The following is a 248,104-nucleotide window of genomic DNA, read 5'->3' on the forward strand; positions in this document are numbered from 1 at the left end:
GGGTACTGCAACAGGAAGGTTAACCACCGTCAGAAGTCAAGTACTCTAACCATGTAACCTCTGCATTTTGTAGAGAAATGTAATTATCTGAATGGGGTCTTCATTCATTTTCAGTTACTGGAAATGTATCTACTGAAATTAGTTTGTCTATTAAATTATTAGCCATACCTGTGTAATACACCTGCCACCTGGCCACAAGAGCCGTAACAGCATTCAAAGTATTTCCCTTGAAGGTGAATGGCTCAGTAATTGTAAAAAATGCTCCAGCATTGCTTGTGTTCTCCATACACCTCTAAGCACCAAATTTTTGCAGCTATTGGCAGAACTTTGGAACGGCAGCTCTGGATGGGAAGAGGGCAAAAGTCTGTCAGGCCCACATAGTCCCCACCAACGCTGAATCGGGTTACTGAAACCATAAAAATAAACTCACTCCATTGACTAAGTATAAATCTGGGCTGCTGTATGAAATGCGGCAAAGAAAGGGAATTTATGCTAGAACTCTTTTTCATTCTTTTTGTGAATATTTACTGAGAAATAGCCTGGAAAAATATTTGTACCTCTGCAATAACACTGGTAAAATATATTTGCTAGGTATCTTAATATTAATTTGCAGTAGGGTTTTACTCAAGACCATCACAAAAAATACAGAGTAAATTATTTAAAAATATGTTGAAGTCTATGTGATATGTCTAGAAGTGTGAATGCCTTTGAAATAGATTTGCCAGCGTATTTGGATAAGTGAAGCTGTTCTGGACATCTTGAAGTAGGTTTTGCTTCTTCTCAAAACTGAGCTGGATGGGGAAGAGTCCAGGGAAACTGATTTTGGATTATGTGGCAGCAACTAGAGTTGTCTGCAGTACTGGGAGGTTCTTCTGCCCACTAAAACTGATTTACCAAGTATTCTGTCTTTTCCTGGTCTCCAGTACCTTTCTGCTAACAGAAGGCATGATAATATGGGTTCTGTGTGCAAATATCTACCAAATACTATTTTCTGCAGACAATCCTGAAGAGGAAGATAATTTATGTATGGTGATACTCAAAATAAACAAATCCTTATCCCTGTTAGCAACACAGCATTTTTTCCATGCATCCCCTTCCAAAGTCCCCATAGAACTTACCATGACCATATAAAAAATTTATGTAGTCCTATATTTTACTGCATAAAATCTTGAATGGCAGTAAAATAGTAACTCCATTGCAGGGAAATCAGTGGTCATGAAGGTTAACAGCCCATACTGAAATCCAATAACAAATATCCTTCCTTAATGATATGCTTGGTTTAGATCATATTTGCCATACTGTACTTACGCACTACTCTGCCAAGCAGATATTATAAACAGGACTTCTTCATAGAGTACAACATATAGGAGCAACACTCCGGTATTTTCAGTCTGGAGAAGAGAAGGCTCCGAGGAGACCTCATAGCGACCTTCCAGTACCTGAAGGGGCTGCAAGAAAGCTCGGGAGGGACTGTTCACAAACGCTTGTAGTGATAGGACTGGGGCAGTGGGTATAAATTGGAGAGGGGCAGATTTAGACTAGACACAAGAAAGAATTTCTTGACTATGAGAGTGGTGAGGCACTGGAACAGGTTGCAGAGGGAAGCTGTGGATGCCCCATCCCTGGAGGTGTTCAAGGCCAGGTTGGATGGACATTGGGCAGCCTTGTCTGGTGGGACATGTCCCTGCCCATCACAGAGGGGCTGGAACTGGATGATCTTTAAGGTCCCTTCCAACCCAAACTATTCTATGAATCTATGATTCTATGATTCTAGATTCTATGATACTATGATTTTCAACCTGAATTCAGACTAAAAAGGTCTCTTTTAATGAAAACTAAAACAAACAAACAAACAAAAACAAAAAAACCAAAAACACAAACAACTTTCCTTTACCACCTGAATGAGAATACAGAAACTTCATCCATTATTCATACATTCATTCACAATCAGGAAATTAGAGACCACAATGAGGTCAAAGGATTTTACCCAGGTACTCAATGCTATTTTCTACAAGTTTAACATCACTCGTCCCCACCCTCTTATTTAGTTCTATACTGCCCCTAACAGCTAGGTCAAATTTTATGAGGAGCGTTTCTGAAAGCTGGAAAAGCTTTCTCTGGAAAGAAGCCATCTGTTTGAAGCATTCAATTCCTTAACATCTGAAATGCTTCCCAGTTTTTTTTTCACTTCCCAGATGTACTGCAAGTTCCAAATATCTAAGCATAAAGTGACAGACTTGCACAGTTGCAAAGGAACTCCTATTTAGCAGTAAAGCATAGCTGAGAGGTAAGCTGTGTCAGTCAGATATCGGGGATCTGAACAAGAAGCACTGCTGCTTTCCTTATCTATGTTTTGCAATGCCAGTGTTGTATTTTTGTATATCTGAAAGATACCCACAACTTCAGACACTTATGTTGTGGAGTGGGTTTTCTTTAGATACAGATTGCATATGTAATACTTCTTACCATAGAGCCAAGCTATACTTGGATAATACGAGAGATGTTCCTCAGCCTACAATAATTCATACATCAAGACAAGAGAAAATTGATAAAAGGCTGTTGAAAAAGAAAATTCATCCTACCTTTGTGATCAGCTGAGATAACATCAGTGCATTGTCCAACATGAAGGTATTCTCCAGTAATGGGGACCACAGCACACACCTCAAAAATCGATCACTCTGAGGAGGCCTGGTTAAGAAAATTAATAACCAAAATCACTCATGATTGAGAAATACCAAAACACTGGGAGAGTTCCCTAATAGGAATGTCATTGTAAAAGCCTTTTTGTTTCCTTTCTTGATGCTTCCAACCAAACACCCCTCTGTTTAAACAGCTAGTGACAATTTCAGCCTGCTGTGATAACGCCTAGCGCCAAGGCCCAAGAAGGAAAGCTGACCAGAGGATGAGCAGAAAGAAACTATTTTGGAGATCAGGGTTTTCCTTTGTAACTACACTAAGCAGCAGTGTAATGAATAGCATGACCAGTTTGGAGAGAGTGCTTTTCATCAATAAATTTCAAAGCACTTGCACAGAAACATAGGGCTGGAAGAAATGTCAGAGGATCCCTTGGTCCATCCCATGTCACTAAGATAGGGTGAATGAACCTAAGCTGCCTTGGCAAAGGTTTGTCTAACGTTTTCTTTTAAAAAAAACACCTGTACAAGCTACAAGGATTTCAAGTCTTCATTATTTGTATAGTGCTAAAGTTTTCCTGGACTTCTTTTCTAAATCTTCCTAGCTGCAGCATGAGACCCACCCTTTGTGCCCCAACACTGGCTACATAGCCAACAAGTGTTATTTACAGAAAATATTTAAGCAAAGATGCCCCATCTTAATCTCACCTTTTCAAAGCTAAGGAGGTGGTTTTTTTCAACCCTTATTCATATCCTTTATTTTCTAAACATCTTAACTTTCTTCTTGATGGTTCTTCCCAGTCTACCCACATTTCTTAAATGTAGTGCCAAGGATGAATTCAGTACTCTCAAATGTACTACCTTATAGAGTGATTAAGTCAACAGCTCTGTTGGTCATGACTGAAGAAAGCCACCAGTGACATATTCCAAGCTGTCTGGAAAAGTAAAGTACTACAGCACATTATGTGCTTAGAGGTTTTGTCCACAAACATATGTAGGCTGAGAACTATGGCTGTAGGTGCTAACAAGGCAATTAAAAACTTGCTTGAGGATCTTTCTGGTTATACAAGTTAGATGGGTCTGCAATTCTCTGAGTACTCTCTTTTATAAGTATACATCCTACATGTGTCTTGGGACAATGTCCTTTCACTAACTAATTCTTTTGTGATTACCTTAGCTGAACCATTGCAGTCAGGAAAGTTGACTCACCAGGAGGACAGCGTTTACCCAAAGAGCCAGGGTAAAGTCCGGAGCAGGAACTCAAGTTAGTTGGAACCCAAATCCTTCAATCCTTTGGTGTCCATTACCCAACACAATTCGCTTAAAAGAACAATAACTCTTTGTATTTTTTAATACTTAAGTATACTGTTGTTTCACACTTACTTTATCTCTATTTTAACTAATTTTGATCAATTAACTTTGAATAACTTGTATAAGCCAGTCAGGCATTGCCAGAGAACTAGAGATCTCTGGCTTCTAAAAAAGTGCTGTAAATAAAAGAATTTCTTGAGCACTTATTCATGAGATGGGTCAGGCAGAAACCGAGCCAAATCCAGCAAGCAGAGCGAAGCTAGGAGCACAAAAGAGATATTGTTTGCAGTGTAATAGGAAGTTATGATATTTGGAAAGATGGAAACATCAGACTTCAATAGGTAAGGCTCCGGAGTGTAGCTCAGTGCTAAACTAACACTATTGTCAGCCTCATGTCAAACCTGATGCATGGAAAAATGCCCAGGGGCCCCAGAAGGTGCCTTCTTCCAACAAGTGCTCTCCGAAGCCACTTGCCCTGCCAGACAGCTCCATCGACTGCAGCCAGCAGGCAAGGGATACTGAGGTATCCTCCTCAAACTGGTAAGAGAAGTTATTTCGCCAGCAGTGCTTACACACACGTTGGTAACGGCTCATACCATACAAAGACTGGCATAAAAACTCACACATGCTCTCATTGAGCACCAGCTCCCTCTGCTGTAAATACATTGATATACATTACTCTAACACCCCATCATCCCTCAAAATGTTCAGTTTTGATAAAAGTACTGCTCTGAAGCACTGTGACTAAGATCACTGGAAAAATGCATCCTGTAGAACTGACAGACAGAAAGACAGCATGGATTTTTCTTTTCAGTTCTTGCGGTTACGATAATTGGGTTTTCAATCTTCTTGTATGCTGCAAATATCCATCTCTAGTTTGTCTCAAAACTAGAATAAATTTCATGATCTTAATCTAATATCTTACAAACAACTGTAGGCCACAGTCTACAGAGCAGTCTGCTGCAGTAACTGCAGTCCTGCCTTTATTAGTCACTGTATTCATTTCTGACAAAAAAAAAATGTAATGGCATGGACCCTAACCTCTGCTGATCATTATCCTACTTACAATGTTTTGTCTTTCTGAAAAGGTTAAAAACCTGACAAGTCTCAATAGCTGATGGCTGTCCCCATCCATACTGGGGGCTATTCTTGGTTCCAGCAGAAATCAGAGACGTTTGCAGCACAGCTTAGTAACACAGTCCCATTAACTGATAAGATTTGCTCAAAAGTATGACTCAAAAGGACAGAAATGGTTGTTCAGTCCAGGCTGAATCCAATTAATATTTTAAGGCAAAAAATACAACAAGGTGGCTTTCTTTTCAGACAAAGGGGAATACTTTTTGTTTAGAAATTGAATTTATTTTTTAATGTTAGACTAAACAAAAGCTTAATTTCAGATTAAACCACTGGTCGTGGTTTTACTTGGCATGAAATCCAATTAAACGATCAAAGTATCAAAAGCCTGCCAAGAAATCAAGGAAGATGAGGACAGCAGAGGCTCTCAGACTTGCCCAGGAAAGGATAGCCAGAGCTTATAGTGAAATTTTAATGGAATGGAAAGCACAGACACCAGATCAGAAAGAATCCAGACACCTGGAGAAGTGTTCAATAGCCTGTCCATGAAAATGGCCCATTTATTGATTGTAAAAAAAGGAGCAGGAAGAAGGTGTTAAAGTCGTAAGACAGGGATGGAGAGCTGAGTTTTGAGATTCTGATTTGTTTGAATATTGAAGAATGAGGGCAAGTAATAAGATGGAAGAGAGAAAAGGGAGGAACATGAGATCAAGAAAGGTCAGATCAGAGGGCAAGGAATCACTAAGGGGACAGGCTGAAAGCCCTGAAAGTATTGAGCTGGTATGTATATCCAAGTAAGGAACCTGAGACGGACAGAGCCACCCAAGACAGCAGGAGAGAGGGAAGGGAGGCCAAACACCAGTGCGTTGCACACACATGGGTTGGAGGGGTTCAGAATCCCCCAGCTTCTTACAGTATCCTATACGCAGCTGTAAGGAGGGTTGTACCTGCTTAGCTGTGGGCCCTCTAGAGTCCCTGAAGACAGATAATGAGAGAAAAAGGATAAAAAGCAGAAAGTGAATTTGATCAATTTAATGTTGTCTTTATACTGTTTCTTTGATAGAAATGGAACAGTCAAAGCTGCTTTGAAATAGGAATTGCCAGGACAAAATACAGCAAGTACATGAGAGGAACATCATCAGAATTATGCCACAACTCATTAATCTGTATCACAGTACTAATGTTACTTTAAAGTTAACACCAGTATTTCAAAGCAGAAGGTCTTCTGGATCTCCAGCAACTCACTGCAAAACCTTTACAGCTAATCAGTATCATTGCTTCAAAAGAAATTAAACTGTCTCCACCCAGTAACTCTACTGGCATTTGATCTACAATTGGCTTGAAGTTAAAAATTAATTACCCTTCCAACATATTGATTACATGACTATAAACATAAAAGCAGCAGCCCAGAACAATGTACACTGACCCTCTGTTGAAACAGCGTGTTTGTTTTCAAAAGGCAGCTAATTAAGAAAAGTTCCCTAGAAGAGGAAGGCAGCAGTAAAACTAAAACCAACAGTGCCATCTAGTGCATCGCTGTGCTTAGAAAGTGCTGTGTAGAGTCACCTGCATCATTCTTTATTTCAGCTACTTCCTAATGCTAACGAAAAAGGATTGATAAATTACTATAACACTCCATATTCCTGAAGTCCCATGTCTTACCATCAGGGAATATGTGGCTTCCAGATGAAGAAAGTCTTACATCAAATTTACTTTGTATAATTAATAAAAATATGAAGATAAATCTACTTGGCTAATATCTTTAACTACCAACTGTGAATTAACTGAAATAAATAAAAGTTCTATGATGAAAGTAATTCTTAGGTTTCTAAATTGTTCTGTTTTAAAGCAGGTACACTGGAACATCTCTTCATCATCTTTAGATAGTATCATTATAATATGCTCTAAAATGCGTTTAAATATGAATATCTGGATATCTTTTGTGGCTTTTTATTAGATGCATACACAATAGCAAGCAGAAATAGAGAGCAAAAAAAAGGACAGTACCACTTTATTTTTGTAGTGTAGCATCTATTTAGGATAGATATATAGATAGACATATACATTTCGCTAATGGACATTGACCATTTTTATCAGAGAAACATAAGTCATTTTTTTTCCCTATATGTCACTGACAAAGCATGTAGGACTTGTTTCTAAATACCCATGTGAGGAGCCCTTGCAGAAGTCACGATTCCATGGAATTGCTTTCCCATTTTGCTGCTTCTCAGTTTTATGCATTTCTTTGGCTGCTTTAATATCCTCTATTGTTAAATGTTCCCTTTCAGAAACATTGACATTAAAGCAGTCAAAACCCTGTAAGTCCTCCCACCGCATCTAGCATCATATTTGGCCCTCTACACTAGATCAATGTGCATTCATTGTCGCCTCTTAACACAGATTGCCTTAAACTACAAAAGAGAGCCTAAAACAAAGGCAGTATATCCTGCAGCAGGAAATCTCTACACAATCTCTAATACAATCTCTATGTCGATTGTGTCAGATTCCTTTCTACCCAAAGGACTCACATTTCACTGGATGTTTTTGCACCCCTTGCCTGGTACCACTAATCTTTAATCCACTTGAAACAGTGTCAGGCACATCTCGGATATACATTGGGCACGCAGATGTGCGCAGCATGCATAGAAGTCATGCACGCATCATTCAGATGTTGCAGCTTAGTCAAGACTGAAATTTCTCTCTGTCTTCTTCATCAGGTCCTCCCCTGACATCAGGGGAACGAGTCCATCTGCACCCACTAAAACTGCTTCACTATTTGTTATTGCTTCACTTTTGTTTTGTTTTGTTTCGCTTGGCTAGTAGAAATTCCTGTAAATGTTAAAACATTTAATAAAACCATGGGGCTGACATAGACCAGGCCCATTTGAGTCCACTCCCCCCATCTCAGGTCTTTGGCAGCTGAGGGCCCTCGCCACCATCCCTTCCAGCCTTGGCAAGGCTGATAGCCAGCAGGTGAACCCACCAGGTCCTCTACTACACACATAACAGACCCCAACTTTGCAAAGTTTAGAGTGCTGCAACGACTTTTATGACCAGATGGAAGGTTTCTTAACAGCCCATTTGAAAAATCCTTCCCTGGAATATAGTTCATAACAGGAGACAAGCTGTATTGCAGAGAAACTGTGAAGGGCAATATGCTGCAAGGAAAAAAACATGACATGAGATCTGCTTCCCTCTCCTCCTCTCCCTCTGATTTTCCCACTCCTTTCCTAGGTCTTCTCTTTCTTCCTTCACTCACAGAAGTCCCAGCACACAAGGCAGGGAGCAATGGTGGAGCAGCAATCTGATGTGACTCAGAGCAAAGAAAAGATTGTGACTAAAATTAATGTAAGGCCAAACCTGGAAACAAGTAAGAAACAATGAAGAGCTAAAAACTTCCAGAAATGAACACATGGGTCCAATCACCACATTCTACACAAGGGAACAGCCAGAAAACAACATCCAGCACTGTGCAAGGCCACAGGTCACATGAGGAAACTGGACTCAGTTACAGCAGGTCTGCATATAAGGTCAATTAGGTTTAGAAACAGCTTTTCATGTCATTACATCAGCAAGCAGCGCACGAAAAGAGTGGTCCATCTGTGTCACACCACTTCCTGCCTGTTATGGTACCTTCTAGGTCTTCCATAGGTTATCAAAGTCTCACAACCTGCCACTACTAAATTTTAAAGAAAAATCCGTCTTCAGTGTTGCACATGAAACATCTATAAAGGTCCACTCTCCCTCTGTACTCGGCACTGGTGAGACCGCACCTCGAATACTATGTTCAGTTCTGGGCCCCTCACCACAAGAAGGATGTTGAGGCTCTGGAGTGTGTCCAGAGAAGAGCAACAAAGCTGCTGAGAGGACTGGAGAACAAGTCTTACGAGGAGTGGCTGAGAGAGCTGGGGTTGTTTAGCCTGGAGAAGAGGAGGCTGAGGGGAGACCTTATTGCTCTCTACAACTACCTGAAAGGAGGTTGTGCAGAGGAGGGAGCTGGCCTTTTCTCCCAAGTGACAGGGGACAGGACAAGAGGGAATGGCCTCAAGCTCTGCCAGGGGAGGTTCGGTCTGGACATCAGGAAAACATTTTTCACAGAAAGGGTCATTGGGCACTGGTAGAGGCTGCCGAGGGAGGTGGTTCAGTCACCTACCCTGGAGGTGTTTAAGGGACGGGTGGATGAGGTGCTGAGGGGCATGGATTAGGGATTGTTAGGAATGGTTGGACTTGATGATCCAGTGGGTCCTTTCCAACCTACTGATTCTATGATTCTATGATTCTATGATTCTATGAAAGGCTCCTTGCTGCTCTCCTTTGCCTGTTTCCCTAAAACTTCCCTGACTTTTGACTTGAGGGCCACAAAATTTTGAAAAAGAACAGGTGGGAACAGAGATTCCTCTCCATCACATTAGACTGTGTTACCTTACATATCTGGATATACTACTTCTATCTCTTTGTCACCTTACCCTGCTCATCCCAACACAATATTACCTTTGTTATGCTTCTGATACTAATTGTGCTCTTTGCAACCGACCTCTGTACTATTATATAACTCAACAGGGATGAGACTGTTTCTGCTATACATCTTGATCCAACACGCGAGGCTAAAACAAGAAGTTCAAAATCTTCTGGTGTAGAAGGAAGTGAAGCACAGTATTTGCAGTAACTTTCCACAAACTGCGAAAGCCTGAGTTTAACATCTAGAAAGAAAGTATATGAAACTTTTTGTCAGACTAATGATCTGTATCAGTCAGTGATATCATTATAACAGCAGTAACAGGAGTTAAAACGGGTACCGTCCCATAGCAAATGCAATTCTCTAAGAAGTAGAAATCTGGTTAAAGCACATGTGGAATAAAACTTTGTTCCCTTTCCAGGATCAAGAGCATTTTCTTTAGTTCAAAATAGGTCATCTAGATACTGAAACCCTTTAGTGAGTTATTAACCATTACCAAAATACAATTCAGGTTTTACTGTTTTCCACTCCCAATTAATTCACACAAAATGCTCACTAAAGGGCCTCAACAGAGGAAAATGGCAGCATTTTTGACAGAGAAAGCATAACATTTTACTCCTCTGTGTATTTCTTGAATGTGGAAAAATGGAAGTAGTATATTCTGACCCTTAATCTTTGTGTTACTTTTGTTCTGAGTTGTTTTTTTAACGAAAAGTTTACTTCTTGGGGGATGGGGAGAGGGATTATGGAGGGATATCTTTCCTCTGGCTTTGCATTAGACTTTTGTCACTTGTCCTTAATTCCAGTTGAGGGAGACTTTGATCAACTATCCCTATTCCCCAATTTACTGCAAAAAAAGCCATCTTTTTTCCCTTTTTACAAACTTCTCAGGAATGGACAGAATTGTTAAGATTATCAAAATCCCATTCCCACAGAGATAATTAACAGTGGAAATGCTGGGGAGAAGAGATGTACTTGCTTGTAAACCAGTGAATAAAGGAATGTCAATATGAAGCCTATGAAGCTGATGACAGCTAAGCACAAAACAAGCATGAGATACAATGATGGATATTACCTGCATTGAGCTTCATTATGCTTCTGATATTAATTTTGCTCTTTTCAACTGACCTCTGTACCATTCTATAACCCAATTATGTATAAAATTTACACCTCAAAATAAGAAAAATGGGGAGTTTTGAAGTCAAACGATAAATGCTATCTTGAGAAAAGATATAGACACATAAAACTTGGCATTCCCTTCCATAGACACACCACTTATTTGTCTGTAACCTCCTCCCTTAATTTCCAGTCATTTAATCTTGCCTGAAAAGGCCCATGGTCATCATGAACTTCAGAATTCAAGAGGGTGAAATTCTGGCTCTCTTGTAGTCAGATAAAACCTAATTTCTAGAGCACCAGACAGCTCAGAACAACACAATTATTATAGTCAGATACAGGCCTACTTTTGTAGGTACAGCATTCCTGATGTCTGAATAGGAGCTAAAAAGGAGTACAGAAATACAGCCCTCTTGGTACAAAGTCCTTCGTGGAGAAGTATGTGATATGCCTCCTGGGTACAGGTTCCCTTAGGAGCACAGAGCAACACTGAATTACAAGTGTAGTCCTTTCCTCCTCCCCTTAGCCTTTGAATGCCACCTGTCCTTTGTGTTTTCCCTTAGCCCTTGTCTCTCTTCTCTGGTCCATCATCACCTCGCCTTTTCATCTACAAACACTGAAAGGGGATTTGGCCGTCATAACACAGGCACCTAATATTTAGACAGCTGGGTCTGAACTAGCCACCTCATTACAGCCAATAATCTGATCCTAAAACAGACATCTTAACTAGGTCAGATCAATCTCACCTTTGGAGTACTTATTTTTCTCTGTTGACGTAATGGGAGACGAGGGTCACCAGCTCAGACTCAGGTGTTTATAAATTATGTACCAAAAAAACTCCCCAAATAATCCCATTTCAAATACTCTACTAAACTTTTTTACAGACCTTCTATTTGACCCTGGTCTTCCCTGTTTCATTAATGCCCACTTTAACGTCAGTAGTTGCCCTGGTACTTTTTCTTTGCTGCCTTTTAAGAGCCAGACCCTCTTCTGTATTTCATCCTCAATGGATCCATTTCATTACACTCCAACTATACTCTCTCTTCTTTGGTTCTTCCATAGAGCCACTTCCATTCTCAATTAAGTTTCTCTCCACTGGTTGCTGAACAGGTAAACAGCTCAAAGAATTATGCCATACAATGTCAGAGAGGATTGTTTCAGGATCTTCCTTGCTACCTTCTCTGCAACATAGGCCATAAGGCTCCTTAAGTCCTTGCTGAATTGTAGAATATATCTTTCAGAAAAATGCTCAATCTTTACTCTAAAATTGCTAGTGCCCGTGCCAGTGTTGCCTTGGTTAAATTGTTCCTGTAGTCAAGTACTCTGACAATTAATACCAAGTTTGTTTATCAATACTACATTTATTTTTAGCCTCAGTTTGTCCTGTTTTAACTTCTGGCTGTAAATCCTGTAATATCTTAATATATCAAAACACCTATTAACAACTTTTTGGTCTGCCAATAAGTACTCAAAAGCCTTTAAGCTTTTTGCTGATAAACTAACCACATTGGATTGCTTACATTTTCCAGTCCCTGATTATTCTTTGAACCCTTTGCAATTCATAAATGTTCTCCTTGAAACCCGCTATCAGTTCCTGTCTTTAGCTCATTTATTTATCTTTGAAAAACAGGCTGTAAAATAGACACGCCAATATTCTTCTTTCCAAAGCACTGTCACAGCACATGGCTATGATATAATTTATTAATAAAATATTTATCACTATAGCACAGACTAATGTTTAATTTTTCCACAGACACTGTAAAAAACACAAGAGAAAACTTTTTAGTTGTCGTATTTTTCCTGAAAAATCTGGTGCAGTAATATAAACCCTTAATGTTGCTCTGCACTGGCAAACCATCATGCACTGCAAACTTCAAGAATACTTTTAGAATGCAGTTTTGCTACACTGTTGTTCCTTATGTTGCATCAGAATTAAACAAATTACCATTGAGAGAAGATATTCTGTAATGAAAGATGTTTTATAAGCAGTGACTAATCTTTGTTTGGCAGTACTGCATTCTATATTTCAGAAGAAGATCAGGGCTCTTTCATCAGAAAATTTTGGATGAAGCACTTTTGTGAGTCTGACAAATCTATCAAACAAAGACACTCAAGAAGTCAAAGGCCAGGTGCAGAAAAGAAATTGGCAGGTAGAGACAACATTTTAAAAAAACGCTGGAGCTTTTTTAAAGAGTTAACATACAGCAAGGTAACAAACGTTAGCAGAAACCTACAGACACGGAACTCATGTATGAAGGATCACAGGCTTCAGGGTTAGTAGAAGATGAATTATTTCAGCATCTCTGAAAATCTGGATGTAATTTGGATTGTATAAGCATTGCTTCTTCCAAAAGATAGCTTGGGACTGACTAGAACTAGAAAGAGATGTCTTAGTATGCAGCACTTCATCCTTATACTCTTCTTGTTACCTTCAGCTCTTTGCTGATGCTGCTGCACTATTGACCATTGCCTTCAAAGACCCACAACTTCCTCATCTCTGCCGCAGCAGGAGTAGCAGCCAACAAGACTTGGGTGCATTTCCTTCCTCCAAAATGCTCAACACTTGCTTTTTTCCCCACTATTTTTTCATATTCCTGTACCGGAATAAAAAATGTGTATCACATATAAGTAATCCCACTTCTAGTTCTTCAAAGAGTAAATCTGCTTCAAAGAACCTCGGTTTATGGGAGAACTAAATCTTGTTGTAACCAGTGAAGGAAACCACTGATCTGCAATTTAAGATAAAACTAAGGAATAACACTGGTACCTAATTCCTAAAATATAGGTACATGTCAAAAAAAAAGGCAAATGCAAGGCTTTAAATTTGAGTTACATAATTCAAGATATATAGCTGAAGGTGATGGAGTAGAGAAACTAGCTGAGAAAACACCCAAGAACAGAAACAGAGTAGGAAGTCACAGAACAAGCCTGAATAAGATATGAATACTATCCTAAGAGGGACCTAAAAAGGGCTTCTAGTGTAAATGTGGTAATAAAGGCCCCTAAAATTAATGAAAAAAATCTACTATAAACATTGAGTTTGTCATCTAAATAATTATGACATGCATAGTCTCCATGAAAAACTTATAATATGATGCAAAAATAATAAATTTGTAAAAACATTATAGTTGTGAACCGTAAAGAATGCTGTTACAATGTTAAAAATGCTACAGTAGTCAAGACCACGAACTTGACAAGCAAAGAAACAAAGGACAGTAAATTCTAAGGTATCAGCAAAAATCTTGATATAAGAAAGATGTTTTTCTTACAGTGAGAAGAATCATTAACCGAAACAACCTCCTCAGGGTAGTAGTAGAGTCCCCAGCACTGGAGTTCTCCATGGTGTAATTGAACAGGTCACTAGATAATCTTAACTATGCTCCTTTTCCCATGAAAGGCTGGACCAGATGATCTTTCATGACCCCTTCCAATCTGAGCTGTTCTATGACTCTAAATGGGACCACCACAGTAGGTGAAGGGCTACTGAGTCATTCCCTTGAACATTTTTTGTGGCCTGAAAGATCTTGAGCATTATCAAAGAAGGAAGCTCAGTCTCAGATTTGCTCTACAGTTGCACTTAATTATAGTCTTCTTCCTGTCACAGCTTTCTTTCCACCACTGTTGTAAGGATTTAACATTCAAATGCTCTAGAACAAATCTATTTGCTTTTGCCAATAAGGTTCTATAAGATACAAAGAGCAAACAGCAAAGTTTGCCAACACCAACTCCCCCAAAATACAGACACAAACTAGCAGGCAGTTCTCAGGGCTGTAAGATCTGATACACGTTGGGGAATCTCAGGAACTGGAATATGCCTGCCACCAACACACTGGAACATGAGGATTTATACTAACAGATATCAGGATGCAGGGAGACACTTCCCACAGAAAGAACAGGCAGCAAGGACGCAGCCTACCACACCTTTCTGGGCACTTCTCCTGTCCCACTGTGAGGAGAACCATCTGAGCAGGACTCACAGCTTGGCCAGAGTCCATCTTTCTCCCAGGAAACAGACTGCAGTACATCCTCCAAATTGTAAACAATGCAGCACCGAATACACTTCTCATAAATTTGTCCTCTGAACAGATGCAACAGGTCAAACGTCAATCACTTGTCTTGAATAAGAAGAATGAAAATGTAATTCATTTTTTTCTGCATTGTTCATCTCGGTCTTCGTGGCGAGTGGATTAGGACAGATGAAGTGTGCTGTGCTAACCCCTGTGCCCCACTCCCTCCTCACCAGTCTTCAGGCTGACTTTGGCACAGAAACTGCACATCTCTAAAGTCATTTTGGTGGCCCTGCAGGGAGACCTTGTAGGAAGGATTGTTGTGCCCTTCCTCTCAATGCTATGCAAGGCCTGTGGGTCTGGCCCCACAGACATGATACAGAACAAAATGAAGTATTAGCACAACAAAATATCAAGGTGTTTGATTGTTAGCTTTATCATGTCCGATTAGACTAAGTAGGACTCAACAGCTGTTCTGTTTGTTTGGGTTTTTTTTATAATTCATTCCTTTTTCTCTCCTTGCTTCAGTTAACCACACAATGGTCATTGGACAGATCTGCTAGCCCATGCTGAACTTCATGTAGTGGGACTAGACATTTACTGAGACAAAAGATAGCTAGTTAAGAAAGGATGTTTTCAGTTCTGTATGTGATTGTAGTGCAAATTAACCCTTGCTCAAACTGTAGAGACACCAGCACGTAAAAAAAGTGGTTAATGTGGGTGAATTTTATAGCGTGAGAAGATTTACTGCCTGGAAATTGTCTACATTCAGTTGAAAACAGCAAGTTAAGCTGTATGACTTCAGATAAGATGCATACAGGTTCCAAGCTATCTCAGGTATCACTGCTATCTTCTAAATCACTTATGAATCTTGACATCCTTAAGCCTCACATCTTGAAATTTATTCTGCATCTTTGAGATTATTTTTAGTCCTCCTTCAAATTTCCCCTGAAATTTGCATATTCTTCCTGAAAAGACACATGAGCATTCCAAAACACTGAGTCACAAGGCAAGAACAGTACTTATTTCTGCATGATTATTCACTTCCCATTAAGTCCTAAAGTCACAGTAAAGCACCTGCCAGGGTGCTATGCAGAAGGTTCCCATTACTATCTACGGTAACTACAGTCCTCTGAATCATGCACTTCATTATGCTAATTTCAGCAACCTTCAATAAAAACCTGGTGTAAATACAGCACATGCAACACATACATAACAGATACATGTAGATATGTTAACTTATGGAATCATAGAATGGTTTGAGTTGGAAGGGACCTTAGAGATCATCTAGTTCCAGGCACCTCCCACTAGATCAGGCTGCCCAAGGCCCCATCCAACCTGGCCTTGGACACCTTTGGGAAGGGGGCATCCACAACTTCCCTGGCAATTTTCCAGTGTCTCACTACCCCCATTGTGAAGAATTTCTTCCTAATATCTAGTGTAAATCTTCCCTCCTCCAATTTATAGCTATTCCCCCTTGCCCTATCACTACATACCCTTGTAAAAAGTTCCTCCCTAGCTTTCTTGTATGCCTCCTCCAGGTACTGGAAGGTCACTATAAGGTCTCCTCAGAGTCTTCTCTTCTCCAGTCTAAACAACCACAACTCTCTCACCCTGTCCTCATATGGGAGCTGCTGCAGCCCTCTGATCGTCATTGTAGCCCTCATCCGGACCTGTTCCAACAGTTCTATATCCTTACGGAGACACAATACTCCAGGTGAAGTCCCACAAGAGCTGAGTAGAAGGGCAGAATCACCTCCCTGGACCTGCTGGCCATGCTTCTTTTGATGCAGCCCAGAATACAGTTGGCCACCTGGGCTGTGAGCATGCATTGCCGGCTCATGTTGAGTTTTTCATCAATCAGCACCCCCAAGTCCTCTCCGCAGGGCTGTGCAGGGGCTCTGGCACGAGGTTTGACCAAAGACCTTTATTGTTACAAGTACAAACATTATATACCTTCGCTGCTGTTTATGCACCTGCCCACGCTCCCCCAGCTACTCACTGATCGGTTAAAGCCTTAGTTTCACATGCCTCAAGCTCGCCACTGATTGGTGATTTCTCTTTCCTTTTTTGGCCTGCCACACCCTGCCTTCTCACTCCTCGCTGCTCAAGGACATGTGGAACAATTCAAGGTCATCACCCACAGGGCTGCTCTCAATCACATCATTCCCCGTCCTGTATTGAAACTATGCATTGCCTTGACCCAGGTGTAAGACCTTGCATGTGGCCTTGTTGAACCTTATGACGTTCACACAGGCCCATTTCTGCAGCTTGTCCAGGTCCCTCTCAATGACATCCTGTCCTTCTGCTGTGACAATTGCACCACTCATCTTGGTGTCATCTGCAAACTTGCAGAGGGTGCACTTGATCTCAGTGTCTATATCACTGATGAAGATATTAAACATCAGTTGTCCCAATACAGATCCCTGAGGGACACCACTTCTCACAGATCTCCATCTGGACATTGAGTTATTGACCACTACTTTCCAACTAATTCCTTATCCACCAAACAGTCCACACACCAAATCCGTATCTTTCCAATTTAAAGAGAAAGATGTTGTGGAAGGCCACGTCAAACTGACTAAGTCCTGGAAGAGCTGGAAGTTTGCTTTCCTGAAATTTAGGGTCCTGACCATACTCCTTGCCTGTCCCATATCCCTCAGGACCTTGAATTCCACCAGTGTGTGATCACTGCAGCCCAGGCTGCCTTCTTGACATCACTGATGAGCTCACTTGCATTGGTAACCATCAGATCGAGTATTGCATTCCCTAGGTAGGGGGTGTCTATTACCTAGGATAAGAAATTATCTTTGTTGATAATTTGACACTGTAAGAGCCTCTTGGATTGTCTACAGCTTGCTGTGCTACTTTCCAGCATATGTCATGGTGGTTGAAGTCTCCCAGTAGGATGAGAGCTTACGAGCGTGAAGCCTCCTGTAGCTGGAGGAGGAACAGTTCATCGGTGGGCTCTGCTCGACCTAGTGGCCTGTAGCATACAGAATGACTTGAGTTGGAAGGGATCCACACAGATCGCTGACCACAAGGCTCCTTTTGTTGCCTTGGTCTTTTATTCTGACCCATAAGCTTTTGATCTGTTCGTGGCTACTCTTCAGTGGCAGCTCTTCACACTCTATCCATTTCCTGATATAGAGGAATCTATTTCCCAGTCTGTCCCTCCTGAATGGCCTGTAACCATTGACAGCCACACTCCAATCACAGGATTCATCTCACCTGCATCACTTTCTTAGTGGAACACCCCTATTACCCCTAAGGTATTCTACAGAAGTGTCCTTGCTGGCACCTACTACCTCAGGAGCCTCCCACTTATTTCCACAAGACTTCAACTGTGCCACAGCATCCTCAGCACTCCCTGGGGCAGCAGGTGGAGGGCCCATCCTTCCAACCATTGTGTGTCCTCCTGCAGCTTGTCATAGGTAAGCCTGATCTTATCCGCCTCCCCCTTCTCATCTATCTTAAAGCTCTGAGTTACGAGATAACTATTTGTGTTTATCTGGTAAAATCTATGTTTTTGAACTATCCTCTCAGTACATATTAAATAAAACAATGTCCTTGGTAGCAACCCCTAGCTGGCAAATCCCAAGGTGTGTTAAAAGCTGACAGAAGCATTTCGCAGACCTCGGTTAGTTACTCTTACGACACCTGGGTGGAACTTAAAATGTCCCATTGCACAAAACTGAATGTTACCCAATGTTCTTCCTTGCTACAAATCATTATCTTTTATTATGGAGTCCAAATAATAGATATGAGTTGTTCCAAAACCAAACATCCTTTAGATGTACATTTTCTGTTCTACTTCAAATCTCTGCATCTAGCAATGGCCTTATAAAACCTTAGGTTTGTTTGTCCTTTATTTTCTTCCTGACATGAATAAATTACTCTCCATTATCTTGATTCTAAATGGCTACAAATATTTTAAATTTATCTTCAACCTTCCCGAATAAGTCATATCGCCCCACTTGTACATTCATTATTTTGACTTTTTCTTAATTTTCATCCTTTGTTTATATATTGATTTTCAGGGCCATTGTAATTTCCACATATCCAAATGACTGTAATGACTTCCTGTCCAATATCACTTTCCTTTATTTCTATGCAACAGTCTTGTTAGGGCATCTAGAAAAATTCTACAGATAGTGGCGATATTTTGCTATGCTGCATTTGCTATACAGCCTTAATCATTGTGTACAAATACTCATGCAAGAAAGATAGATATGGATGAACTCTACAGCATAACAAAACCCTTTGGCTAGAAGCTGGCTACATTCATACAAGTAATCATGATCGATGCTGAAATATCTTGACACCTGTGATTTTCCAGTCACTGATTAATATTTCCTTGTCCATCATAAGTGGGGTGAAGAATGCTGTGCTGCACATTAAGAAAATCTATTTTTTAAATACTACCAAAGAGCTGTCGACAGACATGCAATTCCTCCATCATAGTCCCTTCAGTTTGAAGTTCTTCCCACACATTAGGAACAGATTGTTAAGAAGTTCAGCTTACTCTCTAGCAAAATTAAGTGGTCCATGGAAGATCATATTTAATTTCATGAATTAGAACTTTAATTTATAAATAGTTAAGTTCTTATTCTTCTGAAACTCCTCTGACTTTGAAACAGCTAATGGCCACCTTGGCATAATACCTTTTTACCTTTTCCATCTTGAAGTACAAGGTCTAACCATCGATCTCAACATATTGTAAGAGTCTATTCACTAACTTTGTTATACCAACCATATAATCTTTCTCAGGCTCCAAATTGTCTTACACATTTGAGTTTCCTGACATTAATACTGATAAACTGAAAGATGTACCACTTACAACCAATGTAACATTTGGATTTACTTCATAATGCTTTAGGGTTTCCCTTTTTTAGAACATGGAATGAAGAAATTAATTTTGTTCTCTTAGCTGCCCTTGCCCTTGTATTCGCCAGGAAACTCACACCCATATCAATGAAGCCTGCAGACACTCAATTTTGTTCAGACTTTATCCTAGTGTTCCACGAAACCCAAACACTCTACTGGACCAACACCGGTATTCTCCATGTTCTTTCTACTTCTGATTGAAGAACAGGAAGGATTTCTCAAAAAGGTCATCTGACTCTTCTTTTGGTTTCTTTTTTAGGCCTCTGCAGTTTTCCACCTTCTGCAGAATGGGGTCTAGGACAGAACAGATCATTATCAAAGCAGCTTCTCCTGCCTATCGGCTTTCCCAGTCTGACTTTGTTTCTGGAATAAAACAAAACTTCCCACTCTCTACCTGACAGCCAGGGAATAGTTCAACGACGTTCATTAGAATGAAGTCACTTAGAAGGATGACCATCTTCTGCATCATGGCTGGCTGTAAGTGGGGAAGCATTTCCAGGAAATGCCAAAACATACTGCCTTATTCTCTCACCACTCCCTGGGCATTTGCCCCTGGGACACTGTTGAAAGAGGATTTCACTGGCCTCAAACACACATGGTTGGAGCTACACAAATGCTTTCTTTCCTCAAGCAATTCTTCTTCAATTGTCTTCTTCCAGGCAATCCTTGCAAGCCATCATCTCCAATTCCTCTGTGTACCTGCAATGTCACACTGCTAGAAGACACTTCAAATTTTCTTACTCCTGCAGTAAAAAATTCCCCAGCTATTTATTTTCCTGTTTCCTCACGTTGACAACATTCCCTTTCCACATCCAATCTTCTACAGTACAAACCATTTCACACAATCTATTCCTCAGTCTTTGTTGCTGGCATCAAAGTGAGCTTTCCAGAATCTCTCACAGCACACGCAGGGCACTCTGAAACCCCAGCAGCTGCTCCCAGTGAGCGTGCTGCCAACGGCACCTCTGAAACCTGCTAATTTGCAGTTCTGCCTGACCAAATTTTCAGTGATCTTGATACAAGAAGTAGTTACTGTTACAAAAAATGGATTTTTTTTTTTATTTAAGCTAAAGTAGAATTAGGTTGCATTTAAGTAATCATTTTTTTTTTTGCAAGTTAGACAGAACGTCCCTCTGATAGCATGTTTTCCTTCAAGCAGTGCTTTTCCAGACACTGTTCGTTCTTTGAAGACGATAATGCCTTGTGTGTGTGGTGTGATCTGTGCTGATCAGATGTCTCTTCTTCTGCAATCACCTCTGTTTGGAGTCTCTCAAAGGCAAGGTCAGGCAGAGAGCTGGAGCCAGCTCCAAACTACCAAGAGTTTTGATTGGTATAAAATTCATAATAACATTAAAATTAGTCCTTCAAAAGTAATAGAATATGCATATTATTTATGTGCAAATTTATACACATGCATGTAAATGGCAAACTCATTCTGTAACTGCTTTTGTCTGGCTGCACACGATGGATGGAGATCACTCCGAATGTTGCTCAGGCCAGATAAAGGATGCCTGCTTTCCGAAACTCCAAAATGAGTCTTATAGAGGTTTTTTTGCCAGAATCTTCAGTATCAATCTTACTTCAATTTTGCTATTAAAGCAGAGACAGACACCTCCTACTATTCACTCAGAAGACACCCCAACCTTCTGCTTCCCCCTGCTCCTCCTCCTCCCCTTCCTTCTCCCTATTCCTTCCCTCCTCCCCGTCCTTCTCCCCATTCCTTCCCTCCTCCCCTTCCTCTTCTCCATTCCTTCTCTCCTCCCTTCTCCCCATTCCCTCTCTTCTCTCCTCTCTTCTCCGCATTCCTTCCCTCCCTCCTCCCTCTCTCCTCTCCTCCATCCCCTCCTCTTCTCTCCCTGCCCCCCCTCCCCTCTCCCCTCTCCCCTCTCCTCCCCCGTCCCCCTCCCCCGACACGCGCGCATGCGCAGAGCCGCCTCCCCCGCAGGGAGCGCGGGCCCCGCCCTTCCTGGCGGTGCGGGCGGCGGCGGGGCCGGGCGGCAAGATGGCGGACTTGGAGGAGCAGCTCTCCGATGAGGAGAAGGTACGGGGCGAGCAGCTTGGGGGCGCGGCGCACGGCCGCCCTTCTTCTTTCCCCGGACCTCCGAGACGGGAGGCTGCGGCTGGGCTCCCGCCTGTCAGCCGGGCGGGCGGCGGCGGGCCCGGGCCCGGAGGGGGGCGCGGCGCGGAGAGGCCGCAGAGGGGCTCGTTCCTTGCTGTCCCCCGCTTCCCCATTTCCGAGGCGTCCTACTCCGCAGCAGCGGCCCTGCCCTCCTGTGAGGGGTCCCGGGCCCGCCGCCTTTTCTCACCCGCGGGTGCAGGGAGGTTTGGGAAAGGAGGAAGGGGACAGGGATGAGGAAGGGTGTTTGACTTCCTCTGGGAGCAACGACTGGGGGAGTGTCAGGTCCAGGAGCAGAGGGGCCGCGATGGCGAGATGTGTGCAGTCCCTGTTCGTGGCAGTTCTTAGATTTAAGATAGGTTTTTCCAGAAAAATCTCCCAAGGCGCAGGGTGTCCTGTAAAACCTCGGTTATCAAAGTGCCTCGCCTTCCTCTGATGGGTCCGACTTCATGGCAGCTGCCTGTGTCAGAGCGAGGGTGTGGTGTGTACGCGATGCTGGTGTGCTGCTCCTCTCTTTATGTAATGCGTGGTATTATTCATTTCTGACTTTAAAAATGGATATTTTCGTGGCTGTGGAAGCTAAGGTGACACCAAAGGAATGATGTTTCGGACATACCTGAAGTTAAAAGAGCTATGTTTTAAATGTTACAGTAAGATAGGTTTTCTGTATGTTTGAGATTATTAGGACCATGTTTCAGAACTAGAGATGCACTGATATGCCATGAGATCCATAGCTATAGAATTTCACTGTCCTTTTCCCAAGACTGGGCCCTCCTTAATTCACATTCAAATACTGCCTCTCTGTTTTTGCCAGTAGTAATGCAATCAAGAAGCATTATGTAGTAATCCATGATTATTTGGGGCCTTTTCATCTTAAAGAAAATACAACTCTAATCCAGTACATTGTTCCTAGAGAGTGTGCTTGAAAATACTTAGACTACAAGTTATCTTGGCACCACGGGATTGTTGAGGTTGGAAGGAACCTCTGGAGTTCATTTTTTCCAGCCCCCCTGCCCAAGCAGGCCCATCTAGAGCAGGCTGTCCAGGACCACGTGCAGGCAGCATTTGAAAATATCCAACGATAGGAACTCTGCAGCCTCACTGGGAAACCTCTGCCAGTGCTTGGTCACCCTCACATTAACAAAGTGTTTCCTTATGCTCAGACGGGACCTCTTGTGTTTCATTTTGTGCACATTGCCTCTGTTCCTGTCAAGTAATAAAAGATACAATGACAGTTTTATCTTGCCTCTGTATAATTTGAGAAGTGCTGCCTGTGCTCTTACGACTGATGCAGTTAAGTTCTGAACTTTCTTCTGTCCATTAATTTCAGGGGGAGGGGCTGCCGAAAGGGGTACAGACCCTCTAGATATGCTTCCTGCCTCTGTATAGGTGAATAGAATCAGCACTCTTCCATTGTAAATTGAAATCAATTCCTTTATCTGCTTCAGTTCCACATAAATCCTTTATCTGCTTCAGTTCCACACAAAATTGATTTTTCTGTGTGAGTGGAATTTTCCAAGCCTGGCAGTGTATTTTATCAGCTAATAAAGCAAAGATGGGTAACACTGCAAGCTTTTGGAAGGGCAAGCCAATATCCCTGCAGATCTTATGATGCCTCGAGATTTTCATTATGATATATTTAAGGTGTGCTGCATTTTATGATAAAAATGTGACTGCTTCAAAGCTTTAATCATTTTCTGATGGTATTAAACTGAGATCTAGATGAGTGTGCACTCTGAGTGGATTGAGTAGAAGATAAATAGTTTAGAATAAAATATTTTGGGGGAGTGTAGGTTACTGTAATTTTAGGAGGACAGGTTTGCCCTCTATTAACCCACTAAATGAATACAGTGTAGGGAATGAATTGTAGAAGTGCAAGAAGTGCATGAAGATCTTGAACTGAATTTCTTCAGTTTTGATTACCTTCTGATGTCTCAGTTGGCAATTATGAAGAAAGATACTGCAAGTATTTTTGAAGTGAAAACTTGTCTAACTCCATGAATATATTACCTCAAACGTTCAATTATGCTGAGCTAAAAAATCAGCTGGATGGCGTTTGAAAAGCACACCCTTCTCACCTGTACAGATGGGACTATCGATAAGTGTAGGAGCAGAGACAGATGGGCGGATTCATTTGTATGGATGACAAATCATGTTGCTTCTTTATATGCTTTTCTCCCCTGGCATAGAACTGATAGTGTCAAAGGCTAATGCAGATGACAGTGGTTGTATAGTTTTCTAGGTAACTTCAGTAGAGACTTAACTTGAACACTGGACAAAACTGCTGAAATTCGAGGAGGGAAGAAGGTGAACAGTATAACTGAATGGCTGTATTGAACTCCAACATAATTCAAGTTTAAAACTTATTGTTTAGAGTAATTGAGAATACAGGAAGAATTGGAATAGTGGCAAAACAGTGAATTACAGTTCAGGTAGAGAAGCTCTAAAACCAAGGAAGAAGAGTCAGTTGTGAGAAAGAATGTAATTTCAATATGCAAGATTGTGTAACTGGTTGTTGATCGCAGTCTTGTTCCTTTACATTAGCATTTTAATGGGAGATTTTTGAAGCGCTGCTTACCTTTCAGTGATGATAGTAAGTGTGGGGATAAGTTTGGAAAAGCTATTTTAGAGAAATCTGAGACCTATTTGTAGTAAATATAGCGTGTAAGATTTGTGTATATCCAAATATCTGAAATTGGGCCAATGAAAGTTACTGACTTTAGCATCCAATACCATGGATTTTCCAGTACTTAAAACAGCTTTTGTGAGACGCAGTGTTTTGTAGTTGGTTTATTCACATTGGTCACTGAAAGTTCAGAACCTTTCGGGTAGATGGAACAACATAAGTTTATGTATACTCAGTCTATAAATAAAACTGAGGTGTGAGAGGTGGAAATCTTGATGCCCTGAAGTCTTAAGGGGAAATCATCACTTCAGTGCCCTTCCTGTGGGTAATGCATCCTCACTTAAGTTTTGAATGCAAAACGTATTTATCCAGCTTATTTTAAACCGTTTTGTTAAAGTCTAGTAAGTGGGTTTTGTAGTTTAATTTTATTCTATTTTCTGTAGAAATTATTTTCCTACCCGTGTCTATGTCAAACTAATAAGCATATATAGAAATGTTTTTAAGGAGCATATAAGTGTGAATATAAACGCTACAATTTATCTACTTTAACATATGCAATGATTAGTACTGATTTTACTGTAAAAGTTGGCATTTTCTAATGTAAGTATTCATTAACAAACAACAGCACTAACATAAAAAAAGACAAACTAAATCATAAAACAAATGTTCTGCAGTTCATTTTTGGTGACTCAAAGGGATATGTTTAGTATAGATTTATTTTTTTTTTAACAAGAATCCTGTTATGTACAGAGCAGAGGAGTTAAATAGCTGTGTTGTTATCGAGATAAAGTCTCAGAAAATAGAGGTGCCTTCAGGGAGGAGAGGGTAGAATCCTTATAGGAAAGGATAATACATCACATTTTTTAATGCAAAATTATCTCTTGCATTTCTTAAAATGCTGAGCTTATAAATATGGGAATTGTCAAACCTGATTTTTAAAACAGAAGCCACATCTATGAGTGACGTTATGTCTCAGAAGTTCCACTTGTTCAAGAAAGCTTATTGGCTGCGGTGGGCTTTAACAGTAGGTCAGCTTGCTGTAATTAAAAAACTTCTCTTCTGATGAGGAAGTAGTCCCATTTGTGAAAATGAGCCAGCGTAGCTGCCAGGTATTTCCTGGTTCGTTGAGTAACTTTAACTTCTTAAACTAGGTGTCAAAACCTGCAAATCTAAGTAATAAAGATGGTTGTTTTACATCAGTGGGTTAAGGAAACCTTGTTTCTTTAGCCAGTGCTTTGAGATGAGAAGTCTTTGCTAGTAAAATGCATTCTCTCATGTATGTAACTTTGTAAAACTTAATACCTTGACAGCAGATCTCACTTGCACATACAAGCCCACTAATGCGGCAGGTTTGGGTGTTTCATTAATGCAAACAAAACGTTTTTCCTGAAACTACTTTGGAAGCATTAACTGAACTTTTTTTTTACAAAAAAAAATTAATTTTTAAAAATCTTTATATGTATTAAAGCAATACATGCGCTCTAAATATTTAATTTTGGAAGGATTTTAAATTCTGACTTCTGGAATTGCCCTGAATGAGACTTGGAGGCAGAATGAGACTTAGAAGCAGAATGTGTTGAGTAGAAGCAGGATTCAAATAGCCTGTAACCTGTAAGGTTAAACTTAAGGTAAAGTTTTGCAAGGGTCTTTAGTGTTCTTTCTTTGTAGTTCATCAGTATATGCTTTGTTTTATGTTTAAAAGCACAGCTTTGCTCCCATGTCTAGCAGGAGGACCATGCTATATATATATAGGAGGAAATGCTATAGTGTGTTCTGATAAGTTGAAAAACCTTTAATACTTTTATGTGAAATAACTCAGTTACTGTTTAAGCCTATCTTCTATTTAATTTGTTACATCATCAAAGCTGTGAAAGTTAGCATTTTTGCACAAGTGAAATGTAACAACTTATGTGGAAGGAGTTGTTATTACAAAAGTGAGATTAAACTTGGTGGTTAGGCTTTGATAACATTTTGAGGAAATTCTTTAATAGAATGAGGAAGTTGGAACTGCTTCTCAGACTGACATGTAATTCTGAATATAGCAGCCCTTCTGAGATAAGATTTTTATGTACATCCTGAAATATCGGTGTGTTATCTTGTGTTAGGACTTAATCTTTTTAAAGAAGTGCATCGGTACCCTTGAGACTGAAGGACAGAACAGAAATTTTAATCACTTAGTTGGGAAATTGTAGATGTTTTCAAAACGGAAAAACTGATCATGTACTGTATGTGTAACCGCTGTTAATAACTCTGTTTATTTTTAGAGTCATACAAGCTGTAAGAAACTTCTGGAGGTAACTTGAATGCTGCTTGGTCAAAGCAGGCCAACTTAGATCAAGTTGCTTAGAGACTTGCACTTTGAGTTTGGATATCTCCAGGGATAGAGACTGCACAGACTCCCTGGGTAATGTGTGCAGTGTTTGACTACACTCATGGGCAGAAACTTTTCCTAATATTTAGTTGCTGCAACTTTTGTCCAGTGCTCCTTGTCTTTCACTTCCATTGAGGATTATTATGCACAGAAGAATTGTCTGCGTGTTTGACAAGTTAGAAATAATTATCTGAAATTTGAAGATAAACACAAATGACACTTGTTAATCTGAATTGAGATAAGTGATTTCTAAAACTGCAATTCTTGTATTCTTTTGTTATTAGTAGTTTAAAGAAATTCGATACCTTTTGTGGATTATGACTTTTAACATATCTTGGAACATTTTTAATGCAATGGCACCTCAGTACCATCCAAAGCCTCATTCTTGTTGCAGCTGTGCTCTCAGAACTCTCGCAGAAGCTTGCTACTCAGGAAACCTCGTAGTTTAAATAGATATCAGAAACAACTTGAAGCAAAAATTGAGATGTGTAGTAGAACAAATTATTGGCAAATCCAGTAATGAAACCAGAAACAGTAGTTTGTGATATAACAGATAAGATTCTATTGCCTGCCAATACTGACATCATCCTGCAGTTTTGCTGTGAAATGCCGTCTTCGATTTATTTCAGTTTGGGCAGCCAAAGGGGAATAGGATAAGGAATTTAGCCTCATTTAATGAATCAGCATATTTTTCTCAGGCAGCACTGTATAATATTCACTTCCAGTTTCTAAAAGTGGGATATAAAGGAGTTTGAACTGCTCATGCAGAAGTGTAATTATAAATAATGAACCTGGAGTAGTAGGAAGGATCACTTTAAAAATTTAGGCTTTGTGGTGGAAGAAATGTGAACAGAGTGCTTTCCAGGTTATAGTAGTTACCACTCTGTAAAGACTGCTAAGAAAGAGCATTGTGGTTGCTGCAACAGAGGAGGACATGTTGGGCTGACAACATCTTAATTCTTTATATGGGAGTGAATGCGATTGGTTTCTTTATTTGTGAAGTCTTTGTTAGCTATTTTTCGTACCTTTTACTTTTCAAACAAAAGTTAATGCTTTTGCTTTCAAATGAATCTAAAATTTTACTACTTTTTCAGTTTTCAATGAATGACTTTAGCAAGGAAGTTCTGAGTTTTTTGTTTATGCTTATTATCTGTTATCTGATCCATAAGCAAAGTATGCAGTTGCTGAGCTTGTGAATGTTTAGTGCATAAGATTTACATCAGATCAATAACTGCATTACAGCTTTGTCAAATCATATGAGATTTCTCTTTAGCAAAGGGAATGCTAGCCCTCTAGCATGCTTTCCAAAGCAATATTTTGTTTCTTGAGTTGATTGCATATGTTGGGCCTTGACCCTACAATGAAATGGGAGGTACCAAAGAATGGTACAATTTGAGATACTGGTAGTATAAAACACCCAGTGTATGGTCTCCTGAGACTGGAATGTGATGGTACTTTATTGGACACATCTCCCACTAATCCTTTTTTCTTTCTCTTCTCTTCTCTTCTCTTCTCTTCTCTTCTCTTCTCTTCTCTTCTCTTCTCTTCTCTTCTCTTCTCTTCTCTTCTCTTCTCTTCTCTTCTCTTCTCTTCTCTTCTCTTCTCTTCTCTTCTCTTCTCTTCTCTTCTCTTCTCTTCTCTTCTCTTCTCTTCTCCCTTGGAAGTTACCAAAACCAACTTTTGTCTAAGGTGGGACCTGAGATTGTTCTTAATCTGTTACCTATTTTACTTCCTGGTTGCTCATATTTTGAGCTTTCATGTATATAGCTGGGGAAAAAAAACCCACCCCATTAAAGATAAAAACTTGCAGCGAAGACACTGCAGTAAGAATGTTCCATATGACAGATTTGGGACGTGTACCACTGTCAGTAATTTTAGAGTCACTTTTGCATGTATGTGGTTTTCTCGACTTCTTTTGTTTTCGAGCCAACTACTGAGAAGAATTAGGGTTTCAGAGAAATACAAATGTGGGGGAAAATAATGTTATGTACTTCACTGTCTGTACTAGAATTACAAGCAATTTTTTTCAGTATAGAGCTTTTAGTAATTGATGGTGATAGCTGAACCTAAAGTTTCAGGTTGAAGTTGATCCTGTAATGTCTGTAAACAAAAGGTACTTGTTTCACTAATTTGAGACCGGTTCTTTTAATACATTTCTGAATTAAGATATGGTAGGTGCATGACATGAGAAGGTGTCCAGTTAGATAGGTAACTGCAAAATGATATGGGGGAGATTTATCTTCTCTAATTTTCTTTCTAGTTAGACCAGTGTACTACCCAAGTAACAGACGTTGCTTTCGTGGTCCTCCTTGCTGTCTGTACTTGAGACAATGACTTTCAGAAGTCTTGTTCTGGTTTTGGTGGTTTTAACCCTTCATCTTAATAAGATATGGTATATAAAGCAATTTGAAGATGGAGTCTTTTATAATATTTAGATACACTGCTGCTGAAAGGCCCTGTAGTGGTCAGCACCTTCCAAAATGGTGATTTTTGTGAAAATAAATCTCATTATCTGAGTCAGTTCTTCAGGTGGAAAGAATGCAGCTAGAATACCTTACACTGTGTAAGATTTACATTTGCACCGCTCTTAAGTGCTGGTACTGTTACATAGTCTTAAATACTTGTGTATTAAAAATAATTAAGGAAAACACATGTTCTGCATGTGCAGTACAGCTTCAAGCATTGCTATGAAGGAAATGTCTGTTCAGTCAAAGCCATAGGCATGGAATGTGCCCCTCCTTTCCTGTACCACAGAACCACATTTTTGCAGCTTTCCTCCTCAGATCTCCCAGAAGCAGAAGTAAATTGAATACTACAGTGCATTTTTCCGTTGAGCTTGGTAGGCAAGCAGTTGCAACACTACTTTTTATATTCATTCTCTGTCTACCAGACCCGCTGTCTTTGCTTAACGTTTATGTGAGATGCTACGTGTTTCAGGATGCTTCTTCATTTGGGTGAGGTTTCATGAGATGCTGAGAAGATGGTGTGTTGCTAGTGTACAGTAATCCCTTTCTCACATATCCGTTCTCTGTGCTTGTCTGGTCCTTTGAAGGATTATTCACCTCACTAAACTGTTAGCAGCAAGAGGCAGTAATTATTTAAAGCTCCCTTGCTAAATGAATTGGTTTCTATGTTCTTGCCACGTTTGAAAGCTATTCTTTAGCTAGATCAATTTGCTTCTCTGGATGCTCACATAAATAGATGAGCACTGGTGCTATGAAGGAGTTTGTAAAAATGGATCACAGGGCTTATTTGGGAGGAGGCAAGGAGATGAGTCCTTGTGGGAGGAGCAGCGTAGTATTAGATCAGTTTATGCCAATTATGAAACACTAACAGCTGGTTTTTATTTTAAAAGATGTATTATAATTGCTGATGTAATTTCCTGGGATGTATTTAACCCAAACACTTAATGACCAAGTATGTACCTGTTCAAAGGAGAAGCCAGTTATGTTTTTTTAAAACGTTGAAGGGTTTGCAAGCTCAGAACTAAGTTGGTGTTTGCCATACTGGTGGGTCATGGGGCATTGTATCTTGAAGATGTTTCCTGAGGTGGCTGATTGAACCTTAGACTGCTTTCCTTGATGTGTTAAAGGTGTCAGTGCAAAATGAATTTTGACCCATAGAAGATGTTGGGGTAGTTCTGTTGTTGGTTAGAAAGTAAAGCTGTGTAATGAAAAATAACAGCTTGGTTGAACTCAAAACATGAGCTTCCATCAAATTCAGAACTCAGTAAAACAAGATTAGCCTTTTTTCCAGTATTGCTCCATGTGGTGACAGGATCCCTGAATGTCTTGTATGTTATTGTGAATGTGAATTACAAGGTGCTGAGAGAACGGGAAATTTATCTAGTTTGAATTGGCTTGACTGTGTTAATATTTCTGTATCTGTGGGCTAATTGTGAGACGCTCTGGTAGCTGCCTGTAAATAAAGTTCAGTGGGTCAAGACAAAGCTGTTTGTTTGCTTAGTTGCCTGCGGGAAGGCTTCCTGAGCCAACAAGGAGAACTCTGGCAGAAGGCATGATGCTGGGAATAAGATTCTTTGGACTCAGTAAAGACCAGAACCAAAGAGCTCCCTTCTCTCAAATGTGATATCTTGTCTTAATTTGGCAAACATAGGTTCATATGAGTGGGAGATGTGTTTTATAAGGAAGCAAGGTTGTTCTCAGGAATTGAGAATGTAAAGACATGATATACAGTGCCTTGCTCCTTTGTAACACTTTCTATAATCATTAATAAAATTTACTGCTGGAACCTCTGTTTTCTCCCCGTGATTAACAAAAGTTGTCTTTGAGTCACAACACACTGTGGAGGCCCTCTGTTACTTCCTCCCATCTCTGAATGTGCATGCAGTTTTTAAGTAAAAAGAGCTTTTAATGTGTACTTCACTATTCCATTTTTATTGCTCCATGGCAATGAACTTTAACCTGTTATGAGTGTACAGGATGGGTAGGTCTGGCTGCTGCGAGGGATTCACAGCTGAACTTGAAATGAGTGATGTGTAGGAAAGAGTAAGGGCAAAGTATGTGGTTTCACAGCATCTTGCTTACCAGCATGTCCTTCCGGCACAGCATGGCTATTGATTGAAGGAGTAAGCTGTCAGGATGCCTGGCAAAATCAGCTATATTTCAGTTAATTTAAAAAGAGAAGAAGGAAAAGGGAAGGGTGGGGAGAAAGAAAAACTAACTTAAGTTTTAATACCTTTTTTATTGTTAGGTGTACCCTAGCTGATTATCAGGAATGAACATGTCTTAGTGGAGCTGACGGTGGGTTGGTGGAGCCCCTGCACTCTGAGAGCATGTAGTTATGTCCATATATAGGCACATACAGTGCAGAAGGTCGGGCTTCTTCAACCAGTGTCAGTTCCGATGTGCCAGGAACAGGAAGAGTGGTTTGGGGGCATTTGAAGTCACTGCATGTATCTTCTTTAAAATAAAACAAACTTCAGAATATCTCAGTCTGGAAAAGGCAGAGAAGTAGGATTTCTCTATGAATCTGCTGTCATGCCTTCAGAGAAATTAGGTTGTGAAATAAAGGCAGAAGTATGATAACAAAGCAGATTTAGCATAACTGACTCCATTCTGTACATTGCTGACTCTATGCTTGTGTAATCTGGAAACCGAAAATGCTATAGTATCTGAGTGTAGGCATTTGATAGACCAATTGTTTTCATCTCTAGTAGAATGAAGAATTAGGCAATATTATGCCTAATATCCATGCTTATCGTATACAACAAACCTATCCTTTTCTCTTTTGCTAAGCTTCTCAGTCTGAATTTTTACCTTAACTGAAATAGTTTACTTCATAAAATCAAAAACCTTGTAACTGATGTTATGAGTAGCATTTGGCCTCATTTGGATTGAGGAATTCAGTCTTGCTAACGCTCACCTACTGATAGCAGACTTCCATTTAAGTGAGAATTGATGACTGTGACTGGCGTGAATGTGAAAATTGGATAAAGAGAACATCTGTTGTGGTAAATGCTTCCCTTCTCAGTGTTTCAGAAGTCTCTTTTTAACTTCCTCTCAGCCTTTGTATGACTTGCCCAAATTAATGCTCATACCTGCATGAAGTCACATTTTGTGAGAAAGTATTTAGATTGGGTTTGTGCATTCAAAGCATTAAGTGTAGTAAGTGTGCAATTCCTTGCACAAGCTTGTGCTAAAAGCTCTTTACAAGACCTGTTTTTTGTGAACCATTGATGATCAGATGTTCTGAATTAGTGAGCTCTGAAATTTAATTTCTTGCAAGCTGCTCTGCAGACAACTGAAAACAGTGGCTGCAAATCTTGGAAACTACATCAATAAAATACTGTCTTAAACTTTCTGCAAATCTTGGAAACTACATCAATAAAACACTGACTTAAGCTTTATGGGGTGTTTTGGGAGTAACTAGAATAATAAGCAGAGAAACCTCAGGTGATTTCTCATTCTTGGTTTTTGAGTTGTGTAAATGAATACTCAACTGTAACCTGATCGTTTGCTGATATGTGTATGTGTTACTTCTACGATACCTGAAGGTGTGATTCTTGTGAATGAAAAAACTTTTGTCACCTAGACTTTTAAAATGTTATATTCTTTCTGGTTTGACTTGTTCAAATTCAATTTGTGAAAGTCTCAATATATTGAATAACCAGCATTGGTTTCAACTCTAATGTGTCTGATAGAAGTGGGGTTTTTTAACACTTTTCAGTGGAAATAACTTCGTATTTCAACTGGACTATATTGCAGTTGAGGTTTTTGCCTGTCACTTTGTATAAAAGTTATGTGCCTCTTGTTATATGCAATTTTTGTAATTTGCCCATAAACATCGTTTTATATGGACTTCCCTTTTGTTTAAATTACACTTCCTTAAGTGGTAGCTGAAACAGTGGCTTATTACTGTGAAAAGAGGGAGATCTTCATCTCATTCAAGCCATGAAGGTGTGTTTTGGAAAACAGAGAAGCCTCCTTTAGAGAATTTATTTCTGGAAAAACTCAGTGGCAATAAAGGAGCTGTAAGTGCTTTTCAGTTCTTATGTGTTAAGTGAGACTACTGGATGTAATTATTTTATATGAGCTTCTTGTAAGTATGAGTTGAGGAAATATGGCTTTTTCAGACATGGGTCTCCACAAATAAGTCAATTTGGTTTAACTGCCAAAGAAAAGTGGATTAGTTTTAAATGGGCTTCACAAAGACAGGCTAGCAAACTACAGAGAGAGTCTTCAGACTCTTGGCTTCTAAAAACATGTTAGGTATTTTGCTTCTGTAAGCATGAATACACTTACTGGTTAAATGTTGATTGTGAATTTCCATGATTGTGTTTATCTGTCCTATAAAAAGTGGCATCAATGATGAATTATTAGACTGAAAAAAATTCTCATTGAGGAATTGAATTTACTAGTAAAATATTCATTAAATGCAATATTTAGGTTAATCTGTCCTGAGGGAACATTTGTTACTATTGAATACTTCTCACTGGATATTACTCATACTATAGCTAATCTGACTGATAACAATAGTTCTTACCGATAGTGAAAAGAAGAAGCAAGAGCAGTTTTACATTACTAAAACAGCTGAAAATGAGGTATCAGTATAGTTTCAGTACATACTTAATATCTTACCCTACAAATATTACCAGTTGAAAGCACATGGTCTTTCGGAGTGCAGTTTGGGTACTCAAGTTTTGCTCGATTTTACTCGTTTAAGCAAGTCTTTATTCTCTGCTTGCCCGGAGCTAACCCTGCCTTGGCAAGGGTGAAGAGTCCTGTCAATGTCCTAAAGTCAAGTCAGAACCCAGAAACGGTGTCCTTTCATCTAACTTGGAGCTGGCAGTCAGCCTGATAGTCATGCTGAGAGCACAACTAAATACTCACTCTTAAGTGTGAGGCCTAAATTAAAATCTGATCCCAGATTGTGTTAATTGGTCATTTGATAAAATGTCCTGGTTATAGAGCCTTGGAGCCTATCTTGCCCTTCTACTTCGTGAGTGCTTTGATAGTACTGTAGATTAGCTATGTTTGATGTCTTTTAGATTGCTTTGGAATGAGCATTGAGTGGTATATGCTGAGTACAGAGTGCCTTGACTTCAGCAGGAGGGGTATAGAATATATCCTTGCTCCAGAAAAATGTACAGAACAGTGGTTGTGGTAATCTCTGGCTAATGCAGATGAGTTTAGATTCCTTTGGGTCAAAAGAGACAATCCAAGTCACACTTTCTTCTTATGTGGTCAGGTGCTTTAATAGGCTGCCATAAAAGATGCTCTTGCCTCTCTGTCTCTTTTGAGAAGAGTAAACCCTGTGGCATTTATGTCAGTATAAAGCAAAATTAGTGTTTACATGAACAGGGTTCTGAATTAGGTATTTGAGACAGTAGATAAAGGCTGTCTGTAATCCAAAGTGTAGCATTCAGTTCAGAAAGTTGGAAACTCACAGCCTTTCCATTTCCATCAGCTAGCTCCCAGTAACCATGTGCCCACTGTTAGTGAGCAGAAAGCTGCCTGGGCTAGTCATTGGGGTGCCATTGAGGTTTGAACACTGCTACTGAGGTGGCTAAGTGCTGTCTCAGGGTACTCTAAGCTTGAGCCCTCTGTCTTGGAGACTTGTCTGAAACATGGGCCCTGTAAAGAGCCTGGGGCCTGAGCACTAGTTGTATTGCTCACCTCAACTGCAAAAGCTCAGACGGTTATTCCGTAATTTCAAATATGTTTAAGTTTGTAAATGTAAAGCATTCTTTGCTTATTTTTAGGCATTTGTTAATGGAGTATGTGCTTCTCAAACATCTTAAGTTCAAACAGGAAGCACAGAGGGTGCAGACACTGAATCTCCTAGCTCTTTATTCCATAGAAACATAACTGAAGGTGTTAGAAATGGGAACTGTGGTTCAAGTAGTCCTGTATTTGAATAGCGATATCATGCCAAGAATGCAATAGAGCTTTGAATGTCTTCTGAATGGGTGCCCTTAACAGTTTAAGGGGGAAAGAATAATGAATGAGAGCAAGTCTGCTGAGTGACATTCTGCAAGTAAGGTAGTAGTTGAAAAGTTTTAAGGTTGCTTCACATGAAAAAAAAAAAATTTGTTTTGCTTTTGCCAGCACATCTGTCTGCAACTGTGCAGTGAAGCAGTTTAGGGAGCTGGTATGTATGAAAAGAAATATAACCTTTCTAATTTTGCTCACTCTACGAGTGCTTATACAAGCAAGAGGGAGGAAAGCCAGGGTAGGTGCACATACCTTTAGTATGGCACCTTGGCTTATGCTGTGTTTTGTCTGTGAGAAGTTGTGGCTGAAGGCAATTGCTTGAGGACCTGCATTAAAGAAGTTCTCAAGGTGTTTTTCTTTTAAACTTCAGTCTGCTGATAATGTGGCACTAAAAGGCCTTAAGGGTAGGTGCAGGTTAAGTTACATGCTCTAGTATCCACTCAAGTGTTTTTAAGCTTTATGTAATCTGTCTATTACTGTTTAGCTGTGGGCCTTCCAGACAGTTTAGAACCATAGGATATGCAGTAACATTAGGGGAGAAGCTTTGAAGATTGAATTTATCTTCATCACAATTTTTGGCTCTCTTGGAATGTGTGATTCCCTGGCATTCATGTCCTGAAAGTTGAAATGGATTGTGAATGTGTTATTGAATGTATTATTGAACTTATTTGTTGTATTAATCCTTTTTTTGCCAGTACTACAAAACATGAGTGACTTGATTTCTTTGCCTGCTTCTGTCACATGTAATCTCCTCTATTCTGTTTGAAGAGATGGAACTTAATATTCTTTGTTTCTAACAAAGGCAGAGCAGTTTAAGTAATGTGAACAAATGTATGGAACAGTGGGAGTTGTACAGTTTCATGTCTGGGTACTAAAGCTATGTAATGCATGGTTGCTTTGAATAGGAATGAATACAAGAATAAACAACCACAATTGTTTTTGTATTTAAGGTGCGTATAGCAGCAAAATTCATAATTCATGCTCCTCCTGGGGAATTCAATGAAGTGTTCAATGGTGAGTATCTGTCTGCTCTGTCCTTTCATTTAAGGAATCTGTATCCGAAACTGTATTGCCAATCACTGTCCTGAATTTCATGTAGCTTATATTTTAGCAGGTCACTTCCTTTAAAAGAGCTGAGTTTGTAGCTTACCATAATAAGCTTTGTAGTCACAAGACAGCTTGGAGTTTAAATGCAAAAGGAGGAAAGTACTACTTTTCTTTGATTTTTCTTGAGAATCAGCTTTCTTTCTGTTTTTGATCAGTCATGAATTAACAGTTGCTAGGCTTTTTGCTTAGAAGACATTAGCTCTTTTTTGTCGATCTTTGCTAGACAATTCTTATTTCAGCAGAAATTAAACTAAGCTGAAGTTAAAATGGTCTCTTTTTTTTCTCAAGAAGGAATATCATTACAAATGCCTAACCTTGAATATACAAAGAACTACTGCTTAATGCGAGTTGTGGAAAGAATATTAATCTTCTCCAGATATTTTTAACTCTTCAGTTCTGTGCACACTTCATTTTGCAATGTGTTTTCATAGAATCATAGAATTACTAGGCTGGAAGGGACCCACTGAGTCATCAAGTCCAACCATTCCTAACACTCCCTAAACCATGCCCCTCAGCACCTTGTCCACCCGTCCCTAAAACACCTCCAGGGAAGGTGACACAACACCTCCCTGGGCAGCCTCTGCCAGTGCCCAATGACCCTTTCTGTGAAAGATTTTTTTCCTAATGTCCAGCCTGAACCTCCCCTGGCAGAGCTTGCGGCCATTCCGCCTTGTCCTGTCCCCTGTCACTTGGGAGAAGAGGCCAGCTCCCTCCTCTCCACAACCTCCTTTCAGGTAGTTGTAGAGAGCAATAAGGTCCCCCCTCAGCCTTCTCTTCTCCAGGCTAAACAACCCCGGTTCTCTCAGCCGCTCCTCATAAGACTTGTTCTCCAGCCCCCCTCAGCAGCTTCGTTGCTCTTCTCTGGACACGCTCCAGAGCCTCAACATCCTTCTTGTGGTGAGAGGCCCAGAACTGAACACAGTACTGAAGGTGCGGTCTCACCAGCACCGAGTAAAGAGGGAGAATAACCTCTCTGGCGCTGCTGGTCACGCCATTTCTGATACAAGCTAAGATGCCATTGGCCTTCTTGGCCCCCTGGGCACATTGCTGGCTCATGTTCAGTCGGCTGTTTTGGTAAGCTGAAAGGAAGCTTGAAATTAGCTTCTCAACTTTTGTTGCCTGAACTTTACCAAAGATATTAATTTTCTTTAAAAAGTGTTGTGTTTGTCTTGCATCAAGGATACATGGGCACACCTGTCTTGTAAGCAGGCATACATTTTGTAGCTGTAGCTCAGAAATAGGTCTGGTGCTATTTAAGTAAAGAAATCATTGTATTATACTACACTTCTAGTCTTTGTTAGGCTGGAGAGATTTTAAATGCTTTAAAGAACGTAGTAATTTTAGAAGTACTTTGTTCTTAAGTTATACTGTGACCAGATAATTAATATTTAAACTTAGCTTGTACTGTATTTGTGAAATGAATTGTTGGTGAGCAGCTCATTAACCCAGTTACCTGAAGGTTAATACAATTTTGTATAGCATTACTTTGTAAGCTTTATTGCTAAGTAACTACCTACTCAGTAATGGAGTGTAGTATGTTTGAAAACACATAACAAAATATTTAGTGTTCAGTGAGATTCAGACTGAGCTCTTAAGGAGAGAGAGAGATATCTTTAAATTCCAATTCTGTAAATTGTGGTTTTGTTTGGTTTGGTGTGAGGTCTTTTTTTGGTTTGTGGAGTTGTTGGTTGGTTTTTCATTTTTTTTCAGGTATTTTGTCATTTTGATTTGAGGTTTGTGTGGGGTTTGGTTTTGTTTTTAAAGAAAAAATACTTCAAATATATTCCATATTTTTTTTTTACTTACATGATATCTTAGTAATCTTTTTAAGAGTTTAAAATTTTATAGTGAGACTATTGATCAGTTAGTTAATGATGCTTAGTAAGTAATAAGGCAGTAAGTCAAGTACATAAATAGCAATTTACTGCCTAGCAAATATGAAATCATTCTGAGGAGACTATAGAGGTATTGTCATATATTGTACTCTGACTGCTAAGTGCCATTAAGGAATAAGAGCAAGAATGGTAAGGCTTAAAAAATATATAACATGCCATGTTAATGCTGTCAAAATACAGCAACCACTACCATTGGTGAGGGATTTGGTAGTTTTCATCTTAAAAGTGAACCCATTTGAATCCTGTACAGTTCTTATTCAGAACTTCTCCAAAAACTAGTTTGACAGATTCCTAGAGCTGTCACACAGTCTATAGAATGCGGTTTCTGTATGCTTACCAGATTGTGTTGGAAGGAGATCCATTTCCATACTACTCTTCTCAGTTTGTTCAGTCCAAATTATGAAATATGAAGCAATATATTTCCTACCTAGTAATCTGTATGGGTATGGGGTGCTTTGGGTTTTTTGTTTTGTACAGTCTGACATTTGCTATGTGACTGAAACAAATTTCTGAATTCACTATACTTTAACATTGTAAATATCTCCTTCAGATGTTCGGTTGCTGCTGAATAATGACAATCTTCTCAGGGAAGGAGCAGCCCAGTAAGTACCAGATGCCACATACTCAGCTGCATAAAAGCAAGATGTTTTTCAGTAACAGTTTCATTAAGTGATTTGTTTAAAAAGATGTGTGCTTGGCAAGAGAAACCCTATTATGTGTGTTGTGCATCTTTGATCAAGATTAAATTCTTGGCAGAGATCTGCATTGTATCCTAATGATTAGAACAACTATTTTGGAAATCAGTGACCTGGATTTTAGAACTAGTCTCTGCCTTTTGGTATTGAATTTTTTGGTTTCTTGGTAGATGCTATAGGCACTAAACATCTGTAAGATACTTCTTCCTTAGACCCTACTATTGTATGAAAACATGATGCCTACTGTATTTTATGCCAAAATTAGTTTCATCTCTAAGAATGGAGATGTCTTGCTTAGTAGGTTGCATCTCTGGAATTTGCGCTTTATTTGTTCCTCCAATTTCTATGCATTACTTTAAAGCTTGTGTATTTGTTTGTATCAGGATTCTTTTGAACATTGTGTCATGGTAGTTGAAATCTAATACGAGCTCTGAACAAACCAAGGTGATACCAAGAATTTGGGCTTAATAGATAATGAAGCATTGATATTATTTTTTGATGCGTCATTGCCCAGATCATTAGCTATTTTTTAAATCTCATACAACTACTAAGGAAGAAGATTGTGCTTGATGCAGGCTTTTGGTGTTTTTTTTTCCCTTGTAGTGCATTTGCACAGTACAACTTGGACCAGTTTACTCCAGTAAAAATTGACGGTTACGATGAACAGGTATGAATACCATAAAATGCTTGCAATGTTCCTTAAACTGTTAAAGATGTTCTGGTATTGGAACATATCTTGCCAAGAAAATGAAAAGAAACACATCTTCTGTGCCAAAATATAGAGATTATGGCCCCTCAATAGTACCAGTTCCATAAGCTATTTGGGGCGTCTCAAGGACTTGAAACTTCATTCTATATTGCCCTGAATTCAGCCAGACCTGATTTGGAGCTGTAGAAACAATTAGTTTCATCTTTAGTACTAGGAGATATTCATTTCTGTACTGTACTCTGTTGCAGTAAGAGGATAGGATTTAGGATTTTCTCTGAGTCAGTGTGTCAAGTTAGCCTTATCCTGTCTTGCAATATGCATATTTTGTTTAAAATGTGTGTCTTTGGATATAAGTAAGCTCCACTGAAATGTAGGATATAATTAGATTTGGTGTGGTGTCTTTTTTTTTCCTCTTTATTCAACAGCAAATGCCAGTAACTAAAATTTTATAATATAGGTTTTGATAACAGAACATGGTGATTTGGGAAATGGAAAATTTTTGGATCCGAAGAACAAGATTTCTTTTAAATTTGATCATTTAAGAAAGGAGGCTACTGATCCTAGACCCCATGAAGTTGAAAATGCTATAGAATCCTGGAGAAATTCAGTTGAAACAGCAATGAAAGCATACGTGAAAGAACATTACCCAAATGGTGTCTGTACAGTAAGTACTAAATTATATAATCACCATACCACTCACTATAGATGCAAATCTAAAATAAAAGTGTGACTCTTCGTAAACCAAGAAGATGGGCCATTTCAGCTGCAAAGAACTTAGTCCTGTCAGGGGTTCATACAAGGAAATGAAAGAAAGCTTCAGAAATTTTAATATTTTAGCTACTGGATTACTAGTGGGTGGTTACCGCAGGTCATAGTGAAGCCTTAACTCTCAGTTCTGAAGAATTTGAATAAGAATTTCTTAAACCATTAAGATCTTTTGTAACCTGCTGCAGGTTGATCCCATTGAGCCTGGCTATCTTGCTGATTTAAAAAAAAAAAAAAAATCCATTAGATACAAATTTCTGCCTTGGCTTGGCCTACTAACAGAACTGTCAATAAAACAAACTGTTTCTCTCCATCACATCTACATATCAAAGTGCTGTATTATTACCACTACAATCAGTGGATTCTGATGGCTTAAAGTAAAACCTCTCGTTCTGGACTGAAATAGCATTCATTTGCTGTTAGTTGTCCTGTGACTGTTTAAAGTTCAGCAAACTGATCTAATGAAAGCTGTCATGTGCTTTGTATTAACCTGACAGAAAAATTAACTAGCATAAAAAAAAATAAAATTGCTGGGATAACGAGTTGTATTGGACTCTGAGACAGTCAGATGAGTTCCAGGTTCTGTAAAGGAAACCAGATTTGCATGTTTGAGATCATTTTTAGTAGCGTTTGATTTTAAGGGATGGAGCAGACCAGGGGACCAAACCTACCCTTTTAATCACCTCTTTGTGAGTCTATTAAGGCTTAAATCATCACTTACTTGTAGAATAACTGTTATCTGAAACACAGCTGGTAATATGTATTGTTACAACAGTCACTGCTGTAGGCTTAAAATTCATATAGTTGCAGAAAAATGAGTTTGTAGTATATAAAATTTTAGTTAAGATTCTTGACCTTCAGATATTCTAATCTTATTTTTTTTTTGCATTGTAACACACACTTTAATGTTTCATGGACTGGATATTGTGTAAGAATCATAGTGGTTGTAAAATGAAATTTTACAGTTTACATTGTAATAGTAAAACTAGAGATGTAAGCAGTTTGAGCAAGATGCATATTGGAACTTTAACTCATTTCTTTCTTTGTTTTCATTTCTAATTAGGTGTATGGTAAAACAATTGATGGGCAGCAGACCATTATTGCTTGCATAGAGAGCCATCAGTTCCAAGCAAAAAATTTTTGGTAAGTTTCTGTATGGATACAACTACAGTAAAATAGAGCAAACTGAGTAACTGCAGTAGTGCTAGTACACTGATATTCCTTAGTTCAGAGAAGGAGGTGTGTGCACATCTTGCATGTGGCTCCTTTTGCTCTCCACCCCACCCTAGTTTTTCTGTCAAAACTATGTAGAACTAATCTCTTCCTTTGTGGTAAGTGAAATGGCAGACTGCCAGTGATATTCCAAACAGTTACTTTAATGCTATAGTCTTTGTATTAAGGAAGAGCAAGAGATACACAACAACCTTTTGCGGATGGAGAAAATCTTTTCTTTAATAAAATTATGATCAGACATCTGTGGGTTAATGTTGACCATGTTTCCAAAAGTTTTACAGGTGAGAGTCAGACTAATTCTCATTCTTTGCAAATTTTAATAAAGGAATGTTGGTTTGAGGGACTTGGGAATGGAAGAATAGGTTCCAAGTTAACGAGGCTCCTCAGTTATCCAGCTGTGTGTCTGGATATCCAGCACAAGCTACGGCCAGTATTTATTCTCAAGGTGTCCCAGCTTTTTAGGTATTTGGAAGGCTGGCAACCTACCATGAAAGCAAGATTGTTGGATGATAAAAGACCAATACATGCCAAAGAAAAGTATTCTATGAATTTCTGAAATACTATCAACATAGTAGGACGGATGGCTTATTAAAGAATGTGAAAGAAAAAGAAGGACAGTAAATCTCTTACAAAACATCGTAAGTCAGCAGAGGTAAATAAAGTAATGATGCTTTGTTTTTAACTTGGAGCATTTCCTACAGAAGGATCCTTCTGAGCTTGAACTCTCTTCTCAGAATAGCACCCTAAGGATGAAAAAAGCCCAGAGTGGAAACATTGTGTTCCTCTTTAAGGACCACAAAGTGACTAAGAAGCAAACAAATCTATTAGCTAGTCATGGAATCCTGTGCATCTGAAAACTGATACTGTACCTAAAATGTAGTTCATCGTGTAGGCTTTCTTATAACTAACGGGTTGGTCTCAAGGTGACCAGTAATATTAGTGTCATTGAGTTGGGTAACTCCTTTAGTGTTTTTTAGAGGTTGCAACAAACTTCTGAGTTGCTTTAGTCTGATTTTTCAGTGATAATCTGTAATTTGGATATTGTTTGAAATAATAACAAATGGTTTTATAATTGAGTTAACATTGATAATATCTAAGATATGTCAGTATAGATCCATTAGTAGGTATCAGTCTTAGTCTTTCTCTCCCCTTGTTGAATGCACTGGAGTCTACACCTAACATTAGTAGGATTGGAACACAGAGTATCAAGTTTCTTTCCTTCTTTAACTGCAAAGGAGAAGTTGAGAGACAGCTGCAATGCATTCTTAATATAGCTCTAACGTACTAACCTTCTAATCCACTGACCTCGTAACTAAGTAAGAAAATGTCTAGTCCACAGGAAAGAAATCAGGTGAAACTACAACCTCCCTGTGCTCTTTTCCAGATATCTGAAACTCCCTTTAAGCAATTTGCCAAAGATACTGAATTTGTGGAAGGAAACTGGAAGGAAATAGTTGTCCTGGAACAGAAATGCTAGAAAATCTGAAAGACCTAGTTACAGTTCAGCATAGCAGGAGATCTTGCATGTTACTTTAATGTTCCTTCCATTCAAGTGAAGTGTGACCTTGGCTGATCTAGCAAATTGTCCAGGTCCCAGAAACAAAGTATTGACTATATGTGCCTAATTAATAATAAAGGAGGCAAAGAACACTGGAGGCTTTAGGTATTTTCAGAAGTTAAGTCCTGTTGTTAAAGGATCCTTACTAATAAATCTCCCTGGTCCACATCCAAAACCAGGGGTAAATATTTTGTGAAACTGTTCTCTTCTCGGCTGATTACAGGGCTAAAATCTTAGGGAAAGACTTGGTGCAGCTGTAGTTGCACAGCGTGTTTCATTTTCTGTTTTCCTTTGCCTGTCAATTGTATGTTGGTTTGGTTTTTTTCTTAACCAGTGGGGTGACATGTGATTTCTAATTTATTTTTTTTAAAGGAATGGCCGTTGGAGGTCAGAATGGAAGTTTACAATCACCCCTTCAACCACTCAAGTGGCTGGCATCTTGAAAATTCAGGTATGCTTATCTCAAACTGTGTCCTGATAGTAAAGTCTCCAGTTATTATCAAGGGAGACTCAGGCCAGTGTATCAAGTATTGCAAGAAAAGATGCCCATTCAGTTAAGGGTTAGAGATGTAATTGCATATTTGCCTAATCCTTACAAACACGAGACACAAGATATGTGTTTAATGTAATGATTCAGAAGACTTCAGAAGGTGTATTCACCTTGGCTAGGCCTCTAAGTCTTTGGTTTCCTGTTTCCTGGATTTGTGGTGGCACAAGCCTTTCCTGAGGGTAGGCTCTTCCTGAGGCAGAACATTTTTCTTTTTAACTGATAATAGCAGGATTTTTTCATATTACCCACCCTATTGTTCAGAAAGGTGGGAACCTATTGTTTCAGTCATTCTACTATCCGAAATTGTTGAATCTGGGTCTTCTTCATTCAGAATTTGTCCCTCCTGTTGGCTTTAGTACTTCATTATTTTTTTACAAAACATGGAGTCAAGTCCCCTTTTCTTGCTCTTTTCATGCCTCCATGAGTTTTGCACTTCCTTGCCTCTCAGTGACTTGACTTCAGAAGGAAGATACAATGAAATGTTTTTCTGGCCATAACCTGAGACTTAGGATGGTATTTTAGGATGTGGTAGATGTATTCAGACCCACCCAAGCAGGGGGCCTGAATCCTATTTCCCATTCTGAAGCACGTTCTATAACAACTGGAGTTGATAGTCAAAATGCGGGCAGCCTGTCTTATGTTGTCAGATCAAGATGGTCATGGTAAGCACTATATAAACTTAGAGGCTGCTCAAGGTTTTTGGAGAACCTGACTGAACTGTTACTGAAATCCAGCTTGCAGCAATAGAGGCATATTTTCCACAGCATGCACTTTCGGTTAAATATCTTAAAGAGATTTTTCCTGAATAAGCAGGAAGGTGTCTACCTAATTCGGGAAATTTTCTAGCCCAGTAGCCTGGAAAAATAGCCTGAATAGAGAATTTAATCAGGTTTCAATTGGTATCTTAGTTTGGGCACCAGCTAATTTTGTCTATTACTATTTCACATAATTAATGAAGACAGTATTTACATTTGCTATGTGTTTATGGAAGTGATGAAATTTACTTTTCTTTGTGTGAGAATCATTTGTTTCATCAAGGAATTTTTAACTCAGTTTCAAATTTTTAGAAACTGTGCAGTTTCATCAGTGTATCTGGGAGTTTCCCCTTCCCCCACAGAGAAGTGCTTTGTTGTTTTTTTTTACGGAGCAAAATAATTTTCTAGACTATTAACTCACTGCAACGTTAATGAAGTTTCAGAATACTGAGATGTCAGGGTCTGCAGAATCTTTGACAGCAATAAGGTCACTGCCCTGTTTCTAATAAGACTTTTTATGAATGTGTTGGGGAAAATTCTAGCATCATCTACTGTCTTCAGGTGCCTTCAGTATTTTCAAGGTCACTTGCACAAATTCTTCCTTTATTTTAATTCTAATGTAGGAGATTCTCAACTGTCTTACTCTCTTCCTTTGTTTAATTTTTTTTTTAATTATATCTAAGGCAAAAACTGCAACAGTTGTCTTTTAGTAAAAGTAAGTCCCTGCTGTGCTTGACATGCTCCAACTATGCATGGAAAACAACTGACAAGTGTACTGATTACTAATTTTATCTCTTAGATAATTTGTTATTCTCATCCCTCCTTAGTTAACCTTTCCAAGAGGTTCTGTTCATAAACATCATCCTTCTTGTAGTCTTCTGAACCCAGACCTAGCATTCTAGAAGGATGTCAGCAGTGAGGTATAGTACAGAACAGTTACTTCTCATATTTTGTATAAGGTACAACACATCACAGAAGTAGAGTTGTCTCTTCTTCCCTGTTAGTTTTTTAGGCCTGAGTTTTGCCAAGAATGTGACTCAGTGAGATAGATAAGATGTTTGCACTGATATTGGCCTCAGAGCACCGAGGAGGTTTGGGTCCTCTACAGTGGATTGTGACGGGAAAGGGGGGTGGCTTACGCATCTCTGGGTTCTGCTGTTTCATTAGGAAGTCTCAGGATTTTACACTGATTGAGGACTTTTAGGAACCAGATTGAAAAAGGCTGGCAGAAGTTTCACCTGGTAACATTTGATTTGAAAAGAAGCCTATTTTATGAGTAGGATGATACCTTTTGTTGCAAAACAAGTATTTGACAATAAGTGAGATAATTATGTCAGTTGAAACACAGGAAATATGTTTCCTCTATGAGAAAAACGTTTTCTTTTGCTTGGGTAAAGCTTTCTTACTGTGTGTCATGTTTTCTCTATTGTTTATAAAATTGAGGGTCTCTTGCACACATCATGGTGATATTTTTTATATATATGAAATTGTAGTATTGTATATTAATCTCCAAATTAAAATGTTATCTTACTTAATAAGGAGAGAGACAAATGCCTCAATTTGTCATAACATCAGCTGCATTGACTATGTTGAATTTAAAGATTTTTTACAGTTTTGATAAAGATACCTGTTTAAATGCCAGTAAGCTGCAAACTCTTTTGTATCCACTATTGCCAATGATTGCATATAACTCTGTGCTTCTTATTTTTTAACTTTTTGAGCAGTTGCATTAGAAACCGAATGTTTTCAGGTCCTTCCAAACTGAATTTGAAAGAACTAAAGTTAGCTTGGGTAGAGCTTTACTGGTCTCCTGCAAGATAATCAAGGAAGCTGTTCTATGCATAGAACACTTCAAAAGTAAATATATTTCATTCTGCTTTCCTATCTAACATTGGCAAACTTTGTCTTTACGAGATCTTTTGTCTAGATAAATACCAGCTTTTGTTACAAGCCATAACTAATAGAGGAAAATATCAAAACCATACCCATCTAGAAAGGGAAGCTTAATGTGCGCTGTCCCTAGAAAACAGTCTGAGTGAAGCAAAAAAAACAAGTTCACAGTACCCTGAAGCCTTGTAAAAAGTATTCTCATTTTAAATATATCTTTACCATTTCAAGAATTTCTAATGCAGTTACAAGTAATGTGTTGTCTTCTTCATGATGTTAATCAAAACCTTGGCTGACATTTGGACTTGATCTTAAAGATCTTTTTCAGCCTAAATGATTCTATGGTTCTAGGATTCTAAACTTGCTTGCATGAAATACTGCTTAAGGCCCATCAATGCAAAAATGTTTCCAGAGTAGCTCATTTACTGTTCCTCCTCAAAAAATATCTAACATTTTGATTTTCCTATATATTTTGATTTTTCTGTAACATTTTATATGTGGTTATGATTAATTCATATACATTTGTTATTATGAGAAATACTACAATACTTTAATTTTCCTGCATGTTATTGGTCTGTAAAATTTAATAGGAGGTTTTGTTTCGTTTTCCATAGGTTCACTATTATGAAGATGGCAATGTTCAGCTGGTGAGCCATAAAGACATACAAGATTCTCTAACAGTGTCTGTAAGTGAACTTTAAAGACCTTACATGTATATATTGAAGTGACTTCTTAATTTAAAGAGAAGCAAGCTGAAAAAAAACCTCACAAGTGTGGAGGTTTGTTTGCTCTTCTGCATGAACGAGAATTAATGTTCTAATAGGTACATATTTTGTATGCAATGTTTACTTCTTTTGCCTAACTCATAGTTACTGTTTTAAAAAATAAGTTAAATAAAATTAATGTATGCTTGCATGTAGCTTATCTGAGCTAAATTGACTTTGATTGTAAAGCTTTCAGTAGTTTGCTGCCTTTTGTATTCAAACTTTGGTCTGAAGAGTGACCTGTAGAACTAGCTTTTTGATATGAAGGAGGTCAGAGTTACCATAACCCACTTAAGCACTACAATCTCTAGAGGTTGTCTCCTTTGCTCACTGGGAGACCAGTATGCTAAAAATAGTAAAATGCTACCAGTTGAGAAGCAGGAGTGGGTATTCTCCCTTCGTTTCCTCTCTGTCTGTGACTGGTTCTGTCAGCCTCTTCCTTTTTTTGTAGAAAAAGATCTTTCAGAGATGCTTTGGCTTAAGTTACACACTTTAAATATAAAGCATATTTTTTTCAGCTTCTTTACATTATTGTAATAAGGAGCAGACAGTAAAAATAAAAATTGTTTAGAAATAGTACCACGTGAATCCTTTAAGAGCTGGTAATGTTGCAACATGAACTACTGTGACTTTTGAAATAATGCTGCTTTTGCCTACTGAAGATTGTGTTTATAAACAGTCAGATTTTCTGTTGGAGTAATAAAACCGAAGCCAGTGCAGTTAAACTGCCAAGGGGAAATTGTGAAAGTGAACAGTAGAAGTATTTTAATGATAATGGCTAGTAGTGACCAATTTGACTCAAAAGCTCAATTCATTATTAAAGAACATTGTTTGTTAATATAAAGCAAGGCTTGTTGGCTTTTCAGTTGCAGTAGCATCATAAAGAATGGGGGAGTGTGGTGCCAACTGATAACGCTTTTGGAGCTGTAGATATAAAATCTCTTTTCACCCTCAAGCAAAGGGTTCTGTTCAGTCTTTATTCAACGCGCAGTTGTTTTGGGGAAGATTATATGGCAGAAATTGTCCTCTCAGTAGCTTTTGTTTCACTTTCTATTGGGAAGAAACTTAATCCTGTTCTGCAGTTTAGTAAAAGCGGCAGACCAGTGAGTAGAGAATCTTTTACGTAGCTTTCCTAATTCCTGCTAGAACAAAAGCAAGCATGCTGCTGGTTACCAATTTTTAACCTGATTTTGAGCTTCATAGAGGGCAGAGGCTGTAGAGGTTTTTATTTCTCACAGAAGGAATAGTAGGTAGATTAAAAGGAGCCAACAACTCCTCCTCTTTGTTGTTTGGCAGAGAAGCAGTTTTGTACTATCAATAGATACAACTGAAATAAATGACTGTAGAGTTCTCTTGTTGCTAGAGCTATGAATAATTTTGCTGACCGTTACTTCCTTAAGCCGCACTTCTCTCTGAGACAAATAAGACTTTATACCCCTGAATTCTTCCCTTCATTAGTAGAGCCTTTGAAATCATTGCCTTAGTTCACTGAAAAGTCAAAACCCTTTCATTTGTTCTGCTTGGTCTCTATCTTCTTCATTTCTTTTTGCGGTGTCCAGGAGTGCTGTTTCATTTAAACTTTGAACCAGCTGTAGCTGAAGCTGCCGAAGCTCTCTCCCAGTCTTTGCATTTTCAGGAACAAGGGATCATGTGAGGCGAGAACACTCCTGTCTTGGTCCTTGTCATGTATTGCACCTTCATTTTTGCAGGTTGTACTTGGGGATGTTTTCAGAAGATCAGGTATATGAAGCCTAGTTTTTCCTTCAGCTTAGTCTCCAGAGTCAGAATCTTTAAAGATGAACAAATTTGTTTTGATATTTTGGTTGTATTCTGCATACTTCTGGGTTAGCTGGTGTTCTTGTTTTTCTGAATTTGTACTGGGAATTTAACATGGATACTGTTAATATCCATAACTTGCACGGTTTTTAGAGCCTTGTGTATGTGCATTGTCATATTTCCAGATGCTGTTCTGTTCCATGTGGATTTTTGTCATACCTTAGAATGTTAAAGCAAAATATTTTAATGAGCTTCATGGTATTCTTCGTGCTTGTTGCAGTTGGACTGGTTCTGTTTTTCATATAGTAATAATATAAATATAATAATAATGTGACATACGCCTTTTGGATTAATGTTTTGTGCAGTTTTGATTTAACCACTAAATGGTGATGTGTTCTGTTGGAGTCTACCTGACATCTCTCGTAACTATAGGAAAAAAACGGTCTTAGAATCACAGTGTACATCAGACCTAATTGAAATGTTCTTTTTGTAGAATGAAGCCCAGACAGCAAAGGAATTTATAAAAATTGTAGAGGCTGCAGAAAATGAGTATCAGGTATGTTGGAAACAAACGCTATATTCTTGCTCACGTGTTACCATATTCTTAATCAAAGCTAGTATTCTATAGTTAGCGAGCTTTTGATATTAAAATAATGCATTTCCATACAAAAATAAAAACCTGATATGCTGCTGTTAACTGTATCTGTCTTTTCCATACCTTGTGGTAATTGTTCTTACCTACTTAACATTACATTAGAAGTCATTTTCTCAAGAGCAGAAAAGTCCCTAGCATGCTCAAATATCAACAATTCAAATCTCTTTCGGTCTTAGTGCATTCCTTAAGTGAAACTTCTATACAGATTCTGTTCAGAGGCTACTCTCTTAGACAGCTTTGCTAAATGTAAGTAGTATGCATTTCAATAAGTCATTTTAGAGTTAGAAAAATATAGCTCGTTTACATATCCTCTGCAGAAGTGGTTTCATGTTCATTGAGGTCTTGGATATAAGGCAAATTTCAAACATCATGTTCTATCAGCTTTTAAAAAATGCTCCTTAACAAAAATTTACAAAGCATGTATCCTATCCATTATATTCCATTAATTGCGATGTTGTGGACTGACTACCATCCCCAAAGGAAAAACAGTGGAAGACTGGTGTCTGAAATGAACAATGTGTGAACTATCTATGATCAGCACTTTATTCATGCTGCTGATTATTCATGCTGTGGTTTGCTGAAACACTTAGGCTACAGACAGGTTTATTGCATCTGTCTCACCAATTTTCTTCACATAATTTCAATCTAGATCTAACAGGTTTCTTTCATAAAATAGCATATTTTTATTAAGTCTGCTTAAAAGGAAACAGACTATTCAGTCATTTGACTTTTCATGTAATATCCTGGTTTTGTTCTTCATGTGTCTTTGTTTTGTATGACTTTGTGTTCAACAGACTGCTATCAGTGAGAATTATCAGACTATGTCGGACACTACTTTCAAGGCCTTACGTCGACAATTGCCAGTTACTCGCACCAAGATTGACTGGAACAAGATCCTTAGCTATAAAATTGGAAAAGAGATGCAGAATGCTTAAAGTGAACGTTGCATGACTGGATCATTTTAGTGTTCTTGTATACAAATAAAAATTATTATTGAAAAAAAGTATTTGGAACTGTCAAATCACCCAGTCAGCATGGGCTTTCACCATTGAAAATCACTGTAAGTAGCTTGGTTAGAGCACAAAGCTTAGCAAATTGACTTCTTTCCTTTTTCTTTCTTTTCAGAGGTTTGCAACTTCAGTATAGCTGAATATCTTCCTTTAGAGTTTCTGTTGTACCTTTATTTTTTTATAATGAAGAGACCATGCCTTTAGTTTTCAATCACACTTTAAGAACAATTTGAAAAATATTTTTGCATATAATAACCCTTTCTCTTGCTTTCATGTGAAACGAACAACTTCCAAAATTTGCTGGATTCCTTGTTGAGCTCAGTAATGTGCATTTCTAGTTCAAAGTCAACATGGAGTTAGCCATGGGTGCTGTTTTTGAAATCATCTGTGCTTTCATTGTATGAAAGATTGGGAAAAGCATTTTCTATATTGTTTAAACCTTTCTGAATACTTATTTAGCAGACTCTGTGGTAATTGATTTTTGTTCCTTAAAGAAAAGGCCAAGGTCTAACACTGTTTTAAGATCTTATAATTAAATAAAAGTACTTACTTCAGAAATGCATTTAATGCTTTCCTGACAGTTACTTAAATGAGCTCGAACTCCATTTGCCATTGAGGTTTTTTATCATAAAGCCACAAATGTATTATAACAAGGCATATTGTAATATATCTAATCCTGTACTCATTACTATGTCTATCAGTTTACTTTTTCTTGGATTGAAATGTACTAAAATTCAATGTGACATTAAAATGCAAATTTTCTATTTATTTGAGTATCAGATTGCTTCCTGATAGAGCCTCTGTTGATGGTGTTTCTATATATTTTAAAAATACTGCTTAAATCTGTCAGAAACTTGTTGCCTTTTGGCTATTGTGAGTGTATTTTGAAGATTGTTGTAATACCATCATCTGTTGTTTCCATTTGCATTTAAGAAACAGCTACATGTGGAAGTCTACTTAAAACAAGTATATTTCAGCTTCGTATTGACTTCAGAGGATGGAAGAAATTGCAAGACCAAAAATAGCATGTCTTGAGAATACTTGCCCTGTTCAATATATCTTGTATTGAAAATGGACATCTAAAACCACAGACATTACAAATGCTGTGTAACACTTACATGAAATGCATAGATTTCATTTTTAATTGGGTGAAAACCTGTTTTAATATATGCTACCTAATTATATGCTCATGATGGAAAAGTAAACAGCTTTTTTTTTTTGAAGGCAGATATTTATGCACACTCCTAAACCAGTGAAGCTTACAGAAAGGTTTTATATCTTTGTTTACAGCATGATCCAATTAGTTACCTTAAACTGTTAGGTTACTGCATAGCAAGAGAAAGAGTTTATAAAAATGTACACAAAAAGTAGTTCACTGCTTGAATTGTAATAGCAATACCCCTCTGTTCTGTGCTTCAGTGCTCTCTTATAAAGGGGTATGGGGTTAACTGAAGTTCTTGAAATTGCTGCTACTTTACAGTATTAAACTGTATAGTAGATGAGTGGAATTTGTTCTACCAGTCTTCCTGCAGAGTTGCCCTCTTAATTGTCTTTGTACATCAGCTATTGAACCATATTCTTTTAAAAGAAGGCTTATAAAAGCTGTTGTGAGCTAGTAACAGATGCTGAGTCATTGTCAATCTTAATGAAGATCTAAATACAAACCTCAATTGAAGAATTCTTTAACAAACATAAGAACAAGCTAAAAATAAGACAATGAATGGACAGTTAGGTGAGCTATTAATGGGCAACGATGGTGCAAATAACTTTTCTAGCTGTTAGAATATTGTGTATGATCGGAATCAGCGCTGGCTAAAAGTCAGAATGCTATTTTTCTTACCTGAAATAAAAAGCTAGTTTTAAATATATTCCTAATAAAGAGGTATTTTACTGTGAATTACTCTCTTACTGTGTTTCTCTCTCTGTTTATTCAGTCCTGTGATAGTCTTAATTTCTTACCTTCAAAGAATAGCATCCTGCAGGTCCGATCCTACCAGTAGGGTGACATAAGTAGATTTGTATTACTTATATTTTTTCCTGTTGTGTTACTTTTTAGTCTGTGAGATAATTTTACCCCTTGAACATCAAATTTATTAAGTTATAGCTTCAATAAAGCAATTTATAAGTACATCAGTTATTCTGTTACTTTGTTGTGGTATGCCATATCGTATTTAGGGGTACTGACTCCCCAGATGAAGCTGACCTGAGTATTAGCTGAGGTACATTTGCGTTTGGAGTTCTTTATTTCTCTGAAAATTTAGGATGTCACTTGCACTTCTTTTGTTTCAACCCTTACCCCTTTTAAACTGGAGATCTTTAGAGCTTGCTTGGTAGGCTTAAGTTATTTTGTGTAGATAAAGCACTTTCTCTGAGAAGTTTGATGTGGCAATTGTCATAATGTGAAATACTCTTTGTTTATATTCTATTTTTAAATATAAAGACAAGCTTTGTATTGTGGGATGTTGATGTACTAGGCATTTTGGCTTGTAATATGGAGTTGTTAAATGCTTGTGTTTATGAAGTGTACTACGTCTTATGCATCTTAGTGTCCCTTTATATGAAGAAATTTTTAACCTATGCAATTGTTCTTTCAAACATCTGCAACAGGAGTGGCAATTCTGCTTTCATGTTCTCTTGAGCAGCCCCTTTTTTGTACATCTGCCTTAATCCTGCAGGTAGAATGAAACTTTAAAATCATTGTAATTTTGATTACATCACTACTGATTCTTGAAATCAGTTCTGCTGTCTAGTTCAGTTGAGAACACTGCAATGCAGTTCATTACTAAATAGTCATTCAAGCCAAGGTTAAAATTATCATATGAGACTGAACATTGTAATAGATGTGTTCTCTTTACGGGGTGACTCCAACCACATCTGTGGTAATGATGGAGTTTGGGAGTAAATCCATCTCTCATTCCCACTTTCCACATACTGGTTTGGCTGACAAAGCAGGTTTGGTGCTCTTGGGTTCACTTCCTTTGGGAGAAATCTAAAGTAGGAACTTTGCTCTGGGTGTGCACCAAATGCCCTCTCACTCCTAACGGTGATGTTAGTCCGTAGCAGTGGTTTTCTTCAGGCAGCTTGAAACCACTTATGCGTTGAGGATGTCTGGAGGATCAGACTAAACCTGGCCCTCAAATCCCATACTGGCTACACTGTAGGTACAGAGGTTGAACATCAACTGTTTAAATCTGTGTATTCACTCCTATCTTACTGCATTACTTGCTGACACAAACATAGCTTCTGCCCAGCTTCTTTATTGGAAAGACTGAAACTGTTCTTCCTCTGATGCAACTGTAAACTAAGTTTAGATTAAACTTTGTTTGTAAGCCTCAAGTGTCAATTTCTGTGTGACAGTGTCAACTCTGAACTTTTTCTTTTGAAAGGGGAAAACTTGCATCAGATTCCAGTGCTAAAGGAAGGAACTGTGAAAATGTACTTTATTTCTTCTGTGAAAACAAATGGTTAATACTTGGTAGGTTTTCTTATTAGCAATGTTTTCCTCTGCTTACAGGACTGGCTTTCCTGTAATAGCTGCATCGTTCAGCATGATGTTATCCATGTGCTCATCGCAAGATGGGCAATAATCGTTGCCTTAAAGGATATGTTCTGTAAACATGTTTAGACTTTTCTGTGCATTTTTTTCTTGAAAGTCAATAAAGCTGGGCAGGAGCAAATCTGTTACGTTTGTTCCTCTTAAGTCAAGAGGAACATGTAGGAGCTTTTTCCTGAGCAGCTGTAGCTTGCAATCACAGATCTGAAACAAATTCCATCTTAGAAGGTTGTAAATATGCCTGCTAAAGCAGTATTTGGTTTGGGAGGACACCACCACATGCTAATAATGACCGGTAGTACATTCTTATTTCAGTTTAGTATTTAAATGTGCTTAATATTTTTCACTGTCAAGTGTATACTGACCACAGCTACTGTAGGCATCAGGGGAAGACGTGGGAGAATTTCCTTTAATAAGTAGTTTCCTGGCATGTATCTCAAAAACTTCAGTTACCTTTCAAGATTACTTCAGAAATTACTGATAATGTAGGAGGCTGAGCAGCATCTGGCTCAACACTGTGAACGCAAGGCAAACATGAGGAGGGGGTCAGGAAAAATATGTTCACAACCTCTCTCTTAGAAAGTAAAACTGTCCTCTCCTCAAAGGGACTATCAGTTACTGTGTTAGGCAGGCAACAACCAACTAAGGTGCCAAAGTCACCTCTTGTACACCTGGAACCTAGGCTACTTTCCTCAGAGGTAGACAAGAGAGATTTGGTCTCCATGGAACCAGTGTTCTTAAACCTGTTTTTCTTTTAGCCAGTTATAGCTCCTGTTTTGCAAACAAAATGTTCGTTAATCTAACTGAAAAATCACAGCAACAAGCTCTCAAGTGCAGGAAAAATACTAACCTTTCCTTTTCTTTGGCTGCAGAGGATTGAAAATGTTTTTCTTCCACCTGTTTGAGCCGCCTTCTGACCCTGTGTGCTGGCTTTCTTGGCTACTGGATGGTCACATCTGTTGCAGAAGAAGGGTACTAAAAGTTGGGGCCGATCATGCAGCAAGGGCCCCAAATACCGTTCCTGCGATAGGATGCTGTCATCCTGCCTTTTCCCAGGAATGGCAGTAGTACAGCCAGTCATAACACAAGATGTGTCAGCAAGATTGTAAGAGGAACAAGAATGTGATCTATGATAATTTTCCTTGAGGAAGAAAGATGCTGTGTGTTTCCACTTCACCAAGTCTCCTGGCCAGGCTGAAGAGTGGGAGCCTGGTGCTGCAGCCCTGTGGAAAGGTTCAGTTAAATTAAAGGTGCGCTTCAGGAGCACAGGTCTGATGGAGGCTGTTGGAGCGCTCAGCAGAAGTCACAATGCCCTGTGAGCTACCACTGCTCTCCTGTCTGGTGCAGACACTGCTCCTGAACCTGTGCCTTGCAAATGACAACAGTGTTCTTCAAGTATTGCTTGAGCTGTTCTTCCTGTCCCAGCACAGTCTTAACCCAGTCAAAACGCCTGAGGATGCTGTTCCAAATGCCTCTGTGACCTTTCTGTTAATAACCTGCTGTTTGTATAGTGACCTGGCATCTCTTCCTCTTGTCTGTTGGTCTAACTGTGCAGTCATAACTTCCACATAATTTGGAAATAGGGGAAGGAGGCTTGGAAAAGGAGTAAGCTAATTACAAAATAAATCAATATACAAAAGATGAACAGATCTTTTTAACAAGCTTTCAACTTTGCTGTGACATTTGAGGCTAATGCCTGCAGAAGGAACTGCAATAGAAGTCTGAGCTTTCAAGAGCCATTAGCAGTTTTAAACTAAATGGCAGGAAGAAAAATCTGCTTCCTTCTTTCCTTTTACGTGACATTGCATTGTTAAACCAGCTTTCAGATGCTGTAAAACTGGAAAGCTTTGCTAGTCTTTCACTTCATTGTGAGAACAGGAACATGAGGGAGCAAAGAACATTGGCCCAAAACCAGTTGTGGTTAGAGACTTCTCTGTTCACATATATGACTGGAAGATTTCTGAACAATAGGGGTGGTAGAAATCTTTAAATCCTTGAATCAAAAGCAAAAGTTCATCGTGTTTCTTATTCCACCGTGTGGTGGGATCAGCTGCATCTTGACCATGCATGGCAGGACAGAGACATGTCTGCTCTGAAAGACATTGCTAATGAGAAGGATTATCCTTCCTCTCCAAGTTCTTGTAAGGCTGTGATATTGATAGTATTAAAGTAGATGATTAGGAAAGTTAAATCTTCTTTGCTGGATCTTACAGAACAGCTTGTTCCCATTTTCTTAGCAACACTCTGTGTATTTGAAGAGCATCTTCAGACTATGGAGCTTTTAGGCTAAAGACTGCATCCAGCAGCTCTTAATAATTCCTACATTAAATCCAACACTTCAAGTCATTTCTCTACATCTTGCTTTTTGGGTTCTGTTCATTTTGAGAAGCTTGTTTTTTCACTGCACATTGTTTATTTCGATCCTTGTAATATTGTAGGCTGGCATGATATTAACGTAGTACTTGATTTCCTTTTGCCAGAATCTGGCCCTGAATGCTACACTATTCTGTAGCATTGTCTTCATCAGCAATTAGATGATTTCTGTTATAATTTTAAAGCCCATGCTAAATGAAGGAGGGGGGAAAAGATCCAGCCACCCACTGCTGGCTGTGTTGCCTGTTGTTATCTTTATCTGTTGACAAAGTAGGCACTGGGAGTGTACAAAAATGAGACTGTTTGGCTCATAGCGATGAGCAAATGGTTCTGAGCTCAGAGCATTCTCTCATGAAGAGTCAAGGGCTGCTGCAAACTTGTCCATGGTGATGAGTTGGATCTTTGTTATCTGGGATATATATATGCCAACAGCAGGCAGTTTGTTTAGTGGTATTTTTTACACATTGATGTCAGTCAAAACTAAGGAGGTGAAATGCCCCACCTTCTCTTGTGCTAGGAAGCACATTGTATGCTTTTTTCCTCTCTCTTTTCCATGAGAAGGAAAAGGAATCAATGATCAGTCAGAGTTGATGAGGCAGCCTAAGCTAGGGGGCCATGAGGAAAACTTGTCCTGTTTTCAGAAGCGTAAAAGTGCATCTCACCTCTCCTGCCATACACTGGGGAAGACAGAATGGTAGCTGGTGTAACATCCATGCAAGTATTTTCCTTATGTCTCACCAGTTCTGTGTGTAGAGACAGGCATAGTATCTTCCACCACGCTAGCCTGAACTCACAGAGTATCAGAAAAGCCCTTGTCATGCAAGAGCATATTTTGATTTCCTGTAGGCGTGTACTGAGTTTGAAGAGTCCTTTAGCTGTCACAGATGGCAGGAGCTGGCTCAACTGCAGAAAACTAGACCTGAGAGATGATGCTAAGAAAGTAAATGCCATATGCTTGTGAAGAATTGAAGTGTTGCTCCTGCTCCAGGACTTTGCTGCAAGGCAGAAGCAGAGTTTGGAGCACAACTGATTCTCTGGGTGCAAAAGGATCTGGAGTTAAGGAGCAAGTAAAAGAAGCTGTTAAAATCAGTAATGAGTAGTTCCATTTCATTACTGAACTCGGCGAGCCATCATCTTCTTCTAAGAACTTGCTAAAGAACTCTCCTTGGCTCTTTCAGCTGGATACCATGTGCCTTGCAGTTCTACTAGCAGTTGGTGTGACCAGTGTTACTCTACCTGAATGTAGATGAAAAGGCAGAGTGCCAATACGCCACTTCTCAAAGAGTAAACCAGATACCTGACACTTCACCCTCTTTATAAGATCTTTCCAGGTGTAGTAAAGTTGCTACCCAAACTGTAGCTGCCGACACAGGATGGTGGCCCTGTGCCTGGGGTTGAGACACACATATTGATTAGGTTGAAGAACAGGACAGTAGCAGCCACAACCTTGACAATCCCACAATCAGGATTATTGTTCTGGGAAACATCAAAGCTACCAACAAAGTAACAGACCAAGTGAAAGGGGTTCCAAGGTTATCTGTAACAGTGGATTTTCATTGCAGAAGACGGGTTTGCTACAATCACGTGACCATCTTTGGTTGTGGAGATTGCCACAGAAGATGGAATCATGGTAGCAGCAACCATCACTATGTCCTCTGCTCAGAATTCCTTGTAGTGTATTCATGAAATTGCAAGGAAAGAAACTCTTCAATGTAGCTCTTCGTGCCTACCAGGAAAGCTGGGAAATGCTGAAGAGAGATAATGGAAGTGTGTGTGAAGCTACCTGCTTACCTATCAGGTTTTTCGTCTTGTTCTTCTTCCCCGCTGCCATGCACAACAACCAAGTCAGCAGGGTGATGACAAACTGGCTTCTTTAGCTGCACCAACTGCGTGTAAACAGAAAGCAAAGCAAGCTGATGCAGGAGTCAAATGTAAATGAGTATTCATTGGATGTGCAAAATACGTGGAACTGAGATGGAATGGAATATTTCCTGTTGGAGTAGCAGAAGGGAATTTTAAAACCAGTTAGCCAGAGCAGACTTGGGCTAGCCTGTAGGAGAGGAATACCTAAGGATTTAAAAGCTCCTCAGGACAGAAGGTAGAATGCAAAATAGAAAAGATAAAGACTTCGAGGAGAGTCTGTATCTCAGGATTGAAAAGGCTTAACAGCTAATTTGTTGGAGTGTGGGAGGGCAAGGAAAAATATACAGATACCTCTAGTAAAACCAATGAGGAAAGCAGCAAGGATCCATCTTCTCTTCAAAATGGCTAAATGGCAGAAGCATGAATTTGAAAGAGTCCTGTTTCTAAGGGAGAATGTGTGGAAAGGGCAGGGCTTATTCATAAGAGAAGGAATTGAAAGCCACTCAGATAGCTTCCACCTGCATTTCTTGCTCTCCCTAGCACACAGAGCACCCCTTATGCTGAGTGAGTCACCACTGCCACACCTGTCACAGAGGCTGTGGTGGCAAGGCAAGCTGCCCTTGCGTGATCATGACTTGGCAAGGAGAACAAGTCTGAAAGAAAGTGGCCAGTAGCATCCAGAGCCTCCTCTCACAGGTCCGTATCTGTACAAAGTTCTGGTGTAAGTACTACCATGCTCCATTTATGCATTCAGAGCCATTGCAAAGCGTTTGCAAAGCCTGCTGGCTGGACCTTTGTGCCCTGTCCCAGCTGCGGTGGCACACTGATCACCCTACAGCTACAGAGCCATCACCCTTTTCCCCACACAGCAGCAGCTGTTGGGATATGGGAGAGTTTTGTCTCCATTTAACACAGCAGCAGCTGTTGGGTTATGGGAGAATTTTAACTCCGTTTAATGCTTCTCATAGTTCTCCTTTGCTATGGGTCTCCTTGTGTTCCTCACCTTGGGTCATGCAAGCCCAGAGAAAGCCAGATGTGCAGGAGCACTCGCTGTTTCAAACCAATGTCAGGCTGGAGTTCAACAAGTATGATGTCACAAGATCCCATGTTAGTGACTATATTTAGTGTTATTCTTTTTCCATCACAGCTTTTCTGTTTCCAAAAAAGATTATGGAAAAAGTCCATATGAAGTCTATGAAGTACTTAGTACTGCAGTAGCATCATGAAAGAAGCCATCAGGGAATGAAGAAAATTGTATCTGTAACTGGATTTTAACAAGATGTAGTAAATGAGGCTGAGGATATGTAGTGAATAAAGAGACTGCAGTTATCAATTGCTACTTGAGTACAAAAACACCTTGTTCTGAACAAGCTGTAGGGGTTAATTAGTATTTGAGAGGAAAACTAATTAATAAATAATGTTAGGGAGAAAAGCCTGCTATGAGATCAGTGAAATTTCTTCTTGAAACATGGTTTGGTAGCAAATGTGAGCATCCCACTTCAACACAACGTATGAGGTTGGAACCACAGTTAACACTGAGCTTTCTTTTCGGATGTTAGGCAACGTATGTGTCTGTACCAGTGGCAAACATTATTCTCTCTTTCCCAGACCCATCACCTGTCCATTCAGGGGCTGAGATAAGCTGAAAGGTCTGTCAACTCCAGCTAACTAACATTTCTAACAAGAGATATTTTATGGACAAGGGCTGCATTCCCCAGCCACCCCAGCATGAGAAACATTGCCCATGGGATTATTCTGAGCATTTAGTCATTTAGTATGGATTAGCTTATGTCTTAGGCCAGGCTTACTCTGGAATGTCACTGTACAGCCAAGCCACTTTTACTCAAGAAAAAGCTATCATGTTTTTTCCTTTCCAGACCTCTCTTTGTCCTTGACGGAATACATCAGGGTTATCAACAATCTTTGTTTGGGAGAGATTATTGGTTACTATTAAATACTATATATCAGAAAAAATATGTTTCTCCTTTTTTCCTCAATACTATAACCTAAATACAGTGAGGCAAATGTAATTCAAGACAAATTTCATCATTACTAAAAGAGGAAGTGGGATGGACTGAATGAAAGGATGCTGTGAGAAAGGAATTTGGGTGAGAAGAACTCCAGGGTGTAGAAGAGAGAATGCCATCACCCAGCAAGGATATCGATTAGGCAAAACAGACTGAAGAGCAAAGGAGGGAAGAAAGTAAGGTATGATGAAGTAATGTGTAAATAAGACAATTGTTCTCTAGTTCATATTTAAAGACAAGAGCTCATGGAGACCTTCATCCGTGGAGAGGGAAAGAAGACAGGCGCTCTTATGTTCTGCATAGAGAGGTTTTCTCAGCAATGATGTATTGGATGGATGTGAAAAGGCGAGACAAGCAGACCAAGAAGGAAAGAATTGCATCAGGCAGGGCAAAAGGATATTTTAGTACTTGATTTTGCAAAGGCTTAATGAGATTTGGCTCAGGAGCCAAGTCTAGCTGTGATATAAGGAAATTCAGTGCGCCATTTGGATGCTACCTGCTTCCACGGCAGAGGATGTGCTGCTTGTTCCATCCCAGCCCGCCTAAAGTCAGAGCTGTTCTTACCCTCTGCAACAGTTGCCATAGTCAAGCAGCAATAACTATCTGTATGTGACCCAGCACTGTGACTGTTTGATTTCCTTTATCTGAATTAGGTAAAATGTAACTCCTAAATTTAACTCCTAAATGTAACTCCTAAAATTAGGAGATTAGGTAAAATGTAACCATCAGTGGATTTCTGTGTTTCTACTGATATGTAGCTGGTAAAGATGCTGTTTTGACAAATGATGGGGGAAAAATAAACTATGCTCTCTATATGCTAATTGTAGATTTCTGAGGAGAGGATTTGAGAATTTTTCTCTCTAGAAAAACCTTTGTTTATTAAATACAGTAACGGTGCTCTGTAGATTCAAACCCACTCTTAATATCTTCTTTCTTAATTAAAAAAGACAAGATAGCAAATGGCAAGGAAATTCAATATCTTCTTCATCTCCTGCACCCACAAATTAATCTCTTTTTTAAAAAAGAAAAAAAAAAAAGCAGATTTACCATTTGGCTTCAGTCCAAGGCATGGATGTGGGGAGCTGAGCTCTTGTCCTTTTTCTCGACCTGAACAGGGGAGGGAGAAACCAGCACTGGGTTCCCTCCAGGCTTTTGGCCATCTGTCTCTGCCTCCCCATTTCTCCCATAACTACGTTTGCTTCCCATGATGTACAGAACATGTGTGGATGCAGATGCCAGACTCTGACTTGCCAAGAGCTCTTTTTTGACCAAGGGCCAACCTCACAGCTCGCATGATTCCTTTATCAATCCTAAGCATGCACCATTTTGTACAAATACTGACTTGTCTTGGTCCACCAGCAGATTTTATAAAGGACCTTCATAAAATGCCTCAGTGAATGTGAGTGTCCATCTACTTCATAAAAATATTTGAGTGCTGTTGGGTGATATTGCCACAGGTTTAAAAAAAAAAAATGTAATGCGCTTTAGCAAATGTGTGTGTTTAGGATGAGGCACCTGTCCCACACTGATGCCTAAGTGTGCTGATGGTCAGGGTGGAGTTCCCACCTCATTTTTAGGGAGAAAAGTCATTTGTTAGGCAAAAAAAAAAAAAAAAGTAAAAGAAGAAAAGATGTTTGGGGTTTTTTTTCTGGTTAAGATTTATTTTAAACACTACCTAAAAATATTGGAACGCTGCTCTGAGTTGCACAGTCCATGTGGTAAGACTTTTCTTTGCTCTGTCTGACATTAACATCTGGCTGTTAACAGAGCCAGATCAAACTCAGGTTTTGCGACTTGTCTTGCAAGTAAGGCCACTGGTTGCTTGATTTTCTTCTAACCAAAGATCTTAAAGCACCTTCCCGCTCAGGTGGTCTTTCCTCCCTGACCAACAACTTCCCACATACATTCTACATCACCCTGTTTGCTGGCAGAGTTCCCATGGCCACGGACAACCCTGTGGGTTTAGGGGAATTGGCCTTCTTGTTTTCTCTGTTTTCCTTTGGTTTAAGCAGACCTCTGGGAATCTGGAGATTCAGCTCCTTCAAATCTAGCTCCCCTACTTTTTGACGTATAAAACAGGCAAAGCTTCATCCTTGTGTTCCCACCTTCGTACTGCTTTGGAAGTAATAAGGAATAACATTTTTAAAAGCTTTTTGACAGGTGGTGTTATAGGCATGTGAGTGCTTATTTGATTTTTCCCTCTTAGTAATGGTGGCATATTTTGAAATATTGCTGTCTTCCTTTGAGCTGAAGAATATTCCCATAGTGCTGTAATATCTCACTTTTAACACGGGGAACAGAAACTTCAGCCTGGGCACACTGTTCAGAAGTCTGTAGTTATGTACTTTCAGAGTGTCTTTATTTGAATGCAAACACATTGATTAAATTGTAAATGAAACATGATTATTTATTTCAGTCTTTCTTAGCATATTTTCAGTTCTCTGGACTGTGACTAAGGATCTCTCTGAAAACAGATTTATTTTTTTTTTCCAATATGTTTAAGCCATTTTATTCAGACTTTGGTATGTCTGAAAAGTGTAGGGTATGGGATCCTATCAACTCTCCTCCAGTGCTTTTGTTTCCGTTGGCATGCTGTTTCTCACCATCACTGATTTCAGTTTAGACTGCCACCTCCAGTTCATCCCAGATATTGTTTAACATGCATCTGCTATGTTTAATAGGTGCAGTATATGCATTTATGTATATGTATATAGATACACGTGTAGATGTATGCATGCATACGTGTATTGTTGCTCAATATGTATCTGCATTAAAAGGTGTTTGGCATAACACTGTTTAGCTGGAATCAGTTGCTAACCAGGCATCAGCTGAAGGTCAGGTGGATGTTTGGCTCCTTTGAGCCACACTGATGTTTCCCAGTGCTGACAGATGCCTGGAGCTGATGTGGTTCTTGCTCATGCCCTTTCTGAACATCCTGGCCATCTCTCAGCTGCCAAGAGAGCTGATGCAATCTTATTTTATAGCCAGGCTCCAAGGGGATTGTACATTGTGAGCCTAGAAAAAGTTATTGATCTCTGAAACGTTCAGACAGAAGATATTTTGAGTTTTATTTTCTTTTAAAAAAAAAAGATTTAAAACCCTACTACGTTGGATCTGGACCAATAAAAAGATCAGGTGGGCAGAATTTTCAAACTAGGGTTTTGCAGCACAGTGATTCCATCTTTTCTTTCTTACTTGCCAGAACCCAAGTTCTAGAGCATTTCTTTGTTCTGGAAAAAAATGATAACTTCTTTGTACCTCATGTTTAGTAACTGTCATCCGTTCTACTTCCTGATTTCGTTTAGCAAAGTCACCAACAGTCAGAAGGGAAATTAGGAACTCTGAACTCAGCTTAAGCGTAAGCATGGCAAGCATGGCGAGCAAATTAGTAGTGTTCATACTTACAAGGTATTTTGAGGCAGCAAGTAGGTTACCTGAAGGGTTGTGTGGGAAAACACTTAAGTGAGATAATTGAGTGGAAAATGTTAGCAGAAAGGTAAAAGACAGTTTTCAAAAGGGTTTTTTGTGCAATGATCACTTCAGCTGTGTTCTGTCTTGATTTAGCAAATGAGTGCTAAAATAAATTGAGTCTCTTCATAGTACTGAACAGTTTGCTTTTTTGACTTGTAAAACGCATGTTTTAAGGCTTTGTATTAATACTTGGCACTCCTTTTGAACAGAATTCAATGAGGAGAGATAATTTGTGTTAAACAGAGCCTGAACTGTGAACTTATCTTGAATGTCAGCTTCAGTACTTCTTGAATAGGGACAACAGAAAAGTAATTTGTCATATGAGTGCACCAAGCTAGTCATGAGTCAAGATATCTAATGGGTAATTGCTCTCCACCTTATGCAAACATTTAGCGTTGGAAACATGCCTTTTCTTTCTTGAAATAAAATAAAATAAAATAAAATAAAACAAAATAAAATAAAATAAAATAAAATAAAATAATACTATTATCGGTATTATTATCTAACTGTTGTGCATAGCACCCAATGGAAGATCCATTGAAGGACGCTACCAGGGGCCTGGAGAGCTGGACTCTGTTTGCAGCTTGATTTTTAAATACTTTATGCTCACTGTAAGAACATTGGAGGTCCAGGAGTGAATTGCATAAAATTCCTGCAGAATATTAATAACTGCTGTAACTTCAGGGGAAGAAGAAACAGTGGTGGCTAAAGGAAGAAAGACATAAAATTAATAACTGTGCCTTTAAGTGGTCACAGTCCACAGTATTTTGCTCTTCGAATAATACAGGGGATATAAAGAAAGCATAGCTGAAGAAACCAACACTCCAGTCTTTCAACTAAAGACAGCTCAAGGCAATGAAAAGATGTTTATAAGAAAAATCGTCTAAGCCCCATAAAACACCTCCATCTTTCATACATAAACCCAATTGATCATAGCTTTACACTGGACACAATGCTGTTCTCAAAACTAAAATATGTAGAGGAAAATGTGTATAAGTGAAAAATGTGCTTAGTGTTTCATGTTTTTTACTAATACATAAGAGAACATGAGAGAAATATTTTGATTTATAATTAACTGCATGATGGAATGATACTGACTTTTTTCAGCCGTGACTTATGTGTTGAGCATTTCTAACTGGAAAGGGAAGCTGAAATATTGGAAATGTGGTTTTCTTTGGTATATAATTAAACTATAAATGACCTTTTTGCAGTTTGTATACAGCCATCTGTATAGTCTAATTTTAAGATTTTTGATGTATTAGCAGGAAAAAACATCTGTCATTCCTGCACCAGTATTCTGATATAGGGACACTGGTGCCTTAATCAGCAGATCCTGACACCTTCGATTGCACAAGACATGGCCAGCTTCAAGTTTCCTGGTCCAGTTTAGAGTCCCATGGCATAGCCTGGATGAAAAAAGAAAGTGAATCTTGGTGCTTTTGCTACTGTAAGCAGACAAAGTTAATTTTTGTAACTGCAGATTTAGTTTGGATTAATGTCTTTACGTTTTGTAAACATTCTGGAAAAAACACTGCATTTTTCTGCATGATGAATTTTTCACTGGTAGGCTAGAAAATCTCAGGACAAAGTGGGTATTTGTTATCAGATGGAAAAAAAGTCTTCAGGATTTTTTGTTCTTCTGGTACTGCTAAAGAAATATACTGCCTCTTTCTTAAAATGCTGGAAAGTATTATCCCATTCAATATAGACTGTTGAAACACAGGAGAGAGATCCAAACAAACTGCAATATGCAGATCCTCTACTTAAATGTGTGTAACATCAAAAAAGCAGGGATGAATTGTGTTAACTGGCCTCCGAATTTTGGTCATGTTCTGCTGACAAATGTTGCTTTATGAAGAAATACCTCATTGAGAGAGTCCACGAAAGAAGAAAAATATATTTCAGCAAAGTATAATTGTGTACTTTTGTATGATTATGCTTTACTGACACTCTTTTCAATTGGACACATAATTTCTTGTGCCATATAGTATCTTCGAACTCTATGATCCTAGAGGTCTTTTCCAACCTAGTGATTCTATGATTCCAAGCAGGGGAAGATCTAAAGTTCGGGACTCTGCTGGGCATTGTACATATGACTAAAATTATAGTTTTGTACCTCTGCTATTACCCTTGCAGGACAGTGTAAGAAACGCTCATTCACTGGTAAAATATTGAAAAGGACCAACTCTTCAAAGCAAAGGCAATAATATTTTCATTGGATGTCCTTCTAAAAAAGGCATAACATCTTACAAAAGCAGTGGGTATAGATACTAGTTTTAGACAAAGAACCATATAAATCTTCAAAGAATGCTCATTATTTTTTTGGATTATGCAGCCATGTCCAGAGACTCCCTTCAGGTTATCATAGGATCACAGACTAGTTAGGCTTGGAAGGGATCCCACCACCATCCCTGGAGGTATTTAAAAGACAGGTAGACAAGGTGCTCAGGGATGTGGTTTAGTGGTTGAAAGGAATGGTTGGACTTGATGATCCAAGAGGTCTTTTCCAACCTGGTGATTCTGTGATTCTATGACCCTATGATCTAATTCCAACCCTCCTGCCCTTGGACAGGGACATCCCACTAGAACTGTTATCTTCTACAACAGCTGCATCTTACAAGATAACTAAGCACATGAATAAATTCTCACAGCCCTAAGACAGGTTATCTCTTAATCTAAACCAGCTACATCTTGCAAGACAGATTTATCTGATGAGATAATTAATCATAATTAATCACCAGCTGCAGCTAAACTTATCCATTAATTCTCACAACAAGCAAACTGCAAAAAAACCCCAACCCACCCTCTACGAGCCATTTTCAGGCTCGAAGTCCTGAAAATACGGCCTGAAATTCTTGTTCAGAATCCTAAAGACGTGAAAGAAAGACCTGCAGGGATTTTACCTCCCCATTTTCCTCGCTTCCCCCCCCGCCTCTCGCTGTTTCCCCGCGTTTCATCACGCAGCTCGGCGGCAGCTCCCGCAGCGCCCGGCTCGTCCCTCCCGCCCAGCCGCCCTCGCAGAGCCCCGCCTGAGCTTTCTCGGCTCCCTCTGTCCCTTCCCCAACCTTCTAAGGCAAGAAAAGGTCAGGGCGAGTTGCGAAAAGGAGGTGGCTTTGCCTAAAAGCGGAGAAGGGAGCGCGGAGGAGCCCCTGCACCGCCCTCTCGGGGGGAGAGGGGTGGAGAGGAGCCGGCTTGGGGAGGAGCCATCATCCCACGAATCCACGCTGAGAGCTTGTGGCAGCAGAGAGCAGCGTTTGGGCTTAGGTTTGGGTTGTGGTGGGTTTTTTTTTTTTTTTTTGGTGTGTTTTTTTTTTTTTTCCCCTTTTCCTCTTCAAAAACATGGCTGAAGCTGGGACGGGCTTTTTGGAACAGCTGAAGTCTTGTATCGTCTGGTCGTGGACTTATCTCTGGACGCTGTGGTTTTTCATCATGCTCTTCCTAGTCTACATCTTAAGGGTGCCTCTGAAGATCAACGACAATTTAACCACAGGTAGGACGCGATCATCCCTGCGGGCAGCCCCTCCCCAACCCCTTCCCTTTTCCCGAAGGGAAAAGGGAAGGGGTTGGGGAGGGGCTGCCCGCAAGGGAGACCCTTGCACTGTCCCTTTGGATGCTTCTCCACCGCCCTACCCGCTAAAACCCACCTAAAACCCGCGCTGCACTGTCCCGTGCAAAGCGGGGGATGTTGGGGCAATTGGCTTTTTGGTGCGGGTGGGTTTTGGTTACAGGCGATGTTGGCTTGTGGTTGACTCTTGTCTCGGTCCAGCTGGCCCAAGGAAGGCTGGAAAGGGACACGGAGAGCTCAGCTGAGAGTTTTCTCCTGGATCTGGGAGCCTTAAAGGAGTTTCTGCAGCACAAATGCCAGCGTCACCCCGAGGGGATGTGCGGGAAGATCTTCTGCTGGTGGTTTGTCCCCTTCTCCTGGTTGCTCTGCCTGGTGGAGGGAGGTACCAGAGGGATGCTTGGTCCTTGTGCCACGGTACCCACTTCTACACAGGAGGAGCTTCTCTGTCTCCTGCTTTGTGCTGCCAGTAGAGGTGAGGAGGTCAGGATGACTTAAGGAGAGTAGGGCGAACTGTGGCCCGAGCTGGAGCTTGCTGTTTTCTGGAGTTGTGTTTCACTCTGGACTTTTGCTAAAGGAGACAATATATCAATTTTTGACTAGCAGGCTCCCTGAGGAAAAAAAAAAAAAAGTTTCATTTTCAAGCTTAACCTATCTATACTGGTTTTACTACCTAAATAATAAATAGCAGAACTGCGGTTTTCCCCCACAATGTCATGCTTTTTTCTGTACTCTTGAGTAAAACTGAGAATTTCAGGGGCTAGAGCAAAAATGTGCAGCTTGGTCAGTTCACAAGCCTAAGTCAGGAACAACCAAAACTCATTTACATCTCCTGTGTGCTCCACGCCTCAATTCATTTCCATAACAAGGTTATCTTTGTTGTAGGCGAAGTATGTAAATACGGGCCCTTTTTCAGGTGCAGGGCAGTTCATTCTTTCTGGGAGCTTTCTTAGAAGCAGGTGGCAAATGCAGGTATGAGGGCTTCTGAAAGAAAATTGTATTTCTGGAAAATTTTTGGTTTCTTTGAAGGATGAAAAGGGACAGGTTATGATGGGGAATATGCTTGGATTTGAGCAGTGTATGGAGTGTAATTTATATGTTTTCCTGTACAATTCATATTAAACATTTTATAACAGTAGTAGAACTTTCATTTTTTGTTGTAAAAATTAGATATCAGCTTGTTTTTCTGAATGATAGTAGATAGTATACAAGCAGGTTTGCTGGAAGATTATCAGTGTTGGACTTTGCTTTAAGACTCAATAAGGCCATATACCACTACTGTACTGAATCAGCAGCAACTTCTCTAGTGTCAGCCGGTCTGGCGTAGGCAGTTATGTCTTTATCTTGAAATGGCTTATTTTCCCTTTTTATCTACTGTGATCATTTAATCCCCGCCCTCCCCTGGAGAAGTTTTTTTGTTTGAGGGCAAATGGGATGCAACTCCTGCGGTGTCCCTGTTGCTGGGAAGCTGAATGTTATCTGAGCGTTCTTCACTGTCTCTCTGGCCTGTTCTCATTTGATAAGCCTTTGGCAAATCCAGCATCAAAGGAGAATTTAGAAAAAAAAGAAAAGATTAAGCATACCACAATTTTTACTTTAAGCGTAGGGAGTAAACACATTAAAACCAGATTTTGCATACAATTTTGGTCAAACTTTCTCAATATGTCTTTGAAGAAGTGTCCTGTTTCTTTTGACATTGGTGCACACTCATTAGAAAAGGATGTACTTCTTGTTGCTTGATTCTTAGCAATTCATGCAATGCATAAATCCCAGGTAAACAGCTGCAGGCTGTGATTGTCAAGCACCAGTATCAGAATGTTCTCTATGATAATTTTCACTATTGGAAAAAATTGCTGGCATCCTGCTGACACCTAATCAAACCCCTCTGATTTATTTTTTTGCCCTAGTTTGAACAAACTAATTCTTGATGAACTTTCTAATCTGAGATGTTAGTCCAGCCATCTTCAGCTGAGTCATTGATTTTCATTGGAATGTCCCAAAATACAAGTGCAATGGCAGTATAACATCTGCAAATCAGAGAGATTTTCATACCTGTGCGTTTTAAAGCATTCTGAGGGTTAAAAGGTCAGAAGAAATTACTGTTGTCCCAAAATGTGTGGTGAAAATGAGTTGCCAGGGTAGAACAATAGATGTAGTATAGCGTTTATGCATGATCTGTTCCTTAATGAGGTTTACTAAAAAAATCGGCACTGGCAATAGCATGAGGGGGGTTTATTTTGTTTTGTTTTTCAAAGCTTTTGTGAATGTATTAAATCCAATCTGATTTATTGTGTATTCTTTTTCCCCAGTTGATCACAATAGGATACTGTCAGTGGGTTGAGATTGCACATAATGTACCGCAGCTCCTGACCCCAGATGTGATACTAATTAAATGGATTTCAGTGATGTGAAAATAAAAGTATAAATGTTGCTATTAGAACTTCCGCATGATGTAAAGAAATAATAAGGTGATTAAAAAACAATGACCAGACATTTTCCCAGAATAAGCTGGATCTGTTGGTGAGTTGAAGTCAAGCAAACTGGTTTTAATTACCATCAGACGCAAGCTTAGACAGCTAGAAAGAGACATGCAGTTCTTCAGGTATGATTTGCACCTCACTAAATAGTGATTTAAAAAGGTTTTAGATATCTAGATCAAATGTTTTATCCTGAGTTCACAGTGGACTGCTGTGAAAGAAGGGGTTAGGGTGGTGTGTGAGGGAGAGTACCTGCCAGAGGGACTGGTACTTGGTACTGTTTTGTGATTTTGTTTTTCCGTATCTGATGTCAATATTTTTAAAAGGAAGTTGGAAAGCTGGAGAAGATAGTGAAAAAATGATTTAAGGGCTGGAGAGAAGCATCAGAGTAAGAGAGTTTGCTTGGGAAGTGAGCACATTATAGTAAAAAGCTATTGTCATGGGGGAGAAATAAGTGGCCTTTTAATCATGAAAAGAATAGTAAGAATTGGTGACTGGAAGCAGAGGGCAGACTTAATTTTGTCATAATCGAGCATTAGTTTTTAATGATCCGTGGATCGGTTGCTAAAGGAACATTTGGATTTCTCATGCCTGAAAGTCTTCAAATCAAATGGCAAATACAAGTCCTAGTGCTCATACAGTGTTATACATCCTTAAATAGCCTTTCAGCGGGTGCTTGGGCAGTGGGCTGGGCAACCGTGGCAGCTCCAGTAATTACAGGGGGTTTCACTGGAGAGTCCACTGGTCACTTCTAGCTGTAAGTTTTATTAAGATAAAGCATGGAGCCTTTTTTCCCCCTGTTTTGATGTGTTAGAGATGTGCACGCCCCGAGGATTTGGTAGCTCTGGTAGTACAAGTCAATCATTCTGTGTGATTCATTTGGCTTCCGGGCTTTAAAGTCCTCACAGTTTGGGCGAGTGTAATTTCAGTATCCTCAGCAGAGTAGGTTACTGTGATAAAATCAAAGGGAAATCTAATCTGTCATATAAAAATACTCATATTAAAGCTTATTGTGGTGTTTCATGGTTTTTTTTGCATTTATTGAAGATTGATGTACAAATCAAGTCATGAAGTCCTTTATGAGTAAGAGTGTTTGAACTATTACAACTATACCATACCATTAGCCAGGAAGCAAGGAAGGAGACTTAATATGCCAGGGTAAAATATCAAATACAAAATAAGAAGTTAAGGAAGCGGATGTTTTAATATTATTCCAAAATATTTAAAATAAATATGAGCCATTTATATAGCATGCTGTATTTTCCTCCCGTGTTGGTACTTGCACAATTTCTGAATGCCACATTAATCTGAACTAAGACACACCTCTTCTAAAAATGTGCAACCCTGCTTGTTTTTCCAGACATAACAGTTTGGCTTTCTATTCATATCCTACGAAGGAGAAAGTCCTTGAAAGTCCCGGTTTCTGATGGTTTTATTTTCCCTTTCAAAGCACAAGAGAAAGATGGATTTAATAACTAAGTGCAACTGACTTGTAATGGGGCAGACAGGTGGAAACCTGGGGGTTTCTGAGGGTAGAGAAATCACAAAAATTTATTTCCTAAAAGTGTGAAGAATACATATATATGTGGGTATGAGCTCAGGGTTGAATCTAGCTCTGTCTCAGTGTCTGCAAGTATTATTAGCTTTCTGCAGGATGTCCTGCTTTAGCTGCACTGGAGCAAGGGCTCAAACTGCTACCCCTTGGGCATGTGGAGAAGGGAGTGTTAGAAACTTGCAGTATAATGAACGTTAAGTAACGTTATTCTGCCCTGTGCTGGAGTCTGGAAGAAGGCAGCTGGAGGAGGAAGACCTCCTTGGTGAGGAACTGGTGGTTGTGACAAAGTTGTGTTCTGGGGAATGTGGTGGCTTTCTCCATTATGATTTTTTATTAGTATTCTGACGTTCCTACTGAAATAGTTACCTAGAATCTTAATTAATATGGGATTTGCCACCATGAAATAGGCTTCCTCTAGAGCTCGGAGTCTGAAACACCGTGCACGGTGCCAGCCATCTGGAGAGGGGAAGAAAGAGGCTGATGTGCAACATTGCTTGCAGCACTGGCCGAGACCAGATTACTCACCCACAGTCAGGGTTTGTGCATGCATGGGCAGGAGGATGGAATAGACATGTTCAAAGTGTTCTGTTCCCTGTAAACTTAGTATAACAATGCTTTCTCTTCTGCCATTTCATTCAAAAGACACAAAACAGACAGATTTTTAGACAGCCGGATGCTATGGTGATCTGGTCCACCTCAAATGCACTGGCTTACGTGCATTGCACAGGCTGCGGTAAATAAAGCGCTTGGATCACTCTTGTCTCATTGAATCCTGCTTTTATGAAAACTATCCAGTATTTAACCGTGTGAGAAAGCTGTGTGTGATTCCATAAGCAGAGACACTGTGGGAGATGGAGCACCCCTCTCAGGTTTAGGCTATGCTGTCTTAGTGTGATGGTTGCTGACTTAGGGTTGTGGTTGCTGTCAGGGAAGCTCATCTTTAAGGCCCCTTCCAATCCTAACTATTCTATGATTCCGTGATCTTGTCTTTCTGATCCTCCCTTTCTGGGCTTCCTGGCCTTGCAGACGTATGCTCAGCCCTGGTTCAGTGTGCTCCAATAGGTTGCAACCTGAGAAATAAGTAACTTTTCATTCCCATGGTCTCAAATTCAAGTAGCAGCAGGAAACAGTTGCCTGTTATTAAACTTTAACTAATGGCCACTTTTTTCCTGCTGGTGATATTTGACCATCTGGAGCTGCGTGTGCGCACCTGTGGTTGTAAACCACCCTTAGGGCAGAAGGTCTTCTGTTAGCCAGGGGTTTGTCCTGCCTGGATCAGGAAGCGTGGCTGCAGGCTCTGGAGCTGGGACCGCGGGTGCCTGCATGGTGTATTTACTGTGATAGCATCTTGACAGTGCGGTCGGGAGGTGTTGTTCCCCTTCATAAACTTAAGTCTGGGAAGCTAATCATGAGGGCTGGAAAACATTAACCTGATGGAGGCCAGGGAATTTCAAATGGATTAAAACCAAGTGAAAGGCTTCTTTTGAGAAGAACTGAAGGATGGTTATTTTTACATCTGTAGACTGGCTGGTAGTTGCTTGGCTTTCTTGCAAAGCCATATTCCATCGTTGTGATAGGTTTCCCTGTAAGCATTTGCTCTGTGAACTACAGAAATGAGTGTGGTGGCATAACCACAAAAAATCTGGAGTGAAATTCTGATGCCACCAAAAGGAGATGGAGAAACTAGTAACTCCCTGCTAGTGCAATGTTGTCAGGTTTTTTCTACGTGAGTTAGACTGTTCAAAGTAAAATTTAAAAAAACATGACCACTTCTGGCAAGGTCAGCATTAATTCTGCTTATGGATTTCACAGAATAAACCATATCAGCTATATATGGATAGCTTGCCCAATGACCCCAAGTCACTTGTCTTTCACTTTTTGTCTTTCTCAGAATGTAAATTCTTTTCTAAATACTGGTCTTATTTTTTTGCAGTCCTCATGGAATTAAAGTAAACAATGTTTTGTTTACTCTTAACCTCCCTCTTCAGTTATATGAGTTAGAGTCCCGTGAAACATTCATAGTGGCTGTGGAGCCTCCAGACAGGGTTTGGACATTTGAGGCTTCTTTGGCCTGCTGCTTTGGGTTTTGTGAAAAATTAGTTGTTACCTGGATATAGGCTAATGTTCAAGAGGTTATTATAAAACAGACTTAAACCATTTTAAGCACGTGTGTTTTGAGTACGATACGCTTGGAAACTCTGTTTTTAATTTTTATGGAAAAGAATATGATGTGCCTGATAGTACTGTGTTATTTTTGACAAAATTCTTTATAAATGTAACTTGGGATTCTCATGACGGGGAAAAAAGCGTTATCAAAACTTGTTAGATGAGTTCCTGATGGATGCAGCATACAATGATACTTGTTTTCTATGGATTTGGGCATTTCTTAATGAGGGATTTTTGACTGAACTTGGTCTTTCAATCCAGCGTCAAATGCAGGAAAGTGAGTAAAGTTTGTAGCAAATGCGAGGTTTTCAGAAAATACTTTTTTAAGAAATTTACTTTCGTACTACAAAAGCTCTAGAAGATTTGCAGCCAGTGTTTCAGGGGAAGTCTGTAAGCCAGAGCCTTGAAAATAATATTTGATAAAATCTTGAATGAGCTTACTGTAACACTGGCTGATACGCAACCACAGAGTTGTATTGCCAGCTTCCAAGTGAAGCCTGAATTCCTCTGTGTGCTGGTGAAAAATCTTCAGAAGTGCTCTTAAGACTGGATATATGTAGTGGGATTTTTCCCAAGCTAGCCACTGAGTGCCTGGGTAAATTTAGCCTGAAAGAACATAAGCCTTGTTGTTCACAGAGGTCATAGGTCCTGGCGGTCTGAGCGGCTCCGAAAATAAAATGATTCTAAATTAAAGGAAAAATTGGGATTTTTTTAATGTCTTTATTTTGTAAATAGAACAAGTGCAAAAATCTAAATTATAAATTTGCCTTTGTGAAAGTTGCAAGAAGTGCTAAGTTGTGTCAGTGGCTAAAGGACTGAAAAAGGAGATAAACTCATCATATGTCAAAGCTCCGCAGCACGTTCAAGACTGAAGAACACGATGCCTGCCTTGAAAGCAACATCTAACAGGAATTAGAATGATGATGTTGGATAAAATAGGGATTTTGCAGGGGATGATATGCCTGTATTTCAAAATGGATTCTGAAAGCTGCAGCGTCTCTGAGAATAACTACCCGGAGTCTAGCCAAAACACATTACTAGCATAAGGAAGATCAAACTGTTTATCTAATCACAGGGAAGCTACAGAGGCCACTTGACAGTAGCTAAGGAGGAGCAAGAGCTTTATCTAGTTGACAAACATATAGTGAGCTTCATAAATATTTGGAGTTAAAATGCATCCATTACACTTGGCAGAATTCAGGCCAAATCATCTGTGGTCTGAAGAAGCAGCGTGGCTTGAGACATGCAGCATTCAATACCTTCACTTTAATAGAAACAAAGAATTGAGGGGTGGCTGCTTACGCTATAAACTACATTGTAGAAAGAAGATAGTGGGTACTGAAGTAACCTTGAATATATGGAAGACAAATCTTACAAAAATGGATGGCTGCAAGCAGGGTCCAGAGGAATTCACATGCAAGATATGTTTCTAACCGAGATCTTTGAGGCCATGTGTGTTTGGACCCAACAGCTGTGGCTTTGCAGCTGTGGCTGTTGTGGTATTAAGACCATCAGTGTGATGAGGATTGCCAAGCTCAATAGAGTGGTAGTGGGAGCAAAATCTAATGGCCTATGATAAAGAGGAGAGCTGACTAGTAAACGTGCTATCATGTTCAGATAAGAAACAACACTCAGCTGTAAGCAATTGCTGATGGTGTGCAGATATGTTGTGCAAGCACAGAGGTTCCAACCGTCCCCGGATATGCCAGGATTTTTGTACATGTGTCAGACTGCCTTCTCCACCAAGTCCAGGGTTTCTGTGTGCAGCTTGGTCAGCTGGCAAGCTCTGTGCTGAAGGGAGAGTTATTTGTCTTGTTGGCAAGTGGTAAAGCAAATAAAACCACCTCAGTGCTGACTTACATTGGATGACCAAGCAGTTTTCTCTGGGCTTAAATCTGCAGAAATGATCATCACTGTCAGAAAATGATGAGCAGTGTCTTTTGTGCTGAAAACACAAGTCAGGATTCAGGGTTTAGTTGTTTAAAAAGATATTTTATATGTTAAAAAACAAGCCCCTGCTCCAGACGTCTGGTGGTGTGTTAAATACAACTTGCAGTTATGTTACAGGGAGAACTAAGTCGCGGGGAAATGAGACCTTGATCCTGCAAATCTTTAATGGCATGACTTGTTCTGCAAGCATGGATCGAGGGGTTTACTGCAAAAGTAATTAATGGGCACGAGTTCTTAACAACTGGGACATAAATAGTTTGCCAAGGTACTGCAGAGAGCCTGTAGCAAAAATTGGGGTTAGAGTCCCCAGTCTCTTCAGTCCAAAGGCTATTTTCTCTCTCTTGTAATTTGATGGTCGCACTTAAGTTTTAATTTTTTTTTATTTTATTGTTTTGTTTTGTTTTTTTTTTTTTTTTTACTATTCAGGAACGTATTGAGGGTATTTGTCAAAGAATTTAAGATAAAACCTAGCTTGGTCCTAAGGCCAGACTGTGAGGTTCTTGTGGGGATGTTGCTCCTCTGATGACTGTTAGAGAGGGTGTCAGAAGGCCCCTTCCACCTGTTTTTAAATTAGTTCTTTGTGGCACTGGGAGCATCTATTGAAAGATTGTATTATAAACTCCAGCTCGGCCTCGTGTCTGTGAAGTGTCATGTGGACCAGTGATGCTGTGTAAATACTAATGAGTGAAAGTTGCTTTGTAAAGTCCCAGCACAGGCTAATTGGATTTTTGTGTGTGTTTCTTATGTGGGCACTGCTGAAGGGCAACCAATTTGAACACTAAGCTTAAGCAACGATAATGTGTTGAAGACGAGAGTTAATGTCATGCTTTCAGCAGACAGAACAAACAAGTTGTTACTGTTAGGCCTGAGGAAAGGACCTAAATTCAAAGTCCAAATCAAAACTTGCCAGCTGCTGTGGGAAGACAAAGATTTATTATTGTGGAGCCTAAACTGGATATTTGTCACTGGGTTAGATTCAGTGCTTAAGTGATTAAGTGCACTTAAATATACCAATTAGAAGGATGAAAGCTATAGGGCAAAAATGAAATGCAGTCATCATAAGATTCCTCTTTTGCACAGTGTGCCAACTGCAACCATGAGATTTAATTTCCAGATCACTTTCTAGAAATAAACTTGGCTTATTAAATGTCAAGCCTGTTAGGTTGATGTGTTAGGTCTTGTGCTCAGCAGCAAGACATTCATAGATCAGATTTAAAGCACAAGAATGTTATAGTTGTCATTGTTTTATTTTGTAAGTCTGACATTTATTTCTCAGGAAAACGTGCTTGTGAGCTGAGAGTGCTGTAGGTGGTGATCTTCACATAAGTAAGCGTTTTGATGGCACTGCCTGATTGTTTTGTGCTGAGGACTGAAAATTGTTTATGCTGTGGCTTGGTCTGATCAAGGTTATATGATCTACTAATGCACTTAATCTTCCATGTGAAATTTGTCTTGCTATTTTTAATTCTGAAGTGAACTTGATAGCAGCATGTGCAACTGGTATGTTTTACGTGAATCTTAGCTTAGACTAGTCATTTCCTTGGTTTTCAGAGAGAAGGTTAAACCAGACCTTGTTAGGAGAGGGGGTGCAGCTGGCTTGTCATACCCTGCATAGGAAGGGGACAAGGGAGCAGAGAGTCTCCAAGTGTGACTCAAGCCACTTCTTGAGCAGAAACCGACTGCACATATGCTGCAGGTGAGCTGATGAGCCCTCCCTGCTGAGGCAAGCTGAGAAGGTCTTGTGCAGGGCTGCGCTGGTGTAGACTTATTACTTGTAGGAGCCAGAAGTATCTCTTCAACAGAGCTTGACTTTATGGGTTTATCTGCCCGCTCAGACTAGGCTTCTGTACCATGCTGCAGTGGGTGGTGTAGAAGTGTCTTCTCGTCCCTATGTCTGTCTGTCCTTCTCTTTGGATTACAGAATCGCAGAATCACTAGGTTGGAAAATACCTCTTGGATCATTGAGTCTAACCACTCCTATCAGCCACTAAAGCATGCTCCTGAGTATTTCATCCATCCGTCTTTTAAATACCTCCAGGGATGGTGACTCCACCACCTCCCTGGGCAGCCTATTCCAGTGCCCAATGACCCTTTACGTGAAAAATTTTTTTCTGATGTCCACCCTGAACATCTCCTGGCGGAGCTTGAGGCCATTCCCCCTTGTCCTGTCCCCTGAAACTTGGGAGAAGAAGCCAGCACCCTCCTCTCTACAACCTCCTTTCAGGTAGTTGTAGAGAGTAATAAGGTCTCCCCTCAGCCTCCTCTTCTCCAGGCTAAACAACCCCGGTTCCCTCACCCACTCCTCATAAGACTTGTTCCCCAAACAAGATTAGGGCAAAGAAGGAGTGATACAAGCACAAGAGAATCCCTTACCAGTAAATATTGTCCTACATACTCTTAACTTGTATTTCCCTCTGGAAATCTTTGTCAAGAGCCTATGGTTTTAAAAGTACTGATCAGAGCTGTGTTAGCAGCAGCCCCAAAAGCCACGTAGTGTTGCGGGGAACACTAGCCATGAGGAGTTCTCATTAGTTCCAGGACTTCTGAAGATGCCTGGACTGCGGGAGTTCCCTGGACCTGGTTAGTGAGGATTTGGTCTGTATTACAATTGAGGACGTTTTGCCAGTAGCTGTGCAAAAGCCATGGTTTTGACCCTTGATGTCCTAGCATAGCTTCCCTGCCTCCTGAGTAGGTAGGAGCTCTCTCTCCTGTTTGAGACTAGAGAGGTGGATGGGGCTCTCTGGGTCCCTGACTCCAGTTCTCATATATATTTTACATTATCTTCCTGTAGACCACTGCACTGAAAGACATTTATGGAACTTGATAGCTCTGATGGTTAGATACCTTGGTCTTACTCCAGCCCAGATGCATTCATGGCCGATTTGCATGCATTTTTCATCATGACAGTTCTCTTTTACTTTCAGAAACTGCATGAGGACTGGCTCCTAATGCACTTACATGGAGTTTTCCCTCCTCATCCTCTCTTGTGAGCCTCAGTCAGATAGGCTGTCTTAGCCTGCTCTTCTAAAATGTCTGGATGTCCTTGATCGTACTAGTAATATTCTACTCTTTCATTTTTTCATCCACTTCTTAATTAGGTAACCAGAGTTGTATGTTGTATGCCAAGGGAAGGCTTCATTAACTGCCTTATGTAGTGTAATTAATCTTTCTCACCTTCCACTGAAATACTTTGCTGTGTTGTTATATGGTTTAAATTGCTTTTTTTTTTTTGTCTGTATCTCCTTGGTGTATCGTAGCAGTATGTGAGTATATAGGTGTGGACCTTTCATGCCAGCTGACCAGCTGCAAGCAGAAACCCTTGCTAGTTCCTTGCCCTTTGCACCATTAAATTTGATCCAGTTTCTCTGGCAGCTTGTACCAGCTGCCTTCTGCATGCTTCTGGTTTTGGTAATGAAAATATGCAATAAGGTTCAGTTGACAGCTCTGTGCGCTCTCCTTATTACCCAGTGTTCCCAGGCAAGCTGCAGGTTTCTCCATCTCTGCCAGTTCCTCCCTCCTCCCCACATCTCCTGTTGTAGCTAACTTCCTAAGGCACTGTCAAATACTTTACTGAAATCCAGACAGTTTAGAGTTATGCATTTTTCTTGGCTAGAAAACCGGCTATTTTTAATAGAGACACATCTGGTTGGTCTGGCATGATTTATTTATTTTGTGCTTTATCCAATTTTTCATTTACCTCTGTTGCTTAATTTATTGTTATCTTTAAAATTCTGAAGTTTCACATAGTAGTGCTTTGTCAGTAGTGCAGTAGCTTGAGTCTGCATATTCAATATAGAAATAGGAGCTATTTGGCGTAGTCTGGGGAGTTTTATCAGTTTATTAGAACTGTCTTGATGCTGGCCTTGATTTTTCAAATGCCAGATTGTTTTTCAGTAAGATTATTTATGTATATTCACTTCATCTCACACTTAGCCAGGTCTTAAATGTGTTAATTTCTTTGAATTATGTCTCTGTTTCTCCTGTCACAATATCTCTTTTCTTGCACTTACTTCTGCTATTTTTTTATTCCACACTCAACAGTTTTGTTCCCATTCAAAAGTATTCATTTTGGTTTGAGGACTATTGTATCCTGTTTCTTACCTTGCTGCTGTCTTATATTTTATTTTGTTGAAGTAATCTTACTGGTTTCCTGGCTTTATTTTGGTATATATTGTTTTTATTCAACTCTTTAGGTATAACTCAGTCTGGCTTTCAGCAGATATGATTTTCTTTCTGTGCCTCTAGTCCTCACCAAAGAAGAGGGGAATCTTTCAACATCCCGGGTCTTGTGGATGTCACTTGTATGGGGCTGACGCTTCATTTTAAAGCTTTGGCTGGTAGATCGGTGTCTGTGAGGTAGAAATGGAATGTAACTTCCCATGATTATTTTGAGAAAGTCTGTGTTGCAGTTCTGGCCTCTGTGAAGCAGTTGGCAAAGCTCCTACTCGCTCTGATGAAATGACTGTGCTGCCCACAGGGGTTTTTGACTTTAGGTCCTGACAGAAGTGCATATTTAGCATGAGTGACTCCTGAACACCCTCAGCAATTTGAAATAAGTCTGCACAGTCACTGTCTTCCTGTATTTGGAACATCATAGGTGTCAAGAAACTGAGAACTGATAGCAGTGCAGGTTAGACAGCATGGAATGAAGATATTTAGTGAGTATCATGTACTTAAAAAAAAAAAGCTGATTTGCCTAAACATAGGCTGTGAGGTTTCTCATGTGCTTTTATGTTCGTAGAGTTTTAATCAGTTATGTTTCTACATGGTGTTTGATGTTCTTGAAGTTGCCAGATAAATTTTCAGTTTTACATGATATTTTAAGCTTTCTGACAATACGATGAATTTTACATGATGTAAGCCAAACCCAGTAATTAAAATCACTCAGCTGAAAATTTTGGGTGCTTCAAGTACTGTTCTACTGTTTTCTAAAACTCATGTAGATCTAAAATTTCCCATTTTTTTGCAGGCCACAATGAAACTGGTCAGGAGTGATTATGGGACAGCATCCTCATTAAGCAATTGGTTTTATTTGGATTTCTGAATAATTATATAGTACTGTCCCCCTTGTTTGAGGGTTTAGGTCTATAAATATACCATTTTACAAATGCTCTGTCACTGGCGTGCAGAGTCAGCGGTGTGCAGGAGTGGTTAACATCATTTGCTACTTCCCTTAGGTGAGCTAGTAGTACAGGCTTGAAATAAATATCCTGTAACATCTTCATGACAAATCTATTCTTTCCTAGATATGGTGGAGTTCCCTTGCTGGATGGCAGAATGTGGGTTTCTACACCTCTGTACTTTACTGCAGGGCCAATTTGTTGGTGTAAATGATGTCATTTTTTGTAATGTGGCTTGGTAGCTGTAAATGCTGACCCAGCTTGGTTCACCGGGAGGGCAGCTGCTGCCCTTGAGATCACCCAGGATGGTAGTATCTCAGCTCTTCCAGTCTAGGTTATGACCCCTTTACATCTTTGCAGTGGACCCTTAGAGCTACAGAGTCATCTTTGGTTTAGCCCAGGGTGAGCACTGGAGACTTTCTTAGTCTGAAAAAAGCCACCCCAACAATCCCCAAAAAAGGCACAGAGAGAATCATAGAATGTGCAAAGCGCTTCTCTGGCTGCTGAGCTCCCTGATGTACGCAGCCCTCTGTGAACAGCAGCCATCCTCTTCCCAACCCGCACGTGACCCTTCTGCACAGGCACAAAAATCAATAATAAACAGTAAATGAATAACGAAAGGCCTGCCAACCCAAACCTCTCTTGTTTAATTTTGCATTACTTTTCCTTCTCTAATCTAATCTGACAGAGGGGCATTTAAAGGAGAAGGATGCCGGAAGCGATGCAATTTTATGAAGCTTTTTCTGACAAACACCTTTGTTTTAGGAGCGGAGGGGCTGGTGGTGTCCAGGGGGCCAATGTCCCATCGATGGGTCTCATACAGCAGGCACTGTGGGCTGTGGCACCAGCAGCTTGGGCTTAGCCCCTTCAGAAGCTCATTGCATTGATGGAGTCAGTAGCAATGTGTCTTGGGTGGAATAGGCTCTGCGGTTCTCCAGATGTATTTTTATTCGTATGTGGAAGCAGTACAATACAGCTGTACCCTCATGAGCTGTACCTCAGCCTGCCTTGTGACTAAGGGCTTTGTCTTCTTCCTTTTACCCCTACCTCCTTCAATTTTTGTCTGCTTTTGGTCTTAAAGGTGAAAATAAATTGGTATTAGAAGTATCTTCTCTGTTACTGTTTATAGTGTTAATTTGGGGTATTTTAAACATCAGTCTGGAATCATACGTACAGGACAATGTTTTCAGAGCACCCATGGTATTTCATCACCTAGCTGCTTTCGTTGGTCAGTACTTTACTTATTAATATGTACTTATTTATATGCCCTTTATAATAAGCATAGTAATAAACCATAAAGTGCTTTGCTAACTGTAAGACTGTCATCTGATATACAGTATAATATGTGAATCTATAATAGCACAATATCTTTTTACTCATATGCTAGTGTAATTCAGTACTGTGCATCGTAGCCACTGACTTTGCAGGAAGTTACGTGATCAGTTTGGAATAAAAGTTAATATTAATGAAAGATATGAGAACACCATCAAATAATAATAAATCAAAAATACCAGTTCAAACAAATTTGGTTGCAGTGTGTTTGCCTTCTCTGAATGCTCTATGTAGTTCAGGAAAAGGAATATCAGGTCCTCAATATGGTTCTTAAGATATGGGTCCCTGTGGTTGGGGGATTGCAACAATGTGTGGCAGTAGATGGCAACGGTCTGAAGTTTGAATTCTGTTGTTAATGTATAGTGAACAAAATAAACTGTGTGTTTATTTACAGACTGTTAACATTACCATTTGGCATCTTGTAGATAAATTTGTTAGAAAGGATTCATTGACTTTGTTTATAAAGGGGATAAAATTATACTTTCAATTCAGCAGATATTTATCATGCAGAAAACTAACTAGAAGCCAATGCACTTGCATTTGGGTCACTTCCATTTCCTAGTGGTTGCCATTCAGATGAGAACACCAAGTTTAAACTTTTGTTCTGCACTGTCTGTAAGTACTTTTTTCTCCTTGTCTCTGCTAGTTCCCTTCTGGTCCTTTCTGTAGCGCTTGAGCTGAGTGCTGCAGCCTGCCTTGCCTTGGCTGCCTTAAACACAATTTGCATTTGATACACCGTAATGTGGGCAGAAGTGGAAAAGTCCCTGTACAGTTTCTGCACTAGAGGGCATCCTGTTAAAGATGCCAGAGGCATCCAGAGAGAAGGAGAGGCCTCTGTGGCCTACAGGGAACATAGTCTGAAAAAACTTATGTCTGTTTGTGTGTCAGAGCATCAGTTTCCAGCTGTGGATACTTGCACACACAGACACAGCCTCATGCGGCAGACTTGTGAATGGGATGGAGCCCTTTCACACAGAAGCAGAGATCCCTAACAGTTAGTATATTGCATCAAAGTATCCACAGAGGGGTAGTATTAAGTTGAACAGAGTCCTGTGATAGATAAGAATATCATTGTAAGACCATCCTACTACTGATGTAACTGTAAGGCAAAGTCACATTCCCCCCATGACCTTCATGAGTCTGCTTGTGAGCTGGTCCTCTAGATTGCTTTTACAAGGTCAGATGAAAGACAAGGTCCTGAGCTTTGGTAAATTGAAGCAACAATGGTGACCACAGTAAAGCCAGACTATCTTTAGTTGGGTGAAAAGCAGAAAACGCGGGACTGGGAGACCGATTGTTGGCTTAAGATGTCTCGTATTTCTCTTCCTGAAGGGATTACTGGAAAATAAGCTAGGCGGGAAGTTTGGAATGATCGTGACCATGGGTGCCACATCCGTGTGCCAGTGCTCCTGCAGACTGAGGACTTAAAAGACAGCAGGGAAAATTGACGTTTTAACACTGAGGAGGTGCCTGCTGCCGGCCAACCTGCCTTTGCTCAACCCACTGCCTCAGACATTGAGGTCGCAAAGCACTCTTGCAGACTCTAAGTAATTTTTAAGGCTCTGGAAAACTCATGCTACATTTATGCTTCAGCATTGGGTGGCAGCCTGCAGTGGTTGAGGTGCTGCCACCCAAACGCGGGGTGCTGCCTGTGCTTTTTGGCAGGAGCAGCTCAGGCAGTGGGAGGTGAGCAATCCACAGCCAAAGCCACTGGCTGCCCTGCTGCAGCGCAGTCTGATCCACAGAAGAATACTCTTTTTGAAGACTGGTACAGAACATCTCTGCACATGCAGCCCGTCCATTGACGATGACTTGGGGTGCTTTCTTATGGAGCCCAGTGGAAGCCCGGTCTGACCTGTGCCCAATGCTGGCTGGCTTATTCTGTACAAAAAGAGAAAATTAACTTAATTCCCTGAAAGTTTGTCTCCTCCCCAGCTGTTATAGATTTCATGTATTTTCTGCCTGAGCACTTTTGCAATACATTCAGAGGTATTTTTTGTTGATGGCTTTGTATCTGTAAAACCAAATTAGAGGTAGTGGTGGTTTGATTTGAGGTTTTTTTTTTCACCTGAAATACAAGTGGTCTATTCAGGCGCCTGTGGACACCGATGCAAGTGTTAAAAATGACCCTTTGACTCAATATAATCTTTATAAAAGAATAATAAATGTGTTCATCACTTGTAGCATTTGCCATTTTTTTATCAGGCAAATGCTTTGATGCTTTCCTTTGATGCTTTTGTCTGCTTTGCTAAAAGAAGATTGTTCATTTATAAATCAAATCAACTAGGTCTAATTCTTTTCCTTCAGTTTATTCCCCGGCTGCTTTATGTTCTTTCTCTGGACTGCCATTGATATTTTGTTTATGCACAATAGCGGTTTAAAAAATATGAGTATGTCAGTAGTTATAGCTGCTCAGACAGTTAAAGCAGACTCTTCAACATCAGATGCCTCTGGAATACTACTCGTCTCCTTCATTGGGGTTTTATCCATGAATTTATTTGGGGAGTTTCAACTAGACTGAGACTCTGGTGAGTTGCCTTTGTATGGCTGTGTATTAAATGCTAGCTCCCACCTTTATGTGATCTATCCACATAAACCAAAGATAAATGTAAGTGATAAAAGATGAAAAATAGCACTTCAGGTATGGTTTAAAATAGGTTGCAAAGTGCTGAGCAGGTGTCAGTGTTTTGTAATGACAGGTCCCCACCTGCTTGGTGGTTATTAAATCGATTTGTGTCTGAGGCTTGTTTGAACAGCTACCTCAGCTAAGGAGACTTAGCAGAGTAGGCACGGTAGGTAGAAGCAATTTGAATACTTTTTGTATACGTTTCGTAGGAGCAGTCTCAGCTGTGATGTGTTTTTATGACAGATGTTCATAAATGGAATGAAAGTATTTACTGGTGTCTTATCAAGGCAGCAGCTTAATTAAGATTTTGAAGAAATTTCAAAAAGAGAATACAAGAAAACAGATTTGTATGGCTACCAGCAACTCACATTGAATGTCAAGGGCATAGGGATAGGTGTTCTGTTCATCTCCTCCATCTCTTCACATAATAAAGTTTTCAGCTTTGTCCTCCCTTGCATTTACTGTGGCATAAAATAGCATGTTAATGGGAAGGGCAATGACTTTTAAGGCTTTTAAGGAATAGCTGCCTTGGTAGGTAAGCCCTTGGCCTTTCCTTAGCTTACCGCATCTTCTAATGGTAAGCAACGATGGCAAAGTCAGAAGAATTAACAGAAGGTTATGTGTTAAATTGCTTCCTGTGGAAGTACTTTAAAAAGCTAAATTTATCCAGTTGTATTGTCTCATTAGAAGCTGTGAAGTGGAGCTTACTGCATATTTTGCATGAAAAACAATTCTTCATATGTAAAGGAAAGGCCAAATAATGTGTAAGGTATTGATTTATTTCTCAGGTGTTATCCTCTATCATTTTAGCATCGAGTTCTCATTTGCTTTCGAGATCTTAAACGAGCGATGACTTTCACATTCCTCCTCCGCTTGTGTTAGAATTTACTTTTCTCTTGCTTCAGCCATGTCGCCATGGCCCCTTCCCAAATTGTGTGTGGCGGAGCAAAGACAGTGATATGGAACAGATTCAAAATCCAGGTATTGCTTTGTTTGTACAATTTTAACCCTGACTTTAGGTGAAAAGCTTTTAACATCTAGTTCAGTGGGGAGAGTGAGAACATAAAGCTCCCTTTCCATACTTGCATCTTTTATGAAACCCTTGAGGAGCCATTGGAACGCTGGCGAGAGGTTGGTTATCTTTTGGGGAGGTGTGGGGTTTTTTTCCCCCTGAGATTCAGTAATACCAGATGCAGCCAACCATGTAAAATAATTCTTAATGAGCGGGTGCTAGTTATAATCTGCCTCTTCTTCATCTGTAATTTACTTTCACTTGCAAGTTTGCCACGTGGCTTTCCTTTTGTTCCTCTACTGTCTAGTTATAATTCCAATTTTGTATTTTGCTAGTTCTTGACTTCAGCTTCGTCTTTTCATAATGACTGTTGCAAGTAAATAATGTGTTTAATGAAAACCTGTTTTCTTGTACAGTTCTCAATTGATCCCTTGTTTTATGGAATGGCTACTTTTTTGCCATTCTACTTCTTTATTCTACATACATGTACATTATTCCTTCTTCTTTAACTCATATGTGAACTAAGCAATACCGATATTTTTTACTCCTATAATTTTTATTTTTATTGTTACATCTCTCTATGCAATCATCTCTCTTGGATAGAGTGGTACTACTCATAAAGTGTAGGTGAACTACAATATATAAAAGAGATTATATATCTGATATTCTTTACCATTCCTAACATCATGTTGTTTAGCTGGTTTGGGGTATTTTCTGTGTGTTGGAGAGATTTTTTTTTCTGATTCTGGCTGCAGCTGTTCATAGAGGGAGGGGATTCTGTTGAGCTGGGTACAGCAGCACCCAGATTTTCTGCTTAATCTATTGCTCTGTATGGGGAAAGAATAAAATGTAAGCCTTGTGTTTTAAATTTAGTAACTTCTAGTAATTTTGATGATTACTAAGATCACTTTTCTGATTATAAATAAACCACATTGTTTAAAAATGTTTTTGACTGGACTGAATTCTGCCCTCAAATTGGAACAGGCTGAGGAAAGTTTGGAAAATAAATTATGGTCAAGTTTTTGCATTCTTAACTGTAAATGGGAACAGAAGCACATTGACTGACCAGAAGCTTTAATTTTATAGCTCATGTAGCTAATAGAAAACATTATTTACTAAAAATGCTGTCAGATTAATTTTGTCATGCTTCGGAGGTTCCTCTGGAGCTCTGTAGGTTGTTGGAGACTCAGACAAACCCTTCCATCTGATGCTTCTGGGGCAACTTAGGGAGTGCTGAAAGCTGGATGTGAATAAGTTTAGTGTCCTCTGGTGCAAACGAAAAAGGTAACTCGCCATCGTTGTCACTGGGAGAGGACAGCCAAGCTGGCAGACATTTTGGAATAACCATGGGTTGTTGTGAAACCAATTTCAAGTCATTGAAAGCAAATTCTGAGAAATTAAATGTTTTCCTTGTCCAAATTGCTAGGAAGAGGCTGCAAAGTTTGATTAAGTAGCAAGGTGCTTAGTTGAGTGAAGGGAAGCTTGCCAGAAAGAAACCCCCAAACAAACAAATCTGGTCACTGCTTTTGTAGCTGTCCTGAATCCATTTGCTTCCATGGTCTAAATTTGCTGTACAGTTTCTTTGCACCGCTTGAAAATCATCCTTCTTTTTACACAATGTTGTCAAGATTTATGAATTGAGGAGAGCGATAGCATGTGGCAGACAAGAAGGTCATAGCGATGAAGATACTGATGTAACTGAACGTGAGGAAACTTCTGGTTTAGTGCTCTACATCCTACCTTTGCCCTCCAGGAGACTCACTCTTTGCTCTCTTCTGTGCACCATGTAGCATCTCTGTGTGCCTGTTACGTGAGTCTTAGGACTGGGAGATGGAAATTAATCTGCTTCCAGTGTTTGACCATTAAACATGATATATGTGTTGGAACGTCACTTCTGATCTTTCATGCTCAGATCAGAAGACCTCTCCTATGAAGAAAGGTTCAGAGGGTTGGGATTGTTCAACGTGGAGAAGAAAAGGCTTTGGGGAGACCTTATTGCAGCCTTTCAATATATAAAGGGGACTTATAAAAATGATGGGGACTTTTTATCAAGACCTGTAGTGGCAGGACAAGGGACAGTGGTTTTAAGTTGAAACAGGTTAGGTTTAGGTTGGGCAGTGAGGGTGGTGAGACTTGAACAGGTTCCCTGAGAAGCTGAGGATGTCACATCACTGAAAGTATTCAAGGTCAGGTTGGACAGGGCTTTGAGCAACCCGATCTAATGGACGTTCTCTTCCTATGGCAGGGAGGTTGGACTAGATGATCTTGAAAGGTCCTTTCCAACCCAAGCCATTCAATGATACTATAATCCTGAAATCGGCCTCTTTGGAAAATCTTTACAACAATATGCTGCAGTGTCTTGCAGTGTTGGGAAATTATAGATAACTGTGGATGTTAAAATTTCACATTGTAAAGTCATACACAAGAACGTTTCACCTGTAACAAGATCTTCACTGTGTGCTGTGGTTTTGACAGTTTATTTTGTATAATGTAGACATTTGATGATTTTTTTTCCATTACTTATTTTCTCTAAAGCTAAGATTAAAGACCTTTTATGCACTACTTGCTCCTTCTTTTGTGGACTTGGAAGAATCCATAACGTTGGAAGATTTCCAAACAGTTGTGTTTGAAAAATCCTGCTTCTCTATATCAAATCAGCATGTAGGGCGCTGTTTTAGGCTACCAGATATTTGCCTTCTTTCTGCTGTTAGTTTAAGTTTTTCATCTTCTGCTAACCAGAAACAGAAACTTAAAGAATCATTTTTACTTTTTAAATTTTTTTTTTATTTACTAGTAAGTGAGAAGCTCAGGAGCTTTTAGGTGTGTTTGTAACCATGTGTGAAATGTTCTGTGTAAGGTTATTAATTCCATTCTGGTGTATGAAAACCACTGACAGTTATAACATGTTCAGAGCATTTCTATCTCAGCACAGATGTGGTACTTCATGGACAGTCAAGGCCAGAGGAGATTTTCTGGCACAGCAAGGTACAGTCTGAACTCAACAGTTTTTCCATACAGCTGCAGCAGTCATTTTCTGCCAGCGAGGCTCACGACTATAGAAAGCTTCCCTGTGCAGTCTGGCAGAAAACAATCATGCTGGTGAGCCAAGATGGATTTCTGCTCTGTGAATTGCATGGACAGCAAGATAAATGCCTTTGAGAAAAGGAGATCCCATAGGAATAGAGGCCATTTACAGTAACTGACAAAAATCAGAAGAGGCAAGGACTGTTGGGATAGGATAAGGTCCAGCTGGTACAGTGTGTTAGATTTATGTTTTTTTTCAATTTTAGACATTTGTCACTAGAAACCATGTTTTGTTTAGCCAGTTTCCTTGGACAGGTTGTCCCGTGTAAGTACAGGTAGGGCAGTGGCACATACAGGCCCCTCTGGAAGACATCTGCCTCAAATACCTGGGGGCTCCAGAAGGCTGTGTCTTGAGCTGTTGGTCTGAAACCACTGAACTCTACTGGGAGTATGAGATGAGAGCCTGTTCGTTAACTATAACAACTAGATTTTCCAAGAGAATCTAATTGCAAAAATAAGTGTGGAGGTGCAGTTGTTTTTCTTATTTAATGTCCTGTTAGTGCTGCCGTCAAAGGTAGATATCCTTGGAAGCTCCATGGCCATGGAGATGAATGTCCTCTTCAGAGTACAGCAGGTACTCAAACAGGGTCTGATTTGTGGATGTGTAAGCTCTAGGCAAAGTCATGCATACTGTTTCCTGCAAATACTTTCTGTCAGGTGCAATGTGTTCTCTAAGAGAAATCGTGTTCTTTCCACTCAGCACACCATGGAGTTGTCAGGGCAGCAAATGCTATAGCTTTCGAATGTCAGACATAGTCCACAATTCTGCCCATGTTGCCTCTGTTAAGCCAATTTTAGAAAACAGTGTGTTTATAACTGTCTTTAACCTTTTAATGGAGTTGAGAGAAAATGCTTAATAGAGGTCAGACCATTGTAGGTTTCAATTACCACTTGTTTTTATACACAACTTACTTAATGTTCCCCTGCAACTATCCTCTTACATTTTTTTCTGAGTGGTCTGACCTGCTCACTGTGGTGTCAGTAGCTGGTATCTCACTGGCTTCTATAGCTAAAAGCTCATGGCAATGTGAGTAAAAGTATGTTTTCATGTTTAGTCATAAATTTGTGGTTTGAGCTAAATTTGCACTTGTTTTTGAATAATGTCATATGAAAAATAGCAGCATAACTTTTGTTATTTCACATACAGCCTATTCCTACTTCTTTGAGTACAAAGAACTTAAAAAAATAATGAGAGCAAACAAAGCCAAAGTAATCATTCATAGAATCATAGAATAGCTTGGGTTGGAAGGGACCTTAAAGATCATCTAGTTCCAACCCCCCTGCGATGGGCAGGCTAAGGTAAAGAAGAAATGTTGTACTTTAATGGAAGTTTATTTGCAGTGGTATTTCCTATTTTTTCCCCTAGCTGCACGCAGTAAGATACCTTTAGTCAATAAATCATCTTATTACCTGCAAGATCTCTAAGTGCAGTGGAGAGGTTAATCTGCTTAGATATTACATGGCAAGAGCACTTCTGTACCAAAGTGTAATGCAGTAAGTAGGGATGAGAGGAACAGTTCCAGGTAGTGATTGAAATTGCCTGCCCAGACTCATGGGATAGCTTGATGGCCTTGGCAATTATAAAATGTTGATTTACAGAAACTTAAAATTTGAACCTGACACTTCAGACATTACATCTGCCCTTCCTCATCATTGACAGAAAACACACTTACCTTTGTTTATCTGTGCTATGGGAAAAAAAGGAGGAGGAATGAAGTAGTTTTTTAGAAATACCAGGCATTTAACCTCACTTCTGTGCATGCATGATGTGCTTTTACGAAGCAACAGGAAATTATGGCATAGGATACCTCTTTCTCACTCTTCCTCTGGGATAGAAGATCTTCGTTAGGAGAACAGGCCAGTTGAGATCAATAAGCATTTGTTTGAGGAAGGCGATGTAGTTTTAGACCTGTATTATCTCCTTTTAAATATTGAACTTTACTTATTTGAAGCAAAACTCCTACCAGGAACAACATAATTGTTTGTTTCAGTAGCTGACCAACTATGTGCCACTGAAATATGGTGTACCTTTCACATAGCTCTCCAGCTGTTTATTTGTGCGGTGCCAAAGAGCCACTATTTATCCAAGTTTTTATTACTGCAGTTTTTTATTATTGCTGAGATTTGAAATGAAGAGCTGTAGACACTTGCTAATAGAAACTCATTGTTTTTTATTCAGTTGCTGTTCTGAACCATATTTCCTGTGAAGGGGGTGAAATATTATGGAAAGGATGACTAAGAGCATTTGTTTTAAGATATGTTACGCTTCATTCTTAGCCATGGATTTAAAAATAAATTGTCTACTGAGGAAAAAATGTTGGGTATATTCCAGTTTCACAACAAAAAGTGGGGGTGGGGTCAGACACTTTGTGCTTGGGCGGAAAAGTGCAGAGGGACTGGGTAAGGGCATTTTATGGAGAGCCAAAGGAGAAGTCCAACTACATGTCTTGCATAAGGGAAAAACTTAACAGACTTTCTCAGTATTTCTGAAAGTCAGTGCAACTCTTTCTGTATAATCAGAAAATGACATTTGATAGATGAAGGTGGCAAGAACTCCATTGTCAGATTAATATTTTTTTTTTTTTAATGTTACTCTTTTGAATCTTAGCTATTTTGTGTACTGAGGTAGTGATACAGAGAATGGAGGGTAGAAAGCCCTTTAATCCTAGACCTTCATAGTTTGTATGATTTTAAACAGGCATGAACACACCGACCTCTCTGGCCTCTGCAGCATTCGCTTGAACATCAGTGGTAAGAGACTGGTAACAAGTGACATAGGTGTCGGTCAGTGGCACAGGTGAGCTATCAGACCAGTTAGTGTCTCCAAAATGATGTTGTTCTGGATTTCCTTCCATGTCATCAAGCATCTAAACCCTATTTTCAAAGTGATGCAACTTTCTAGGAAACCCAATGGTACTTGAATAAAGAGGTTCCTAATTAACTTTTGAAAAAGAAATTGGGTTTCTAAGAGTTTCAGTGACACAGCTGAACCAATGTTTAAGTAAATGAAGGTAAGGCATGAAATGTTTTAGGAAACAATAAGAACAGGACAATAAACAATCTTGAAAGGATGGATGACAGAAAAATAGACCTGCCACATGCAGAGCACGTTGGCATATCTGACTTTGATAGCATTAGACATTGCTCTTTTCTGAGCTGTAATTTCTTTCTGTCTGCAATTTGGGCTTTTCTTACTTCCAGTAAAAATGCAGAGGCAGTGGATGGGATGAAACTGAGATATGTATAAAGATGCTACTTAAATGGAGCGAGCTTTGAGTGGTGTATCAGACTTTCTGCACACCAAAAGAAAACACCATGAAGCAATGCAAGAAAACACAAGGCACCTATCAGAAATGGCTCGGGCTGGGCTGGGCTGTGGCTGCTGCTAACTGCATCTTGGGACATGGGTGCCCCACTTCACATCTCTGCTTTGCCTGGCTTGGGTCACTTGAATTGGCCAGAGCAGCATCTTGTGGGGGAAGAAGCTTTGATCAAAGCCTAACTAACTCACAGTGATCCGAGGTGAAAAAAAGCGGATTGAATGCATCTGGTCTGTCCTTCCCAAGGCTAGTGCTCTGAGCAGGGGTGTATGAGGGGTCCTGCCTGTTCCTCCTGGCCTGCAAGCCTGCCTGGGCTTCCCTTACAAAGTGTCATAGAAATTCATGTGCTTCCATGAAATAAGTTGATACAGTTGGAGAAGTTGCCAGCAGAAAAATCCCTCCTTGTTCTTCAAGGGAGACAGTGAATAGGAGGCTACTGAATGGTATTTATTAGGTCTTATAAACCTGTCATACTGTAATTTATGCTTTCCTCTGTGTAGGCTACAGCTTTTCTGCTGTAAGGATTGTGAGAAAGCATAGAGTGGTCCCAGACCGAAAGAAAAACGGAGTGGCTGTGAAATCCTGTTCTCATACAAATGCTGGGAAAGATTACTTGAAAAATGTGTAGGAAGAAAAATAACAGTGACTATTACAGATAAGAAGAAAACTGTAATTCTTAAGAGGGAATAAGCTTTGCCACATGTTAGGGAAACTTCAAAAAGGGACCCTGAAAAAAATACTTGGACGTATTTTTTTCTAGAACAGTGAAGCTTGCAAAGTTGTCTACATGACCATCACCATGTTCCTTTTCCACTGACAGATCTGTGAGGTTGTACAGGTAAAAAAAGGTGCTTCAAATTCTTCTTCAGTGTTTCTGTTTCCTTTTTCCTTTTTTCCTCATTGTCTTCTTTTTTTTTTTCTTCTTATTTCTGTTGGTCATATGCATCCATAAGGTTCAGATTCTTATTTTTGTCTCATACTAGGGGTTTCTATCCCTTTCCAGCTTTCCCTTGAATTTACAAGTAAGGTCAAGCTTGGTTGTTTAATCAGTAGCCTTTTAAGATTTATTAAGATCTAGTTACCTGAGTTCACGTCACTGTGCTTGGCCGTGTGGTCAATACGTATAAAAACTTCCATGCTGTAGTGCACCCAGAAGAGCACTGCTTCTCATTACTTTAGCTGGTTTTTTTGAGTTTGAACATGGCTGAGGTTGAATGTTTTTTCTTCCATCTTCTGGAATCCTGGGGATGTTACAATGCAATATTGTTCCTGGCACAGAGCGATGAATGCGATCCTTACTGTGGGAAAATTCCTCTGACAGCCGTGCTGGTTCAGAGGAGGTTTGTTGTTGATGTTTTCTTCAGTCACAGGATGTGGCTCAGGCAGCCATAACTGCACAGAGAGGGACAGATGATGCTCCTTGCCATATTACTCCGTTAACCTTCCCCCATCTCCTGCCATTCTTCCCATGTGCTCACACCTCAGTCTGTCCTGACTCTGCTTCTCTATGCAGTGTGTTTTGATTGCCAGGTCTCTGGCTTTTCGGCAGAGCCTGGTCCTTGAAGCACAGCTGTCCACTGTAGTCTCATAAAGATTTTAGATAAAATGGTGCTGCGAATGCAAGTACATCCCTATAGCAGTGAAAGCCTTGGCTGACCTGGGAAATGTCAGTGGTCCATGCAATGACAGTGCTGCACAGCAACCCAGTGATGTTTAGCTTGAGTTCTTCACTATTTGCTGGAAAGGGCTCTGTATCGCACTGCTGTGATGACATTAGAGTCTCTAGCATAGCGCTTTCATTAGCTTATTATTTCTCAGACATGCTTTTGCTCTCCTTTGATTTCTGTGAAGGTGGGATTTTGATAAGAACAACTTGTGGGTAGTTTCTTGTTTGGTTTTTTTTTTAATCTCCTTGCCAAAGCAAAATCAGGGAATTGGAAAAACTGGAATAATCAGGTCCACGTTGGGGCAGAGGAGATTGCCTCTGGGCATGTAAGAAGGCTCATGATGTGAGCAATTTTTTTGGGAGGAGGGTGAGCAGTGGTCTTGATGGGGAGTCTCTGGACCCGGGCAGGGCAGGTACTTGTCCCCTACTGCTTGAGTGGTCACTAGTGCCTTGTATCAGTCAGAGGAAGGCTGTGCCTGTGTAAAGGGCGAGGGCTTGCTGCATAGGAGAACTAATATTTATTGCTGCAAAACTGCATCTGAATACAGTGTAGAGAGTACTGTAGATTTTAAATTTGACCAGCCAGCTCCTTCTGGCAGTGTCTAGAGCTTTTAAACAGAAACTGTACTGGAGCTCTTGGGAAGCTGTTACCCAGGACTGGAGTCTGGAGGCAAGGGATGCACCGGAAGGCCCACTGCACTTTGCTGTCAAGATTTTTGTATGAGTTGTTCAGGTTGTAGAAAGATCTTGAGAGTTGTAGGATGGAAGAGGAAAGAGATTCAGTTTCTCTTTAAACACAGGAGAAATCAGGTACATCTTTTAAAGGACAAAAGCCTTCCTAAGGTCCTGCTGACAACTTGAAGGTAGCAAAGTCTATTAAAAAAAATAAACAGTTAAAAGGGCAGAAGAGTTAGGATGATTGAAAGATGCCTGGTGACCTCTCCCTCTGCCACAGGAATTCAGAGACTGCACTAGATCCACCTTTGTAGGACTATGCTTCATTTCCCTGAACTGCCTTGCGCCTTGAGACCAAATCATGTCATTTGATATGGAGTACTCCGTTCCCATTTAAGCAGCACCTTTGAATTTAGAGAATCTTACATTTATTTCCAAATTTATTTAGAAATTACTTCAGCCATTGCTAAAATGAAAAAGGATGGCTTATATTTCCCATAAGAACTGTACTCTTTTTCAAAGAATAGCTTATACATGTGGTCAGCTGGTATCTAAAGGTTGTTTTATTCAACTGCTGAGTTCTGCCTCTTTGGAGAGTAGTATGTTAGATCTGTTGGTCTTGTATGTAGGGGTACAAAGGTGACCAAAACCTGTATTTTTATTTAGCTTGATCATGACCACAACATTTGCTGCAGTAGAAGTGTTCTAGGTAATTCTCAGGTAATGGGAACCCTCTGATCCCACAGATAAGTAAAGATGGCAGAGGTGGCCGGCCATCAGTGGTGACTGTGTTCTGTTGAACAGCTTTCTGTGGGCAGGCAACCAGCTCTTTCCTGTGTTCCGTTCAGCCAGGACCATTCACAGATCTGGTTCCCCACACGCTGCTCAAGAGACAGACTACTGAAAGCTGTGTTTAAGGAGCACAGACTCACACGGCTTCGATGAGCAGGGGAACAGTGCCAGCGCACAGCAGCATGCAACTGAAGGGGATCACAAACTACCTCTGGTAGAGCCTCTAAATGCACAGTTTTGTGAAGTCTTGATGCTGAGAAATACAGAAATCCATAGCTGGCTGCAGGAGCAATGAAATAGTGCCATGGTATTGCCAGTAGAAGTATGGATTTATTTGACTGTGAAAGAAAATTAAACAAGATTTAAGGTTCACCCTGAGATAAAATCACGCATCTTAAGAGGATGAAAAATTTTGTTCTTTGCCAGCAGTATATGAATTCTTCTGTCAATTGGAAGGAAAAACCTGAAGACTTGATTAAGAAGGTCATCTTTTTCTTTGAGATCAGCGGTGTCTCAAAGAAATTCAGAAAATCTCTATTGTTTCACAGCAAAGGCAAATAAGTAGATTGGTTGTCTGTTCATTTTCAAGAAGCAATAAAAAACATTGTAACTCTTGAAAAAATATAAACTGTTATTTATTTCTGAACTACTACATTTACTGTGCAATACCCCAAAACTGTGTTATAATCCTTGGTTTGGGAAATCAAAGGCTTTAATGATCTTTCTTTATCTGCAGAAGCTTCAGAACTGCCTGACGCGATCTGTTTCATTGGGCTTGACGACATGGAAAAGTTGAGTCATGTCATCACAGCATAGGATTTTTTTCCATAGACTGCAATTGAGAGAGTAACTTCTGTACTATTAGATCTGTAAAACAGAATAATAATCTTCTTAATACTCCAATTTCTATTTTTATTTAAAGATGCTGAAAGAAGTGAAACAAAGACACTGTCTGTGGCTCACAACTGTTATTTATTAATGTACTAAAATATTTTTATTATGCACTCTTAGGCTTAGCTTAGTCTAATCATTAGTGTTATTGGGGTCTTAATTTGGGAAAAGTTATGGATTTTTTGTTGAAATTTTCACTATGAAATATTCCTCACAGAGATCTCTGTTTATGCTTTAGTAGCTCTGTATTAGAAGGAGGCATGATGATGTGCTTTTGGACCCAGGCTTCCTACTTCTTAAAACTTGCTGACTTTATTGAATGTCTTTTTACCACAGATGTGGTGACAGACAGAATACTTTACGTGCTTGAATAGACTTGTATAAATTACAAAAGCCTGAAAGATATTCAGCTGTTACTGCTGAGTATCCATATGACGTTCATTGCAAAGGCATGTGCAAAGAATCTTGATATTTTGATTTTAGAAAAATTCCGACCAAAAAAAAATGTTATATGGACTTTTGCTTTAAATGACATTATTTAAATATGTTGTGCTTCTTGTTGTCTCCTTATTTTCATCCAAGGGACCTCTGTTTGTTTGGGATGGAAGGGTTTGATCAGAAGATTGCAAAGAATGGTAGAGGTGCTGCAGCCTTTGAGGTGGTCTTACCCCAGTGGGGCCCAGTGACAGGACAAGAAGCAACATGCACACACTGAAACACAAGGGAAATTTTGTCTGAACATGAGAAAACACTTCTTTACTCTGAGGGTGAACAGGCTCTAAAGCAGGTTGCCAGAGGGGCCGTGGAGTCTCCATCCTTTTGTTTTCTTCTGAGATAGTTGACATCCAGTTGCTCCTAGAAAATTCATCAATTGTATATCCTAGAGACTCTTCCCTGGGTCTGTGTTCCTAAGGATATCATCCACATATTGCAAGAAAGTTACCTCTGTGCTTTCCTTTTTCTGTCCTTCCAATTCTTTTGCCCGTTGGTTCCCAAAAATAGTAGGGCTGTTCTTAAAGCCTTGTTGGGGAACAGTAAAACACAGTTGAACCTTCCAACCAGTTTTTGGGCTTTCCCACTCAAATACAAGTAGTCTCTGACTGTTTTCTTTGAGTGGTGGACAGAAGAATACATCCTTCAAATCTACTACTGTAAACCACCGACCAGATATTGGTTTTGCCTTACTGATTGTACTCTAGGTTTTAGTGTTATTTAGTGTTATTTTAGTGTTATTGTTATCAGTTCCATGACTCTTGAATGTCCAGGTACTCCAGAGGCCCATGCCAAGGGATTCAGTGTTCAATCACCTCATCAGGTATCCCTCCTTCTTCAAATTCTTGTATCATGTCTGTCTTCCATAGCAGAAACACCTGTGCTTCCAAAGCTTTTTTCTTAGGTATTTCTTCCCCATCAGTCAGAATCCTGATCTAATGTCAACACCATTTTACCTGAGGATCTTCGATCTTTGGTAATTTCTGAGATTTGTTTTGAGGGCATTCACATTTCCAATGCCCTTTCTGTTTGCAAATTGCATACTGATCCCTTTCCAAAAGGACAAACGTATTCCCATGATGTCCTCTCACCTATGGACTTCGAGGCATTCAAAATGTAGCTGGACACAACCATAAGCAACATGCTGCAGCTGTCCCAGCTTGAGCAAGGGATTTGGACTAGATGATCCTCCAAGGTCCCTTACAGCCTGTATTTCTGTCTGGTGATTTAGGAGAAGCTTGAAGAAGAGGATATGGAGCAAGGCAAGAGAAGGGAGTTTTTTCCATGGCTGGAGAAGAGGAGGAACTTGGCTGTCTGCTGGGAAGGGCCGAGTGCTCTCTAAGAGGAGGGACAAACACTAGCAGAGCTCTGTGTTAGGAAGTGCAGGGCAGGCATGGGTTAGATCTGGGAAGAGGAGGGATGAGACCTGGGCTTGGCCCTGGCTGGGCAGGTGGAGCAAGTAGCTGACTTGCTATATTGATATCATTTAGCTTAGATTTTGGCTTGAGTAAACATCTATGGGCATCACTGTCTTGCTTCGTTTCAGCCATCCTCTAAGGGTGATTCACCACTTTGCTATGACTTCTTGCAGAACTTTTTGCAAACATTTTGTCCACTCTATCCATCGCCTGGTCCTGTAGGTTTTTATTTGATATGTTTTTCCTTTGTTTTTACTGCTGGAGACGTAGTAGTCCTTGTCTGTCATCAACTAGTGAAGCACTCTGTTTTAAATAGGCAATATTAAAAACAACAGAAAACAAGAACAGTTAAAAAGACTGATTTTAAAGAAAATAAATGTTTTACCTGTGGATTCCTAACCAGGTAAATACCACTTCAGAAAGTTCCTGCTCTGGAGACATCTCCTGGCTCTGTAGCATAGTGCATGTAAATCTGCTGTGCTTTGTGGTGGAGCTGAACTATGGCTATGGCTATTGCAAGTACAGTATTCCAGTTCCCTTTTGCCTTCCACAGTGAGCAAGCAGCATGTGTCTGTCCACTGCCTGCGTCAGTACTGGCCCTTATCAGAAGACACATAGGACACATTTCAACAAGTACTTTTTAAAATTCTTTTACGTTACTTCAGAGCAAGAGAAAAGTTATTGGCTTTTCTTTAAGTGACTGTTATCTAACGGAATGCATTTAAATTGATGTTAGTTCAAACTAGTAGATGATAATGAAAAGTCGGTGAAGGGTTAGTTTGCTGAGGAAGTACAAATTAACATATGTGTTGTTTACATTTTTGTCTGTAACATAGAGCTGAAGTTGAACCTAGTGAACATTTTTTTCATAGAATGTATTCCATAAAAAAGCAGTGTTCCAGAAAAGCCTTAGCTCTTTCTGCACAGACATGAGAAAGATATTTGAAATAAGGAACATGTTGAGCACGTGACTAAGACACAGTGAGACTTCCCATTGAGGTCTTTTCCCTGGGACCTGGTGCTGGATGCTAGGGGAGACTGTTCATAGCTTCATTTCATATATATATATATATATATATGAAATATGTTCATTTGATATCACAGGTCCTTTTCTTTTGAAAGTACTTAACCCTTTGCTTCTCCCTATCTGTAGTGTGTTGTACCAATTTCCATCAAACACACAGATAAGTAATGATGCCTGGAAGTTTGTTTTTAAAATCTTATAAAGAAATGCAATATTTGAGACTGGGGAAGGTGACATACTTGACTAGGTTCATCCAGTGCACAGTTTCTAGTGATGTTTGGTGCAAGCTAAAAAAAGACGCAGTAGTCTGTGTCATTTCTTTTAGAATACATTTTCTGGAGAATTTTCGTTAAAAAAAAATTAAACTATTTGCACAAGATATACTTTTCATGCTGTTTGACTGAAGTTTAAAGGACCTGTGAGCCTCTGACCTCGGGGTGCCCACCGGGGTCCTGCAGAGCGGCCACGGTGGTGTGGAGCCAGCCTTAATCAGTCAAGCGTGGGAGTTGAGTCACTCCTTGAGCTTGAGGTTGTGTTTTGGCCAACCACCAACCATCTTCTTCAAAGGATAAGTGGTGTCAAACACTACTTGCCTGTAGTGTAAACGGGGGCAGAGGCTGAAGTGGCTAAATAACATTGACTGACAACAAATATTGCTAAGTAGAGCCTGTAGCCATCTGAAGGCTGACGAGTGTCATGAAGCATCAATGAGGGATGCTTGGAGGCAATCTGCCTACTGTGCAGGCTGAGCAGACCCATATGCATGTATTCTTCTACAAGCTGAAGCTCTTAGTCTGGTTTAACAATTGATGGGTGTGTCAAAAGGGCCACTAACCCTACGACTTGAAGAAAGGAATTCATCTCTGTGTTTAAACTTGTTAGGAGGGAGGAATGTCTCTGATTGCAAGGGAGACTGGCTCTTCATTGAAGTGATGTCTGCTGACTTTATCCACCTTGCCTACCGCAAACACTGTGCTCAGCATGACCTTCCTATCAGGGCTGATGAAGTTGATAAACTTTGTGTGCCTTCTACTATTGGACACAAGCCCAATGAATCTTTCATGACACTGGAGCCAGAGAAGTGGCACAGTGCTTCCAGGTATCCAGATATGTTAAATTGCTGGTATAATGGAGATCTATGCAGCTGCAGGGGGGAATAGGGGTAAGTGTCTCAGCTAAACACCTACTCTTTTGGTGACTTGAGCATGCTGAAGCCTGTGAGCTGTTCAGGGGGCACCTGCATGCATAGCAGAGGTCGCAGTTCAAGATAAGGTTGGAGTGCAGGGATCCCTTCATTGAAGAATGGGGCCCCAACTCCAGCATATCCTTCTCCTTTTCCTAAAACTCCAGGACACACAGGAGATACGTCTGTGCATTTGTAGATGTTTGCATGTGAGCTGCTCAAGCCTGATGCTGTATGTGCTTTCTCTGTAGTCAGCGAAGAAAAACAGTCACTGCTAGAGTTGGCAACTGCTGAACTGGCAACTGCTGAACTGACAAGAGAAATGTTTGGAAAAATCAGTGCTTTCTAATCATGCTGCCCAGGACTTCCCTGGAATGGGTGCTGTGGAAGTAGGGAGCTGCAACCTCCATGTCTCCATCCTTTCCTCATACTACTGGAATACAGCAGCTCTCTGGGTACTACCTCCCACCCCTCCAGGGGAAATACCAGGGAGAGCAAGAATACAAACATCCTGGCCTGGGCAGTGTGGTTTGCTCAGAGGGAGGCCCACAACTCCTATCAAGTTTCTGAGAAACCTGAATAGTGTTAATATCTTATCATTTAATTGTCATTAAGTTGCCATAACACTTATTACCACACCCATCTGGAGTCAAGGTTCTACTGTGGTGTTTGTATGGTGACCATCACTAGACAGAAGGCGTAAGCAATAGTTACTGAGGTTTCTTTGTGTTCTGGCAGCATGGGAGTTTGCTGTGAAAGGAACCCTGTGAACCAGTAAGTACTGGGAAGCTTCTAGTGAAGGTCTGCTGTACTTCCTAAAATGAGTTCCCACATGAATTTCGACTTGGGAATATCTGCACTTTTCCTTTGTGACTTGTGCCTGGCAGGAAGGGTGTTGGTGCAGTTGAATCTGCCATGAGGAAGGCAGATGCTATCAACCTTTCCGATCTTATTTTCTTCTACCTATGTAGGTAAGCCTTCTGTTACCATAGCTAAATGCCTGAAGTTTTCTTTAGTGCTTTGTCTAGGAAAGCATTCCCAAGGTGTCTGTCAAGTTTAAGAGTCTACTTGTCTTCAAAGGCAGTGGGACTACCCTTAAGTGCTTTGATAAGGACTTCATCTTCACCATACATTTGTTTCTCAGGCTGGCCCTTATCTGGATAAGCCTTTTTAAATAGGAGAACACTGCATTTCCAGGAGACATTTTACTCTTCCTGTGTTGAGCGTGCAGCAAATGAGGCTGCTGTGTCCAGGCTTGCTGCAGTCTAAGCCTCATCAGTGGATGACTGTACATGCAGCAGTGTGCTCCAGAGGGATTCCCAGCACTAATCGAGTTGCAGGTTCAGGAGAGTCTCTTGCTTGGATCGTTTTTTCAACTCTTAGAAGTTCTTCTTTCTCAAGAAAAGCTATGTTAATCAAGTTATCCAGACATACACTAATTCTTGCGCTTAAGAATTTTTTTATTCTGAGGGAAAAAATTTGCGTCTCCAGTCTGCTGGGCATTGAGGCTGGTTGAAATCTATGGAAAGAGGGCGTGGGACACCACTAAAATGCTTCATCTTGGGAAAACTGAAATCCTTAAATGACTACAGTTTTGTCCAGTTGAAGTAGTGAAACACTTTCCAGTGAACTTGGTTTCCCCTCTGACTCCACAAGTGTATTAAATTTATGGCTGCAATGTCAGCTCGTCTGCTATTGTTACACACACGAGTGTCCACACAGGTCACTCTTGATTGAAGTTTTTTTTTTTGGTATTATGGATTCTTTTATGTCTTGTAGGGCGCATGTTCAACACAGAATTCTCTCAACCAGTGAAGACCTTTGTAAGTTATCTCTTCCCTATCTAATTCCTTGCTGTCTTACAGCATGTGAGATAACTTTGTTTCTTCTGTCCTTTTGCTGAAGTTGGGTTGAAATTGCTGACCAGTTCCAGAGTTCCTCAGCAGGGACACAGGGAACATTTTCGTGTGAACAGCTAAATACAGATACATTCTTACATTGTTTTGTGGGTATTCCTTCATAGGCTTAAAAGTCCTTCTTAATTTTCCCCGTATGTATGATGAAATCATTGCTATTTATAATGTTAGATTTAATATTCTTACTGTGTTTGCTCAGACTGAACAGTGATTTAAATTTCATCTTTCTCTCTCAACAATCAAACTTACTCCTAACCATGAAGTTTTGGCGCTAGATCAGACATTATCAATGCAGATTGTGATGCAATGTTGGCAATGTTTAATTCTGTTCTAAATCTCTCTGACTTATCTTTTTATGCAGATAAATTGGATATTTGTGTTTTTTTCTGGGGCACACATGTTCTGATGCCAGTTTGCATGCAGTTTATTATGACAGCCTTAATCCTAATCTGTGGTCCCTCAATGTTGCATAAAAATGATGGTGGTTTGCTTATAATCAGGTTTTTAATTTGTTATCCACCTCTGTTCACTTTGACATTTGAGGCTTCCATGTGTGCTGTATGTGGCATAGATGTTTAGAAATGACCTTTATATTAGGATACAAAAAACCCAAACAAAAATATCTGGGCTATTTCACGCAGTGTAGAAAATACACGCTTTTTAATTTCTTTTTTATTTTTTTCTTTTAAAAGTACATTTAAATTAGTGGTTATTTAAATGTATTTAACCATACTGCTGATTAGTTGCTTCCTTAGTTTTTAAGTTTTCTTTGGATCATATCAAAAGGGTAGTGTGTTCTGCTATTACCTTTTTCAGATACAGTAGTGGCCCCATTTCATCACACAGTTACATGTGTTTGAGACAAAAACTGCTCTCAGAATTTAATGAAGCCATTACACATGCTCTGTTGAGCCATGGGGCTTGATGTTATTGAAAAGATAATGTATTTAATTTGGGACTGCACATAATGAATAGATTATCACACTGTGTTGGTAGCTTAGATATTTGTGGATAAACAGTTTTATGTTTAAAGTGAAACCAACCAAACTGAAAACCAAACCAACAAAACCGAAATAAAAAAGAGGTGCCTTGTTGTCCTAATCTTTTGACAGTATTATACAGAAGGTGAGCTATACTTTGCAACTTCTAAATGAATATTGCATTATTTTCTAGTCTCACACTGAATACTGGAAGGAAAGTGCCACTGAATACTGGAAGGGAAGTGCTTGTTGAAAATGGGACGTTTATTCTGTGTCCTCTGTTATAGGGAATGGGAATACCTTCCTGTTCTGTTGTTCCCTGTTATTAGACCCCAGGTATTCAAGTAGAGTCTATAGGCTACTACCAGGGGAGAAGCAGATAATGTATTGCTCTCAAGACACTGTCACTTACAGAAGTTCCTGGTTCCTATGAGAAAACAGGAGCCCAAGGTCTGGGGTTACTTCGAGGTCATGAGGCTAGTGGAGGAGCTAACACTCAGCGCTCTGAAGAGAGCTAGACACCTGCCTGGGACTGACAGTCTCAGCCTTTCTCTAGAATTAAGTGCTTAAAATGAGCTAATTCTTTCTTATTTTCTTTATTGTATGCAATATTCTTTATGTAAAGCTTTCTTTGTGTAATACTGTACCATTTCATAACTACTGGAGCTTCATGTCTATTAGATGTGTCCCAGAAGGGTGGCCTGGGAGAGGCAGAACACGTAGAACTTCCTCTGTTAATTGCTGAGCATTTCTTCAGAACTGCCTCTCACTGCCCATAGTGAATAGCTTGCAGTGATCCTCTACAGACCAGTGCTGAAGCAAAGATCTTTGTTAAAACTGAAGTTGAACGGCATTGCTGTAATGTAATGATTGGCTATTATGGTTCATTGTATCTCTTCTTTAAAAAGCAGTCTGTCTTTTGAACTTCATCTGTCACATAAGGACCAACACAGGCATACAAAGATTTTTTGATGGCAAAATTAAGTACTTGTTATTCAATTTTTCTTGTCACTTGTGTATGTGTGTGCATGTATGTGTTTAGTTAAGGAACTTGGCTGTTCCAGGTAATAATTGCCTAAAAATGCTGCAGGAAAAGATTTTTTTAATTGAAATAGGGTTGCATAAATGCAATATATGGACTACATTGAAATATTTAAAAAATCAGCACAAGAGCGAATGATAACAAAAAATCAAAAACATTCCTGCAGTCCATAAATCAGTCTGGTATAAAATCCTATTTCTATATTGAACAGGACAAAGACCTTGGCTTTTTTTTCTGCCAGCAGACTGCTTCCTTTTTGTGCCCATGCAGTAAGAGAACAGCAAGCTGCAAAGAGGGAATGCGTGTGGAAAACCTTGAACAAATAGTGATAAGAGCCGGCTATGAGAAGAACACGTAGTACTTCCAGACAGGTTACATGTTCAGGGATTAATTTCCACTATCCAACAATCCAGTCCTCTGTCCTCCATGTCTTGGCTGCCTGGTGTGGTCCTGATTCTGCCTTGTGCTCTTCTTGCTTCCCAGCCTGACTCCGGGTGGGAACGTGTTTCCACAGGTGAAGCATTTCAGACATTCCTTTCCAGTAGGACTTGCCCTTATTTGCTCTCCTTGGCACTGACTGCTGTGTAATCCAACCCAGCAGACCCCAAGGGACCCTCTTTACAGGACCTCTGCCCTGCTGCCCACTTTGCTGACAGGAAGCGCTTGTCACGGTTGTCCTCCTTCCCAGCCTCTGTGCTCCGTTTTCCCACAGTCAGCCTCCAAAGGTGCTGTTTCTGAGTCAGCAGCATCATTTAGTGAGAGAGGTGGGAGCCTGTTTGTAAAAAATACACCCCCAGATGGATAATTGTTCATAGCTCTGTGCTGAGGACTCAGCATTGTAGCATCAGCACAGGCTATTCAGTTTGGTTGTTTGAGAGTTAAGTTTAGTTACGTGATCCTGTGAGATAAGAAGCTAAGTTGTACCATCATGGTAGATTCACCCTGGTGTCATTGTAATGTCAGCTTTTTTTCACCACAAACATTTGTTAAAATTAGTGAAGGGTCAGCGAAGTTGGCCACAACTACACCAGAGAAAATGTAAAGTCAAGTGTTGCTCAGTGATATGTGCTGCTATTTGGCTTCATTTTTCTTTGGAGCATGATAAAAACCAGTATTTTCTTGGTGTCGTCTCAATCAATAATTGGTGTGGTGGCTGTTGGCAGAGCCAACAGAAACTGCACAAGCTTCCTCCTGAACACCCATCGAAATCCCCAGTCACCCATGCTGTCACTGAGGGTCTCGCTGTGTGTATAGGAGGGAGCTAATGTTCCTAGAGGCAAACCAAATTTGCCTCCAAACCTTTGGAGGGGTGTGGAGAGTGAATAGTGTGGATTAACTACACAGCCACTCAGAAGTTTCCAGTAGCATCTTAAAGGCATGGACACTTTTAATACCTTAAAAAACTTTCAGTGCCCTTATAGAACAGGGAACTTGGAAAGTAAAGTTTAACTACCTTAACAAAAATCCTTACCCATCTTCAAGGGCAATGAAGATTATCCTCTACTTTCCCTGTGAAGGCGACCTGTTCCCTTTCTTCCGGGGGAGACAGATGAGGGGAGCTGCTCAGGGCTGTTGAACAAGAGAACCTCACAGATGGGATGGTTTCGTTTCCTGTTCCCAGAGTTTGTCCTGTGAAAAGAAGATTAAGCTCAAAATGAAGTGTTTCTGCAGTGACAAGAGAGAATGAATATTGGTTCAGCATAAGGCACGTGTACAAATCTGCCACTGTTGGTAGCTCATGGTTTCCTGCTTGCACTATTTTTCTTCAGAGAAATCACTCAGAAGCAGAACTTTATATCTGTATGAAAATTTAATATTTTATTATCCAGCTTCTTTACTAAAACTATGCTTTAGGCTTTAGACATACATGTACTTATAAACCAAAGTAAAATACATGTATTCTTTTTCTGTGGTAATGAATTGAGGAATAAAGAATATCTGCTCAGGTTTGGCGGTGGTTGAGGAGCACATCCCTTTCTCTGAATACAGCAGAGAGCTTCGAATAGCAAATATATTTGGTGCTTTAAATATTTCACTGTGCCTTGTGGAGAAATGAATGGAAGTTACATTGTAAATTAATCTAATGCTTGAACAATGTCTTGTGCCCACTGCAAGCAAATCACAGCAACGCCAATGCCTACAGGAGAACTAATTTGACCTTATCTGTACACTAATTTACACATTCTTCTCTGCTGCAAAAGAGAGAGAAACTTTCTCATAGGAAGAGATTAATTTGTTGACCTTTCTTTGCAGAATAAACCAACAGCAAAACTCAGGGCAGGAAACAGCAATTCCTAATTCTGCTAGCCAGTTAGCCTAACTGTAAGGTTATGGTCGTACAGGAGCGATAAGTCAGAAGCAGATATTAACATTTTCTCTACGTTGTTTTACAAAGTGTTTTAGGTAGACTTGAAAAAATTTCAGAGAAAGTCTTTTGGTGGCCTGTCAAGGGTCACCTTCCCCACAAGGCAAAGCGCTGACCTGGCAAGCCTAATGCTAATAAAATAGATTATTATGAAATCCGTCCACAGATACTGCATGGCTTGTTTAGACTTTTCGACTGCATATGTGCGTCACTGTAACGAAGACTTGGCAGAGAGCCTGGGCTCCGTGACACCTTCAAGGATGTTGTTGGAAAGCCCTGCAATTTTGCATCATCCTTGGAAACAATGCTGTGGGACACTGCGATCTGGTCATTAGAGCAAAACTTTTCTTCAGGCACTGTACGTGAACACTAGGATTTTTGTTTCAGAGGTTTGTGTTTAAAGAATCTAGGAGACTTATCAGTACATAATACATTTCTTTAGTGAACTTGCCTTGGTTGCTGGAAAGCCAAGCCAGCACGCTTGCTTTGCTTCCTGCATCACAGCTTCTTGCCAAGCTGTTACATCTGAAGGAGATGTTACCGGCTCTAAATAGTCAACCAGTTCAGTTCTGGGAATAGCAAAACTGTGGTCCTTTTCAGAGCGTTCATGTCACTATCATTATTATGGTCAAACCCAATTTGGACGTGTCCTGCTGGTACTGAGATCTGTGCATGTGACTGCAAATATTCATTACAATTGAAAAAAAGTGCCATTAATTCAGGTGCTCAAGTACAGACTTGAGGACATCTGGTTAGTCAATGCCTAAAGAATGATTTGAGTCACCATGCACTTGTGTCCTGCTTGTTAATGGAGAGAAAAAAAAGTTGCCTGTTAGTATGTCGTGAGATGTCCTACCCCAGAGTGTGGCCTCTCTCGTGGGGTTCTTCCAGAGATGAAATATAGTGAAATGCTTCCAAAAGCCTGCTGGTCCTAAGTATTCTCATGGTGTGTGCAGAACACAGAGAGACTGTTCAATGTCTGGGGTGGAAAGCAGGGAAACAGTTGAAGCATGTTTTGCACCAACAGGGGATCCCAGGAGAGGAGCTCAGTGTGCCTTGCAGGTACCCCCCACACTCTAGCATGGGGAGGACAAGGTGGTCTGGCTCTATACAGGCTCTTAATCTCTCTTCTTCCTCATAGCACGTGTGGGCCAGGATTGTTGAGGGTCCATAGGGACACTGGTGGGCACGCACATTGTATGATCTTGAGGCTCTGTTCCCTCTCCCTGAGGGCAGAGGGATTGGCCTGGCAGTAGATGGCTGTGGCTCGACCCAGACATTGCTTTCCAGGGCAACGGTGGCCCCAGCCAACACCTGCTTGGTTCGGGAATGATTTAAGCACATTGAGATCCCTGTTGGCAGGTCCTGCTAGCTGTCAGTGTTACTTGTTTTTCCAGCGTATTCTGCGAACAGCACAAACCCCCTTAGCACACGGAGCAGCAGGAGCATTTGAGAGCAGTTAACCCACAGAAGCTCAGAAATGAAGGATGGTTCTTTTTTCCTTAAATGCTCACTTCATGGACTTGCACCTATCTCTTTCCTCCTGATCCAGCAGCACCTTTCAATCTTTGCCATCTTTGGAGCTGCATATACTTGTTCAGTGAGACTTATGAAAGATCTTCTCAGTTTTGCTCCCTCCGGACAGCCATTCCTATGGATGCCCCCGATGTCCGGTAGCTTCCAACCATCAGCTTACTGCTTGGCTGCTCTTGCCAGCACAAGCCAAGCAAATTCCTTTTATCTGCAGAAGGATCAGAAGGAGTCAGCTTAGGGCTTTGTTTCTACCTTTTAAGATTTTAAATCGCTAAGCATCAGAAAAAAAACCCAACCCAAACTCAGTGCACTCAAAAATGCACTCACAGAGGCTAAGAAACACTAGATAAAGAATAAAGAAGGAAATTATTTCTTTGGTTACTAGAATGCCTTTTTATCAGTGAGATCAGTGTGGTTTGGGTTTTTTCTTTTTATTTAGATTTGTGACATTTCTTATCGTTAGAGCATTGCTACAGTGTATTTGGACAATGGATTTAAGTAAATGAGACAGTTAGCTAGCACTGTGATGTGAAAATTAGGACTGACGTGCAGACTAACCCAGGATTTTAATTTTACTTTGAAGGGAAATAATGAAAAGAGTTTGTGATAGAAATTAATGGTTATTGTTAAATGAAATGCCATAAATGGCATTTATTAGGACATTCATCCCCAGAATTTATTCTGTCTGCACAGAAACACTTTGCATCTTGTGCAGATGAGGAAAGGAGTGTGAATTTAAGGCAGATATTTTCCTGCTGGCGTTGCAGCCCCACGTGGAGGTTTGGTCATTACGGAGGGAAATATATGTCTGGTTCTTTGTCTTCTGCTTTTTGTGACAAAGGAATTCCCATTTGAATTGCTTTGCTCTGTTCGAGCCCCCTCCGAGCCTCTGGGTTAGCAGCAGTCAGTCTTTGCAGTGTCCTGACGTCATCCAGTGTATGCATAAGCTCTGCTATTGTCTTACGAGAGCAGAGGCTGGGGATTGCAGTGTCTGGTGGCTGCTACCTATTTATGCCTGCCGGTACCACGGGAGGGACGCTGGCCTGCCCTTGTCTCTTGGATTTAAAAGAGAAGCTCCTGCATTTTGCTTCCTGAAGAAGAACCTTTGCTGCGGGTGCAAGAAAAAACTATCTGCGGTGTGGAGCAGAGGAGGCGAGAGGCAAGAGGAGAATCTGGCAGCTTGGATAGCCTGGACTGCATTGTCTGGCTTCATGACCCCTGCTGTGTAGCACTCATCCCTACTCTCATACGCTCCCGCTCTCTCTTCCACTATTTTTTCTTCTTTCCTTTTTAAAATAGCAGCATCTGAGGCCAGCCATGTTTGGCACTGAATCTTCATGTAAGTAAATGCATCCCACTTAATTCCTTTTTGTGTTGAGAATAGGGCTTGTTTTATCCTCGCCTGTACCGTGCTTGTGTTCCCTTTGCTTGCTGGCTAAAAGCTGTGGTCCTCGCCTGTTTGGGAAGGGATGAAAGATGCCAGAGGGGAAGCATCTACCTCCCAACTATGGGAGCATCCTCTGTGCGGGCGGGAAGGCGGTGTAGGGCTGTCAGCGCTGCTGAATGCAGGCCACTAAAAGATGGGGACAAAAAGGAGTTTTGCTTGAATGTATTAATTGATAAGATCGCATATGTCAATGATCGGGAGTTGCAACCACTCTGATGAATGCGCTACTCAGATATGTTTTGGGATTGGGAATGCTGCAGTGTTAAATGCATGAGAGCTGGGGGAGAGTCATTTAATCCGCAAGAAAAACTGTCTATCTCATTTGCCTCATTTTGTTTCTGGGAGGAAAGAAGGCTTGAGTGAGATCCCTCCTATAACTGCAGAATCTAAAATTAATTTAGGTGGAATTCTAAACATGAGGGGGAAAATGCAAAATAATAGCATCATTTCTTTGTTTCTTCCTAACCTTTGTGCTGGAAAATCTTAACGGAGGCAGTCTGCTATATAATAGCAGGGCAGATGCATGTCATTGAAAGCAAGCCAGTTTTGCTTCAATGGGAATGTGTTACCTACCTGGCAGATCTGGCTGCAGAGGAAGGCTGGGGTTTTATGTGTAAATAACACTGCTGGTGACGGTGCAGCTGTGTGGTGACCAGTCTGATCTAGTGATTATCGGGTGACTGAAAAATAGAAAACAGTCAGTTTACACTGTGTTTTGTGGACAAGCAGTACTGCATGTTGCAAATGTGTCTCTTTTGAATATATAGTGATGGATTTTTTAGTGTTGTAACATCCAGCCTGGTGTAATGTCTCCATGCCACTAGGCTGGGACCTGTTCTGCGTCTCGGATCTTCCAGAGAAGTGGTAGGAGCATGGAGATGCCTCATAATCATGCCCTCCTGGCTGTCAAGCCCCAGTGCTCCCAAAGGGTTAATTGGTCTTGTTGCCTGGCTCTGGCAGCTCCCTTCCCCCTCCTCTGCCACAACACCTGGTCAAGGTCAGGCAGCATAAAAACAAAATTTGCCTTTATATTTCTTTTGTTTGGGGACCTGTTTTTCATGCATGGTTGTAAACAAGTTTGCAGCTCTGGGTCATCCCAGCGTGAGCAGAGATGCCAAGTGTTGTCACTGCATCTGTTTATCCGCTGCCAGATCTGTAAGCCCCAGCCTGTGTCTGTGGGGTCTGCCTCTGCAAAATGCCTATTAACGTGCTGTGAGATAAAACCAGTGGCTACCTTCTCTCTTGCAGAAAGGATGTGCTGCATACTCAGAAAGTCAAATAATTCAGCCTTGTTCATTTTCGCGGTCCTCGCTTTTATGAGATGCATTAATAAACAGCTTGCTTGTCACATCGGGCTTTTGGCTAAAGTCGCTGGGTTGTACCACCAGCAGCTGTGGCTGCTTTTGTTTCCATGGTTCCCACAATTTAGAGAAGGGTGATGGGATCTTCCATAACAGCCACTACCTATTTCCCAGGAGGGTCTAGCAGTATTATTTGCTTTTAAAAAAGGGGTTAAACGCAACCTGGCTAGTTGCCATTGATCCAAGCAGAGGCTGTGGCCAGTCCCTGCCTGCAGTCTACGGTCGATGAGGATGAAGGCAGCATTAATGGCCTCGCCTTTGTTCAGACCCCCATCCCAGTGCCTCTGCTCAGGCCTGGACTTCGTACCAAAGGGCCATCTGGGACACTGGAACTCCTCTTCAGGCTGGACTGGCTGTCCTGTTGCCTGCTGCTGGCACATGGGAGGAGAGTGGGGTTTCTGGCGATGCCCCCCTGCATGCCTGCCTGCCTGCCCTTGTGTTACGACCCTCCCCACCCTGCTGCCGAAGGAACTGCAGGTTTGCTTTCAAAGAAAGAAAAATGTCAAGATTAATTTAATAAAATGCAGCTAGGGATTTTTGGTCTTTACCTCTTTTCCCATCTTTTTCATATTTCCAAGCTGTCAAATGACAATAGTGCAACTAATTGTTAATTCTGTCTAGCTAGAACATAAATAAAATAAAACAAATTAATAAAACTCAACATCATCTGGTCCTTGAAAACACAATAGAAGTAATTTCTGCTGCTGTCCAAAAAGCATGGAATGAGCAGATTACTGTTTTTTTTTTTTTAAACCTGCTATTTACACTTGGTATTTAGCCTTTTATTTCTTTTTTCTGTGTTTATAAAACCAAGAAAAATGGCCAGAAGCAAATCCTGGTTTAGAACCTTTATTCTATCACTCAGTATCAAAATATTTTAAACGTCAAATCAGCAGTCATTCAGCAGTCCTATTTTTTCTTTTTGCTTTTAACAGCAGTCAGAAGGGCAATAAAAGGTAGTCTAAGGGCCATGGTAAGAAACACAGGCATCTGCTTATTGCCTTCTGCATGCAGGGAAAGACAAACAGCAGGCGACACTGGCTTGTAAAGGGGGATAAGGCAGCAGGCAATGCACAACCAGCTGCTTACGCTCCAGCACGTGATGAGCGAGGAAAGAGTATGCAAAGCAAACCCCACCATGGGAAGGGTTGCACTGTGGAAGGGTAGTTGCTGTACTGTTGTGCTTAGTATTTTCCATCAGTCATGTGTCCTCTTTATAATCCCCATGGGAAACATATGCGCTGGAGACCCTTATCTTTGGTGCTTTTATGCTGATCCAATTGCAGCCGCACCGCCAGGTTGGTGTTGGGGGGCAGTGTGCGGGTCTGCATCCCATACCATCTCTCCAGCTGACCACACAGATGTATCTGCTCGTCTTAATTGTTTCACATTCTGTAGGGGGTAAATAAAATTTGATTTGATACGGTATTGGGTTTAGAAGGCAGTCTTTTTGAAGGTGAAATGCTTTTGCATCACTGCAGCAAAGTGGGGAAACTGTGGGGCTCTGAACAAGTAATAAGCTTGTGCCTGCACAAAGGTCACTCTTGGATCAGGGAGGAGAGATAACCTCAAGCCCAGGGGAAATAACTGGCAAACCATCCCTCTTCTGACTCGTAATACTCGCAGTTCCAGACCTACAGGAGAGACAACACAGGCACAGACTAAACAGGAATGTGAAAGCAGCCACAGTCATTGGGGCTCAGCGGTGCTGGGGCCATCAGGGCGACATGGCTCTACCAAATCTCATGGTGTAATGAAAAGAAATTGGGGCAGGGTGCAGTTTAGAGCCTGTCAAGTGAGCAAAGAAGCACTCAGAGAGTCATTTCACGTGTCCCTGAGAATGTGCACCATGTGTGCTTCAGCTACCCCACACAGAGTAACTCAGTAGGAAGCTGCAGGGAGGGAACAGCACACACACGTGTATGCCACTCACCCCTTTGCTGTTGAAAGGACCCAGATGTGTGCTGTGAAAGAGGTGATGTTCTTAGTACTGCTATGCTTGTTCATAACAAACCTAGCAGCAACACTAAACTGTTAGGGTTATATGGGAGGTTCTCTGGGAGGTGCTATTCCAACCTGGACCGTTGAGGGAGATGCTCATGGTGGTCCTTGTCTAGTACATCAGCAGCTGCATTCTGGAAAGCAGAGACTCTGAATCGCATGAGAGTTGACCACAGGGCAGGAGAAATACAAAACCGAGGGGCAAGTGGAACTTTCCACCGCCCTGAGGCTAATGCTGGAAGGCTGTTCTTCACAGGGAGGCTGGAGGGATGCTGTGGAGAAGGGGAAACCCTGGCCACTCTAGCGTGCCAGGGAGAAATGCTATGCTTGTCCCAGGCTCACTGCACTGTCTTCTGCTCTGTCTGTTCAGAAAATACTTTTGTTCATGGGCATTTTTTTCCCCCAAACTCTCTTCTAGCCAGAATGCAAAAAATGGGGAAGACTGCATGGAGATAATTACTTTTATGGCATCAGGAAAGTAGTTTTACGAACCCCTGCAAAGCAGCAGCAGCCAGCAGTGGACGAACAAGAGACCATGGCATCAGATATTAAGTGCCATTTCTAATACTTTACAAGAGACAATCTCTATGAAGTGGCTGGCCAAGTGCTGCTGTGAAGCTGAAGTCCCCGTGCTGTGTTTCATTAAAGACAGAGGTGCCCAACTCTACAGTGGCACAGGATGATCTGATTGGCATAGTGCTGCCATCCTGGGCTGGTGTGCCTGCCTCCTCCTTTCCCCTGCACTCATCCCTACCTGTGGGAGAGCTAGCCAAAAACTTCTTTGCTCACTTCTGCAGGTAGTCAGTTTTGAGCGTGTTGGGTCCGTAGGCTGGTTCATAGGGTGATTGGATGAGCAGCAGCACAAGAGAGGGTGGGACATGGATTAAACTCTGGTGGGATGGCAGCCTTGGTGAAAGCAGGCTCAGCTGCACCAGCAGATGACCAAAATGCTCCTTTCTTGAGCATAAATAGCCCACTGCCATCCTGAATTGCCAAGACCAGTAATAATGGTAAGTACATAGTAATAGTAAGTAGTCAGATAACAGCCACAATTTCACAATGATATGCAAGTTTCTCAGGCAACTCTACATTGAAGAGATGCTACAGAAATGTACCAGAAGCTGTAACTTTAAACCAACGTATTTGGCTGCTGAGATTCCCACTGTTCCCTGTAGAGTCAGGATTGTTGAATAAATTGCAGAACCAGGTCAAAGAGAGGCTTGGCTACAGCAGCGCCAAATGCTAGAGTAAGCCTGGATTATGAAAGCAATGGAGATTGCAGGAGTGGTAATAAAGTTGACAAATTCAGCAGTGAAATTTCAAGATATGTGAAGGAAGAATACGGTCCCACCTTCTACTTTAAAGTAGATTTTGTGGATTTACTGTGTGTTATTGTTATTTTTTAAATAAATCCATTCTTTAAAAATATAAACGTGAGATAAGAGAGAGCCCTGCAGCTTCTGTAAATTCCTTTGGCTGTGATACTGTGTTAGATGCCTGAAGTGCTGTCTCCAAGGGCTTGGCTAGTTGGGTGCTAAGGAGGTGGGATCTTGAAACTCAGCTCTCCTGCTCAGCTAGCAACAACGGCAGTTTGAATTTGCTAGGTTGGGCTGTTTACAAGCAGGCAGCTGTTTGGAACGTTTAAGTGCATCTTGCCCTTTTTCCCTCCCCAGAGAAAATGTGAATGGACACATCTTGCAGGCCAGGTTTGACTCATGCATTTGACATTCTTAGATGATTTGGCTCTTGCAGCCCTGGATCACCTTTCCTATCTCATTGGTTTAGAGGTTGCAAGGAACTGATGTAAAGTTACTGAGTACAATTGTAGTCTCCGATGCAGTTGCATTCACACATGAACTGTGAAACAGGGAAGGAATCTCAAGATACAGGCAGTGAACAGGGTAGCCTTTTTCTTCAGATTGTCACATTTTATGGTCTCTGCCATAGCTAAAAGCGTGAGCTAAATTAGTGGAGAGACCTGTGATTGGTCAAAGGTGACAAATCATCTTTCAGGCTTAAGACAAAAAACATAAGATACTTTAGGTTGAAGGGACCAGCCTCTCCCTCAAAGCAGGACCGACCTCCAAGTTAGTGACAGTGAAAGATACCATCTCAATCCATCTGCATGTTTGCAAAATGGTATAGGATCAAAACAGGCTTCAACTTTGACCAGTTTAATTTGGCAAACCAGAAATAGGGATAAATCTTTATGCCCAGTGATGACTGAAAGATTATTTGGACTGTGTGACCCAGATAGGAAGCACGTGCAGCGAGGACTGTGTCATATTATTTGAGCTGGGGTAGAAACAGTAGAGTTGCATGTAATTTGGGGTAATTAATGGGTATGCCCAGCAAAACACTTACCTAAGTTGTCTCTTTTCATCTTAGCTGAAATAACCTGCTTGATTCCTGAAGCACCAGGGAAAGGTCTGTAAAATGCTATGAAAAGAGCATGTGGGACTCGGGGAGATAGACTATCCCAAGTTTCCTGTTTGGTGAAAATACTGACGTAACATCACTGTTTAGACGCTGTCATACGAAGGTCACTATTTATAATTAGAGATTATATCTCTCTTAATCTTAGAAATTCCATTGTGTTCCCTACTGTAAAGGAAAGGATGCTGAAGCTCTAGTATAGGGAAATAAGCTATACAACTACAAGGAAAAACACTTGCTACCCAGAATCCAGTGTAGCTCAGAGGAAAATTGGTTGCTGTGTTTAATCAATGTGAAGCTTATGCTGAGAGATAAATTTAAGATGCTCTGAAACTGGGAGTGCAAGTGAATCCATATTCTACCTAGGCCAAGAAATGTGCCATTCCTTCCCAGCATTAAATGGGAAGTTTTTTAGGTATTTCTAGGGCTCTCTATGGGTTACATTTGGAAATGGCATCTTGAGGTATATCAAGTGTTTTGATCGGTAGTACATGGGGAGTAGAAGGGAAATTCTTTTGAGACTACAAGACGTCGATACAAAATTAAAGTCTGATATGCTTGACTTCTTTGAGGATCCTCTTTGAGGAATCCAGTGTCTGGGAAGATCTTTTCTCTGTGCAGTGAAATGAGGGATGCTGAGGTGACCCTCAAAGCATGCTAGATAGTGTTTCAGCCTAAAGCAGGAGACTAAGGTGAAAATAGTACGAAGTTGGTGAGCTTTTCAGAGAAAGTATATAGCTGTAGCTATAGCTTTTGTGAAGGGTTGACTGATCAGGGATGAAGAATGAACGAGTGGGGAGAATTAGCTCTGGAAGCTTATGCCTCGTTCTCAAAAGGTCTGTAGCCTAAGAAGCCATGAGGAGTTTCTGAAGATGCCCGTGGAAGGATTACCTATCCCCCTTGGCTTCTGATGTTTAGCATGCCACTCATTAGCCCAGTGATTTTTCAATCTACAATGACATGATGATTTCATATATGTCATCACTCCAGCAGGTGCCAATTTATATTTTACTGGTAGGAATGAGTCTCAGAAAGCTAGCGTGGATCTGGATTTCCTCTTGCACTCACCTGAATGTGGATGTACCCATCCTGTGGTGCATAAGGAGTTTTAAGAGGATATAGTCTTGATGTTCATGAGTTGTGGTTATGCAGTGCAGCAAAAGGAAAATGTATTCAATTACAGATTTTAAAAGTTCCTGGATGAAAGTAGAAAAAACAGATCAGGTGTTTTTCATTTTATGTGTTTGCTGCATTTTTTAGTAGTAGTGAGAGTTCGTATGATGAGTTCACCACTAGAAAGCAAATTCTGAGGGGAAAGGTATGTATTACAGCTCTATGGAGCTCAGAAAATGACAGTTGACTCCACTTGTAAGATCTCTGCTACAAGAAAAGGAAAAACTGCCATAAGAAGATAACATCCCAAGCAGAACCTGAACTGTATAAATCACTGGCTTACCGATACTTATAACATGAGGCACACTGACTCTGAACTGACAGCACAAGCTAAAAACTGCTGGTCACAGATATTAAAAATTAAGTAAATAAAAATAATTATAATTAGCAATACTGAAAGATGCTAAAGGGTATATTTAACATTCAGGAAAAGAGCTGAATGTGGAAAATATTAGCACCACTAAGGTTTTTTCCTGTCAACTGCATTCATTACTGGCATTAGGCAGGTATCTAAGACTGTCGCAGTGGTAGTAAATTGTGCCACTGTGTTTGCATAGAGGTAATAACCAGTCACCCAAACAATCCATCTGCTGATAAAATACTCTCAAGCTTTGATTTAGACTATCAAAGAGAATACACTAGATCAGAAACATCAAATTAGCTGGTGAAGAAATGTGTTGAGGTGTGTGTGAAGATCTCTTACTGTGCTTTGTCACCCACAAGGACATGAGCCCAAACAGTCCAGCTAAAAAAGCCCTAGAAATTTTATAGGCAGTGAGTGGAGCCAAAGGTCTGCTAGAGGGTTAACTGAGCTAGGGGAAGTGTTCCTGTAACTCAGCAACACATATCAGCCTGGTTATTCTCTGCCCTCTGATGCTTGCGTGGTCCACGGTGATAACTCCAGATAAGCTGTTATTATTATGTACAGAGCAAAGAGGGTGATGATCAGGCTGCCTGTGCAGATGGGTGGAGAAAAGCTCCGAATGGTGGAAAAGAGCAGCCAGCTAAAAACCAGCAAGATCTGAGCTGTAAGCATTGCATTCAGGAATGAAGAAACTACCCATGAGAGGATATGGTCCTTTGTCACAGGACAGCAGAGAGGCTCTGTGGCAGTGCAAGTCGAAGCCAGATTCCTCAGTAACTGCTGACCTGCTAGTCATGTCTTTCTGAGGCTTCAGCTGGAATGTTAGGATAGCACAAGGAGGTGGCAGTGGTGTGAAGAATTTCTCACGTGTATTAAATAAGACATACTATATCCTTTTCTATGATTCTATGATTCTCTTTAATATCACGCATGCTATAGAGGGACTGCTGGGTGTTGCCCCAGCTCATAGGTATTCTACAGCTACAATGACCAAAAGATTAAGGTACCTGCTAGGGGTAAAGGACTGCTGGTCTGTAATGGCAGAGAGGGGTCACACAAAGAACAGGCATTCAAAGGCCTTTACATGGAGCCTTTACATGAGGAGTTATCTTCATAGATAGAAATATTTTCACAACTGGGGTTCTTGCTATGGTAGGATACACCTCCATGCCTGGGAAGGTGGTGTTGAAGTGGGTATCGTGTGTCACAGCCTGCAGTGACCTGTCTGGATGAAGAGACATTGGCTTGATCGCTCTGGGCATTGCATGTATGCTAATGACTTGGAGTCTCTGCAGGTTTTGGCTGTATGTCAGAGAGGAGGGAAGCTGTAGATTTAGCACCAGTGCCCTGTACTGCGGGAGTTCAGTGAACTACGTGTCTGTCATTTAATTAGGTTGTGTCTTGTTTGTGAGTCTGTAGTGACATTCGGTTAATTCATCCCTAAAATAAAGTATAGATAAATGCACAGAATTATGCGAAAAAAAACCCTCAGAAGAATAGGCTCATGTTTGGACTTGCCATCCTCAATAATATTCCCTTCAGCACAGAGGCTTCCCTGTGGGAACAAAGCGATGTGACTCTCAGGAGCGTCAGCGTGGCCACTGTCACTGTAGAGCGAGGCACTGCGGGCGGCAGCTGCTGCCTGCAGTCTGCAATGAATATGCGGCGTCTGCATTTTCAGTTGTTCTCCTTTAGTTCACTGATTTGTACGTATTCCCAATCTGGTTTGGTTTATACTAGGAAGAAAGAGATGGTTTAATGTCACTGAGCTATCTAACTACAGATAAAGGAGTTTTAAAATCTCCCTGGTTTTACCTGTGTATGTAGGGTTTGAGGCTTTTTTTGGGGGGGGCAGGGGAGAGATGTTGTTTGGTTTTTTTTTCACTTTGAAAGCTGTTGAGAGTTAGAACTCCAAGTGCCTTGTTTTACTAGGATTGTAAACAGGCTAGTTGACCAAAGTTAAACCATTTTTTTCCTAGTGAAGGAATACCCTGAAGCTGTTTCCCGTGTAGTGGAGATGCTGATGCAAAGCTGTGGTCTTAGTGCTTCTCTCCAGAAACTGTGAATTCAGTACCGTGGCAGCTAGTAACTCTTGATACCATATGTAGGGAGCCCAAAGTTTACATGCCTCTGGAGACTGAAGTACTTTCTCATTTCCAGAAGCATTGCAGACATACTGACAGAAGAGATGGAGGTGTATCATGGGCGGCATGGGCAAGCCTGCATTGCAGCTGACTCATGTGCTGCCTTATGTACAGGTAAGGGAGGATTATGCTGCCAAGTTTTCTTCCACAAACTGGAATTTAATCTCTGAAAATCAACTACTGGAGGCTATTGATTGCTTTGTTGTTTCTTTTTTTAGTAGGCTAAAATCTGGCTGTTAGTCCTGTCTTAATTTCAGAAGTTCAGTCTAGAAATGCCTTTCAATGGGAAAGATGTGCAACTATTAACTCCTGAATCTGAATCATAGTCATTGGGCTGTGCTTCTGCTTTCTAGCATGCAAACTCACAGAACTGGTCTGATTAAGTAATTTTGATGAAGAAAATAAGGATAGCAAGTCAAATAATAGCAAAAGTTATCATAAGTGGATATAGTCAGAATGAAATAGAATCAAAACAAGCTTGTGATCAGCAATCTGAAACACTAAACTAAAAAATAATTGATGAATGAGATAAATCATGATATGACAAGAAATATTTTACAGTATTTTAAAAGATCACCTTGTTTCCAACATTTCCTTTCCTTTCATCGTTTGTAAGAAGAGTGGAGCGCAGGCTATGAGCAAAAGTAGAGGTAGCTTCCCTTTTTCTTTGTAAAGTTGCTTTTTCCAGAGCCTCATACATAAGCCCAAGGCAAACACAGCCTTCATGGACTCAAGTTTTATCTGACTGCCTCTGTGTAAGTGCTTTCACACCAGTGACTGCAGGATGCTAATGCCCAAAAAGAAGCCAATAACAGCAGTTGACTTATGGTAGAAGTCACTGCAATAAACTGAGCTTTGGCCATTTGCAGCTGGTCACCTTTTCTTTGGGAACACTGGGTCAGGATGGTTTCCAGTGATGAAAATTTTGTCCTGAAGAGGTGTGGCAAACCTTTGTGCTGGTCTCTTAAAAGCTTAGGCTGGTGGATGAGATCCGTCTTTTCTGTGATTACTATTCTCAGAAGTAGTGCATGAACTCTTACAAGGTCTGTCTGTATGTGTCTTTACTTAGGTTTAAATAAAGTGTAAATTTTTTTAACAAGGTTAATTAAGCTGGTACAAAAAATCCTACACAGATTCTCAATTAGGACTATTTTGAGGTAACAAGGTATACGATTACCTGAAATAAATTTCCTTAGCTGAAGTAAGAATGTCCATGAACTTAACATTGTGTCAAATTGTGGGTGCAAGTAGGTCAGTGTATTTTAAATATTCATATAAAAATGTCAACATGGTTTATTGTTTCTGGTTTTAAGGTCTTTCATAACACTTCTTGTAGTTTTCAGAAACTCAAAATATCTGCTTGTTTGCTGTGCTCTCAGATTTCTTAACAAGCATGAATGACCTTTGATAAAGTGTTTGAAGTTCACATCTGCTGAAGGGGAACTACAGTTTCTAAGCATAACAAATGAATAACTTTGTGTTCTTTGATCTTGCTGCTGTGCATTTGGCCCTTTAGTGATGATTCTGCGAGGCTAATGATAAGTATTTGGAGGATGCCAGGAAAATAGATACTAGATAGTGTTAATTGCCCTACCTGTAGTTATGACCATGCTTCCTTGAGATGCTTGCTTGTAGGAAGGTCAAGAGACATTTCTATCTATTCTCAGTGGCAAAGCATCAACAATTCTGAGAGCAGAGGTGAGAAGGGTCTTAAATTTATGAGAACATTATCTGTAATAGCTCAGCACTTAAGCCATTGTCCAAGGTGGTATAAAAGTTAGTCTTTACAGCAAACGGCCTACAGTTTATGCTCAGTTCTTGATCTAAATATTAAATTGAGCTGGTTTTAAAACTTTTGAGATTCTGACAAAACCAGGAATTGAGCACAAAATATATTTTGCAAGCTGTTGCAAAAGCAAGTATGGGCTAGATGCGCGACCTGTGGAGACTGAAATAAGCTCAAGAGTAAGAACAGTTGGCAATCTAAAGAACAGTTGGAAACCTGAAGGAGGAGGTCAGATCATCTTCATTCTTGAGCAGTAAGAAAATTAAGGAGGTGCGATGAGCTAGAAGAAAGAAGGAAGTCTGCAACATGGCAGATCCTGAAATAGTAATTTCTTGAATTGTGGGGGATTTGGAATGTGTGAGAGCTGAAATCTTATACACGGAATAGGCAGCCGGAGTATGTATGAGTAAGGGAGAGGGGAGGATGAGAGAAGCAGTAGGAGAGGTGGTGGTGGAATGTTTAATCCTGCGCACATGACCTTCATGAAGATCTACAGCCGTTCTCATGAAGAAATCAAGAGGCATCCTTAAGATGGAAAATGGAAATGGTGGAAAATGCTGGAAAATGCTATTGAAGGTATTCTAGTAAATGAGGCCGTTTTAGAAATTAAAATCAAGACATCAGTCTCCCTTTACTCCAATATGTAGATGAAAAGGTAGGTGGTAGATAATTTGCCATACTAACTGACGTCACACAGTCTTTGACTGCTGTGTGAACAAGAGTTTATTGTGTCCATGGAGCCAGTTTCCCTGCTCCTGCCCAGGGTGGGAAAACAGGGCAGCATCTCTAGGACTGGAGTGGCAAAGCTGCGACAACCAAGGTGATTTAGGGTTGAGGGGGTTGACACAAACCCTACTTTACTTCCAAACCTTTTTTGCATTTTGGAATGGAGGCGGGCTCTTTTTTTTTCTTCCTTCACTTTCCAGTGGCTGCTTTTGTCATTTTCTCTAGGTCTGTCAATCCCAAATGCACCCTCTTTTACTGAAAGCACCAATTAAGTAGCCAAGCATTTGCTCTTCCTCCCAGATGGTTCCCTCCTCAATATGGGAAGCAATCTGTGCTGTAACAAAATGGGCAGGAGCCCAAGCTGTAATCTTGTACACAGATCGGTGCAGCCTGCCGTTTGAAACGGAATTAATAGTGGGATGTGAGTTAACGGTGTAGTTAGCAGGAAAGAGCGGAACCGGGGCTGAGTGTGAGTGGGGGAGAGGAGAAACTGCCTGGTGCTGTTTTGTTTGAGCCTGGCTTGCTCCTAATCCTGCTGGCCATTCAGCCTTAATGGTAGCAATAAGCTTGAGTACCAGCTGTGCCTTCCCATGGACTGCTGTGTTATTTTCAGCTCCTGTGAAAATGAGGCATTTCCATTTAATTTGCATCTTTTTTCTCCTTCTCTTTCTCTAATGAACAAGTGAGTACAGCAAATGCATTTATGCCCTCCATAGTGATGCCTCCCCTCCTTTCAGCTGCATCTACTGTAAGATCACTTTCAATACATTGCTTACTTTAGACCTTGCATCTTGTAGTTTAGAGAAAATAACTGAAAGTCTCTGCTTATTGATGAGGTCTCCTGCAGCCTCCAGCTGCTCTGTGGGCACTTTTGTTCAGAACTCTATCTGAGCATAGGCTTATTCACCCATTCAGTATCACCAGTATGGCCCCACGGAGATTTTCCTTCGCTCTGAAAAATCTCCTATTTTCTGAATATATATTTGGAACTTACTGGAAGAGCTATCTTGATTTTCCTCCCTGTTTTTCAAAATTCTGAAGATGGCAGTGTAGAAAATCACTGGACATGCCACTGTTTCATGTGCTGTTTGATCACTTCCAGCAGTCAACGTTTCACGTTCTTCCAGGAAGCTTAGCCTTTACAGTCCTCAGCTGTAAAAAGCATGATGCTTTCCTTTCTTTCACAGCCTATACAGCACAGGTTGCCTGAGTATAAAAAGGTGCACCAAATTAATTCAGGCTATTTCACAGTCTGTAGTGGAAGGACCAGTTTTAGAGAGCTTAGTCTGCTGGAGAGGGGGCCTAGCTAGGTCTCTGGCATGAGCAAGTCAAAATATCCAAACCATAGGTAGCCAAAAGATATATGTGCATTTTCAATTAACAGATAGGCACTGAGTATTTTGAAAGCAGATATAAATCTCTTCTGAAGCTAAAAGACGTATTCTTTTTTGATAGAATCCCTAGAAGGGTAAGAAAGATAAGATGAAAACAAGTTTGTCCTCCTGGAGAAGGGAAGCAAACAGGCATCTAGAGAAAATAGTTATTGTTATCTATGACATGGCCTTCAGTTATTTGGCTTGGAGCTGTCGCTCATATTTTTATCTTGAACCTGATGCTTTTTCATTTGTTGCTAGTGAGTGACTCCCAGTATTGCATGTGGTTTACTAATCAGGCTCAATGTGATGCACAGAGCATCTCAGACACAAGAGTTACTTATTTTGTCCACCATAAACACATCTGGCTGGTCTTCAGGCTTGTTATGCCCACTCTGTGATTTGTGTAGTAATAGTACATGAATTTTGCTTGGAAACTGTTTGGATTTTGTTAAGCACTTAGTGTTGAGAGGAGAATTTTCATCAACTCTTATTAGGTAGTTAAGGTTTCAGCTCAATGAGACTTTCTGGTCTCGGAGTAGACTGACAAGGGTCACCTTCAACAGGTAAGAAAAGGAATTTGGCTCTTCAGCTACAGCTTCACAGCTGGAAGAACTTTCACCCCAATACACTTCTGCTTAATGCAATGTTTTTTTCCAATTTCAGTCACTAATTCCATCTGCTTTGAGCAAGATTTAAAAGCTGTTAAGCAGCAAGTGCCTGGGGTGAGTGGAAGGTAGCCGCTGTGCTCGCAGAGCTGCTTTTGCTTGAAGCAATGGCAGAATTTTATATTGTATTTATACCCCTATTTTTGTGTTCTCTGTGTGTGTGTGTGTCAGTTACTGGATGAAAGAATAAAATCTATGTATCTTTATGTAATAAGCAAGCTATGCGTTATTTTTTCACATTGCAACCTCTGTGTAACACACACAGTGCTTCAGGGAGATGGCTGGCTGTCGGCTGTGGATTTGGGGGTTTCTGTTATCAAATTTAGTGCTGGGATATAAGGAGAGGAACTGAGTTAAGACTGTCAAGTGTAGTAAATTTGGAACTGAAAACAGCAACTTTAAATGCAGTAATTTCCCAAGCAATGACATTTTAGTCATATTACAATCAAATTGTAATTGCTGAATTCTACTTTGATTCTCAGTATAATTTGACATTGAAGGAAAATAGTGATTTTGTCATTAATTTGATCCTATTATTTGAAGTAAAACAGCAAATTACAAAAAGAACCAGTTTTAGAATTGGCTGTTTGTTTTAAATAATTACTTTTGAACCATTCCTTTTAATTCCTTAATATTACAGCTGGGCATGAATGTGAATTCAGTCTAGGGTAAGGGTTAACCCCTAGATTTAGCTTTGAAATAGTGACATAGGTGTTGATGGCCCAGGTTGGGGTCATTTGCTCCACTGATCTATATGACCTAAAGATTTGGTTTGTTGCTCTGTTGTCCATTTCCAGCAGCAGAATGCTCTGGGGTAGGGACCTGACTACATGGAGTCTTGAAGTATTATTCTTTAGCATATGCTGTTGTTTGTCCTAACCACATCTTTATTCAGGCTTGAGCACTGTGTTTACAAGATGATCCTCTTGGGTGAAGGTCTTCAATATCTGCTTCTATAAAGAAGGAATACTACATCTTTAGTCCTTGTGAGTGGTTTAAGATATGTTCCCAACTATACACACTGTAACAGTTGTACAGTTGTACTTTTATATAGGTGTTTTTTAATATTAATACTAACCGATTTTATTGGTGGGTGATGGAGCTGAAGAACGTAAGACATGAAGAGGTAATCTGGGGCTCAGATAGTTGCTTAAGTGAGACATCTGGAGCTATTTCACATGCCCTAAGACATATTTCACCTGGCCTCCAGCTGTTCATGCCAGGGGTATTCTGTCTGTGCCTTGTGTCAGTGTATCAGCTAACCTGTGCATCTCCAACAGCTTTGGATGCCGGTGCTTAGACAACCAAATCAAGCTCTTTTTGTTGGCAAGGTTTGTCATTCATGTAATCCTTAAGAGATCTGATCACGTCAAGTAATGTGGGTATCACAGATTCCTGAGGAACTGCTAGGTTTTCAGGTTTGTATTGTTTTGTTTTGAGCAGTAGAGAGTAAAAGTCACAATGATGATGATAAACTTGGACTCTGGCAAGGTGCGTGTGTCAACTGCTGCTGTGATTAACACCAGCTGCTCAGCAGCACGGGCTCGGGGCTCGGGGAACACGCTGTACTCAAATTATCTGGCTTAGAAATGCCCTCCGCTTGCCACTTGAAAGCAGGGACAGACAGAAGACAAACATTTCTTCCTCTAAATGTGGGACTTGTTATAGCTTAGTTGCTTGGCAATCCACTTGACTGTAAAATAAGCAGACTGTTAAGCAGTGCTACTGGTTTCCTTCCTTCTATGGCTTTGCAGGATATTCTGTGATCTTTGTACCGTTACAGCCTTTGCAACTGTCTGTTTAATTACAGCAGAAACTATGTACTGCTGCCATGGGTCTGTCTTTTGGGGAGAGAAAGTCGCTGCATTTTCAGGTGTTCCTCCTGTTGTATTTTTTTTTACATGACACTGCATTTCTATTTCTGCCAGTTCCCTTTCTCCTTTTAAGCTTATTGGCAACATTTGCTGCTGCTATCTATAATTACACTGGGCACTGGGAAAAGGGGAGACACAGATCACAGCAACTGCCTGTAGGTATTCAAAGTCATGATTAATATGCTGACATTTCTAGATTCCTCCATCATTTATTTCCACCTGATCCAAAACAAATTATTCTCTTTCAACTCTGAATGGACTACACCATAATTCTACTTTCTCCCTTGATGGGGAAAATCAGAAGCAGCTGCTGTCAGGAAAAAACCACCAGTTTCCGTATTGGATTCTATTTATACAGCATATAAATATATCTATATTTTAAATTATATTTATATTTATCTATGTAGCTATCCTGTGACTGAAGTAGTGTCAGCCACATGTCAGACTTGCAGCTCCCTGAAAGATGCAAGTCTATTTTTGATCCCAAGTCCATAGCTGTACTTCCTGTGATCAAAATAATAATAGTAATTTTTAATAATTATTAATAGATATTGCTATGAATAATAGTTCTGAATAATACTAATGAATGCAAATAAAAGATTTCAGGTTTCGAGCAAGGTTTGTCAGGGCCATTGGAAGAAAGGTGCTTTGAAAATCTGGGTTTACATTCATAATAATTACTTTAGGTTCTGGTGTACTTTATCTTGAGATGCCCTTTTCCTACTGTTTAATATTGTGAGTGACCAGAGCATAATAATTTAAGCAATAGGTATAGGGAAAAGGAACGGAACGGAATGGAACAGAACAGAGCAGAACAGAATAGAACAGAATAGGCAATTTCTTTATGTAGCTAACTACAAGATAAAGAATGACAGTCTCATTTGGTCCCAATTCACAGTATATTCTGGTATATTTGATATTTAGAGTTGAAAACTTGCTTTAATCTCTTTTTTTTTCATGTCATGTCATTTGACTTTCCTAGCCAATGAGCCCGGAAATGTAATTACAGTCACCACAGGAAGTACTAAATGAAACAACATTCAAATATGGGAATTAGTAGAATTGTGGTTAGCTAGTGACTGCAATACACTTGGTAAGCAAGGCATGCAAATTTGAGTGGGGCAGCATCTTGAATCTCTTTCACAGTAGTGGGGAAAACCTCCAATTCATCCTTCTTTGGTACTCAGCCTGCTGATGTGTATGCACCAAAGTCCAGGCCATCTGTAGGCTGGTGTTCTGGTCCAGTGGTGTGGGAGAGCAGGCTGCTGTGGTCCCACTTTAGGACAGAAAGCCGAACATTCTTGAATGTAGAGATCAGGGAGGGTTCCCGCAAAGCACCTTTTCAGGTCTTACACCAGCTCTGTGAAACCAGCGGTAAGATAGGCAGTAATTATCTCAATTAAATACAAAATCCATATAATTCATACACATGCATAGATTGTATAATGTGTATTGCATGCATTGAATTTACATACAGAATTAGTATCATTTCTACTTGCTGCAGTGTTTTGCTCTTTAATACCAGAAACAGATTGACTGTCAGAAAAGAGGGAAAATATAGGCATACTCACTGTCTACACATATAAAATGCACAGAGGGAGTCCTACATTAAACAGAATTATAGATACCACTTTTCAAAGAAACCTGACTTTAATGAAATCTGTCAGATGCCAATTGTACAAACATGCTTTGATGGCTTTTAAATGATAGATCATTATTTTTCCAGAGGGGAAAAGCATATCCAGAACACAAATTTTAATTATGCCTGAGAAGACTGAAATTTTTTAACATTTCAAATAAATATGGATGTGACATTTTATCTGAGTTCTTTTATGGTTTTGGATACAGGCCTCATTAGATTCAGCTGCTGCTTTCAGCCTGCAACAGTATATTTAGCTCCAGAAAGCTGAAGATAGGAATTTAATATAAAGGTTGAGGGACAAACTGAGTCAGCATGGGGTTTTGTCACTGAATAAAAGAAGCTAAGGTTTTCCTATGATGAGCATGTCTGTAATGTGCAGTGGAGAGAGCTTCAAGTGAGCTACTGGAGTAATACTAAAGCAATATTGTTCTTCAGCACTGCATTCCAGCTGTCAAACTGTTTAATAAGGTTTTACTGCTGTCTGGTTGAAAATGAGCATCTTCACATGGCGTTGTTCTGTGGCACCACATGGGGTTTCTGAATCACTAAGTAGTCATTCGGGGTGCTTTGTAACACACCTTGCTGTAGCGTATAGATGTTCCCTCCATTTTTCACAGTGTCAGGCTTGTTCAGATCCATGCTAAATTTATTTCTACCAGTAAATGGTCTACCATGAACCACACCCACCCCTCTTTTTTTCTAAACCAACTCTCAGTGATACATTTTAAATCCTGTTTTATTGAGTGCCTTACCTAGGACTTTGCAAAGGATTATATTGAAGATGTGCTCTGTTACTCAAATTGGAAGTGTTTAAAATGCCATACTTTAAACCTCTAAAATTATAATTTATTTTCAAAAATCTTGATCTGTTTGCTTCTTTCTGAAGCAAATGAGAAACATTTTCTCATCAAAACATACTGATAATTTGCTTATTTAACTAGTTGGTTTTCATCTAATTTGCATGAGTTTAGATTGCCACACAGTTATAAATGGAATAAGCATCTGAAAATATTGGACAAGCCTGTATTTTGTTGTTCCTCCCATGGGAAGAAAATCTGCTTATATCAGTACACTGAGTGAGAGTCAGACCTCTCAAATTCTAACAATTGTTTTAATCTAACATTTCATATTTTTGGTTGCTGTTACTGCACATACTTGCAGTTCACCCCAAATAATATAATTCTTACTAGTATACGGACAGAAGACAGTATTTGGAGACAGACTTTTTAATAGGACCTGTAGTGATAGGACAATGGGTAATGGTTTTAAACTAAAAGAGGGTACATTTAGAATAGATAAAAGGAAGAAATCTTTTATGATGAGGATGGTGAAACACTAACAAGTTGCCCAGAGAGGTGGTAGAAGCCCCATCCCTGGAAACATTCAAGGCCAGAGCAGATGGTGCTTTGAACAACCTGATCTGGATGTAGATGTCCCTACTCATTTCAGGGGTTGGACTAGATAACCTTTATAATGGTCCCTTTCAACCCAGAGCATTCTATGATTCTATGATTATTTTTAACTAGAAGAGGTGTAATCTTCAAATAGGTTGAGTTAGGGCCAAGAAAGTCTCCACTTTATTTCATCTGTGTATCTAAGATCCCCTCTACAAAAAGTGTCAAACCAGGACGTTTTTAATAGGAGGAAGTTTCCATAAGGGAAAATAAGTCTTCACCAAAACCAGAAGCTCTGATCAGCTTGGAGAAGCATTGCTGCATTTCTCAAGCATCTTTTCTGAAAAAGGTGTGAGGGTGTTTGTGCCCTAGTCAACCAAGCTGTTCTCCATGAATATGAAAGAAGACAAGAAATTAAGTTCTGAAGGTGGAAAACAGCCTGGGGAAATAAAAAATACTTCTCCAGTCTATTTGTAGTGCTAACATACCACATAGAGATTGGCAGGAAGATTCTAGCTTGCAGTAAAGAGAAGATTGGAGGAAAATACTGGGAGATAAACTTATTAGATGTGGTTAGAATGCTACAGTTGCAGGTCTTGGTAAAATAAATAGGCTTTCTAAGCTTTTTTGCAAAGGCATCTTGGTATATTGTTTTCCAGCATGTGCTACATGAAACAACAGTTAAATACATACACAAACAGACCTCAGGCTTTCTTTGCTATGAATAAAGACATCTTTCTCCTGTGTGCCCATTAAAGATTACATATCAGAGGACCACTTTTCCTAGTTTTTTGGTTAGGTAAAACATGTCTATGTGATCTTAAAAGTCTGTTTTGCAAACTTTTGACAAAGACAGCTGTTTGAGTGTCTCCCAAGGACTCTGACTGATGCCCTGACTAGGGTGGAGAAGGGATTTTCCACGGGAGCTTCATGACAAAGCAAAGCTTCTGAGCTGCCCTGTGAGCCCTGAGACATCCTCATGGAATGCTGGATTTGGACCTATAGAGCTATCCACACTTCACCAGGGAAGTGGGAAATTCCTGCCTTTTCAGCAGAACTAGGAAGGCGTGAAGTAATCTTAACACATATCTTTGGCTTTGTATTCTGTATTGCTTATAGAGGAAAGTGCATCAAAAAGTCCTTAGATCCTTACTAGCATACAAACACAGTAAACAATATGTGGTGCTTTCCTAATATGTTACAGAGAAGGTACGTGAATAACTGTACAGGGTATCTGGGCTCATTCCTGACCAGCCGTCATTAGCCAGCAGCAAATATCAGAATTGAACAGCATGGAGTGTTCACCCCCTGAGGACAAGGGGAGCTAAGCAGCCATCCTTTCACTAAAGCATTACTGTAGACCGCCAATACCAAGAGAACCTTGTCTCCAATAGGTTGGGCAATGTAAAGAAGTTAGATGATGAAAATTGAAGACCAAGAAGCTTGAAAATGACCAAACCAAGCCCAAAACACACCCAAACAAACAAAGAAGTAACCTGCAGCTGTCCCAGTTTGTCTTTGATGTTCTCTTCACTAAGGCATACATGGACTTACATTCACACATCAATCATATAATAAAAATCTATATAAAATTGGCATAACAATTGCATGGGGAAACAAGAGTGAGCAAAAGGGAACAGAAGAATGGTCCCATGGTGGCATGAGAGGACTTTCTTTAAGCAAGGAGCTCTTGCTCAACCAAGGAAATTATTCTTCTTTTAATAACTATTTAATTAGTAAAAGAGTCTCGTGAAGTAGCATGTATTAACAACAAATGAAATTAACTGAGCACTTGTACAAAATGTAATAGGCTCAGAAACAGATGGATTTTGTTTTATCGGGTCTACGTTCCTGGGTGCTCTTAGATCTTTCTGGGTGCTTGACAATAGGGCCCAGATGATGCTTTCTTTTGTTCAATGTATATAACTGTTAATCATAACCGATGTGCAAGGGAAAAGGTATTGCCCAATAACTGCATTCTGCCTCAACCACTTAATCATCCCCCTACATGGCTTACTCTACAACAATGACAACCTTCTGGAGACAAAATTAGCAAAATGGCTTTACCTGGATGAGATTTTTGCACAGTTGTTAACCCTACCAGGGAAGCGGCAGAGGCATCAGATTGCTGTGGTGAAATCCTAGTCCCGCTAACATCAGTAGCAAAACTTCCCTAGGCTTCAAGGTGGGTAGATGGATTACCCTGTGATTCCCTTCTGAGATCGACCACTCATTCAGTGTTTACAAGTGCTTGTCTGCATCTAAGTTTCCCCTCTAAAATATTAATTTAATTCACGCTCTGTTTAGCAATGCAGTTGGACAGCTAAGATGGAAAGGACAATGAAGCAAATTTGATAGAAGGGATAATCTCAGACTAATTGTCACAGCTGATAAAAAACAAATAAGGTTGCAGGCACACTCTTTCTGAAGCAGAAGTTGTGTCACTTATTCTGGCTCCGTCTTTCTTTGAGTTATAGGAGCTTTCTTTTGGATAGCAATTTTGGTATCTTCCATGGTTGTGGTAGAAAAGCTTTTATGGTTGTGATAAAAGACAGAAACGAGGCTGAGGTCTGGAAGAATTAGTAATCACAGGGAAGGAGGGTAGAAAATATAGTAAGAGACTTGAACATAATTGGAAAAAGCAAATTGGAAAAGGTTACAGTCACATCAGTAATTCTTTACCAAGTGTCATTCAGTCCATTCAGATACTGAGGTCTGTTTGGATTTTTCCTGAAATTACCCTTTTTATTTGGTGAAAATAACATTCCAGATATGGGTGGCAAACTGCAAAGGGTTATAAATGTGCTTAGTATGAGCAAAATGAGTACTAAGCCAAACACTGGGAAACTTTGGTTGGCAAGAGCTGGTGATTTCCATTCATTACTTTCTATACCTGCTTTTAGTCCTGTCTCATGATAGATATGTGCAATCCGTGTACTGAAGATGTACAAGACGTACCTTGCATGCTCTTTTTTTCATTAATATTTCATGTTGTATTGTGAAGTAAACAAATACCCACAACCACCAACAACTGGAATGCTCTGGCCATTCCCTGGAGACCCAGATTCCCTTGCGAGGGACATGCTTCTGTCCATCTGACTTCATTGATAAAATCCCTTTTATTATATATACAGAAGTTCTTCTTCTATTATTTTCATATTAGAACGTACCATCATTCTGCTACACTCTAGCAGCTGCAATTAATCCCACTTTGAGCACTGAAGAAAAGATACAAGTGCAAAAGATGTTTATTAGTGATTTACAAAATCCTCATCAAAATGATGGCTATCCTTGTTTGCTTCAGGTTTTCACGATGTTATAACTTACAAGCTGAAAACGATATCTATGTGAAAATGGATAACAGAAGTCTAGTTTATTGGAAGATATTTTTCTTGTATTGCTGTGTGAAGAAAAATAGAGAGAGTGTTCAGCTGAAAACTTCACCCAGAAGAGATTCCAGGCCAACAGAATAGGGAAGAAAGTAACACCAGTAACATAGATTGTCCTCTTCATTTAACACCAGGAGTTCTCAACACAATCTTTTAATCCTCGCTGGGAGAAAAAAAAAAAGTGCCAGTTAAGAAATTATTTTAGGCTGACAATGTCCCTTTGTCTTCAAAGAGGACAGTAAATTATCCCATTGTTGTGGCTCAAAAAAAGGGGGGGAAATGCTTCCCGAGGACATGAGCCTAAAAACCACTGGGTATCTGCAGTCAATAACCTGCCTGTGTTACTAGGCTTAAAGCTGTCTTGAAGGTTTTGCTGCTGGGTCAAAGCATAGGTTAGCTGCTTGGAGAGTCTGTGGCTCAGCATCTCTTGAAAGTGGGAAGTGGGGAAAGGGGAAGGATTGCTGGAGGAAGCAGAAAAAAATACAAGAAGTGAATTTTGGTTTTTCTAGTATATATTCTAGCAGGTACTCTTTTCTGGTATTAGAAGGTGATTTATAATAAATCTTGCTGTTTGAATCAGTCGTGAGTCAGAAATGAAGTTACATAAGGTGCAGCACATGTGATTGATGACGTGAACTCCAACTGAGCTGTTGTGTTTGCTCAGAATGGGGAATACTGATACCTGCAGCTCTGATGCAGAGCACATCCATTCCTGGCAGACCCCCCCGTGACAAAAGGTGCTGTGCCTGGGACACGATACTGCGCGACATATGTTAAGGGTGCAGAGTTAGACCTTGAGACCTTTGGCACTGAACTGGTTTTAACCTCTTTCTTAGTCTTCTTGTTAATGCCAGAAGGAGCGTGATGGCTCTCTGATTCTCTGCTAGTGCACCAGAGGAGCTGAGTCTGTCACGATGAGATACGAATGGCAATACTGATAGGAATTTAACATACATGTGGAAAATTTAGGAAGAGTAGGTAAAAAAAAAAAAAAAAAGGCATCTGCCTCTTAAAACGTATGGAAAGAAGCAAAGGTCAACAGAAGGTAAACTTGGATTTCTGTGCCCGTGGGGTTTTGGGTCCAGGGCATCATAACCTATCACCATGAGGCCAGATTTCCCAACACCACTTGCTCTTGCCAACTGGGCTGCCTGGGCAGCTCTACTCCCGTTTTAACAGGACCTTGTGCAGGGAGGACCTGCATTGTCCCTAGCTTGAATTTGGTTTATTTTTTTCCACTCAATCAATCTTATCAGTCAGGATTTGGCAGAAATTGCTTGGTTCCATATGAAATAAGTATGAAAACACGGGATAAAGATTCTGTTTCCCCTTTGCAGCCCAGCTGAAGGCAAGCTTGGCTCTGTACGTCAGGGAGGTCCTCCAGCCTCTGAGAACATCCTGAGCCATTTCAGTGAAGAGGCCTCTCCTTAACCACTCTGCAGGGGCTTATTTTCAAACACCCAGGCAATGCGCTGGAACTCAGAAGGGTGCACTTCAATTATTCATTTGAATTTCTGTGCTACATGTTTGCTTCTAATTTTGCCTCAGTGATGCTCATCTACCACTGCTGCCTGCATTTTCCAAAACTTCAGTATGGGAAAAATGTCTGTGGCATTTTGTGGCACTTGAGTTCTCTTGACATATATGGATGCATTTGGCATATTCTCACAGCAGTGATAGCTTTTTCTTTTCTAAGCAATGTCCTCTTGCCTTCCTTTTTGTTCCTTTGCCTCATAGGAGCAATCAAGCGTAGGATTAAAAATGATTCCTTGGTTTTGAAAACCAGAAAGAGCAACATACTTTAAATCGCAGCAAAACCCACAAAAAGTCATCTGCCTTGTGGATTTCGAGCTCTGGCTTGAGACTGAATAATCCTTGAAGGATTTACCTATTTGGCAGTACTAAAATAAATTTGGAAAAATGGACAATATTAAATTAACTTGGGAAAACTCCTACAGAACAACAACAAAAAAAAAACCAACCCATCAAAAAACAGCTTTAGGGAAAGGATAATGACTCTGTGGCATTTAGTTAATTACCCAAATTAGGAGTGTACTTCATGAACAACAAACTTCGAGTAGTTTCCTCAGGGGTCTGACTCCTTAGCAAAAGGAAACCACCACTTTGGAGAAGTCTGAAAACCTTTTATAACATTTCCAATTCAAGAGGTACATTTTCTTCCACGAAGTCATGCTCATGATTACCAGGTAAAAGAAGACTGGATGTATTTATTTAATCTAAAAATTAAATATCTTCAGATTAATGAAATATTTTTTTATTGATGCATTCATGCAGAAATACACAAATCTTACTCTGCTGCATATCAGCCAAATACATTTTTTATTACAGCTACAAAGTGGTATCATCTCTTGAAACTATTTCAAGCTTGCAGACCTATTGGCATCTCCTGCCTTTGGCTTCTGCTGCCAGTATCAACTCTGGGCTTTGCTTTGCTGGCGAGCTGTAGCATGTACTCAGGCGTTGCGCGGTTTCCTTCAGGCAGCAATGCCTTAACAAGCTCAGATGGTTTTCCTTAATTCCCCTGACTGATGATCTTTCCTATTTTAAAAGTTTGAGATCCTCTGCTCAGTGGCAGCACTGCACCATGTGAAATATTAATTCCATAATATGAAAAAGACCTCTTCAAGGGACCCATTCCTTAATAATTCTAATGTTGCTGGAGCTTAGAGGACCCTCCTTTGGGGAGATGTTTTTCTTTTTAAAAAGTAACAAAGAAAATAGGGATATGGTAGCCAAATACAGGAGACTCAAACACAACACAACAGGTTGTATGTAGTCTTCATTTTTTTTTTGCTGTAGGGAGTTTTTAAGACTGCAAAGCTGTGTTAGTTTTTTATTCTATTTCCCTTTACATACCCTCTCATGCTCTACTTCACCTTCCAGCCCCTTTGTATCATAAGAGTGGGCAAGTCTGTTTCATGGACCACCATAGCTTAGACTATCATGCTGTACTGAGACAGGTTGGACCAAGATCAGGTCTGCTGGAAAGCACTAAACAAAGTAGCTTTCTTTGGATATAATCAGACATTTTCTATAATGCCTTTTTGGTTGGAAGGATGGTAGTACCAGAAACGGACCTCAGAGAAGGCCAGAACAATTCACTTTGATGGTGTTGTGGGAAGGTACTACACATATGTGAAGAAGCCAACAGGGGTCTATAGATAACTGCCAAGATATCATCCACTTCTGCACACAAAATGTTACTTAGGTCTCTTTGCAGAGCACGGGCAGGGAACCTGAGCCCCAACATTCTGCATTGAAAGACTTGAGGGCAAGCCAGCCATGAAGCCGGGAGCAGAGGCAAAACTCTGTTGCAAATTCCATGTTGTGCTGCTGGTATTGTATATCCCTAAGTGCATTTCTCTAATGGGCACTTCTAGCCAGAAAGTCAGCTCCCCTTCCCTCGGTGGTATTTCGTGCTTTCGATAATGAGCAATAAGGGTTTTGTTGGTCATTTAAATGCTACAATTCCAAGCACTTAAACACACTTAGAAGGTTCCAAATCTCTCTATTTCTGAGCCAAATGGTATTTTGAAAAGCATTATGTTAAGTAGTCTGCCACAATAACTTTGCATTCCCTCTCTGAGCTTTCTGTACCAAAGCACACTTTGAATGTATCACTGTATTGGTTTTGGTATTCTGCCATTCTCAAAGTTTTCATCTGGATTTTTCTGCTGAAGTAGTTGCTCATTCAAAGGGGAATCAGCTCCATGTGCTGCACACTTGGTGATCGCTTTCCAGTTGCTCTTCTTCAAGGGCCAGAAGGGAAACAAGTCCCTAACTACATACGCAGGGAAACCTGGGAGTGAATGTGAGGTCCCCTGGTTGTTGAATCTTTTTGTCGGCATTCCCTGCCCCCAGGAAAAACCCAGAAATTTCTGCTGCTACATTAAGAAAAAATAATGTAGCTTTTAGCTTAAAAGACAGTTTTTCCAGGATAGTCTGAGTAAGTCATTTTAAAGGACAGCAGAAAAAAAAATCCTAATGCAGTGATTATTGTAATTAACCACCAGTATCTGAGGATTACCATGGCCATGGTTACTAGTCCAAGACAGATTAACATGAACAGAAGAGGAAGCAGATGCAAGAAAACCACAGCAATTTGGTGGGCTGTTTTTGCGGCACAGCCTTCTCTGGTCACAGAGAAGAACACAACATTCAGTTGTGTTTGGAAACGAGTACAGGCAATGGTCTCTGGGTTTGCTCAGTATTCGGGTCTTACCCACCCTCAGAGAATGGAAAGCCAAGCTTCTGAGGTTTGTCTCACCTCAGTGACTCATTGCCTGCCTGTCTGAACTTTGAAAACCGATTTCTAATTGCAGACATTTGACTTGAGCCATTCTGGCCTGATTTTTGAGGAACTCAGAGTTCCCATAGCTCAGGTCAGAGTCAAGAGGGGAACTTGCAAAGAGGATGTACAGCTATTACCTGCCTGTTTCGAGACCCTGCTGCAGTGGAGGGGAAGGACAGTGTTGCTGACTGGCTGTGCTTCTGGCATGCGACCCCTTTAGCTCAGCATCTTTCTCACAAGGTGGTGCACAAAAACTAGTGAAAAAAACAAGACATAGTATGAATTTTCAAGTTAGAGCCCATACAGTATCTGTCTGGGTCTACAATAGGAGTGAGAACAGAGGTTATAGTAAGTTCCTGTGCTGGTGTTATTTCTCGTGCAAGCTTCTCATCTATCAGGTGGGCCATGTTTGGCTAATTAGGCAAAAAAATTTTCACTTTTTCACTTGCCCTCCGCACTGCTTGGCTTTAGAGAAAAACAGATCTGACAGTAGCTGGTGGGTAACACAGTGTGCTGGGATTGTTTGTGCAGTGTTTCTGTGCAGCCTGACTGCTGTGCAGGTAAAGTGACAGCTCTGTACCGTGCTAACGCAGTCCTGCTGAGTTCTGCTTGCAAGTCCTGTCCCACTCCTTCTGTGGTTCCTTCTGCCTTCATGAGGATACCTGCCTCTGAAAAGATGCAGTAATTTTAAACAGAAGAAAGGAAAATTAAAGAAGATACTATTGGACAGAATGCTATTTCACAGTTGCTTTCAGCCAGGTCAAACACAGCTCATGTTTGGAATTAAAACCATCAAATATTCAGTAAGAAAAGCAGTGGGTGTCCTGCACTGCCTTTTCTCTGGGATTTCATCAAAGGCTAGATCAAGTAATATAATTATTTTTAATGTTAATGAGGTAGTTTAAGTGGCATTTCATTTTTCTTCACATGAAACAAAACAGGCTTTAAAACTATGGACAGTTTTGTCTTGTGGACACATAAAACCTTTGGAGCAAGTCACAGTGGAGAGAGACTCACAGCCTGAGGGACAGGAGGACCACCCTAAGATGATTGTGTTTTAAAAGTCTAACTGCATGCTATACTTTCATAAGGCCGTGTGAGAGGGGTGCGCCCTCAGCTTCCACTGCACCATTTGCCGTGCATTTGGCTGGAAATTCTTTCTCTGGAACTCTCTCCATTGAAAATCTTTATTATGCAAAATTCTCCCCCAAAGTTTGTCTCTCATCAGTCAGGCCCTGAATGCAGATTGCAGTTCTGTCTATGGAGTTACCGCAAAGCCTTTTCCATTTTAATAAGTTTTGGGTGTCCCAAGAGACTGTTAGACAATGGAAATTGTACAGCACTTGTCAAACCTGCTGCTATGCTTTTTTTGAAATACCCCAAAATGGAGGCAAAGAGGTAAAAGTTTTCTGCTTGTCTTCTTTTCCACTTGGTACTATTACTGTGTGAGTCATTCACTCAGCTTTAAGAATGTTTAGAAGGGGAAAGTTGATTATTAGATACATAAGAATAATGAATCACACTCAACGGAAAATTCATTTTTGCCTTCTTCTTGTGCCACATTGCACAGACCATCAATTACTGAGGAAAAACAACCTGCCTCATATAGGAAGTTATCATAGGTAGAAGTTTCTCTTAGGAGAAGAATGGCATGAACACACTATTGATTTTGTGAGTAGGAAGCATAGATGAGTTTTAAATGCCAGGATAATGATATTAGCTATTGCAGATCTCCAGGGAGATTTCATGAGGTTGTCGGCTCTAATTATGAAAATGGTTTCCAGTCACCTCTATTCCAAGAATCACCTTGCAATTTCTTGTATGCAAAGAGATCCGCATCTTAGAGACTCTCAAAATAGATGTGCTATATAGAGTGAGGCTATCAAGGTTAGAACAGAAATGTCTGGAACAGAATATTCCTCCAGAATTTAAAAAAAAACAAAAACAACAACGTATCTGAAAAATAGTAAAAATTTTAGTCAAGATGCAAATTTCAGCTGGATTTTCTGATTTTTTTTATTCATTGCTGAAATGTTTTTTTGGATACACAAAACATGATGATTGTCATCTTTGTATGCCTACAAATGCAACACACAAGCAAGGATGGAAGATGCAGCACTGTTCATATCTATAGGTTTACTGCTCATATCAAATCCTCCTTGGAAAAAAAGGAGACACAAAATGAGGCTACAGGGCAGCTGAGGGTACTTTGTCCATGTGCCTGTTTTTATCTTAGCATAGAATCATAGAATCAGTAGGTTGGAAAGGACCCACTGGATCATCGAGTCCAACCATTCCTAACAATCCCTAATCCATGCCCCTCACCACCTCATCCACCCGTCCTTTAAACACCTCCAGGGAAGGTGACTCAACCCCCTCCCTGGGCAGCCTGTTCCAGTGCCCAATGACCCCTTCTGTGAAAACTTTTTTCCTGATGTCCAGCCTGAACCTCCCCTGGAGGAGCTTGAGGCCATTCCCCCTTGTCCTGTCCCCTGTCACTTGGGACAAAAGGCCAGCTCCCTCCTCTCCACAACATCCTTTCAGGTAATTGTAGAGAGCAGTAAGGTCTCCCCTCAGTCTCCTCCAGGTTAAACAACCCCAGCTCTCTCAGCCACTCCTCCTAAGACTTGTTCTCCAATTCCCTCACCAGCTTTGTTGCTCTTCTCTGGACACGCTCCAGAGCCTCAACATCCTTCTTGTGGTGAGGGGCCCAGAACCGAACACAGTATTCGAGGTGTGGTCTCACCAGTGCCGAGTACAGAGGGAGAATAACCTCCCTGGCTCTGCTGGTCACTCCGTTTCTGATACAAGCCAAGATGCCATTGGCCTTCGTGGCCACCTGGGCACACTGCTGGCTCATGTTCAGTCGGCTGTCAACCAACACCCCCAGGTCCTTCTCCTCCAGGCAGCTTTCTAGCCAGACTTCTCCTGGTCTGTAGCACTGCACAGGGTTGTTGTGCCCCAAGTGCAGGACCCGGCATGTGGCCTTGTTGAACCTCATGCCATTGGCTTCAGCCCAGCGGTCCAGCCTGTTCAGATCCCTTTGCAGAGCCTCCCTACCTTCCAGCAGATCCACACTTCCACCCAGCTTAGTGTCATCCGCAAACTTGCTAAGGATGCGCTCAATGCCTTCATCCAGGTCATTGATAAAGACATTGAACAGGGTCAGTACCGAGCCCTGAGGAACCCCACTTGTGACTGGCCTCCAGCTGGAGTTAACTCCATTTCCCACCACTCTCTGGGCCCGGCCATCCAACCAGTTTTCAACCCAGGAGAGTGTGCGCCTGTCCAGGCCAGAGGCTGACAGTTTCTGAAGCAGAATGCTGTGAGAAACTGTGTCAAAGGCTTTACTGAAGTCCAAGAAGACTACATCCACAGCCTTTGCCTCATCCAGCAGTCAACTCGCTTTGTCATAGAAGGCGGTCGGGTTAGTTTGGCAAAATCTGCCTTTCGTAAACCCATGTTGACTGGGCCTGATCACCCAGTTCTCTTGCATGTGCTTCATGATAGCACTCAAGATTACCTGTTCCATGACTTTCCCCGGCACTGAGATCAGACTGACGGGCCTGTAGTTCCCTGGATCCTCCCTGCAACCCTTCTTGTAGATGGGCACAACATTAGCCAGCCTCTGGTCCAGTGGAACTTCCCCAGTCAGCCAGGACCGCTGGAAGATGGTGGAACGGGGTTTGGAAAGGACATCTGCCAGCTCCTTCAATACTCTTGGGTGGACCCCATCCGGCCCCATAGACTTGTGGGTGTTTAGCTGGGCAAGCAAGTCTCTAACCGCTTCCTCTTGGATCATGGGAGCCTCATTCTGCTCCTCTAACTCCTGGGTTTGTACACAGGGGGAACAATTTTCCTTGCTACTAAAGACTGAGGCAAAGAAGGCATTAAATACCTCAGCCTTGTCCTTATCCCCTGTCACTGTTGTTCCTTCTGCATCCAATAGGGACTGAATATTCTCCTTAGTCCTCCTTTTATTGTTAATGTATTTGTAGAAAGATTTTTTTATTATCTTTCACAGACTTAGCCAATTTGATTTCTAGTTGGGCCTTAGTCCTCCTGATTTTTCTTCTGCACAATATCACCTCCTCCCTGTAGTCTACCCGAGACGCCTCTTCCTTCTTGCAAAGTTCATAGACATTCCCCTTGTTTTTGATGTCCATCCATATCTCCCTACTCAACCAAGCTGGTTTTTTCCCCCGCTGGCTTCTTTTCCGGAACATGGGGATGGCTTGCTCCTGAGCTGCTTTGATTTCCTTCCTGAGGAGCGCCCAGCCCTTGTGGGCTCCCTTGCCCTTAAGGACTGTCTCCCATGGGACTTTGCCAACCAGCCTTCTGAACAGTCCAAAGTCTGCCCTCTGGAAGTTTAATGTGACTGTTCGGCTAATCCCCCTCTTCATCTCACCTAGAACTGAAAACCCGATCATCTCATGATCGCTTTGTCCCATGAGACGTGGGAATAGGTCCTTGGAGAGAGGTTCCCAGATAATGGGAACCCACTGGATATTTTCTCTTTTGTGGAACACCAAGGCTTGGTGGTGAAAACTCCTTGCATGATTTGTCTGCGTGGAGTAGATTCGCCTTTGTTATCTGTGGCACTGGAATTAATCACTGGCAAACTTTTATTTTAGGGTATTCTTTAGACAGCTAATGAACCAAAATAAAAGATTTAATGGAGCTGCTACCTCCCTGAGTGCTGCATGAAAGAAAAGCGCAAAACTTACCCTGTTCCACTGAGAGAACTGTGCTGATCTGGCACTTGGAACAAAAGCCATTAATTGTCTTAAATGACTCCAGATAATGAGGTTTAGTAATTGGCTTTTGTTTTAATACAGCTTTGAAAGGCTAAACCACATAAATCTGTGTAATGCCTCAGAATAAGCAACGGTAAAGGTAACAGGTAGGTTTGACATAAACAGTGCCTGTCCAAACTGGATAAAGCCATATCAGATCAGTTGATGTTAAGAATAAATTTAAAATGTGGATTTGTTTGAACATTTTGGGGTGCAGAGTGGAAAATAAGGTCACTTTGTTGCAGTGCATTTTTGCAATGAAATACATTGCTATTGATTTTTAGTAGAGCCCAGTTGATGAAACTTAAAAGTCTTAAAATCATCTACCTGATAAACTGTGCTTTGTGCTCCGAAGAGCGCAGTATACTTCGGCTTTCCTTACAAGTGTGTATCTAAAAGAAGGTGGAAGATGTCTATACATAGTAATACACATGAGAGACCATGCGGGAATGCACCCTCATTTGACTGCACCATCATACTGGTATTTCCCCCTGCTTTGTGTTGGGGAGATTGCTGATACATGTGTGATTAGAGAAGGAAACGGCAAGCTAACTGCGAAGGTGCCTTTTCCACTCTCTGGACTCGTTCTGCCTACTAAGATACCTTGTTGTATTGCACAGTGAAGGCAATCCTCCATCACAAACCTGAGCGAGCGCTTCCTTGTGCAGTGCAACACTTGTTAAAATTAAGACAAGGACTCATATGTTTCTTGAAGCTTTAAAATCTGCAGGGGAGATATGTATGACAGCATTTCAAATCAATTTGCGAGCAGCCTGGTAGCAGAAGAATTGAGGTTGAAAGTCTTGCAAGAGAATTTGACTAGGAACAAAGCAACAACCTGATTTTACACATCCACATCTCTAGAAACCCAAATATTAATATCTCTACTCAATACATCATTGCTCATCCTTTGTGCCTCTTTCTTATTTGGCCCAGCTTTGCCCTTCCTCTTGTACATTATTAATACCAGGAGTCTGCTTTTAGCATTAGGACACTGTGACAGTTGTGAAGAAATGCATAGTAGTTAATCCCTAACAGCTAAGGGCTATAGATCCCAGGAAATGGTTTCTCCTTTGTTTTCTTCTTCTTTAAATGGAACTGTTGGGGGTGTTTTTTGTTTTTTTTTTTTTTGTTTTTTATTTGTTTTGTTTTGCTGTATATTATTTCTTTTTGCTGCCAATATATTAGCAAATCTTAAGTGTTCATGCAGTATGCTCTGCAATTAACAGGAGCTGTGTAATTAACATGTGTCAGCACTGCATTGTGACAGCAAGAGGAAATGTCCCTGTGCCTTGGCAGGGGCAACTTATGGCAGCAAATTTGCATTAGAATAGCTGCTTTCATGAGAGAAAGTTGATCTTTTTTCTCCATACTTTTATTCTCCCTATATCCACAAGGTAGGGAGTTAATGATCTCAGACAAATGGAATAACAAAATACTACACTTGAGTCTAGTTATCATAAGTTGGTTTTAGTATTTAAAATCACAGGAGAGAATGCTTTTCTTGGGCTGCCTATAGTACATCCTGTGCCTGTACGTCCAGCCTGTCTGTTCCTACAGGAAAGTGTAGCAGCTGACCTTAGCAGAAAAATATAGTTGGGAAGGAAATCATTAGTAGCATCTTGTGTTAAGTGCCTTAGTTTGTAAGACAAGGCTTTGGGGATGTATTTGATACCAAGGAATAACATGTTGACAGCACCTCTTCCAAAATGACCAAAGCTATTAGTGTTGGCAGTTTTATTTCTCACACTGAAAAGATACTTCAGGATTGCAAACCATCTTTTGCTAAAGTAAAAATAGCCTTTATTTACATCCGTGCTGCATGTATCATTTCTGCGTGTCTTTTGCTTTGCTGTTCTTGTCTCTATTGTCTTAGTTCTATACATGCTAATTTTTATCAACATTCCATTTTTTCATTTTCTTTTAACTCATCTGTATTATACTTGTCTGTCTCTAATCTAGTTTTCTTTTCTTTTCCCTTTCCTAAGTCACACTTTTGTCCAAGTGTTTTTTCATCTTCCAGATGCAGCTTCTTTGATTCGCTTGAATGTCCTTCTGCCTTCAGTTCTGCAATGGCTCTTGTCTCTTATCAGTTATATTTCCCTGTATATTATTCTCAATAGGGATGCGCAATCATACTGTCAAACAGACTGAATGGTTGATGCACTCTGAAGGACACAATGTATTCATGTAAGTCCCAAAAGCTCCAGAGCCAGCACAGACTAATTTTCTAGGACTGAGACAGAATTTTGACCGATCTGTTCACATCTGCACATTATAACATGAATATAGACCTGGTGTTGAAAAGCAGGCCAGCACTGTTTGTTGTGTCACTTTGGTTTTCTGATATCTAATGTGTTAAAATATTGAGGAAAATGATTAAATTGAATTAGTAATAGAAATCATCGGGCTGGGTTGTTTGGGAAAAGATGGACTGAATTTGCTAACATTTGTTTCAGTTTTCTGTGTTGGACATAATTTGCTCAGTGGGTCACGAAGTGGAGAGAATGTTATTGTCACTGTCTGGAACCTTCAAAATTCTTTATTTTTCAGTTTTAAGTAAATGAACTTGAATGTTTTTAACCTGGAACTAGTACGGTGTTATTGTCTTCCACTCTTTCTTCTCTTTGAGCTGTGTTTTGTGGCTGAAAAGCCTCTCCCATGATAACAAGCTTCTCTCTAGAACAGACCATCCCTACTCACTTTCCCTTTTTATTATGGTGAAGGTATGCTGTTGAAAGGGAAAACCTACATTTAAGGTGTGGGAACATGGAAGAGAGAGTGTGGTGGTCTTCAGAAAGTTTTATTTCACTACTTAGAAATATCTGTTAAGGGCAGAACTTGCGCAATTATGTGCAATTATGTAGGTAATCAGAGTCATTATTTATCTGAAGTAAGAGGCAGCTTTTGGTACATCAGCATTTTCTCTTACCTGGGCTCTGGTCCAGCATTTGCTGACCGCAACAGACAACTTCACTGGCCATTAGCTTATGCTCCAGACGTTTGAATGTGGCTGTCATTCAGCCTCATGCCTTTAGGACAAGAGTAGGTGGTTGAACAAAGTGAGTGGGAATCTGGATTTCCTTGTGACAGCACTGAGGCACCGGCTGTTCCTGCCTGGCATGGATGGGTCTTTGTTTCTGAGTGACAATTTTTTTCAAGTTCTGAAAACAGATCTGTACAAAGGCCTTATAGAATTAAGTTGACTAGCATTTGCTACAAGTGCAAATTAATCTCGCTCTGCAGTGTTCTTAAACTTCAGAATGCTTACTTCTCCTTTGGTAATTTCTTCAAGAAGTCTGAAGAAGTTTAAAAAAATTTTGTTAGCTTCCCAGGGAAGACTCTGGTAAATGGTAAAAGATATTCTTTCTGAGACAATACTCCATGCTAGCTTTAAATCTGATGGGTTTCATATTGATATTTGAGCTGGGGGCCATCATAGCATATAATGCATCATTCAGCTTCCCAAAAATGTATTGTTAACTTTCTTACAAGGAATGGGTTGAGGGTTCAAAACAGTTATGTATAAATAGTTCAATTAAAGTCAAGAGTATGCATTGCTTCATACTCAGAGACACATTTATTAAAAGAAGTTTATTGAACTTTATTTTGCCCTCTTTGCTGACAGTTTGGTAGAAGAGTTCTTCACTGCCGCAACAACTTGGAATCAGGGAGCTTCGTTAATCCATGCTGAGGCCCCTGTGAAGTAAGGCAATCACTGCCCCATCCTCTGTACCATGTTTGAAGGCCAGCTTGAATGGATGGTTGCAGTGAAAAGAAGCTGAATTGCTGTGTCAAAGGTCCTCAACGATAGTATTGCCCTTGTCTAAAGGATTTGGGCTTTTGTCACTGGTGTTATAAGAATTTGCATTGGTCTGCATACCAGGCAAATATTATGGAAACAGAAAGTGTAGCAAAATTTTTTAGTGACACAAATATTCTAGCCATGCTGACTTAGGGACCAGTAATGCACAAGAAGGGCTCAGTGACTACAAGCTTTTCTGTGTCTTCATAAAAGTTACTGCTTTAACCCAGTAACCTTGTCTCGCTTAGGAGCATACAGATGGTGGTGCAAAAAGAGCTGTGCCTTCTCGTGTATTTCAATATATTTGGATTGTTTATGTTTGATCTTTAATTCTAGGTCTGTAATGCATCTTTTTATTTATACTAAGTTATTTATAACTTAGTTATTCATGTATTGTATATATTTATCTGTGCTTTAAGATTACATTCCATCAGGGGAATTATTTTTCCTCCTAGAAGTGCCATAAATGATGCAGTCCTGTCTTTGCTTAGTCTGTGTATATGATTTATATAACAGTGCTATTACATTTTTATTTGCACTTTACTGTTCAAGATACATAGCCTCACATTCAGAAGCAGATATGGTGCTGTAATTTTAGTAGATCCACATGTGGGAACAGCAGGTAGTTTGCAACGCTCCCTCCCTTTATGATCTTCTAGTATAATTAACTGATACAGGAGCACAACGATACTTTGAGCAGTTTAACCCTAGTATTTACCCCCTACCGTAGTTTCTCACATGCCTGAAACCTGAATACCACAAGTCCTTGAAGAAATTTGTAAAGCAACATAGTGCTTTATAAATTAAACTTTATTTGAGGATTTTGTCACTTGAAAAATATCTGGATTTTCCTCTCTTGTTTATTCCCCTGTTCAGAATGAATCACAAGTATTGGCAATGAATAACATATATAACAGGAATGAAACATCATCAGCTTTCAAGAACATTTCAGTCACCTCTTTTGATTAGCCTCAACAGAGAATAGTAGATGTGACTCGTGTGTGCTTTTTTAGCTTGTCTGTCATTAATTGAATTGGATGTAAATTCATCTCTGTGAGCATGCACAGTTAACAATGAAATAACAGCTCTTCCTCAGATATTATACAGCAGGATGGGATGATTTATCAATACAACATGGGCACCTTTGGAAATTTAAATAGTACCTTAGTCTGGATGACTCAAGCATGATTTAAATGAAATCAATAAAGAGAAAGGAAGAAAGAGGGGGGGTAGGTATTTGTAAGGCCAGAAGCTTCTCATAAGCAAACATGCTTGGCTTGTTTAGACAGAATTTATAGGTCATGCTGATTTTCTTTAAATAAAAACAGGCTGTGCTGTATTTCATCATCTCTACTAACACACCTAAAATAAATCATTCATTGTCAAAAGCCTGTGGAAATAATTGGGATTTAATAGTAATTCAAATGAGTAAGAACACCAGGCAAGTTTCTCTCTCTAGATACTCATTAGGATGCCCTTTCTAAGTCCTACCTAGTTAAAGATAAGAGATCATACTCCAAGATGTAGTATCTTCCCTTTATGGACAGAATTAATTAGGCATACACTAGCATGTTATAAATTTAGAGGAAAGGTCATGCAGTACCATCTTTTGCTGGGGATTGTACGTGGCTTCTTTATTCAGCAGTCATCTTATGCCAGTATATTCAGCTCTCATTTCTAAGAAATCTCTCTGGTCCTGCTATTTCATCAAGTTGAAATAGAGAAGAAAAATACTGCTGTCCAAATTAAAGCAAATGGACAGTTAGCATTATCTAATGGTTTTAGTTTATTGCAACACCCTGAAGGAAACCTGCATACACTACAGGATGCAGAGATTGGATATGATGATAGTGATTTCTGCAGTATCAGGATGCTGACCGTAAAGAAATACACCTATTTGGATAATGATACATATCAGAAGACCCAGTACTGGGCTGATTTTTCCTTGGGGATTAATATTATGAGAACTGGCCCTTGATGTAGTTTCCACTGAAACAATAACTGAATTCTGATTGTCTTCAGAATAAAAATAGTGTGACCACAAATCCTCCAGTGCTTAGTTTTACTGTTTTGGAGACATGTTTCTTATTAGAAAATGTTTGCTTTTGTTAATAATATTTATGGAGACAAAGGGGCTGGGAGGACAGATAATAACTGGCAGAAGCTGATAGTTTCATAATGGAAGAGAGATTCTTATATTTAATGAGTGGAAAGAAGAGTGGTAAAAGGATTAGAGAGATACAGTTCCAGTAAGCAGCTCTGGTGGTTGAGTGCAACTGTACCAGATCTACTGAGCTGTGCCAGTTAGCTGGGAGTCGGGCCCACACCGTCTGAAAGCATCCAGCGTCATACCTGATCACCTTGCTGGTTCCCGTGGCTAAGCTGTAAAAGTGAAGAACTGTAGCAGCCTATAGTAAAGAGCATAAAGGAGCACCAGTAAGCTCGTACATGCAAGCAAAGAAAAAGCAGTAACACTGATGCAAATGGCAGATAAATAAAATTATATCTCCATTCAAATCAGAGGGTTTGTCTATGAATCAGTATAAATTACTTGTGAAAGAGCGGTGACAGAGAAAAGCTAACAGCATTTCTTAATAGCCTCATTCATTCTACTCCATTGATGAGCTCCATGGAGCTAATTAGTTGAGAGGGCTCTTCCAAGGGAGGATGAATTTCCCAAAACAAATTTTATTGGTGGTATTCAGTAATGGCAAGTGAGTATCTCATCACTGCTTAAGTAACTTTGGGTTTTTTTGCAGCATTTTGTAGTGAAACGGGCAATAGGAATTTGAAGCAAATAGAGTATATCCTTATTCAATGGATGTCCTCACCTGGAATCTTCTAAAACACAGGAGACTTCAGTGGCTTCACAACTTTAGGAATCAAATTTCCTCCAGGGTGATGGGAAAACTTTTCCAGTTAATCGGAAAAATTCCAGCATTCTACAAGCTGTGAAGCTATGGTAGAGGAGTGTAAAGAGAAAGCACCTTTGTGAAGTCTTCTGCTGCCTGGCTTTTCATGTCACTGCAGTAGCACTGTGCTACATGGGGGACATAGACATCTCTATCCCATCGCAGTACATTATCTCAGGAACATCCTGATGTAAGCACAGGAAGTAATTTCACTGGCAGTCTGAAATGTCCCCAGTGACACGGTTTGATTATGTCTCTGGCTTACGTTTGCATTCCAGAATAAGAAATGTTTCTTCTAAAGGACTATTAGGTGGTTTGTAGAAGCCAAAGCTATTTCAGTCTCTCCATTCCTTTTCCTGGAGCTGGAGAAAGCAGGGACTACTATTGCAAAGTCAGACTGTATTAGACATTAAAAAAAAGAAAGTATGAAAGAATAGGAACAGGGGGAAAAAAAAAAAAGATAGATGTGTGATAATCTCAACTACTGAGCTAGAGCTGGCATAAATCACTGTAGTTGTGTTGCACACAGTAAAATTGGGGATGTTATGCTGATTTATACTAGCTGAGAATCTGACATCCAACTCATTTGTGAAAGAAAAATTACAATGGAATTAAAAAACACCAGTCCAGGTCTTTACTATATCAGCTTGGTGCTTAATGCCACTCCAGAAAATGACACTTCCATTTTAACAGTTTATGACTTTCTCAAGGAAAAAAACATAGAAAATATGCAGCCAAAACACAAACAAAGCAGCTGAATTGCAAGGTTTCAATCTCTTTTAGTGACGCATTTCTGGAAAACAATTTTCTGTTTTACTGGTCATGGAAAATTAGTCATATATTTGATGATTTGTATCCTGCTGTTGTTGCTTTTCTTCATTTTTTTTTTGCTTCATATTATTGAATTTCAGTAAGTGTCATTTTTAAAGGGAACAGAGTGAACTGAGGTCTTCCCATCTATGTATCCATTTTTTTTTAATCAGTATTTTGTAATTACTTGTTTGGTAGTCTACTACGAGCCTTTCAAATATACCTCCTAACTATTGTCGGTTCCTTCTTTTAGTCATGGCTGCATGTATATATACAAATATACACGCATGTATATTACATATATGTATATATTTATGAGAAATACCTTGGCACTGTTTAAGGATGAGATTAGTAGGTTTGTTAATAGAAGCATGACTTCTTGGTGGTTCTCTTAGCAGCTTCCAAAACGTGATAGAACTAGAAAAGCCCTTTGGATTTCCAGAAGCCCATACAGATGGAATTGTCATTCCTTGCAGTTTGTCAAGCTTTGCTTGTGCCCCAGATTCCAGATAATCTGGACAGCTATCATGATATTCTGCCCTAATTATCAGAGAGCCAGTTAGGTCTTTTCTTAATCTGCTTTATGCATTTATGCACTGTTGTCACACTGAGTGGTTCACCAACTTTAATGCAGTGGAATGAGTTAGGGAAATGCTATTGTCTCCTCTTTTAAAAGCAAGAAACCAAGGTAATAAGGAGTAAAAAGCTTTTAATTTTGGCAATTTTTTTTTGTCCAGATAGTTTCACCAAGATCATGCATGACATTGACACAATGTTGAATGCAGGACATTGAGATCAACCCCTAGAATTCCTAACTGCAATGGAGTAGCAAAGGCAGTAGCAAAGTGTCTTCTGTATATTGTGGGGAATCCTGAATCTGATTTCAGTGGAATGCTGACTGGAATAGGAAAGATCCAAACATGTGTGCAACAGTTTCCAATAGCCTGTGATTGACTTGATTGTGAAAACAAAATTTTGCATGTGGCAGTCTAATGCTCTGCTTTATCACATTAGGAATGTTTTTTAAGATATGTTTTTAATAAGAATTAAGGTAATAGCTTATCTGAAATTGGAAAGAAGTTGGGAGGAGGAGTGGGATACATGTGGAGAACATGTCCTGCTCTTGTACTCATGGCTTCCTCTCTTTTCTTTTTCAGTGAGCATGTTTTTGAACACATTAACCCCCAAGTTCTATGTTGCCCTGACAGGCACTTCCTCATTAATCTCGGGACTTATTTTGGTAAGTACTAGATATATTAATATTACTTTACAATTTTATTTTGTTAATGAAAACAGAATTTCAGGCTTTATCCAGATTAATAGGTGTCGTCTTTATTTTCTTAAACTTAAATTTCTGCACTACACAGAATTTGTATTTATGTGTACTTTCTGTGGGGGGGAAAAAAAAAAAAAAAGATGTTTCAGCACTATGGTTCTGAGGAAAAAGAGTCTCGAAGAACAATGTGCCCCAACAACAACCCTATAGTAATTCATAACAACCATGTGCATGTTAAGTATTTCCATTAACAAGTACTACAGAAATACAAAGGGCAGTAAAAAGAAGAGGAGCAGCACCAACTTTCTCAGCTTGGTATGGTCTTTTTAGAAAGTTACGGCAGAACTTATTAGAGAAACAGCAAGCAGAATATTAGCAATAAACCCATTTCTGGTGCCAAGGGACATGGTCATCTTTTAGTCATGGCTGCATATATATATGTACAAATATATATGCATGTATATTATGTATATGTATTTATGTATGAGAAATACTTTGGGGCTGGTTAAGGATGAGACCAGTAAGGTTCCAAGGGAGAATTATTTCAGATCTTCACTTCAAAAATCTTTCTCAATATGTATTTGCCTATTCTCTTGAATATCTGAGGAGTATTTTTAAATCATTCAAAGCCTGAGGGCTTTGTTGTGCAAACTGATGCAGTGGATTGAATCATAATACCATCACAGTGCAGGAGTCCAAAGCACAGCATTTGTTCTGGATTTTATTCAGTGTCTGCATAGAAACAAAGGAAGGTAAAAAATCTTAAGAGTTTGTGTGGTGGATATAGGCTATTAGGCTTACACCATGCTGTTATTTTTCCTCACTGCTGAGAGTTATCTTTCAGCTTACAAAAAGGGATAGAATAGGACAGGATAAGACAGGATAGGGTAGGATAGGATAGGATAGGATAGGATAGGATAGGATAGGATAGGATAGGATAGGATAGGATAGGATAGGATAGGATAGGATAGGATGGGATGGGATGGGACGGGATGGGATAGGAACGGAACATTTCAGTTGGAAGGGTCTTACAGAAATCATCTAGTCCAACTGCCCGAGCAATTGGCAGATGAATGAAAGTTAAAGCACATTCCTAAGGGCATTGTCCAAATGCTTCTTAGACACTGACAAGCTTGGGCCATCAACCATACCTCTAGGAAGCCTGTTGCAGTGGTCGACCACCCTCTTCGTAACGCACAGCTTCCTGATGTCTCATTTAAACCTCCCGGTGCAGCTTTGAACTGTTCCCATGTGTCCTATCACTGGATACCAGGGATAAGAGATTGGCATCTCCCTCTTCCCTTTGCCTCCTCAGCGGAAGGTTGTCTTTGGTTTAGTCTTGTTTGTTCAATCAGTCTTAGTTCCTTTATCTAAAAACACCTTGGTTCGACTGACCTCAGAGAAACCTGAGAGCCCAGGATCCTAACTAAACTCTATCAGTTTGGTGTGGGAAATCCACAGCTCTCACCTCCACATTGCTTGTAGCTGATGTAGACAAAGAAACAGCATCCTTGACTCCTGAGTGCCTGTGAGACTCTCATCACTTAAATGATTTCAAGTATAAAGCATCAGGTGCACTGCTGCTGTGCCTTGCTCTGGGGTTTCCCTGTAGCAGAAGGCAATTACTTAATGTGTGCACCTTGGGCATTCATCATCTTTGTATGGATTGAGCCCCAAAGCACAAGACAGAGCTCCAGAGACATCAGCACAATCGTTTAGAATGCATACAGGCCCCAGACCTGTGAGACTTGGATTCAGTTCAGCACAACTCACTCAAATGCATAGGATGAAAATAACTGAATGTTACATTCAGTACTCTCACTCAGAAAGGAGGTACCTTCAAAAGGCCAGAAGAAAGATCAGAAGGAATGAGAGAAATAACATGAGCTCCACAGTCACAATTCCTTATTTGTTGTTGAAGAGTGGAGACAGCAGGAGGAGGTGGCAAGAAAAAGACAGTTTGTGCCATATGGAAATACCTTACAGTATCAAACATGAACAAAAACCTTAAAAAGAGACTAAATCATCTGTAACTAAATTCTGTTTATAGCATGCTTGCTTGCACATGTAGGTACATTTTGTACTGCAATCATGAAGGCAGTTTCTGAGGAATGATCCCAGTATGAGACTTGTGAGCAAGAAATTTCTAAGTGCTGTACTTTGATGGAAAGTACAAGAAGGAAGTGGCATGGAGTGTTCAAGACTGTGATCTGAAGAAGAGGGGAAAGGGCACCAACAGAAGCCTCCCAAGAAGAGATTAGACTGTATCAGCATTAACTGAAGAAGTTCACTAAATGCTGCATGACAATGCCCATTATGAACAAGTGGAAGGAACAGTGAGGTGATGGAAGTGTAGACACAGAGTGAAAGAAGATTGAAAGCCTTTTTAGTGGACCTTCACTACTGCTATCAGTTGTTGTCTGCTGTTTATATGTCACCATCCTAAATATGAAAAACATTTATAGCCCAGGCAGCTAACAGCCAGGAACCCTGGCTTGTAGGGATTGGTGTCTGTGCTGAGAGGAATATGTGGTCTGGAAACTGGATGATGGAAACAGAACTCAGTAGACATGGTCACATGGAAAGAAGAAACTATGAGCTGAGCAGGCCATGCATCAGGAAAGACAGCTTAATAAGTTCCAGTGAGGTAGTGCTAGCCAGTCACTAGCCCAGTTGTGCTTCATATTAATTATTTCTTAGTATTTCTGTCTAACAGTGGCGCTATAACATGCTGAATTGCCTGCATTACCACCCACTTACCTGTTACACTACACTTTTATAAAATAAATATTCTCTTGTCAAATCTATATCACTGAGGTATTTTTCAGCCTAGCTGTAGTAATATTCCTTGGAATTTTCCACCATATGGTCTGGCAGATTTCTTTCCATTATCAGTTGGCTGCAATTCCTAATCAGAAGGAGAAATCACAGCACTGTAGGTTATGAAATGATGGAAAATTCCATCGTTTCAGAAGTGTGGTGACTGATGGGAAAGTGAATGCTTTTCCTATTTCATATTTGGGTCATGAAACGACAACTCTGTATACAGTGTTCAGCTTTGGGCAATTGCATGCTGTGTGACTCCTTTGTAAAACACTCTCCCATCTTATTTTGCTTCTTACTTTGTTTTCATTCTTAGGTAAAATTCTGGCCTTGCTGTAGGCAATGTGACTTAAATGAAGCAAAGATTTCAAATCTTTTTTCTGCTCTGGATAGCTCAGAACCATACAGAAGACTTTTCTATCTCCAGCATTCTCCTTAATAATTGCTTGACTACAGCACATTGTTTAAAATGAACAATTTATCCCTGCACTATTTTAGGCATCAAAAATATGAATCGAATTAAGTCCCAAGCTGCATTAGAAATATTGTGTTGGAAACCTGGTTCCACCACATTCACTTTTAATCCAGGAAAAAAACAGGGTTCACAGGATACAATGAGCTGTATTGTATTCGGTGTCTGAGAGGCTGAGGTAAGGTAGGGTAATAAAACTGTCATGAAACACAACTGATGTCCAGTGAGTGCTGTGAACTGGAACTATGTAAATGCCACTGAGATTTCTAAATTAAGGCCATGTATTTAAAGTGAAAGCTGGTTAGCAAGTGCAGGTGGCATTTGCACTGCAAACTGATGGACTCTCGGTTCTAACAAAGCGCTAGCAGAAGTGAGCCCCAGTCTTGAATCTCCACCAAGAATGCCTTGTTATTCTTCTTCAGAGCTTGAGAGACTAATAAGAGTTTTCTGCTACACAATGAGAAGCATTCTACAATGAAAAATACCATGTATTTCAGAGATAAGAATTTCAAAGCCAGTCTACAGAGGTAGAGAATTGAGTGCTGAGCCTATACATGGGCTAGCATTGACTGTATAGTATGTGAGAGCCCTAGCCTTTTGTAGTCAATACTGCTAGTACAGGAAGTCTAAGAGAGGACCTGAGTAACACAGAAGGGACTTGTGTTATTTTCTGTAGGTATTAATTGTTCTTCTGCTTGATTTGTTACCTTTGTGTAGTCTGCTGCAGAGAGGCAGAAAGGTGAATGAATTCTGGGTGTTCCCACGGACTCCAGGAAAGTCTAACAATTGTGCAAGGACAACCTTTGGCAGCTGAAAAGCAATATGTGGTAATTGTTCAGAGTTTCTGCTCTGCTCTATGGAGACTGACAAGTTGGGGTGAGGAGGCAGAATCCTTGTAGGGAGTTCGCAAGGAACTGGAAACACTTGCCAAGGAGCAGATGAGAGAGGAAGGGTCTGTAGGAAGGCAGGCTGTAACCCAGTACATGCACAAGAAAAAGATACCATAAGTAGCTGGGTTCTACCCAGTGTTGAGAGAAGTACTATACTTAGTCCAGGCAATCTATTATTTTTTTTCTCATTTCTGTATTTCCAGAGGTAGATGAAGTATAAATAGCTATTAATTTTGAATAAGATGCTCATTAGAACTGCAGGTATCTTCTCATGCTGTCTGCTTGAGAGAAGACAAGTCAGGGTTCAGTAACCAGGACCAAAGTCTAACAGGAAGCTAAATTGGTATATTTTGTCCCGAAGGAATGGGGCTGCATAGCCTTAAAGACTGAGATACTGAGAGAATGGTCAGAGGTGTACTGTTGCCTGGAACCAGGACGGGCAGGACTAGAAGATCTGTTTGAGTCACCAGCTACTCCTAACAGCTAAATAAAATGGACCAGGGGCTTACTTTGTTGGAAGTGCTATTTTATAGTCATTCATATGAATAAACAATCCTGCCTACTGAAATAGGATGATCTTTTCCATACTGTCTACTGGAAACAGCCCCTGAGCTATGATATCCCTCAAACATGTCCAGTCACTGCCTGGGAGAGTTGGCACAGGCCAGGCACCATGCTAGCAAACAGCACAGATGACAGAGCCAGCCAAACCTGTGCTGTGGTCTTGTTTTATTTATCAAACAGGCCTAACCATGGAATCAAGTTCTGCCATTGTTATCCAGTTCCTCAAGAGACCAAGTTTCATTTCAATACATTTAATTGGTTGTTGCTACCCTTTGTATTAGAAGAATACTCCAAATCTTAGTGCTCTGAAGCTGGAAGACTCATTACAAGACTAAATGAGAACTTTGACCTGTGGAAGTTGCCAGCAAACAAAATCCTTTAGTGCTTCTGTTGAAGACTCAATACACATACAGTAGGAGAGGACTACAGAGTGTGTTTGCTGCAAGAGAGGATGCCTGTCTCAGAAAGCAGAAACAGGAAAGCATAATTCAAACTGCTGATAGACATCAGTACTTGGTCTAGTGAGAACCACCATCAAAACCATCCCTTGTGAACTGATGCATTTATGATAGAATATCTGTTATAAAAAAACAGGCGGGAAGATCAGATATCCAGGTGATGCAGAATAGATCTGTTGCTGCACAAAGATCCAGGATTGTCTGTATGTGAGAACAGAGATAAGAAACAGGATGATTGTTATGTTTTCATTGCACAGGGGAAGAAACGTACTTGCACAGAGAAGCAAAAGCAAAAAAAAAAGTTCAAAGCAAGTATCTGAAATGCATTAAGAATTATGAGTTATTAACCAGCTCTTATGTAACTCAAATATATGTCACCTACAAGTTGCTTTTTTCATAGCCATGCATTTCTAATAATCATCAATAAGGGTTTTCCAAAGTCAAATACCCTTACATTAAGCATTACCCATACCAGCTTAAAAAATAAAAATTCTAGATTTGGATTTCTAAACACACAAAGCTGGAAATGTTCAGAACAGGATTTTAACTTGGCCTTTGTGAACAAAATGATTTCAAAGATCCCGTGAGGTTTTGGATTGCTGCCCTGTTTCAATTTGAAAGCACAGGCACCAATTTTATAAGAACACAGAGAAGTTTGCCACTGCTGTGAAGGGGACAAGGTTTGTGAAGATGAGCTCCCCTCCTGCTGGATATATATGACAGAAATGAGGTGGCCTTTCCTTTCAGAAGTGCTGCAGAAATGGTTGTTTGCCTTAATTTCCTCTCTGATCCAGATCTCTTTCAATGGGTAATTAAACCTTATATTCAGATATTATTCTGCGAGATGATCTCTTATCTGCTGAACTGTCAGAAGCTTGTTGACTTCACATTGCTTTCAAAGTGTTGGTGCAGTTAGAAATTGAATTTGATTTATAGAAATCAGGTTTCGAAACAGCTGACTCTGTTGGAGAAAGGTGCAAAAATTCTGCAAAGGTAATTTATAGCTTTGACTTCAGTACCAGATTACAGATTACCTTCTCGTACACCCTGAACAATCACTCCAACCAAAGGTTTATTATGATGATGATTTATGGTTTTAATTTCTAAGAGACCATATGCATTGAAATCTAGCTGATGTTTCCTGGCACTGGATTACAAATACTTTTCAAAGCTGCCTTGAATAATTTACAAACTCTCACGCCATTTTGAAAGTAATTAATGTATTTGTAAGTCTAGGCAGGCAGACTTGCTGCCCGTTCCTGTCACTCAGCTGAACTGTAGTAGTGACCACGTATTTATACATTCTTTCTGCTTGTGCTCAGTTTCATTGAAATTCAGTGTGACTATTTTCCATTTGTGCAGCGCAAGTGGGCTCAAGCATACTCTTGTGCTGCTCGCTCTCCTTTTCTGGGTTTTACTGACTTTTGATTATGATTGAAATAATGAGCAGGAATTTAGTAGCACATTTTGAAAAATCTATTTTTTTCTTCTCTTTAAGAAAGTGTAAAGCTTGTTAAACAGAGTCTATAACTGCCAGGAGTTTTGAGCAGCCAGTCTGGCAGCTGTACTTCAGTCCCTGACTTATGTTACACCAATACTCTTACCAAGTGTCCCTTGCCTCAGTCAGTACAAGAATCTTTGATTTCCAACAACCACTCCCTCTGCGGACTTGGACAGGTAAAACTGTGGCTGTGTGCCTTCATTTGTTGAAGCTTCAAAGTTTCCAAAGGCAGAACAGAAGCGGATGCTCACAGCAGATCTGTGACTGTATCTTACAGCACAGTCTTTCTCTCATGGTCAGCCACATGCTGCTTGCTTAAGTTATGATGATCTCTTAGATCATAACATTTAAATTCTAAACCCTTTAGGAAGTGGTGTGTGCCTAAGAGCACAAGAAGAGCTAAAACCAAAGCTGGCTCACCTGTGCCATCCCCCTGTCTGCCATCTCCAGCATTCATAAGCAGCAGTGCATGCCAGGGGAAGCGTATCAGCAGCACGAGCAAGCGCTGAGTGATTCTGCCTCAGCATTCTGTCCCTGGCTCCCAAGATTCCCACCCTTGTGCTGCTGCAAGTGCATGCTGATGGAACGAATACAGTGTCACAAACATACTATGAAGCCTCTGTAAGGAGAATCTATCCATGCTGTGTGGGTTTTCGGTAATATGCCTCGGTCATAGAATTCATAAAGATCTGTGTGTGTTTATGTTCTGGGTTTTTTTTTTCCATGACCATCTCTTTCATCTTCTTGAGTGCTTGTGACCTTTATGTGTTCACATAGCCCTTCTGCCTTCTCCTCATCAGACTGTTCCATTTTTTGTTGATGTCTCCTAGAAGAGCCATTAGATTGTTCTGGGGACTGAGCAATCTCCAGGGCTGCCACACTCCTGTGTGAACTTCCCTCAAGTGGCCAACAGCTACATTCCCACTCCATTCCAGTGCAGCTTGGGTCAGATTCCTGTGTATGAATGCTGTAGATGCTTTAACAATGCAGATGAATTTAGGGGAAGCCTCAGTGCAGAATGGATTGGAGTGTCCTTTGAAAAGAAACATTTTCTTGCTATACCAGAAGGTTTCATCCCCTATGAAATGGTTTACGGGGGGGGGGGAGGGGGGGGGAAGTATATCTTGTCTACAGGCAATCCCATGGAGACAGAAGTCAGTTAAATTTATATAAAGAGCTCAAGAGAACATCAAAATGAAAAAAAATATTGTGAGAGGGAGAGTGTGGAGCCCAGCCTGAACCTCTCTGTGGCAGGTACACTTCTAAGAAGCCTTCCTGAGAGACCATACTGTCTCCCATCCAGTCCACTGGAACCTGCTTGACAGCACATGGATGGTGTCAAAGGCGTGAATGCAGTCCTTTCACTTGTCGCTGATTGTGCATAGTTGTATTAAGAATTAATTGACGATGGGTTTTTTTTAAAGCTGTTCTAGAAGCTTTCAACAGTGCCATAAAACATGGAGATACTGAGTAATATAGAAAGGGCAAAGATCGTTCATTCACTATTTTTAGTGAAATCAGTAGTACAAAGTACTGCCAAAGTTTTCAAAGCCCCTTTGATTTGCTTTCCTTTCAGTGGGTGTATAGATGTTTGGGTGATGATTCAAGTGCAAAATACACTCATTTTACATACTCATTAAGTGTGAGTGCCTTTACAGCTTTTACAGTCAAAATCTTTTCCCTATTCATATGAGACCGTCTTCATTTCCAGGTGTATGCGGTTTCCTGAAATACATGTATTGTTATTCAAGAATATAATTTCCCATTGAAAATACCACAAATGCATATTTATGTATATAATTTAAATTGTAAATGGTTCTTCTAGGCTGTGAAATGATTTTCCAAGTAGAACTCTGTAGATAACCATTTTTTTCTAGATTTGCTAGCTGAACCAAAAGCCTGAAAATAAAATTCATTTGGAATCAGCCCAAACAAAACAAAACAGTTAAGTTGGAGAAAATGTCCCAGAAGGACTAGGATTCAGCTTCCTGGAGTTTGTTTGGTATTTTAAACAGTTTTTAAATTAAACTCAGTAAATTCCTTTAGAAGCATCCCTGAGAAAACAAACGACCTGTGATTTTCCTCCCTTCCCCTTGCCTTCAGAAGGAGCCGGGGAAAGCTGAGGTCCTGACTGCAGCATCCCATTTATGTTGTTGATACCAGGATGGAATTGGGCTTTCGTTTTTTTTTCCCAGAAGTCAATTTAAAGGAATGCTTCTAAGAATTTTAAAAGCCTCTCAAAGAAATTTGATTTAAAGTGCTTTAAGTATATATATATATATATTTAAAATCAAACTAAAAAGGTGGGGTTTTTTTTACAAGCCTGAGGTTTTTCGCCTCCTGCAAACCAGCTTTTTAAAGCGATTGGCCGGATTCAGCACGAACTTGGATCAAATTGCCCGGTGTCGTGGGAGGTGACCTGGTTGGAACTGGATGATCTTTTAAGTCCCTTCCAACCCAAACCATTCTATGATTCTATGACATTTCCACGCCCCGTAGATCCGCGGGGAAGGCGCTGGGAGGTGCCCCCCTCGGGGTGCGAGGGGGCAGCGAGAAACCCCCCGGCCCGGACTCGAACCCTGAGGGCTCTGGGGCGGGCGAGGGGCAGGGCTTGGTGAGGGGCGTGGCTTTGCTGGGGGCGTGGTTTAGCGGGCGGTAATATGTTTGCTATACGAGGGGCGTGGCTTGGCTGACGCGCCGCGCGTGTGTTGCAGATCTTCGAGTGGTGGTACTTCCGCAAGTACGGGACGTCGTTCATCGAGCAGGTCTCGGTGAGCCATCTGCGCCCCCTGCTGGGCGGGGTGGACAACAGCGCCCCCAGCGCCGCCAGCGCCGCCAACGGGGACGCGGACTCCAGCCGGCAGAGCGTCTCGGGTGAGTGGGATCTTCCCTGCGCGCTGCAGAAGCTTTGCGATCCCCTCCGTACAGGGTGGGGGATGATGTGATTGAGAGCAGCCCTGCAGAGAAGGGCTTGGGGTGCTGATTGATGAGAAGCTCGACATGAGCTGGCAACACCCGCTTGCTTTCCAGAAGGCCAACCATGTCCTGGGCCGCATCAAAAGAAGCGTGGCCAGCAGGGCGAGAGAGGGGATTCTGCCCCTGTTCGTCTCTTGTGAGACCTCATCTGGAGTATTGTGTCCAGTTCTGGACTCCTCAACGTAAGAAGGATATGGAGCTGTTGGAACAGGTCCAGAGTATGGCTACAAAGATGCTCAGAGGGCTGGAGCACCTCCCATACAAGGACAGGTTGAGAGAGTTGGGGTTGTTCAGCCTGGAGAAGAGGAGGCTCTGAGCAGACCTTATAGCGACCTTCCAGTACCTGAAGGGGCTAGAAGAAAGCTGGGGAGGGACTGTTTACAAAGGCTTGTAGTGATAGGACGAGGGGCAATGGGTATAAACTGAAGAGGGGAAGATTTAGACTGGACATTAGGAGGAATTTCTTGACAATGACAGTGGTGAGGCACTGGCACAGGTTGCCCATGGAGGTTGTGGCTGCCCCATCCCTGGAGGTGTTCGTGGCCAGGTTGGATGGGGCCTTGGGCAGCCTGATCTAGTGGGAAGTGTCTCTGCCTATCGCAGGGGGTTGTAACTAGATGATCTTTAAGGTCCCTTCCAACCCAAACTGTTCTGTGATTCTGAAGGCTGCTGTGTGTGGGACCGCCCAGCGCGGGGGGAAAAGCTGTGACACACCCGAGGAGGGACACAGCGCAGGGCAAGGGTGCTGGGTGCCACCCTCCTGCCCCCAAACACCCCATGGGTGCCACACTCCACTTCCATCCAGGCATAGGGTAGAAGCCAGGCACGCCTTGGGCTGCGGTGTGTAGAGCAAACGTCATCTCATGCTGAACCCTCAGACCTCATAAGGCTGCCTTTAAATTTGTTTTAAAGTAAAAGGCAGAGCTGTTTCATTAATTGCTTTGGCTAATTATGCCCCATCCCTGGAAATGTTCAAGGCCAGGTTGGACAGGGCTTTGAGGAACCTGATACAGTGGGAAGTGTCCCTGTCTGTGGCAGGGGGTTGGAACCAGATGATCTTTAAGATCTCTTCTGACCCAGGCAATTCTATGATTCTGTGATAATTATATCTTTCCAAATTCACACAGTGCTTATTGCTCAGGCTGCGTTGCCAATGTGTCTGTTGCCCTATTACTCTGAAAGCCCTTCTAAACTGCACGTGCTCTTTCTGCAATATCATTTCTAAAGACAAGCAGCAATTTTATTTAAATGCTTTTGAATAAACTAACACTGCTAAAAAAAAACTCAGAAAAAGGTGTTGGGAGTGCTTGTTTGCTTTTGCATTGCTTTATTTTTTAGACAATATAAATAGTATGGAAATTACATTTGGATTTCACTTCAGTAAATGGAAACACAGTGGCTTTTAATAACCTAAGGGCTTGTTCTGTTCCTGACTCTGCTACCAATTTGATCTTGTGACTCTGGGCAAGTCATCATGCAGTCAGGTTTTTAAAAAAGGCCTCCAATTTAGGGGGCCTGATTTCAGACGTTTAATGAGCATCAAGACGTTCACAGCAACTCTTTTGCGTTTCAGAGCAAAGAGATGGCACTGCAAATCAGGCTGAAAGTGTCTGACTCTAAACCATTCAAGCCTTAGAAGTTGACCTTAATACTCTGGGGTTTCTTTTCTAGTGCATATGATTATTCTGAATGAAGATATGATAGAGGAGGTGTTTTGAGAGCATCACATGAGTGTTAAAAATATGTGACTGGTAATTTTTGTCAATTTTGGACTGAAGCAGCTTTAGTCCTGTTACAGCTCTGCTGTGGGAGAACTATCCCTGCAGGTCACTTTGTTCGTGTCACAGGGCTTGGGATTCTGCTGAGGCACTTTGAGTTGTGGGCCTTGTTGCCTGGGGATGGTTCCACTGAAAGATAGGCTAGCCTGCCTGAAATGAATCAGCCCCCCAAGTACTGATCTTCATGGACTGAAGAAGAATCTCAGAGGAACTTGTCTCTGTGCTTGGGTGACTCAGCTGCCTGAAGGGTAGGAATTGAAAACTCAACCCATGACTAATGAAGATGCTGAGATACTATTACTTATGGCTTGTGTTACACACTGTTTAAAGAAAGCCGGGACAGGAGCATCTTGGCTTGTGTTACTCATCTCTAAAACAAAGTTTACCTGTTTCAGCTCTGGCTTGGCATAAAGGCCATAATATTAATATTGGAAATTAATTCAACTTTCATTAGGGATATTCCTCTAGAATCAGTTATGGTTTCATTAAATTTATTTCCTCTGCAGGCATTTAAAATGTATCAGAATTAATGAGTGAGGAAAAGTGAATGAATTAAAAAAACCCAAACAAATTCAGTTATAGAGAAAATATTATTGTTTGGCCCCTGATGTGCCTATGTCTGTACCTGGCAAATTTTATTTATGCTCTTCAGAAGGAAAAATTAGCTTTGAACTCACAAGTTAAATAAAATAGCTGATCCCAAAATACCTTGCTTCCTACTGAGTATTTCTACTTGATGAAGCCTCTGTATAGCACAGCAAATTCAGCTGTTGTCATTCCCGTCTGATGAGAGGCTGTGAATAGCAGCACTGCATGGTCCAGGATATTAGATTTTGATGAACTGGCAGAAAGCATGGGATGGCTTGGAAACACCTGTGGGCATTCATCGGTGTCCTCAGTCACACTTCAGCACCTCTGAAATAACTCCCACTGTTTTAAGGCAGAAGGCACAATATTTTGACTAATGAGGGTCACCCAAACATCTTGACTTTTCTGATATAAAGAAATAGTCAAAGAGTGTGCTTGCTTTCGGTGCGGTAGCAGTCAGGCCTATGAGTTGGGACTCTCACAATGTCTCTGGGTGCTGTGTCAGTAGGATAGCCTGTTATTCCTGCCTTCAGAAAGATATTGGTGCTCAAAATGTGATTATATAAGATAAGGAGTTGAAAGATTGATCTTCAATTAATCCTAATTGCTTATATAAGATAAAGACATAATTATCTTATTAGTTTGTAATGTAACAAAAAAGGCAACCTTTGCAGTTTGCTGTGCATCAACACTGGGATGGTTCTTCCCCAATCCAAAAAGGTGGATATGGCTTTTTCACTCAGCTTACTGTGTTTTCCTGTGTAGAAGTTTGACTATGGTAGAATATTGCAGTAGATATGTTGGTCTTCAGAAAGGTCAGAGGAATGGTGGTTGCACTGGTATCAGCAGATACCAAGACTAAAGGAACAAAGAGCGCATCATGTTTAACTATTACAGCCAGACATGCCAAACTTCCCCCGGAGCAGGAGGTGGTAATCAAATCCATTCTTCACCTCCTGTTTTTGTTCTCCAGTTCTCTCTTTCCCTGCTACAGTGCTGAAGTACTGCATACCAAGTAAAGTATAACCAATTAAGTTAAAAAAATTGAGCAAAAAGAATGGTGCCACTGTAATAAAATAATTGTTGGTTGCAAATAAGAGTAAGCCAAGCCACTGAACCGTACCTCTAGAACTCAGAGGGTTGTGATTTAATATTTACAATGGTTTGATATTCGTATTATGTAAAAGCTGTCAGATTGAAACTTGTCAAACAGTTGCACCCTCTGGCCGCACAACAGAACGACTGAATGTCAATCAAACATTTCTGCTGAGTGAACCAGTGGAGCTTTCTAATACTACCTACATACTGAAGTGGTTAGTTGAGAGAGGCAGATGTTTAATCAATGCTTTTTTCCCCCCAACATTTTCTCTTTCCCGTGTCTCTGTTTCGTGCACATGTTAGGTGGTGTAGGCACCAAGCTAAGGGCCCACCTCCTATGCTACCTGCCTAGTTTTTGTGTAGATGTGGGTGTCATTATGTTATTGCAAATAATTTATGTAAAAATGCTTTCTGTCTGTGCCGCTTTGGCCTTAAACTCAGAAGTGGGAGCTAGGTCCATGGGAAAGGACAAGAGCTTACCTTGCTGTTCTGTATTTCTATCTTTTTCTTTAATGAGACAGACATAAAGGAAACAGGCGTATACTTAGCAGTGTTGTATAAAGTAAGGTACATAGCCAGCTGACTCAATATCCTGCTAGAGAAAACTGTCGCTGTGTTATCTTAGAAATGATGTCACAGAATTTCGTAGGGAAAATGTGCTGGTTAACTTTTAGTGATGGAAAGCAGCTGGTGAAGTGCTGCAGGGCCAGTGTTACTGATGAATTTTTGCAGAGCGCGATGTGAGGGGTCTACCCAGTAGTAGATGTGTGGTGGAATGGCATGCTGCCTCTCTGTGAGTCCTTGTCACAAATGCTGAGTTTGATTCTGGTCCTACCTTCAGCGGAGTCTTTGTTGAAATGGAGAGAACAAATCTGGTGTTTAAATAAAGGAGGAAAAGCCAGAATCAAGACCTCACCTTTCCCAAAGCTATAAAAATGAATTTTATGACTTTTTTTCCCAAGTTCTGTTCTAAGCTACATTGTGGATTTTTTGTCTCTTCATACCTGTAGAGTGAAGAATTTGCATTCCCCACCCTTCTGCCCTGAGATAAATGTATGAAATGGTTTTAGTGTTCCTAAACCTTTGCAATGCAATGAACTTTTCTCTGCCAATCAACATTCAGCATCTTTTGTCAACCCTGGGATCCTTGTAACTTAAGTAAGGTCAGCAGATGTTGCCATGGATTTTTTTGACTTCACAAGCTGGAGGAATTAAATTTGGCAGCTGTAGCTGAGATTCTTAGTGGTTTGCAGTATTAACTAGACAGTGAAGTTTTCTGTAGAAATAACAAGTCCATGGGGACTGAGTTAATTGCTGCTTTTCAGTGCAATAACCCAGCGTGATCCCTCTTAAATTCTGCATTTTGGTTAATGTGAGTCCTAGCATTAATCGGTATTATCTTTTTATCTGGCATTTGGAGCACTGTTAGTACATTTGTCTGGAATGGTAATATTTATTGACACTAATTTATAATTATTATTTCGAAAGAGAAGAGCAGTCTGGTTGCCTGCATCTCTATGCTCTTGATTATTTTTTTCGATTTGCACCTACAACAAATAAGTTGTTTGATAAGGTTCATTGGAAGGCGACTGATGTTTCTGATAAACCTTAAGTACCATTGTAATTTAGAAGAGATTCATTATTGTGTGTTTCTATTTATGACAGAATGCAAAGTCTGGCGAAATCCTTTAAATCTGTTCAGAGGAGCTGAATATAATCGGTAAGTGCTACGATGTTACAGTTTCAGACACAGTACTGGGTTGAGGAACTTATTTGTACTTTTCTATTAATCTAACTCAGAGATGGAAAAACAAAATCAACTGTTGACCCCTGTTTGTGCTAGGTTTTTCTGTCATTTGTGCAATGTTTTGGAATTAAAAGGCATTTACATTCATGCTTCTGCAGTTGTTTCTGAAACTTGTTGATCTTGTGAATGAAACGGTGTGTGTACTTTCCAGCATCCTCATCAGCCTAGTTCAACTACTGTTGCTCTGTCACAGTACAGTGAAATGCATTGTCAGTTTGTTAGGAGATTGGCTGGGTGAACTTGGTAGGCTATGCCCATCTCTGGAGTCTAGGATTCTTTTCTAGATTCATTTTTCTGAATGTGACATCGTTAACCAAAATGTCTCTTTGTTGGTATGTTTGCAGGTATACATGGGTAACAGGGAGAGAACCTTTGACTTACTACGATATGAATCTTTCAGCACAGGATCATCAGACATTCTTTACATGTGACACCGATCATTTACGGCCTGCAGATGCGAGTAAGAGACCTTATGAATGACCATTTTTGCTAACAAGTTAACGGTTGTTCTAAACTGTTGCTGAGGAAATGCAGTAAGACATCAGTTCTCTCAGGTAGATAAGGAGAGGGAGAAGTTTGATCCTACCTACTAAGTTATTGCTGTTGGATTTGTAGTATTTGAAATCTGAACAAGTAGCTATGTAGGTTTAAACAGTCGAATTTCTGTCACTATTTTTTCTGCTTTCTTGCTAACATCATTCAAGGTACCATTTGCAAGTGTGAAGACTTGTTTTTTCCTCCTGTTTCTTGCAGTGGCTTCAAACATGTACTTAATTTGCCTCCAGCTGCAGTGTAATGTGCGGTTACATTATCCAGGTCCCATTTAGTCTATGCTTGACAGAAGAGCTTATGTAAAACTTGAGTCCTGTGTTTCATGTAGTTAGAAGCTCTGTTAAAAAAAAAGGAACTGCGCGTTTACAACAGAATTTGATGTAAGCAGCTTTAGTTGTATTAAACCATTACTATGAAGTCCATGCACAGACTTTGGTTCTTTTCCTAAAAATGTGCAATGATTTTGATCATCAGAGTTTGCCACTGAAAAGCCAAATCGTCTTTGTATTTTGGGAAAGGGTAGATACTGAGAGTTGGGCGCAGCCTTCTGAGGGCGTAGTTACAAAGCAGAATGTACTGTGCTTTTTGACACATGATAAACATGAATCCTGTTTTCTTAGCTCAGTGGGCTAATTATGAGTTGGTCTGATTAGTTGGGGCATTGTTGCCATTTAAGGTTCACCTAAAGCAACAGCACAGTAAGGAACTAGAATAAGAATCTCAACTATCATTGTATTCCTTTGTGCCCTGTGAAATCTTACTTCCCCAAGAGGGAAGAGCTGTTTATCACCTCTGTATGTGACACTGCAGATGGCATGATCTCTCAGCCAGATTTTCCCATGGAAAGAAGTTTAATTAAATGAAACAATAAAGCTGAGTATTTGGGGCAAAAGCTTGTGTTGATTATGCATCTTTTGAGTGATCCCCGAGCTCTTTGAAATGCTCCAGAGTAAGTTAGACTGAGAGCAATAAATTTGTTGTTATTATAATGCAGTAGATTCTCCTTGTTAACACTGTAATGACTGATATACCCCTGTTCTGTTTGTTTTGTTTTTTTTTTTGATTGAATAGTAATGCAAAAAGCCTGGAGAGAGAGAAACCCCCAAGCTCGAATTTCTGCAGCACATGAAGCTTTGGAATTGAATGAGTAAGTGACAACAACATTAACACTTATTTCCTGTCATTTAAAAATCCATTTGATGATAGCTTAAGGCAGGGGCGTTGCTATAGTAATTTTTAACCATGATTACAGGCTTGTCACAGGAAGGCCTAAGTGGGAGGAAATAAGCAGAGCTGCATGCTGTGCCAGCTACCCAGATCCTTAGGGCAGTGATGACAGTGGGAGTCTTCCCACTGATGTCAGCAGACTTTGGATCAGAATAGCAGAGTATTAATTAAGTTGCCTCCTGATGAGCATAAGAAATATGCATTTATGGGATGAAGAGTTCCCTCTTGGATTTCTCGGTCATCCTGAACAGTGGCAAGAAAGAAGGGACTCATAAACGCCTTCTGAAATATTTATCTTATAGTGTGAGATGGTGTAATTTTCTAGGACTATTGGTCTTTTGAGTCCGTTATTTATTTCCTCAATGAGAAGTGTAGTATTCTGAGATCCCACGATAAACTCGATGGTGTGATGCTTTACTGGCATGACAAACTATAAATGTTGGCAAAGTCCATAAAGCAGAGAGAGTCCCTTAGGTTGCTGACAGAGATTACTGTGTCCTAGAATTCCATAAACTGGTGCCTTACGATTGTCCTTCATGTGTCTCATCAGAAAGAAAAAGAGAATTGTTTGTTCTTCGACAGCAGTTTAACTGAGAGAGCATGTAGCATAAAAGACTTTTGCAGAAGTGAGCTATAAGGCTCTGCTGTTCAGTCTTCCTGCTCAAGCAGGGCCACCTACACATGTTGCTCAGGACCATGTCCACATGCCTTTTGAATACTCCCACGGAGGGAGACTCCACAACCTTGCTGGACAACTAATGTGCTAATGTTTGTTGACTCTCACAGTGAAAAAAGTGTTTCCTGATGTACAGACAGAGCCCCCTGTGTCTTAATTTGCATTCATTGCCTCTGGTCCTGTCACTGGACACCACTAAAAAGAGCCTGGTTCCATCCTTTTTTCACTTAAGATATTTACAAACCTTGATGAGATTCCTCCTTGAGCCTTTTCTTCTCCAGTGTGAACAGTCCCAGCTCTCTCAGCCTTTCTTCATACGTGAGATGCTTCAGTTATTTTCATGGCCCTTTGCTGGACTCTCCAGTACATCCATGTCCCTCTTGTGCTGGGGAACCCAGAACTGGATGCAGCACTCCGGGGTGGTTTCTCCAGTGCTCAGCAGAGGGGGAGGGTCAAATCCTGCAGCCTACTGGCAGCACTCCTCCTAATGCAGTTCAGGACACTGTTCACCTTTTTTGCTGCAAGGGCATGTTGCTGGCTTGTGTTGAACTTGGCGTCCATCAAGACCACCAAGTCCTTTTCTGCTAGCCTGCTTTCCAGCTGGGTGGCCCACAGCAAGTACTGGCACCTGCAATCTTGTTTTCACCTGAACTTGTTGTTTCCTGTTCCTCAGCTGACTCTGTGAAAGGCAACTAGATGCAGCTGCAGCCTAATTCTGTTTCTGTATAAAGAATAATCTTATCAGCCACGTGCTTTGTACTAGAAAGTCAACAGGCTATATCTTACTTAACTTCAGCTGCTAAAAGTGTGGCCATTAATTTTAAAGTAGTTGCCTGGGCTCCCTCCATCAGCAGCTCACCCAATTCCTAGAGATATGTTTAAACATGGTAAATGAATGGCTTTGTAAAGATGTTCCTTGATGGAGGTAGAGGGGTGCAGATAGTTAAGAGGTCTAAATTAGACAGCTGAAAGCTGGATGAGGTGCCTCCTACCATGCATTTTCACCTTTCTGTGTATTCTTAAACCTGCTTTCCTGTTTTGAGGTGGGTTTCCAGGGGGTTGTGTGCTGTTTTTTCATCTCTACAATTACATCTATAATCTCTTCTTTGCATATGGGAGGTGTTACAGGTCTATCAATTGTTTTCATACCATTACAATAATGCAGACATTTTGTGTTAAAACAATAGTGCATGAAACTAGTCTCAGTTTCCAGAAGAAGTTTTAGTGGTGTAGGCCATGATTGATTGCTTAGCGAGACAGTGCTTTACTTTCTGGGGCAGTTGTCAGTAGTTTTACTGAAGTAGCTGAGTGATACTATACCTACAAATGAGAGTCATGGTCTGGTTGCCAGAGTATTTATTCATCAGAATAGTTAATCAGAAAGATTTATGGACAAAACTCCACTGCCTCTGTGTTTGGTACATCCTCTTCAGTCTGCTTGGCTTTGTGTAGCTTTTAATTCATGCAACTTCCTCCTGGTTTTTCCTCTGATATTTTTGCAGATGTGCTACTGCCTATATTCTCCTGGCCGAAGAAGAAGCAACAACAATTGTAGAAGCAGAGAAGCTGTTCAAGCAAGCTCTGAAAGCTGGAGAGGGCTGTTACAGGCGCAGTCAGCAGTTACAGCACCATGGTGCCCAGTATGAAGCCCAACACAGTAAGTTTCTTTGGAGGCAATCGTCAGTTATAAAGGGAGAAAAGTGCCAGAGAGTTCTTTGAGTTTTAGTTTTGGGTTTTTTTCCCGCTCCGATCTATGTACTCAGTATTTAATGCTGCACTGGAATATGACCTGAGAGCTGGACTATTCTGTTTTAGTGTTTTTGCTTGATTCTGTTGCTGAGCTAGGAATGCTCAGACTACAGATACACCTTTCTTTGTCGTGGGGGAAAATATGGTAGCATGCACTTAACAGAAAAGAAAAAGTAGCAGAGCCGAAAGAGATCTGATATTCAGAAAATGCTGAACACTGTTTTAGAAAGTTGCACTAAAGTGCCTTTAGCCATTTTGAAAAGATGGGCTCATGTTGTGAAAAGGCAGTAAAGAGTGATGGAAATAGGAGTGAAGTGGTGCTTTGACAGTTTTTTTTTTGCATCAGCTGTGAGGGTAGATATGTACATCACATTGTTATGTGTAAAAGTTAAAGAGACCTATTAACCAGTGTGACATTTGAAAAGTTAGTTTCACACATTAAGAAAGGTCACAGAAATATAAAAATTAACAACTGGAATAATGCAGTGCTCTAATTGAAAGCCTAGATTTCAATAAGTTTTTTTTTTTTTTAGTTTTGAATAAGCAGATTTAAATGCTGTGGTATTTATTAGATGCTTCTTAAACTTAAGAAAATACATGAGAGTTCACTGCCGGTAAACGAACAAAAAGATAAATAAAGCAAACAGCCTAGGCTATTTGTAGTCTACAATGGCTACCTCGGGCAAAAATATTATCAATTCATTACATATGTACCAGCACTAGCCTACCTTGGGCCTCTTCAGGTTTCTTAGGATCTGAATTCACAGCCTCTGGTTATGTCGTGTGGTCTGAAGATTGCTGATAAAAATTGTATATGGTGAAATTGTCTTTGATCTTTAGTTTCAGAAGTGTACACAAGTCTGTACCTGAAAACCTGAGGTTTTATAAAGCCCGGGGATAGTATTTTAAACTTCTTGTTCATTATAAAATTATATTTAGGATGATTTGATTATTTTTGGTGGGAAAAAAAACGTAGAGCAGCTGAACCCTTGAAGCAATTTTCAGGCTCTAGCAGACTTACAGTTTTCTGTGAAACCTTAATTTGTGCTCTCATTCCATCCTAAGTGCAGGGTATAACAGCAGTTCTATGAAAAATACACCATAGGAGTAATTAAACACTGTCACAATGCTTATGTCCAAAATAACCTGTTAAGTTTGTGCAGGCAGATATAAGTATGGTATCTGTGTAACCTGTGTGTGCTTGATGGCTACTCTCATCGTCACATTTGACACCCTGAGCCTTCACTGTTGCGGCAGAGAAAGTAACCAGTTGAATCACAAAACTAAGTGCATTGCCTCAGAGCCGAATGGCTGAAAAGTGACTGACAGCTCTGACTGTGGCTTCAGGGGGGCCTAGAACATCGCCCTTCTCTGTACCACCCAGTCTGTCCTTGAAAACATCAGCGCGCGCCCACAGAAGTTAGGGAATTTCCAGCCTCAGATGGTGCCTTGGACACGGGCTTCAAGTAGGATTCTCTTGTTTATATGCTGGATTTCTGCATGGTTAACAAAAATGGAGAGGTCAGCTCTCTTCAGAGAGGAAGGACCATGGACAGATGTGTTACAGCTCAATGGTTCCGAGATGTCTGTCACTCCATTTCTGGTCCTTGAGGTTGACTTTGGGATGAAGAGTGAGCATTTCATCTTTTACAGCTGAAAAACACTACATAATTTCTTGAACAATAGCATATTGCTCTATATTTCTGTTGATTCATGTGTTCCTTCTCCTTCATACGGTATATTATATTTGACCATGAATTTTAAGAGTGAATAATAACTTTGAGTACCCAACTTAACCTATTTCAAAAAGTGCTCTTTTATAGGAAGAGTAGGCAGTCTTCTTTTTAAGGTGGTTTGTGTTAGTCACCCCAAATTGTTAGTCACCTCAGAAATTCTGTCCTGAAAGGTTATCTTGGTTTATCATAGAATCATAGCATCACTTGGAAAAAGACCATTGAGATCATCAAGCCCAACCGTATCTGTCCACTACCAAATCATATCCCTAAGCACTTCATCCACCCGTCTTTTAAATACCTCCAGGGATGACTTTTGACCATTTAGTCTGAAAAGACTGACAAGGAACTTGGCCTGAAATGTATTCCTCTTAGTTACCATACATAAACATGTCGAAACAGATGTAACTAATAAATTATTTATTAAATATATAGCAATCAATACAGAGATAAAAAATCACATAATATAAAATACAGCTAAAGAAATTCCTTTCATCCCATATTTATTTTTATTTCTAAAGTCAGACCTTTCAACCTGCTGTTTAATCTATCTGAAAATTGCGATCACAGCATTAAAACAATTTGTACACTTGGAGTGTTTTCAGTGCCCATCTTGTTCCTATTATGAAAGACTTGAAAATGTTTGGAACACACTAAAATCTTGACAGACTGTATGCTATACACAAAGGTACTTTGCAGCAGGTGTCTCATCTTTTCATGATATGGTAATTTTATAGATGATTAGCTGTCTGCTCATTTCCTTTTTGGTCCAGAACTGTGTTAGGAGTCCACATTGGGATTAGAGGGAAGAGGATGAGAAATGAAATGACTAAGAATTCTCCAAGAGAATAATTATCGCGGCTGTTTGTTTTCTGTCATCTTTGCTGTTAGAGCACCTTCTAGCACATAGGACTGTCGTATCTGAAACGTGTTAATTTGCCATCCATAATTAGTGATGTGTGGAATTTGAAGATGATAATTGGTTAACAAGTAAAGGCTCCTTAAAAGGAAGATCAGGGAATAATTCTTTTCTTCTAATCATTGAGAAAAAGACTGTTAGAGGATGAGGATTTGTTTTGCTGCTTCTCCTATATGTGTATGCAGGTACAGTATAACTTACAGAAAAGTCAGGATATAACATGCATTTTCATGGATGCCCTTGTCCTTAACATTTATGTCAAGTGGTAAGTAATTTAATGCTCTGTTGTGACTACAGAGTTTTGTGCCAATGTTAACTTCATAGGGATTTTCCTTGCCTCAGTTGATGGTCTTCATCCTGTAGTGTTCTATGTACCTTTGGATCTGCTTATATTACATAAGTGTAAGGCCAGCTCATGGGTCCTTTTTTGTACCACAGCGTATCTAGAGTGATTCCACTGATTTTGGTGATGTTACGCCACATCTAAAACAGCAGAATTTGGTAATTTTTAATTAAAATCATTGTGAAAGCATTGATGGTAGTGAATAACAAAAAAAAGAAGGCAAAAAAAGTCTGTTTCCTTTTGTGTTAGAATGTTAAATTAATCTTTGTTTTATCTTTTTTGTCCTAATGCTGGTTTTTTTCTTCCTCTTAATACAGGAAGGGACACCAATGTGTTAGTCTATATTAAGAGGAGGCTGGCAATGTGTGCAAGGAAGCTGGGCAGGACCAGAGAAGCAGTGAAAATGATGAGAGATGTGAGTTTGGATTTGTTTCACATGTGATACTTTGGTAATAATAGCATAGAAATGATACACATTTGCTTACAAGTTAGCATCCATTCCTGCTGCATGCAGCACTGCTGATAGTAATTTTCTATGTATAATGTACATAAAGATTAAATTAAGAGATCATTTATTTATAAGGTTGTGAAAACAACACTATGAAGTCACAAAATACCACATGGACAGTTGCCCAGACATACAGACTGAATTTCCCGTCCTCGTACATGTGCAATGGAGTGCAGTCTTTAATTATTTGATCATGAAGTTGCTAACGTATTTTCTGAAGCTGCTGATAACTTAATAAACTAATTTTAAGTATTCTTCTTCCTCTTTGCAAAACTGTATTTTGGCTCTGTGCATTGTTTATATCACACTATTCTGACCCGAGTGCATTGTTATTTATTCGTGCAAAACCTTTTACTGACGAGGCAAACCCAAGTGATTAATCTATAACAAACTGATTTCCCTCTGAGATAGGGTCTGAGTGTATATCCCTGTTTTGTAGGCAGGAGAGCTACAAATGGTCCTCCAAACATTATCTATTTTGGGATTGCAGGAGAGGCAGCTCTTCACATAAGGCACTGTATATGTTCAAAGTATGTAAAATGCTCAAGTTTAGAGATAGCTATGAGTGCCCAGCGTTTCTTCAAGTGAGATTCCCTGGGTGTGGATTAGAAACACAGTTCTTTGAGGAGATGATGTGCCTCACCCAAGGTAGCAACTCTGTGACAGCAAGAGGAATGGAGCCCTGGAGCTCTGGGCAGATAATGGTAAAACTGGTTACCAGTTTCCCGTCTTCTCCTTTCTTACACTTAGTTTTCCAGCTCCCACAAAAATGAGGTAGAGATGAATCCAGCAAGATACAGAGTTCTACAAGTTAGGCTGAAGGACCTAATTTTTAAATACACAAAATGGAATCCCAGACCGGAATGAAGCACCTTTAGGCAGCTCAGTTGAATGGTCCTGAAACCTGGTGAGTGAAAAGGGAAATTCTCACTGCAAGTCAGCGGGAATTTTAATATAAAAAGGCAAGTGACTTTCTCTGGATCTTGCACCTGCATCAGTGGCAGTAAGCAAGTATGTCTGCCAACATGGAATCCAGCACCCAGCATCTTCTGGAGCTGGGGCAGCCATGAATAGTTTCTGAAAACATTGGGTAGAGTTCATTACGGTAGTGCAGGTCCTTGTCCTAAATAACAGACTGGATGGCAAGCAGCAAGTAACATTATTTCCTGTCTCTAGCTGTGGTTTTACAGGCACACAGCTCTCACTCCCTGGAATCACTAAGCTGACAGAGAGAGGTATTGAAAAAGAACTTGTCAAAACCCCAGCCATTATACAGCTAGGTGTGTGAGAAAGAGGGGTGAAGGAGAAAGACCTGGTTTTGCAGTCATGTGGTCAGCTGGGAGAACATTGATTTCAAAAACATTGGTTTCAGTCCAGTCAGCTCCGCTGATTCTTCATGAATTTTGTTATACAGGCACTCTGGGACAAATACTGAAATGTTGGGGGACAAACATTGGAATTCTAAGCTCCAGCGTTAATATACAAGAAAAAAAATTCGAATTTCACATTCAAACGTCACACATCATAATTATGACAACTTCTGGAGCTTACTGTGGGCTGAATGTGTTTTGTGATTTGGATATGTGGCTATGTGGAACAGATACTCTGTCAAGACTTCTGCTGCTGCTGTCAATATGTATGGTTAATTGTGTATGCAGAGCACTGGATTTAGAGACTTGGATGGTCCAGCGAGTCCTAGGTTTCTTATGCAATGTGAGACCCAGAATGAGTGGCTTATTCTGTCACTAGAGAGAACATTGTGTGTTGTTGAAGTTGAGTGCAATGTCAATCTCAAAAGGCAACAATGACGGGGAGACCCAAATCATTGTTTGTTAGACTCTTGAAAGATGGAAAAAACTCTCCTCAATAGGAACAATTTACTAAAATGAAAGGACTGGATGCAAGACAAAGGAGGTATAAAGATAGAATTTCAGCTTCTAGAGCTTCAGCTCAGATCAATGCAGTCTGTATTCTTTCCCCATACAGACACTAAACCAAATGCTCTGAACTGGATTTAGATGCCTCTAGAGCTCTTCATTGTGTGCAAGCAGAGATGAGAATTAGCAGATTCCTAGATGAAATATAAAAGCAGCAGTATCTCTAGGTCAGAACTCGAGTACCCTGGAAGCAAGAAAAGGGTCAAGTCAGCTTTGCAGTTGCTTTTCTTAGACTGACTTGGAGCTACTTATTTCTGATGAATGCATATTCTCTGTTTCTTCATAGAAGATGTAAATTATGTACTTATGAGGAAGTTTGAAGAACATGAATATGTCATTGAAGGTTTCTTTGTGATTGATGAGGGAGGAGATGAATTTATTCACCTTAAGAAGAATATGTTGGCTGGGGAGCACTGAATGTAGCATCAGGGGACAGAGGGTGGAGGCCCTGTTTGTGCTTGAAGGATTGAAAACAGATTTCTCAAGACATGGAACATGATGGAAATGAAGTGTTAAGAGGTTCATGACACCATCTGGGAAATATGATTGGGATGTAGTGAGTCTTTGCCACTTTCAAAAAATAAAATATTTGAGAGTGTTTAATTCATTGCATATATAAGGCCATCTTGAGGATATTACTGATAGATTAATTTGTCTTACTTGAATTTCCTGCAAGAAAAGACTGAGATCTTGCTTAAAACACTTTAATGGAAAGAAAATGAGTTGTTAGAGACTTAAATTTAAGATTTTGATTTTATGGTTATATACACTGCTGATAGGAAAATAATATTCTTTAATATTATGTGGAAGGTGTTTAAAACAGTTTTTTTAAAAACTGTTCAAAAAACTTTAAAAATGGGGGTTTAATTTTAAAAATGGGTAGAAATTTCTGCTGCTTCTGTGATTGATTTTGGTATAGTATTTTGTTACTGGCTTTGCTGCTTGGATGTCATATATTTAGCTGAGTTGAACGAGAGTTATGAACCTGTAATTTTCTTGGAAGCATGTAATTGAATCACACATAGGTGGTGTTTTTGCTTGTGTTTCTGATGATAATTATTTACTATATTTTGCTATAGAAACCAGCAGCTGTCACTATTTGTATATATTGAGTTAAGTTATGATCTCATTTTGATTAGTGTGTTGTTGGAATAGGTCCAGTCAACAGTTATTCCAGTTTTTATTCCTGTTTACACAGAACGTGATATAGTCTGCGAGGGAACAAGATCTTTTTTACTGTCCCTGAGGAAAAAGTCTACAGCACTGGTTGTTTTATTGTTTTATTTGTTGTGCTGATTATGTTAGGAGAATTTGAACTAGTGTGTTCTAAATGATCGTGGAAAATTTGGTATGTGCAGAGGTGAAAGTCCCTAATGGTCGTTGTGGGAAATCTTCACTGTACCTTCATATTGAATTTTTATTGTGGACAATGTTGTAAGCTGAGTAGCTATGTAGTATATGGGCAAGGATAGCCCCTTGTAGGAGCTTGTAGGAGGAACAGTCTGTCTGTTCTTCTCTGATTCCATCACCTTTACAATGGAAGAAAACAGAAGTGTGCTGGGTTGGTGTTTCCAGCTTCACATTAATTAAAAGTAGAGAGGGTGTGGAAGGTGTGCAGAGGCACCTCTCCCTGTATTTTGTGAGTGACTGAATCAGTGACTGATTGTACTATTGAACTCGGGAGTGGACTGACATGGTAGTTCCATCACTGGAGCATCCAGGTGAAAATGTACTATGCACGAAAGTTACTTGTCAAATTGATTTGAGCTTCTTGGGTTTATTCTGGAGAACATTTGGACTGCAGAACAAGCTTTCATTGAAGGGTGATGTGTGTTTAGGAAAGAGAAGGGTGGCAGGCAGAAGGCATGCTAGTGGACAAAGTGAATGGAAGCTCTTAAATGCTTCCTGTTTTAGAGGGAAGATGAAAGAAACTCGTTCTAGAGTTCACTCTACCCCACGACCACTGTGAGCTTCCCTGAAGACTGCTTTGTTGTCTTAACAAGTATATGTTTCTGAGACACAGAAATTGCAGCTTGCCCCATGATCTTCAGTTTTGTTTAGAAACAAGTGAGTTTTAGGGAGAGAAGAGACTCTCCAGGTCTTTCCTCAGCTCTTGAGAAGAAGAGAACCTCAAACACTTTTTAAGGGTCAGAAAAGTAAGTTTTATTTCTGTGGTCAGTCATACCTGCTGAGAAAGTACTCTGCAGATCACAGTAAAAGACCTAGAAGTCTACTTCTATGTACTTAGCTCTAAGAACCTTGCTGAGAATATTTCAGTTGGTTCTGTTTGTGCCTATCTCGACGCCCACCTGCAGTCTCTAAATGCATATTTTATGCCATGGGAGACACTAAGGAATTACCAGTATAGCACCTTGTATTGTTAGAGTGCTGCATGCTCATCTATGGACTGCATGAGGATGTTCTTTAAACACTCAGCCTGCCCTGAGCATTTGAAATTATTTAAGAGGTTAATACATTTGAAGGCTTCAAAAGGATATTCAACTGTACTGAATCATCTTTAATGATATGGGTAGGTTGGGGTTTTATGATGAGTGGTGTTAGTGATTTTTGCTGGTATGATGGTTCTGCAAATCTAGCATACTTTCTTGACAACCTGCTGGGCTTCGAATAACGTTTTCAGTTCAGTGTTCTGTTGAATTCTCTAGTCTTATGTGCATTACTGATTTGCTCTTAAGTAATAGGAATGCATAGCCAGGACAGTGTTTTGCACCCTGAATTATCAAGCTGTGTGAAACAGAGAGTACTAATTGCTAATAAAGATGTTATGATCCCTAGCAACTTAGCAACACAACTTCTGCAGCTGCTTGCATCAGCAGCTACTGTCTGTCTCTCCCAAATACTTCTGTGCTTGCCGCAAGGATTAGTGAGTCAGATTCTTTGGCTGGTGTTACACATGTCAGGTTAAGCAGGCTGCTCTGCCTTGGGTGGGATTCTAGCTTTATTAACATCTGTAGCAGATACCATTTATTAAAATTTGAAGGAAAAGCACATCCTAGTTAAATGACACCAAGAGTTATCTCATTAATTTTAGAATGCTACTCTTGTGAATGGTGACATTTGCCAGTCTCCACCATAGAGCAGTATCTTCAGTTAATTCTTGTTCTGACACACAAGTGCTGCAGTAATAGCAGGTGATAAATGACAATTTTAATAGTTCCATATGTCTGTGTATTCAAATGTGGTTTGTTTTGTCACAAATTCACATAAGTAAGTGGGAGCGTTGGGAATATCCCTCATTTGAATAGGCCCTTAAACAAAACTGAGACTCCTGTGATTCCCCAGAGGGTGTTTAACCCTTCCCTTTAGCTGCACATGACTCAGACCCCCCACTTTTTGTCATGACTGTGATCTGTGCAAAACCCTCAAAAACTATACATTTGGTGACTTTTATCTAAACGTGATAATAATGTTTTTCATACAAGTTATGGATTTTTAGCATTGTGGTGTTATTAAGATGGAATGTAGTCTTACAATATAGTCACATAGTCTTGGTAGGAGCCCTGATAACTTGGACTCCTTCTTGTCTGCCTTCTTGCATCACTCCATGTTTGGGAGCTTTGTATGGTTCTTTAATTATGCTCTTCCATCTCTCTGGAATCTCCTAGCTCATTTTTGAGGCAAAGGCAATTTCCTCACTTCAATTTCATTTAAATATCTACTTCTAATAATATGGCAAAGTTTCTGCAAAAAGTACTTTGGGATGATGCAAATAAAGGAGTGTTTTTGAAGAGGGCTAGGAGTGATGACTGTTTTCATGCTTTATAAAGTTACTAATATTTGATGTTACAAACATTATCCTAATTTATCACTGGTACTACTTCTATGTGATGTGGTTATTTAGTAGTAAATGTACATCTGGAACAGCTTGCACCCCCTGGTTTCGTGCTGCAATTGCCTTTAGAATTCTTTTTATTCCTGAAATACATGCATTTTTACTGCACGGTCCAAATAACAACATTTACATAATTTTATCCCTTAAAGAACTTAAGTCATACCTTGAAAACTTCAATCCTCTAATTAAGAGAAAACATAAAGGCTGCATGTTCTAGCGTATTTTCTTACATTAGCATATTCGGTAAGATGTTTTTCATTTTATTGACTCATTGTTAATCCTCCATTGAAGAGAAGTCATATTATCTGTGAGTATTATGGAACGCTACAACTAAATTCACTCTTGACAAATTAAAAATGGAATGTTGGCAAGTTGTATGCCTGTGCCATCCCACAGTTAGTGTAAACTTGATCTGTGTCTCTTTTACGACATTAGAATTCAACCATCAGATGACATGTCAAATTCCCTGAATTCCACATATACATGAAAATAACGTGGCTCTTATAGCTGAACATTTTCAAGCTCAAAAACAACAGGATCTGGCAGTTTTGGCTTCTTAGTTTCTACCTTCTCTGAGCTGTGAAAGAGTAACTGTGGAGCTGCTTCCAAATAAAACTGGTTATTTGCAGGAATGCCACACACACACAGGTCCATTACATGACAGAATAAATATATATATATTAAAAATATATATAAATATATATATGAAATAACAGGACTGTCCATACTGTGTGTCTTATTCTTCAGTGGTGATGAACAGTTGCACCTGGAAGATCGCAGCTTCTGTCATTCCTGTTCTGTGAGATGAATTTTACCATTTTGCACACCCACTGTAGAAACAGATGCACTAGGATTTAAGTTTATAACAGTCTCACTGTTTGCATTGAATTTCTCTTGTTTGCTTGTTGTTGTTTCTTCATTTTAAGCTGATCTCACTTTCCATATTTAGGCATGAACTCAGTTGAATACATTGATCTAAAATGGTTTTATTTGTTTGCTGCTACTCATATCTTCTCAACAGTGAATGGTTGGATGCACTGCCCATAAAATAGGTGACTGTGCGTACAGCCATAATGCAAATGGAGAATAAATGTGTCAACACCAGGTTATACATAAGGTCATTCATTTATGCACCTCTGTTATTCCCTTGAGTTCCATGGTCTAGTTGTAGGCATAAGCTATAGCTTAGAGCTGTTTCTTGCGCAAATAATGTATCATTGCTAATTGATGCATAATATTAATGTCATCACAGGGAGAATAATGGATGCAGCGGTTAAAGCTACATTCCTTAAAAAATACTTCAGAAATTAGCTCTAAATGCTGATGACTGAAATACTCTTGGAGAAGGGAGTCCTCTTCATCAAACTGTTATTTGGGAGATAAAACTTGTTTCTCATACAATAAATCAGATGTGGACTTCCTTGTACTATAAACCATTTTTTTGTGATCATCACATTTTCATATCCATCACAAAATCATTGAACCTACACCCTACCATATGGATTGGGGTGAGTCTGGAAATACGGCCCTCCCAGGACTAGTGACAAGATATCTGATTGTGTCAGACTTATTTCCAGAATTTTTCTGTGAAATTATACTCCCAAAATATTATTTATCTAAAAAAAGTAAAAATTGTTCATGATCTGCAAAAGCTACCATTTCTGTATATTTGCAGTATACCCAATGAATCTTTCAATGAAAAGCAGTTCCACTTTTTACATATGTGTCTATTTTCCTCCAGACGTGCAGAGCAATTAGAACAGAATACGGGCTAACCCAACTGCAGGTCTGAATTTCATCACTAGGAAGTATTTTGACCAATAGCAGTTCAGATTAAAATCATCATGAACAAAGAAATGGTACGGTATTTTCAATAGCTGTTTGGATATCCTGATATTTTAAGGAGGGCATATGTTCATAGCTATGTCATGTCTCTTTTCATATGATACGAAAATAAGCTCTGCTCAGCGGAGCATAGCTCTTTTGTACCAGCTGAGAAACCAGCTAACTGGAATTTTACACTGAAACTTTTAGTCCTAACTAGTGTTTATGTAAAAAGCTCTAGTGGCTCTGGTGAGAAATCTTGAGAGCTGAGTTTGATGACTCTCTCTTAAGACCTTAAGGTTGGGAAAAAGATCATGACAGAGCCTTCATTTTTTCCTTAAGTGCAGTGCTTGCCACTCAAATTGAAACATTTGTGAGGTTACAGTAAAGCCATAAAGAGAGTTAAAGTTGATAAGTCAAATGATTTGGCAAATGTTAGTATTTAACTTCACAGAAAATAAATCTTTGAGTGCAAAGGGAGGTCTGTGCCTCACAAATGAGAGTCTAGATTAGAGCTGGATGCTGCACGGGTCTGGGGAGCTGAGCTCTAGGGTGCATTCTTCATCTTGTGTTGAGGGATAATGTGCCCATCTTTACACCTCTGTGTGGAGTCTGAGCCAGCCTCCCTTTCCATCTGCTAGGGAGGGGAGCTGGCTCATGGTCTGCTCTCCGTTGCTCTTCGGCTTGACACAGTGTTTGGCCTGCTCTGCCCAGCCAGCAGGCCTATGTTGTAACCTTTCTGGCATTGGTTTTTTTGTTCCCTAGTGGCTGCTTTCACTGTGAGCGTGAAAAAAATAACCTGTCCTTATATGCTTACATCTAAGTGGCTTTACCTTCAGAGGAGCTTCTCAAAACCCATTTTTTTACTGTGACTGAAAATTATTTGCAGTAAAAAGTTATACTCTGTATCCTGAGATGACAGAGAAATGAGTTTGTGTTCTCTCTTCTTTTAGTGTTCTTTTTTTTTTTTTTAATAGCGAACGTGCTGTTTTTCGTGCACAGTCAGTGCTTGAATAGCTGAGTGACTGTTTAGAGGTGTTTTATTTTCGTAGCTACAATATCAACTGAGTTCATTACAACTGGGTTGAACTTATTAACATTCAGCCTTTCCCAGATGAAACCTTTATTAACACTTGTCAGTTTGGAGGCCATGGCAGTCTAGACAGTGACCTTTATTCTGTTGCTGTCTTAGGCAGGGTTTATCACTCTGACAGAACCTAATTAAAACAGAAAAAAATAATCAGTGAGTGATGTCAGTGAGAAACAGAGAAACAGAGCTTTTATTGGCCACAGTACATCTATAACTAGCTGCAGTTCTTCCCTTTTCCTCACTGATAGAGGGAATGCTATTCTGCCAGCCATTATTCATTCTCAATGAGCAGGGATAATCTTTCTTAATCCCTTGGAGGGTTTTTTTTGCAATATGTTCGTTCTGAGCTTTAAATCACAATTTACTTAGGGCCAGATTCTGTCATGCTTCTTCCTGCCAAATAGTAGCTTCCTCTGTTAAAAATGCAATAGTGAGTAAGGACAAGAATGAAGAGAAGTAGGCTTTATGTTGGATCCTTAACTGATGAATCCAGCTATGTGGATTTTCACCTGCAGTTATTTTTCTTCATGATCAAGGACTTAAATTTTTATTTTATTGACAAATCCTTCTGCTTACCTAAATGAGCACAAGGGGCAGTGGTCCATTTATTTGGAAAACTGGAGGAGAAAAGCCTACAAACTATGCAGGTTTTTTGTGTTCTTTTTCACAGGTTCAGCTCCTGCCATCGAAACTAGGAGCTTGTGCCCATCCCCATGCCACTAGCATCAAAAAAATCAGTGAGCTCTTTCAGTCGCTGTCTCAGTGGTCATCTCACCAGAAATTTATATAATCAGTTAAATGAAACACTGCTTTCCCTGCCTTTCATATTTTAATAATCCTCAAACTGCAGCATGGTCAGTACTGCCCACATAGCAAAATTTAGGCAGACTTATTCCTTAAGGTCAGAATAATTCTTACACAAGTTTATGACAGACCATTAATACAAGGAAGAAATTCTCTGCATGTTGCACCTCTGCTTACCTGTTAAGGTCTCTTCCTTAACAGAGTGAAGAAGCTTTAGTGTATTGCCTGTTTCTCATTTTCTGAAGTTCTTGTTTCCATCCTGACTTATTTCTGTTTATGCTACCTGTTCGTGAGATTAAGATTTGCTGGCTTTTATCAGCTTCTCTATTTATATCTTCAAAGGCAGATTTTTTAAATGACAAGAGTTTTCAGGTCCAGCTTACTATCCTGAAATTGAGCAAGGCTAACCTTGAACCATTTTCTTTATTTGTGTTGTTATAGCATTTCTGTTCTCATAAACCATCTCAGAGAAATTTTAAATGATAGCGTTTCCTTGCAAGTTCCTGAAGAACAGCAGTAATATCAGCTATTATAGTTCTACACGGTGTGGGACCTTTTTGTGCTGAATGTAGGTCATGTAGCCAGTTAAGATATAAAAACCATAAAGAGGACATGAGGAAGCAAGCGTCTTTTAACAGTTCTTTAGAGAGTCACTGAGTCACTCTGACAATAAAAAAATACTGTTTAATCAATTCTGTAGTAAAGAACATGGATGCTTCTAATAAACGTAGCTTCACAAAGCAGGTACAATAGAATGTCAGCTTCAGTCATTTGAATCTATGCAGACACTGAAACTCAGGATGTCCCAGAACAAAAGCCTGGTATTTCTCAAAAGGCTGGTTTGTAAAGTAAAGGCACATACATGTAAAAGGATTAAATTATTTTAACTATGCTTTTCATTGCGTTTGTCATACAGGATGGATTCTTTAGTTATAGTGCTAGATTTGTATAAACTTTACCTTTTCTATTGTTGGTACCTTTTCTTTCTTTCTTCTGTCTTTCTTTTGGCCACAATTGCAGCTGTGCTCTAAAGTATCCCTGATTACAAATCCTAATATTGCATACTTGATAGTGTAGTTGCATATATGTAAGCTTTTTTTTTTTTTTATTTTATTTTATTCTGATTTTTATCAATGCATTCTGTTTTTCCTACTAAGATACCAGAGAGGTGCTGGATTACTTACTGATGACACAGGAGCTAAGTTGTTGAAGATTCTTTTCCAGTATGATAAGATAACTCTTCTTCACTTTGAAGAAGCTTATTAATTGAAGGAGAGTTATTCAGGCAGCTGTGTCCTTGGATTTGACTATTTACATCCTATGCAAAGCGTATCTTGTGAAGAAAGCTGACCTAATGCCCATTAAGAAGTCAGCAATTTTTGAGATAACAGAAAACTCTTGAAAAGAGCCAGAAACAATGGGAACAGAGGGATTTTAACTTGGTGTTGGTTATTTCAATGCATTTTGATCAAGAAACTCTTTTCCGTATTAATGATCTAACATTTTCATATGTTATTGATTTTAGCTGATGAAGGAGTTCCCTCTGCTCAGCATGTTCAACATCCATGAAAACCTGCTAGAGGCTTTGTTGGAACTGCAAGCGTATGCAGATGTCCAGGCAGTCTTAGCAAAGTATGATGGTAAGTCCATACCTATTTATATTTTCTCCATATGATTCAGACCGAAGCTAAGTTTTTGACTCAAACTTTTAAAATTTAGAAGCACTATAATTAAAGCGATTAGCACAGGCTTTGTAGATTACACAGTCCTTAATCCATAGATTTTAAACATTGCACATTTTTTCTACCAGCCCATACTTAATTCATTGTACAGGGTAATGGACTTCATTTACTAACAACTCTTCAGTGCTGTCTTTGCCTTTTGTTGATGTTTGAGGAACAGCTCTTTAGGTTCTGCAGATTTTTATCATACGCTATTCAAACATTATCTAAAGAAAGCATTCTCATGTCTCTCATGGACTTTTGTATGAATGTTCACTTAGTAGCATACAAATGCTTAACAAGCACTAATTGATTTAACTTCACAGCAGTCTAGTGAGTAACAGACTTAATGTCTTATGGGGAAAACTTGGAAATCTCAGAAGACTAAGTGAACTTTTTGCATTTATTTTCAGTATTTTTCTGTAAACATTGGTTTACGTAGCATTGCATCACTCTTTATGTTCAAGTCACAGCTCATGCTGACTTTAGCCTTTTGTACTTGAATTCAAGACACCAAAGTCTCAAACAGAGAAAGGACAGAATAAGAAGTGCCAACTGGCATACTTTATTCAGTTTAAGTTAAATGTGTTTTCCTTGTATTGCATAGAAAATTGTGACAGAAAAAAGAATACAATCCAGTTCTCTTGACCAGCATTCGTCAACCTGTATAGTGCCGCTCATCATCCTCTTCCTGCAGTCCCTGGCTTACTCACTGTCCACATTCTAAGTTCTGCAACAAGTAAATCAGGAATTCCACAGCCGTCTGTTTCCTGTTCTGTTACTACACAGTCCTCATTCATCCTCAGAAATGTCTCATTCTGTGCACTGGAATATGGCAAGAGCATTTATGAAAGGAATAGTATATGATCGTGTAACTAAAAATGAGGTCACAACATGCATGAATTAAATAGCTGGAATAAATGAAACAGGTAGCCTTAATTTTGATGTTTCTTAACTCTTTCTCTAGACTGGCCTTGTAGTCTTTAAGATAGTCTTAATTACTAGCTCTTACAGGCTTTCTGGTGTTCTTTGAGCCGAGATTTTAAGGCTTTTAACTTCTGAAGTTTTTGAAAAGATAGAGGCACATTATTTGAGGTACTTGGTATAAATGGCTACCAGTACAGGCTCTGGAGCATATATCCACTCTTTCTCTTTGATGGAGCATATATCCACTCTTTCTCTTTGATTCTTGGAAGAAATTGGCCTCTTTTCCAGCCTGCCCCTAATTGAACTTCTGTCACATTTGTCTACTGAATTGTCTTCCACTTCTCTTTGGTGTGGTCAGTTTCAGCTTTCAGTTGCTCCTAGTTACTACCAGAGGCTCCTTGTTCAGCCAGTGCTGCTCGTGGTCAGTTCTATTCTCCTGTCTCCTCCCACTACCTATCCCAGTCTTCTTTTCGGGGCAGCGATGGTCATGATGCATCTCCTTGCCAATTTTTCAACCCCTGTCTTACTAGACATCTTATCCATCCACTCTTTTCGCTATGGCTTCTGGCTCCTCTTCATTTGATGGTCTCTGATGCATTGCCTGGATGCTAAAAAGCAGAACAGTAAAAGCCCCTGCAGACAGGCGCTTCTCACTGTCAGCCCCAGTATTTGGCCCCATGTTACCACATGAAGCAGTAGCAAGGATATGATGTGTAAGTTTATTGGAGTACTGAGATGTGTTTACTTGATGAGCAAATAATGTTTGGAGTGTATAACAGAAAAAAAATGCAGAAGCCACTGAATATGTGCTAACTGCTTTCTTCTAGCATCTTATAACTTAGGATATTAAGATAAATTTTGATAAATCTGGCAGTAGACCATTGGCTTGATCCTAATAATCATACTGCCAAATTTCAGACCCTTGCAGTTGGCTGTGGCAGAGCTCAGGTTGTTTAACAAAAGATAAATAAGCAGCTGATTACGGATAACGTGAGTGATAGTCATAGCTACCAGTGTAGCCTGGAATCTTTTCAACTCTTTCCAGTGTCAAATCATTCTAAACAAAGATCAAGATGTCACCCAGGCCCATGAGTTTTGCTATCCAGAAGCGGTAATGATTCTGGGAGAGATCTTAATTGTACTTAGTCTGGTCGAAAAAATCTGCAGTTAAAGTGGTAACATCAGAGTCCTTTTTGTAGCTCTTTGTATTTCAGTAATTCCTGTAGCACAGGATTCCTGTGGACTTTATTTTGGTACGTTAAGAAACAAGAAAGTAGAAATGCCCCTGCACCACAGGATGTTGGCACCTTCTAGTCTTTTGTGTTATGAGATAATAGTCCTGAGAGATAGCTAGCAGAGCTGTGACAGTCCCATGCCCTCCCAAATCTCAGACTAAATTCCTGTGCAAGCTCTGCTTTTGCATGTGAAAGCACTGATCCCTAGTATTTAACAATACCATAGCTGCACTTTTTGTCATGGAAGGTGATAAAACTTGAAGGTGCGGTTTATTTTCTCAAAAGAATCTGATGGAGTCAAAACCGAGGTCATAGATGGCTTATTCAAAATAGAATTCTTCTTACTTTCTGTGTTTCAGCTCATGCTTTGCCATATATAAACAAAGGTGTGTGCATACGTTAGGTATGCACAAGGACTCAGCAAACACAACCTTAACCAGTGTAACCCTTACAGTTCATGAGTCTCAGCAGGCCTGTCTCAGGGAGTCTCAGCTCATTTTAGAACTCATCAGCTTCATGTGTTGTAAGATTTATTGGAATATAAAACAATGAACTCATTTATACTTTCCTATCTGCAGTCTCTGTTGGTCCCACTCCACTGCCTTTTCTTGACTGAGACCAAACCTGATTTATTGTATTTTGATAACATATGAACAAACTGTTTCCTTGAGTAGTCTGCCCCCACCCTGGGCTAAAAAGTTGGATCACATTATGTGAAACCTCAGCCTCTGCAAGCAGACACACTGCTTTACCAAAAGCCATGTGTTAAATTGTGTTTATGTTATGTACCTGGCAACAGAGCTGATGTCCATACTCATTATTCATGGAAAAAAGGCTTCATTAGTGGGAGAGCATGCACTGTTGCTGAGCTACATCGTTATGGTTTCAGAGTTCAGTGTCTGTCAATAGAGTGCAGATGACCTAAATACTGCTGAATTGTGAAAGGATTTTTGGCTCTGATTTAACACTTCCATGTTATTTCCAGAAAAAATAGTTATGCCTGCTAAAGAGACTGTTCTTGATGGAATAAGCTTCTGGTATTCATACTAGATAAAGTTTCTCCACTTCTCTTTCCTTGCTTTATAAACAGATTGTTTTCCAGTGGAGCAGATCTACTCGTGATGCTTAAAGCAAATGATTTATTAACTTCCCTGGGCAGCCAATTGCTCTGATTGTTGTTAGCTGGTAACTTGGGCACTGTGTGAAAACTCAGACCTTTCTGGCAATTGAAAGTGAGATTTAAAAACAATGGATACCTATGTATTTAGTCATAGTGATGCAGTGGTTCCTCCCTAAACCTGTCCTTGCTGTCTTTATTTTTAAAATGACTGTTTCCCATTGAGACTGTAAGCCTTCTGTTTTGGAGGAGGAACACCTTGTATAGATTCCTGCTTCAGTCACCCCCTTGCGAAGGAGAAAGACCACGTAGACAGAGTCCCAAATTCGGAGTTCTCTCGAGGAGATGATTAAGGCCAAAGGATACATAGAAATAAAGTGGGTTCTAAGTACGAAAGGTCTCATTCTTTTCTAGGCTAGGAATCTTTTTTGTTGATAATGGCTTACTTTGAAGAATCCTGCTTTAAATTGGTGTCAAATCAAAATGCAGGCCTCAGAAGAAACACTTTGAAAACAGACTCTTCTCTGTCTGGAATACTTTCAATTCAGAGAAATCTAAACAGTTAATGTAGAGAAATTAGTTCTCTAAAATGTAGCAGGGCTATTCTCCTTTCTCCGGTCCCACTCTGTTCAATTTCTTCTTGTCCTTAGAGACTTAAAAAATGGGTAAATTCTACTTACATTGAACTTGAAGGCATTCCTTTTGGAGAGGGTGGCAGACTGATGAACCAGTTGCGTGGAGTGTTCAGCTATATTAACTGTGATCTCCTTTTTTTTTGTGTATATGTATATATTTGAGGTCACAGCTCTACTATCAGTTTCGTTACATGCCACAATCATGTTTGGTATTTTTGAGATGATGTTCTACCTGGTGGAGCTAACTAGGTGTTAGTGAGGCTAATAGGATAAGTGTTCTAAGTGCAAGAAAGGGTTTTCTTCTGAGTTAAAAGTGTAGCAAGGTGCAATATTGAAACAATCATTACCTTATGCACATTATTTTATAATCATTTTGGTTTTTTGAAAGAGAGACATTAAGGGAAAGTTCCCTCTAGTTAAGGTCATACCAAAGCCAAGACTACCTTTTCTAAGAGATGAAAATCAGGTAAGACTTCCAATTTGTGTAACAGCAGTATCAAGAGACTGATTTGTCATTTTTCCCCATTACATCTGTTTCAGCTTCTGCTTTTAAGTAGTAGTTTTCTTAATATCAAAATCACTTGTCACTTCAGCTAGGTCTCTGCTTCAGTTCTATGTCTATTCATACCATGTGGTCTCTTTTTTTGCCATATGATTCTGTGGGTGTTTTGTTTCTTGTGATTGTGCAAAGCACAAGAAGTCTAAACTATTTCTACTAATCTTGATCTTTCTAATCTCCTATAGGAGAAGTTATTCTTTACCCTCTATTTGAATTTAGGATTGAACTTGGTCAGATTAAAGGGGTTGACACCTGCCTAGTCACTGAGATTTTCATCTCAGCAGGAGTTGCGTAGGAAGTGTTTACAATCAGCAGCGACCCTCAAAATCCTTCCATAACTGAACAGTTTAAGTTTTAGTTGCAGTGATGGCACAAACCCAACCCTTTTAGTTTGTACTGAAATGTTTTTCCCATCCTATCAGGGGACCAAAATCCAGGCCTTAGCATACACAGTGGCTATGTGTTTGTGTTTGATTGGGGTGTTTCCTACCACTGAGGAAGAATGTCAAAAGGCCAGCAAATCAGAACTACTTTGTTTTGCAAGCACAAAATAAGCATTAGATCATTGTGTTCATAGTTTTGCTTCCTCCAGCATGTTTTCTACCACATTTTGTGGAAAAATGCAATGACTATTCTCATGAGAGATAATACTAGATATTCGATCTTTTTGATAAAGTGTTTTTCCCCAGAGATTTAGTTCATGCTTTCCTGTATTGAACTCTATTTCATTACTCTTGCCGTCAACCATTTGTATCAGCTTAATTCACTTTCTTCCTTAATTTTTGTGTTTTTATAGATGACTGCATCTTTCTTATGTCATCACTCATCCAGCCTGCACATATTTCTTTGCTAGAGCACTTGCAGTCTTTCCAATAAGCAAATTTTCTTGCCACCTGTGCAAGAGCTGCCAATCTAGCCTGCAGGTGCAGAGAAACAGAAGAGTTCTGTGCTGACAGGGCAGTGTTGGCCTGTTGCTAGAATCTACAGACAGGCTGAAGGAAAGGAGATGAGAGATGGGATTCACCTCCAAGCCATTGCACAATGCATGTCCTGCATTCCACCTTTTTTTTTTTTTGTTTTACCTCTTCACATAACTTCTCCCAGTTTGTTGATCTACTTTCAGTTGCATTTGGAAATATGTTAATGATTCCAGCAGTTTAATGTGGTTTCTCTCCAGCGCTGTATGGAGAAGAACTAGCAATTTGACTGGCAGCATCTTGACTGGTGCAAATTATGACCCAAGATCTCCACCTTATTTCAGAAAATATTTGAATCCTGTTAGTGTTGATAAGACTATTCAACTGCCTGAAACTAAACCCATATGTATTGTTGACTTGGGAATAACATACACCTTGGGGTCAAAATAAAGAATAATTTCTGATTAGTGACTTAGATTTTGTGTTTATTGATGACTAGAACAATTGCAGCATGCCTGTCTCTTTGCATTTAGGACCTTCTGATGACTAAGATAGGGGATGTTGCACCATTTCATATCCAGATTCATAATTTCTTGGTTTATTTGCTATTTTATAAAAGCAATAGATCCCGTGACCTATTTAGATGCTATATGGCATATTCTGGTTATCACTAATCGGAGAAGTAGTGATGTTATGGTTGCAAGTGTCTGTCCATTAGTTAACTCTCACAAGCAACCACTTACGAAGCAGATGACCTGTAAGAATTCTCTTTCAACTCTTTCTGGTATCATATCATTCTAATTGAATGAAAATGCTTATAAATTAAGTCTTAGATTATTTTGTATTCTGTTTAAAGATACAAGCCGTAAGGAGGAAGGGCACCCTTGTTCAGATTGACACATCAGTTCTTACTAGCGAAAAATGCCCTGATGGTTTTGACAACAGGACAGCAGTCACATCTTTCAGCACGTTATGGGAGCTCCACAAGTAATGACAGGAGAGTGGGAAATAGTATATGTGAAGAAATTTTGCCGGATGTCTCATGGAGCTGGACACAGTCATTTATGAAAAACTTCACACTGGCTTCTGACAGAGGACATCTCTCCTAGGGCTAGTTTAGACTTCATTCATTGCTAAATTCATGTTGTAACCAGACATTGGTTTATGCATTTTTCTCAACTAAGAGAGTCCAATTTTGGAGATGAAGCCTAAATTATATGAGGATTTTAAAGTATTTTAGTGATCAGACCAGAATATAGCAGAACCAAATACTTATGGTCTAATATGGAACAAATAAAATTGAAACACTTCTGGAGAAAAGTGGGCATGAACCTACTAAGGGCTATCTCCACAGCAACATAAACGTGAGCATTTGGATGTATTTATTTCATTCCCAAGGGATTGTAGGTATTATCCTCAAATAATTGCTGCTCGCTCATTAGGAGCATAGTACTGGAAGAGGCCTCCTGGGTAAGTCAGTCCCCCACTGTTGCATTCAGTACATCATATTATCCCTTCCATGAGCTGAGCAAGCTTCGTCCTAGAATTAGCTGTTTTGTTTGCCCTACTTGGAACTCTGGCTCAAAACTTCAATTCTTGGAAACCTTCTAATCTCCAGCCTAAATATAATTTTGAACTGTTTATTCATGTGCCAACATTATCCTTTACCTAAGCAGCTCTTCTTCTTTCATTATATTCCTTGTAGGTATGCCTAGGAAACAGTTGTATCTTCTCTCAGACTTTATTTTGTTTGTATTGTTAGAAAGAAAATCCAGTGTTTCTGTTTAATTTTGTTGGGTTTTGACCATGAGTGATGAGATCTGACACACAACATTCCTTGACAAATCCCATTTCTTCTGCAGAAATGACTCAGATGGTGTACCTGAGCCTTACCTTATCGCACCACATTTTCCTCCATTACAGATGCTAGTGGTCCATAGCAGAGCATCCTGCAATCTGTATGCACAGATGTTTCCAACTCAGGAGAATTTACTGCCTACTAGGAGATATTATTTTGCCATACTGTGTTTTGTTTTATTATGTTTGATCACATATCAAGCATATTTCCTACTGTATGATATCTTAATCTCTTAGCCAAGAATTGTAATCATCTTCACAACTTGGTCCATCCAACTTCTCCCAAACAGTGTCCATTCAAGTGTGAATGATCTGATGCAGAAACTAGCCTTTATGTATGTGATTAGGGTTTTTTTTTGGTGTGCGTGAGTGATCTCATTGTTTAACTTTGTAGATTTTGTATTAATGGCTGAATTGTCATTTTCTTGCTGCCATTCTGGCTTTTGGTGGTATATCTGCTTTCTTTAATGAAAGCGAGCTAGCAACTTTCATTGACATAACAACTGTTTTTACTCTGCTGCATCAGTTACATACGCTAGACCTCTTGATTCCTCTTAGCTTTCAGCTCCTTCAAACAGATATAAAAGTTAAGTGTGCTCTTCTTGCTTTATTCAAAGTAGTCCAGGCAAACACTCCTTTCTTAGTTCTTTTTTATATATGGAGTTTGTCTTTTGCCTGAGAAAATGTATTTCCAGGGACTTCTAGGTAAACTTCTGTGTCACTCATGCAGAATTTTTAGGGGGCAGATCCTAAAACCTACTAGGTTTGAACTGATCCGGGGAAAACATTTTCCATGAGGTAGTGCTGGCTTGATGGCCCAGAGAAACACTTACAGGTAAGGGAGAATGAAGTGTTCTATTAACCAATTGAAAACCTTATAAATGACATCACTTTGTTTGGTTTTTTGGGTTTTATTTTATCTTTTCTGTTCCTCTACCTTTCATTCCATTTATGAATGAGGTTTATACTGAAAGACAGAGACCAGTATGTTCTGAAAAAGGTCATTTCTATTTACTGGAAATAACTTTTAACTCCTAATGTTAAGGAAAACTGGGTATAAGCAGGCTTATTGAAGGTACTTATAAATATTTTCTCCTCCTGTCATTGAAGATGTGCTCATGTCTTGTGTCTGTAGCTACCTTCTATTAGTGGAGTAATTAACGTATCTATCACCCAGGCTGCTTTGCATGCTGTTGATTTTAATTACTGTAGTCACTACAATTACATACTCCAGTGAAATTAGCATTGGAATATATTATAGGAGAGCCTCCAACAAGATCTTTACGTGTCATACTTGAAGTGCAAGTGCACAGAAAGACAATAAAGAGGGTTTAACAGGTAGTATTTCCAAACTGCCTCAGTCATTCTGGCAATGTTTCCTGTCTAACAGAACAACGTTATGCTTGGTTGCTGGTTGTTAATAAATGAAGGATGGTGACTGCTGATATATGACTTGTTTGTCCTCTGTAATTCCTTTTTGGAGCCCTGTCTTGCAATGCACAGGGATCCAGTAAACCACAACTTTACTGACAAACTGAGGAACAGATAGTTTCTTAGAACAGTAGTCACAATACCTGCTCTTGACTTTTATAGTGGGCCTACTCCAGTGCCTTGTGTTTATTTGCTATTTACTATGAGAAACTAAAATATTACAGTGTGTAGATGTGTCAGCCTTTAGTGGGGATTGTTCTAGGTTTTTTTCTATAGTTTGGCCGTAAGCTTTAACTTTTTTATGCTGGAATATTCTGGTCACTATATAATATTTGTCTACTGGGTACGTTACTAGTGTGGAAGTCAGTTCTTCTCTGTAACAGTGGGAACTAATCTGTAGGTCAAGTCTGTTAAGTAGCATTTCTCTCTGCCCTTTGGATGCTTTGTGCCAATCTGCAGGTAGAGAACAGGTCTAAATTAAGTCAAACTAATGTGTTAAGCCAGGTTTATGGCTCCTGTGTCTCTGAAACATAGACTGCCTGGTGAATATTTTGGTCTAAGATTTGCTTAAGAGGCAAAACATCTTCTTTTACTGTTGATCTTTATCTGAAATAAATCTAATTGTTGTTTGATTTCAAATCAAATGCATTGTTATTTTAATAGCTATCTTAACTTGTATAGCTGCCATACGTTTATATTAGACAACTGTTTCTGAGTGAAAACAAGAAGAGTGAATAAGATAGCCATCAGCTATTACTTAGATATTTGTGAACTGTGGAAAAATTAATGTGTTCTGGATTACCTATACATTTATATATGAAGTAATGATTTCTTTCAATATGTCTCTATCATGTCAGTCTTTGAATTAGTTCCCTACTGAACCCTGTTGCTGCTTAAATCACAGTTCCAGTGGTCATTGACACAGGTTTTAAAGTCTGTATATTGGGTGGAAATTTAAAAATCCACGTGACATGGGAGTACAAGCCCCAAGATTAGAAAATGTTCTGAATTCATGTAATAATTTTGCATATGCCATGCATACACCGAAGTATCAAGCACTTTTCTTTCTAGAGACTTCTACATTTTCAGATGTTTACTTTTTTCTTTCTTTTCAACAGATATAAGCTTACCAAAATCAGCAACAATATGTTACACAGCTGCATTGCTCAAAGCCAGAGCTGTCTCTGACAAGTAAGTGCATAAGAACCACTGTCCAGCAAAATTGCCGATTTAACTCAAGATTTCTCTTAGTTGAGCCCACACCCTAACAATCTGCTGGGTTAGCAGGAGAATTCACTCCTGCAGTAAATTCGTAAAATGACTTTATATGTAAGAAAAAACTTGCAGTGATCAAACATTGCACTTCAAATATTACAGAAGAAAAGAAGATAAATGGCATAAATACAGTTCTTGTTTCAGTTTTGTGTATACTGTCTGGGTGAGCTTTGGCTTTCTAGATAGTATAATGAAGATGCAAGTAAAAGGTGATGTGTGGCTGAACTTCTTCAACTTTGTATAAACCTGACCACAAAAAGGTAATAAATAAGTGTGGATGCATTTGTAGTAATGTTATTTTACAAGTGCTGTCAGAAAACTGCTCATCTACTTAAATAGCGGCAGGTGGATTTAGCATTACTATGTCAGGGATTCTGAGAGGTAGATGACACTCATTTTTAGAGACACAAATATTTGCTCATTCCTGTTATGGTTTTCTCTCGGATCTCAACCTTCCAAGGTGCTGAGCATATCTACTTGATGCCTGTGGATCTGAGACCACTGGCCTGTTCTGAAAGGGGGTGCTCAGCTCCTTGTGAGATGGAGCTCAAAAATCCCGATTCTGCTCTCAGATGCCTTCACACAAATCCCAGGCAGAGTTGTGTCTGTGCACCTGAGGGTCGAATGCCTCCCTAAAGTTGGAAAGCAAGTAGAGTGGAAAGCCATTTTCTTGGCTGACATCCTGACAGTTTTTGCTTTTAAAGTGTATGTACACATCAAGATCTAAGTAATTTTCTTTCATTCTTTTTATCCTGTAGATCGCCAGTACCTACTGCAACATCTTTCCTCCCTACACAGCGACTCCAGCTTGGGAGGGCAGGGCTAAGGTTGTCACAGCTTTCCCTGTGGTGTCTGCCTGCCAAGTACAGCTCTGGAGTTAGCCGTGGGGTGTGAGGTGAGAAAGAGATTGCATGGTCTGGTTTTTCATTCACTGGGCAGATGATTTGCCCACAGTTTGGGCATGCTACCCTCAATGGTGCTGCGGCCAGTAGACCACCCACTACTGCTGCTGCATCGTGCTTCCATCCCAACCTGACCCAGGGGCATTGGGTTGGGAACGTCCCCAAAACCTCCCCAAAACTGTTTTTAATAGAAACTCTCCAACAATAATTTGGCACATTTTTTTTTCCTTTTCTTTTTTCTGCAGCTTCAGTCTTGACTATGCCCCGTAGCAAGGTGCCTAGAACAAATTTAGATTAGTGACAGAGAAAGGACTGTATGAACTGACTTTCTGCCATGATTAGATGTAAACATGCTTTCCACTTCTGCTGGGATTTTCATTGGCCTTGGTGTAATAGACTGCTCAGAGTTTCCACTTACTATGGAAGTTTGGAGAGCATAGGAGATTGACTCAGTTTGGTTACATGGGCCCATGTTCTAGATTCCTTTTCTAGCTTTTTTCTCTTACTAGCATTTCTGACCTCATGTGTTTGTTTCTTTGCTTTTGTAGATTTTCTCCAGAGGCTGCCTCAAGGCGAGGGCTAAGCACTGCAGAGATGAACGCAGTAGAAGCTATTCACAGAGCAGTAGAATTCAATCCACATGTGCCAAAAGTGAGTATGGAGAGAGCATTGTTATAGCTTTAACACTGCTGAGGACTTAACTCCTGATTTCTGTGCTAGGTTAATGAATGATATTGTGGAAAGAGGAGCAAACAATGGCAAGGGGAAGAAGCTGAGAGTATGCACATTTTTTTCATTTGATATTTCACATTCAGTGTCTTCTACTCCAGACCATGCAACTTGAAATTTTAGCTGAAGGAAGTCTTCTATGTGAGCAACAATTACATGGTGGAATGCAGTACTAGACACCACCAAATGTTACGCTTGCAGGACAGAACCATGCATAAAGACAGATTATTATTTACAAAATAGCCATTGAAGATCTAGTTCAAAAGAGGATGTTCTATTTGTTTTGGTGATTACGTGTAAGAATGTTTTTGGCATGCTATACAAAGGAGCCTATGTTTGGAGTTCATCGTGTACTTCATATAAGCTGCATTAGTAATTCCTTATGCAGCACCCTGTCATTAAGTTCTGAAAATGCAAAGCTCAGATGAAGAATTGCTGAGGACTACAAAGTAAGAAAAGGGATTTATCTTCTAATTCCCTAATCCCCTCTCTAGATATGTATCTCAGCAGTAAGAATCTTGCCCAGGGGCTACTAAAGGCTAATGCATTTTATTGTTTCATCACCTGATACTCAGTATTGCAGTCGGTAAGGTCATTGTAAAAGCAAACTAGAGGCAGATGCTTTTTGGCCCTTTGAATCTGCCTTGGAACCTCACCCCACAAACCTTTGGACCAGTATTACCCCTTGTAAGTAATCAGCCTCTGCTGGAGAGCAGAAGACTGGTGTGTTTTAATGTGGGGATCTTATTCATTAGGTATAGCAGAACACCAGGTTTGGTGAAGATAAGCCTCAAACCTGTCACATCTGTGCACATGGATTGCAGAAAGTTAATTCTCAAGAATGCTTTGCAAGGATGAAATATTTTCTCTATAAGGTGTATCTGTTTTGCCAACCACTAAATAGCATGGTTAAGCTGTCTGAAAGTTAGGCTGTTTGTTTAATAAAATCATCTAGACTTCCTCTACAGGCAGTGGAAAGAAGGAACTATCTTAGACATCTCTAGACAGACTTTACCTCCGAGGTGCCTGTTTCTACATTGACTATGAAAGGAGCAACTATTTTCCAGTAAAAGCCTGATTTTTAGACAACAAGATTTAGGTGAGATGAGTCCCTTTGTATTATTAGCTGATCTTCTATTTTTGTGCCAAGCTATAAAATGAAAATATTAAATGAAGTTTGGTTCCAGGTCTGCTTCTGTGGAACTCTGTTTACTTTCTTCCATCCCAGTGATTCTTGCACCAACACAACCATTGATATTTCTCTTCTGCCTGGTTGCCTGTTCAACTCTTTTCCAGTCTTGTTCTGGGTAAACCTTTCTGAATCTTTTACGGAAGCCTGGTTAGAGTATTCTGTCCTTTGCCAAGCAAAGATACCAGTTTAGCCTGTCATGAGCAATCCTTGGGAGCCTGTTCCATTTTCCTCACTTACCTCCATGCTTTTGATAACACTTTCTATCAAAATCTTTTTTAACAGTTTACACCTTAATGATTCCATATTAACACATATTGTTTCCCTCCTCTTTAAATGAATGACGTTGCATTCATTTCTCTCATCACTGGATCACTTGATTCTGAGTGGGGATCTTTTTGCTTTAAGTCAGTTATGCTAGTCTGGCTGTTTCTTGCACTGGTTCGTTCACTGTTCAGGGGCAGAGATCATTGGCTGCAGTGGCCTCCACTTCTGTACCTGCTCCTAATGTCCATCCTGCTGTTGTCTCTATGCTCCACACTGCCACAAAGCTGAAGATAAATATTCATTTACTACGTTTTTGCTCGTTCTTTTTCTGTTTATGCTTAAGAGATGTTCTTTTTTTGGTTTAAATTCCTTTGCAAAACCTACCTTACTGTAAGCTGTGGCAGTTGCTCCATAGCCCACTGCACTTCAGACCTCCAAGATCCTGCTTTTCTAGTAGATCAGTACTTTGATTCATTGCATGTAACCTCTTTCTCACTAGCCACCCTCTGTTTAGGTGGCTGTTCAAGATTGAATCTCCTTTCTGACAAGGATCGCCATGTGTGAAATAAAGTTGGGTGTGTTATTTTCAGTACTTTTGTTTTAAAGAAATTCCAGTGCTCTTCTTCACTTAAGTTCCTGAGCTTTTCAGTCAGTTCACATTGATAATTGATTCACTCAATTTTTCCAAGTCTGTAATTTTGAAATTGAAAGCCTTTGTGAAACACATAAATTATCAGAATAAAAAAGTAGTAACAGGAGCAGACTCTAGAGTTTTTCTAGTTTATATTTTAACATTAAAAGAGTGCAGCCTAATACAGCTTAGTATGCAGCACTGCTGATTTCACACTTATTCTTTCTGTTCTTAGCTAAAGGATATTAAGGTTGCAAAAATACGTATTTGGTTATAATTTTATGCACAGTATGGATATTACACCTCAATTTTGACTCAGTTATGATTGAAGTAATATCCAATTTGTTCTAAATGAAGTGGAGATAAATTTTAGCGTGCAGCATCACAAGAAATCTAACAGTGCCACAAAACTAATGTATCTTCAAAGCTTCTTTAGGATTTAAGCACTAATGAGTCTCCAGTTCAGACTGAAGAAGAAATAAATTACAAAAGTGACAAATTACTGAAGGCATTAAATTCCCAGCAGAAGCTTTGAAAACAGGGAAATGCACTATTAAAGAGAAAAAAAATTATTTGATATGTTTCTGGTTTGAAAGGAGATCTTACCATTTTTGGTGCGTATCATTAACATTTAGAATTATAATGTTAAAAGATTATTACTGGATATGCATTTTCAAGACATTTAACTGGAAACAGCATATTTTTGCTAATGAGATTCTGAGACAAAGGAATGCAGGGAACACACTCTGAACATGCTGAGAGATGCTGCTGAGCTGGATTTAGCAAGAAAGGAAGACTGGGTCTGATTTTTCGCTAGGAGATTATGGCCAGATTGCGGTCCAGCGTTCCATAGTGATGTTGCAGAGGTCAGATATATTCTTATGCTTTCTTTTGAATGTCATCTAAACATGCAGGAACCACTTAAGAAGGAGTTTAAAAGTCCTAGATTTCCATCTTTACATGGAAGTGAGAAAACCTGCAAAAACACCTACCTTCCACATAGAAACCAGTGAAGACATCTCATCTGTAAAGAGGTTTCTTTGCTTGTAAGCGGATTATTTTTTTTAAGCTGTACCAGAAAAATATCTGTTAAAAGATATTATGCCTAACCTCAGTTTGTCTCGTTTATGTTACTGAAACAACTCTGTTACAGCAAATTACAGCTTTATACTTTGGCAGAGATTACCTATCTAAAAAGAAAACATTTTGCCAGGCAGTGTTTTCAGGGTTCTTTTTAGAAGAAGAAAAACATAACCAGTAGCAGGTTGCAGTCAGCAACGCAGCAGGAAAGAGAACAAAGCAAAGAGCTGTGAATTTCACTGTTATATCACTTGTTTGTGAAGATTTGTCTGAATTTTTCTCAGCCACGAGAGTCTATGAATGAATATCCTTTGGTTTTAGCGTAGTGCCATGCACTGTGGAGTTTTGGAAGTGTGCTGACACTGTTAAAAAATTTAAGAGTTAAACAGAAAGGTTTTTCTTGGCACTGAAGAAGTTGGGGTATCACTGTAACTATGGAAAAGAGAGTAGTATCTCTGTCATGGAGAGTGCATAAGTAGACTGGATGGGAAATAAAGTATATGCGTGTAAGACATACACGATTTCCTCACTATTATTTATATGTTGTGTTTGGAGCTTCCCCACTTACATTTAACACATCTATCCCAAGCTAATACTGATAAACTACTACAGCTGTTTCTGGGACATTCCTCAGTTGTGGAACACCCTTTCTGAACTGATTTGCAAGGCTCCCTCCCTGCATTAAAATGCAGACTCCTCCTGAACAGCACCCTCCCTGCTTTTTCTCTTGATTTATGAGACACAAACTATTCAGTAAAGCGAAAGGGAAGAGAGAACAGATGATAGTCCATATATCTAATTGTTAAAAGTGAGTCAATAGTGTGCTGCGTGCACAGTTGTTATAGGCTTGCTATGTAAGCCAGAAGCTGAGCTGAGTACCTGCTGAAGTTTACTGCATTTGAATTGGACAACTTCAATATTGATATTACTTTAAAAAATGCCAATTTTGTCTGTAAGCAGTTTCTTGAAAGGACGTAACAAACCATTGACTTAAACACTTTTAAAGATTTATCTGTTCTGCATTTCATCCCTTCTCCTGTCTTTTTTTTTTTTCCTTAATAAGAACTGCATTTGTCTGTATGCTTTATGGGGTTTCTAGTAAGTGGTAGTTGCTAATAGAAACAAATAATGCAAACAAATTCATATACCAGCTGGGAAATGAATCTGTTCCGCACACCCTATGATAGTACAGAGAAACTATTCCAGACATGTTTAAGAGAGTTTTTAACTATTCGGTGAGAGAGTGATTTGTTTTTGTATCTCCAGCAGAAAGGTGAAACTTCTTAATTACTATCGATGCAATGAGAACTTGTAAGGTGACATAAAAGTGGCTTCTCTGGGCATGTAGAAACCAGTATTTGGGAACTGTTTTAAGCTGTGCTGTTCATCCTACTGGGAGGAGGAGAGTTCCTGTTCAATCAATGTTATATTCTTATATTCTGGCCTGGAGGGATGCTGTCACAGGTGCAGGACTGACTGTTGCCCATTTACAGCCTCAGCTGTAATTTCAGAGGCAAATTGCACAATTGAGGAAAAGGAGACCTGCCTGAGATAGGTTGATTTATTTTATAAAAGGGCACTGAAGTAGCTCATTAATGTGGAATGTGAAAAGCACTCACAGCAGAGGAGTATTGGTAGCCAGAGTGCTGTTAGCAATGTGAAATAAATAATGTATATACAGTCAATTCAAATAAAAGAAGTACAGGTTCCACCATGTTGTACTTCATGTGTACAAGGTCCATCGCCATCCTCCAAATGCTTGTTAGAAGGTAGATTCCCATGTGTGTGCAGAATGGCTATAGCTGAGCGGTATCTATCATAATGTCATGTAACTGGCCTAGAAGCGCTTTGTGTAATCACGTGAAAAATACTGTTACCCTTGTTGTAACTCCTAAAATACTGTGGTTTGACAGGAAAAAGTTTGGGGTGAGAGAACAGAGAGACCAGAAAACCAAAAAAGACAACGAAAAAAATCCAAGCCAAACCAGTGCGGTGGAGAAGGGCTGATTGAGCCATGTGTTGATGACAAATGATTGCACAACTTCGGTATTCACTCATTACTCGATTAAAACCAGGTCATTCTGGCTGAAATACCCTAGACTCTCTTTTCTGAGCTGATTCATTTTTTAAAGGAAAATGATAACCCCAGACGGTGGCAACATGCTGTTTCCTGTTCTAGTTAAACTTTTATTTGTCATTGATCAACAAGCGCAGTTGGAGATGTACTGGGCTTGCCACCTCCGTTTCCTTCATGATGGCTAGTTCTTTGCTAAGTGTCTTATTTAGCCTGTTATCTGACTGTCACTCTGAAGTGAAACCCCAACTGGATTCAGAGCCTCCCATCTTCCCTGCACATTCAAACTGTTGAAAAGGTAGTAAATTTTTATTACTTAAATACTAAAGATTGTGGTTGAATCTGAGAGAATGCTAGTGTATCACGAGTTACAGTTAACAGGGAGTCTGTCAAGATGTTATGTAGTTTATTTTGTTGTATAGCAAGCTGGAGTTCGTACTGGTATGAATTTTAGTGGCATGATAGGATCGTGTGTTCGTATTAGTCCTGTAACAACAAGGGCTGTGCTCTGGTCGGAGGCCTTTGGCAGTGTTGAGATATAAATAATCAGATTCCCACCCTGAAGTCTTTGGTGGCTGAAGATAAAATGGTACCTGTCTAGTGTAGTGTGTTTGATTAAGCGCAATAGCAGCCTCTTGGAAACTACAATCAGAAGTCTTCAGCCGATTTTTTTTACTAAGAGCTGGAGGTACGTGTTTCGTGCAGAATACCATCTGGACTGTGATCCACACGTTGTATGGGCACTATGGGGGCTGCAGCTTATTGGGCAGTTATTGAAGATTTTTTTTTTTACCTGGAATTTATCTGCTTATCCTATCCAAGATCTTTCAAGGGGACTGTGTTGATTTCATAGATAATCTGCTAGAAATGCAGCAGATTGCTGGGGCTCAGTTCTTCCTGTCAAGTATCTGAGTGCCAGTAGCCTGCAGTTACCATAAAAGAGGGCTGCCCTTGGCTGTGCAGTCTCCTGGCAGACCCTGAGCCCTGTCAGCAAAACCTCCTGGAACCTGAGTGCCCACTGGGCTCTTACACTCTCCTTGGAAGTACAGCAATGCACAAATGGGTTTGATATTCGAGGACATCAGGACATGGACAGTCATATCTCTCCTTCTGTAATAATCAAGGCCCATCTAGGTACTTTTTTGGTACCTGTTACACCTATTTAAGAGAGGATAAACAGATGGAGGCCTTCAAGTGCCCTCTCCCAAAGCAGACTTGCCATTTCTTTGATTAGTTCTATTCTGTTCTTGTAGTATCTGATGTTTATGTTTCCAAAAGTGCCTGATGAGAACTCTAGGGAGTATTCCAGATGAGGTCTTTCTGCGGCTCTATACAATTAGCATTTCTGATGGAAATGCATCCAGAATAAATTCATTGACACCCTGTATGCCCAAAAGGTGTGGCTGACCTTTTAGCATAAACCAGAAATTGTTATGAGGCCCAAATGAGACCTGAGCCATCCATCAACTTTATGTGTGGGTCTCCTTGAATATCACCAAAACAGATTATGGACGTTTTGTTTGAGAAAGTAGCTGTGATGGGAGTAATGAGGGAGGAATGTTTCACATTTTTGACCTGAGGGACTTTTAAAAATAGTTTTTCTTCCTGAAACTGAGAAAAATGCAGACTGAAAAGTCAACACAACTGATTGAGGACTAAGAATGATTTCTAAATGTCAAGCTATATCCTTACATCTGGTATTTCAACTCAATTTATTTTTAATCATTGATAACAAGTAATACATAAGAATCCAAATAACGTATTTTCATCTCCATGCTCCTCAAAATAGGACATTCCTTTCTGGTTATTCTTTTTCCACAATTAGTGACATGGCTTTGGGGTTGATTTTATTTTACCTTTGATTGAAATATTTAAATATTGACAACTTTTGAAAACAAAAAAAAATGGAAATGAGTTACAATCTAAATTAACGAAACATAGAAACCTGCAACTCTTGCAGCTTTATTCTGTTCTGCTAAACAGGTGTAATGTGTGTTTTTAGAAGGGTGGTAGTGAATAAGCAGGTTTGCTGTATCTCTGTAAGCCTGGCAGCTGCCTTCCAGCAGTTTATTCTGTTCTCTCTGCCACTCTTAATCCCCTGTCCTGCCCTCTAAATTGCAGCTTCCTCCATTAATCCATCTGCTCTGCAGCTTTCTCAATTTTTTTTCTGAAAGGCTTCAGTGAAAATCCAAGTATCGCACAGATTACTCCTACTGCTAATTCAGTTTCTCCTCCTTTAATACTGTTTACCTGCATCAGAAACACATGTGATTTCTCTTTCCTCTTTGAAGTATTTATCTGTTTCCCAGGGTTGACAGTTCTCTCCTTTGATCTCGATCTCTTCAAATCCCTTACCTGTTTGCTAGCTCCTTTCAGGCTCCTTCAGGCAAAGGGGTAACTAGCTCTAGGTTGCTGTCCGTGACATCAGTGTATTTTGTCCCCGTTTCCCCCTGTTCTTTCCCCTTCCCTTCCCCAAGGCTGATTTTCAATTCTTATTTATTTCTTTTGCCCTCTTTTCTCACATAGTGAGTGTTCAGCAGCAACCTGCACGCTCTCGTTCACAGAAGTCAGGGTTTAAGAAGACCTGTGGAAGGTTAACACCACCCATGCCTCTGTTTCACCTCTGGTGTTAGGTTGTCTTCTCTTGGGTGCTGCACTGGGTTGCTGTCAGTCTCTAAGTCCTCCTTCTTCTGGAGTAAAGCAGAGACCGGTCTGTAGGGACAGAGGCCTCAGTGGAGTCAAGGGGCTGCATGTTCACTCTCTGCCAACAAATAACCATAACTTTCCTTTCTGAACCTTGTATTGGTGCCTGACGGTCTACTGCCTGACTCACCTGCCACCTCTTGTGTTAAATAGTCTGGTGGGGAGAACATTTGCTCTTGGGCATCCTGGAAGAGAGTGACCGTTTCTTTATGCTTTTGAGGAGCAGTCAGTGCATATCTGAGAAATGTTACACTTCTTGGAGAAGATCTGACAATCAGGAGTTGATTTGGTAGCCTGTGATTTCTGTCTGCCATTCCATTCCCTGTAAAGCATGCCAACAAGGGATCTGTCTTGCCCTTCAACTATACCTTTCCTCTCCACTAACTGGAATGTAGTAAGAAGAGCGATGAAATAATGTCTGCTGAACAAGTAGTGGTCTAGTTCATGGGCTGGGGAGGGAGGAGAAAACACCTGCTTGAATAATCTACAGGTCTTCTCTTGTGGCATGGACCCTCTGGCATGTGTCATCCACGTCTGTTACGGAGGATCCAGTAACAGCGAGAATTGCTTGTGTCCTTAGTCAGTGGTGTTTTTTATTTTCATAACATTTTCAGTATGTGAAGTAGCAAGCTGGAATATCCAGTACTTGTTTTACCTGGAAATAGTGTATTTGTTACATTTTGTAACTTTTTTTGACTTTGTAACGTGTTGGTTGCCACTTAGGGGCTGCCAGCCTGGAATACTCCTAGACCTGGCAACCAGTTGATGGCAATGCAGTAAAGCAGCCTTATAGAAATCCTCATAGAAAGACTGTATGCATTTATAATAAACACTTTTAATTAAAAAGGACCTATAATTAGATTATCTTTTCTGCTTTGAGCCTTTTTTCTGTCTCCTTTGATAAGAAAGACATCTCATTTTCTCTGTAGTACCCCTACTACAGAATGTTAACCATCTGTCAGCCTATCTCGGTCTTTGGGAATAATTCAGTAATTATCTTCAAGTGCAGTTGGTGGTGTTACAGTTTTGATGAAACACTTATGAGGGAAAGTACTTTAGGGAAATAGACCTTTCAGCGTGCATTATAGAATTGCAGGCAGCTTTTTGTGGTTTTTATTACCTCTGAAATAATTGTGCTCTGCTTTTTTATTGCAGTATCTGCTAGAAATGAAAAGCTTAATTCTGCCCCCTGAACATATTCTGAAGAGAGGGGACAGTGAAGCAATAGCTTACGCTTTCTTTCATCTTCAACACTGGAAAAGAGTAGAGGGGGCATTGAATCTCTTACACTGTACATGGGAAGGCAGTAAGTAATTCTGTTTCTTACAAAGGAGCTAATAAAATATTTTTATTGAATATCCTGACAAAATAATAGCTTGGTGTGAAGTATGGTGTGTGGGAATTATGGAGGTTAGTTATAGTCTCACCAGCACTGGAATATTTAAAGTTAAAACTGAAAATGCAAACTTCATTTAATGAGGAAAAGGGGTTCTGAAGTCTTGTATTTTGTTTTCTGTGAGAAGTACCCATCTTCTTTGTGACATATTTCCTTACTTATGGATGAGGGAATTAATATTTTACCTTCCTCATTTCAGATTCATAGAGGCTTGTTTGTCATTATTTGAATGTTTTGATATTGAGAAATTAGGAAAGTGCTTTATAAACAGGAAAAAAAATCCATCACCAACAAAAAATACTGTTTTTTTTTTATACTAGTCATTAATATTTAATTGACAAACCAGAGTCTAGTGGAGGACCACTAGTATATGTAGGGGACTGGAACATGTGATGTAGGAAGAGACACTGAGGGAGCTGCTTTTATTCAACTTGGAAGACTTCTTGTAGGTGAAGGGGGGATCCAGTCGCTCTCTTCGTCTACCTAGTGCAAAGATAATATGGAAGACAGAGTCTTGTCAGAAGGGCACAGTAGAAAGACAAGAGGCAATAGACACAACCTGCAGCAAGAGAAATTTCACTAAGGTGTAAGGAAAATATTTTCAGAATTAGCGTGGTGATGCACCGGAACAGGTTGTTGGTAGATTGTAGGATCTCCATCCCCAGAGATAGCTCACAGCTGAACTGGACATGGCCTCGAGCAACCAGACCTGACTTTGAAAATGACTCTGTTTTGGGTAGGAGTCTGGAATTGTAAAGTAACCTTCTAATCTAACTTACCCTGTCTTTGAGATATGCTCTTTTCTGGTTCAAGGGAATTAAAAAGTGCCATTTAGAATGAGCCTCTGTGAGCTTTTTTAATGTATTTTTTTTTCTATAATCTAGTTCCCCTTTTCTGCTTTGCTTTCTTCTGTTCTCTTTTAGCCCCTCCATATGTTAGCATACCATTATTTTTTCCTTAATCCATTTGCTGTTCTCATTTGGGTTTGTTATAAAAGATACAGTCACCGTGATAATTCCTACAGAAATGCACTTACTACCTCCATTGTGAAAGTGAATTACGGTCTTATTCATGTATGGAATGGTCTCAACTTGCCTAATTTACAATGTAGGCTCCCTGAGAAAGCAGTGGCGTTATTTCTAGGTGTACAGAACACCTTGCTCTGTAATCCATACAGTTGTCACCTGGGGGTTGCTCTCCTGCATTGTTCTCTGTCCTACCTGCTTGCTCTTTTCCTGTCATTTCTCCCAGTGTATTATTTTCTCTGTTATGGCTTTCTTACCAGTGGTTTATGTTCAGTGGTTTGCTTTTATGTCATGTCTCTTCTCTTCCAGATGCTTGCAGAAGTCCTTTAGCCCAAGGCTCATTAGCCCGTCATTATGGAGCAGTATTTGGCAGGGAATCATGAACAAATCTTCTTTTGCTTTCTCAGGCTGGGGAGTCCCTAAGGGGCTATTTACAAGGACCAGCTTTTGACACAGGAGATTGGCTGCGCTGCAGTCCTCCTACCAAATAAAGAATCTAGTCATCTGTGCCTGAACACAGTGTAGGGCATTCCCATCCAACTGCCTTAACTGATTCCTCTCCTTATTACCTCCACAGCAATCTGAATATGTGCTTTATTAGCTAATACTTGTATAGTAGCGGGTAAAGATGTAAGTTGTTATTGTTGCATAACATCTAAAGAAAAATCCATAGTTATTTTTGCTCACTGATTTTGAAGAGAGATGAACAGTGCACCAGTCCTCAAGATTTTTGCAGATTTTGCTTACACAGAAAGACTCATGTGGGTTTTAATGGTTTCACTAGTATCTACACCAATAATCATACCTTTTGGGCCATATCTTAATCTGGGTAATATTCTTTACTGATGTAGTGAATGGTTTGTGTCACTCTTATGTTCTTAATGTAAAAAGGTGTCCTTGGCATATCTGTGCAATTATAAGTGAAACCAAATATAAACATGACAGAGAAATTAAATTTAATTAAATAGTACTTCTAATCAATAGTCTACATACAGCAAATGGTCAGTTGCCCTCTCTTTCTTTCTAGGTATTTATGTACTTGCCATGTCTTCAAAGTGTGATGTTCTATCAGTGTGCTTAAATAACCACAAGTCTAACTTCAGTAGCTTGTATGTAGCAATTTAATGCCCACATGTGTACACTATTCAGTTCTAACTGTGTGGGAATCGGGCAGAATTAAGTACGTTAAGTCGGTCACTTGGGGAGTACATTTTGAATGCTTCTGAGAGTAAGGTCACTCCTAATTAAGACTGCTTCTAACAAAATTTATGCAGAAATGCTGCTGTGATGTTTTAAACCTCCAAAATTCTTACAGAGCATTTTTCCCAAATTGCATTCAACGGTTGAGAAAAGTAAAATTTTGTAAAAATAATGATCATCTTCAAACTGGAATGTTGGTTGCTTCCTGCTCTGTCCTCGTTCAATCAAAATACAGTTTCATTCGTAGTATAGCTAAAAAAGCCCAAGTGACAACACGAGAAGCATTGCTCTGGGTTTGGTCCAGGCGCTCTGTACAGAAGGTCTGTAGGTAACCACATTTCAAAAGGATCTGAGGTGCTTGTTTGTTGCTATCAGTTTCTAAACTTGTGTCGTGTTTCCTAGAGTTTGCATGAAGAAGAAAAACCTAGTATATACTACGGTATATATATGTAAATACTGTGGTAGCTCTTATGATGAACAAAGGGTTGATGGCATACTGCCTCTCTGCTACCCTAACTGATTAATGTAAAATAGCATTAGATAATACTGTGAGAGTAAGGCAGAGAAGTATCTACGTATGCACAAACTGATACAGATGAACCAGAGCACTTCCTTCCATGGCTGATAATATTGCTAAGTAAACTGTTTTGATGTAAATATTCCATATGACTGGTTGGAGTCAGTTAAATCACTTTTTCACTTGTTTTGTAACTTTACCATCCCTTTTTCTTTTGATTAGAATCTTAATACTGCTGTGATTTAGGGTAAGGCAGAAGAATTTTGATTGTCTGTTTAAATATTAAGCCAGATTGGAGGAAAAACTTGTGTCAGTGATTCTGAAGCAATGAACATTGAACATTCCTCCATATATGTTTTTAGACAGACACTCGAGTTGTTTGTTGCTTGTGATGTTCATACAAACCTTGGATTATTGTATTTGTACTTGGCTTTTTGGGGTGCTATGGAGAGGGAGATTTGATATTGGAAGAGTGTTACAGCCCAGGTTGGTTTGCAATCTTAGAGGATTTCTACCTTCTTTACTATTGTTTAAAGCATAGTAATCGGAAACAAATACACTCATATACACACAAAAAAATACAGCTAACGTTACTTTAAATGCCATGTACAGAACTGAAGATGTTGTGGTATTGTGTATTTTAAACTAACTCCTCAGTTGCCTTGTGAGCAAGAGATAATGGAGTGTAATCACATGTCCCTAACATCTAAAATATATAGTGCTTCTAGGCCATCTGTTGAGGAAAATATTGCTTCAGTGACTGATGTTCATAGAACTAGTGAGAATAACATGTTGATGACATTTTAACAATGAGGATAATATATAGGATAATGGAAAAGGATGCCTCGATTGCAAAACTATAATTCAGTCAAGTATTCTGATGTTTCCATAAACCACATTCAGATGGCCTATTACATCATCACCGTCCAGATTTAGTAATCCATTTCCCTCCCTCTCTGTTATTATTTTTAATTTTAAAAATGCATAAGATTAAGTATTATTTAAGCCATGACCTGAAGATTTATTTTGGAAACCTGACTTGATCTGCTACATTTATAAAGAATGCATGTAAGGAACCTGGTTTTAATAATTCAGTATTAATCTTTGATTGCCAAGTATAAAATGAAAACATGACTGTGCTGGAAAACTGATTCTCTGGACTTGAGTCATCAGTGTTACCTGGTTTGCTTGAGTGTGATGGGGAAAAAAGTAGTGTGCTTTTTTTCATTCAAAACTTTTATTAATGCTTTACACACAGGAATTGTGAGCATTGGCCTGAATTCACAAGGTTGGCTGGTCTTTTTCTTAGGCTGTACTTGTTATATCAGATACACTTCTTTCCCCTGAAATTTTAAAAGTCTGCAGCCTAAAAACCTAAGACAAAATGTAAATTTAGCTATGGAATTGTAAGCTTACAATGGGCTCTGATCATATAAACTTCTAGGTATGTACCTATAATGTGGGCTCACTTGAAGCTCATTAACCTTCTCACAAGAATAAACATGTGTTTGCAGGATTAAAAGCAAGGTGTGAATTTATATTTTAGTATTTTCATTAAACAATTTATATGTTGCTTCCAACTAGATATAAATGTTATGTTTCGTCTATGTTTGTTTTTCAAGATTGTAGATATAATTAAGTATGCTCAGTGACTGCCACACTCACAGTAATATGTGTATGGTGTTGGTTTCTTTTCAGCTTTCAGAATGATCCCCTATCCACTGGAAAAAGGACATCTTTTCTACCCTTACCCTATTTGTACAGAAACTGCAGATAGAGAACTACTACCATGTATGTTCAACTTTTCTGTTATTCTTGACATAAAAAAATCGTTTACCTGGGTCTTGCAAAACTGCTCTCCATTGATGATGCCTTTTAAATTGAATGCATGGGATTAGAATAATCAAGTTGACAGTGAATCTCTGGAGCTCTCTTGATGATTTAAGAGGCAGCTCCTAGCAATAGTTCATAACGATTAACTGTCTTTATCGTTGTTGACAGTGTAGGGACAGGGAAGGAGATTACTGAAGAGATCTAAATCAGTTTGATCTTGCTATTGTCTCTTGCCAAGACACTGGAAAATATGTTTGATCTTTCATATAAGGTAACATCCCATCAAACCAGAAGCACAGTGGCACAGCTTTCTTAGTCTTTTGTAGACACACTAGCTACTTAAATTCCAAGGCAAGATCCAACCTGCTTGAGGATGGCGGGATCATTAACGCAGCTGTTATTCTGCCAGGTCATGCTGACGTTTTCTGAAAAGCAGCGTTAATTGTTTTCTTCATGTAATGATGTGTATGCTGTTGCGAAGAAATTGATGTGAAATTACCTCAGTCATTTATTATATATGTTTATGTTATGTGTTAGCAAAGTGCCGACAGTGTTCCCAGTGCTCTACAAGATGCAGATGTAAAGACAGATAGAGCCCATGGGAAGCATTGTAGTCCAGGCTGATGGGACTCCTTGCAGTGCATGCAGTGAAGCACAGGAATGCAGAGGAAGAGCCGAAGCAGCCAATCTTTCAAAGTTATGATTAGTTCCCATGTTTTCGCACTGAAGTTATTGAGACCTTGTGTGAATACAAATGGAACACAAGGAAGTGCAGAAGGGTTTGCAGGTCAGGGCAGAGGAGGCAAATACAAGTTGATACACGGAAGGAGATTCTTCTTTCTCCTTCTCTATCCCGAAGAAGGAATGAAGAGAATGTTCTCTGGAAATAAGTAAAATGTGACCTGATTCTGCTGTGAAGGCTGGTTTAGAGGGCATTTGCACTCTTTGTAGTCTTCCATTCAGAACATCTCTGGTTTGGGCTGAAAAAGGTGTTGCCACTTTTTATAAGCCTATGTAAGTAAACATTAGGTGAGAATAATACAGCGAAAATCCACTTATTGGGAGTCTCTCCTTCACAGTACATTCTCGCTGATATTACACAGAAATCCTTGGCAACTGACAGTATCTCCCCACCCTATTATAATCACCCTAATTATAACAACACCTCTTAGAGTATTCTGCTTGCTTTACTCAGAGGGATGCTGAGCTGTGGAGGGTGGAGTGTCAGGAGATTTAGGAATGACTAAGTCACGCAGAATAGCTCAGCATTCTCTTTTTAGATGCAGAGCTAATCGTTCTTGTCAAAGATTAGAAGCGAGGGACTCTTTAACAGCATATGCAGACAGTCGTGTTCTGCTCTGGACAGTTATGGGAAACTCTTTTCACTGCAAAATCTCTTGGGTTTGAGTATGGAAGGGTTTTAACATACTGTGACAGACACAGGTCAGCTAGAGGAGTTTTGCATACCTGTCCACACAGGTATTTTTAATTGTGTGTGTTCTTTAAAGGAGAGTCAGCTGGAATTGTATCACAACACTGAGATCTAATAGGCTATCTGAATTCAAAATATCAATCACAAAACTTTTGCCATGACTGGATAACAGACCAGAACAAGTTTGAGCCTGTGCAAAAAAAAAAAAAAGTGCAAAAAAACTGAGCAGAAGAAATCTTAGGCTTATAAAGTCCGTAATCTGGTATTTCCCAATCTTAAATTTAAACTTAAATCAAATAGAAGTGGCAAATTATTTGCGGTTTCCTTTTTAAACTGAATTAATTAGCAGACCCAAAAATAAGACATATTTTTGGTTCATAGTATTTTAACTTCAACTTTTACAAATTCTTGCTGTTGGTTTTGGAAACCACTCCACTCTAGATAAAAACAGTCAAGGATATTGTCCTGTCATGTTGCTGGACTACTCTGTTTTTATGTTGCCTGCAAGTATGATGAAATAAGAGGTGGTCACTGAAGCAAAGGAAGTAGACAAAATGGAAGAATAATGTTTTGTGTATATAAATAGTCACAAGATTTGAATATATGGGAAGCCTTGAGGTCGGTCCTGTATGAGAAACAAAATGTTTTGAAGTTTACATTAATCATGACTATATGGATTGAATGAGTGAAGCAGACTTTTTCCAATGCAGCCAAATTTTCACCTTGAATCTGAGCCACCGTAAAAGTTTAAGGGATATGTTCTGCCACTAAAATACTCATTATCTTCTTCCTTCGTTGATCCTTTTAGTCTTCTCAGTGCTGCTTTCTCCAAAGTCCAGTGAGCATTTTTTCATACCAGAGTTGAGAAAATATCTGTATTCTTTTTTTTTAATACTAACAAAAACCTTCAAAATTCACTATTAATTTAAATTTCAGCGTTTAACACATGGAAAGTTGCTTTATTGTTATACAGAGAATTCTAAAGTTCTGAATTTAAAGCATATGTTTATATGTCCTATTTTTAAGATAACTTTCTTGGTGCTGCAGCGTAAACCCTTTACTGTTACAAAGGCTGTAGTTTTACTGGTGTGTAATCATGCTTCTGCAAGGCCAGTCTCACCGCTGCTCCCAGGTGCATATTTCTGTGCTCTCTGTATCAACATTAGCTGACATGCAGCCATGTGGCTGTCAGTGACCTGCATAAAAAACCCAGATATTTTATTTGTAGGTTGGTTCTCTGGCATTAGTTGTTGCACAGCTGCATTGTAGTTAGTGCTGACAGAAGGAAGGCAAAAGTACCATGTACATAGTACTAGAATAAACCAGAAATATGATCTTTAGATGAGAATTATTTGGCAGTGAGATGATCAACACAACAACAATGCTGGCCTTAGATGTTACAGATGTTCTATTTGTTTCCTTCTTCAAAAGCATCTTTGAGTGTCTCTGACTGTTTGATCCAGATAAGAATGTTAATTTGGTTTTGGTTGGTGTTTGGGATTTTTTTATGGATAATGCACCTCCCTTCCCATCTTTTTTTTTCTACAGCATTTCATGAAGTTTCAGTTTACCCTAAGAAGGAGCTTCCCTTCTTCATCCTCTTCACTGCCGGATTATGTTCTTTCACAGCCATGCTAGCCCTCCTGACACATCAGTTCCCAGAGCTTATGGGGGTCTTTGCAAAAGCTGTGAGTATTCTCTACTGCTGCTCTCTTCTAGTGAATAAAGATACAGATGCAGGAAGAGCTGAGCTAGATATTACTGGGTGTTAAATATCTGCATATTCAGCAGTATAAGTAAAACAGTATAAGAGACGTCTCAGCCGGGGGACAATTGAACAACTGTTAAGGGAGCTAATCAGTAACACACACTACTATATGTCTTCTCTAATTTATATGGCTCTTTTGTTAGGCTAGATCTCTTGTGATTTTGCCAAGAAAGGTTCGGTTGGAGAAGGAAGTATCTGTATTTTCATATGCTGTCCAATAAAATAAAGTAGTAATGGTTTGCAGAACCTCTCCATTTTGTGCAGAGTTGTAATGACTGTGCCATGCTTTCCAGTGCAATAGAAACTCTTCGTCTGAGCAGAAGTAGAGGGTACCATTAACCAGAGCAAATATCTGCGTTCTTTCCCCAAACTGCCATGAAGGAAGTAGTCTCAGTATTTTCCTTATAACTTTTCTTAACTGCATCCATGGAAGTCTATGTTAATTCTGCTTTTTTAATCCACCAAGTATTAATAAATGCTGGAGGATGAGAGAGAAAGGCCATGAATTACGCTAAACCACACTTTTTTTCTTTGCAAAACCAAGAACATCACTGCTGCAGTGTGTGAGGATATGAAAGATCTACTTACAGAAGAGTTCTAGGATAATAAAAAACTATCTCCTCCAAGAAATCATCTGTTATATCCTCTATTGTAGTATATTTTCTCAAATAGATTTGTCTCTCTTGAGGGTCTTATGTTTCCAAAATAACCTCCTGGCCTTGTGTTTAATGTCTTTGGTGCTCTTGATTGAGGGGGTGGGTGGAGGAGGCAAGGCTGAAAGTCTTTGACAAATTTTGAATTTTAAGTACTTTCTCAAACTCCTTTGCAAATGGCAAGAGACCCCCTTTGTAGGTGAACCAGGTCTTCTACCACCCAGGCTTGTGAGTGATAGAGGTGTACAGCAACAGTTTTTGCATCAAAAATATTTATTCATTAGCACTAGAAAATGGAAAATTAGATGAGCTATAGCAAAAGATACCATTTTATCAGCAAAATGTGCTGAAACGTAGCTGAAACGTTACTACTTTCTCTTGTTTCTTGAGTATATATGTAGGCACCTGGAGGACAGTAAGTGTGTAACTCAGGCATATGATCTTAAACTTATTTCTAGGGCTCTTTTTCTTTTTTTTTTGTTTTGTTTTCTTTTCTTTTTTCCTTAAATCACTGAAATGCGTGACCCTTGTTTGGAGTCTCTCTTAATATAATCTGCAGTTTTCTGATACTGTCACAGTTAATGACCCCAGATCTGTCCTCATTAGCATTGTTCCTGTGCTTGTCAGCCTTGTTTGCTGAACAAAGAATATGTCTTCAGCTGGCAGCATGGTGAGACTTTGTACTTAGTGCTCCTGCTACAGGTAGTGAGCTACTGGGACTGGAGAAAATGGGTAGTATGTTTGCATGGGCTTAACTCACCTGGCTTTCTTTGCTGAGTGCAAACAAGCAGAGATATCAGAAGTTGCGCTGGTGGTGTGTTAGTAATCATTTCTCTGTGGTTTGGAACTTGCAGGTTCCAAAGTCATTTGGGGATTAGAGTCAGACCAGAAAGATCTACTTCCATGATGAGTCAGTGAAGCTGCCATTGGAGTTAACAGAACAGATACCCGAAGACTCTGTGTGGTTATTAAGTTCTGTATATTGGAACAAGTAAAGCTTCTAGTTAGTAAAATTAGCACAAACAATAGAATTGAAATGTGGGCTGTATTACATGCATGAATTTGGCAAGATTAGCCAAGATCTCTGAACCTGTATGGATGCAGTTAGAATGCCACATAGCATGTTTTATAGCTTTAGCTACATCTTAATCTTCATAAACTACCACATGCAGCAGCTGAGTTTTTGTTGTACACAACAAGGGCAAAGTTTAAGCCTGTGACATTTGTTTAGTAGCTCATAGAAAGGCTTTGGTTCAGAAGGCTCATTTGGTTGTTTCTTCTGGGAAAAGTAATGCAGGTGTGTGACATTGAAGAAAATTGTGGCAGACATCTCTTGGAAATGCAGCTATATCAGAAGAGAGTGGAAGAGGTTGGCCAGCTCTGGCTTTTCTCTTTCAGTTTTAGGGAAGATCATTTCATAAATAACTAATTCCATAAATAGCCAAAGATGGAACGTGCTGATTGTTGCTGTGGTTATGTGAATTGAATTACTTGTTCTTGTATGGTTGGTACTTGTTGTGATGTGGCATATGGCATTGTGAAACTGTGTGCATATGCTTTAATTTTAATAGGTTGAAACTATTCCTTCTCTAATGCCTGCCAATCCCAAAAGCATAGAACCAGACTTAATATCACCATCATGACTCACGTTTATGTTACTGCAAGGTGAAGTTTACTGTATTTCAGATAAACCGAATAGATTAGCATGATTGGTTGTTGGGAACGGGGTTTGACCTGTCCTTCAGGTAGCAACTTGTACATTTTCCATAGCCCATTTACCCAGACCCTGGGTTCTTCAAGGCAGAAAAATCCCCTGAGGGCCTCCTCCATGGGTGAGACTGTCGAAGGTGGCCTGTGCCTCTGTGACAGTCCCTGCAGCCAGCATTCCCCACTGGGTGCAGAAGTTAAAGCTATTTTTCTCTTCTGGGTAGTTCAACATAGGATGGAATTCACTGAACTCCATCAGTGCACCCACGTTTTACAGCCAGAACCTGCTTTGAACGCTGCCTGCCAGCTCAGCTGCATCCAGCCAATTCTGTAATGTTGTACCTGGAAGTAAGCTTGACTTTTCCCATAATGAAACTGGAAGAAGTCTTCTTTGTTCTGTCAGACTGAATATAATTAACTTTAAAATGACAGTAGATCTTAGTGTTTTCACTCAGTTCAGAAGCGTGTTCATAGCTTGTGGTTTTAATTTTTGCTGGACTTGCTATAACAAAAGGCTTTTGATGGTCACTTAAGATATGAATACAAAGAGAACAAATTTCTGATTGCATGGCTTGGATAGAATTGTCAGTGCACTGTAGATATTATGAAATTTTTCTCATTGCCATGCAGAAATGTAACAATATCTGGGAAATTGTTAAAAAATATGTAAATGCAGATCCTTTTGTAGGGTGGTAGCAATAAAAAGGTACCTGAAATAAAGCTTAGAGTTCTGTTAACAAGGAAGTCACTGTATAATTTGAGTCAACAGTTGTGTCTAGAAGTGCTAATGCTAGATAAATTTTTAAGATGAATGGAACTTCAGAAAGAGTAATTTTTTTGGTGATTTGATTCTTTTGTTCACCTGAGAACACTGATATGGTCTGTTTCAGTATTTCCTGTATGATGGATGAGACCTCAGTTCAGCAAGCAGGTTTGCCCAGGGAGATTTTTCATTTGCTCAGACCTCTATGAGTGGTGAGGTAGGGAACACATAGCTGAAATCACAGGGACTAAGCAATAAATAGTCAATTCTTCCACATGAACACCAGCCACACAGTGGAAAAGCTTACAAAGATAATTTTGCATATCTGTTTAATTCAAATGACACTGTTCGGAAGGTGCTCTGAGAAAACTGCTTTCTGCCAGGTTTGAAATAGCCAGGTTGATAGTTTTCTTTTAAAATACAAAATAATAATAGCAAATTTTTACAGGTTTCCCATCACCAGTTCTACCACCTTGAATTCTTACTCTACTGCTGGCACTGCATTTCCATGTGGTAAAAAACAGTCAATATCAAAGGGAAAGGAAAAAAAGAATAAAAATAAAACAATGTGCCATGCAGACTAAACCTTCCTGCCTGCTGCCATGTAGCAAGCTGGATAGGCATCTGCCAGTGGTGTCTGAGGACAGGAGCACCACGAGCTTTCTTAGGGCCAAATAGTGCCAACATGAATGTTGTTTACATGCCTTGTACAAGAGAGCAGTTGACATCCTGATCCTCTTGCTGTCAGCAGTGGTTTTGCTTGGACTTAAGTGAAGCCAGGCATTGGTATCCTTGGATTTAAATGTGTTTTGTAGACCAGTGAATTTTCTAGGTGAAGAAAAACTTCAATCACTTTAAGCTACAGATTATTTGCTGAGTGTGTTATAAGATACAATTGACTACTTCAGCAACAAAATTCATATGAACTGCAACAAAACTTACTGTCAGGCAGATTAGTCTTGTTTCATTGATTTAACAAGTATGTGATTTGCACTGGATACAAAGCTGATTTTTCTCTAAGTAGATATGGTGGTCGAAGCATACCGCATAGATCAAATGCTATTCAAAGAGCCAAAAATATCCTCTAGTGAGCCTGTTACATTGGGCAAAATTTAAGGCAGGTATTTATTTTAACAGTTCACAGCTTAACCAGGGGGAATGTTTCTATTTGGGCTAAGCCACTTGAAGTAGTAATAGCAAACTGTAAGGTTAGGTAGGTCAGCATTATATTAATTCAGCTGTGAGTCCTGTTATACAGTTTGGCCTTTAGCACTACAACTGAAATACTCCGTTCAGCCTCAGTTAGAAGAAGCTTTTGTTTCAGCTTGTGCTTATGACGAAACTGATGGTGTGGTGATGGTGTTACCTGGTTTTCCTGTGATGCACAAGTTGCCCATGATGTGTCTGTATTGTATGCAAACATGTCTAAGAGGAAAAAAAGAGTCTGATGGCTTACAATTGCATTTAAGATGCATAAACATTGTAAACATAACACATTTTTACAGTTAAAGTCTGCAAGAGCCCATTTTGGTAAAGAGTGAAACTGCAGATATTTTTTTTGTTTGATATTGTGAAATGGTTGTACTGTCTGGCTGTTGGATATAGAAATTATGAATACATTTGCCATATAAAGCTGTGCTTCACCAGCACGCAGACCTGTAACAGTTTTTGAAATTGCGTTTTCATAGTTAATTTAGATACTTAGGAGCCTAAGTTAGAGACCAAGGACATATCTGTATTAAGTAATAAAATATTGTTCTGGCTCCAAAGGCAAGTGGCACATCACAGTTCGCTTCTGTATCTCTAACCTCTCCTCCCTTCAGAGGCAGGATGGATCCATCCTCGCTGGCTCCTGGGAACTGTTCCTGTCCTGCGCTAGCCCCAAACTCTGCCTGGGCTCCTTTGACGAGAAACTAACTGTCACAGGCCAGAGCTGTGTCAGGAGCTGTGGTAGCAGTTCAGAACTGTGGCTGGGTTAGGACAGCACCCTGCACTGTGCCACAGTTCTCCTTGCTTTACGGGAGAAGACAAAGCCCAGCCACGCTCTGCAGCTTGGCGCCAGAGACATTTTCATAGGACAGTTCTGGTCTTGGGATGTGTAGAATTACTCTCAGGTAGTGCTTAGTTCTCTTCAATGATTGCAGGGGGACCAGACTCCCATGACTGCCTCCATTAAATACCTAAAGATATATGGGACAAATTCAGAACATGAAAAGGGATATACATGTGTTTATATCTAATTGTGTTTATAAAGTCTGATGCTCTCTTTTATCAAGAGAGTCTTTGGGGCAAAAAGTTAACACATCTGGATCCAGATTTACTTTAATGCTGACCTGCCAAGCAGATCTCATATACACAGCGATGCAGTTAAGCCAAGTTTATATGTTTTGTGCTGAATACAGAGCAGTAACTGAAATGCAAACCTCTTGTAGCATTTTGCCAGTCAGTTTTAAACGGAACTGTCTATTTTTAGCAAAGTGACATCAGCATAAATGGTTAGAAGCCACTGGATTCACAGTCTTGAGGTGGATATTATTGTACTCTGTTATACACATATTGTGCCCCAAAGTAGCTGTACGTAATGTGTGCGGTTGATGTAAAGCGCAGTTAATATGTATTTTCCAGAATTTTGGGAGTGCTTTGTGTGTCTGGGTTCAGAGACGTGTAACTGACAACTGACAGTATTTTGTTTCATGTAATAAAATGATCTCTATTCACTTGATTTTTGTCACATATGCCCATCCTAACATTAATCTATTGAAACGTCTTTCAACACTGCTGTGGTCTGTAACAGAGAGAGGAGGTTAAGATAAATTCTAGTTAGTGATGCCTCAGTGTATACAGCAGATCTATAGATTAACCAGAACTGTTTTAAATCTGAATCTAACAACACACTTTTTGTCTCTTGAGAGGTGGTCTGACAGATTCTGCAGTTATGAAAAAGCCTCCCCTTCTGTAGGTTTGGGGTTGAGCTTTTAGTGGTTTCAATATGAGCCTGAATCTAGGATGTAAGCTGTGTGAAAACTTTCGTAGTTCATCACCTTGGTCTTCATTAAAAATGGGGCTTTTCTGGAAAATCCAGAAGTTGTATATATGCAAGGCTCAGAATTTGGCAGGAAGGCTTTATACATGAACGATATAATTTTTATCATGCTGAGGGTTTTATAGAGGCCCACAGCAAGAGTTTCTTGTCTTCTTGGGCAGCTTCTTCTTGAGGTGTATTCGTTCTTGGATCTTGATCTGAGTGTGTATCTGTCTGATTTCTTTGCAGTTTCTCAGCACCCTCTTCGCCCCTTTAAATTTTGTGATGGAAAAAGTAGAAAGTATCCTGCCCTCCAGTCTGTGGCACCAGCTGACGAGGATCTGAGGGAACACGCCCACTGACTGTCATGACATCATCTGTGCCAACTTTTTGTTGACCACAAGAAAGCATGATAAAAAAGGGAAGCAGTTCTAAGACTTAAAAACTCTTCATGGATTGTCTGTTCTCATATAAAAACGGTTTTGTTGTACAAAATACATTGATGTTAGGTTCTATTATATTTTGCCTTCAGAAAAGAAAAACTTAAAAATAAACTTTTGTGTATTGCAGCATTGCTGTCTTTTGGCTTCTTCTTCAAAGCTCAGTACGCTGTGTTCTTAAACATGCATAATGTATCTGCTTCATCACAGCAAGAGCTTGGCTTTCGGTTCAGATAATGAGAAAGCACTAATAACTTTATGATTAAGCAGTGGTATTGCTGTCTTTACTTACAGAGTTCAAGTAGGGGGAAGCCCTTACTGGAAGTCTAGGCGAGGCTTCTGGAGAGTTAAAGCTCTTGTTTAAAGCAGATTTAGGCTCTCCAGGCAGTTTGGATGGCACATGGGGCTTCTGATTCCCATCCCTGCACAAAGGTTGGTTTTATCCTCATTTGAATTTTCAAAAAGGCCACGCGTGTTACAGCTTTTATTCACACTGCAGTTATTTCAAGTATCATCAGAAGTGCTGTGCTTTGTTCTCTGCCTACAGAACAAAGCTAAGTAGTGGCAGAGAATTGAAGACAGATTTACCCGTAGTGAGTGATTACTGCATTCGTGCTCTTATGCATTTCTTGCTGAGTTTTCATTGCATCACTACTACTTTTCAACTTTTTCCTGTACAGATTAAATATCAGCGTTATAAACTGTTGCTGGAGACGAGAAGCTCATTAGCAGAGTTGGTGTTAGCTCATGCACAATTAATAGAGAGGTTGCTGTTTTGTCATTAGTGCTTACCTTACCCTTGGGCCATGAGAGGTTTAGACGAAGTGTTCATTTATAACTTAGCCACTGTAGCTGGCTTCCCACAGACACCTCTGCCAATGCACGAGGCCAGCTCTAAGACCAAGAATTTAAACTGGAAATTGAAGCAAGTAGTCCTGATTGGCAAGAATTGAAAGTGTATCCCTATAGATGCCTCAATAATTTTTTTTTCCAACATAAACCCAGTGCAATGGATCAAAAATGCCACTTTGCCAGTTCAATGCTGCCTTTTTTCTAAAAATGCTGAGCACCTTGAGGGACTGTGATCAGCAGCAGGTAAGTTTGTTTGTTTATCAGTGAGGAGATGAGTGAGAAAAGATAAAACTCCCGTTATTGGAGTTGGTATGAGAGGAGAGTGTTTCTTAACAGCAGGGGATGCATTACATTGTTTTTTCCTCCTCTTGATCACAGATGCACTAGTCTGTGTAGAAGAAAGATTTTTGTCCGAATGAACAATGACAGAACTTTAAAACAAACACTGCTGTGCTGTGATAAAATGTCAGCCTCACACCAGGAGAAACGTAACAATGAAACCTGAGGGAGGACATGGAAGAGCAGAGCGCCCCACGGACGAATGTTAAAACTAGTGAGGTATGTGGTGTTGGGGATTTCCACACAGGTTTTTAATCTCTGGCCATTATTCCTGCAAAACAATTCACTGCAGTACATGGCATGTGAGATGAGGCATGAGATGAGAGGTAGTGGGTTGCTAGTGGACAGCGTGTGAAAGGGGCCAATAGCTGAGTTCTCAGCTTTGCATCTGCATTGCTGGAGCAGCCACAGAGAAACACCTTTATAACAGATGCTCCTGTGTGTTTTTTGCTCTGTTAACCAATTATATTTGGTTGTTTACTTCGCACTGTCACAATTATTTAAGGTTAATGAAAATGAGAAGATTTGGGCTTATTCTCAGCCACCTCAAAAACATTTCAAAGCTGATCTATGCATAGCCTACATTTCAAAAATAACAAATTGCTGTGATTAACAGTCCTAATTCATAAATGTGTTCACATATCAGTGTATTCCTGCCTATATACGAATGTCCGTTTTTGTCAGCAACTAAAGTAGTAGTTTGGCCTTCTGTTAGAAGAGATAACTTGAATTATGATCTGTGGGGGAATTAACATCTAATAATCGGATAAAATGGAGTGCTTAACTCTTAGAAGAATCAGATCCTTCCCTTGAACTATGGGGAACTTCTAGGAACTCAAAAAATATCTTTATACAATTGTATTTCTACTATTTCTAGTCTCCATCTCCCTTGTAAGCTGTAACGAGCCATGGATTTTATCTAGAAAGTATCTCTTTAATTATAATTCTAGGCATCTGGGAGACGAGGCAAGTCAGACAAAAGGATTTTCTTTTTTTATTGGGGAGAGTTTGTTGCCTTAGGCTTTTCTGCCTCTGACATGTTTCCTCTGAAGTTCAGCATGGCTTAGATCAAAAGGCAAACACGGCCTGTGATTATAATGATGGAAAGGCTCTGGCTTAGTGCGGAGATGAGGCTGCTGGAAATCTCGTGCAAATAATAACTCATCTGAATCTTCATTTTGCAGATTTATGGAGGGAGTAGCTTTTAAACTCCAAATGTCCACAGTTCCTGTCTTTTCCTTAAAGACAACCTAGTATAATTTGGATGCAGGCTCTCTCTCTTTACACTCTAAACTGCATAGAAAAAAAAAAAGGAGAGAGCCCTGGGAGTGTCAGGGAAGTCAAGCTGGCTGCCTTCTGCCCATCCCACCAGGCAGAGGTACAGCTCCTCCAAGCGAGAGCCCTGCTCAGGGAGGTGAGTGATACACGAAGGGGAAGGCTGCTGTTTTTTCTGGTGTTAATCGTTTAGGCCACACCTCGAATACTGTGTTCAGTTCTGGGCCCCTCACCACAAGAAGGATGTTGAGGCTCTGGAGCGTGTCCAGAGAAGAGCAACGAAGCTGGTGAGGGGGCTGGAGAACAAGTCTTATGAGGAGCAGCTGAGGGAACTGAGGTTGTTTAGCCTGGAGAAGAGGAGACTGAGGGTAGACTTTATCACTCTCTACAACTATGTGAAAGGAGGTTGTAGAGAGGTGGATGTTGGGCTCTTCTCGCAAGTGGTAGGTGATGCGATGAGAGGGAATGGCCTCAAGCTGCGCCAGGGGAGGTTCGGACTAGACATCAGGAAAAATTTCTTCACTGAAGGGGTTATCGGGCACTGGCAGAGGCTGCCCAGGGAGGTGGTTGAGTCACCATCCCTGGAGGTATTCAAAAGAGAAGTAGATTAAGTGCTCAGAGATGTGATTTAGTAGTGGACAGGTACAGTTGGACTCAGGGATTTCACAGGTCTTTTCCAACCAAGCAATTCTATGATTTTCTGTCACTTGATGTGAGCGCTGAATACACAGGCTTGATTTTTTTCTGTGGGATAGCACAGAAGTCCTTACTCCAGGAGAAGCAACAGAAAATATCAGGAGTTTTCCTACGTTATGTTGCAGAAGCCTACAAGTAGGGAAACATCCAAAGGAAGCTGCACCTCTCCCTTACACACGCACCCCTCTCTCCATGCTGTTGCTGTCAAGGCACAGCACGCAAGGTAGTGCCCAGCCCTGAGAGTGGCACGCAGAGAGGCACCTGGGAACAATGGAGGGAACCAATCAATACATTGATTCCTGTACATTTGCTTCTTTCACCCAATTAGTGGTGGAAAAGAGAAGATCATCTATGATGAAGCCATCAGAAAATGAGCTATTACACCAAAAAAACCCCTCATGTTTTGTGACTGCAGCCCATGAAGAGCTTTCAGATAATAATATAAGCTCACTTGTGTAAACAGAAGCGGCAGGAGAAACCTGCAGGCTCTTATGTGTGACCCCAACAGTTGGCTGCTTGCCAAAGGCGCGTGTGATTTGGGCATCCAAGCTGGATGCCCTTCAGCAGCTGTGCAGCACAGTACCAAGAATGCAGAAATTTATTTCTAATCCATGTCTGGAAAGAAGGTCACAGAAGGGTGAGATGCAAAAATCTGGTTTAGATATTTTTGCAGTGAAAAAAAAAGGCAGCACAACAATAGCTCAAGCTGCAATACTCATGTGCCTTAACATACACCACCATTTGCCAAGTCATTCCCCATTTTCCATGCAGTAAAAGAAAAATTATATTTTATTCATGAGATTTCTCCTAAAACAGCTCAACACTTTCTAGGGTTAAGTTTGTTAGAAAAGGAAATCGTGGGGAGGAAGCAATCCCCAACACTTGGCAGGCTAATGGCATTTCAGATTGCTGCTAGATTCTGATTTCATGCAGCAAATTAAAGGGAACTCCCTCAAGAAAATTGGGCTGCATATTTTCAAAAAAGAATCATGCAACCAATCCATCTAACATTGTTCTGACACAAGAGCGTCTACCTAGGGACAGCTGTTTCCTCTTCATGACTAAATACATCAGTAAATTTATTCCATGGAATAAAATACAGGATTATTTCTTTTGCCTTTCCTGATTTCTGTTCCTTCTTCTTCCTCTCCCTTTGTTCCCGCCCCCTTTTATTTGATTAGCTGAAGGTCAGTGAGGTGCTTTTCCTAGCAATATTTACATCTCTGAGCATCGCTTCCCACTAAGAAATAGCAAAAGCTCCCAGGAGTCCTTTCTTCATAGAAGAAGCAGCAGAAATGCTTACAGCTGTAAGAAGCCAACCTTGAGTCCTTAAAAAAATTCATAACTATGGCAAAAAAATTAATCAAATAATTGGCCAGCTCAGCTGTTACACATTTGTTGTGCTGCAAAATATTCTGGTTTTCCTCTGGTGAAGTTGGTTTGGTGCAGGGATTGCATGGCAGCTTGTTAATACGGCACTTGTGTGGAACATAAAATTCCTATAAATTCCTAATAAAAGCCTGCTGTGCACCTTTGGTGGCCCCACAGCTAAACAGAGCTGGTGATAAGGGATAAAAAAAAAAAAGGCCAGATACTCAACGCCACCACGGTCCTGTTCTTACTGACCACCGAAACACAGACCAGGGGGAAGTCTGTCACAAGATGACATACCTTGGTGGAGGAGGACTGGGTTGTGGGAATAAAAGTTCCACCTTTAAAGCAATGATCCCAAAACACTTTACCTGGGACTGCAGACTTCAGGTGGGTTTGCTTTCTGATGTATTAATCAAGCAATGGAATTAAAAAGGTGTCTGATTTCATTACCTTTTATTCAATCTCCTAGAACAAGCTCCCTCATAGGAATGAGGCTTCCTTTTTTCCCAGAACACTGAAATATTTTCTGCATTATTACATGGTGAATTTGTGAACTCCTCAAAGAGTTCCAGACTCTTCCAAAACACCTGGTACGAAAAGAAAAAAATAAAAATACTACACTGCTTTTAAGGTCTTCAAGTTTGAGGCTTAAAATGTGGTATTGGTCAGGTTGTGAACTACATGCAGATTTTATTTCATAATGAAAACCTAATAAAAATTCTACTTGGGACTCACCTTTAAATATAATTAGGAGTGAACTTCTCCAGCCCAGAGCCAGAATTGCCTGCAGTAATGAGGCCAAGAGTCCAACCCCAGAACTGAGCCTGTCTCCACCTACACACACTGCACATGCTAACAGGGCTGTTCCCAACAGCAGTTGCTTTATACCCAGAAATGTGATTATTCTTACTTCTAGCACGATCAATATATTAATGCCATGCACAGGAACTGAAACATTATCTTATTGTCCAAATAAATACACCTTTCTGATCCTCCTAATCTTTTAATGCCAGCTGCACCTTCTGGAGGTGACTTGCCCATTTGAATTAGACAAACTTTTTCCAGAGACTTTCAGATGTAAATGACTGCTCTAGCAAGACTCTTGAATGCAAAACTCCATTCTTTTAAATATTCTTTTAAAAAAGAACAAAAAAACAAAAAAAACATAACCAGAGCACTCCCTTTAGTGCCACAGCATGCTACTTGTATATTACTTTTTCATCCACTGAGGTTCCCGCTAAGGTTCCTCTTTCTCCTTTTCATATAGAAATCTTACCTGCGTGTACAATATGTTCTATCACCCCTTCAACCTCCTACATTATTTTTTCTTTTTTTTTGCCTGTCTTTGCGCTTCATGGGTGATTTCCAAAGCCTCATTAGACTTCCAGGCACAGGACCCATCTTTCATCTTGCCTCTGTTGCTGGTCTCTGCTCCGAGTAGAGGACTGGTCCCTCTCTGACCCAGCTCCTCTCCGGTGATGCTGCAATTTCTGGCCCTCATGAGTGTGCACATCTTTCCAGCACTTTGTTGTCTTGTGCTGATCCAAGCCCAGAACATGGACCTGGCGCAACCTGTAACTGCCTCCACAAAAAGCCGATGCACCCTTCATCACAGGTGTAAGCTTTTGCAGAAAGTATTCAGAGTAAAATCTCATTTTGGAGTCCCCATCTGTATGGAAAGTATCATTTTGAATACATTTAATAGATTTATTAAATTTAATAGAACATAAAAATTAATAGATTCTTTAGAAATGCCATCATTACAGAGACAAGATAATTCCTTCTCCATCAACTTTCTGCAAATGTTTTTCTGTTTATGCAGTAAGTGAAAAACAGGAAACCTTATCCTCAGGTAGTTGAGTGGTCTATACCCAGCTCTCAACAGGCCGGGAAACAAATCTCTTCTCTTTGATCCTTCAGATCACAAAACACCCTCAGCAGTTAGTATTAATGACCTTTTAAAAGCTTCTATGGTAAGTTTTCACAAATATATAACTAAGACATTTGTTTTGACTCTTTCATAGTTTATGAATATGCTGTGGTTGAACACATCTCGTGCAGTTGTCTTTGCTTCTTTCCATGGGCAAATTTCTGCCCCATGAGAAGCCACAGGGTGCTAACAATGGTCAAAGTGGCATCAGGTGGCCGCCTCAGCTTGCCACCTCATTGCAAACTTCAGTCCTCCAGGGATGGACAGACACCCCTCTGATAAAACTTTTCACCCAGGCTGGATGGAAATTGTCTCTTGTGGAGGAATCACCAACTGGTGCTCAAACTCCCGAGCACGCCAGTAGCCAGGGCACAACTGTGACCAGCACAAGATCCTTGGGAAGACACATGAGCAAGCTCAGTCCATGCAGGTGGCAGTGGTCTTACAAGAAATGCCCCATCTTTGCATCTTGCTGTGTTCCCAGTGGCAAAAATGACTTGACACAAGAAGTCCCGAGGAGAGTTGCAGGTCAGTTGGAAGACTACTGGCAGAATTACGTCCTTGCAGAGCGGCAGCAGTTCATGCACAGACAACTCTGCAGCAACACTGTCATGCAGAAATGGGAGGTAAATGTTGCAGAGTTTGTGATTATTCAGCAGCTTCTGTGCAATGAAAGACAAAAGGCAAAACTGGTATAAAAGTAGAGAAGACCTCTGACACATTCCCCGTGCGGACCAGGAAGGGCAAAGGCTGTGGTCCTCAAGCATCAGTAGCCTGCTGCATCATGTCTGGGAGGTCCAGCCAGCGCTCTTCGGTGCTTTGCAGGTGTGAATATCTACCACTTCCAGGCAGTCCTGGCAGCGCACAGCACAACACCAATGAAATTTGCACTCGCATTTTGTCATTCTACTGACACGGGAGGTGTCGTAGCCTCTGCCGCAGCACATCACTTCACAGCTGTCCATGCCGCGGGAGGTTTGGTTACAAACTCGGCCAGCTGTCCCAAGGGACCCTACAAAGGAAATACAGTAAAAGTTAGGAGGGGGATTTTAAGGAAGGACAGAAAGCATATGAAAATGGGTATAGGAGCCCTAATTTGCAAATGTATTTGATCCCTCAACATCATATCACCTGGGATTCAACATCAAGCCAGAGAAATACTTTTCATAAGGTAAAATTGCTTTAAATTTCTCCTAGAAATCAGGTCTGGAGATGAGTAATAAAATGGATAAAGTACTTCAAGGTTCTGCCTGATTCTGTTAGTATCACCATGCTTTGCCTCATCTTTCTGCAGCACCTCTCTCCTCTCCAGTGAGCAGATACTCTCTCTGAGGGAGACGTCCAGTCTCCCGGGGCTATGGGAAATGAGGCACCCAAGAAGAGCACCCTCACGGTGCTCAGGAGCTCATGGGCTCTACAGGGGAGCTCTGGGTGGACACAGGAGGGCTGGGAAAGAAAAGACAGCTAAATTTGATGGCTGCCAAGGCACACAATGGACAGAGCAACTGTGCTGGCAACAGTTTTTAAAGTATTGCTGGAGTGAGCACAGAAGCACCTCAACCACTCAGCATCACTGCTGCATCCACCCATGTCCTCCATGTTCACCAGTTCAAGTGGCAGCTGAAGATCGGCTCGTGCCACGTCCCATCTCTGTGGGGGTAAGCACCAAGGGTTCTTTCTCCTCATTTTTGACAGAGATTAGAAGAAACTAAATTTCAGCCTGCTGTGGACAGAAGGAGGGGTAGGGGAACACACCCCACCTCATCCTATTCTTCCGGTCTCTCTGGCGTGGCTGAAATGCCTCTGCCCATCACCCCATGGCACAAAATGGCTCTTTAAGGCATGTTTTAGCCCAAACAGCTAACATAACACGCAGAAGCTGCTGCTCATCTAATACAAACTCACCTTAGGGCTTACTTTCAGATCTATATCACAGCTGTTGACATCTGAAAACTTTATGAATACTCATTGCTTCACCTAATTTTTTATGTATTACTATTATAAATCAACTTCGGGTATATCCATGACAAGAATATTGATTTGATGTTCTCCCTAGACCCGATTATAGCTCTGTTATTCTGTTCTTGGCCAAAATGGGATTTCCTAAATATTGACTGCCGTCATTAAAGTAACTGGAAACGTTTTACAAAGTGTATTCACAGGTGTGCTCCAAACATGAACAATTTACCTTCTTAAAGAAGCTAAAATACATGCAGACATTAATTCAAATTTGCATGATCTAGGACAGCAAATCAATCTTAATTAATAAAAATGAAGCTGGAATTATTAAAAATCTAAGCTGTGTTAATTCAAATTGTCTTTTGGGTTTTTTTCCCCCTGCTGTATTTATGGTTTATTTTCCACTGCTACTGCATTGAAGCACTTCACAATGTACAAGCACTCATTCTTCCTCTGTCCCCCATGGTCCCCAGCACCAGGAAGCCTTCATGTCTTTCCCAGCCTGGGCCTGAACACGGAGGCTGCGAGTGGTCCCAGGCACTTGATTAAGTCACTATCTCAGACTGTGTTTTTTATTAAACCAACCTGCATGAAGAGCAAAGTGGTGATGCCAAAAAGCCTTTCCCAGATCCACTTTTCAGGAATCATTCTGCACTGGAGGACACAGACTCCCAGTGGCCCCTGGTGCCCCTGATCCAGGCAGGCTGATAAGCCAGGAAGATACAAAGCTATGTGATCCACACCTTTGGTCTCACAGGAAGCCTGTGGCAGAAAAACAAACCAAACCCTGCTTCCTCCATCTGTAATCCTGTGTAAACAGCTGGGACATCTAAACATAAGCGTTGGTGCTTGTGTCAGTCCACAGCAATATCCATCACATCCCAGACTGGGCAAAATACAATGGAATAACCACTTTTGTGGGGGCTTGTTCTGATGTCTCTGCTCAGACCAAAAATAAAGGTACAAAGGCCAAGCTTGAAAATATGATTAACATTCTGCATTGTCAGGAATTTGGTACAAGTTCCTGCTTACCTCCCTGCACCGGCTCCCCCTCAACTTTCTTGCTCTGCCTGCTGCAGATGGGGTGAAGTGCCTGAGCTGTGTAACACAGCACACCAAGGACAATGATTTCCAACAACTTGGAATGATTTGGGTTAGATTTCAAACTACTTGGTGCTTTGCTCTCTGCATGTGGCTTGTGTGAAATGAGCTGAACACTTGACAGCCTTCCCTGTGCCACCGCTGTGCGGCAGACAGCCAAGCATCACTCCTCCTGTGGAGAGAAAGCAAAGCCGCTCTCTACCTCAGCATCCTTCCCACCTGGGAGCAGAGCAGGGCCACGCAGCCCAGCTGCTAGGGTGGAAGGAAGACCCCACATCCACCTCCATGTGAAGCCAGGTGTGGGGCATCACAGGAACTGCCCCAGGAAGGTCTGACTGCATTCCTCAGCGGAGACAAAGGTTAATTTCCAGATGTTTGGGGAAATCACACGGCAGCAAAGGAGAACCAGAGTGGGATACACCCAACAGAAGGTTTGCCACCAACTTCAAAACCAAAATAATTTCAGCCCATAACAGATACTCAATAGCCACTATCATCTGATACTGCCCACAATACATCATCAACATTTACCACACCACTAGGAGAGGAGACTAAATTATACACAGAACATGATGAAAGAGAAAAAAAGGCTCATCTAAAGGCTTAGTTTCCAACTAAAATCAACATTTTTTTAAGAGTTCAAACAGCAACTTCAGCATCTCTGCATCTTCTCTCATGAGAAAGAAAACGAGCAATAACTGAGAGCGAGCAGCCAGGCAAGTCACTGCACTCCTTGGGGGCACTCACATACCCTGGTGATGAAGACAGCAGAAGACACTAAACAACATACGTCAGAGTTTTCTGATCTTTACCCACTACCTGTAACGCATCTCCTCATCACTTAAGAGGCAAGAGTATGTTGTAACTTGTAGAAGGTTTTCATGCAACCTCTTTGTTTTTACTTCAAGTTTCAGGATTGCCATGCCAACACACAACACTACACCTGCCAAAACATCTACAGCTTTTAATACTGCCAACTTCACGGACCGTACATCAAACCTTTTCTTCTTGGTTTGCACAGTTGTTGCCTTAAGCAAACATATAGTAAGTTAAAAAAAAATTTTTTTATATTCTGAAAGAACTAAAATTGATTGATTCCTTTACAATATGAGAAATTTGCTAGAAATCTAGCAGTGAAATCCTCAACAACAATAAATTAGCTTCCACACAAGTACTGGGGACGGGGGATGAGGCCTGGGGGAGAATACTCACAGAAAGTAGCTCTGAAGCTACTTTTTTTAATCAAGAAAGATTCATGTGAAACCTGCATACAACACTGCAGCACAACAGGGCTGGAGAGGACAGGCAGCACATGCTGACAAAAACAGCTTTTCCAGATTCATTTTAGAGTAAATATGTGTCTCACTCTAATTTCCATAGCCATCGACAGCTGTCATAACCTCTCAGCTCCCCAAAGCTCTCGAGGTGACCACGCTATTCCCTTGCTTAACAGTGCTTGGGAGGAAAGCTGCCCTAAGGGAAGTCATTGCAAGTTCCACCGTCAGCTTGCACGGGGCTGGGACTGCACCCAACAGGTTTGCAATGCATAAATTGAGAGATACAGGCCAAGAAGTCGCACAGGGACTGCCTGTATGTGGCTAACCTCAGTGAGAAGTTTTTGACATAGATCAGGACTGGTTTCCCTCCATGGGTTACATACCTCAAGTACTAACACATCTTGCCCAACACCAATACATTGCAGACTACACTTCAATTTCACATTTTTCTTTCACTCTGGACTTGGCTTCATTCACCTCAAAAACTCAGCAAATGGTTTGTGTGGGGCAGTGGGGGAAATAAATTATCACAGAAAAAAAATGCTGTGAAGGATCCAAAGCAGGTCACCCTGGATACGTGGTTTGTCACCCAACACACAGTGCCAGGGGGCTGCCTGTAGCACTGCACGTGCATCTCCACAGTGCTTTCTACCAGGAGACCTGGTGTCCTCCAACACAGGCACAGCACCCTGTCTGTGGAGGCGGCCACTGCGATACATATACACAACCCACACCCCAGGCACAGACAGAGGCAGTGCGCAAACCAGGACCACGTGAGTGTCAGGAGAAACCTAGGGATGGCTTGAAACCCATGGCACGTGGGTTCGCAGCAGGTCCTGAGCAGGACTACTGCAGCAGCTCAAGATCTGCTACATGTAGACATGTCTTGCCTCTGCTCCTCCGCATGGCCAAAGCCTTATTGCTTTGGGGAACCATAAATTTATGATAACATAAGGTAAGACTATGTAAGTTGTGGCAAAATTTTCAAGTGCATGACAAGATTTTCAAAAGCCCTCTGTTTGAGGGCTTTGTTTCTATCAAATTTTGAGTACAAAATTGTGAGTGAAAGTTATTTCTGCATCCATGTGAGCAGAGCTAAGTGAATTCTGAACACTTCTGAAAGATCTTCCATTGGTCCTTTTCTAAGTCATGAAGCTTAATGCTAGACAAGAGGTGGTCAGCTTATTACGTTCTCATGCTATTGAGTTACCCACTCTCCTCCACAATAACAAGACTGACAAGTGAAATTAGGCTTATTACAAAGAGATTATTACATGACTTTTTGACACAGAAGTAGGTCACACATAGGCTCTCTTTATGGAGGGAAAGAAATCACAGGTTTTACAATAAACAAGGCAACTTCAAGAAATAAAGTTTTGAATAAACCCTAGTATGCAAAGTCAGTCTCTGCACAACACTACAATATGCCCATTTATTCACTTGAATTAAAGTATTAAACTTCAAAGTATCAGTTACTATTCAAGGAATGCTATGTGCCTGTGCAGGTAATAAACATCACCTGTGAAAGCCATAAATATAATTTAAATTACCTTGACTACTCAAGTAACCTGAAACACTATACAATATAAGTGTACTGGATGAAATTCTGGGTTCATTGAAGTCAATAGCACATGACCAGGATCTCACATATTGTTCTTATTTAAGTACAGTTGTTGTGCAATGCTTATTCCAAATAAACTTGGATTGTAAATACGTAGCAGTGCCAAAAAAAGAGTTGAGCTGCATTGCTATCAAGATACGTACGGATATGTCATAGGGGGTGCAATCTGGTACATTATACAACCTATTAATTAGTTCCACAACATCTTTCATACATTACTCAGTCCGGCTCTCTTTTCCAAATTTCGTGTTTCTGCTTGCTAGGTCTTAATTGCCACATCAGGAAATACTATACATGGGTCAAGAACTGTTAGAAGGATTCCTGGTGCTTGGCCATGCCTTGAACCCTGTAACACTGAGTGTGTGCCTGCTGAAATCACCGAAAGCAAAAAAATACACTGTTAAAAGCAGCCCTGAAACTTTACCTCTCCCAACAGGGGCTGGCGCAACTCTTCAGAAAATGTGATTGTCATCACAGAAGGAGCCAACACTGTCTCATAAAGAGGAATAAACAGCTATATCACATGATGCAATGTGCTGTGCCCCACTGGCCTCTGTTCTTTCACGCACCTGCAGGTCCTCCAGCTGCCTTGCACCATGTTACAGCAGCTGCACTGACTGGTGCAAGCATGGTTTGCAGCAAGCTGCTGTACCTCCTGCGTTACCGATGAGAAAAGGTGTGTCTACAGCTGGGGAGACCAATGTTGGTGAGCTGCAGGGAATGTGCAGATAAAGGAGGACGCTGGTCTCTCGGGAGTCTGCAGCAGTAGCATAACAATATGGAAGAGAAGTGATGTGACAAGGTGGCATGAGAAGGACATCAAGGGGCTTGAGGCTGCTGTAGTTAGATCTGGAAACTCTGGAGTGAGCTCTGTGATACAGGCATGTATGTGGCTGTGTACGGTGTGGATCTGTCTCCAAGCATAACTCACACTTGTACTAAAAGTAACTTTTGCATTGGAGATTCTCCAGGGCTCCATTGCCTCTGGAAGACACTGATGAATTATGTTAGAACAACTGGCTGTCATACATCTAGGGACATTGAGAGCTAGTGTTCCTGTATAGAGCTGTCCTTCCAAAACATCTTCCTGCCTGTTTCTTGCTGGTTACATGCATGGACTTTTATATATATACATACACATTTACACACACACACATAATAATAATAATGATAATTTTTGATCTTCGAAGTACAAACGTCTGAAATAAAACCATCCATGTGTAACGATAGAGGCTTACCTACATCCCTGTCCCTGATACAGTAGTCTGGAGAGCTTTCAAAGTATACCAGGTCATTCTTAGTTGGCTTCTTAAATCTCTTATTAGCCACAGTGAAACCCGTGCCATCTTGATTCATGACCACCTGAATTGCTCCATTGTATTTCTTCCACAGATAATCTCCTGTTTTCCTAAAGTCTGCCATGGCCAGCCAACAGGTCCTTAGAGTGCATGATCCACTCACACCGTGACACTTGCACTCCTGTTTCAAAAACCGCTTCACGGCCTGTTTAGAAACGCAGTAAAATATACACAGGTAAAACAAACTGGTAATTATGCTTCTCAGCCCTTTTCTGCTCATCTTGTAATGCCAGGCTTGCTATGGGTTTCCAAATCACGGTCTGTAGTGACACCCACTGGTAACATCAAGTTATTCCCATATGGTTGGTCTGCTCTGGTTGCTTGACTCGACCATACACACAATCGTTCGGCTTACCTTACCTGCTCCTGCCAGTCATCCCAAGGATTGAAATGGTCCATAATGCCACAATGTAGACTGGACAGGAGAAAACAATTTGGGAAATGGGCAGAATCACTCAATCCCTTAGTAGGCAAAGGTATTCCTTTTCCTCATTGCTCCAGCCAAAACATCAGCACAATGACCCTCTCCAGCTCACTTTGATGAACCTGCCCTTTGCCCTCAACAGTGTTTCAAATATTTCCTAGAAATTCATAGGTATTTCACATTAAATGATTTTGCAGAAACTGTGCAAAGCATTGTACCTGGCCTAGGCATCTGGTCTACACAAGATGTTAAAATACGGTATTCTTAAAACGCTTATAAACCTTTTTAATAAGCATTTTAGAGTAAGAGCTTCATTAGATTGCACTAGAGAGATCACCTTCATCATTAATTTAATGCCTGGATAGCATTAAAGCCATTTCAACTTCATCTCAGACATTTAAGCTATCTGTAAGTTGTTGGAGAACAATAGATGGGTTCACATACAGCAAATAATTCACTTCTAATTCTGAAGATACGGATATTTGATCTATAAATACTACGTCTTAAGAGTTCATGAAATATGAATATTTTAGAACTTGTATAAGAGGAACAGCATCATGGGAGGAAGGGAAGAGAGAGGAAAGCTCCATAATTAGGAGCGAGATTGATGCATAGAGGGATGCCATTTTTTAGTCAAGCATTAAATAATAAAGTGAGAATGTGTTATAAAACCAAGGTACTTCTAGTTTTCTCTCTTTCCAACTTGTAAACAATTTGACTACTTCAAAGAAGTCACTAAAGTTCCCACAGCTCTGCTTCATTGCAAATGTTATTATTGGAAAAGAGGGATTCTGCTTAGAAAGACATTTAAGTGGGTGCTTGGCTTTAAGTAGAAACCAGTTAAAACTACCTGCACGTTTAAAACAACTTGCTGGACTGAGGCACTAAATAGCAGAAAGAGCACACAGGGATGCAGGATTTTGTCAGAGATGTTCCTATACTGATAGCAGATTATTATGTAACATCAATAACAGGTTATTATAAATATTTATTTAATATATTTATAAATTAGTAAAATTGTAATAGTCTAGTTTTAAAAGAAACCTATCAACATAGGCCTTCCCTTTTGAGGTGAGAAAAAGCCGAGGGCACAGCTGGTCTTACCCAGAATCAAATGCCAGGCTTGTGGGTGGGGCTGAGGTAGTGAGGTCCCTGCAAAATTAAACCTGTTCTATCACACTGCAGGTGCAAAGCAGTGTTCCTTTCTATAAGGCAGGTCCTAAAGCATAAGAGAATGTCTCATTACCAATACTGACTTATAATTTAGAATACATATTTTTAACTTCCCAAGATGCTCATCTATTTCAGAAAGTACTTCCCAGCATGGAGCCAATTCTCTCCTGTAAAGTCTTTGCTTGTGTTGTAGACTACTGTCTCTTTTGGACAGCAACATAAATAGAGACATAGTGTTGCATATCCATATCCCAGATCTGAATAGTCTCATCTGTCTATATTTCATATTAATTACACCTGCTAGTAATAACAGGTGGAAGAAAGATATTGAGGAAGACATTTATCAGGAAAGTCATTTACTTGCAGGACAATTCATTAGAATTGCATCTTTTCTTCTAATAAGGGCTAGTTTATATAGAACTTCACAGTTTATAAAGGAAACTTTTTAATGCAAAAAGATCAGAATACAAACAATTTACTTCCTACATTAAGAAAAACTAAGGACAAAAAAACAAGTCTCTATGAATCATTTTAGAAGTGTTTGCTCTAGTACTATAAAATATTTCTCAGTATTTCAGATGTTGTGGATGCAGCAAATTTGGAATGTTTTTACTAATGGAACAGTGTATTCCAGTTTCATGGACTATTCTGACTATTTATAACTACAACCACAAAATGGACGTGCATGTATTCCTGAGCCCTTACACCAGCAGTGGGCAATAAGCCCAGCAACAACTCCTCCTAGTCACCTACAACACAAAGTAAAACCACTTTCTGTTGAAATTCAGGGATGGTATTTTCATACAATGCTTTGAGAAGGGATTGTTTAGAGTAGGTCATGCCCCAAGGCCAACACCTTTTGGAGGGACACATGTTTTGGATTTATTTTCTTAAAAAGTGAAGTAATTATATTTTATCTCTGCTCATTCCATACAGGAATGGACAGCATGGCTTTTATCCAATGCCATTTTGAATTTTCTCTTCGACAGTCAAACAAGTTCTTCAGCGCGGCCTTCAGACTCCCTTAGGAATTTCTATTCTTTATTAACAGAAAGTAAAACACCTCCATAAGTAACTATTGGGCTCAAAATAAAACTTCCATCCAAATTGATACTGCAATGATTTGGGCTGGGGTTTAAGTTCTCACAGAAGGAATCGCTGAACTGACTCAGAGGGAGCACTGTTAAGCAATTGCGCTCAGTCTGCTTGGAAATCTCTGCCACACTGAACCTCCAAGGGAGAGAAAAATAGGACGGACACCCACCTTCCTTCCAGCTCTGTTGTTGTGAAGGTTCATCAGTGCTCTTGCATCTTTCCCTTTCCGTTCTTTGGCATCCACGAAAGCTCTGGCAAATTTAATGCCATAGTCAATGTTATCACTGCAACCACCCCAGTCAAAATGGCCTTTGTTGTCCTTGGCAGAACCTTTCTTCTTGGGATCACAGGAGCAGGATTTCAGCTCCCCTTGGCTGCATGCTCTGGTGATGGCAAAAACAACTCCAGCGGAGGATATGGCATGCACAAAAGCAGATTCCCGACTACCTGAAACAAAAAAAAAAAGTGCATTAAAAATAATTGGAGTAGTTAATTTGAGTGGCTATCCTTACTCCAGCCAGTTAGACTGGACCTTTTTTTGCTGAACAAAAGATAAAACTGGGCTGAAATCACACAAATACACATTCCCTGGAGCCAGAATTAGTCATGGCTTAAACTTGGACCCCTCCCTGGTAAAAGCTCATCAATATAGTGTTAGAGTTGGAAAACACTAAACATTTGCTTCTGATATTGATTAATATACTTCCATGGATCAGTTGTTTTGTACAGATATGTGAATAGGACAGCTGGTGTTTCTACAATGTTTCATCGATTTAGAAAAATATATGAAGTGCTGTTTCAGAGATAGGTTTAAGAAATTATTAAGCAGGGACACTGGAACAACATGTACATTGCAAAATACTGCAAATAGCTCTAGAAACTAGCTTTCCCTCTTCTAAAGCACTCTGAATAAACTTTCTTGCTTAAAAAATGGTAGGGAAAAATCTTGGGTGTTATTTTCTGAAAATAAGTTAAATCTAAGTTTTTGCTTAGAAGTGAGCCCAGCAACCGTAATTCGCACAAGCAAGTTCCATTAAATCAATGGCATTGCTTGTGTCACGCCTGAAGCGGGATCTGGCCTGGCAGCTGTGACTTCCACACGCCAGCTGCCTGGGCAGTCCTGCCTTCTCTTAAAGAAGATACTTTATTATACCAATGAGTATCTGCATTTCTAGGTGCCTGTTCCTAGGTGAGCAGGAATGTGTTTCAGTGCAGTAATTGCTTAAGTTTATTTTAAGACGTAGTCATTTACCATATAGAGCTATGTTATACTGGCATAGCTCTATCTATGGTACTGGGCTGTTTTCATACTTTAAAAGTCTTTTAGCTTGGCAAAAGCAAGAAGCAGATTTTGTGCAGCATCTAAGTCCATTAGCAGTCAGAAAGATGTATTCAGAAGACTTGTAACATTAGGTAGTGTTAGCACAGTGAAGTAGGACCCCAAAGAGTGAATGCTATCCATGATTTTACTGTAGAGGCAAATAGGATGGCATTACACCATGTAACTCACTATCTAATATTGCTATTCCAGTAGTATCTAGATGTTTATATAGGAATGGGCTCTGGACTTCCGTGTGCCGTGCAACCCTTTGGCAAACAGCAGCTCAAAGCTTGTAAAAGGACTGAGCAAACCCTGCCTTCCCCACGTTGCCTTCAAAATCAGACAGGAGATACCATGGCTTGTTACAAATTATGCCTTTTGAAGCTTTCATTTCTGAGAAAGAGCATTCAGAAACACCACCACTTTCCAAAGCATCAATTAAAAAGAAAGTCTTGATGTCATTGGACTATAAATGTTTCATTTGAGTTTATTAAACTAATGAAAACCATTTCATTTCAAATTAGAGTGTCATCAAGCTACATTTCCCATCACAATCACTGCCTCATCAGGCTCAGTGCAGAGCTCAGAAGCCTGATGTCTTAATTCTCTCCTGTGAGCCAACAGTGAAAACTTTCCTTTTGGAGAAACTGCATTTTTACTTTTTTATGAAATAGCCTCATCAGAATGAGGCCATGTTCTGCCAGACGTGTTTTCCTGAACGTCTGACAAACCTCATCGAAAACTTCAGCTGATGGGTGACGTTACCGGTTACTCACAAATAATTGCTAAGGGAACATGAAGCTGGTTACAGGAACCAACTGCTTACCAGCAGCAGAGCCTGGCACCAAACGATGTCCATGGATGAAATTCCACTGCGTCTGTCAGCATGCCCAGTGTCTCCTGTTCTCCTCCCTATCCCAGCCGCTGAGGCAATGGCCCCAGGGTGCTTCCCTCCTCTTCCCCTTGCAGGCACCATGTTGCTGACAGCCTGGAGAGGCTGTCTTGGTGCTAGCGACATCCAGGAGATACAAGTGCCAGGGCAAGGCCAACCCCACCAGCTGTGTACCACAGCTGTGTGCCCAGGTGCGGTGTTTGGTGATAAAAGCTGCAGTTTAAAATCTCAGCACATTCATCACTTGAGTAAGGACATCCTAGCACGGAAAAAGATCCCAGCCCTTTTTGTGAGTCCAAAGAAACTTGTAAGCTGCCCGAAGACACACTTAGTCCAACATTTAGATGGCAACAACATCCTGTTTAACCATCCTTCCTCAGGGTAGGAAGCACACTGTAGTCCTCAGCTGCTCCTGTTCTTCACAAGCCTGGCTCCATCCCTATGAGATGTGTCCCCGCTTATCTCTCTCCCAACGCCTGATCTGGGGACCAGCTGTCACACCCCCACAGAGGGATAAAGATCTGGAGAGCAGCACTGCCCTGGCATGGGCACAGACCCCATGCCTTGCAGGCAGCACAAGCCTGGTGGGACTGCACCCTGTTGCTGTGCTTCCCTGGTGAGATGCTCCAGCAGGAACCAGCCTGCAGAAGAGGTTGTCGTCTGCACCCTGACACACTAAGGGTCCCGTTTGGATGCAGGCTGCCCCTTTCAGCCCCCGCAGAGCTCCAGTGTCACTAGATGGGGTGGGCGCTGCAGGCGAGCCCTCTGCCTGGCTGCTGCATTCTGGCACCTTAATTTCTCTGTATCCACTAATTTGGGGGTCCACTACACAATGAAAACCTGAAAATTTTAATGGCTATGAACTAGAGAGGGGAAGATTTATGCAAGACACAAGAAGGAATTTATCCACTTGGCAGAGTGGTGAGGCACTGTAACAGGTTGCCCAGGGAAGTTGTGGATGTCTCGTCCCTGTAGGTGTTCAAGGCCAGGTTGGATAGGGCCTTGGGCAGCCTGATCTCGTGAAGTGTCCCCACCCATGGCAGGAGGGTTGGAACTGGATGATCTTTAGGGTCCCTTTCAATCCAAACTATTCTGAGGCCAATGGCATCTTGGCTTGTATCAGAAATGGCGTGGCCAGCAGGTCCAGGGAGGTGATTCTGCCCCTGTACTCGGCACTGGTGAGACCACATCTCAAATACTGTGTTTGGTTCTGGGCCCCTCCCTACAAGAAGGATGTTGAGGTCCTGGAGTGTGTCCAGAGAAGAGCAACGGAGCTGGTGAAGGGGCTGGAGAACAAGTCTTATGAGGAGCGGCTGAGAGAGATCGGGTTGTTTAGCCTGGAGAAGAGGAGGCTGAGAAGGGACCTTGTCATGGCCTACAACTACCTGAAAGGAGGTTGTAGAGAGGCAGATGTTGAGCTCTTCTCCCAAGTGATAGGTGATGGGATGAGAGGGAATGGCCTCAAACTCCGCCAGGGGAGGTTCAGACTGGATATCAGGAAAAAAGTTTTCACAGAAAAGGTCACGGGGCACAGGCAGAGGCTGCCCAGGGAGGGGGGTGGAGTCCCCATTTAAAAGACGGGTAGACGAGGTGCTCAGGGACACGGGTTAGTGGCAGACGGGAGCGGTTGGACTCACTGCGCAGCAGGACGCGGCCGAGCAGGCGCTGCCCGCGCTCCAGGGCGTTGCAGTCCCAGCGGTGCCGGCGGAACTGGTGCTGGCACTCGGCCGTCCAGGCGGCCACGCCGCGCCCGATGGACAGCATGGCCTCGGGGTGCCGGCGGCACAGCTGCCGCTGCCGGCTCACCAGGCCCGGCACGTTGTCGCACATCACCCGCGAGGAGCCCACGGCGCCCATGTACCTGCGGAGGGAACGCGGAGGGCAGCGAGGGGCCCGGCAGAGCCCCCCCCGCGCGGAAACACACCTCGTTTAGTGAAAACCCCTTAAAATTACTCTCCTCTGCTGCGGTTTTTAATAGCGTGAACCCCAAACCCCGCCACTGCATCTTCGTGCAGAACTTCAACAAAAAGAAAAAAAAGAAAGACACTGACAAAAATTAAATGACATCATCCGCGTCCAGATGGTCTCGATTAGTCCTGAAATGCTTCGAGAAGTACCTTTTATAAAACCCAAACTGCTACAGGTGTCTTCTGAAGGGATCAAACGGAAGAAAATGAGTTTTTCTTGTATTTTCATTATTTTATACGGTCGTAAAATCGTTAAAGCCGTGACTTAAAAAAAAAATAAATAAAATTAAGTGGCAGTTAAAAGACACCACGACAAAAGGCCATCACAATAAATAACATCTATATGGCCATGAACACGGATAGGCATTTTATTGAAATACACTCAGTCTGATAAATCAGGCTTTGATAGCGCCTCAGCCGGTGTCGAGGCTGATTGCGATCCCGGGGATGGGAGAAGGGCTTTAACTCCTCTCCACGCCAGAGCGTTTTAGCCCGGGCTTGGTCGGGGTCCCCAGCTCGAGGGGCAGCTTTCTGCTGCCATCCTAACCCGTCACACGGCCCCGCGTTTTGCAGCAACCTTAGATGCCCCCAGAAGGAAATCAAACGCGATTTGAAGCGGGGTCCTGCGCTGCCCCCGCGGCTTTCGACCCTTCGCACTTGCAGTTCAGAGAGAAAAAAACTTGGAAGGAGGGAGGGGGCGGGGAGGGAGCGAGCAAGGACGGAGGGAACGGGGAGGGGGAGGAAGAAGGGGAAAAAATAATTAATAGTTAAAAAAAAAAATTAAGAATCCTTTCCGTAGCCAATTCCCAGAGGCGCCGGGGCTGACAGCCCAACCTCGGGCGGGTTCGGGGCGAGCCTGCCCTCCTCCCAGTCCCTGCAGGCAGCGCAGCCCCGGGCTGGCAGGATGCGATGGGGTGGGAAAGGTCCTCCCGGGAGATGCCCCACTGCCTCGAGTCGGGACAGGACGGGCCCCCGCGCCCCTGGCAGCCGCTCTGGGCTCGGGCAGGGCGGCAGCGGCGGGTGGAAGGAGATGCCGAGCCCGTCTCGCCCCGCTGGCTCCGGGGGCGGCTGGCAGCGGCGAGCCCCGCTGGTCCGAGCCTGCGAGGGAGAGGCTGTCCCCCCACCCCCGCCCTAATTCGCAATTAATCCGACCCCACCTTCCCCAAGAGCAAATAAAAATTCCTGGAATTGCACAACTTACCACCATGAGGAGGTGACGGGTGGGGTCACCCAGACCAAGACCAAGGGAAGAGACCACCAGATCCCAGAAAAAAAGTTCATGTTAGAAACGCTTCGGTCCACATCAGGTCAGGCGCGGGGGACAGAGGAAATCCCATGGAGCAAAAAGGACCGTCGGGAGCGAACACACCTCGTGGGCTTCTTTCTTCCGTGGGTCACGGGCGGCCGCGGGGCTCAGCGCTCCCCTCCCGGGGTGCCGCGGGCATCGCTCCGGGCTCCTCTCCATCCACCCCGCACGAAATTCTTCAGCGCAAGGAGCTCAGCCCCGCTCCCATCCTTCATCTTTGCCCGACCCAGCTCTTCCCCGCAGCCACAGCGGAGCCGAGGGGCTGGTGCGGGCTGCTCGCACGCTGGGTGGGTTCTGCTTTGGGCTGTTTTTTTTTTTTCCTCTGAAACTGATGGATGGAATGATGTCAAGAGACACTAGGGGAAGAGGAGGAGGTAACACCTCTGATTAGGCAAGGAATCCCGAGGAGCCAGTCGCTTTCCAATAACCCTACAAGCAGAAGGTTCAAACCCACCAGCAGATGCTGCGGAGCCTCCGGCCGCGACCACCGCGGCTCTTACAGACAGGCAGCACCCCTCGGGGCTGACACGGCGCCTTCACCGCTCCTAAACCAACACCGAGCACAGAACGGAGCAGCGATCCGGTGTCGGGAGGAGCAGCAGAAACCCAGGGTGGCCCCAGGTCTCCCTACCCAGGCGGGGAGCGGGGTGATGCCTGGAGATCCCGCATCCCCATTGTCCCTGCACCCGCCCCTGGCAGCCGGACACACGGATGAAGGTCCCTGCTGTCCACCAGCCTGCAGCACGGCAAGCCTGACACCATCTCATCCCATCCCCTCTGCACCCCCTCTCCTTCTTGCATGTTAATACATTCATTCTTCTTCACTCCCCTTACTTCATCCTTACCTTAAATCAGCTCCTTACAGCATGGGCATCTCTCCCCGTGCCCCCAGTGCAGTGAGAACATCTCCACCTGGAGACCCCCAGGAACACTCCCATTCTTCAACTCCCCCACGCGCTCTTCCCACTGCTGTTAGCAACAGCTTTAATCATCACAGGAACAGCCCCAGTAAGTCAAATTTCATCAGCCACGTCTCACTCACAAGTAACCCAGTCAGGCTACTGCCACAGAAGATAGCAGCTGTCCTTGAACTCCAAGACCGAAGTTGTCTTGTCCTTTCGCAGCAGCACAATTGCAGCACCAGCCCCCACACTGGGTGCACAGAGATCAGAGCTTCCAGGTGCAGCAGTCTGCCTTCACGGTGGCCGATGGCTGACAAATAATCAAACTCAAGAACAAGAAATTTAACAACTTTTTTCCACTTAGCATCATCTGTATACATCAAATGCAGGATAACAGATATGCCAAACAATGAACCACAAATGAAGATGCCCCAGTTCAAAGTCAGCGCTCACTTAGCTGTAACAAAGCCAAACTCTGAAGGCTGCTAATTGACTTGGGGACTGCACAGTTCCTGTTTGTAGAAGATGCCTTCCTTCAGTCGTTAACCCCACGAGAAAATCCTGGAGAAGCAAGGTAGGAAGTACCCTCGAGATCTCTTCAGATAGCATATTACAGCTGTGACCGCATGCAGAGAAGATATCAGCCTTCCAGCCTGTTGCTGTCACTATGACTTCTGGAGGTCATAGACACCAAACCAGATGTAAGCAAGTAGTGTTTCAGGAAAAAATATGAAAAAGACAAAGCTGTACCAGCTGCTGAGGTGGTTAACACCCACTTCTAAATTTAACTTAAAAAACCCCAAGAAACTGAATACCCCTAACAGAAATCCACCAACCAACCCACTCCATTATCACACAAGCTTTTTGGCAGTAAAGACTTTGGGTTAAGGGCTACTGAAGCTTGGAACACATTACTGCTCCTACAGCACTACGAATTGCCCAGAGGGAACTAAAGTTCCAATTGCTAGCTCCAGCAGGTCTTAGAAGCAACAGATGACCTAAATAAACTACTACCAGTCTGAAAAAAATCACCCCAATTTTCACCTAGTGGTTAATTTCAGTTAATGAAGTTTAAGAGAGAATCCTTGGATCAACTGACAGGGAACAGAAATGTCAGTGAGGGGACAGCAAATTCCAGCAGTATTTCAGAACCCTGCTACTAGCCTTCTCATGTTTGCGATAAAAAAGTTGAGCCACTTGGTTCTTCTGAGATAACTTTCTATAAGAACAGGAGCACCTTTACCTCTGACATCCACACCAGCAACTCATGAATATTGTCCCCTTCCTCTCTCAGTCATTTACCACAACTGCATTCCAGCTTTATTGCTCTCCAGATTCCTTCTCTAAGCACTACACTCTGTGCTGGTCTTACATTCACATTAAGAGAAATTATCTCCACTAGCCATTCTCTCTTGTTATACAGAACCACACAAGGCATGAAGTTGGAAGGGGCCCTGTAGGACCTTTTCCAGTCCAACTGCCTGCTCAGAGCAGGGTCAGCCAGCACATTGTTCAGGGATGTGTCCAGTTTTGAGTTCCTCCAAGGACAGAGGATTACAACCTCTCTGGGCAACCCGCTCCAGTGTCTGATATCAGAGGGTTTTTTCCCCCCTTATGTTTAAATGTAATTTCCAGCATTTCAGTTTGTACCCACTGCTACACGGTCAGCCCCTTGGCACTACTGAGAAGAGCTTTTTTCACCACCTCCAGGTATCGATACACATGGATAAGATGTCCCAGAGACTTCTTTCCTCCAGGCTGAACAATCTCAGCTCTCTGAGCCTCTCCATCTAGCTCACATGTTCCAAGCCCTTCAGCATCTTCGTGTCCCTTCACTGGGCTCACTCCAGTACGTTCATGTCTTGCTCACACTGGGGAGCCCAGGACTGGACCCAGCACTCCAGTGCTGAGGAGAGGGCAAGGATGACAGCCTTGACCTGCAGGTGGTGTGCTGCTGTTCCTGATGCAGCCCTGGAGAGGCTGCATGTGCCTTCAACAAACACGGCTTCTCATCCAGTCAAGAAATCATGCCACATGCAATACAGACGACAGCAGAGGTGCCAGGAACACTGAAAGCCCAATTCTTTGAATACATACCTTATGAAATTGAGCTGAAGCTTTTCAATGCAGTAGTGAAAATAATGTAGTTAAACCTGTATTTCTACATACAAATGAATAAGTTTTTCAGAAAAGCTGAAGGGATGGAAGACTCATCTGAGAAGAATAATTAGTAAGAACCTCCCCCCCCTCCTCTTAACTAGAAGGCATCTTCCCATGTATATCACAGTCAGTAGCAAAGAAGAAAAAGAACTGAAAATCCTTCCCAGAGGGATCCCTGCAAATCCCACTTACAGAGACTACGGCTCTGTATTACATGAAATACACCATTTTAATCAAGATAAAAATGAAAAGTAATTTAACAGCTATTAGAGCTTTTAAGGATACATACCACAATATCCACTTAATGCTAATAATATTCTATTTCATACCTCACCACTTACCATTACTGGTCTGTAAAAATACAGAGCCCCATCAGGTAGAAATTCCTGTTTCTAAACCAGGGAAATATACATTTCCAAATACATTTCCCCCATGACTTCAGAACAAAGAAATGACAGTAAGTCTTTACTAGCAGAAACCTGCAGTTTTGATAACTGCTAGACCCTCCAAGTTTTTATCTGTGCAGAAAGATTACCTCCCATATGAATTCCACAGACCACAAGGAAGCAGACAACTAACACACACAAGCTATGGATCACTTAGGCACTCTTCCATAACACACTGTGAGATGGATTTATTACATTCATTCTGAAAGACACTTGTTTAGCAAGGCTGAAGACTCAAAAACTTTCACTATGTAAAGCCCAAAGCAACATTTATTGCTTCACTGGTAACAGAGCAGCTTTATTTGGGAAAGATGGTCCTGTAACCACTGCAGACTGCTGGAACAGAGAAAGCAAATGCTAGCAAACAGCTTCTTACACTTCAGAGCAAGTTACAGCTTTGGGGAACACCTGAAAGGGTTCAAGGACGGCCAGAGGACAAAGAATAAACAGCACAACTCAAGCTTAAATCTTGTCCCCAACAAAGCAGTTGGATGAAGAAGAAAAAACAAACACAGCACTTCTCTAAGTCAACAGAGAATGTAATAAAAAAAGCTCACTTTCACAATTTAAGAACACATCCACCCAAAATTACTGTCTACCATTTACAGTATGTATCCAACTGGAATAAATGGGCAGTGACTTACAACAAGCCACATAATTCAAGAGTCAAATTTAAAGAGTGGGGTAAGTCCTAAAGCACAGGAAGAGAGAGACAAAAAACACAAAACCTGTAGTTTGTCTCAGACAGTAAAAAAATCGTTAGTTTTTTTTCAGATCTCCATGGGATCACCCAAGGCCCTAATTTTACAAAACAGTCTAAAGATTCAGAAAAGACCATTGCATGAACATTTGCGCTATCAAGAGAGGTTAGGTATCCAATGGTATCACAAGTAGGACCCTCGCTGCATCTTTAGGCAACTATGCATCTGCAGGATTTGGCAGGTCCAATCCACTCAATCTTCCCACATCTCAATTTGCACTACTGTACCAGGAGAACAATATCTTGCAGGGCTGTGAGGCTTACCTGCTTAATGCATGTAAAGCTCTTTAGCATTCTCCTCCAATCCCCTCATAGATGTGCAAATCATTGTATTCTTACTCTTCTGGGATAATGACTTTAATTTGATGACTTACAGGAGGAGGCCTCTCAGCAGGGACGTTTTCATCTGAAGGCTCCCTTAGCCGTGCTGGTAGGGATGAGAATTTTGACAGCCTAGCTCAAAGGCCAGATGTTGAAGGAATCTCCTTCTTTGCTTCCTGCCCTATCACAACCATATTGTGATACCTTCTCAAACAAAGAATCTGAAAGAGGCACTGAACAACATGAAAGTGAATAAAGGACCTTTAAATTCATTGTTTAAGCCAAAGTGAAAAGGAAAACACTTTTTTTTTTTTTTAAGGGAGGTTAAAGTAATCTTTATTTGGCTCTTCACACATTCTACTCATGCAACACAGTCCACGACCAATCAATTGATGAGAGAGCTCAGAACAGTTACCCCACAACCCTGGCCTCTCACATGTAGCTTATGCCATTCTGAACACTATTCCCGAATAGTGCAGTGTACTAAAGATGCTGCTGGCAGAAAGCCTACATTTAAACCAAATATTATTATCATAGTTTTTGCAATTGTGATTATAAGCATCTGAAATAGGCATACTGTGATTATAACCATCCTATCCACAAGATAACTCAATGGGATCAGCTTCTCCCAAATGTATTTTGGAGGTCAGGTTCAGACCTTTGACAAATTTCTGCAAAAAGTATTTTATTCTAACTCTTAAACTCTGCCCCATCCCAGCAAACATTCAAGGTCAGGTTGGATGGGCCTGAGCAGCCTTATGTACTTGAAGATATCTTCACTCACTGCAGGGAGGCTGGAATAGACAACCTTCATGGTTCATTCCGGACCAAGCCATTCTATGACTCTAAACTAGGAAACGTTTATCAGCAAGTATCATGTATTTTTTTCTTCCCTCATAGGTATTTTACACTGATGGCATCATTCACATTGTTACACTTATAATTTAGTTAAACGCTGGAGCAGATTTCCTATTCAATTGCAAGACCTCCAAGGTTAACTTAAAAGGCCTCCACACAAATGGATCTTTTCCTCAAACTGATGGAAAAAAAAAAAATCTTTGTTTTTAGTTTCTGTCTGAAATGAGAATACTTACTACTGGCAGGAAATGCATCTCTTGAGATGGAAGCCACCTTCAGTGTTCTTTGAAGTGGCTCCATTAATGCAAATTCTCACTGAAGTGGATAAGTGAGGAATATGGAGGCTGGAGTAATATAATTTTTTGGAAGACAGTGTCACAGGAAGCTTACTAGTGGATGAGAGTTCCACTTAACTAAAAGTACCTTTAGGAAACAGTTTCAACAGAGTGCTTGCTCACTCCTCCTCCACTCTCGAACTCAGACAAACCTCAACAACTTCACCCAACAAAAAAAAAAAAGGTGATGGGTCCTTCCTGGGTCATGGGACAAGATGGTGACTGGGGGGGTAAACCCCCTCCCACTGTAGAGGGGGATCAGGTTCGTGACCACTGGAGGAACCTGAACATATATAAGTCTATAGGACCCAATGAGATGCATCCCAGAGACCTGAGGGAATTGGCTGATGTGGTTGCTAAGCCACTCTCCATGATATCTGAAAAGTCATGGCAATCAGGAGAAGCCCCTGGTGACTGGAAGAAGTGCAACACTGTGCCCATTTTTAAAAAGGGTAGAAAAGACAACCCTGGGAACTACCGACCTGTCAGCCTCACCTCTGTGCCTGGGAAGATCATGGAACAGATCCTCCTAGCAGCTACACAAAAGCACATGAAGGATGGGGAGGTGATTTCAGACAGCCAGCACGGCTTCACCAGGGGCAAATCCTGCCTGACCAACCAAGTGTCCTTCTATGATGGAACTGTAATTTGAGTTAATTATATAACGACTCATGTGTATGACAAGCAGTTGAAACTGCACTTTGCAGATTTTTATATTTCCATGGACTTTTCCATTGCCATGATGATTCCTTCTGCAATAAGCATCTTGTTAGTTTAAGATTAATTGTAAGACAACAGAAAGAAACAGAGAACTACTTTTAAAATATTTCCTTTTCTACACTTTCACAGTTTAAGCCAATATGATGACAGCACGTGCACCTCGCTTCTGCTGGTAGATGGTGCTGGTAGGGAACATGGTCTTCCTCCTATGACCCAAAGTTGGGAACACAGAGGAAAAAAAAAAAAAACTGAATAACCCAACTTGTGCTAGTTTTGCCTCTGGCCTCAACACTCTGTAAAATGTTCCTTGCACTGAAGAAGAAACATGGGAGAAAAGGAGATAAAGTATGTTTCCTTGTTTCTGCAATTAACACCCAACACAGTTTTCTAAAACAAGAAGCAGAGAACAACTGTGACAGCAACCGGAGTACCACTGCGGTTTTTATCTTCTCATCACTAGTCTCTGGGGGGAACATCAAAGATTCAGACTCCATACATCTTTGAAAAAGGAGGTGAGCTAAAGCATGACACACTCATTGAGGCTTACCTTCTTCTGGACTGCTTCTGTTTTCTTCTGACAGAAGGATGTCCCCTCAGAAGCATTCAGCATTTTTACATATGTTTACTGAAGTCTGCCGAAACCAGCTGCTGTGATTTGAATTACTTATACCAATTCTCTTTTTTCCCCACATAGCTGGTTTGGTAACCAGATGAAAACCAGATATTAACATTTAATTACAGAATTACAAACACCTTTTTAAGCGGAGAAAATATTCAGAAAAAAATTACTTTAAACCTAAAGCTGCTGTAGTGAAAAAAAGACTGGGCCAAGAAAATAACAGATTGCTATGCCTTCTAAGTTGCATTCTTATAGCAAAGGACTGCTATAAGCCTTTTA

The 248,104-nt window shown here is 40.5% G+C and overlaps 3 protein-coding genes across 7 annotated transcripts; 2 read left to right on the plus strand and 1 right to left on the minus strand.

The window, feature by feature from the left end:
- The first annotated feature begins 21,424 nt into the window (after positions 1-21,424).
- On the plus strand, positions 21,425-51,573 carry CAPZA2 (capping actin protein of muscle Z-line subunit alpha 2). The gene is made up of 10 exons (XM_054081250.1): positions 21,425-21,525; positions 36,004-36,067; positions 38,606-38,657; positions 39,354-39,417; positions 39,917-40,123; positions 41,288-41,367; positions 43,388-43,466; positions 46,822-46,893; positions 49,241-49,303; positions 50,197-51,573. Exons 1-10 carry the CDS (start codon positions 21,487-21,489, stop codon positions 50,335-50,337), a joined length of 861 nt encoding a protein of 286 aa, XP_053937225.1. The 5' UTR covers positions 21,425-21,486; the 3' UTR covers positions 50,338-51,573.
- Positions 51,574-66,998: 15,425 nt separating this feature from the next.
- On the plus strand, positions 66,999-218,864 carry ST7 (suppression of tumorigenicity 7). 5 transcript variants are annotated; one of them, XM_054077373.1, is made up of 15 exons: positions 67,001-67,189; positions 149,451-149,533; positions 158,992-159,151; positions 164,383-164,437; positions 164,869-164,984; positions 166,148-166,223; positions 168,482-168,636; positions 172,041-172,138; positions 183,265-183,379; positions 193,257-193,329; positions 194,864-194,966; positions 204,144-204,294; positions 208,825-208,917; positions 211,940-212,079; positions 218,554-218,864. In XM_054077373.1, the coding sequence occupies exons 1-15, from the start codon at positions 67,039-67,041 to the stop codon at positions 218,647-218,649; spliced, it is 1,665 nt and encodes a 554-aa protein (XP_053933348.1). In that variant the 5' UTR covers positions 67,001-67,038; the 3' UTR covers positions 218,650-218,864. The 5 variants fall into 5 exon arrangements, 4 of the variants coding, with proteins under 4 accessions (XP_053933348.1, XP_053933366.1, XP_053933356.1 ...); XM_054077391.1 differs by lacking the exon at positions 67,001-67,189 and adding an exon at positions 108,825-109,219 and having other exon boundaries at positions 218,554-218,863; XM_054077381.1 differs by lacking the exon at positions 67,001-67,189 and adding an exon at positions 118,836-118,920.
- A 2,953-nt stretch (positions 218,865-221,817) lies between these two features.
- WNT2 (Wnt family member 2) lies at positions 221,818-241,362 on the minus strand. Its single transcript, XM_009566647.2, has 5 exons — positions 240,600-241,362; positions 239,069-239,292; positions 235,388-235,665; positions 232,407-232,671; positions 221,818-226,222 (listed from the first exon to the last, which is right to left on the minus strand). The coding sequence occupies exons 1-5, from the start codon at positions 240,677-240,679 to the stop codon at positions 225,993-225,995; spliced, it is 1,077 nt and encodes a 358-aa protein (XP_009564942.2). The 5' UTR covers positions 240,680-241,362; the 3' UTR covers positions 221,818-225,992.
- Positions 241,363-248,104: the final 6,742 nt, after the last annotated feature.

This window comes from Cuculus canorus, chromosome 1 (assembly GCF_017976375.1).
Source record: "Cuculus canorus isolate bCucCan1 chromosome 1, bCucCan1.pri, whole genome shotgun sequence".
NCBI lineage: Eukaryota > Metazoa > Chordata > Aves > Cuculiformes > Cuculidae > Cuculus > Cuculus canorus.

Coding starts and splice junctions, on each gene's coding strand:
- CAPZA2 (XM_054081250.1), top strand. CDS start 21,487: ATGGCGGACTTGGAGGAGCAGCTCTCCGATGAGGAGAAG. Junction 21,526..36,003: donor AGCTCTCCGATGAGGAGAAG/GTACGGGGCGAG, acceptor TTTGTATTTAAG/GTGCGTATAGCAGCAAAATT. Junction 43,467..46,821: donor CTGGCATCTTGAAAATTCAG/GTATGCTTATCT, acceptor CGTTTTCCATAG/GTTCACTATTATGAAGATGG.
- ST7 (XM_054077373.1), top strand. CDS start 67,039: ATGGCTGAAGCTGGGACGGGCTTTTTGGAACAGCTGAAGTCTTGTATC. Junction 67,190..149,450: donor CAACGACAATTTAACCACAG/GTAGGACGCGAT, acceptor TTTCTTTTTCAG/TGAGCATGTTTTTGAACACA. Junction 183,380..193,256: donor AGTCTTAGCAAAGTATGATG/GTAAGTCCATAC, acceptor TCTTTTCAACAG/ATATAAGCTTACCAAAATCA.
- WNT2 (XM_009566647.2), bottom strand. CDS start 240,679: ATGAACTTTTTTTCTGGGATCTGGTGGTCTCTTCCCTTGGTCTTGGTC. Junction 235,666..239,068: donor CGGCCGCGTCCTGCTGCGCA/GTGAGTCCAACC, acceptor TTTTTGTTTCAG/GTAGTCGGGAATCTGCTTTT. Junction 226,223..232,406: donor TATCAGGGACAGGGATGTAG/GTAAGCCTCTAT, acceptor TTTCCTTTGTAG/GGTCCCTTGGGACAGCTGGC.